Below are 209249 nucleotides of genomic sequence, written 5' to 3' on the forward strand. Positions count from 1 at the left end.
ATGTTGTCATAGAAATCATATTGTCATGCAAATCATGTTGTTATACAAATCAGATCCCAGTTGTCTAGTTCCCTAGGGCAGACAGTGACCATACCAAAAATATCAGCAATAGAGAACGAATGAACTCTGGAACGCCCTCCCCAACCACATGAGACAGGCCAACACCCTGCCAACATTTAAACAGGCCCTCAAAACCCACCTCTTCAAGCTTGCCATCACCATTTAACCCCCTCCCCTTCCCATTAGTTCCACTGTCAAGCTTCTCTGTATTTAGAGGCTTGTCATTCTTAATGATTTGTATACTGTACTTTGAATTAAGGTTCCAGTTTCAATAAAACCTGTACTATTTACACCTATGTTTTAGTGGCTTGCAATTTAGAACTAATAAACTTTATTTTATTGGGTTACTCTTATTCTGACTATTTGTTGATGTAGTTCAGCCACCTGGTATTTCCCTCTCCAAATATGATCACCATCAGAGTGAGCATTCTTAACTTATAGGCTATTATGCCACTTATCCCCCATTCAGAATTTGACTGTATCAGAGAAGAGGTAGGCCTACATGTATGTCTAAAGAAGTCTCATTTGCAATAGAACTGTACCAGATATTTCCTTACAACTACTAGTTAGTGTTCAATAGCACCCTAGACAATTCAGTAATGGTAGCCTATATTTTTTGGGGGATTTCTGTTTTTCTGATAAATTAGAGAAATGTGATGGAGTCCTATCACCACGATACAATTTCCGTCTAAACTAAAGCTTACAGGACTATAATTCAGTATTTTCTCAGGTAAATAATTGTTTGACTATTTGGTGATGTAGGACAGCCACCTGGTTCATACCTCAGAAAATCTGAAGAGGAAAAGAGTGATCATTCTCAAGTTATGGCCTGGTATAATTTGGCTCTTTTTCAAGGATTGGGGTAGCTCTAAAGAACAACCAAAAACATTTTTTTCCCCCAAAATAAAATTTGACAACAATCAATTTCATTAATGGGAGACCCTAAAGATAAGAAAAATATTTTTTGTCTTTTGTTCTACCTCGGGTAGGGGTATCTCGAAAACTAAAGCCTTTTTTGAGGACTTGCTGCTTGACTACATGTGTCCCCAGCACTACCTTAATTAGGCCCCTATACTTTCTTTTATTTCTTAATTTTTGTTTCTTTTTATTATTACTACTCGATCTTTTCAGTTTGTAAAGCATATTTGAGTGTCTAGAAAAGCGCTATATAAGTCTAATGTATTATTATAATTATTATTATTATTAATTGATGGACATTCTAATACCAATTGGAATGCCCTTCAGGGAAACTAGGGGCCTCATTTATAGAAAGTACTTTGGATAAAATTTGATCTTACCCGTGTCGTACGTAGAAAACCATGTCAATGTAGTGATTCATAACATTTCAACGTGAGTCAATTTGACCGTGGAAACGATCGTACCTCTACGTCGGGTATTGACATTGCGTACGCACATTACCTACTGGTTATGCAGAGTTATTACAGGCATGTGAGCCGCACTGCCTACTGTAATTAGTTTAGTTTAGTTTAGTTTATTAGTTTATTATATCGAGGACAATCCTAATACATGAACCATATAAAATACAGTAAAAAAGGCAGCGTTAGCCTAGTCGGCTAATTTTCAGCTGAAGTCCCCGGCCAGTTGCAACATGGCATCCTGAAAAGTAACGTCATTAGTTAAAATAAAACATTTAAATATTCTAAGAACACGTGGCTGAGACAAGGTACCCCAACATCACACTTGACAAAAAACACACGTAAGCAAGCTGAGGTGATTGAAGGGGCTACAACAAACACATACACACTATGGGCAACCGGGGCAGCGACATTTCAAGCACATAGAAGCTGAAGAAATACGCTCCTCAATGTCAATGAAGTGTTTAATGACAAAGATGAAAACGCCCTGCAAATATACAAACAATAGAAGCATGAATTGAGATAAAGTATAAGCAGGGTAAATGTAATATATATAACTTAACCAGAAACATTCGAATAAACAACTTACAGGAATTAGGTGGACAGCTCGATAGACGGCCACCGTAACATGAACGTCTGACACTAAACAAATAATAACATGGCCGACTCCTGACTGAGCCGGACAGCATAGCAAACGAGATACTGCCACCTAGTGGACAGGCGGTATACCCTTCATCCCCCCCAGTCCGGAAAGCTATAAACTGAAATAGGTAACCGGACTCACCGGAAAAAAAAATAAAAAAAATAAAAAAAAATAAAAGGTAACCGGACTCAGTCCCGCGTCCAACGGCCTGTTTCGGGCTCGTAGTGCTTGGGTGGCTCCCTTGTACGGCTAGGCCGCGTAGGACGGGGCAGCGACAGTGGCGACTGCGACACTAGAAGCGAAGCGTTCGGGGTGGCATCAGTGGGTACAGGGTCGCCCTGGGACCCGAGGCCAGGGGCCGCCTCACCAGCAGACGCTGGCAAGGAGGAACCCAGGGCCGCGCCACAGGGTCCATCCGCCAGCTGCTGGACGATCCCCTGGGGCACCACCGGGCACGGGCGTGGCTGCTTGTGCTCTTTCCAGGCAGGTGCACAATGTCGAAGCGCCATGGGAGGGTACGCTGCTTGAGTCTAAACAGGCGTGAGTTCGTTATCTCATCTAGCGTACGGTCGCCAAAGATCTTCACCAGGGGCTTATGGTCTGTAACTACGACGAGGTTGTCGCTCCCCTGCGTGAAGTACCGTGCTTGCTCCAGACCCCAGGCCACGGCTAGGGCCTCTCCTTCGATGGCCGCATAGCGCTGTTCGGCCGGGGACAGGAAGCGTGAACCAGCGAGGGTGATCCTCCATCCTCCCGGGCAGCAGTCTGGTATGCCCGAGGCGCAGCTACAATGTTGTTGGAGCAGGAAGTAACCAATACCGCGCTTGGACCAGTCAGGGCGGAGGCAGGTGCGCTTCTGCATGTCGTAGATCTCCACGCCCTCACGGATAGCCCCGACAATAGCACTTTTGGACGTTTGGAAGGCTTCCTCCAGTTCGGGTGACCATGAGAATTTACAGCGTGGGCTGAGGAATGGCTTGAATGGAGCCATCGTGTCGCGCAGCTGGGCATAGTTCGACACCTGGTTGACAAGGCCGAACCAGCTCCTGACATCCGTCGTGGAGTCCGGGGTGGGGAAGTCTCGGATTGCGTCCAAGTACTTGGGGAGTGGCTCGATAGTAGTGTCCGACACCCTGAAGCCAGCGAACTCGACGTTCCTCTCCGCAAACTGGAACTTGTCCGGGTTCAACACGATGCCTGCCCGGCCGACACGAGTAAGGAAGTCGATGGTCCTCCACCAGTGCTGCTCCAGGTCGGTGTCATAGTGGATGGTGTCATCCACACAACGTTCCTTACGCTCATAGTCCGAGAGGACCGCATCGAAACGGCGGTTGTAGCCATCCCCCGACGATAGGAAACCTTGTGGCGCCCTGGTGTAACGCCAGCGGCCAAAGGGCGTGATGAATGTGGTCAGATGACGATCCGATTCACGCAGGGGCACACTGTGGTAGCCATTCCAGGCGTCCGTGACAGTCTACCAGGTGTCCTTTGGGATACGACGTGCGAGGTGGAATGGGGACTCGGTGGCGAAAGTCTCACGTAGGCAGAACTTGTTGAGAGGTGAGAGGTCCACGGTCCTGCGGGGGGAGCCATTGTGCTCCCGAGTGACCACCATACGATGGCACCATGTCACTGGTTCGCCGTATGGCACACGTTCAATGACACCGAGGGCCTCATCCCGGAGAAGGTCATCGTGGACTCTCTGCTGCCAGTGTAGAGGCACAACGGCCGCGGTGTGGCATGCTCTCGGCGTGGCTGCGGGGTCCACATGCATTTCAATGGGTGGCCCTTCCATGCACGGCGTTGAATGTGGATGAGGCGTATCTCCCGAATAGCCAATCCTTCATCCGGCTGTTGTTCTCTGGTGTGACAGGGAAAGGTAGCGCCGTAGGGCGTTCCGGAGGGACCGTACGCTGGGGACATGAGCACTGGGCGCTGTGGGGGTTACTCGGGTCGCCGCAGCCGCCGTTGGTGGACCTCGTAGCATTGACGGACAGGGGCTGGTTTGGCGTGTAAGACCCACGCTCGTCGTTGGGCCCCCCTACGATGTCACCTGATGGGAAGTCCATAGACAAGAGGCCGAGGTTGAGCAGCGACTCGTAGGATAGGTACATGGCCCGGACTGAGCTGCTCACGTACACCATGGAGCGGCAGGACGCCACTCCACCGCTGCTGGAGGCTGTCGAGAGTCTAGCGAAGAATGCGCCTTCGACAGCTATGGGGGAGCGGTTGGCGGCCGACATGCTGAGATGGACGGGACGCAGGTCGTCACGTGAGAATCCGCAGGCAATGAACTCCTCTAGGGACCAAAGGTCCGACTGTGCACCAGTGTCCGCGATGGCGGATACCCTCGCCCCGTTGACCGAGCCACGGTCGCCGGTGCCTGCACTCGGTCCGACAGGCATGTCAACCGAGATAGTGATCAGCGCTCGGGGATGGTCTCTCAGCCTGGCCCTTCTCCATTCGCCCTTGGAGAAAATGTGGTGCTCAAGTCTGATGGGCGTGGGGGCGTGGCGTTGGTGGTGACTCCCACGACGTTGGCCAGGGCGGGCATCAGACTGAACCGACGAGATCTGGGAGATCGGTTCTGACTCCACGGCGGCCTGTTGACTGCTGGCAGATGGCTGCGGTCGCCCCTTGCGTCGGCGGGCCCTATAACAGTCGATACAAAGCTGGTGGGGCTTGGTATTCCATCCGCGGGATCCCTCTGTGAAGACATTAAAGGTTCTCTTACACTCTGGGCACGGGGCTCGTTTAGCCACGTCCGCTGGGCCTGGGGTCGCGGTGGGGCTCGCCTGTGGACTCTTTGTCAAGCGCTGGAGTGACGACATGGCCGAAAGGGCGGATGACGGGAGAGCGTTGCGGGCCATCTCTTTATTTTCGACCAGTGCAACCACGTCATTCACTGGCATTTTAAGGATGTCTGGCGTCCCTAGTACCTCTCGGCGAATGTCCGAATCAGAGACGCCATTGACTAGAACGTCGCGGATGATGTGGTCGGTATAGTCCACATCCTCGCCACACCCACATACTGTAACATAGGCGCATGTCTCCGCTTTCCCCCGTACTCTGGCAGTGAAGGCGCGGAATGTCTCATCACGCTCCTGGCGTAACTGGAGCAGCTCGGTGCGCAGGACACATGTGGCGACTGGGATGACTGCTAGTGAACGTAAGGCGGCAATTAGGTGTAGCAAAGGTTCGGAAGCGGCGTTGGGGTTGACTTTCAACAGGCTGTCACCAAGTTCAGGCCCAGCGCACTGAAACAACTGGAAAGGGGCCTCGGCGGCTCCTATGCCTGAGCCAGTGCAGAAGACATCCCAACGACGGATGAACACGTTCCATTCCTCAATCGATACGCCTACGTCGACTTTAGGCCGATCCAGTTTCGGGCCTCGGGGGGTCGGCGCGGCTGTGACAGGCGATGTGCGTTGATGGGCAAATCCATGATTAGTCAACAGGGCAATGGCGAGTGCTTCGGACACGTTTTCAGTTCCGAAAGCGCAGCCAGGGACAGAGCATGCAACGACGACCATGGCTTCCTGGCGTTTTCATGAAGAAATACGCTCCTCAATGTCAATGAAGTGTTTAATGACAAAGATGAAAACGCCCTGCAAATATACAAACAATAGAAGCATGAATTGAGATAAAGTATAAGCAGGGTAAATGTAATATATATAACTTAACCAGAAACATTCGAATAAACAACTTACAGGAATTAGGTGGACAGCTCGATAGACGGCCACCGTAACATGAACGTCTGACACTAAACAAATAATAACATGGCCGACTCCTGACTGAGCCGGACAGCATAGCAAACGAGATACTGCCACCTAGTGGACAGGCGGTATACCCTTCAGAAGCCACAGGACAATTACAGGCCACACAACATTAAGCACTTACATTTCAAGCACATAGAAGCCACAGGACAATTACAGGCCACACAACATTAAGCACTTACAAACAGCAATACATTAAACAAAACAAAACATACAAAAAAAAGGCATTATGGGGAGGCAGCACAGAGAGGGATTAATGAGGACAAGTATAGTTCTGCAATAATTCATGCAAGTGGCTCGTAATAAAATTAACGATGTTGTTATCAGTTGAGAAAATGAGTTTAATTCAATATTCAATAGATATTCCTTTGTGTTTGCTTATAAGTTCATATAGTTTCAAGTTTGTCGATAAAAGTTGCGATTTTAGATTTAATCTGTAGAAAACAACAACAAGGCAATAGTTCTGATTCTAAAGTTGTTGCCGCGTATCTGTCCGTATCTGCCGCGTATCTGTCCATTCTGTTAACATTGGGTCTACTCTGCTAACAAAGACTATTCCAGTTGATTTGTCAGTTGTTGTGCATTATATTTTTGGTGTGTTTGCAGTTTGCCCTTTAATACAAGTTATATATATATTCTCATGCTAAAATGTAAATCCAGATTCTAAAGTTGATATTCTTCCCCATGGAGCATGCCCCCATAACCTGTGCCCCACCCAACATTTTTATCACCAGCCGCCACTGACCTGATTGCTAAATTAATGTACTGAAACAAATTAACATAGCTTCAATTCAACTTGATACACAGCAGTCATTGTCTGAATTAACAGGCTCAACATTTGATTGATAGTGTAGCCTATGTGACAGAAGAAGAAAAAAAATACATTTAAAAACATGCATAAGAGTCATGATAACCTACACTACACATAAGTCATGTCAAGAGTTATTATGTTAAAATCCATCATTAATCAGACAGGGCAAATAACTAGGGACGGTGGTTTGGAGAAGCGTGCATGCTTTAATGGTGTGCATGTCTCTGGTAACCACCGGCTCTGACGCTCAAACGTTAGTTAGTTAGTTAGTTAGTTAGTTAGTTAGTTAGTTAGTTAGTTAGTTAGTTAGTTAGTTTCGAGCCCCCCGTGTCGGGAGCATGCAGTTCGTGGGTGGCAACACGGCTGTCCCGGCGAGACAAACAACGACAGACCAGCAGAGAGCTCGCTGCTGCAAGCGGAGTGCGTAATTGAGGGGGCAAACATTATTGGGAGGGGAGGGCATACAACCTAACCCCCCCCCCCCCCCTTACTCGGCGTCAGTACTCCCCACTGTTTATTCAAGTGAACGACCTAGATGGTGAAGGCATACATGAACGCGTCCTCAGTTCATGTTTGAAGGCAGGTCAGTCGAATATCTAAGATGCTCCCTCTCGGCCAGGACGCTCAGACCCCATCTCTCACTATGAAAGCGCAAGCCACGAAACGCATGCAACGATGCGGGGAGTCCAGTGCGCCACTCAAGTAGGATTGCTTTATCTTTGCGTCTCCGTTGGAACTTCGAAATACATACAAATAACTTCGATTCACTGTAAGTTAATGCAATTTCCCTACATTTTGCAGTTGCTCCGTGATGTGGAGACCATGGATCCCCTGTCTCAGAGAAACCTGTGACCTTAAAGAAGTAAGGACACTTTGCCTTTTATTTTGCAACTGCCTCTTCAATTAGATTTATGGAGGCTTGTAACTCAACCTGTATTTTGTAAACAACCATACTGTATGCTCTGACTACTAGTCATCTATGCTCCTTTTCTTCGATCAATTGATATCAATTCAGGGTTCAAAATAGAAAGTTGAAATAGAGTTTTGATTTTATGGTTTAATTAATATGCCTGTATGTTCAGTTTGTGCTGGGGGCTGCAACACCAACAACTCAAGAGACAGCCAAAGGTGGCCATGGATTCCAGCACCCTGTCAGGTTTGTAGACTGTGAGAAGCAATACAGATTTAGTTGGAAAATAGTAATATTTTTTTTTGTGTTGGTTATTGGAAATTTGGTGGGAACTATAACATGTAGGTTGTGATTTTAAATGTGTTTAACAATATATAATATATAATATAATCCACAGACTCTATATGCCAAAGTCCAGGACCCAAGAATATCTATCTCATTTGGGAAGAAAGGTTCTGGCTAGTTTTCCTGTCCAAGCCACTCTCCACTTCTACAACGACGACTCCAGCTCTGATGAGGAGGATGATGAAGATATAGAAGAGGAAGAGCGGATGGCTCATTCACACAGACTGGACCACAGGATCCACGCACTCAGCTCAGAGGCGTAGCTGGTCCCTACTGTTTTGGAAACAAGCAAGGGTGAGTGGACCAGGCAGACAGACAGGTCACAGGAGATGTGGACCAAAGAGACAGACAGACAGCAGATGTGGACCAGGAAGACAGACAGACAGACATACAGGAGATGTGGACCAGGGAGACAGACAGACATACAGGAGATGTGGACCAGGGAGACAGACAGACAGACAGGTCACAGGAGATATGGACCAGGGAGACAGACAGACAGACAGACAGACAGGTCATGTAGACCAGGGAGACAGACAGTCAGGTCACAGGAGATATGGACCAGGGAGACAGACAGACAGGTCATGTGGACCAGGGAGACAGACAGACAGGTCACAGGAGATGTGGACCAGGGAGACAGACAGACAGACAGGTCACAGGAGATATGGACCAGAAGACAGACAGACAGGTCATGTGGACCAGGAAGACAGACAGACAGATCACAGGAGATGTGGACCAGAGAGACAGACAGACAGACAGGAGATGTGGACCAGAGAGACAGACAGACAGGAGATGTGGACCAGGCAGACAGACAGACAGGAGATGTGGACCAGGCAGACAGACAGACAGGGGATGTGGACCAGGCAGACAGACAGACAGGAGATGTGGACCAGGCAGACAGACAGACAGGAGATGTGGACCAGAGAGACAGACAGAAAGGAGATGTGGACCAGAGAGACAGACAGACAGGAGATGTGGACCAGGCAGACAGACAGACAGGAGATATGGACCAGGCAGACAGACAGACAGGAGATGTGGACCAGAGAGACAGACAGATAGGAGATGTGGACCAGAGAGACAGACAGACAGGAGATGTGGACCAGAGAGACAGACAGACAGGAGATGTGGACCAGGCAGACAGACAGACAGACAGGAGATATGGACCAGGCAGACAGACAGACAGGAGATGTGGACCAGGCAGACAAACAGACAGGAGATGTGGACCAGAGAGACAGACAGACAGACAGGAGATGTGGACCAGGCAGACAGACAGACAGGAGATATGGACCAGGCAGACAGACAGTCAGGAGATGTGGACCAGAGAGATAGACAGACAGGAGATGTGGACCAGAGAGACAGACAGACAGGAGATGTGGACCAGGCAGACAGACAGACAGGAGATGTGGACCAGGCAGACAGACAGACAGGAGATGTGGACCAGGCAGACAGACAGACAGGAGATGTGGACCAGGCAGACAGACAGACAGGAGATGTGGACCAGAGAGACAGACAGACAGGAGATGTGGACCAGGCAGACAGACAGACAGGAGATATGGACCAGGCAGACAGACAGTCAGGAGATGTCGACCAGGCAGACAGACAGACAGGAGATGTGGACCAGGCAGACAGACAGACAGGAGATGTGGACCAGAGAGACAGACAGACAGGAGATGTGGACCAGGCAGACAGACAGGAGATGTGCTGGTGCTTCCGTGGCGAGGCATGTAGTGTGAGGCGCAGGGTGAGAACCTGAGACAGCCACAGGAAGCTGGGAAGGGCCCGGTCACGTGCGACTATTTACACCTGTGCAGCGTCAACAACCCTTTAACCCGGATATGGCCAATATTCCCCTCCCAACTTCTGGGTTCTCTAGGCCTTACAAAGCAAAGTCAACTCAGTGTGACTAACTGATCATTCTCTGTGTCTGTACTTCTATCTGAAACTATCCTATGTACTATCAATGTTATGTGTCTAGCATCCTTTTTAAAGTATTACACATTGGGTATAATTGCAGCCTATTGGATGGTTAGATGGTCCAATTGTAAAGAGTTTATGTAGATTTGTGGTTATGGATGCATTTTAAGATGGATGTCAGCATTGTGTTGTGTTCATTTCCGTCATATTTTGGTGTTGTGAATCAAATAAATTTTTTAAATCTAACCGTGAATTCAAAACCATGTCACTTTCCTGAGTTTGTTGTGGACCATACCATTTTTCGACCCGGTCAAGGTATCTACTTATATTGAAAAAGACCATGGAAGAGAAATATTGCCAATTGTCATGTGGAAATGGCGAGGTAGCTACCGCTCCATAATATTCACCAGTTTTCAGGTTTAGTCAAACTCTTTCTCCCTGTGTAAACGGTGCTACAGTTTACTTCCTCAAGACAGACCTGAAAGATTAACATTATTCATACTGTTCAAAATACAATAGTTCTAACCAATTCTCATCTTTAAAACACAGCATTTGAAAGGAAACTCTGGGGAGAAAAGCAGCTTCAGTGCAGAGCCAGCTTCACTTTGTCTGTTGTCTGAATTTGGGATGGAAGACAAACGTCCAAACAGTCAAGTGTCTTAAACCTCTCAACTCCAGGCCTTAGGGTCATAAGCCCCTCTAACCACACCAACAAGCCACTACAAGACAATGCCACCATTGGACCACGAGGAGGGTGGAAAAAAGAAGATACTAGCTATATGAATTGAGCAGTGGAGGTAGAAATGGAAGAGTGGGCTGCATTGGAATGGTATCAGGAACGGTATCAACATATTTCTCCTTCCATTCAATGCATTACAATGAGCCCTTCCTCTGACGTCTGGCTTCACCAGCCTCTCCTGGAACCCTAACCCTAACCCTGGTTCTGTCTAACCCTAACCCTGGTTCTGTCTAACCCTAACCCTGGTTCTGTCTAACCCTAACCCTGGTTCTGTCAACTTGCTTTATTCTGTGCTACACACATACATTTCTATTACCATTATGAACTGTGTTCTATCAATGACTAACTCTGGCTCCACTCAGTTTTTCCAAAACAAAGTTTGATTAGTGTCTCATACAGGTCATATAGGAATGGGTCATGGGTGAGAAAGGGAAAGATTTTCTGAACTTCCTACATTGCATATTTCTCAAGAATCTAAGGAATCGGTTTGAGTTGGTTAAAAGATAGATGGGTCACTTACTAGTCACTTCTAATGACCCTGGGTCCAGTGATCAAAGCCTGAGATGAAGGGTGAGCCTGGGGGCATGTTGAGCCCGCAGCGGACTGTCCAGCATGTCTGTCCCCCCCACCCACACACACACACACACACATCATCAGGCCCAGCTTGGTTTACAAGCAGGGTTTCAAGGCCTAGTGGCCTGCCAGAGGTTAAACACTGGCCAGCCATCTGATCCCAGCCCTTGTTTGTTTATGATGGTTTATCTGTGGGAGTGTGGAGGGGATGGCTGAAGTGGCCGGCTGACCTGTCTGGAGGACTGGCTGGGACAGGCTAGGGCTGAGGGGGGTGGGGTGGGGGTGGAGTGGGTGGGTGGGTGGCTTGGTTTGGGGGGTCTGGTCATTGAGGTGGGCAGCAGACTGATTGAGAAGTCTCTGTGAAATCCTGAAGATGAGGAGATAGTGAGGTGACCGTTTCACTTGCAGTCTGATGAGTTCATGAGGTCACAAACTTACTGACCTGACCACCTGCACAGATTGACATATCAGGCATAAGCACACATGTTTTTCCTTCATCCAAATTGCATAAGCACCACATTATCAAAATTGGTGCATGCATGTAGTCTCACCAAGTCAAATCGAGTTGCAAGATTAGATTATGGGTTCTGGGATTAGTACATACAGTATAATGCCCTATCACAGGTGGTTTATCACTGTTTAGAAACATACGTCATGACTAGCTTACAACAGGGATCTTCACATCCACAATCTTTGCCATGCAAATGTTACCCAGTTCTTCTACATTTTCCTCTGTCAGCCGTAAAAAGCCATGACTGATCATTGCGAGAGGTTGAAGAGCAGCAGATGATGTGTGAGCTGTTGTGGTCACCTGTCCAGGGTTCATCTGCAAGTCAAATCTTTGTCCTGTCACACAGAGGTGATGGAAAAGGTGCATCTAAAACCTCTGCAAACTCCCTTGGTGAGGAAAGATGTCAGTTATGGCCGCAAAACTGCCCTCGGATTGCCCTGAGCATTCAAATAAGACTACTGGCTCAATCATGTGGATGTAATGTAATCATTGTATGAATCATGTTGCAGACTGCTACAGCATTTAATTAGTAGGCCAATCAGCAATCAGCTGTGCAACAAAGTAATCAAATTTCGACTTGACACATTTTTGACTTGACAAATGTTGACTTTATTTGACTTACGTTATGGAGTACTTTGGAGGGGTCCCCTAAATAGTCTAAAATAATGTCCAGAAATGACCCCATTGGACAGAAAGGGGCACACCTTTCCACACCCAGGAGTGGCTGTCTATTTGTAAATGATTTACCTCACAGTGGACTAATGGAGTTCAAATCTTATATAGCCTACCTACCGCAGACTGATGTGCTCTCACAAACCTCTTCCTGGTGTCCTCAGATCTCCTTTCCTCTTGGCATGGTGTGTTTTGCATTTACCTGTATGGGTAACACAAAACTGACCAGGTTTCTTATCTCTATTTATCAGAGTCCCACCTGAACTCTTTCCTAAATATCTCTCCTTCAACTGGCTCATTTGGTACCCAAATAATTATCCACCGGATTCTACTACTACCTACTTGATTTAATTAATGCAACTTGGGGTTCACTGCACCTGCACTAATTACTTTATAATTTAGTTTTTCTACTACACCCATGATTCCCTCTAAACCAACATATGGAATGGTAAATCTATAATTGCACAAAGGGTTCACATACTTTCAAGTAGCACTGTATACCTAATTTCCATGACATATCTGCAGCAGTGGAGGCTGGTGACTTCCAGAATTGAGGAGTCCAATTTTTGGAAAAACCAAATTAACTACATTAAAAATACAACTGTTCAATAAATCCTAAATGTTGTCTACCTATTCGATGTATAAATCGCGCCAGAATCTCGCCGACTTCCGAGGTAATTTTAAGCAAAAGTATTATTCCCAGGGATAATAGCCATGGGTGTTCTAGACGTGTCCTGCAAAGGACAAGTTGATAGGACACTGGTAGCCACTATGGCGAGTGTTTCTTTGACTGAAGTGACTGGCGAATTCTCAAAATGGCTTCATGTGATTGGACGAACAAAATGTCACTCTTTCAGCCCTGGACTCAATGCATGGTGAGGCCAGGCCTCCCTTGCCCACCCATTTTCAGTGATTTGGCCAATCACATATTGCCATGAAAAAAATTGCATTACATTGACTTCTATGAGAAACCGCTTTCCAAACGGATAGGGTTTCTGGCCTGTAGGTGCTTTACAATTGCAATATTGGGTTTTAGCCATGGAAAAATTCAGATTTATGAACAAAACGGAAATAATATTAATATTAAAAAAATGTAAATATGTTTTTTGTTAAATAAATAAATAAATAAATAAAATAAATATAATTATTGCTTTTTTAAATCTCTCTCTCTCTTCTCTAAAATTATTGGGGAGGCCAGGCCTCCTCCACCTCCATGGAGGAGCCTCCACTGATCTGCAGTGCTGAAGGAATGGCATTCCATTAGAACGGCATTTTTTTAAACATGATTTGACACAATACATATGTTCACAGTATATTATGACTCCTCATCTCACCTAAGTGGTCACATAATGTCATTCCATGTCACACCTGTCCATATCCATCTTCGAATTCCATGCTGTTTCTGTCACCTCCCTTGTCAAACTTCACATTGTTGTTATTTATCGTCCCCCCCTGATGAGATGAGATGGATGTCCTTCTCAGCTTCTTCACTGAGGACGGCACACTGCTGACTCTACTGGGTGACTTCAAAATCCAGTCTGAGAAGCTTCACACATCTGGAGTACTTGACCTTCTGGCCTCCTTTGGCCTTACCCTGGCTGTCCCACTCGCCACCGACGCATAAGGTGGGAAATCAGCTCTCCCTGGTCTTCACCAGATCCTCCCAGACCTCCAACCTTACTCTTGCCTCTTCTAGTTTCTCATCATTTTGCGTCATATTCATATTCTCCCTTCCTCTCAAACACACCCCCAGACTGGGAGTCTGTCTCTACCCACACTGTATCCTCTCGTCGCAACCTGCGTACCTTCTCCTTCACTGCTTTCTCTTCCCCTGTCTACCCTCCCTACCCTCTGTCTTACCCTCTGTCTTACCCTGTCTACCCTCTGTCTTACGGCCAAGCTCCACCATGGCCATCGAGCGTTGCGTCAAATGTGCGTTGCGTCCGGAATTGGGATCAAATGCATTGTAATCAATGAAAGGTGCTCCACTTGCTGCATTGCGTCAGCGTTGCGTTGCGTCCGATGGCTGCGTCAAAAGTAAAAATTCGGCGAAGTTTGATTTTTGACGGTGGACGCAGACGTCACAATGAGATAAATTGTATATTGACTGGTGAACTTGCAAACAACACTCTCACTCGAAGGGGAGAAGTGAAACTTATTGTGTCAACAATATCTCGTTTTTTTTTTTTTTTCTTAACACCAACTTGAAGTTTTAAAGTACCCACTCGATATAAGAAACAACAGTTTAACGATCACTAAACACTTAAAATGTGTGTATTGGATTCATTATTCTCGTTTGCCATAGGCTACCGGTAAGGGAGGGTTGACTTGTAAACATACTTTCGTTTTAGCTCGTGTTCAAAAGCAAGAACTGTGTGTTCATCTATTTGTGTAGTTATGTGTTTTTAGCATGTCGATGTTCTCCCAGTATGTTGTGATGTTATTAAAATACAGTTTAGACCTTCGTAGCGATGTGTTCGTAGCTGTGGCCGCGTTTAGAGTCACCTTTCTCCCATTCAGTGTTTGAGGTGCACCAACATTCAAATACGCCTGTCGTGTTCAATCTTTCTTTGATTTCAATGTATGACACATCATTTGAAAGCTTACAATCTGTAGTTTAAGCACATGTAAAAACTGAAAAATGACGTTGCACATTTCACCAGGAGCTGTCACATATTGGTTGTTGGCTATAATTGTATAGCCTATTGGTTGTTTTGGGGTCATCCCTATGTTCCCCGGGTCCTATGTTCCCCGGGTCCTATGTTCCCCTGTTTCTTAGCAAAAAAAAAAAAAAGGGTTCTATGTTCCCCTCTTCCGAAAACTTCCGAAAAAGGGTTCTATGTTCCCCGCTTCCGAAAAAGGGTTCTATGTTCCCCGCTTCCGTATATTCCCCGCCTGCCGTTGTGTCAAGCGACCCCAGGTGTCGTTATGTAGTACTGCATGTTTTTTTTTTTTTACAACATACACAAATACATAATTATACTGTTAGTTTTTTTTTTTTTAAACAACATACACAAATACATAATCATACTGTGGATTACTATGTGTACAACATTATTATATGAACAAAATGATTATATGTACAAAACCTTTTGTAGGTAGGACACTATTGGACCTCGGCCCAATTCTAGTACTGAACCTGACCCCCCATGCTAAACCATTTGGAAGTACAGTATACTAGGACTCCAATTCAGACACACTGGGGGGCTGTCACAAATCTACTAACTCTAATCAGCCTGGGGCCTCATTCATAACGGGTGCTTAGATCAAATGTTGATCTTACCCGTGTCGTACGTAGAAAACCACGTCAACGTAGTGATTTATAAAATGTCAACGTGAGTCAATTTGATCGTGGAAACGATCGTAGCTCGACGTCGAGTATTCAACTTGCTTACGTACATTACCTACTGGTTATGCGGAGTTATTACAGGCATGTGAGCTGCACTGGAAAAACGTTGCCTATTGTAATTCATGCAAGTGGCTCGTAATAAAATTAACGATGTTGTTATCAGCCGAGAAAATGAGTTTAATTCAAGATTGAAAGGGAACTAATGTTTATGATTGTATTTCAGTCTTTCTTTATATCCCTACGGAGCTGTCTATCTCTCTTCAACATGCCTATGCCTTGCCCGGCCACGCGCTAAATGATACTGGATTTCGAGTTGAGTCGGGATGAGGGGGAATGGCATCCCCCCTGAAATAAAAACAGTCCAAATCATCCCCCTTCTAAAACTGCCATCCCCCCTTTCCATCCCTTATGTCATTTTATCAATGAACGTGGTATTACTGCCCTCTCCCCTTCCAGACGCACGCCTATATAATATAGTATTAACGCCCTGTGATAGCGGCTCAAATAGCGGCTGAATGAAGCCAAGTGCTATAATATAATATAATACAGACAGTATATAATATTGTCAGTATTGTCTGTCTGTATTATATTATATTATAGCACTTGGCTTCATTCAGCCGCTATAATTGAGCCTCTATCACAGGGCGTTAATACAAACCTCATTCACCTGCGTTCAATTCCAAGTATGTTTGGTATTTATAGAAGGAAGCACGTACGCAACTTTAAACCATCTCAGCCCGTTTTATAAATAATGCTCACGTCCGTTTAGAAAAATGTGCTTACGTGAAAGTCAAAGATGACGTTCAAGTATTTCTTTATGAATGAGGCCCCTGGTCTCACACGGCAGACGTCAGAATTCGACGTTGATGGACAAACATTAATCTGCTCTATTCATACATTAATCTGCTCTATTCAGACATTAATCTGCTCTATTCAGACATTAATCTGCTCTATTTGTGGTGTTATGTTAGTTAGAACATAAGGATAATAAATATATGGTGTGACGCTTATGCTGTAGACCAATGGGAATGAGTTGGGGATAGAGGGGAGAGCATGCACAGTGGGAAAGCGGGCAGAGTGGAATGAATGGTGGAACTGGATGGTTAATAAAGTACGTGATATATAGTTAACAGTTGTCTCACGCGTTTACATTACGAAACACGACACTATTCAGACATTAATCTGCTCTATTCAGACATTAATCTGCTCTATTCAGACATTAATCTGCTCTATTCATACATTAATCTGCTCTATTCAGACATTAATCTGCTCTATTCACACATTAATCTGCTCTATTCACACATTAATCTGCTCTATTCATACATTAATCTGCTCTATTCAGACATTAATCTGCTCTATTCAGACATTAATCTGCTCTATTCATACATTAATCTGCTCTATTCAGACATTAATCTGCTCTATTCACACATTAATGTCTTCACAAATGACCCAACTCTGATAGTCTTTATATCAAATCTGAGAATTAAATTCAGTATGCTAATTATAAAAGGGGTATGCTATTGATAATATGAATGAATGAATCAATGAATGGTCTTTATTGTCATTGATATAGTACTGGTTTACATAAATAAAGGCTATGTACACTATCCACTATACTATACTGTACAAATAAAACACTGTGCTGTACTCTATGCTATGCTATACCTATTCTAACATTTCCTATTCTCGGCAACCTTATGTACCCTAGGGTTGTCATATTGCACATAGTGTTATTGCACATTCATTTAAAGTGTCGCAGTTTGCAGGCTTGAAATGTACATATCATTGTAGCATGATATGCTAAATGTAGCATATCATTTAGATTGTTTTTAATGTATTGTTTTAGATAATTCATTATTTTAAAATATTATTTTCTTTAGATAAACAACTAAAATAAAAAATCTAAATTAGATGCTATTGATACTGCATAGACACACATTGATATAATATACTTGTATGTGTCAGGGGACAATGTTGCACTCTGATATTTAGTGTGTCTCTGTTGCGCCCTTCTTCTCCGAGTCACCAGAGGGCGTAACACCCCCTATCAATTGTTTTAAGGTCAATTGTAATTGAGCTTGAGTTACAAGACTTCCTCACATACCGGTATGTTCGGAACACATGCGTAGTGACAATGGCTCAAATAATTACTGGAGACCGAGGGGGGAAAATATTAGTTCTGGATAACTTTAGGTACCAGAAACACCGCACAAATTTACAGAATATTCGGTGGCGGTGTTGGAGAGAAGACTGCCGGACAGTTCTGGTTACAAACATCTCTGATGTAGAGGGGGTCAATCCCAACATAGAAGTTCGGGAGGTCCGCGAACATGTGCATGCCCCCGATACACAAATGGTGAACAATGCGCAATTTCGCCAAGTGATTACTGGAGAGGTGGTGAGAGAACCCACAGTACCAATCAAGCGCATTTACGATGCTGAGTGCGTAGGTCTACAGCGGGGCCGTCCCATCCAGCGTGGAGGTCGCGGGCGACCTCCTCGAAGATTCTCCTCAGTTAGGTCTGTTATGGCCAGAGCCAGAGCTGCAGTAATCCCTCCCGTCCCAGCTACCGTTGATGATGTAAGGATCGACGGTCAATGGGCTGAGACATGGGGCAGAGACCATTTCCTCCTGCACCAAGACAGTGAGTGGGGCATAGCAGTGTTTTCCACAGAGGACAACCTGAGACAGCTGCGACACTGCAGGACATTATACATGGATGCTACATTCAAGTCGTGCCCACGCCCATACAACCAAGTATTTACTATACTCGGGGACATTCATGGCTTCGTTGTCCCCCTTGTACATGTCCTCATGGAGCAACGTACAATTGGACACTACCGACAAGTGTTCCAGTGTGTCAAAACGTCACTCAGGAGAATCACCCACCACCTTTGGCGTCCGCGTAAAGTCATCTGTGACTTTGAGCAAGCGCTGAAAACTGCTCTTGAAACGGAGTTGCCACAAGCCAGAATCGGAGGATGCTACTTCCATTTCAACCAAGCCTTGTGGAAGAGGGTACAGGCACTTGGATTGGCTGGTCCATTCCGTCATGACCATCCACTGGCAGCAGTCATCCGCAAGGTTTGTTGTGTTCTGTCTGCACTGCTGTCTGTCCTGTGTTGTTTTGTTTGCATTGCATTTAGAAATGCTCTTACTGTAACGCCAAATCAAATTCCTATATGTGTATGCTTAATGTGTATGCATAAATGGCAATAAACGTTATCTCATCTCTCATCTCATCTCATCTCATCTCATCTCAAGGTGATGGCCTTAGGACACCTGCCTCTGCCTCTGGTCCAGATCAATTTTGATCTTCTCCTCAACCACAGAAACACCAGGCGTGCCCTGATGAACCACCCTGAGTTACAAGACTTCCTTGCGTATGTTCGTAACACATATGTCCATCCTGGAGCGGCCTTCCCACCAGCGATGTGGAATGTGTTCGAAAGAAACATGGAGCAAAGGACCAATAATCATGTTGAATGTAAGTGTAACAATGACAGATCTGAACAAAAAATATATAATTTCATCTAATAACTAAATCTGAAGTATTAAGTTAATTATTTTATATTGTTAATATAATATTGTCTGCTAATTATGGGTTAATTCATTCTTATCCTATCACCTCTGGGCCTGTGCGTATATCGAGGTTTAACTATGAGCCGAAACAAAAATTAACGAAACATCAAACACAGCAGAGGACAGGAGGGCTCTTTAAACAGGTGGACGAGTTGCCACGTACAGGCGCGCTAATGATGATGGACATAACATCAGTCCAATCATGGGCGGGCACCGTGATTGAGAAAGGATTAAGAAAGGATTTAAAATTGTGAAAGGAGGAGACACAGAGGGGAAAATGTTCAATGTCAAAATGTTCATGCCAAACTAATAACATTTAGGGCCTGATTTACTAAGATCCCAAATAACGAATACTAATTGAAGTTCACACACAGGGGAAGTTGAGATATACTTCAAATAAGGCCCGCTATCTTCTACATTGGAAAGATCAACAATCCTCACTGCACACCGTTAGTAGATCAGCCTGCAGATGTAGAACCAGTTTGCACATTAATAGGCCATTAATAGGCTAATAAGTTATAATTCTGTATTTTTGTTCTAGCTTATCATCGTACTCTGAACGATGCTGTCCAAGTGCGCCATCCTTCACTTTGGAAATTCCTTCGGCACCTGAAGGATCAGCAAACGCTTGCAGAGGGTAAACTGGGGATGGCAGACAGAGGCCACGCTCCCCCAACAAGGAGACGGAAGTGGAGGGAGTTGGAGGCCCGTCTACTGAGGCTGAAAGGACAGTACATGCAGGGCCACAGAGATCTGGCTTCGTACTGGAGGGCTGTCAGCCGTAGCGTCCGTATGGGCTAGATTTCCACATTTATTTTGATAGCACTTTGGCCTATGTTGTTGTTATTATTATTGTTATTGGCCTAATTGTGTTATTGTTATTATTATTATTATTATTGTTATTATTAGTTAGAATAAGCTGTACGCCATTGTTTACGCCATCATGTATGCCATTGTTTACATGTTATTTAGCTCTTTCATTTGTTTTTGCCAAGTTATTGCTGTACCATAGTTTTGTTATTGAAAGATGTCTGTACCTTTCCAGTTTATATGGACCTGTTTACTTAGTAAGCCATATAGTTATTATTACAATATATGTGATGCCAGAGTTAGGACTGATAATTGCACTAGAGCTCATGTGTCAGGATTACCAGGTTTCAGCAGTGAAACAGTAGGCCTCTCCTTATTAGTGCCTGACTACTAAAACACTAGAGTGAAAGAGACTACATCTCTGTATGCCAGGATCCCCCGAGGATTTGATGTGTGCAAGAGGATGTGTCACACTCTATGTGCTACGGATACTGGCTAGTTACTTAGGGATTATATTATGGGATATGTGACACTGTAACCTAGAGACACACTGCGCTGTTACGTGACGTCCTGCCAATGGGATGTACAGTATTGTCTCAGGTTGGCATTTTGATGCTTGGTCTTGGAAACAAACACCATGTTTGCACAAACATTGTTTTTTTTTTTGTTGTTGTTGGTTGCAATAAAAGCCTATATTTTGGATTGATATCTCTACTGTATTTATTTGATTCCGTTTGACCAAAATATAGAAAAAATATTTCTTTAATCCATGCATACAATTGCAAATGTTGGGCCGCTACCCACACGTTTAGCTGTGTTGCTCATTCCACAAATGCATGATCCTTACAAGTCATACCTCGTTGTAAAAGTGACTAATCAGCGGGTCATTCCACTAAAGGTGGATCAGTATAGCGGCGCTCAGGGAACTCGAGATTGGAAATCAAGCCTCAGGTGATTCCTCGAACGAGGATCAGCCTTGTGTCATCAGTGTTCACAGAAGACAGGCTTACAAATCTTCGATATGGGCGCGTGCACGCAGACATAAAAAGCCCTGAAGTGTCGATCTGTCGAAATGAAGATACTCCACTCTGCAGGGGTACTACATTTGCGCAGCATTCCGAATTATTGATTTTTATGAAGACGGAAAAATAAGATGTAAAATAGTGCAATACTGCCGCAATTAACAAGGCGAGGGAAATGGTTTGGCAAGAAATTGCTGACCGATTAAATGCGTAGGTCATACTAGCCCCAGTTATTGTTATATGTTCATATTTTAATAAATGAATATTACTACTGTGGTGATATCCGCAGCAGGCTACAAACCGTCATATCGCCACAATGGCCTAGTGGTATTGACTGCTGCCATAGGATTTAATCGTCATTTTATATCAGTGGTTCGAATCCCTCTTCAGGCGCACTTTTTACTGCATTTCGTTGTCTGAATCTAATCTAAAATCTCATCTAAAAAAGTATTGTAGGCTATAAAATTATGGTGCAGGCTAATTTACAAGAACTGACACGATTACAATGGTGTTTGAAACCTTTGCATGAAATCTTCGGTTAAATGTAAAAAAAAAAAAAAATGAATGACTTAGTCAAGTCTCGAACTCGCAACCTTTGGAACTCCAGTCCGCAGCCTTAACCACTACGCTAGCATGACAGCAATGCAAGTTGTTTCTTTTTACACTCTTTTCTTTATTGATATATCGATTTATCTATCACACTTTCAAAATATCAAGTTATCTATCACACAATCAAACTATCTATCGATCGATCACACTTTCAAAATATCAAATTATCTATCTATCACACAGTCAAACTATCTAATCTATCTATCTCGTGTGAAGTGGGAACTAATATTTCCTAGGGAGGAACTATCGTTCGGGATGTAGTTTCCGCCTGTGAGCCTTTTTTGACGCGCGTCTCACTATAGCCTGTGTTTTCGATTTCGAAGACGTCACTCACTGTGCTACGAAAACTGGCTAGTTACTTAGGGATTATATTATGGGATATGTGACACTGTAACCTAGAGACACACTGCGCTGTTACGTGACGTCCTGCCAATGGGATGTACAGTATTGTCCCATAGGTTGGCATTTTGATGCTTGGTCTTGGAAACAAACACCATGTTTGCACAAACATAGTTTTTTTGTTGTTGTTGTTGTTGGTTGCAATAAAAGCCTATATTTTGGATTGATATCTCTACTGTATTTATTTGATTTCGTTTGACAAAAATATAGAAAAAATATTTAATAATGTGTATATATATATATATATCACTGGTGTTCTTTTAGGAATATAAGATTTTCAATTCCATCTCGAAAATGATCTATCTAGGGAGTTATATAAAATGCTGAGACAATACTATGACATTCATTGTGTTCTTCATTATTTCCAAGTCATCTTAAGACCCCCCCCCCCCAAAAAAAAAAAAAAAAAAAAAAATCAAACTCTCATGCAGTACCACATAACGACACATGAGGTCGCTTGACACAACGGCAGGCGGGGAACATAGGACCCTTTTTCGGAAGCGGGGAACATAGAACCCTTTTTCGGAAGCGGGGAACATAGAACCCTTTTTCGGAAGTGCGGAACAGGGGAACATAGGACCCGGGGAACATAGGACCCGGGGAACATAGGCATGCTCCCGACGGAATCTACATTCTGCTAGTCTGAGATGGGCAACGACCCGTGTGGACAGCACAGCCAATGAGAGGTCGGGGAAATGAGTGATAATAGCCTTTAGCTACGGCGCTAGTTGTTGTGCTAGGTGCATTGACTGACTGTGTCCGCGAATGCTATGCTATTGTTGTGCTAGGTGCATTGACTGACTGTGTCCGCGAATGCTATGCTATTGTTGTGCTAGGTGCATTGACTGACTGTGTCCGCGAATGCTATGCTATTGTTGTGCTAGGTGCATTGACTGACTGTGTCCGCGAATGCTATGCTATTGTTGTGCTAGGTGCATTGACTGACTGTGTCCGCGAATGCTATGCTATTGTTGTGCTAGGTGCATTGACTGACTGTGTCCGCGAATGCTATGCTATTGTTGTGCTAGGTGCATTGACTGACTGTGTCCGCGAATGCTATGCTATTGTTGTGCTAGGTGCATTGACTGACTGTGTCCGCGAATGCTATGCTATTGTTATGCTATGTTGAATGGTGTACTAGTTTTCACTGAATAAATCGCGATTTCTTTCAAAGAAGGTAGCAGGTGTGTTTATGTCCATGTCAAGGAATCGTCCTGACCAAGTGAAGAATCTTGTAGTCTGTGAGCCCCCGTCGTTAACACATCCTGTAGTCTGCGCTGTGCTGCGACGTCTGTGCGCCGCTGCGACACGGACACCAGCACGACGGTCGTTTAGTGTGAGAGGCTCAGCGATGTTACAACTTGAAAAGTCGTCTAGTGTGTAGTCGCCCTACAGGCAACCAGCTAGAATTCCGAAGGTTGCGAGTTCGAGACTTGATTTAAGTGATTTCTTTTTTCTTTTTTTTACATTTAACCGAAGCCTTCATGCAAAGGCTTCAAACACCATTGTAATCGTGTCAGTTCTTGTAAATTAGCCTGCACCATCATTTTATAGCCTACATACTTTTTTTGATTAGATTTTAGATTAGATTCAGACAACGAAATGCAGTAAAAAGTGTGTCTGAAGAGGGATTTGAACCACCAACTTAAAATGACGAATAAATACTATGGCAGCGGTCGATACCACTAGGCCATTGTGACGATATGACGGCTTGTAGCCTGCTGCTGATATCACCACAGTAGTAAATATTCATTTATTAAAATATGAACATATACAGTAACAATAACTGGGGCTAGTATGACCTACGCATTTAATCGGTCAGCAATTTCTTGCCAAACCATTTCCCTCGCCTTGTTAATTGCGGCAGTATTGCACTATTTTACATCTTATTTTTCCGTCTTCATAAAGATCAATAATTCGGAATGCTGCGCAAATGTAGGACCCCTGCAGAGTGGAGTATCTTCATTTCGACAGATCGACTCTTCGGGGCTCTTTATGTCTGCGTGCACGCGCCCATATCGAGGATTTCTAAGCCGGTGTTCTGTGAACACTCATGACACAAGCCTGATCCTCGTTCGAGGAATCACCTGAGGCTTGAATTCCAATCCCGAGTTGCCTGATCGCCTGATTTATTTTAATCGCCGATATACTAATCAACGTTAGTGGAACGGCCAGTGTTTTAGCCTGGTCGCGACCAGGCTAATTATATCTGACTCAGAAGGAGCTCAACCAAGCAGCGAATTATTTTAGCCACATTGATGGAACCGAACGCAAGCTAACATTATCAAGGCTTAGAACTTTATCGAGGCTAAGAACTTTATCGAACTTCGTGGAATAGCCCCCAGGTTAGTAAGAGAACGTGTTTAGAAAGTGTCTTTTGTTTTTTTAATAGAAACTAGTGTTTATTTCAGATACTGTAGTGGAAGATATTATCCTAATTTCCAGTGAAGTAGCTGCCATCTTGTTGACATTTTTGTTAATCCCGCCCCTTCATCACCCAGCGTTGATGATGCGGATGGTTCTGGTTACATTGGTATGAACATGGGCTGGTTCACCAGCCAGCACCAAGGTTGCACCACATGTATGGTTAGCAAATAGAGTTAGCACACTCTTAGAATGTTCTAGATACATTTAAATAGGTAAATAATAATAATTAATAATTAATAAATAACAATATTTTTAAAACATAAATAATAATAATTCTACTTATATATACGTACATGTACTTCCTCTAGCATTGTAGCTGCCAATGGTCCCTGGGTCGGCATACAGTAGATTACTATTTCTTATGATGACTAATGGACTTACTTAGACAAATGTATTTGTTGTAAGTCGCTTAGGATAAAGGCGTCTGCTAAATGTCAAAAATGTGAAAATGAATCTTCCACCATAGATTGAACTCATCTCATCATCTTAACTGTCCCTTCTAAAGACCTCCCCATCCCCTCTACCCCCCTGTACAGTTATAGTCTCTATTATAAAAACAAAAGCATTGTAACTGCCAGTGGCCCCTGGTAATAGCATCATTTGTTTTTCGTTTGATGACTGATGGATGATTCACTTACTGAGACAAATGTATTTGTTGTAAGTCACTTTGGTAAAGGTGTCTACTAAATGTCTAAAATGTCATGACAACTAAAGTCAAACCCTAACCTTAAACAATCAAGTAACTGGTCCTTGTTTTTATGACAGTCAGACAGTTACTCTGCTGTCATTGTTTCTATTACAGTCAGACAGTTACTCTGCTGTCATTGAGGTGTTTTTATTACAGTCAGACAGTTACTCTGCTGTCATTGAGGTGTTTTTATTAGTCAGACAGTTACTCTGCTGTCATTGAGGTGTTTTTATTACAGTCAGACAGTTACTCTGCTGTCATTGTTTCTATTACAGTCAGACAGTCACTCTGCTGTCATTGAGGTGCTTATAGAACATTCATCATCAAGGATATTCTTTGTTATGGGAACTGGGTTGTTTTTATTAACTTTTTTATACAGTGGTAAGGGGGTAGTGGATGACAAAACAAATCATACTGGAAGTGAAAACAACAACAATGTAGAATCCACAATAAATAAAACATCAACTGGCAATTTGTTCATTTTCTTGCTCATCATCACTGAGGCGATAAATAGAAGATTCTGTTGACTTCACTAACGGAGACATCCTTTAATCTGGGTATCGCCCCCTTCTGGCAGCCATCCATCCGTTGACCCTTGGCATACACATCTGACAAAGACAAATGTAAAAGTTACAGTAAAGAACGGTGACAAATAATGACAGATATTAATTTAACCTACTAGAAATTGCAATCTATGTTTTAATAGCTTGAGTAACCTGATTAACTGCTTTTCTGTGGAATTAAGTGAACATAGGTAAGGGGTAAGGATCTCCAGCTTTGTGTGCACGGTCTGGTTTGATGAAACCCGATGATAAAGGGTTATGAATAATAGGTTCATATTAGATAGGGAAGTGGAAGGAAAGAACAGGTACTCTAATTCTAGGCAGATAATAAAACCAAAGCTAGGAGAGACATATAGATAATCAAACCAAAGCTAGGAGAGACGTATAGATAATCAAACCAAAGCTAGGAGAGACGTATAGATAATCAAACCAAAGCTAGGAGAGACGTATAGATAATCAAACCAAAGCTAGGAGAGATGTATAGATAATCAAACCAAAGCTAGGAGAGACGTATAGATAATCAAACCAAAGCTAGGAGAGACGTATAGATAATCAAACCAAAGCTAGGAGAGACGTATAGATAATCAAACCAAAGCTAGGAGAGACGTATAGATAATCAAACGAAAGCTAGGAGAGACGTATAGATAATCAAACCAAAGCTAGGAGAGACGTATAGATAATAAAACCAAAGCTAGGAGGAGACGTAGAGGGTAGAGGTGTTAACAACAAAGTTCCATCTTCAAAACAATAATAATTGAACAAACACCAATAATCACATTACACTAACAGCCACATTTAGAAATGAGTAACTACGTGCAATGCATTTCACAAAACTAACTTGTTGCGTCTGTATATCTTATGGACCACAGAAATAATCTTTTGTTCTCTTATTTTATTTTTATTTGTTTGTTCTTCCCATCTCTTCAGGCTACATCTTGACTGTCCCTCCTAAAGACCTCTTCACCCCCACTACCCACAGTACAGTCTCTCTTTTTCTAGCATTGTGCCAATGGCCCTGGGCTCTCCTCCTCATTTTTTTAAAAAATATATTTTTTTTTATTGAGTTTCACAGAGACATGTACACAACAGGACATAACAACAACAACTAGTATCCGTGGGGGAGGTTATTGTCCCATTAATAGTATAAAACTAGTTTTGCACTTTGTTATGCAGTACATTGTCCATAAACAATAACAGAGAATGTTCTTTCTCTTTTTTTTCTTTTCTTTTTTTAAACAAACTAACAAACAAAAAACAAAAACACAGACAAAAAGCAAAGAAAAACCAAAAAAACCAAAAAAAAACAGGGGGGGGGAGGCCATGTCACATATCAGAAATAAACAGAAAAGAAAATGACACAACAAATGCCATAATATATGGGGGGGGATCACCCCCATCGGAGACAGCATCCATGTCTTAGTCCTAAACACAGCGGCAGCACAATCACCAGCACAGTAAATAATATTGTGACCCATACATTGCAGATCTGTTACACATTAGTCTTGTGTACTTTCTTGAGTGTAATCCACCAAACCTTTCATTGCCATGGCTGCCAGTCTGGTACCAATATAATCTAAGAACGGAGACCAAATCTTATAGAATGTCTTTATCTTACACTTAGACCTATATGTCAGATATTCCATAGGAATCATATCAAAAAATACCTTGTGCCATCCAGCTATTGTAGGAGGTTTGCAGTCTATCCATTTAAGCAATATATTTTTCCTTGCACAAAAAGTGAGGATACACAGAAGTCTTTTGGAATGCATACTTTTAAGTTGTTTGTCCGGCAACCCAAACAATAGACTAGGGCTGTTACGATTATTCGACGTCGCCGACGTCACCGACTACGTCAATACGTCGGTTAGCGTAATATGCGTCGGTTAGTCGCAAATTTTTTTTTTTTTTACCTTTATTTTACCAGGCGAGACAATTAAGTGTATGAGTGAAAATGGATAGCTACTAGCTAATGTTACACAAGCAATGTAGCTCACCACAGTTCGTATGTCTTGTCTTCTGGTGTTAGTAACGTTAGCTATGTAGCTGGCTAGCTACAGTAGCCTATTGTCATTGTGGTGCGAGCACCTACTGTACGTTATCTAGCTCGTAGCTCGCATGCTACGTTAGCATCAATTTAGCTAATCATAACATAGCAGCGAGAGTAACGTTAGCTAGCTATGTGTTGTGGTGATGGACAGACTTCTAAATGGCCATGTTGGCATTCAAGTTGGCTAAACATAGCAGTGAGGTGGAGACCAAAAAGTTTTTATTTTATTTTTATTTTTTTACAGCCCAAAAATTATCGTTAGACTTATCGATAAATTAGTCGTTAGACTAATCGAATAATCGATAAAATAATCGCTAGATTATTCGTTAGAAAAATAGTCGTTTGGGACAGCACTACAATAGACACATGGGGTCCTTATCCAATGTAACATCTAGAATTATATTAATTATATCCACTATACCTTTCCAGTAATCATCTATATATCTACAAGTCCAAACACAATGAACAAAGCTCCCAACCTCTGTAATACACTTTGTGCACATTTCCGATTTGTTATGATCCATTTTATGTCTAAGTTGGGGAGTAATCTGCAAACGTTGTAGTAGTCTAAATTGCGTTTCCTTCGTCCTATTACAGATTGAGATGTCGTTTGCCGATTGCCATATTAGCGACCAAGTTGCTTCATCAGTATTAATATTCAGGTCATTATTCCAGTCTTTGGGCGTAAATGCAGGTTTGCCTATATCATATTTCGAAAGTGCTCTATACCTAAGCCCCAGAATGCCTCTCGTCTTTCCAGCAGAGACTATTATATCTCCTCCAGCGGAGAGGGTTGGTGACAGAGGCCAGTGTCTTTTTGGCTATTTAAAAAAACTTCGTATCTGAAAAACTCATTTCGTGGTAGGTCATATTTGTTACATAATTGGTCAAATGAAAGTAGTATTTCCTTATCATATAAATGTCCGATAGTAACCATCCCTTTGCTGTCCCACAGCTTGAAACCCTCCTCATGTTTTTGGTCATATCAGATATATAATGTTTCAGGTTAACTACACTGAACAAAAATATAAACACAACACTTTTGTTTTAGCTCCAATTCTTCACGAGTTGAAATCAAAGACCTAATACTTTTTCTATGTACACAAAAGGCCCATTTTAGAGTGGCCTTTTATGCACTGTAGGCCGTGGTGCTAGATCACCCCAGGCCAAGACTGTGTAAAATGTTACCCATGAGCGGCGGACAGAAGCCTACCTGTGATGTTGTCAACTGAGCTAAGTGGAGCTGTGTTCATCATGTTCACACCAAACAGCATCACCAGACAGATAGCCAACGCAGCCAGCAGATAGATTGGCATGGTGAGTGCCCAATATCTAGAGAAGAGGGACATCACAACATCTTGAAAACTCATGAACATTATGGGTGATATACACGACAGATCAAAATAGTACAATATGGAAAGGTAAACACAGGGGAGTGTTTGGGAGACATTTTGAGGTTGATGACAGACTCTTATCATTTCACTTACTTTTGAGGCCAGTAAGTTAGCCCGATTGAATGAAGCCATTCCTCTGGAATATATGCCCACACCAAATATAAAACTGAGGAGAAAACATGAATGGATCACACATATATTAGAGTATCTTCAACATGTTATGACATAGCTTTGAACTAAGACAAGCTTAGAGAAAATTCTGACATTCAAAGCTTATAATCAACGCATTATTGAGACTTACAAAAGCCAAATTGTGAACTAAGGAAGAGAACAAATCCATAGATTGCCCTCTCTGGTAGGGGAGAGGGAGAATTTTCCACCATGGTCTGAATCCAGAGAAAAAAATATATTACAATATGAATATGCAGTCAAATGAGATACAAATCTGTGTAAAAATCGATGGGAACAACCGAACCGCAAGTTCAGGATGTTTTAACTTGACAACATGCTACGTTAACCTGCGTTTGTTAACATAGGCTATAGTATTTCATACATGTCTGCATTGATTATAAATGCGTTAGGATTAGTTTTCATGAATGGGTTTCGTTACGTTAGCGTCCAAATAAGATGTTACCAAACAACCGAGCTGAATTATACGGTTATTGTACCCTAAAGTGGTAGAGTGGCATATAGTGTATCAATTACCAATATTCACCACAACAGCAGGATGCTTCATTCCAATATTAATTTACGCCAGGCATGAGAGCTCAGAAAACATATAATGCCATGTATATCTAGCCTCGTCGCACATCCATCGTCGTCATCTTATTCATCAGAGCAACGCATCCGGGTATTTTGCTCTCGCGTCCAAGTATATCCAGCTGCAGACATCAAATCTATCACCCGGAAACGTGATGGAGAGTGGTTGGAGCGCGTCATCATACCGCGCCTGCATATTTGCATAGACTACGTCATCGCCTTACTACGGTGGAAACGAAACCAAATGAACACATTTCCAGCAATGGATTCTACAGTTAGGCCTATATATATTTGGTCACAGACAGAATTTGTGTTATTTTAGCTGTTTACCAAAACATCTTAGTTACAGTCATACATGACAAGTTACAGTCATATAATGCATATGAATGAATGAATGAATCTTTATTTCGAACATGATTTAAAAATAAAAATAATAAATAACTAATAACTAATATGTAGAGTACAGTCCTATCAATTGTTCGAAAAGGAGTAGGAAGAAGCCTGTCCTACCCCTGTTTATACTTAACAATTATGCTTACATTATATAATCCAATTAATTAATACATATATTTCAGTATCATCCGTTCTAATACTTTTTCATTAAAAATAATTTAAACCTTTTTTTAAATAGAGCAATAGAGCAATATTTCTGCTTTCCTTCATATTTTCTTCATATTTTTGACATTAGGAAGAAGTTATTAGTGTGATCACGATATCCAACCTTATGTACAATCCTCATAGCTTTTTTCTGTAGTGTAATCAATGGGTTTAAAGTGCTTTTATATTCATTTCCCCATATCTCCACACAGTAACTCAAATAGGGTAAGACAAGACAACAATATAGAGTATACAACATCCTCTGTTCCAGAATATGTTTTGCCCTGCACAATACTGCAATACTCCTTGATACTTTGGATCTAACGTATCTTATATGAGATTTCCAACAGAATTTACTGGGCTTAAAGTGCAGACTCTCAGTTTTAGGTTAAGGGTATTCACATCCAAATTGAAGGAAGGGTTTATGAATTATAGCTCCTATATATAATAACCAAAAGTAATTAGACAATTGACTCAAAAGCTGTTTCATGGGCCAGTGTGGGCTATTTATTCCTTCATTATTTCTTTATCAATTAAGCAGGTAAAAGGTCTGAGTTGATTCCAAGTGTGGCATTTGCATTTGGAGGCTGTTGCTGTATACGCACAACATGCAGTCAACAGAGCTCTCAATGCAAGTGAAACAGGCCATCCTTAGGCTGCAAAAACAAAGCAAAAATCCATCAGAGAGATAGTGGGAACATTAATACTGGCCAAATTAACTGTTTGGTACATTCTGAGAAAAAAATAATGCACTGGTGAGCTCGGCACCACAAAAAGGTCTGGACGTCCATGGAAGACAAGAGTGGTGGATGATCACAGGATCCTTTACATGGTAAAGAAAAACCCCATCAAAACATCCAGCCAAGTGAAGAACAGTCTCCAGGAGGTAGGCATATCATTATCCATGTGTACCATAAAAGAAAGACTTCACACAAGCAAATACAGAGGGTTCACCACAAGGTGCAAGCCATTCATAAGCCTCAAGAATAGAAAGGCCAGATTATACTTTGACAAAAAACATCTAAAAAAGCCAGCCCTGTTCTGGAACAGCATTCTTTGGACCGATGGAACTAAGATCAACCTGTACCAGAATGATGGGAAGAAAAAAGTATGGCTTGGAACGGCTCATGATCCGACGCATACCACATCACCTGTAAAACACGCATGCATGGCTTCCAATGGCACTGGGTCACTAGTGTTTATTGATGATGTGAAGACAGAAGCAGACAGATGAATTCTGAAGTGTTTAGGGATATTCTGTCTGCTCAGATTCAGACAAATTCAGCAAAGTTGATTGGATGGTGCTTCACAATACAGATGGACAATGACCCAAAATATAGTGTGTAAGCAACCCAGGAGTTTTTTAAGGCAAAGAAGTGGAATATTCTGCAATGGCCAGAGTCAATCACCTGATCTCAACCCAATCAAGCATGCATTTTACTTGCTGAAGACAAAACTAAAGGCAGAAAGACAAACAAACAACAACTGAAGACTGCTGCAGTAAAGGCCTGGCAAAGCATCACAAAGGAGGAAACCCAGCATTTGGTGATGTCCATGTGTTCCAGACTTCAGGCAGTCATTGCCTGCAAAGGATTCTCGACAAAGTATTAAAAATGAACATTTTACTTACTGTATGATTGTTTGTCCAATTACTTTTGAGCTCCTGAAAATAGGGGACTGTGTATAAAAATGGTTGCAATTCCTAAATGTTTCATACAATATTTTTGTACAACCCCTTGAATTAAAGCTGAAAGTCTGCACTTCAATTACATCTTGATTGTTTCATTTCAAATCCTTTGTTGTGGCATACAGAGCCCAAATTATGGAAATTGTGTCACTGTCCAAATACTTAAGACCTAACTGTATATAAATAAAAGAATGTCAATGACCCCAGGTGTGGGACTTTATTAGGTCAAACAGGTTTGAGGGGTCAGGCAAAGGACTTGGTGGAGTCAGGCAAGGGTCAGGCGATCATCGTTGTAATCCATGGAGCAGGGCAGGAACCGTGGTGCAAGGTGCTGGGCTGGAGGTGTCCATGGTGCTGAGTGCCCACTGATGAGCTAAATAAAACATTATATTTCTGATGAGTCAACAGCACTAGGGCTCCTTCACAAAACCCTTACTGGAATCTTCATACACTCTGAATTAGTCTTTACTTTCTGATGAGTCAACAGCACTAACCCCATCCAGTGCGACATGTAGATAGCATATATTTAGAATATGTAAAATGCAAACACCAGAAATGCAAGAAAGTTTATGAGGTATACCAAATGGAATTAATAACAAGTGTTACAACCCTTCTGTCTAGAGTAAAATAAGGGCCTAACAGGGTAGAGTGTAGAATGTACAGGTGTGTTGCAACACAAATGCCCAAAAAAGTGTACAAGGGATCAAATCAATTCAAGTTTTATTTGTATCTCACCATTATATGGTCGAAAATTTGAGCAAAGAACAGAAAAGGAAGCTGAAAGACCATAGAGACAATGTTGAAAGAGCACTTGCGATAAAGTGCAAACAGCAATGATGTCTTGATTGAAGCGCATTGAGTCGCATCTTGTGAGATGCGCTATAGCTGCTTCTCACTGTTGAGACAAAATGTTATAAAGAAGTGATTAATAAATAATTTAAGAAACTCACATTCATCAGTGGTTGCAAACTGTCATGGAAATTGTATTAGCACTCTCCTCATGTTTCCAGCTTACCTCAAGTCATACTGTGGTCCACATGTATACATTTCCATGGCTTTCTCATTGGAAACACAGTTTACAGCTGCAATGGCGTGGACTGTTGCCTGTGTCATGAAGTGATTAAAGCCACACGTTTACCAGTTATAGTAAAATGTAGACATCTAAGAAGGTTGTGCCATGTTGCAGGTGACAACTAAGCAAGACCTGATATGAGCAAATGGCATTATAAGATCCTACTGGATATTGACCATGAGTTAAAGTGTGACATATGTTATCATATGAAATATGTAGTCTATAAATAAATAAAAAGTGTCAGTGAATTGTCACCTCTGGCAGAAGCACATCAATGACGAATGCCACCGGATCAGCCAATGTTGTCTGTGTTTTTTTTACCACTCCTGAGAGGAAGTTAACTAGTCTGTCCATTTGGTCATCATCGTCAAAGAAGATGACGCCTGTGGCCTTCTTTTTTGCCCAAAGAGACTTGACTTGTCCTGCCATGATTGCCTGCAAATATATAGTTTGTTGGGAGGATGCTCTATGTAAATGTACAATCACTACACAAATATAAAACATTTCACTTTCATTATTTATATTATGCTTAAATGTGTCACTTTACTTAGACATTTCAGTTGCAAACTCACTTCAAGATGTTGCAGTAAGCCTTTGTCCTGAGTGATGAAATCCACTAACAAGTCATTGGTCACTCTTCGTTGGTGTTGGGCTTGTTGAGCCCTTTCCTAAAATGTAATAATACAGTGCTTAACCATGTTACAATGAAAAGGTGCAGTTAAGTACTGAATGAGTCACTTTCTTTCCTTGATCATTTGCACTTCCTTACTTACCTCAAGTGTCTTGATAGAAAGTGTGGTTTCACTATCCAGGCTTCTGACATCTTTGTCCATGGTAACATCACTTTCCTAAATGGATACACACATAAGCATGACTATGTGTACAGCTGTGAATGGTGGATAGTATGTTTGTATGCAATAAACTTCATTCACACTAACCAATTCTTTAGGAGGAAAGCTGTAAGGCCTCTTGAAGTACGCGTGGTCCTCGTCAGTGTCCAGTGGCATCTGTACAGAGTCCACCATTATTGCCAGTATGTTACATGAAAGGGTTAACTACTTCAAAAAGAGATCCAGGCTGGATTCAGAATGACACAGTACCACTAAACATATTGCATGTGCCATAAAGTTGCATGGAGTATGTGTTTTAGGAGCAGTAGCCCATTCAGAAACAGGCACACGGTCATAGATACTTAGTGAGAGATGCACTGACCATGGTGTTGCTTGCATGCCTCCTTTTAAGACTTGAATAGGTCCTGAATACAGATGGGACACTGTCGTGAAGGGTCGCTCTGCCTTCCTCACTAAAGTGAGCAAACTTCCTTCCAAATCTGAAATTAACACACATTCTCTTCACCGGAAGGTTGAATTGTAGGGCCAGGTGTTACCCCAAAGTCCTCTTGATAATAAATGTACAAATACAATTATTATTTTTGTAGCACTGCAGCATCCCCTTCCAGCCCAAGGTTTTCCACCAGGACAATACACCACCACCTTCTCAGGAGAGACATCTCATCCTAAAGAAAGAGCAGTTACTCAATTTGCATTCAAATTCGACACAGAAGACACTACAGCACAGTACAGTACAGTACACTACAGTACAGTTACTACAGTACAGTACTGTACAGCACAGCACAGCACAGGACAGGACAGGACAGGACAGGACAGTACAGTACAGTACAGTACAGTACAGCACAGTACAGGACAGTACAGGACAGTACAGTACAGCACAGGACAGGACAGTACAGGACAGTACAGGACATGACAGGACAGGACAGTACAGGACAGGACAGGACAGGACAGGACAGTACAGTACAGTACAGGACAGTACAGCACAGGACAGGACAGTACAGTACAGTACAGGACAGGACAGTACACAACAGGACAGGACAGGACAGGACAGGACAGGACAGTACAGCACAGGACAGTACAGGACAGTACAGTACAGTACAGTACAAGATTAATATTTGTGTTCATTTTTGTGCATTTACAGTACACTACAGTACAGCACAGTACAGTACACTACAGTACAGTACAGTACAGCACATGACAGGACAGTACAGGACAGGACAGGACAGGACAGTACAGGACAGGACAGGACAGGACAGTACAGTACAGCACAGCATAGCACAGCACAGCACAGTACAGTATAGGACAGTACAGTACACTACAGCACAGTACAGTACAGTACAGCACAGCACAGCACAGTACAGTACAGGACAGTACAGCACAGGACAGGACAGTACAGTACAGGACAGGACAGGACAGGACAGGACAGGACAGGACAGTACAGTACAGGACAGGACAGGACAGTACAGTACAGCACAGGACAGGACAGGACAGGACAGGACAGTACAGTACAGCACAGGACAGGACAGGACAGGACAGGACAGGACAGGACAGGACAGGACAGGACAGGACAGGACAGGACAGGACAGGACAGGACAGGACAGTACAGGACAGGACAGGACAGCACAGGACAGGACAGGACAGGACAGTACAGGACAGGACAGGACAGGACAGGACAGGACAGCACAGGACAGGACAGTACAGGACAGGACAGGACAGGACAGGACAGGACAGTACAGTACAGCACAGGACAGTACAGTGAGGGCAGGCAAGAAGAGTAGAGAAGTGAGCGGCAATGCCGGGTATTAGCATGCTAAACCAGGTGGATTATTTACTTTCTCATCCATTTTCGTTAATGTCTTCGGAGGAAAAATTGGAAGTGAAGAGACACAAACGGTGTTCAAATAACACAAACGGACAAACGACAAAACCGTACATTTTGTGTTTCTTGGTTTCAACGAAAGGACTGTCTAACGGCAAGTGGAGCTAAGAATTCACTTTTTTGTTTCCCATGCTTGCTTTTTGGGGGTGACACGGCTTGGACCCAGCAAGGTATTGTGGATTTAAAACATTTATCTGACAAAATCAAGAAACATGAATGCAGCACAAGTCACATTGGAAACAGTGTAAAGCTGCAATGTTGGGGAAAGTTAACACACAAGCACATAGACTTTTTAAAGGACCAATTTGAATTGTTGACAGATGTTACAATTGGACCACGTTTGGTAGTGCTTACTGTAGGTGGACCTTTTCTGATACTGTAGGCTTGGGCTATGATAGAGCGTCTTATATCATGTAGCCTATCATTTCATCATTCTTGCATTGTGTTTTTGTTAAAAATGGCATGGAATAATGTGTACTCAGAAAAGTGTGTATGTGTGTGTGTGTGTGTGTGAGAGTGTTGGGTACTAAACCTGATGTTTAGCCCCGCTGTTTGTTCTAAGACCAACAATTCATTAACCACAGATACACAGAGACTCGAGTTCTCAGTTTCACTTGCTAGTGTAGTATATTTTACTTGAACACACACACATACATGAATTGTATAGTATGGGCATGTATTATTTGCTTTTTGACTTGCATACGTTCTGTAAGATTCTCCTAGCTGTGGGGGTTTTATAACTTTTTGTTCTGGGACAAAATGGATGACCTGAATTGACTGTACCTTAAGATGGCTCCTGACCTAAGTACTGACCCCCTTTTCACACCTAAAGCATCTAGTATGTAGTGACTGTGATAGGATCACTGTGGTAGTTATATTTGCATATGAAAGGACATAAAGGGGAGAGCTCAGGGGCAGACCGCTCTCTTATTCACCCCAGCTGACCATCAGACCAGACCAGACCATCTGTATACTTTTGTACTTTAAATAAATCGTCTTAAACTCAGAATTGATTCTTTGATTCATAACCAACAAAGGAAATTAACTTAATAAGTGGCGAGCCAGCCAGGAGCCAATACCAGGGGCCCATTCCACTAAGGTCGATTATCTTCTAAGCCTCGATAAAGTTCTAAGCCTCGATAATGTTAGCTTGCGTTCGGTTCCATCAATGTGGCTCAAATAATTCGCTGCTTGGTTGAGCTCCTTCTGAGTCAGATATAATTAGCCTGGTCGCGACCAGGCTAAAACACTGGCTAAAGTAAGACACGCGTCAAAAAAGGCTCACAGGCGGAAACTACATCCCGAACGACAGTTCCTCTTTTAGGAAATATTAGTTCCCACTTCACACGAGATAGATAGATGGATAGGTTGACTGTGTGATAGATAGATAATTTGATATTTTGAAAGTGTGATCGATCGATAGATAGTTTGATTGTGTGATAGATAACTTGATATTTTGAAAGTGTGATAGATAGATCGATAGATCAATAAATAAAAGAGTGTAAAAAAAAAAATAATTGTCTCAACTTGCATTGCTGTCATCACAGCGGTCTGGCTGGCGCAGTGGTTAAGGCAGCCAGCCTGAGTTCCAAAGGTTGCGAGTTTGAAACTTGACTAAGTGATTTTTTTTTTTACATTTAACCGAAGATTTCATGCAAAGGCTTCAAACACCATTGTAATCGTGTCAGTTCTTGTAAATTAGCCTGCACCATAATTGTATAGCCTACATACTTTTTTAGATGACATTTTAGATTAGATTCAGACAACGAAATGCAGTAAAAAGTGTGTCCGAAGAGGGATTCGAACCACCTTCTAAAAATGACGAATACATCCTATGGCAGCGGACGATACCATTAGGCCATTGTGGCGATATGATGGTTTGTAGCCTGCTGCTGATATCACCACAGTAGTAAATATTCATTTATTAAAATATGAACATATAACAATAACTGGGGCTAGTATGACCTACGCATTTAATCGGTCAGCAATTTCTTGCCAAACCATTTCCCTCGCCTTGTTAATTGCGGCAGTATTGCACTATTTTACATCTTATTTTTCCGTCTTCATAAAGATCAATAATTCGGAATGCTGCGCAAATGTAGAACCCCTGCAGAGTGGAGTATCTTCATTTCGACAGATCGACTCTTCGGGGCTCTTTATGTCTGCGTGCACGCGCCCATATCGATGGAAGATTTGTAAGCCTGTCTTCTGTGAACACTCATCACACAAGCCTGATCCTCGTTCGAGGAATCACCTGAGGCTTGAATTCCAATCCCGAGTTGCCTGATCGCCTGATTTATTTCAATCGCCGATATACTAAGCCACCTTTAGTGGAACGGCCCCCAGGACATCTGCTTTTGAAAACTGAAGCTAAACTCCACGTCTGCGATAGGGCCTACAGGTAAGAAATAGCGCTCTTTCTGTTTAAACCAATAGGACGCGCGTGCGCAATAGCTGTGGTTTTCAAACATTGTCCTAGTGGCAAAAAGAATCTTGTATAAAGTTAACTTGTTGGTAAAAGAAACAAATCTTTCATGATCTTTAATAGCTGGTGGTGAGAGCCGGATTATGAAATCCGTTTTTGTAAATATAGTGATTTGATGGTAAGGATTGTAAGTGTATTGGATCAGAAAAGAGTTTGAATATTGTGTTATTGTGTGTATGGAATAAGAATTCCTAATTTGATAAAGTGTAATTGGACTGTGAAGTCCGTTTTGTAAGTAAGAGCATTATTGAAGTAGATTAAGAAATCAATTCTTCAGAACTGTAACAATCAAAGTGTGTCTTAGACCAGATTGTCTTTTGTGTGCGGAGCAAAGACACGCGGACACACAGAGGCCTTTAACTTCTCTTGGAAGAGAAACCGTGAAAAGCCAGCATTGGAGAATATTTGAATGAGATTTAATTTGGTAACCAATAGTTTAACTACATTGAAAGATAATCTTGAAATTGCTGTGTCGTGAAAATAACATTATTGTAAAAAGCAATGTCGTGTTAAAGAGATTGTTTTAAAGCAGTCCAAAAGGCCGTGGTTTTTCTTCAAACCATAAGGAAACAAAAGGTTGTAAAACCCCCTCTCCTCTTCTGCTCTGCTCATTTCAAACACACGCGCTTTCACGCTAAAACACACACACGCACACACAATAGGCTATAGAGTTTCGTTCACGGAGCTGAGAATCCCTTCTACAAGGGAAGCTGAATTTGATTGATTTCATTACTAATCTCTTACAGATAAAGATAAGTCCATTCACATAGATTGTAGTATTATAAAGATAGAGATAAAGTGAATTGATAATCGGGGTATTTTAAATAGTTTAAAGATATTCGTTGACATTCATTCACGAGCCCGAGAATAAGTGTGCGCATGCACATTGAAGGCGCGAAGCGTGAAGGCGCATTATACACACGGAGACGCGCGCATGCGCATTCCACACAGAGAGAGCGCGGAGTGCACTGATTCTAAGTGATTGATTGATTGATTGAATACTTTATTAGAAGATTTGCAGTAGTAGGTACATGAAAGTACATATTACATACAAGGTCAACTAAAAGGATAAAAACCCAAGAAAGCCACTGGCTTATTTCAATTGGGGTCCTTGATACTCACTTCATCGTTACATGTAAGACAGACAAAAAACTAGTACTATCTACAAGATAATACAGACAAATAACTAGTACTATCTACAAGATAAACATACATCCAACATGGGAAGAACAATACAACAAAACATAAGGTATGTACAGCGGGTAGGACAGGTGGGGACATACAGCACAGGTCAGGTCATCGTCAAGTTGAGGATTGGGGGATGGGGGGGGTTGCCCATTGTTCCACGGTTTCGGTAGAGAGTCTCCGGGTGGTGGGGGAGGGGGGGTCGTCGCCGGGTGGGGGAGGGGGACGTCGTTGATGGTGTTTCTACCGGCCGTGAGCTGCCTCCAGGACTCGGTGAAACGAGCCATGAAAACTGCATTGAAGGCCGGGAAGTAGCCGTAGTCTCCCCAGGTCTCGGTGGTTGGAGATGGGACATCAATGGGGGTTGTGTGAGGGGGCTGGGGGTCCTCAGTCTCGTCTGAGGCGGCGGTGGTGGTGGTGACTCCTCTGTGTTCACTGGATAGCTGGTGGAAGCTAGGTGGGGGGCTAATGTTGTTAGCATAGCTCCCCTCTGTTTTGTTAGCCTCGTTTGTATCCAGGATGTCCGCTGCCGGTGCCGGTGTGACGACAATGGCGTCGCTAGCAACAGTTGCCTGGGAAAAGCACAGCTGTTCTCTGGCCAAACGTGTAGCTTGCCTGGTTGTAACTGGACCGGGTGTGTGTACCCATACTTTTCATTTCAACCCCTCCTTGTGCTAAAGTTGTGATCGCTGAATCACGAAAGTTTAAGCATTGTTTGTTAAAAGTAAAAGATAGAGCTTTTGAGCTTTTGATAGATTCAAAGAAATACATAGAGGCAACTTGTGCGTGAGCCTAGACAGGGCTGCTCTCCGTGAGCAGAGACACAGCAGTGTCACAGTAGGATATTTATTACCCCCCAATAAAACGGCTCTGTGACTGTGCTTGCGTGCAGAATGTTGATGAAATAATCCTTTACATTCATAGATTGATGTTTGTAAATGACTGTTGAATATTACATTACTTGTTTAATTACTAATTGGTTAAAATAATCATTCAGATCATTCATTATCTGTTTCACAAAACAATTGATTGATTCCACAGATTTGATCAATGTCTGTGACTGTCTAATGAAAACCATTCTGAATAATCATTCTTTTGTTTGATATAACAGCTAATTGACTTCGCAGGTTTTAAATCAATGTACTGTATATGATTGTATAATGAATAATTCTAACTAATCATTCATTCCTTTCACTTAACAGTTAATTTATTCTACAGGTTGTAATTAATATTTGTAATTTACATCTTTTATTTTAGTTAGGTCATTTCCACAGCTTTTGATTAGGAATAGCAGAATAGTTTGTATTGATAATTAAGCAGTAGAAGGTTTTTTTTGTAAATCAGTGAATACTTAAGGGTTGACCAGCCTTTGTAGTTTAATAATTGTGTTGACCAGAACTGTAATTAGTATTGAATGAGTAATTAAGTGACATATATTCATAAACAATTAGGAAAAACATTTAAGTATAAAGTACTTACACAGAGATTAGATTTAAGTTAATACTACACTGACATACACAAGAGGCAAATCTGTTGTTCTGAGTTGTAGTGTTTTGTGTGGACAGTTAATACAGTTAAATTGGACTAGCATTTATTTAGCTAACAAGGCAATAAGGAAGGTGGGTTGTAAGAAAAGTAATATTTTGTACTAAATATTACTGCACTGTCAGTTATAGCTCAGCACCAAAGACAGGAGGATGTGCGTTATTTTTTCTCTAAATGTTGTAAGAAAAGTACACCTTATCCCATATAGTATATTTTCAGCATATTTAAGTGTAGAAATCAATCAACTTAAGATGGGGGCAGATTCAAGTAAGATGTTAAAAGATATTAGTGAACATAGTGGTGTATTGTCTACACTATCCCCCATGGCTGTAGTAGAAAAAATTAATCCTCTTGTTACGGTAATTAGCAGAATATCAACCAAATGGAATATTCTTTGGATAGGCATTGAACAACCGTGGCCGAAAGAGGGCACCTTCGACTTACAAGTTATTGCAACTTTAGAGGTACTTATTAAAACTTATAAAGCAAACCAGAAAAAGGCAAAGAATAGATCAGAAAAAAGCAGGTTAGAGTTAGCTATTTTAGAGCTATTTAAGGTAGAGGGGCAGAAAATAGCATCAGCTTGGAATGAGAAAACAGCACAAATGGGAACGGAAAAGAAAAATGAATTGGCCAAAACACTTGAGGAGAAATTGAACATTCAATTCACAAACATGTGTCCAGTCTCCAGTCCCCCTCCCTATGCTAAGGCACTGGAGGACAATTCCCAGAAGAAGAAGAAGAAGAAGGAGCCAAGGGGAAAAGGGGAGGACAAGAGTGACAAGGAAGATGACAGCGAAGATGGCAGTGAAGACTCAAGTGATGACGACAATGCAGATGGAGGCTACAACGCTCAGGTCAGGAAGATGATAGCCACAGCCGAAAAGAAAGGTGGGAGGAAACGCCAAGAGAAAGTGGAAAGAGAGGAAGAAAGAGACTACAGACGGCTGAAGGAGCAACGAGAAAGGGAGGAAGAGGAAGATTGTCATCGAATGTCATCAAATACATTAAAGAACTGTCCAGTGCTGATTCGGGGTAACAAGATAGAATATCGTCCTTGGAATCATACAGATCTATCTGAAGTGATAGAGAAACTCCCCGTTCTGGAGGATGGGGGGCACCCGTGGACGACAGAGGTAGACGTGAGACTGACAGGAACGCAAGCAGCAATGGGAGACCTGAAAAGACTCTTAGCTTCAATTGCAGGGTTAGATACCATGCAGGAGATATTGATGAAGGCAGGACTTCATAGATATATCAATACATCAGTCTATGATCCAGAGCTCTTCGCAGCAAACAGAGGCAGGCTGTGGAAGGCAATCAGGGAAACTTACCCTACTCACGTTCACCCAGACAATATCATTGTGAAGCCACTAGGGGGAGATGAAAATCCCAGGGGATTTGTTGCCCGTGTGCACACTCAATGGAGAAGTGTGACAGGGAAGGACGCTGAAGATAATCCGTTAGAAAAAGCCATGATCAGGGAAAAAATACAAGAAGGTCTTCCTACCCCAGTCAAGGATAAGCTAGCAGAAGTGGTGGGGCTACGACACATGAACAAGGCTGTTTATATAGACAACGTAGCTCATCAAGTTGAGTTATATCGAAAGAATATCCAGATACAGAAGACACAAGACGAAGAGTCACTCAGAAGATTGACTCAAGTGCAATTGACTGAAGGCAAGAGGAACATAGAGGAAGTGCAGACTGTCCCTCCCCAGTCCTACTCACAGGGGCCACAAGGGGGGTATCCTGCTACTTACCAGCCATACCCACAGGGGCCACCAGGGGTGCAAGCGGTTCCATACCAGCCATACACACAGCCTGGCCAAGGACCACCACCAGTGGGATGGACAGGAGCAGTGAGGAAGACTCTAGGGCAGGGGTAGGCAACCTTTTTGATATGAAGTGCCATTTTAAAATGTTCTTGTTAGTCAGTGTGCCAACCACAATATCAACATTAATTATGACTCGACATCAAACCAAACCAAACAGACCAACTGATCTGCAATTTTATTCCACAACATGAACAACAATTTTCAGCAAAGAGCTATGTATGCAAAGCCATGTATGCTAAATAAACAGGCCTAACAGTCAACTAACTGAAACTTGAACATTTCAATTTTAATAAGTAGGCCTAACTGGATGGTGATTATACAAGGGTCTTACTTGTATGAATTATAATTTATATTTATATAATGATTTGGTTGTTACTTACATTTTATTCTTTTATTCCAACCACAACAAACTTTTTTTTTGGCTTGCAAAGAGCTATGTATGCAAAGCCATGTAAACAGTCCTAACAATCAATGTGATCCCTGGCCCTGTTTTCCTTTGCTCAACTCCATTATCTGGGGGTGGTACTTGGTCACTTTAAGTAACATGGCATGTCATTCACATCTACGCTCTCATCAAGTGCGAGGCTAAACACCGTAGCATCTTTCAAACCAGCGGTCTGCTGCGCTTACACGTTTTCTGCCATTTCTCCTATTCTTCGTTCCACACTTCTGGCTGACACTGGGATGTCTTTTATTCTTGATTTTATTGTGTCTTTGTTTGATAAGCCTTCAAACAAAACATCTGAGGTACAGAGGAAAGCCTCCTTAATATATTCTCCATCAGTGAATGGCTTTCCACGTTTCGCAATGCAATGAGCAATGCGAAAGTTTGCTTCAGTTGCGTGATTTTTAGCAGTGGCAAATGCTTTAAAGGTGCTGGCCTGCTTCCCATACCTTGACACAGCACGTCTTATTGATTCGGCCTGGTCTGCTTCATCCTTGAACGACTTCTGATGTTTGGTCTCATAATCATGCCGTTTAACGCTTGAAGTTCGGCAAACAACATTTTCGTGACATAGGACACATACAGCACGGTCTTTCTGGGACACAAAACCCCACTCTTATTATATATTATTATTATATTGTTATGTGTGCTTAACTGTTAACAGTAACACTTGTATCGAATCGAATTCAGAATTTTACTTTGAAAATTGACGCCAGAATACGACTCTCATGGAGTGGATGAGAGACTAGGGCTGCATTCGTAAATTCGCCCTGAGAGCGCCGGAGCGTCCCCGAGACTGCCTCTAGTCCAATCAAATTACTTGGTCCCATTATGACGTTGAACCCAGTGTGCGCGAATTTACGAACGCGGCCAACATAAAATAAAATAAAAACATTCTCCCATTCTCGCACTTATTGCTTGCGTGCCACTGTTTAAGCTGTTGCGTGCCACTGCTGGCACGCGTGCCATAGGTTGCCGACCCCTGCTCTAGGGCCATGCTTCCAATGCGGCCAGTATGGACATCTAGCCCGTACCTGCTACAACAGGCCCCAAGGGGGCGCAGGGGGGAGCCAAGGAGGAGGATATTGGCCTCCTGCTACACCTGCTCCAGGAGTGATGAACCTCTACGGAGGCCCAGCAGCTGGGCTATAGGGGTGCCCGGAAGATCAGAGTGGGAGGTGCCAGCTGGTGGTGACAAACAGGCCTGAAGATACCTGTGTGAAGCCTGAAGACGCCACGCACCTTCCTATGTCTGGAAAATATGTGAAGACAATCGGATTTGAGGGAATTAAACAGCTGATTCCTACTACTGAGCTTGTAAACTTAGAGTACAAAGGACAGAGAGCAACTCTGTCAATACTTCTGTCAGAACACACACCAATAGGGCTGCTAGGGAGAGATGCTCTATGCCAATTGAACTGTACAGTAAAATGCACACCTGACGGCTGTCAGGTGACGGTGCCATCAGAAAACAGACAGCTGTCTGTCATGATGGACAACAACGCATCCATGGTGTATTGGGTGGGAGGGCTTAGCCCAGACCTAATGGAACCAGCAAGGATGTGGGACAATTACATCCTGGCAAACATGTCTGGGGCCAGAAGGCCTACTGATCCATTGCATTGTACACTCCAGTATTTTAGAAATGCTGCAGACGCAAACCCAGATGAGTGGCTGAACCATCAGCCAAAACAGGTACAGCTTAGCACAAGTTGTATAATCCTAGGCCCTCAGGGAGTGGCTATGAAGATAAACAGTGACACTTATCTAGATCAGAAGCATAAGGTTAAGGGTAGCATCCCTCATGTGACACTTATGATATCTGAACACTATAAGCACAAGCATTTAGGGGCAATGATGGCAGACTCAGAGAGAGACAGATTTGTAACAACAAAAGAAAACCCTGCTATCTGGAGGAGCAGTGATGGACAGTTTACAAAACTGATGATCTCTGCTCAAGGAATGGGACATCCACACACTGTGAAGCTAATGAACAAGCCAATCCTTCCTGTACAAGCGGAAAGAGACCTCAGAGAGGAAATGATGCAGAATGTGCCAGCAGACCTGTGGGCAAAGAACAGTACAGACATTGGATTTGTGAAATCAGCTTGTCCATTAAGAGTTGAACTCAGACCGGGTGCAGAACCCCCTTGGAAAAATCAATACCAATTGAAACAGGAAGCAATTGATGGGATTGAGCCACAGATCAAAGGAGTCTTGAAGATAACTCAATATCCATTAAGTAACACAGCTCTTCTGCCAGTGAAGAAACCTGATGGTTCATATCGTCTGGTACATGACCTACGTGCTGTGAATGAGGTGGTCGTCAGCTACCCAGCTGAAGTTCCTCATGTGCTGTTGACTCAGATTCCATCGACAGTCAAAGTGTTTAAGTTTAGAACAGACCTACAAGCTTTGCCTTTAAAGGGAGCTGATATAGAATATTGGGTTGATGGGTCTTGTTAGCGGGTAGGAGAAACGTTGTGCGCTGGGTATTCCTTAGTTAAAGCACAAAATTCAGAGTTTATTGTGGAACAGGCTGAGGCAGTTCCTCAGCCTTGCTCAGCTCAGTTGGCTGAATTGATTGCCCTCACAGAAGCATGCAGCTTGGGAACCGGACGGAGAGTGACAGTGTACACCGACTCTGCCTATGCACATAATGTTTGTCATTTTAATGGAGCTGTATGGAAGGGGCGGGGTTTTAAGAAAACTGATGGTTCGCCTATACAGCACCACGCACAAATCATGAAGCTGTTACAGGCCATGATGAAGCCAAAGGAATTAGCCATAGTGAAGTGTGCCGCACACAGCTCTGACTCATCACATGTCACACAATGTAACAGGGTTGCAGATGATGCAGCCAAAGCCATTACCGGAGCAGACAAGGCAGGTAAAGTTCTTCTGGTCGCACATGAAGTGCAATTACAGGGCATTGTCACACTTGAAGATTTGCTGATATTACAGGGTAGAGCAACTACGCTAGACAAGAACGTTTGGCTAGCAAGGGGGGCAAGTCAGGAAGACACAGGTCTATGGAGGAATCATGAGGGGTTGGTTGTAGCACCCTCAGATTTATTAGGCATGTTAATACGGAAAGCTCATGGATTAGCACATGTGGCTAGGGGGGAGGTAAGACGCAAGATCACCAAGGAATATGGGTTTTGGAGTCCATATTTGATGGAACATATTGACCATGCTTTAGGTCGATGTGGGGTCTGTTGGAGAAACAACATCAGAGTGGGTACACCAGTGGTGTCTGGGCATATCCCTACCCCAATTGGGCCACGGGTGGTGGACAGGGGGGTGGATGTACAGAGTAGGCAGGATGTTGTGCCAACAGGTGCCGAGGTTCCCAGAGAACCTGAGAAGGAGGAGCTACTACGAGATGCTGTGGTGTTGCCAGAGCCAGTGGCAATGCCAGTGGAATTGCCAGTGGCAATGCCAGAGTTACAGCCAGTGACAATGCCTGAAACTGAGGTGACAGTTGAAAGCTGTCCAGATGCCAATGACCCAGACACCAACAAAGCAGAGAGTGTTGACAGTCTGGAGGTCCAGCCTGGGAGTGTCCAAAGCTGGGACACCTGTGCTACTGGGGATGCTGGTGAGTGCCTGCATCATGCTTCAGATGATGCTGAGGGCGACTCCCCAGACCTTGATCAGCGTGGGAGGGGACCAGACAACTGCCTGAACCTGAATGACACTGACAGACGATGACCAGTTAGAAAGAGATTAAAGACTACGAATAGGGTAGTGAAGCAGCAGATCAAAGGGAATGACGGGAATGGACAGCAGATGATAGCATGGCTGGAAACGGTCTTAGGGGCATGGGACACTTATTTTGCTAAGATAGGAGCACCTATTATAGCGGACGTGATTTTTGACTTTCTTAGGAGACAAGGCCTCATTGACTGTTTTAGAAAAATCAGTCACTCAGTCCACGTTGATGAACTTTTCAGAAGACTAGTCCTCATCTGAGGTGAAGATCTATGCATTCATGCTTTCCCTTTGTCCTGTACTTACTGTTGGGGAATTATGTGTTATGATAACTGAATGTGATTATTTGTGTATTGTTTGTTTATTTCTATATCGTATGTGATTGATGTCAGTTGAGAAGTGATGTGGTGGTTATGCAAAGATAGGAAAGAAGTTCTGTTCCTAGCGCAACGAAGAAAAAGCTCCTGACTATGGAAAGGTTATCAATCTGAGACAGCGGTAAAGGTTGTTCTCCAACTGGGTTCAAGTGCTAGTAACCTCTGACCCTGAAGATTCAAAAACAAAGAAGATGTCGGTCGTTGGAAATGTTTGTGTTGAAATGTGTATGATGTACTGTGTTTAGATTAATTTGTATTGTTATTTTTAGGATTCTTTTTTATTGTTGATTATTTTATATTTGGTTTGTATGTTATCTTTGGTTGCTGGTACTGGTGCTGGGTTGGTCTGTGTTATTATGTTTCTTGTGTTGTGTGTTGGTGTAGTTTTTCTGTCTGTTGTTGTTTGTGTTTTTTGGTTTCTTAGCTGCAGTATGTGGGGTTTTGTGTTTTTTTGTTTGTTTTGTGGTCGTTTTAATTTAGTATATTTTACTTGAACACACACACATACATGAATTGTATAGTATGGGCATGTATTATTTGCTTTTTGACTTGCATAAGTTCTGTAAGATTCTCCTAGCTGTGGGGGTTTTATAACTTTTTGTTCTGGGACAAAATGGATGACCTGAATTGACTGTACCTTAAGATGGCTCCTGACCTAAGTACTGACCCCCTTTTCACACCTCAAGCATCTATGTAGTGACTGTGATAGGATCACTGTGGTAGTTATATTTGCATACGAAAGGACATAAAGGGGAGAGCTCAGGGGCAGACTGCTCTCTTATTCACCCCAGCTGACCATCAGACCAGACCAGACCATCTGTATACTTTTGTACTTTAAATAAATCGTCTTAAACTCAGAATTGATTCTTTGATTCATAACCAACAAAGGAAATTAACTTCACTAGCAAGGGAGAATGCTTGAACGGCCATCTAGCACGTCCCAGATCACTCTCGAAGCTCACTTCTCGCTTGCAGCCTTTATTCTTATCTTTATCACAACATGACAGACATTTTATGACGTAGTATACATGACTTTACATACATGACATTGCATAAAAACAAGATAAGCTTCTTTTTAACATTGGGCGCGACGCTGGGCGTCTCCTCATATTTCTCTCACAGGAGCTCACACTAATATCTAGTAAATAGATGCATCAATAAAACACACATATATGTTGTTAGCAGTTTATATAAATATTGAAAACATATTGAAACCTAACTGAGAGAGAGAGAGAGAGAGAGAGAGAGAGAGAGAGAGAGAGAGAGAGAGAGAGAGAGAGAGAGAGAGAGAGAGAGAGAGAGAGAGAGACAAAGAGAAACAAAGAGAGAGCGCTTTTGGCATCAGAAAGTTTTTGTAGGTAGCCTAGTTCTCTAGATGTGATGCTGCTGTTGCTGCAGTGTGAACTATTGATGGGTATAGACCCTAGAAACGTCTAGCAATTTACATCCAGAAATCTTTGCGATATGTTAATTCAATTGTAGCTTTTGTATGAACGCTTTAAAGGAACAGTAGTTGCCCCAATACCTCTCTGTAATTACACTTGTAACAGCATTGTACTAACATACTGGACATAAAATGCAGTAGATCCATAGTAAATACAGCATGGTACAGTGTATGGTTTGACTGGGTTGCTATTAGCCATCAGGATAAGGAACAGTCCCTAATCTACTTGTGTAATAACACAAACTGTTCCACTATTGCAGTGCAATGACTAATGTACTAAGTAACAGTCCATCATGTTATTACTAGGGTAGTTACAGAGTTATAATAATAATAATAATAACAACTTTATTTGTATAGCGCTTTTCCTGCAAACGTTGCAGCTCAAAGTGCTTTAATCATTATATAATCTTATTTGAATTATTTTGTAACTTAAATGCAATATTAAAAGGATGGGTTTTTATCATCTTAATTTAATTATTTAGTCATTTAAAGGCAATATTAAAAAGACGTGTAGTTACAGAGTGGATCTGGATCATACATTTTGTAAATCAGTCATAGCTTAGGTATTAAACACCCATTTAAATACTTTAGTTTATGTTCAACTGGAAAAGGTAGTGAGCACAGAATTTCATGTTTTGACTTTGCTGGGAGTTCATTAAAAATGCCTTTAAAAAAGCCTTTCCACCTATGATTGGAAATTAAGTAAGTGTCCAGTTGTGGAATTATATTTAGCAGTATAGCGATATTGGGGCAGTTCTTCTGCGCTCTGCCCTGCTGGTTGCATGATGCAGGACAGCTGTGAAAGTAGACTGACCAGGCAATAATCAGGGTCCATTCAGACATGCAGGGACCCTGTAAATTGCATGGAATTAGGGTAATTGCCAGAACGGATTTCCCTGGTCAGTCCCATTCACACTAACGTCGACCCTGGAAATTGCATGGCATTTATGGGAAGGCTTGTATGTGTGAAAGGGGCTTTTGTGTCTGGTTCTCCACATCTGGAAAATTATATTTCTATAGATAGTATCTATATTATAACAGAGCTTTTTTCTGGTTAGGGTTAGAACCCCTGGTGTTAAGTCCTCCCATTGTTTTCCCAGTGAAACCAGCTAACCCCCTCTAGACCCCATTCATCAGAGCAATAGGCTAGGTGCACGATCTCCCTACTTCCCACCGCTGGACTGGCCATACAATCTTTCTGCCCGCTGGCAGATGGGCCGCGCTACTTTTGGGCCGGTCGGGCCGCCTTGGCCCCCCCCTAAAAAAATAAAAAATAAAAAATAAAAATAGCGTGGCCAAAAATAGCGCGGCATCAACTAGCGCTGAATCAAGCGGCGGCCCCCGTTTATACTAACACATGGGCTGGCCCAATCACACACCTGCTGTCCATCGGCCCCATCCCCCACTCTGATCCCTCGGCCGACAACCCAAGTACAGTGTCATGTCCGTAGATAAGATAGTGAAAGGGGGTGCCCAGAAAACTAGGGAGAAAAAAAGTAAGAAGCTAGCAGAGGATGCCTCAAAATGTCAGAAACTGACAGATGTTCTCTGCATCGACTGTAGGGGCTAGGCCTACTACAGCTGCGGCTGCCACAGCAACATCTTTACCGCTAACTAACGTTAGCAGTAGCACTGATGTGCCGTTAGCAATTGAGGAGGAGACAGAGGACACAGCTAGAGAGGTAAGCAATGTTGTTACTTGGTTTTACAAAAGCAAAGTTATGTTAGTCGCTTGCATTGGCCAGATTAAGGGAGCAGCAGCAGAGAATGTCTTATGACTTATGCTAACCCGTACAGGCAGCATGATTGCATTGCGCTTCACCAGGACTTGGCTGGAATTCATGCACACACAGTGATCTCTCTCATGGTGTAACGTTAGTGCTGCTTGGCTGTGGACTCTATAGCTAACGTTAGATGGGGGTGTTCTGCATTTTGTGACTTTCTATTTTGTTGCTAGTGTCGTATATTGCCACACACATGCATAGATAGTATGATAGGGGGTCATGCTATTCTGTAGCCTTCATGTTTGCACCAGCGGGCACCCGGAAGGGTGACATCACAGTGACATCACAGGGGACGGCCCTCATGACCATCTAGATAAGGTGATAGGCTATGACCTGTGACTGTATTTGCATAAGAGGGCAGGGATCTAGGGGACTAGGGAAAACCAGCGAGGAAGGGAGAAAGCGGTCTCTTTTTGTCACCAGGCCCCAGGATCAACACGTGTATGTATAAATCTGTTTGTAACTCGGATTAAATCATCTTAAACTCACTAGCTGTTGTTTGATTCATAACCAATAAGAATACACAACACATGGCGAGCAAGCGACGGAGATAATATAGCTTAATTTACAGTATTTTGCAAACTTCAATCTAACGAAGAAGGTAGGGTTTCTGCAGAGATCTCTCTAGTCGATTGGTGTGTTTAAAATAGACTGTAAATCTCAGATAAGTTATAGTCAAAAGAATCTGTGTAACGGTAATCTTGTTGGAATAGAAACAAACTTTTCATAATCTTTGATGGGTGGGTGGTGAGAGCCGGACTTTGAAGCCCGTTTTTTGTAAAATATAGTGTTTGATGGTAAGGTATGTGATTTGGTTGTATGGTATTGGAATATCGTGTGTGTCTGTGTAAAATTCGGTGAGGTTGTGTTTATGTGTTGGAGTGTGGGTGGACTGGGTAGTCTGTTTTGTATTGTAGCAGTGGAGAACATGTGAGGCTCTTTGTCTGTTTGAAAGGACGCCATTGTGTAAGCGGCCATTTGCAGTGTACTGTCAGCGGAGCGTAGACGCCATTTGTATTGTCCTGTGTAAACGGAGCGATAACACGCACGCTCGGGCACGCGCGCAGACACGCGCGGACACACAGAGGCCATCTCTATGAGGAAAACGTGAATACATTGTAGAATATTTGAATGAGATAAATAATAGTCTAACTGGATTGAAAGATAATCGTGAAGTTGTTGTGTCGTGGAAGATGGCATTATTGTAGAAAAGCAATGTTATGTTGTAAAGATTGATCTGGGAGTCCACAGCGGGTTTCCCCTCACAGGAGAAGGACAAAGACTAGCCCCTCCTTCCCCTACTCCATTTTACACGGAAGAACTGGCGCATGCGCAATCGATACGCAAGTCGGTTGCTTGGCGCCGCCTGCTGGACAAAATATGACAAGACATTTTTAAAACATTGGCTCTCTGTAAATTGATGAAATACAACCCTCCTTCATTGATGATGTTTGTAGATGATTGTTAGATATTACTTTAATTAATTTAATTAATTACTAATTGATTGAATTAATTATTCAGATCATTTCATTTTCTGTTTCACAGAACTTTGATCAATTGTTTTGTGATAATCTAATAATAACCATTTCTTTGTGTCGATAATAGCTGAATGACTTTACAGGTTTACATCAATGAAGTGTACGATTGTACAATGACTAAGTCTAATTAATCATTCATTCCTTTCTAATAACAAGTCGATTTCTTTACAGATTGTAATTAATAATTAATCATTCATTCTTTTCCAAATAACAAGTCGATTTCTTTACAGGTTATAATTAATATTTGTAATTTACATCTTTTATTTCAAGTTAGGTCATTTCCACAGTGTTTGATTAAGGAATAGCAGAATAGTACATATTTGATAGTTGAGCAGTAAAAGGGTTTTTGTGGATCAGTGAATACTTAGGTGTGACCAGCCTTTGTGATTTAATAATTGTGTTGACCAGAACTGTAATTAGTATTGAATGAGTAATTAAGTGACACATATTCATAAACAATTAGGAAACACATTTAAGTATAAAGTACTTACACAGCTATTAGATTTAAGTTAATACTGCACTGACATACACAAGAGGCAAGTCTGTTATTCTGAAGTTGCAGGGTTTTTGTGGGGATGGTTAATACAGTTATATTGGACTAGCATTTGTTTAGCAAACAAGACAAAATAAGGTGGGTTGTAAGAAGCGTACACCTTATCTAATATAGAATATTGTCAGCATATTGAGCAAAGTAGAATGGGGTCGAATTCAACGAAGCTGTTAAAAGATATTAGTGAACATCGTGGAATGTTGGCTACGTTATCCCCTATGGCTATAGTGGAAAAAATGAATCCTCTTGTTAGGGAAATTAGCAAAATGTCAACGAAATGGAATAGCCGTTGGGCATACATTGAACAGCCGTGGCCGAAAGAGGGCAGCATTAATTTACAATTAATTGCAACATTGGAAATACTTATCAATGGGCACAAAGCACATCAAAGAGGAAAGATTAGATCAGAGAAACGCAAGTTAGAGTTAGCTATTTTAGACCTCTTTAAGGTAGAGGGACAGAAAATAGCTCAGATGGAACCGGAAAAGAAAAAAGAATTGGCCAGAACACTGGAACAGAAATTGAACATTTCATCCCCAGACCTGTGTCCTGCCTCCAGTCCCCCTCCATATGCTAAGGCACTGGAGGATCATTCCCAGAAGAAGAAGAAGGAGCCAAGGGGAAAAGGGGACGACAGGAGTGACGAGGAAGATGACAGCGAAGATGGCAGTGAAGACTCAAGTGATGACGACAATGCAGATGGAGGCTACAACGCGCAGGTCAGGAAGATGATAGCCACAGCCGAAAGGAAAGGTGGGAGAAGACGCCCGGAGAAAGAGGGAGATTGTCACCGAATGTCATCAAATACATTAAAGAACTGTCCAGTGCTGATTCGGGGTAACAAGATGGAATATCATCCGTGGCATCATACAGATCTGTCTGAAGTGATCGAGAAACTCCCAGTTCTGGAGGAGGGAGGACATTCGTGGACGCGAGAGGTCGACGTGATACTGACAGGAACGCAGGCCGCGATGGGAGACCTGAAAAGACTCTTAGCTTTTATTGCAGGATTGGATACAATGCAGGAAATATTGATGAAGGCAGGACTTCATAGATATATCAATACATCAGTTTATGATCCAGAGCTCTTCGCAGCAAACAGAGGCAGGCTGTGGAAAGCAATCAGAGAGACCTACCCTACTCACATTCACCCAGACAATATCATTGTGAAGCCACTGGGGGGGGATGAGAATCCCAGGGGTTATGTTGCCCGTGTGCACTCTCAATGGAGAAGTGTGACAGGGAAAGACGCTGAAGATAACCCCTTAGAAAAATCCATAATCAGGGAAAAAATACAAGAAGGGCTTCCTACCCCAGTTAAGGATAAGCTAGCAGAAGTGGTGGGGCTACGACACATGAACAAAGCTGTTTATATAGACCACGTAGCTCATCAAGTTGAGTTATATCGAAAGAACATTCAGATACAGAAGGCACGAGACGAAGAATCCCTCAGAATATTGACTCATTTGCAATTGACTGACAGCGAGAGGAACATAGAGGGAGTGCAGGCTTTAGCCCCACAGCAACAGCCACCTGGAGTGCAGACTGCTACTTACCAGTCCTACTCACAGGGGCCACAAGGGGGGTATCCTGCTACTTACCAGTCCTACCCACAGGGGCCGCAAGGGGGGTATCCATACCCACAAGGGCCACCAGGGGTGCAAGCGGTTCCATACCAGATGTACACACAGCCTGGCCAAGGACCACCACCAGGGGGATGGACAGCAGCAGGGAAGAAGATGCTAGAACCGTGTTACCAATGCGACCAGAATGGACATCTAGCCTGTACCTGCTGCAACAGGCCCCAGGGGGGCGCAGGGGGGAGCCAAGGAGGAGGATATTGGCCTCCTACTACACCTGCTCCAGGAGTGATGAACCCTTACGGAGGCCCAGCAGCTGGCCTATAGGGGTGCCCGGAAGATCCGAGTGGGAGGTGCCAGCTGGTGGTGACAAAGAAGCCTGAAGACGCCACGCACCTTCCTATGTCTGGAGAATATGTCAAGACAATCGGATTTGAGGGAATTAAACAGCTGATTCCTACAACTGAGCTTGTAGACTTAGAGTACAAGGGACAGAGAGCAACTCTGTCAACACTTGTGTCAGAACACACGCCAACAGGGCTGCTAGGGAGAGATGCTCTATGCCAATTGAACTGTACAGTAAAATGCACACCTGACGGCTGTCAGGTGACGGTGCCATCCGGTGTTCAGATTCCATCGACAGCCAGAGTGATTAAGCATAGAACAGACCTACAAGCTTTGCCTTTAAAGGGAGCTGATATAGAATATTGGGTTGATGGGTCTTGTTACGGGGTAGGAGAAACTTTGTGCGCTGGGTATTCCTTAGTTAAAGCACAGAATTCAAAGTTTATTGTAGAACAGGCTGAGGCAGTTCCTCAGCCTTGCTCAGCTCAGTTGGCTGAATTGATTGCCCTCACAGAAGCATGCAACTTGGGAACCGGACGGAGAGTGACAGTGTACACCGACTCTGCCTATGCACATAATGTTTGTCATTTTAATGGAGCTGTATGGAGGGGGCGGGGTTTTAAGAGAACTGATGGTACGCCTATACAGCACCACGCACAGATCATGAAGCTGTTACAAGCCATGATGAAGCCAAAGGAATTAGCCATAGTGAAGTGTGCCACACACAGGTCTGACTCATCACATGTCACACAAGGTAACAGGGCTGCAGAGGATGCAGCCAAAGCCATTACAGGAGCAGACAAGGCAGGTAAAGGTCTTCTGGTCACACATGAAAAGCAATTACAGGGCATGGTCACACTTGAGGATTTATTGATGTTACAGAGTAGAGCAACTATGTTAGACAAGAACGTTTGGCTAGCAAGGGGGGCAAGTCAGGATGACACAGGTCTATGGAGGAATCATGAGGGGTTGGTTGTAGCACCCTCAGATTTAATAGGCATGTTAATACGGGAAGCTCATGGATTAGCACATGTGGCTAGGGGGGAGGTAAGACGCAAGATCACCAAGGAATATGGGTTTTGGAGTCCATATTTGATGGAACAGATTGACCATGCTTTAGGTCAATGTGGGGTCTGTTGGAGAAACAACATCAGAGTGGGTACACCAGTGGTGTCTGGGCATATCCCTACCCCAATAGGGCCACGGGTGGTGGACAGGGGGGTGGATGTACAGAGTAGGCAGGATGTTGTGCCAACAGGTGCCGAGGTCCCCAGAGAACCTGAGAAGGAGGAGCTACGACGAGATGCTGTGGTGTTGCCAGAGCCAGTGGCAATGCCAGTGTTACAGCCAGTGACATTACCGGCAGTGCCTGAAACCGAGGGGACAGTGGAAAGCTGTCCAGATGCCAATGAACCAGAAACCAACGAAGCAGAGAGGGTTGACAGTCTGGAGGTCCAGCCTGGGAGTGTCCAAAGCCTGGACACCTGTGCTACTGGGGATGCTGGCGAGTGCCTGCATCATGCTTCAGATGATGCTGAGGGCGACTCCCCAGACCTTGATCAGCGTGGGAGGGGACCAGGCGGCTGCCTGAACCTCAATGACACTGACGGACGACGACCAGTTAGGAAAAGATTAAAGACTATGAATAGGGTAGTGAAGCAGCAGATCAAAGGGAACGACGGGAATGGACAGCAGATGATAGCATGGCTGGAAACGGTCTTAGGGGCATGGGAAACTTATTTTGCTAAGATAGGAGCACCTATTATAGCAGACATGATTTTTGACTTTCTTAGGAGGCAGGGCCTCATTGACTGTTTTTGGAAAATCAGTCACTCAGTCCACGTTAATGAACTTTTCAGAAGACTAGTCCTCACCTGAGGTGAAGATCTATGCATTAATGCATTCCCTTTGTCCTATGCTTACTGTTGGAGAATGATGTGTTATGATAACTGAATGTCATTATTTGTGTATTGTTTGTTTGTTTCTATATCGTGTGATTGAGGTCAGTTGAGAAGTGATGTGGTGGTTATACAAAGCTAGGAGAGAGGTTCTGTTCCTAGCGCAACGAAAATGGAAGCTCCTGACTATGAAAGTGTTATCAATCTGAGACAGCGGTAAAGGTTGTTCTCCAACTGGGTACAAGTGCTAGTAACCTCTGACCCTGACGCTTCAAGGACAAAGAAAACATCGGTCGTTGGAAGTTGCTGTATTGATTTGTGCATGATGAACTGTGTTTAGTTTAATTGTGATTGTTATTTTCAAAATTCTTTTTATTATTGGTTGTTTTCTATTTTTTGTTTATGATATCTTTGGTTCCTAATACTGGTCCTGGGTTGGTCTGTGTTATTGTGCTTCTTGTGTTGTGTGTTGGTGTAGTTTTTCTGTCTGTTGTTGTTTATTTTTTAATTTTTAATTTTATTTAAAATTTTTTTTTTTTTTTTTTTTTTTTTTTTTTGAGTTAGTTTGTGGGGTTTTGTGTTTTTGTTTTTGTTTTGTGGTCGTTTAGTTTCGGAACACCCTCTGGGTGGTCCGAGGGGGGATGTGTCGTATATTGCCACACACATGCATAGATAGTATGATAGGGGGTCATGCTATTCTGTAGCCTTCATGTTTGCACCAGCGGGCACCCGGAAGGGTGACATCACAGTGACATCACAGGGGACGGCCCTCATGACCATCTAGATAAGGTGATAGGCTATGACCTGTGACTGTATTTGCATAAGAGGGCAGGGATCTAGGGGACTAGGGAAAACCAGCGAGGAAGGGAGAAAGCGGTCTCTTTTTGTCACCAGGCCCCAGGATCAACACGTGTATGTATAAATCTGTTTGTAACTCGGATTAAATCATCTTAAACTCACTAGCTGTTGTTTGATTCATAACCAATAAGAATACACAACACAAGCTAGCAAGTTGAGGTATCACTGTCACTGACATAAATGCAATACCAACAATGGGTGTTAATAATACTTTTTATTTGAAAATAAAAATATTTAAAAAAAAATCTACACTAGCCTAGTTCAGAACTAATGAATGCTTTTTATTGCATGGAGAAATAAAACTCATGCAGTCTGCAACCCAATAATGTTGTCTTGCAACCTTCCATTTGAAATGACTGGGCTTCTGGTGTAACATAATGCAATCATGCAGCCTGTGTGTACATGTAAATGAGAACTTTGCTGATTTTGACAACCAGTTAGTTTACTTCTCTGTCCATGTCTTGTTGAACCAGGTTGAGCTGCTGCTGCCCTCCCCAGAAAAGCAGAGTGTCAGGGAAAGAGAGGAAAAGGAGAGAGAAAAAGACGAAACAGAGGAAACAGAGTGCCACGTTCAGGACTTCAATTACTTTGCCTGTCCTGAGCCTTCCATGCTAGATCACTTTTTAGATTACCACCCTCAGCAGAGAACCAAAAATACAGCGGCACAAAAGTATTTCACATGTGCAGATGGCACCAGTAGGAAGTGGCTCACATTATTGCGAAGAACAGCATACATTGTTTTGTTTTGTCTGTATGGCATTTGGCAATAGCACTGACCCCAGAAAATGTATTACTGGAATGACAGGATGGAGACGTGCGCAACAGAATGTGGAGGAGCATGAAAAGAGTGCTACGCACCGAAAGTGTGCTGAAGCCTATTTTCTAAGAAGTAGAAAAGGAGATATCCAGAGCAAGTTTGCTGGCAGTCAGATGTCTGCTCATAGGCAGCAAGTAAGAAAGAAACGCCAGGTTTTGGAGTGTGTTGTGGATGTGGTGAAGCAAGGTGATAGGCAAGAGGGGCTTGAGCTACATAGTTTTTTTTTACAAATGGTATATTCAACAGACTGCCAGCATGTTGATCGGCGGTGTCGGACCGATTGTGTTGGGCCGGTCTGAGCCACATGGCAGGGCCTAATTTTTGTCCCAGTCCAGCCCTGCTACTTCCTGAAAGGCACCTGGCATGAACATATCCTGTCTCACTCTATTGGTTTAATTGATTAATCAGCTGTGCACTGTGTGTTCCAACAGTTTACCGCACAGCTGATTAATCAATTAAACCAATAGAGTGAGACAGGATATGTTCATGCCAGGTGCCTTTCAGCAAGTAGGGAGATCGTGCACCTAGCCTATTGCGCGTCATCTCCCTGTCATCAGAATGATCACGCCCCTTTTTGGGTGATAGAAGCAGAGAAGTTTGAATGGCGGTCAATGGGAATTTCTGGTCTTCGCTACTTTAATCCGATAAAATAAGAAAACCGTAGTGCTTTTTAGATATTAGGAGCACAAATCCGGTGGCCAGTTAGGCAAACTATTATATAGTGTCGTTGCCGATCAATGATCGACGTCGTTATATAGAGAACATTATGATCACACAAGTGAAGATTTATGTAGTCTACACATTTTGTATTTTTGTTTCATATTATTGTTATAATTTGTGTAGTATGAGTGACTACTGTCTCCCTCAGTTCATTCTTAACCACTGATGCGAATGTAGCTCGATGACCCTGCAAGTCCCGTGTCCAGAAATTGATGCACTGTTTTCTACAGAATAAATGAACGTGAGCCATCCAGCTGAGAGTGATTCATGAAAAGATACACCCCGTCACATTGGTGCCGTGACCTGTGGACCTGAAGTCAACTCTTCACCTTGACCCGGGACCACTCTGCTGGATCACTCTGCTGGACCGCTCCTGCGTGCTGTCTGGTGGGCGGCGTATGGTTTCACTCAGTTCATTCGGTGATGTTATGCACAAATGGATTGTTGAATTAATGAATGTGATCTGTGATTTATTTTAGTTTTATTGCTGTTTTGGTGACATTTTTCTTTACTGGTCTTTTATCTGATTAGTCTGTATAGTACTGTTTTCTTGAATTGTAATTCAACATGAGCCACAGACCAGGATGTTTCAGTACGCCACTAAGCAGTAGCATTGGGAGGGGTAGAGCGATCCTCCTCAGTGGAGGTAGGGGGATTCCAGTGTTGAGTTATGATAGTCCTGTTCAGGGGGGTGATGTTCATGTTGTGGGTAGTCAGGATGCTGCTGGGGCCCTTTCAGTTAGTGGGGACACAGTTCCTTCTCAGAGCCACGACATTGATCATGCACCGAGCACACGGGTCAGTGATGCCCCATCCCCAGTCCCCCTCTGCTTTCCAGTTACCTGATGTAGTGAGCCAGATGAGTGACATAATTAGAGATGTTGGTCTACAGCTGGCAGATAGCATACTTGCACGCCTTGACTCAACGCTACCTCCTCTTAGCACTGCGCATGCACAGACCACGCCCACTGATACATCCACCCAGAGTCTAGACCTGTCCCAAGTCCAGTTGGTACCTCACAGGAGGTGTAAGGGTTGGGGAAGCGACCTTATTGTGGAGCGACCCTTTGGCGCCCTCTGGTGTTTTATGTATGCATTTGTCTGTCCTAATTAACTGATTTGTACCTGGTGTGTGTTGTTTGGCTGTGGCTATTTAGATCCCTCTGTTTCCCCTCTGGTTGTCGGTTGTTCACTTCATGTTGCGTTTGTTATATGTAGACGATTCTTCTTAGCCTTATTGTTCCTCGCCGGATTAGGAAATAAGTATAGTTGACGATTGTAAGTACATTGCTCTGCCTTGTTCCTGTTATTATTTAAAACGTTTATCGGAGACTTGTTTTCTCCTCTTTTGTTTATTCGCTTACTGTGCGGTTATTATTTGTTCCGTTTACTCAAAATAAAGAGTACCGTTATTATTTTACTCCTGCTTCCGTCTACTCTGTTCTACTCTGCGCCTGGGTCCAAACACATTACCCCATCGTAACAGAACAACCGACCATTATGGACCCAGCAGATGTAGAGCAGATTCGCACGGTGCTGAATACCCAGGGGGCTATGGTAGCCCAGCAGGAGCGGAACCAGCTGGCGATGTTTGCGGAGATCGAAAAGCTGACCATCGCCGTGACTAGCCTGGTGGCCGCTCAGGCCAACCCCACTCCACCAGCGGCAGCAGCAGCAGCAGCTATGCCTCCTCTACCGCCGGTGACCACGTGGGAACCCCGACTACCTCCTCCCGAACGCTATGATGGACGTCCAGAGGGCTGCAGAGAGTTCCTGACTCAGTGTTCACTGATCTTCAGCCTGCAGCCCCTGTCCTTCCCCACCGAGCACTCCCGAGTGGCCTACATCATCACCCTGTTGACGGGCCGTGCCCTGTCCTGGGCCACGGCCGAGTGGGAGAGTCAGTCGCCGGCGTGCTCCGACGCTACAGCATTCACCCGGGAGTTACGCAAAATATTCGACACCTCCCGGGTGATATCGGAGCACGAAGCCGGTCGGCGGCTCACGGCGTGTCGACAGGGGGATCGCTCGGTAGCGGATTATTCCATCGAGTTCCGCACTCTAGCTAGGGAGGCGGGTTGGGAGGAGAAGGCCCTGGCCGTACTCTATACCCAGGGGCTCTCGGAGGCGATGAAAGACCATCTTGCCCTCCGGGACCTCCCAGAGCGGCTAGACGGCGTAGTGGAGCTCTCGGTGCGTGTGGACAATCGGCGCCGAGAGCGATCACGTGAGAGGGGCTCGTCGAGGGGCGCTCCGTTCCAACCTCCTCCTGCTAGGGAGGCGACTCGGCGGTTCCCGGAGGAGACCACGGAGGAGGAGGAGGCCATGCAGTTGGGCGCAACACACCTCTCCAGCACAGAGAGGCGGCGTCGGCTGGACGAGCGGCGCTGCTTCCGTTGCGGTCGCAAGGGTCACCGCTACAGTGCCTGTCCAGGGACCTCGGGAAACGGGGCAGCCCGCTAGTATCGGGAGGGGTATTAGCGGGTAGGGACATACCCTCGGGTTTCAATGACCCACGAACCTTTTTTTCTGTTAAGATGCGGTGGGGACACTGTACCCAGCGAGTTCGGGCTCTGGTGGAATCAGGGCCAGCGGGGAATTTAATGCACGAAGGCCTGGCCTGGGGGTGGGGGGTTCCTTTGGAAGAATTGAAAGAACCCGTTCCTGTTCGAGCCCTAGACGGCCGGCCATTGGGGTCGGGGATCATTACCCAGCGCACTATGCCTGTACATATCCAGGTGGGAGGGGGTCGTTGGGAACTCATACGATTTTTTATTGTGGCCTCTCCTGATTGCCCTATTGTGTTAGGTCACCCCTGGTTAGCTTCTCTCAACCCCCGCATTGACTGGTCCACAGGTCGACTCTCCCTCGAAGCAGGCTCCGTCACAGTGCGTACTGAGTCTCCGCCCACGACTCTCGCATCCCCGTTGCAGCCCCAGTTCTTGCCTCTCCCCCTTTCCACCCCTCTTCCTAATTCCCCTGGCCCTGCTTCCCCTTCCAGCCCTGACCTGACAGGGGTGCCTCAGATATATTGGGACCTGGGGGAAGTGTTCAGTAAATCTCGGGCCGAGAAATTACCCCCCCATAGACCCTATGACTGTGCCATCAATCTGCTGCCGGGTACTGTGCCGCCGCGGGGACGCCTGTTTTCCCTCTCTCGCCCGGAGAATCTCTCCATGAATAAATACATAGAGGAAGCACTGGCCGCGGGTCATATCCGTCCTTCCACCTCGCCCGCTGGCGCAGGCTTCTTCTTTGTGGCAAAGAAAGACGGGGGACAGCGTCCCTGCATCGATTACCGCGGTCTAAATGACATTTCCATAAAGAATCGCTATCCCCTGCCCCTCATGGATACCGCCTTTGAGTCACTGCAAGGAGCAAGGGTGTTTACCAAACTGGATTTACGCAATGCATACAACCTGGTGAGGATGAGGGAGGGGGACGAGTGGAAGACGGCTTTTAACACGCCTAACGGACATTATGAGTATTTAGTCATGCCCTTTGGTCTCGCTAATGCACCCGCAGTATTTCAAGCACTAGTCAACGACGTACTGCGGGATTTGATTGGTCATTCGGTTTTTGTGTACCTTGACGATATCCTCATTTTTTCCAAAGACATTACTCAACATCAACGTCATGTCCGTCAAGTCCTCCAGCGCCTCCTCCACCACCAGTTATTTGTCAAGGCAGAGAAATGTGTCTTTCACGCCGACACAGTGTCATTCCTGGGGTTCATTATAACACGGGGGGATTTAAGCATGGACCCTGCCAAGGTTAGTGCGGTGTTAGACTGGCCCCGCCCCTCCTCTTTGAAACAGTTACAGCGGTTCCTAGGGTTTGCTAATTTTTATAGACGCTTTATCCGCAATTTTAGTGCCCTAGCTGCCCCTTTAACTGCCCTCACCAGGTCTACCCTCCGTACGTTCGCCTGGTCCTCGGAGGCGGAGGCCGCCTTCGTGGACCTCAAGCAACGGTTCACCTCTGCTCCGGTCCTAGCCCATCCGGACTCGGAAGTACCATTCCTGGTGGAGGTGGACGCCTCAGATCTCGCGGTGGGGGCGGTGCTCTCCCAGAGGTGCAGGAAGGATGGGAAGGTACATCCCTGCGCTTTTTTCTCACGTCGGCTGTCCCCGGCCGAGTGTAATTATGACGTAGGAAACCGGGAGCTGCTGGCCATTAAATTGGCTTTGGAGGAGTGGAGGCAGTGGCTGGAGGGGGCCGCACAGCCGTTTGTGGTGTGGACGGACCACAAGAACCTGGCCTACATCCAGGGGGCTAAGCGCCTCAATTCGCGTCAAGCCAGGTGGGCGCTGTTTTTTACACGCTTCCAATTTTCCATCTCCTTTAGGCCGGGGTCCAAAAACGTCAAGCCGGACGCCCTCTCCCGGCAGTTCGATCCGGCGGACCGGGAGGAAAAAACCCACCCCATTGTTCCGGAGACCCTTATTGTTGCCCCTGTGTCGTGGGGGATCGCTAAAGTGGTGAGAGCGGCGCTCAGGCGGGAGCCGGATCCGGGGGGAGGACCCCCGGGGAGGCTGTATGTTCCCAAGACTGCGCGCTCACGGCTGCTGCAATGGGCGCATGCGTCGCCCCTCACTAGCCACCCCGGGGCTGCCAGGACCCTGGACTTTATTCGCAGGAGGTTCTGGTGGCCCACAGCGGAGAGGGATACGCGCGCCTTTGTGGCAGCCTGTCCTGTGTGTGCGCGCAGCAAGACATCTCGCCAGCCTTCAGCGGGGCTACTCCGACCCCTCCCCATCCCCAAACGCCCCTGGTCCCACATCTCCCTTGACTTTATTTCAGGTCTCCCTCCCTCTGACGGGTTCACTACCATCTTGGTGGTAGTGGACCGTTTCTCCAAGGCGGCCCACTTCATCCCCCTCCTCAAACTCCCCTCGGCCCGAGAGACGGCCGACCTGGTGGTGCAGCACATCTTCCGGGTGCATGGTCTCCCGCAGGACATGGTGTCGGATCGGGGTCCTCAGTTCGCTTCCAGGTTCTGGAAGGCGTTCGTGACCAGCCTCGGCGCCTCCGTCAGCCTGTCCTCCGGTTTCCATCCACAGTCCAATGGGCAGACGGAGCGTGTCAACCAGGACCTGGAAGGCGTGCTGAGGTGCTACGTCTCCGGCAATCCGGCGACGTGGAGTCGGCGACTGGCGTGGGCGGAATACGCCCACAACACCCTCCTCTGCTCATCCACTGGCCTATCCCCCTTTCAGTGCCAATATGGCTATCAACCCCCCCTATTCCCTGAGCAGGAGGAGGAGGCGGAGGTACCCTCCGTCCAAGCCCACGTCGGTCGCTGTCGCCGGACCTGGAGGCGGGTGAGGGCGGCGCTTCAGCGGGCGTCGGCTCGGTCCCAGCTTCAGGCCAACCGCAGGCGTCGCCCGGCCCCGATCTTTCGCCCGGGGCAGAAGGTGTGGCTCTCGACCCGGGACCTTCCCCTCCGGGTTGAGTCCAGGAAGCTAGCGCCCCGGTTCGTGGGTCCGTTCAAAGTGGTGCGGCGGGTGAACCCGGTGGCGTATAGACTACTACTCCCACCTTCCATGCGGGTTCACCCGACCTTTCATGTGTCCCTACTGAAACCCTTCGTCACTTGCCCCATGTCCCCACCACCCCCCCCTGTTCCCCCGCCACGCATCATTGATGGACAGACTGTTTATACAGTACGGAGGATTATGGATTGCCGGCGGAGGGGTAGGGGCTTACAGTTTTGGGTGGATTGGGAGGGGTATGGGCCGGAGGAACGGTCCTGGGTGCCTCAGAGGGACATATTGGACCCAAAACTAATTACAGACTTCCGCCAACTACATCCTGAGGCACCCAGGTGAACGGCAGGTGCCGTTCGTCGGGGGGGGATACTGTAAGGGTTGGGGAAGCGACCTTATTGTGGAGCGACCCTTTGGCGCCCTCTGGTGTTTTATGTATGCATTTGTCTGTCCTAATTAACTGATTTGTACCTGGTGTGTGTTGTTTGTCTGTGGCTATTTAGATCCCTCTGTTTCCCCTCTGGTTGTCGGTTGTTCACTTCATGTTGCGTTTGTTATATGTAGACGATTCTTCTTAGCCTTATTGTTCCTCGCCGGATTAGGAAATAAGTATAGTTGACGATTGTAAGTACATTGCTCTGCCTTGTTCCTGTTATTATTTAAAACGTTTATCGGAGACTTGTTTTCTCCTCTTTTGTTTATTCGCTTACTGTGCGGTTATTATTTGTTCCGTTTACTCAAAATAAAGAGTACCGTTATTATTTTACTCCTGCTTCCGTCTACTCTGTTCTACTCTGCGCCTGGGTCCAAACACATTACCCCATCGTAACAAGGAGGGTGAAGGAGCCTCCAACGTTCAGAGGGGATGATAAGGACGCAGTGAATGTGCGTGAGTGGGAAGACATAATGAGGAGTTATGTGAAAAAGGCGAACATCAGAGCAGATCAGCAGGCGGAAGAAATATTCACCCATCTCAGGGGCAGGGCTAAGGATGTAGTGAAGTATGGGACGAGGAGCAGTGGCATTAATGTCGCTGAAAACCCAGAGGCCATCTATGGTCTTCTACGTAAGCATTTTGCTGCTGTTCCCTGTTCACCTATCCCCCTAGCCGACTTCTACACCACGCTGCCGAAGAGTGGTGAGGATGCGTATGACTACTGGCTACGCCTCAATCAAGCTGCAGATGTTGCCACTGATCGCCTCAAAGAACAAGGTAAAACACTTGAGTGCCCTCTCCTGGAGGTGACACGTATGTTCATCAGGAACTGTCCATCCAAAGAGCTTGCCATGACTTTCAGATCAAAGACGATCGATAAGTGGACTGCTGTAGAGGTCCAAGATGTACTTGACGAGTTCCACACTCAGGTGTGCTCGAACGGTGTTGCCGCAGCCGTGAGTAAAAGGCCCAGTGAGGGTGTGCTAGTGAACAGAGTTGAGATGTCAGGCACTGATATGTGTTCACCTAAAAAGCAGGATACTCGCCCAGACAAGGGGGCAGAGGCCTTTGAACGTATCATCTCAATGCTAGAGAAAGTCCTAGAGAAGTCCTAGAGAAGTCTGCTCCTGCTAAGGACATGTCAAACAAGCAGTATAGACCCAGCCCCCCCAGGATTGAGGGTCTGAATAACCTGCCGTGTGCTGTGTGTGGCGACGCTAGACACTCTGCTTGGACTCACTGCCGTGACCAGAGGCTCTGCTTCCAGTGCCATTCGCCTGGACACCCCAGATCCAAGTGTCCGATGCAGGGACGTGCCCAGTCGGCGCAGCAGGGAAACTTATAGATCTGCATTCAAGGGAGGACTGTGCAGATCCTGTTGATATCTCCCCCAATGATGAAATGGCTGATTGTGAGTCAACATACAAGTCATTCATCTCCAGAGCGCCTTCGAACAAAACAGTAGTATTTCAAGGTCTACACCGAGTCCAAAGGTCTGATAGTTTATTCTACACCACTGTCTCCGCTGCAGATGTCTCTCTTAGAGCGATGATAGACAGTGGTTCTATGGCATGCACGCTTAGCGAGGCTGCGGAGGCGCGTCTCTTGCAGCGTAACCCTGATCTGAGAGGATGCCCCGCTGATGATGTCATTATCATAGGATGTGGTGGTCACCGAGTTGTACCTAAGGCAATATACAATGTCGATGTGGTGGTGTATGACTGCAAGATGGTCATCCCAATGCTTGTGGTGCCTGGACAGACCGATGACATGATACTAGGCAGTAATGCCATCAAGAAAATCCTAGAGTTGATGAGGAAGACTGACAGCTATTGGCGGCTGATATCTGAACATGGTGGTGGTAGTGATGGGGACTGTCATCACTTCTTCTCTCTCCTTTCCAATACAGAGAGATGGAGGGGTGAGACAGTGCCTGAGAAGGTTGGCACACTGAAGCTACAACAGTGTGTGGTGCTACAGCCAAATAGTGAGCATCTTGTATGGGGCAGACTCCCTGTGTCGGCACCTATATCAGAGGGCAGTACGGTGGTTGTGGAACCAACTCAGTCCAGATGCAGACCGAATAAAGTTCTGGTTGGCAGAGTTGTTACGCCGATGTGGGGCGACCGATGGCTGCCTATGAAGGTTGTGAATCCCACCGGTGAGCCGGTAGTGCTGAAGCGAAACACCAAATTGGCGGACGTGTTCCCCTGCATTGCCGCTGAAGATCTGTCCCCGCCCGACCACATTCAGTCTTCCCCACAATCCGTGACTGGTGAGTCTGTAGCAAGGCCCAAAGAAGACATCAGAAAGGCACTGGAGGAACTTGGTCTACGCGACCTAGACTTGGACGCATGTGAAGTCTCTGACCTGTGGAGAGAGAAGCTTTGTCAGCTTGTTGTGAAATACGAGTCAATCTTTTCACGCCACAAGTTGGACTGTGGTGAGGGGTCTGACTTCGTGCACAAGACACATCTGGTGGACGAGAGGCCATTTCGCCTGCCCTACCGCAGAGTGCCACCGAACCACTACGAGAAGCTGAGGTCTGCCATCAACGACATGGAGGAGAAGGGCATAATTCGTAAGTCCAACAGCGAATATGCCTCGCCCTTGGTTCTTGTGTGGAAGAAGGATGGAGGATTGCGCATCTGTACGGACTTCAGATGGCTTAATGCGAGGACAACGAAAGACGCACATCCGCTGCCTCATCAGGCTGACGCGCTGGCTGCACTAGGTGGTAATGCCTACTTCTCCACAATGGACCTTACCTCTGGTTTCTACAACGTGCCTTTACATGAGGACCACAAGAAATACACTGCGTTCTCCTCTCCCTTTGGCCTGCATGAATATAACCGGATGCCTCAAGGGTTGTCCAACAGCCCGGCTACGTTCATGCGGATGATGCTCTCGATCTTTGGGGATCAGAATTTCACCAGTCTATTGTGCTACCTAGACGATGTTATGGTCTTCGCTCCTTCAGAACAGCTGGCACTCGAGCGTCTAGAGATGGTTTTCTCTCGTTTGAAGTACAACAATCTCAAATTGGCTCCAAAGAAGTGCTATCTTCTGCGGAAATCAGTACGGTTTCTCGGCCATATCATCAATGAGTCAGGAGTGCAGACGGACCCTGGAAAGGTTGAAGCCATTAGCCAAGTACAGGTATCCGATCTGATGGACAGTGATGGGGTGTCACCTTCACAGAAGAAGATTAGGTCCTTCTTGGGCATGATGCTTTACTATCAGCACTTCATTGAAGATTGTTCCTCTAAGGCCAGACCCCTATTCAAGCTTCTCTCTGGACAGAACGCTGGAGAAAAGGCACGCAGAGGGAGAAAACCAGTGAAGAAATGTCACAATCTTGTAAAGCTCAAACCAGCTGACTGGACGCCCGAGTGTAGGGATGCTTTCGAGACATTGAAGCGCGATCTCCTGCATTCTGTAACCCTGGCCCATCCTGATTTTGCAAAGCCATTTATCCTAGCAGTGGATGCTTCATTCGATGGGATTGGCGCCGTCATCTCTCAGCTCCAGCCTGGTGATAAAGTTGCAAGACCAGTTGCCTTCGCTAGTAGGACGCTGTCACATGCTCAGTTGAACTATCCAGCTCACCGACTTGAGTTCCTGGCATTGAAGTGGGCTGTATGCGAGAAGTTTTCCCACTGGCTGAAGGGAGTGCATTTCACAGCGTGGTCGGATAACAACCCCTTGACCTACATCCTAACGAAGCCCAAGTTAGATGCATGCGAACAGAGGTGGGTGGCCAAACTTGCTGCATATGATTTCGATCTGAATTATATCCCAGGGCCTAGGAACATAGTCGCTGATGCGCTGAGCCGTGAGCCATTTGTTAAGTCCTGTGTGAGCCATCGCCTGGTGAGGGAGCCTTACCTGTCCTTGCTGGATCAGGTGAATGGAGTAGTGGCTGGTACGGTGCAGGACGCTTTCCGGCTGACTACCAACTGTCAAGGTGTTCAGCACACTGATGTCGACACAGATGAGGTCCTGAGTCCTGAGTCTTCTGGAGGTGCCATTAGTGCTGAGGAGGTGTCTGCTGTCATGGACGTCCATCGCACTGGGGGTGTTTCTCAGCTGCCCTACATTAATCCGGAGTATTTGCAATTGCCCGAGGAAGACCCTTCCATCGCCATCCCACAGAGTAAATTACACAATCTCCAGCAACAAGATGCTGTAGTGAGCAGGGTTCTCTTTTATATGCAGCGACATAGGAAACCAAATGCACACGAGAGAACAGCTGAGTCTAGCTGTGTGCTCAGGCTGTTGAAACACTGGAAGAAGTTGAGAGTGCGTAGTGGACTCCTCTACCGTGTGAAGAGAGACCGCATCAGGGACAAGAGGATCTTTCAGTTCGTCACTCCAGAAGCTCTGAAGCGACAAGTCTTGCATGGAGTCCACGATGCTGCTGGTCACCAGGGTCGCTCAAGATCATCCTCTCTGGCCAGTGAACGATTCTTCTGGACAGGCATGCAGAGGGATGTTGAGAATCACGTGAAGCACTGTCAGAGATGTATTTTGGGGAAGACTCCTGAACCACACGCCCGAGCACCTCTTGAGAGCATCCGCACTTCAGCTCCTATGGACTTAGTGTGCATCGATTTTTGGACCGCAGAGCAGAGCGACAAGAAGACCATTGATGTTCTTGTTGTTACGGACCATTTTTCTAAAGTAGCTCTTGCCTTCCCCTGTCGGAACCAGACTGCGAAACAAGTTGCCCGCTGTCTATGGGACAAGTTTTTTTGCATATATGGGTTCCCCAAAAGAATCCATTCGGATCAGGGAGCTAACTTTGAGAGTCGGCTTCTAAAAGATCTACTAGAGATGGCAGGTGTGCATAAGTCCCATACGACTCCATACCACCCTATGGGCAACGGCGTCACAGAGAGGTTCAACAGGACCCTCGGGGGCATGATAAGGGCCCTCCCTCCACTGAGCAAGTCCAGGTGGCCACAGATGCTCCAGACACTGACCTTCTGCTACAACTCCACTGTGCATGAGACCACGGGCTTCGCGCCATTCTACCTGATGTTCGGACGGGTCCCACGGCTGCCCGTGGATGTCATGTTTCATCATGTGCTGGAGGATGCTGCCGTTGTCAGTCGTCATGAGTTTGTGCAACATCTGAGGAGAGATCTTTCTGAAGCAGCACAGATCGCTCAAAGGAATGCCATCAGGGAACAAGATCGTCACGCCAAACTGTACAACCGGAAGGTCAGAGGACTGCCGTTGGGTGTTGGTGACAAAGTGCTACTTGCCAATCGAGGTGAGAGAGGGAAGAGGAAGATCGCAGACCGGTGGGAATCAACTCCTTTCGATGTGGTGTCTGTGAGATCGGACATCAACGTGTACAGGATCAGAGATGTTGTCACGAATAGAGAGAAGGTTGTACACAGGAACATGCTGCTTCCGGTTGACTTCTTGACAGTTCCGGAACAAGATGGGAACCCGGCATCCCTAGAGGAGTCGCAGTCTATAGCTTCCTGTGCCAGTGTTCAGGGCTCTGTCACCTCTGATGTTGAAGAGGCCTCTCGGTTGCGCACCAGGGACTGGGTCTTGGAGTCGCCTGAGCACGCGGGGGCAGAGAGCATCCATGAGGAAGAAGTCAACGGAGGGACTATGCCCGTGCCGAGTGCCTGGAAGGAAGACCGACCAGATGAGTTGCTGGATAGTGTTCCTGATGACTCTGTACCTGACTGCCACACTGATTATCCCCCTGACACAGTATGTGACACAGTACACTCACCTGAAGCTAGATGTGATGCCCATGGTGACCTTCCAATTCTAGTTGAGGTTGAGCCGGAGCAGGTAGTTTGCACACGTTCACAGAGTGCTCAAGTTCCATCAGTTGTCACGAGATGTGGGAGGAGTGTTAGGAACCCAAATAGGCTTATTTGTGAGATGTCAGGGCAGATGCTTAAAGGGAGTACTGAGCCTTTCATAAGTTCTGCATTTAGTTTCATTGCGGCGTCTATGTAGGGGCGTAGTGCATCCAGTTTTTTTTCTTTATTTATTTTGCTTCCGGTCTGAGTCGTGACCTAGAGTCATGAGATCCTCTTGTAAGGGCAAAGTTATGTACAACTGTGGGATGTAGATGGCATCTCTTTCTCCTCTGTGATAAGTACGGGTTTTGGTACCAATCTGTCCTTACACACTTCTTATGGAAGAATTTATAATGTTGAGTTTTGGTACATCAGTGCTCGAGATCCACGTTGTTTTTTTGTTTTGTCATTTGTTTGTTTTTTCGCTCCTGTTTTTTTTTTTTACTGTCCTCCGGTTTTCATGCTGTTGCCCCATTTTAGTATAATTTAAGGGGGGTGTATGTAACGGAGTAGAAAGGTCAAGTTCAATTATAGCTAAAATAGGTATAAACTGCGCCCTCTAGGGGTTTAATGACGTGGTATATGTTTAATGACGTGGTATATGTCACGGACACACGGGTGTGTACGTGACCCGGATGCTGTGTCCGTGACCCGGATGCTGTGTCCGTGACCCGGATGCTGTGTCCGTGACCCGGATGCTGTGTCCGTGACCCGGATGCTGTGTAAATATAGCTGGACAGTGCAATTGCACGGGACGTAACGTGATCTCCCTCAGTTCATTCTTAACCACTGATGCGGTAAGGTCATGTTTTCTGCAGGGTCTGAGATCGCATATAATTTAAGAGATTATTAATGTACCTATGTTTTATTTGAATGTTTGATAAGTAAGATAGCTGTTTTGAGTTTCCCATTCATAGTATGTTAGTTTGGAACATATCACAAGTTTGTTAATGTGAGTTTTCTGTTGTTAACAATGATGGCGCTAACGTGAATGTCCGTGTGTAACATCATTTTAGAATGTAGCTCGATGACCCTGCAAGTCCCGTGTCCAGAAATTGATGCACTGTTTTCTACAGGTAATATTATTATTGTTGTGTTATTATATGTCTGTTGTTCTGTTAGTAGACCGTATTGTATGAGGTTGGGTCTTCCACCTCGCTAGTTTGCAACACGCTCACGGCTTACCTAGCAGTCAGGTTGCAGCCATTGTTGCACGTGGTGCGCATGCGTATTCCAAGTGCGTGGTTTTTCCATGCATTTGGATGTTATGATTTCTTGTTGTTGTTGTTAAATGAATACCACTATATGATCACACAAGTGAAGATTTATGTAGTCTACACATTTTGTATTTTTGTTTCATATTATTGTTATAATTTGTGTAGTATGAGTGACTACTGTCTCCCTCAGTTCATTCTTAACCACTGATGCGAATGTAGCTCGATGACCCTGCAAGTCCCGTGTCCAGAAATTGATGCACTGTTTTCTACAGAATAAATGAACGTGAGCCATCCAGCTGAGAGTGATTCATGAAAAGATACACCCCGTCACACATACAGGTCTGATAAAGTGGAAAAGAAAGAATGAATGTGGAAAAGAAAGAATGAATGTGGAAAAGAAAGAATGAATGTGGAAAAGAAAGAATGAAAGAATGAATGTGGAAAAGAAAGAATGAATGTGGAAAAGAAAGAATGAATGTGGAAAACAATGTGGAAAAGAAAGAATGAATGTGGAAAAGAAAGAATACATGTGGAAAAGAATAAATACATATAGAAATGTATTGCGATATAGTGTGTGTATTTGTATGTGTATTTGTTCATACATTCATTTATGTGTGTATATATTTATTGTTACTTTTGTCAGACCCGGTCCTCCATACCTATCTACCTGTCCCGTTTATACATGGAATGAATTAACGTTCATTTGAATGAATCTTAAAAGATGAAAACTGCAACGTTAGTTAAGGAGTATCACCTGCTGTCAACATCACTAAAGTTAACTGCAGAAAGCTAGCAAACGATAATGTTAACACGATAACGTCAGCTAGTCGTCCGTTAATGTCTGGTGATAATGTTATAGTTGGTGTCCGCCATGTAATTTGCATACAATTAGTATGTAAAGAGATTTAATTGACCATTCGTAAATCAACTTATTTCATATGACGTTGAAACCAGAGCAGATTTCCCGAGCGTATTTACGAACGCACCCTCTGCGTGTGTGCGTGTGTGCGCGCGCGCGCGTGTGTGTGTGTGTGTGTGTGTGTGTGTGTGTGTGCGTGTGTTCTTTATCATGTGACCTACAGGAAAACGCTTCCCCTGTGGTAAACTGAACATGTTGCTCCCCAGTAGCAGCAATACAAGTTGAAGTTGGGGAACAGCCACTGTGGATACGCAGAATTAAACTACTGTTAGCTTACTGGGTTAATCTCCAAGGTCAGAATAGTTCACATCCAACTAGGTCTATTGTACAAGATTGTTGGGAGCATAATAAGACACATTATATGAGTTTTGGATGGATAGGGAATACAATAGCAAAAAGGTACGATTTAGATAAATTACGGTATAGTCCAGTAATCCCGCACTCAATTATTCCACCCTGGTTATATGTGAATCCATTAGTAGATTTAGATATACAGCAAGAAATACGAAAGAAGTCCAAACATGCACATCCTGGGAATGTGGTACAAAACTATATTGGTCAGCACTATACAGGCAAGTTCTTAATTTTTACAGATGGCTCAAAAGACCCAGAGACAGGACGTACAGGAGCTGCAGTATTCTTCCCACAGTATAAAACAGGAATTAAAAAAAGAACCACTGATCATTTATCAGTGTACACAGTGGAGCTCCTAGCAATATTGACAGCATTAGAATGGTTGGTAGAGAATAGGGTTAGTAATGCACTCATTGCCTCTGACAGTTGGGCAGCACTGTCAAGTATCAGATCGTTGAAATCATGCAGACAGGATATTGTTTTCAAGATCCATCATTTAATTTATGTAATATATAGTATGGATATCACTGTTTGCTTTGTTTGGGTTCCTGCTCATGTAGGGGTAGAAGGAAATGAAGATGCGGATATATTAGCTAAGCAGTCACTTAAATCAGAATCAATAGAAATGGATATTCCACTTAGTAAAGCTGAGGTAAAATCAATCATTAACAAACACATGCAGGAACTATGGCAAGAAAACTGGAACAGAAATGAAACAGGAAGGCATTTGTTTAACATTCAAAAGAAAGTAGGAATAGGAAGTAGGATGGGCAGGAACCGGAAAGAAGAGACAGTGATATCCCGGCTCAGGATAGGTCATACTGGGTTGAATGACACACTTTACAGAATAGGAAAACACCCAAACGGCATTTGTGCACACTGCAATAACCCGGAATCTGTTCAGCATGTGCTGCTGGAATGTGGAAAATATGAAGAACAGAGAAAGCTCCTGAAAGCAGCAATTCAGAAAGCTAAGTTAAGGTTTACTGTAGGGAACTTACTTGGAAACACAGATACAGTAAATAACCAGGTAATTAAATATCTGAAAGAAACAGGATGATAGGTAGGATTTAACCCTACCCCTCCCCACCATTTTGTTTATTTCTTTCATTTACATTTTTCCCCCTACCCCTCCCCACCATTTTGTTTATTTATTTCATTTACAATTTTCCACCTGTCAAGCTAACGTTCCACACAGTCCGGTAGGGGGTGGTAATGCGCCACACAGTCCAGTAGGTGGCGGTAATGCACCTTAAGCTGGTTGCCAACCGCCAATCAAATAAAAAGAAGAAGAAGAAGAAGATGAACATGTTGCTACTCGCTAGCTAAAGGAAGTGAATGTTAATTTCTCAGTCTGACGAAGTCAATACAACAGGCAGGTGGGTAAAGGCATTGTTCCCTATTTCCTTAGATTTTGGGCTGTTTTTTTTACTAAGGTTAGTGTTTTTTCAAGCATACAGTAACGTTAGGCACCGTTCAAAAACGCGCGTATTTACCAGCCGCTTATCAATAACGAGCTATCTGACAAAATAGCTCAACAAACATCTAGCTAGGTGAGGTCGGACTGCGTCACGAGGTGTTCGCCCCCGCTGGAGTCGCACAATGCCTAACAACATGTTACGATAACAAAAAAAAGGACAGGAGCCATATTTGCTAAATGTGGGAGCTAAGTCAGATAATTTAGCTAGCTGGCTGTCAATGTACATGCGAGTCGCTAGCTAGCACTAGCTAACCTTATTATTAGTTTGTTCATAGACTCTATATTTGCATAACTTGAAGTTCCTGTATAACTTGGCTAGCGTAAATTGCCGTGCCTCAGAATGCTCCCAACTGCGCTCAAGATTAGATTAGATTCACTTCAAGTTAGCTATACAGGTAGTTAGATAACTTATTAGCTAGTTGGGTACTTGATAACAATTCACATTAGATATCTAGCTAATTGTCTGTCTGCGTATGTTGTTGCAGACTTCCTCAAAATGTCTGACTCTGACTCTGGTCCGGAGCTGACGGACACCGACGACATTAGTCTCGGGGCGAAACTCGTAAGTACTACAAAGCAAGTTTTTGCTATGACGTGTCCTTACAAACTTAGTTAAGTAATGTAACATACATGTGTATCAATTATGCAGCTGTATGTCAGGTGTTTATAAACCAGCTAATCAAGTTCTCCCCATTAGATCTATGCCAAAAACAATCCATTTATCGCCCTTCAACCTCCAGGTAAGACATTTGTGGTGTGAAAACTGTTAGTGTTTTGTGTATTATGTATATTTCTGGTCAAAGTGAATTATCAAAATGATTGAGTATTTAATTTGTTCTTACTCTGTGCCTGTTTTTGTCACAGAGGTTATTTATGAGCGATGGATGAAAATACCATACCATGTGAAGATGAAGGCAGCTGAAATGATGAATGTGTGTGCCTTTTGGCATCACATTGTCCTGCACCAAGAGGGCCATCACACCACACGCTGGGCTGTGCAAGTGGGCTTCCTAGACTCAAAGTAAGAGTTTTTTTTTTTTTTTTTACTCAATTCCTTTTGTCATATTCTCCATTGCCGTGTTACATAGCTATGGAAGATCAAATTGGCTCCATTTTCTCCTTTCCTAGTATCAGCGGTGACTTGAGTCTGAAGAGAGTGCGAAAGATAGAGATATTGGAAGCTACCCTCAGAGCAATGGCCAAAGGAACTGTAAGTTATCTATTTACATTTGATGAAATGTTGAGTCGTTTATCTTATCTTATACTTTACTCAGATGTGGTTTATCATGCTCAAACCAGCCTGCCTAACAGGGGTCCTACTCCCAATTTCACATAATAATGATTTTTTCCCCAACTATCCCAGTAGTTCAAAATGCTCTGTACCGGGACAGCTGCGAAAGTGTCTCAGAATGCTCATGTTACTTGTTTTCTGCTCTAGTTATTAGAAGACCAAATGAGGCATTTGATCTGGATAAGCAACAAGTTCAACTTGGTAAGTCAAGTGAATGCCATTCAATCCATGTCATTGGAAGTGCTAGTATGTGTATCACCACTTGTTTGAGAATTGCTCATATGTACTAGAGTAACTTATCTTGCTCCACTATTTGCTATTTGGAAAACATTCATACAGCCTAGAGATGTTCAACTGCCCATAGAGTTTCTCAAATGTTTCTCAGACACAGCTGAAGGCATAACTCACTTTTTCAGGGCAGAACATACAGCTTTATCAACTTTGTCCTTGGTGCCGACCCTCTGTTGTTCTGGATGATAGGCAATTAATTTACAACAGGGTAGGTGAATGCTTAGATAAAACAACACCATGTTTGGAGGCCATTTGGGGACTGAATCATGACCCACAGAAATGATTAAAGGAGACCCAAGGCACAATTAATTCTTAACAATCATGTCTGTAAGCCGAGGAGTCGCAACAGATGTCTTAAACATTGTTTGTTTGGCTCCTGAAGGGTGCAGTACATTGTATCAACAAACCTGTTTGTCAGAGTAAGTAGGAGAACACGTTTGATTAGTTAGGAAGTCTGAGGAGGAATGGAGCGTGGTTTAAAGAGCCTCAGGGGGCTCATCCACACATGGACAGTACATGTACACTCATCCACACATGGACAGTACATGTACACTCATCCACACATGGACAGTACATGTACACTCATCCACACATGGACAGTACATGTACACTCATCCACACATGGACAGTACATGTACACTCATCCACACATGGACAGTACATGGTCAAGCAAAGGAAACTGGAGTGGTGTTGTGGCATTAGGATGTCATGTGTTTGAGTCTTTCTCAACTTGAACGCTATGAGAATGCTATGATCCATTTACCCTGCGTTAATCATCATCTGAACACTCTTTACCCTTTGTACTACTGCAGTTTACAAATACTACCTTTGCACATACCATATTTTTGCACATTGCACATACCTCTTTTTGATATAGCCTCTAATTATACATCTGTACATACCAAACTGTACATGGCTCATAACTGTATACCTCAGTTGTCATGTTTTATATCATGTTTTTATATCATTATTTGCACTTCTGGTTAGATGCTAAACTGCATTTCGTTGTCTGGTACTTGTACTCTGCAATGACAATTAAGTTGAATCTAATCTAATCTGCTGAGGTCCTAATGCTAACTCTCTGTGGTCTCTATCATGCAGCTGAGGTCTAATGCTAACTCTCTGTGGTCTCTAGCATGCAGCTGAGGTCTAATGCTAACTCTCTGTGGTCTCTAGCATGCAGCTGAGGTCTAATGCTAACTCTCTGTGGTCTCTAGCATGTAGCTGAGGTCTAATGCTAACTCTCTGTGGTCTATCATGCAGCTGAGGTCTAATGCTAACTCTCTGGTCTCTCTAGCATGCAGCAGAGGTCCTGGACGACGCCATGTGCTGGCTGGAGCGCACAGGAGAGCCTCGCATCCGCCAGAGGGTCCAGGAGCTGGGCCACAGAGGGATCTGCTACAACGCCTTGCAGGTGGTCTTCACTGAGTGTAAGAGCAGCCCTGACACCATCATGTCATCATATAGGCCATTTAGCTGATGCTTTTATCCAAAGTGACTTACATTGCAGTGAGTGCATACATTTGTCAGTATGTATGGTCCCAGTGGGAATGGAACCTCCAACTTAAGCTTTGTTAGAGCCTTGCTCTACCAACTGAGCCACAGAGCTCAGCCGTAATTGATATAGTCAAATGCTTTGGGATCTTGGGACCTCCTCGATCATCCAACAATAAAACTGTGACAATAGTAGAGCATAGTGTAGCCATGTATAGCGCCTTTAATGTACGAAAGGAGCTATATAAATACCACATGGTGGTAGTAGGTCTACTACCACCATGTATAGCACCTACTACCACCATGTATATTAATGAACCACCCATAAAACTGTAATTTGGTGACTATACATACTATATATAATACCCTATTCAGTTTAAATAGTCTTTTTTTTCTCTCCCCTGTTGGGCTCCAGAAAAAGGAGAAGAGACAGTCAAATATTGTGCTTTTATTAAACAGAATCTATTCCGGAGTGAAACCTTTCTGGGACGCATGACTAACTTGTTCAGAGAGGAACACACTCACAGCCTTATCCACGCTGTCCCCACAAACCATCTGTTGTTTTGGGTAATAGGCAATGAATTTACGACAGGGTAGGTGTATGTTTAGACAAAACAAGAACCAGGTGAAAGGGCCGGTATGTAGAGTTTATCTGGTAGATAGAGCTAAATGGCCGTGATAACCCTGTAGCCTGACGATCTGGAGGAATGTTACTTGTAGGAACGTGATGAAGAATGTTCAGTGAGGAGGGCTGTGCTGTCAAAACAAAACCTTTTCTAAAATCTGGTGTCTCTCTGCATTCAAGGGCCTATTTCATGTTTGGTTTGACGACAAGGATATGCACATGGTTGCCACAGCACACAGGTGTTTTCTTTCCTACAGAGGGTGATGTAACCCTTCCCCCACCCCTCCTCTGCTGTTGTGTCTCGTGTAAAATGTGCCTCCCCACCCCCCCCTTTCCTTTTTTTTCTTCTTAATTTTATGTTTGTATATGTTTTTATCCTGTTGTGAAGCGTTTTGAGTTGCATTTCATGTACGAAAGCGCACTATATAAATAAAGCTTTACTTACTTACAACGTGGCATATGCATGTTTTCACATTTTCTGTGTGGCCAGCGGGGGCAGCAACATGCAAAACTACATGCTGCTCCTTTAAATAAAAGATGTATTTTTAAACATTGTCTTCTCTCATCAGATGCCCACTATACACAGGCCATGGGAGTCTCTAGTAAAAGAACGATGAAGGAGATGGTGGCTGGTCAGACAACGTGGTCTAGCGAGGTGAGGAATCATTGCCCTTGCTTCTGTTGTCCGAGTTACTCATTGTTAACTGTCTACAGTAGAGTAACCCAAACATCTGCTCTGGTTTTCAAAGTGCATGTAGGCCTACAGTGTTACATATCCAAGTGTGGGATTCCAGGAAGGATTTTAGAAATCTGATTTCTATAGTGTAAAGGGGTGATCTGGGATAATAAAGATAACATTGATTCTTGAAGCTTGCAACTTTTAGCAATAGTTTAGTTGATCTATAGGGGAATAATGCCTGATAAGATTTATATAGACATTTATTTTTACTTCTGTGACAACACACACAAAAGTCACTTCAGATTGTCTGGACAGATTAACATATTGACGACCCCAGTCTGGTAGACAATGAGAACTGGTTTCATCCGCTCAAGATTCGACATTTGCTAGACAACAGATACATTTGAATAGTTCACCTCCTTTTGTTTTCCCTAGCCTGTCTTGACGTCTAGAAACTCATGACAATGTTGACCCACACCAGGGTGATGGCCCTGCCTTTATTCACACCTGAACCCTCCCTCTTTAGGCCGTGTTCACACTTGACTTCTTTTTTTAGAAAAAGGCGCAGGCTTCGCCGCCTTTTTCCCAGAATGCATTTCGCAACGGCTAGCAGCGGGCAATTGAAATCGTCCATTTTAAACCTCCATTGGCTAATTTTGGCTTTACAAGTGTTAACATGTCATTAAATTGTGTTAACATGTTGACATTGATTCATTCTGAAGAAACCTGGTTCAGACCCCAACATCTTCAATAACCTCCGTCCCATCTCCAACCTGCCATTTCTTTCAAAAATCCTGGAAAAAGTGGTGGCTTTACAGATTCATACTCATCTCTCTAACAATAACCTCTATGAACAGTTCCAGTCTGGCTTCCGCCCCCTTCACAGCACAGAAACAGCCCTCCTCAAAATCACAAATGACCTCCTGATGGCAGCTGACTCCGGACTCATATCCATCCTCATCCTACTTGATCTGAGCGCCGCTTTCGATACTATATCGCACTCCACCCTCCTTAACCGTTTAGCCTCCATTGGTATATCTGACACCCCTCTACACTGGTTCCATTCTTATCTCTCTGGCCGCACTCAGTTTATACAGTTAAAATCATTCACATCCCATCCGTCCCCCCTCTCCTCTGGTGTTCCCCAGGGCTCTGTCCTTGGCCCTATCCTCTTCATCATCTACCTCCTCCCACTTGGTCTGATTTTCCGTAAATACAACATCCATTTCCACTGTTATGCGGACGACACCCAGCTCTACGTTTCCTCCAAACCCACTTCCACCCTCCCTCCCTCCTCCCTCTGTGCCTGTCTACATGAACTTAAATCCTGGTTCACTTCAAATTTCCTCAAACTAAACAGTAATAAAACAGAGGTAATTCTCATTGGCTCCAAATCCACACTCACCAAGCACCCCAGTTTCACCCTCAACATAGACAACTCCTTGGTTTCCCCCTCCCCCCAGGTTAAGAGTCTGGGTGTCGTCCTCGACAGCACCCTTTCATTCCACTCCCACGTCAACAACACCATCCGGTCTGCTTACTTCCATCATGGTAATATCAACCGCCTCCGCCCTTCACTCACTCCCAACAGCGCCGCAATCCTGGTCCACTCCCTCGTCACTTCCCGCCTAGATTACTGTAACTCCCTTCTCTTTGGTCTCCCCCACAAACTGCTCCACAAGATCCAACTGGTCCAGAACGCTGCTGCCCGTATTGTCACCAGAACCCCTGTCATCAGTCACATCACCCCCATTCTACACCAACTCCACTGGCTCCCCATCAAACACCGCATCGATTACAAAATCCTTCTCCATACTTTCAAGTCCATCCATAACCTCGCCCCTCCATACCTGTCCGACCTCCTCCACATCAACATTCCCACCCGGTCCCTCAGGTCTGCCTCCTCCATCAACCTGACCGTCCCCCCAGCCTGTCTGTCCACCATGGGGTTTAGAGCCTTCAGCCGCTCAGCCCCTCGCCTCTGGAACTCCCTCCCCCCCGACATCAGGAACATTGATTCAATCTCCTCATTCAAAACCCACCTCAAAACCCACGTGTTTACGCAGGCGTATCCCTGTTGATTTACTGTTCCCGTGCTGCTCTGCTGCTAGCTATGTTTTAAAATGTATATTTCTATGTATTTTGAATTTTGTAACTGTTTTTAAATGTGTTGTTGTACGGCGACCTTGAGTGCCATGAAAGGCGCCTTATAAAATAAATGTATTATTATTATTAAGTTTTAATGTTAGGGTTAGTATGTTTTCAGGCGAGAAAGTAACCATATACAGTGGGGAGAACAAGTATTTGATACACTGCTGATTTTGCACGTTTTCCCACTTAGAAAGAATGTAGAGGTCTGTAATTTTTATCATAGGTACACTTCAACTGTGAGAGACAGAATAAAAAAAAAAATCCAGAAAATCAAATTGTATGATTTTAAAGTAATTAATTTTACATTTTATTGCATGAAATAAGTATTTGATACATCAGAAAAACAGAGCTTAATATTTGGTAAAGAAACCTTTGTTTGCAATTACAGAGATCAGACGTTTCCTGTAGTTCTTGACCAGGTTTGCACACACTGCAGCAGGGATTTGGGCCCACTCCTCCATACAGATCTTCTCCAGATCCTTCAGGTTTCGGGGCTGTCGCTGGGCAACACGGACTTTCAGCTCCCTCCAAAGATTTTCTATTGGGTTCAGGTCTGGAGACTGGCTAGGCCACTCCAGGACCTTGAGATGCTTCTTCCGGAGCCACTCCTTAGTTGCCCTGGCTGTGTGTTTCGGGTCGTTGTCATGCTGGAAGACCCAGCCACGACCCATCTTCAATGCTCTTACTGAGGGAAGGAGGTTATTGGCCAAGATCTCGCGATACTTGGCCCATCCATCCTCCCCTCAATACGGTGCATTCGTCCTGTCCCCTTTGCAGAAAAGCATCCCCAAAGAATGATGTTTCCACCTCCATGCTTCACGGTTGGGATGGTGTTCTTGGGGTTGTACTCATCCTTCTTCTTCCTCCAAACACGGCGAGTGGAGTTTATGCCAAAAAGCTCTATTTTGGTCTCATCAGACCACATGACCTTCTCCCATTCCTCCTCTGGATCATCCAGATGATCATTGGCAAACCTCAGACGGGCCTGGACATGCGCTGGCTTGAGCAGGGGGACCTTGCGTGCGCTACAGGATTTTAATCCCTGACGGCGTAGTGTGTTACTGATAGTTTTCTTTGAGACTGTGGTCCCAGCTCTCTTCAGGTCATTGACCAGGTCCTGCCGTGTAGTTCTGGGCTGATCCCTCACCTTTCTTATGATCATTGATGCCCCACGAGGTGAGATCTTGCATGGAGCCCCAGACCGAGGGAGATTGACCGTCATCTTAAATTTCTTCCATTTTCTAATAATTGCGCCAACAGTTGTTGCCTTCTCACCAAGCTGCTTCCCTATTGTCCTGTAGCCCATCCCAGCCTTGTGCAGGTCTCCAATTTTGTCCCTGATGTCCTTAGAAAGCTCTTTGGTCTTGCCCATTGTGTAGAGGTTGGGGTCTGATTGATTGAGTGTGTGGAGAGGTGTCTTTTATAAAGGTAACGAGTTCAAACAGGCGCAGTTAATACAGGTAATGAGTGGAGAATAGGAGGGCTTCTTAAAGAAAAACAGGTCTGTGAGAGCCGGAATTATTACTGGTTGGTAGGTGATCAAATACTTATTTCATACAATAAAATGCAAATTAATTATTTAAAAGTCATTCTGGATTTTTGTTTTAGATTCCGTCTCTCACAGTTGAAGTGTACCTATGATAAAAATTACAGACCTCTACATTCTTTCTAAGTGGGAAAACCTGCAAAATCAGCAGTGTATCAAATACTTGTTCTCCCCACTGTATATTCCCAAAATGTGTCCAGTTTATCAAAATAACCTGTTTATATATCTGATCTGACGTTTTTTTTCGTCTTCTGTTCGCTAGCTGTAACGTAAATTAGACATACTGTATAGGCCTTTTAATGATTATTTATATATGTTTGTAAATTGGGCATACTGTATAGACCTTTTAATGAGTATTTATATATGTTTTTTAATTAGACATACTGTATAGGCCTTTTAATGATTATTTATATATGTTTGTTAATTAGACATACTGTATAGGCCTTTTAATGATTATTTATATATGTTTGTAAATTAGACATACTGTATAGGCCTTTTAAAGATTTTTTCCTGATATTTTCAGAAAAGTCAAGAGTTCAAGAGCAAAGGAAATGACCAGTTTGCGAAGAAGAGATATGATACTGCCATAAAGCATTACTCAAAAGCCATCAAATATCAGTAAGTGGGTTTCCCTCAGTATGATTTAGGGAAGACAGGTTTGGTTTTTTAAACTGATGGGGGGGAGGGGTTGCCTTTACTGTTGAGGAGATACATTTATGGCATCATAGTGTAAACTTTTAGGTGTTCTATGGTAACCTTGGCCTCAACTTTGTGTTCTGTTACTAAAGTTTAATCTTGATGTGTGTTACCTCTCATAGATATACATATTTCATTTTTCAATTTGTGATGCGCTGTTCAGTGATGACAATTCTATCTTGTTTTACAGCCCTGAAAACCACATTATCTATGGGAACAGAGCACTTTGCTATATTCGTTGTGAAAAATATCTGTAAGTCCCAAACCAATGATCAGCATGTCTGTTTTTCTAAGAGGCAGCAAGTGACTTAAGACCCAACATGTACATTTGTTTTTAACAATTAAGGCTTTCTTTTGTTTCTGCAGAAAAGCCGTCGGTGATGGAAAGCGTTCCATATTGATAAGCCCAACTTGGGCCAAAGTAAGCATTTCTACCATGTCTGAAGACCTTAGGGTAACCGCTGAACAGAAACTCCACATCAGTGTTGGATGGATAAACTGAAACTTGTTTGCTTTTTAATTGGGGGACAATGTCCAATGCTGATGTCAACATGTGCGGCCTTGAATGATTGTATGTGTTATTCTGTGGTCTGCCCTGCAGGGTCACTACCGTTACTGTGAGGCTCTCTTCTTAATTGGAGAGCACAGATGGGCCCTGGAGTCCAACCAGTGGGCCCAGAGTGTGTGTAAGGAGGACGCTGAGGGCATGAGGGACCTGGTTCAGCAGTATGGCAAGTTTACTGCGGAGCTGAAAGACTCAGTCAGAGTGATTGAAGTGGACCTTAGCAGAGGTACGTTGGGTGCAGGGAGCGGCAGTGGACATAACCATCATGTAGGGAGGGTTCTAGTACCTAGATTGTCTATGGAGGTGCACTTTATTAACATGGATCCAAGGAAAACTGTTGTGGTGGTAAGGAACTGCCGTAGAACTTTAGGGTATGATTTAAGTGTGGCGACATGTTTATGAATTTGTTTATGGTTTCGCATGTCAAGGGTTGTTGCAAATGCTCACACATTCCATAGATGTCTCATGTTTCCATACCGCCCACTCCCCAGAGACTTCTCTCTTCTCCAAGGACACTGTTCTCCCACTACATTCCTTGAGTCAGTTTGGGAGCTGGCCCTGACCAGGGTTTCCCTTAGAAAAAAATTGGTGGCGGTCAACGTGTCCGGGAAGATTTCAATGTCCCGGACATCATATTAAAATATAATATAGGTGTTTGTCGCGGTGATTAGCTGTTGTGTAGCCTATATATGCCATTTAATGTCTATTACTCATCCGATACGATTACATGAGCTATATAATAATATAGGCTTTCATGATTCGCATGCGCTACTATGGCATATGTCCAGGGCTGCACGCGCGCCAAACTGGGCAGCCTAGTCACCTTTGCTACTTTGAATTAAGACTGTAAGCCACTTTAAGATGTTTATTTCAATTGCATTAATCGGATTTGAGGATAATTTTAAGTATGCCTAGTTTAGCTTTTGATGCCCATTTGAACGGACTGCATCGATCAATGAACGGACTCCACATTACGTTAACTGAAGTCTGTTACATTGTTTCACGACAGTAATGCGAGTTTGCTATTTTCTCTTTCCAGTTTTAGCCTTTTCATCAATAAAACAACATAATTTCTATAACCACGTCTCGCTGGTTAGGAAGGCATTAAGTTTAGCTGCCTGTCAAATCATACTTATTCGGACTCGGGAGTATGAGAATGAGGAGGGTGTATCGTGGGGGGTTTACACACCCGTGGACTATTTTTCACCTTAGTAGAACAAATTAAACTCCAACACTATACACCTCGTTCCAAATTATTATGCAAATTATATTTTTCTCAGATTTTCCTAAATAGTCGATGCAAATGACAATCAGTATAATTTTCAAGTCATCAACCGTTAGAGTATAATTCAAATTTTATTGAACAAACCTCCCAATGATAACAGTATTTTTTTTTTTTAATAAAAAACTCAAAATGCACTGTTCCAAATTATTATGCACAACAGAGTTTCATTTTTTTTTATAGGTTGTAAAGAACTAAAAATTGTAATTTGATGAATTTAGGGTTAGGAGGTCATATTAGGAGGTCATATTTACTGAAATCAAAAGCTATTTCAAACAAAAACATCTTAACAGGTCAAGTTACATGTTAACATAGGACCCCTTCTTTGATATCACCTTCACAATTCTTGCATCCATTGAACTTGTGAGTTTTTGGACAGTTTCTGCTTGAATTTCTTTGCAGGATGCCAGAATAGCCTCCCAGAGCTGCTGTTTTGATGTGAACTGCCTCCCACCCTCATATATATTTTGCTTGAGGATGCTCCAAAGGTTCTCAATAGGGTTGAGGTCAGGGGAAGATGGGGGCCACACCATGAGTTTCTCTCCTTTTATGCCTATAGCAGCCAATGACACAGAGGTATTCTTTGCAGCATGACATGGTGCATTGTCATGCATGAAGATGATTTTGCTACGGAAGGCACGGTTCTTCTTTTTGTACCACGGAAGAAAGTGGTCAGTCAGAAACTCTACATACTTTGCCGAGGTCATTTTCACACCTTCAGGGACCTTAAAAGGGCCTACCAGCTCTCTCCCCATGATTCCGGCCCAAAACATGACTCCGCCACCTCCTTGCTGACGTCGCAGCCTTGTTGGGACATGGTGGCCATCCACCAACCATCCACTACTCCATCCATCTGGACCATCCAGGGTTGCACGGCACTCATCAGTAAACAAGACTTTTTGGAAATTAGTCTTCATGTATTTCTGAGCCCACTGTCATGCTGCAAAGAATACCTCTGTGTCATTGGCTGCTATAGGCATAAAAGGAGAGAAACTCATGGTGTGGCCCCCATTTTCCCCTGACCTCAAACCTATTGAGAACCTTTGGAGGCAGTTCACATCAAAACAGCAGCTCTGGGAGGCTATTCTGGCATCCTGCAAAGAAATTCAAGCAGAAACTGTCCAAAAACTCACAAGTTCAATGGATGCAAGAATTGTGAAGGTGATATCAAAGAAGGGGTCCTATGTTAACATGTAACTTGACCTGTTAAGATGTTTTTGTTTGAAATAGCTTTTGATTTCAGTAAATATGACCTCCTAATATGACCTCCTAACCCTAAATTCATCAAATTACCATTTTTAGTTCTTTACAACCTATAAAATGTTTCGAAACTCTGTTGTGCATAATCATTTGGAACAGTGCATTTTGAGTTTTTTTATTTAAAAAAAAAAATACTGTTATCATTGGGAGGTTTGTTCAATAAAATTTGAATTATACTCTAACGGTTGATGACTTGAAAATTATACTGATTGTCATTTGCATCGACTATTTAGGAAAATCTGAGAAAAATATAATTTGCATAATAATTTGGAACGAGGTGTAGATGGATTAAACTCAACTAAAATGATGGACACCGGCTGAATAACTGAGAGAGGGGGAGACAGGTCTCAAATGTGGAACAATTACAACATTTAATACAGACAGATAAGATAAAACATACACAAATATATAACATTGATATCCATAAACTCAAATTACTGTGGTATTGTCAACCTAATCTAATCAGTCCTAATCTAATGGCACCAGTAGCCCAGGTTGTCGATAGTAGCGCACGTGGAGATGGACGATGACTGAATGTAGAGGAGGAAAGTTCAATGGAAACTCCCGGAGTAGAAGAGGTAGCCAGGGGGATGTTGTACTCTGAATCTCCCGACTCAGGGCTGGAACGGGCACGGCAGGCTCAAACTGAACGGGGTGGAGATGGCTAGCGTCTTAACTAGCCGCATCTCACGGCCCTCGGTGGTCATTCACTGTGCTTTAGCACATCCAACACGCAGAACAGTAACCTCGACTCCGGTCACTGCAATCGTTTTATTTAGACTAGGTCAAACAAAATTAATTGACAAATTTCTCCCTCACAACTACTCCCTAAAGCAGGGGTGCTCACACTTTTTGGAACCAAGATCTACTTTTCAAGTAGCCAGTCTGCCAAGATCTACCAGTCTAGTTTCTACATCGCAAACGTACATGCACGTACTACAAACACACACACACACACACACACACACACACACACACACACACACAGTTCCCAGCCTGCATAGTAAACTCACAATACACTTTCCCTCTCTCTGTCACACAGCCACAGGAGAAGACCATCACAAACCCTCCCTCTTTGCTATTCTCGCTCACACACATTCACACACACACACACACACACACACACACACACACACACACACACACACACACACACACACACACACACACATTTGCCAGTCTGCATAGGGAGCCATAGCACAAACCCTCCCTCTCTCTCCCCCTCTCTCTCCCTCTCTCTCTCTCACTCTCTTACACACACACACACACACACACACACACACACACACTCACTTTCTCTCACTCACACACTGACAGCCAGTCTGCAGTACCATAGCCAACTACTGATCCAACAAACAGAAAAGTAAACCAGATACAAAACAGGTAGTTCCCTAGTTTGAAAGGAGGAAATAAATGCATTTCTCTACCTTAGTGGGAGACCTGGCACTGGGAGGAGGCAGCTAGTTTCTAATAGTCAGGGCTGTAGGAGCTGGTTGCAAGGCGTAGGCAGGCTACAAGGTGTCATCAGCCACTGTGGATCTGTCATCGAAAAGGCAATCTGCAGCCTCGAGAAACTTTTTTCACAATTTCGCCGTCTTTGAATGACTTCTTGTGTTTAACAAGAACGTGACTGACGCGATAAGAAGCTATCGTTGCAGCCGTACGTTTTCGCTCTTTTGCCACATTTCCCTTCTTCGAAACAGCCATCGTAGATCTGCAGATCAGACAGACGCACTTCCAATATCACATCGTGTAAAAAAGTCCTCCTCCCATTCTGGATGGAAGTTGTACGTTATTGGTTTCTTACTTGGTCCAGCTTCCCCACTCATTTGTATAGCCTTTATTTAGTATTAAATAGTAAATAGTAGAAATTGGAAGCCTAACTAGGTAATTAGTCTCGCCGGTATTTTGTATTTTGTAGTTGGTGCTGTTGACTGCGCATGCGTGGTGAACCGCGTGTTAGGTGTAGGTGAAAAGATCAGATCGCAGACTGGCTTACCTGTACGTCAATCAAGTGGCAAAAGCCATAGTGAGGATGGATGATAGGCGAACTCTTTTTTTCTTTTTCTTTTTTTTTTTTCTTTTTCTTTTTTTTCTTTCCCGTTTTGTTCAATGCCATGCGATCTACCCATACTACCTTTGCGATCGACCGGTCGACGTATTGGGCACCCCTGCCCTAAAGGCACCTTCACTCTGTAGCAAACCACAAACTACTCACGCAGTTGCGAGACAGGGTTGCCAGAGGGGGCGGGTTACCGCCGAATGGGCTACTGGATTTAGCGGTTATAGACTTTTTAGGCTGTAAATTGTCAATCCTATCTGGCAACCTTGCCGCTAAGCAGGCTATTACCGCTGTTTGTTAATCGCATAGGCTAGCCTACACATTAATAATAATGATAAAAATATAGACTATATAGTCGTCTTTTTTAATATAGAAGGAATCAGAATATGTGACAATTTAATTTGAGCAAATTGTATTCAAATTGTGCTTAGAGGGAATTATTTTCACCTGACATTAAGACTGAAGAGGTTTAAATATGTCAGACTTCAACAGATTTTACCGGACAAAGACCGGTAATTAGCGGTTAAGGGAAACCCAGGCCCTGACATTACATACTGTTTAAGCTACATTACCTACCTAGTATTAATGTGGTTTAATGTGGGTAAACGGTGCATGACTTCCATTGTGTTATTGAGATCACTCCATCTTAGTATGATTTGGCTAGATAATTCAATTGGAAATCAATTTAAACATTTTGTAATCCAGGTTTCATGATGTTTCTGTAATGATGGTCATGTTTGTCCTGAAGGCGAACTTAATTTAGTCTATTCATTTTTAGTTGGGGGACAGAAAAAAGCTACGATTACAAGTACAACAAGGAAATTTAACACTCAAAGGTATGTATGATGTGTATGTAGGAACAGTAAAAGGTATGTATGACGTGTATGTAGGAACAGTAAAAGGTGGTAATAATGTGTATGTAGGAACAGTAAAAGGTGGTAATGATGTGTATGTAGGAACAGTAAAAGGTATGTATGATGTGTATGTAGGAACAGTAAAAGGTGGTAATAATGTGCATGTAGGAACAGTAAAAGGTATGTATGACGTGTATGTACGAACAGTAAAAGGTGGTAATAATGTGTATGTAGGAACAGTAAAAGGTGGTAATAATTAGGGCTGGGTATCGCCACTGATTTCCCAAAACAATTTGATTCCGATTCACAGCTTCCGATTCGATTCACGATTCGATTCGATTCCGATTCGATTTAGTTACAATATCAATTTTCCTTGAATATGAAGAGATTCTCAGAACTAATGCTATAAATGGTTCAAGGAACCCTATAACATGTAGCATTGTTAAACATATCAATGTTTACATTAAGAATTGACTCCAAAGCAGTTACATGAATGTACTTCTTATTGGAACATAAATTAACATCATTGACCAACATTTTGCTGAATCAGACACGACAAAAAGTGCTTTTTAACGTGCTTTACTGCAGCCAGTGTAAATAAAGGGGCTACAAACATAGCCTATCGGTAAACAAGACATCACATATCCCTCAGGACTGTCTCAAATAGCTTATTTGCATAATATATATATATATATATATATACAAAATAAAAATGTGCAAAACTCAAACGAAAATAGTGCAATAGATGAGGGTATTTTGGGGAACAAAAAAACACATTGTAAACCATAATGTCCATGAAACTAAAGCCCTTCATTACTGCTTTCTCACTTTTTGGAGATTGGAAGATTTTATTCAGGAATAAACATAATTGGAAAATCAATGATTATTAAAATACTGTAGTATACAGTAACAATAAGTTAGTGGAAACACCACAAATCTACGGAACCACTTATTGAGGCATCACCCTGACGTGAAACATGGAAAAGAGGATCCGAAACAAGCCTCGCTGATAAAGTGGCAAGTGATTGTCAGGTACGAGTCCATTGCTCTGGATGTCCAGCTGTCACTGTGATGGCCTTTGCTCTGCAAGAGATCCAACGGCATAAGTCAAGTAAGTCAAGTCACTGTGTCACACGTTATGGCAACTCTCTCTGCTGGCTGGAGTGAAGTTGCGATGTCACGTTTCACCTGCGCGGACATGTCTGGGACTATCACTTCACTCAACTGTTTGCGTGTCGGTAACACGTAGCGTGGTTCTAGTACACTGACGACACTGACGACGCTGTAGTAATTTGTTGGGCACGCTGAGAATTTGATTGTAATTTGCAACCAAACGTCTTTATCAGCGAGGCTTGTTTCGGATCCGCTTTTCCATGTTTCACGTCAGGGTGATGCCTCAATAAGTGGTTCCGTAGATTTGTGGTGTTTCCACTAAATTTAACCTCCACTGCGCACAGCTTGCATATGGCTTTGCTTTTGTCCTGCTCATCTCTATCGTCATAATTTTTACATCCAAAATGCACCCAGACATCTGCCTTTAAGCCTGGTCGTTGCGTGAGATATGATAAATTCTTGTAGCGCGAGATCTGGCCATGAGATCTCGTTGCGGGTTGAAGCTGCAAGCAAAAAAAAAAAAAAAAAATCGATCTCGGGATTTATGAATCGATAATCGCTCATTCAATGAAGATCGATTCAGAATCGGGAAATCGATTTTTTGAACCCAGCCCTAGTAATAATGTGTATGTAGGAACAGTAATAGGTGGTAATGATGTGTATGTAGGAACAGTAAAAGGTATGTATGATGTGTATGTAGGAACAGTAAAGGTGGTAATGACGTGTATGTAGGAACAGTAAAAGGTGGTAATGATGAATAATGGACCACTCTGACAACAAGGTTTTTTTCTGTCATCTTCCAGACCAGCCGCTAGAGAGTCGCGACAACTGTCAGTTAAACCCAGTAGTAAGGTAACCCCCCCGCCCCGCCTTAAACTGTCATTACAGTCATTAATGAATTAAGTTAATGCATCAGGAACATGTTTCTAATTTTATAGGTGTCATTTTGTCCCCAGACCCAAGGCTCAGAGGTGGAGACGGACAGTCAGCAAACTCCAGGTGAGGTTCAGGCTGCTGTATCTAGGGGTTAGGACAGGTCAACACTACTAAAGGTGTACTGGGCATAGTTCTACTCACTAAAACCCCTTTCACACATGCAGTAGATTCCATGGAATGTATATATCATTTAATGTATATGGCAGTCCCATGCACCTGTCTCGTTCAAATTCACGTCTACTACATTCCAGTTCTGCATCCAGTTGAGTGTGTGATTCAAGTAGCTCGTACAAACCTGGGCATTGGCATGTGTGTAAAGGCGCAACATGGCAATCGTAGGGCATTTAGCTCATGTGTGAATGGCGACAGTCACTGACGGACCCGGGTTGGGATTCCATGTCATTTACAGGGTACTATGTGTGAAAGTTAGCTTGTCATGATGCAACCAAATTGTGCAGATAATACCCTTTTTAAATAAATGCTAATAATAGAGATTATCTGACAATCCTGCTGGCTTTCGTGTCTTTCAAATGCTGAGATTACTGTGTGTGTTGCTGTAAGAATTTCCCCCGTGAGAATGAAAGGCAGTTATGTAACTTTTCTTTGGCACTCTGGCAGAGAAGTCTAAACAAGACAAACGGGAAATTCCATGGCCTGCAATGTACAGGTTAAAGATGGCAATGTAGTACAACTGGTTCTTATTGACCATGTTACTGTGGATGGCGTTTAACATTTTAAAAAATTACATTAAAATGTTTTACATTTAACATTCGCTTTTAGCCAAAGCAACTTACAAGTACATTTGTCTCAAGTGAGTTAATCATCTATTGTAGGGGTAGTGGTGGTCTAGTGGATAGTGAGTTGGACTTGTGATCGGAAGGTTGTGAGTTCAAATCCCGCCTGAAACCACACCACTACTAGTGTCCTTGAGTAAGGCACTTAGTCCTCAGTTACTCCAGGGGGAATGTCCCTGTAATTCCTAATTGTAAATCGCTTTGGATTAAAAGCGTCTGCTAAATGGCAAAATTAAATTATAATTATCTATACATCAGTCGTCATAAGCAAAACAATATGCTAGGACCAGGTGCCATTGGCAGTCACAATACTAAAAACGCAAATGAAAAAACGCATTCCAAGAAAGAGAAACTTCTACACCCACTAGGTCCTGAAGACTTCCCCCTGTCTGCCACCCCACAACAACAGTGTCTGCCCCCCACCCCACAGGCGTTGTGACCTCCCGTGGGTCTGTTCTGTCTTAGCTGGGCTGTTGCTGTGAGAGCTGGCATGCCACACTCCCCCTGGATGCACTGGCAGGCAGGCAGCAGACGGCAGCATGTTTTTCAAACAATTGAGTTTTCTGAAGCTAATCCTTTTCTCCCCAGGGAAAAATGAAGAGGGAGCATCTTTGTTGGAAGATACCAAGGTGCCTGAAGAGACGAAAAGGTGATTGTGGTGCTTTGAATTGGTTTAGGGTAATCGTTTAACCCTAACCCCACTTATATGGAATGGAGGTAGTGGTAACCTTTCGTGTGAAGCAATAATATTCAACTAGTGTAGATGTTGATAACTTGAAGTCATGCAATAACATGCAATATCTTGGTGCCAGAACAGTGGTGTTTTATTTAAGCGCCTTGTCAAACCTCACTAAGTATCTGAGTCTCGTTCTTGTGTATTAGAATAGATCAAACATGTTAGTTTGATTGGAAATATTTCCGTGGTGGAGAGCACTTTTGCTAACAGTTCTAGTTGAGTCTTGTTGCTGAACAGCCTGCAGCTCTGAGTGAACCATTCCCTAGGTGTGGAACTTACAGTATACAAGATAACTGGATGGCAGGCATGGCATTTTAAAGCAGATTCCTTCAAGTTGAGAGGATGGAAATACTGGACTTAAAATCTCTTCCTTTCAGGGAGATGGCTGACAAAATGACCAGCAAACCTGAGCCCAGTGCTTCAGAGAAACCGAAGGTGAAGAACAGAAACCAGCAGTCAAACAAAAAGGTACTGACATGATCTCAAATTCCATCTCACCAACAGGCTTTTGTTGAGAAAATAATTGCTCATAGAATGCAGGGTTATTGTCTGTGAAATCACTTGACTGGGTATTCCTAACTCTAGGGGTTGTTTTGATTTATTTCAAAATGTAACGAAAGAATTAAAAGTTCCTAGATGAATTCATTGTTCATATGTGTACAGAAACCAGGAGTGGGTTGGCGCACAAGAAATACATACTCACACTTGATGGATATGATCGTTTTTTGGTTATTGGCTATGGTGGAGGATATTGATCTCAGATGTCTCTCGTGTCTGCGTTGTGTGATTCCAAACATTCAATGTAAAATAGCCCCTCAACAACACAGCCTTCAGGTTCAATGATGGACTTCAAACACGGGTTGCTGGGTCCTCAGGAGAATAGATTTATTACAGAATTGCAGCGTATAGAATAAGACCATCCTGCAGCTGCTATCTGAAAACATTGATAAACTGTCTCTCTCTCAGTCTGGTAAACAGCCCTCGATTGGTGAGACTGCATTTACACCTCTGACCTAATAAGTCTACTCTTAACACAATGGATATAATATCATAAATACACAATGGATATAATATCATAAATACACAATGGATATAATATCATACATACACAATGGATATATAATGAATAGAATTATTGATCAAATCTAACTCACTGAAGAAAGGCTTCAGATAAATAGTTTGTTGCGTGTTCCCCTGCTGGTGCGTAGTAGAAACCATGATGATGAGATTATTTATGTTGCGTGTTCCCTGCTGGTAGAGTAGAAACCATGATGATGAGATTATTTATGTTGCGTGTTCCCTGCTGGTAGAGTAGAAACCATGATGATGAGATTATTTATGTTGCGTGTTCCCCTGCTGGTGCGTAGTAGAAACCATGATGATGAGATTATTTATGTTGCGTGTTCCCTGCTGGTAGAGTAGAAACCATGATGAGATTATTTTAGATTTACAAAAACCAAAAGGAATTCATTCTACAGTCTGCTTTGTGTGCAAATCCACACCTGGTTTCTGATGCCCTTTTTACAGTCTAATCTTTCTGTATGTGTACGGAAAATGCACTGATTCAGTAGTTTGCATGCGCTTCATTATCAACATTTGCTGTGGCTCGTCAATTTGAGAGGATTTTGCCGTTTTATAAGCAAAAAACTGTTAATTACTCTTGCTTTTGTGTGTGTAATGATGACTTCTGATATTGAAGTATAAAATCCAAGTGGGTGTAGAATAAAATTGATGCTCAATGGAAAGTTGAATCAGGACAATTTATTCAGATATTTGGGCTCATACAAAGGCCTGCACACAGTCAGCGGTCACGCATAGAATGAGCAAAGACTAACATGTGACATGAGTGGTCGTAGAGGTCATGACCTGACCCCAGGAGGTTTAGGCTGCTTGTCACCATCTCTGGGAACTATGGTGGATTTCTCTTTTAATTGTTGGTTAAAAATGTGTAATATTAAGAAAGCTAAACTGTGTTGAACGATGTGCCTAATATGACCTCATGATGAACTCAAGATGAAAGAAAATTAGGAATGCTGGGAAGAAGACTAAATTGCACCATGTGTGATCAGGAGGGGGTCATCAAGTGTGTAAGATGCCCCCACCGTTGCAAAAGTAAAGAGGTCAATCCGGGAATGCCAGGGAACTTGGGGACAAATGGGGATTGATCAGTGATCAGAGAGGTGTTGAGAGCATACAGGAGCAGCTATGCAAATGACCATCTTTATGACGGGACGAGGAAGAGGTATAAAAGTCTGTGTGGAGTCTGGTGGAGAGTTGCTTTGCAGACCAACTCGGCCCGGCATTGCTCAATAAAGGTTCTATCTTGTAATCAATCATCAGCTCTGGTTTCTTTGATTTATTTATGATTAATTATAAATAAATTAATTATAAATCTTTATAGTTAAATGTATTAGAGTAAAGATTTTCCACGACAGAACCCAGCCAGTTACGATAACCAGGATAGTCGGCTGACTTTTAATTTAAAATTGCAATCTTTTCTTCTCAGATGCTGTCTGGCAGCTACAAACAGAGTGTGATTGAGGCGTTGAGATCTCTGGTGAAGGACGCCCACACAGCCCTGGCCGACCAGCGCAGCCGCAACGCAGAGAGCGCCTTCTCCCAGGCCCTCAGCATGCTGAAGGACAACGCAGCAAAGGTACAGCACAGCACCTGCCCCAGGACCGTGTCTCTGTCCCTCAGCTAGCCTAGCTAACCTAGCTAGCCCTGACTGTCTGTCCCTCAGCTAGCCTAGCTAACCTAGCTAGCCCTGACTGTCTTAACAGGATCATGTCCCTCAGCTAGCCTAGCTAGCCCTGACCGTCTGTCCCTCAGCTAGCCTAGCTAGCCCTGACCAACTATACAGGATCATGTCCCTCAGCTAACCTAGCTAGCCCTGAGTCCCTGACCGTCTATACAGGATCATGTCCCTCAGCTAACCTAGCTAGCCCTGACCGTCTGTCCCTCAGCTAGCCTAGCTAGCCCTGACCGTCTGTCCCTCAGCTAGCCTAGCTAGCCCTGACCGTCTGTCCCTCAGCTAGCCTAGCTAGCCCTGACCGTCTATACAGGATCATGTCCCTCAGCTAACCTAGCTAGCCCTGACCGTCTTTCCCTCAGCTAGCCTAGCTAGCCCTGACCGTCTGTCCCTCAGCTAGCCTAGCTAGCCCTGACCGTCTATACAGGATCATGTCCCTCAGCTAGCCTAGCTAGCCCTGACCGTCTTAACAGGATCATGTCCCTACGCAGACGACCTCGCAGTGGTGTACTCTGCTGGAAATTGGCAGTCTGTGGAGGGGATTCTGAGCCAGGACATGCAGACACTAGTGGCATACTTCTGGAAATGGAGATTGAAGCATAGCGAGGCAAAGACAGTGTCGGCTGCCTTCCACCTTAACAACAGGGAGGCTAAACGTGAGCTTAGAATACACCTAGATGGAACTCCCCTGCAATGTTCCGTTGAGCCAGTCTATCGCGGCGTGACATTGGACAGGACGCTCACGTTTCGCCGGCACCTCGAGTCACTGCGCAAGTAGCTAACAGCTCGTGTGGCGTTGATGAGGCGACTGGTTGGCTCGGGCTGGGGCGCCGGCGCAAGGACCTTGCGCACTGCAGCCCTAGCCCTCGTTTATTCAACTAGTGAATACTGCGCCCCAGTATGGTGTCGCAGTGCCCACACCCGCCTCATCGACTCGCCTATAAACGAAGCCTTGCGCATTGTGACAGGATGCCTGCGTCCTACCCCCGTGGACAACCTTCCCATCCTAGCAGGCATTCAGCCCGCAGGCCTCCGCCGCGTGGGAGCCACAGCACGTCTCGCCTGCCGGGCCGTGGAGCTTAATAATCATCTGCTCCATGATAGGCTCACTATAACAGCGGAGCCCTCAAGTCGGGACACCCATTTGTGGCTGCCGCACAGGATCTCAGGCAGCAATGCAGAAATCTTAACATCAGTGCTGCAGGATGGGCGGATTATATGTGGCGCACGGAGTGGGAGGCAAACACCTCCAAACTCCGTGACCACATCCCAGTCGCCGGCCCTGAGCCCCTCGGGATGGACTTGCCAAGGCTATCCTGGGGGAGGCTCAATCGTCTCCCGACTGGCGTCGGGCGTTTCCGCTCATCAATGCACAGATGGGGCTTGGCCCCAAATGCGTTGTGCGAGTGTGGCACAGAGGACCAAACCGCAGACCATGTTATCCTGGACTGCCCGGTGTACCACCCACCCAACGGGATGCATGGTCTGTCGGTATTAGATGACGAGACGATGATGTGGCTTCTGGAGGGGTGTCCAGAAACATAGCCCGGGTGAGCCCCTCAACCAGGTCTTGGGGTGGTAAAAGGGTAGCCCCTCTGCCCCGAGCCTGGTGGAGTGGAGAGGAAAATAACAACCCATACGCCGAAGAAGAAGAATATCCCTCAGCTATCCTAGCTAACCCTGACCGTCTGTCCCTAATGGCGCTTTTCCACTACAGGGTCAGCCCGGGCTGGCCCGGTTTATTATCCTTTTTCCACTGCCAAAAGTACCCATGCCATTTCTGGTACCCGTGCCGAACAAGAACTAAAATAGTTCTTGTTCGCGATGGGTGGCGAAAGGTACTTTTTTGCCAGGCTGCGTGTGACGTGTGACGCTGCTAGGGTTGGGTATTGTTCGGGTTTTATCCGGTACCGGTACCTAACCGATACTTTAAAAACGGTACCGGTACCGAAACGGTACTTAATTCGGTACTTTAGATTTTTTAAAATGACATATATATATATAATAATAACACGGTCGACAACATTAAACAGCTTTTCACTTTTTTATTGCTGAGGCACAATATATATTAGTTAAATATACACTCAAATTAAAATAAATGAAAATAAAACTCCTGAGCCTTGGGGACTCCATTAAGCTGGGGGTGCCTATCGTTGGTACTGATGTCGAATACGAGTACACGCTTGTTCGGCAGCCCCTCAAGGACATCAGAATATTCTTAGAAAAGGGATCTAGTGAAGAGGCCTGCATAGCCCCCAGAACCAAGACGACCAAGAGGAAATATAACTCTGATGAACTGGAGCCCTCCACCTCGTCAAAATCCAAACTCTGTTGCCGCTCGGCTACTACTACTCCCCTCCCCCTCTCTGGTCCATGATGACATGACGATTGATTTTTCAGGTGCACTTTCAAGTAGGGTTGGGTACCGAAAATCGGTACCGGTATATACCGGTTACTTTACATTCGGGTTGCGCAAGCTGTCAAACACGGTGCACCCTCCTACCCTTAAATGTATCCCGTGCGTTGCCAGGTGTTTCATCAAGTTAGATGTGTTCCCTGCTTTACACGCGAATGATTTTAAGCATTTTGACTCCAAACTTACCTTTCCTACAAACTTCGCGTTGTTTTCGTCGAGTCGGGTGAAATGCAGCCACTCTTTAGAACGCTTCATTAGGGCCTTCGGCATTCTCGGTGACCTCGTAGCTAGGCTAGCTAGCGAAATTCGATAATATGATGATGATAATAATAATAATAATAATAATAATACAATTCAGATAATATAATAATTTAGTATATATATGCTTTCACTCACTCTTCTTAACTCGTAACACAACTGCTCAGCTCACTACCACGACACGCACTGAGTGGAAATTTACTGAGTGGAAGGCGATGTGACGTCACCAGTTGACTGTTGCATGACACCGGACACCAGGGGGCGAGATAGAAAAATACCGAAATGAGGTACCGAAATCTCCTTTGCAATTCGGTACGGTAGATACCGAATGTAAAGTAACCGGTACAGTGTTTCCTCCAGGAATTTTTACAATGGTGGCGGGTAGTCCTGACCGCGCGCGCGCGCAGCGCGCGCCCGCGATTTTTCTGCGTGCACGCGCATGAAACGCGCACGCGCGCTCAAAACAACGACGTAATTTCAGCCAAAACTCGAGGATGGCCCAAAAAAATTAAATGTTTTCCTGTACTTCTCCCGTGTGTCTCTTATTGTCTGTGTCTGCATGTTTTTCCAGCATGTAATTCCGTTGTCAATAAAAACAAAAACACTGATCTGATGGTTTTTTTCACAACGTTATTACTTGTCACTTTAAGCCCAGGAGGGAGTTAGCGATTAGCGATGTTTAGCTTAGCTTAGTTTAACAGAAGTATCTTCACTTTTAACATGACTTCCCGTGGTCGTAGAGGGCTGGTCGACGGCTTAAAATGACCGTGTAGACCTGTAGACCTTATATAGTCATATATAACCTTATGACCTATATATAACCTATATGACCTTATAGTCTTGTGTTTCTACCCCGGGCATAGCCGGTGTTATTCACGGACAAACACTCCTGTTAGAGTGGTTCTAGTACACTGGACATAGGTAACACATAGAGAGGCTTCTCCTCTCTCTCTCCATACTACACTACACTACACTACGCTAGCTCGCGGTGTTCGGGTGACAGCCAGGGCGCGTTCGTAAATACGCTCTGGAAATCTGATCAGCACTCACGGAATGCCTCTTGTCCAATCAAATGACTTGGTCCCTTTATGACGTTGAACCCAGTGTGCGCTCCGGGGCTCTCAGAGCGAATTTACGAACGCAGCCTCAAGTTCAATACTCGCGACACACACGGACTGGTCCAGTTTCAGCGCTTGTGGGTGTGTCTAGCGCTGTGAAGGTCTGAAAAGCGGCCTAAATCTTTTTTTTTTTTTTTGGTTGAGAAATCTGAATGGTGGCGGAGGAAATTCCATCGTGGCGGCGCGCCACGATGAAATGCATGTAGAGGAAACACTGCGGTATATACCGGTACCGATTTTCGGTACCCAACCCTAGACACTGCACACCGTTGATTGGTCAATGGAAATCGTCATCCCATGTTCATAGATTTCTTCGCTAACCGCCATCTTTAAATACCACAACAGATTTCGCTCTAGGAAAATGTCACTTACTGTTTCTGTAATAACTTATTAATAAAGATTAGAAAAGTTATGCTAACCATCGTACTATCTTAGTTTAATGTCATTTCAATGCATCATATAACTTTTATTTACAACAAGCATAACAAAAAAATCGCTATTATGGCGATGTCCTGTGCCTATGCTGTTCCTCAGTCCAGCTGCAGTCAAATGCCGGTTGATTCGCGTCTTGCTCCCTTTAACATGTCGGCGTTTCCCTGGTTGCGAGATCTAAACTATTAGAACTGAAAGCGGCAGGTAACAGGCACGTAACATCCATATGCTGTATATATAAAGAAATACATTTGACTACCAGCAAGACACCGGAGCACTCTCATCTATAACAAACGCGGAGATTGTATGAGCCCCGCGTCAGTCAGCCTTTCCGTAGAAATACATTGCTCCGTTATATATCTAACGTTACATGTTTTAAGGCTGATCTGTGCATGATAGTGCTGCATTATGTTGATCTATCTATATCGATCTATTCTTGCCAATTCCTTATTACCAGTGGAAAGGGGGAAGGCTTAAAAACTTTGAATGGAATTCAATGGAGGAAGCATGATACTCGCTCAGAGTTCATCTCGCTTTCCCCCCCGTTGATGTATTAAACAATCTAAGCAATCTAATCAGAGCAGTTGTTATTATGTAATATTATGCGATTTTTTCGCGTACGCGCGCTCAAAACAACGACGTCATTTCAGCCAAAACTCGAAAATAAAATGTTTTCCTGTAAATTAAAAACAAGGGTAGTCCGTCCGTCCGTCCCTCTCTGGAATGGAATGGAATGGACTTTATTTGTCATTGCTACAGTACAGGTACCAGACAACGAAATGGTCCATTAAATAAAATGACACGGTTCAAATGTTCACGCCGGCAGTCCGGCTCTCACACATACTGGCAGCGTCCCGGTCTGACTTAGCTCTCGTTTGTGCACGGCTTTCTTTCTTTCCTTCCTTCCTTCCTTCCTTTATGTGAAGTGGCCGGTCCCGGGCACAGCTGCCTCGCATCCGCTCAACGAGCCCGGCGGTTCGGTGCTGCGCTGATTAGCGGATGCGGGACAGCTGTGTGAGCGGATCGCTCCATCTCTCATCTTGATGAAGATGAATGATCTTTATTGTCATTGTAACAGGTACAACGTAATTTAAATGAGGAATCACAAAACAGTTTTGCAAGCGCGTCGCTTCGCGCTTGTGGGTGTGTCTAGCGCTGTGAAGGTCTGAAAAGCGGCCTAAATCTTTTTTTTTTTTTTTTGGTTGAGAAATCTGCATGGTGGCGGAGGAAATTCCATCGTGGCGGACCGCCACGATGAAATGCATGTAGAGGAAACACTGTGTATTTGAAATGCCGATAGATTCGCGTCTTGCTCCGAAACCGGAGCTGGGAGCTGTTGGTGCAGACAGGATTTTACAGTGTTCATTCAAACTATCGTAATTCATGAACTATATGCCCAATCTAAAAAATTCAAACAGTTTCTGAAAGCAGAGAAGTTGCACTTTTTGAACAGTTGAGTACTTTAGGCTTACTACGGTAGTTCACCAACAAAAAAAGCACAGTGCTCAACGTGTCAGGAGAAATAAAAATAGAATCGTGTCGCATTTCATGTCGGCATTTCCTGAACTGAAAGCGGCAAGTAACAGGCACTTAACGTTACATGTTGTAAGGCTGATCTGTGCACGATAGTGCTGCATTTTGACATAATTCTTATCGCATTTCCCCCAGCTGATCTGTATAGCGGGGGGAATCTTATGACACGTAACTCCTCCTACAGTCCCCGGTCCGTCCTGTATAGTGGAAAATGTCTCGTACCCAGAACTGTTCAAAAGCGTGCCGAGGCGAGCCGTGCTGACCCGTGCCGTGCCGGTCAATGGAAAAGCGCCAAAAGCTAGCCTAGCTAGCCCTGACCGTCTTAACAGGACCATGTCCCTCAGCTAACCTAGCTAGCCCTGACCGTCTTAACAGGACCATGTTTCTCAGCTAACCTAGCTAGCCTTGACCGTCTATACAGGATCATGTCCCTCAGCTAGCCTAGCTAGCCCTGACCGTCTTAACAGGACCATGTTTCTCAGCTAGCCTAGCTAGCCCTGACCGTCGGTCCCTCAGCTAGCTTAGCTAGCCCTGACCTTCTTAACAGGACCATGTCCCTCAGCTAACCTAGCTAGCCCTGACCGTCTTAGCCCTTAGCATCTATGCGTTGTTCATATCACACCCCCTAACTAGTTTTACATTTTACATTCAACTCAAGACTAAGTTGGTGAGTTAGTGCCACTTAGCTAGCTGGCTTGGTTGCCATTATTTGTGACACTGATGTCAGAGAGAGCAATGTTGCATTGTGTTATCTAGCTCAGTTCATACCAAGATTGTTATTGTCACTTTCTGCAAGAATACATTGGTTTTTCCCCCTCCTCCCTAGGAACTCGGCCTATCCGTGCTTGACCAAATTGTGTTGATGTATGGACGTGCCTCAGCGCTGATAGAGATTGGACAACCTGAGGTAATCTAAATGATTATCTTTCACGTGCCTAGCAGGCTACTGTGCTTTCTAAGTATATGGTCTGTAAAGGTGCATCTTTCTGCCTGTATTCTCATGTGTTTCGATCATTTTGCCCCACTTAGGAACTTGCTGAAGCTGGAAGGGAATTGGAATTGATCAAATCCTACGAACAGAGGAAGTTTCAGTGTCTGGTGTACTACGGCATTGGGAAAGTGTATCTGAAAGAGAACAGGTAGCTATGGGTGCCAGAATGTCCACAAATCACTCGTCAGTGTTAAGCCCAATTTATACTTCTGCGTAAAATCGACGGTGTAGGTTGACGCGCACCTCTCCAAAAATGTAACTACGCGGCAGTGCCTACGCAACCGTAAGCACTGTGATTGGTCCGCTTAATAGCACATGATTCCGATATGATTCCGACTCTCTCGTAGACCAAAATGCGGAAGCCATGACAGAAATGTAATTTACTTTTTCTGTAATTACTTATTAATAAAGATTTGAAAAATTATGACAACCATCGTATTATCTTAGTTTAATGTCATTTCAATGAATCATAGCACTTTTATTTACAACAAGCATAAAAAATTTTTTCTCTATTATGCCGCTTTGAGTACACCGTTCCAACGGAGCGCCCTATGGAAGCGTCAGGCACAGCCTTCCTATAAGGAGCACGATTCACATTTACGAGATGTACAATCCTGTTAATTTAGAAATAAATTATTAGTTACAGGGAGCCCCATGGCTGTTTGTTGGGTTTAAATTATATTTATGATAGACATAATGTAAAGTTATCTATAAGAACTGTGATTGGTCCGCTTGGTAGCGTCACATTCCGACTCTCGTAAATGCGGAAGCCATGACAGAAATATCATTTACTTTTTCTGTAATTACTTATTAATAAAGATTTGAAAAATTATGATAACCATCTTATTATGCCGCTATGAGTACACCGACCAATGCGACGCAGTGACCAACAGAGAAGTATAAATTGGGAGAGCCCTTACGTAGGCTACGGCGTAGCCGTGCGTAAATTCGACGCAGAAGTATAAATTGGGCTTTAGGATGAATTTGTTTCCATGGCAGCCGGTCATCCTGTTTACCATAACTGGCTTCGTTCCCAAGGAAAATGTGAACGACCGCATGATGCTAGGGCCAGACACGAGGTTTGATGGCCAACCATTTTCTGTGTGTCTATAAAGACAGTCATTTCCCCTTAGTCATTCCTCATTCGATGTTTGACCACTGATGTTTGTGCAAGCATCTGTATGAGCCCAGGGGCCTCATTTATAAAAAAAGTACTTGAACGTCATCTTTGACTTTCACGTAAGCACATTTTTCTAAACGGACGTAAGCATTATTTATAAAACGGGCTGAGATGGTTTAAAGGTCCGTACGTGCTTCCTTCTATAAATACCAACGCAGGTAAAATTAACGCAGGTGAATGAGGCTTGTATTAACGCCCTGTGATAGCGGCTCAATTATAGCGGCTGAATTAAGACAAGTGCTATAATATAGGGTAGGCGTTCGTCTGGAAGCGGGAGAGGGCAGAGAAGGGTGGCTTCTCGGTAAGTTGCATTTGTAACGTTTGATCATGACAACTAATCAGGCACATGCTTATACTCAGTACTCAAGTTGTAAAAGAAAATCAGGGGAGGTGGTGGATTTGATCATATGAGGACAATTTTAGCATCCCCTCAGCGTCAGTGACTTCAGTGTCAGTAACTTGGTAAAAATGTAATTGCATTGCATTGCGTGCCCTCTCGCACCTTGAAATAGCAGTAATACCACGTTCATTGATAAAATGACAAAGTATGGAAAGAGGGGGGCGATTTTGAGTGTGTTTATTTCTGGGAGTGCTGCTTGTACTGTAATAATATAATGGTCTTATTCTTATCAGGTGGTCTTATTCTTATATGGCTGCGAACTCCCAGACACCGGAGAAAATCCAGTATAATTTAGCGCGTGGCCGGGCAAGGTCCGTTGTGGAACGCACTAGGCATGTTGAAGGGGAGATAGACAGCTCCGGAGGGATATAAAGGAAGACTGAAATACAATCATAAACATCAGTTCCTTTTAAATCTAGAATTAAACTAATTTTCTCGGCTGATAACAACATCGTTAATTTTATTACGAGCCACTTGCATGAATTACAGTAGGCAGTGCGGCTCACATGCCCGTAATAACTCCGCATAACCAGTAGGTAATGTGCGTACGCAAGGTCAATCGACGTAGAGCTACGATCGTGTGATTCGTGTCCACGGTCAAATTGACTCACGTTGAAATTGTATAAATCACTACGTTGACATGGTTTTCTACGTACGACACGGGTTGGATCAAAATTTGATCTGAGTACTTACTATAAATGAGGCCCCAGATCTGAATAAATTGTCTTGCTTCAACTTTCCATGAACTTTATTCATCACCACCCACTTGGATTTTATACTTCAGTATCAGAAATCATCTTTACAGTCAGCAAACCCCATGTTATATACTGTGTTCTTATGCAACTGTTGTGTTGTGTCTCCTTTGTAGGTTCCAAATTGCCCTGAAGCAGTTTTCAGATTCTTTGCAGATGGTTAAGAAGCAGGTGACACCTGGTAAACTGACCTGGCCCACAACAAAAGATATTGTTAAAGAAACTCAGCCAGACTATTTCAAGGTACCTCATCATTTGTACTCTTAACAAGGTTTGGGTGGACTTTTGTCCTGCTTGTCCTCCAGGGCATTTAGTTACATTTATTTACAGCTGAATGCAATTTATAGGCTGTTTTTCTCTGTGACAAGTATTTGTCATTGCCTACATTTGACATTGTGTTGTATTCCAAACTACTTCAGGGACTTTTGGAGAAATCCATAGAGTTGTGCAAATTCCCGCCCAAACCAGATGCCATTTGTCGACACCAGAATGGCCCTGGCCATTCCAAATTTGAAATTTACTTCACTGATCCGGATTTCAAGGTAAATGGTGGATGATTTGAACTAAGGTAGCCTCTGGACATGACAGGCAGACCTATCCTACTGCTCCTCAGTGCTCAACACTCCCGTTCTTACTCTTCATAGGGTTTCATTCGAATGATTTGCTGCCAAAGCTGCACGGTTGAATACCATATCAGCTGTTGGAAGACGTTGAAAGCTGCATCATTCTCTGATAAGAATGAAAAGGTGATTTTTGACATTTACATTTTTGACATTTAACACTGACTCTTTTATCCAAAGTGTACAAAGTACATTTGTCGAAAGTAAGTGAATCATTTATACATCAGTCACCATAAGAAAACACATCTATGCTAGGACCAGGGGCCTTTCACAATGCTAGAAGAAGGAATGTGCACACCAGTGTTATTTGCATCTCACCTGCTAATATCCTCATGTCATCCTTTTACCCACAGGAGTTCCTGCAGGAAATGTGCTTTACTCCAGACTGTGGGGGTAGAATCTGTAGTATTAAAATCTATGGTTCCACAGGGCTTATCAAATGTAAGGTAAGGTATTTCTCTGCATTTCCAATGAGTAAATGATCACACATCCCCTGTGCTAATGAAGCCTTGATGCTGAAACACCTCCACAGTGACTGCTGATATGTGTTCAATTATAATGTATTTTTCTGTATTAGAGAGCTGGCCGTATTATTGACATATTGGATCAACCCTGGGCTACAGCACCCAAAGACACATTTATCACAACTATAGCTAGAAGAACGTGGTGGTCTGTGGCTCAGTTAGTAGAGCATGGTGCTAACAATTCTTAAGTTGTAGGTATTTGTTATTATTATAACATCTTTTGAGAGTTGAGCCCATCTTTTCCTTATTGTTTCTCTGTAGTTGACATGATATTGAAGGTCTCTGTTGATTTAGAACACATAATAATAATAATAATAATAATAATAATAATAATAATAACTAGACAGGGACAATTCCTGTGGGAATTGTGAAGTGTGCTTGCCCCTCCAGCCAGTAGGGGGCAGGTCAGTGGCCTCTGGGCCCTCCCCACCCCTGCACCTGCCCCACCCCCCCACCCCTGCACCTGGGCCACTCCCCTGCACCCCCCGGTGAAGACCGCGTTTCTCTAGCTCACCCAGGGGCCGAGTTGTGGGGTGTGTGTGTGTGTGTGTGTGTGTGTGTGTGTGTGTGTGCGCGCGCGTGTATGTGTGAGTGAGTGTGTCTCTATGCTGGTCCACTCTCTCTACCACCCGGCCGCACCTGTTTTGAGTCCTATCAACACATCTGTTGACAGTGGCAAATAGGGCTGTCCCTAACGACTATTTTTCTAACGATTAATCTAGCGATTATTTTTTCGGTTAGTCGATTACTCTAACGACTAATTTAACGATTAGTCTAACGATTATTTTTTTGCTGTTCGGTTAATGTGTCACTTAATTTTCCCCAAATAAATGTCAAAAACTTCTCTTATTAACATTTCAGTATTTTATTCAATTATTCTTGTACAAATATATAAATTAGGCTTCTGCACTGCAGAGCAATATTCCACAACAAAAAATATCCTCTCTTTCTTACAGTCCAACATAAAATATAATATTATAAAATATAAAAGTTCTCACATTCATAACATTCTCCCCCTCTCTCTGCTCTCCCCCTCCCACGCTCCTCTCTCCCCCCGCTTGCCTCCTGGTTATTATTATTATTATAGGTCAGTATTTCTCAAAGTGTGGGGCGGGCGCGTCGCGAGAGACAGTTAGGAGGTCACAAGTTACAGTATCTTAGCTGTTCATAATGATGGCATGTCTAACAGGGACACTGACAGAGAAAAGAAAAACAACAGAAAATCACAATACTTGAGAGTAGGGATGCACCGAATGATCGGCCAGGTTCAGAGGGATAAGCCTTAACCGCGCCATTGATGTACGACTGTGTCGGAGATCTCCTGTCGATAAAAGCTCGCATGATTATACTACTATCTAGTATACTAGTATACATACTATCGCATGTGCGGAGTCCATACTCCACTCCACCCACTTTACAGCACAATCGGAGTTCGGCCATTCCGTAATCCGTGTGAATGTTCGCCAATGTGAGACGTTAATTTTTTATGACGCGATCAAACAGTGCAAGCAAACCATGCTGTTCTGTAAATGAGACGATTATTGAGTGATGACTGCCTACTGCCAAGTAATATAATTACAGCAAACATGCCGGCAGTTTGGTATCTGTTCTCTGACTCTGAAAGACAACAAGAGGCACATTCTGATATTATAGACTTCCGGTTTCGTTTTCGCGTCTTCAAAATAAAAGCGCGAGTTAAGCGTTGTTGAAAATCAATGACACGTCGCTCGTAACTGGTCGCAGCCATGTTGTTTATTTGCGACGCACCAACGCACATTACGCAAGTTGACGTATTGACGTAGTCGATTACGTCGACGCGTCGTCCCAGCCCTAGTGGCAAATTCGTTGTCATAGCAACTCACTCTAGCCTGACCTCTGCTTGTCTTTGGCTAGCTCTGAAACAAACAGCTGAAACGTAAAAACTATTAATGTTTGGGCTTATATGTTGATATTTTGAGTGACAGTAAGAGTTGTTCTACGTTTCCATGTAACATTTTTGAATATAGACATACAATTGTAGCCGTGGGAGCAGTTTGCAAAATGCGTACACAAAGTTCAAAAACGTTTTCTGCTCACTCTGTTCTCAAAGATCCGCCATTGAATTTCAATGGCGATTTCTCTCCACAAAAAGTCTGTGTCTGTGTGCGTGTGTGTGTGAGTGTGTGTATGTGTGTGTGTGTGCATTGTGGGTAAACCGTATGCCGTAACCTTCCGCCGGACAATAGCAACGCGAGTTGGAACGAGCCGCACGTTTTGACACCTCATGTCTACCTAGTGCCAAAACTGTGGGACGAGAAGCCGGGGCAAATTTAGCTATAATAATAATATTATTAATAATAAAATATATGTGCAAGAACAATAAGTGCTGCTTGCTACTGCAAGCACACTTAATAACCAGACAGGGCCAATTCCTGTGGAAATTGTGAAGTGTGCTTGCCCCTCACAGCCAGTAGGGGGCAGGTCAGCGGCATCTGGGCCCCCCACCCCCCCCTGCACCTGGGCCACTCCCCTGCACCCCCCGGCGAAGACCGTGTTTCTCTAGCTCACCCAGAGGCCAAGTTGTGGGGTGTGTGTGTGTGCGCGTGCGTGCGTGCGCGTCTGTTTGCTGGTCCACTCTCTCTACCACCCTGCCCCCCCGGCGAAACCCGCGTGTCTTTACGTCACCCAGAGGCCGAGCTGTGGCGTTTTCAATATTGCCAAATTCATTGTCTATGGACTTTTTTGGCCGCTTAACGGGGCATTGTGGGTAAATCGTATGCTGTAACCTTCCACCGGACAATAGCAACACGAGTTGGAACGAGCCGCATGTTTTGACACCTCATGTCTACCTAGTGCCAAAACTGTGGGACGAGAAGCCGGGGCAAATTTTGCTATAATAATAAGTTATATGTACAATAACAATAAGTGCTGCTTGCTACTGCAAGCACACTTAATAACAATAAGTGCTGCTTGCTACTGCAAGCACACTTAATAATAATAATAATAATAATAATAATGATCATAAATAATTATGTGTTATTCCTTCTCTCTTAGTTTGAATCACCTGTCATAAAACCCATGGGTACTGTGAAGTTGAGAGTAAATCAGGAATGTACAAGGTGAGTTGAATCACTTTGCTCTGCTTATTACCCAATATCACTGGTATACATCGTATTACACACCTACTGTACTGTACATATCCAGTATTACACACACCTACTGTACTGTACCTATCCAGTATTACACACACCTACTGTACTGGACCTATCCAGTATTACACACACCTACTGTACTGGACCTATCCAGTATTACACACACCTACTATACTGGACCTATCCAGTATTACACACACCTACTATACTGGACCTATCCAGTATTACACACACCTACTGTACTGGACCTATCCAGTATTACACACACCTACTGTACTGGACCTATCCAGTATTAGACACACCTACTGTACTGTACCTATCCAGTATTACACACACCTACTGTACTGGACCTATCCAGTATTACACACACCTACTGTACTGTACCTATCCAGTATTACACACACCTACTGTACTGGACCTATCCAGTATTACACACACCTACTGTACTGGACCTATCCAGTATTACACACACCTACTGTACTGGACCTATCCAGTATTACACACACCTACTGTACTGGACCTATCCAGTATTAGACACACCTACTGTACTGGACCTATCCAGTATTACACACACCTACTGTACGGTACCTATCCAGTATTACACACACCTACTGTACTGTACCTATCCAGTATTACACACACCTACTGTACTGGACCTATCCAGTGACCTTAACTGAAGCACTAATCACTTGAATTGAATGGTTCTGTATTTTTCTGTTCTTAATCTGGGATTGTTTTTCTTTTTGCCCCCCAGTCTCAAGAAGTTGAAATCCAAAGCGGATCGTAGGCTTAGGCGTAAGCAACATCGGCAAGATGCATCTCTGGAAAAACAAGAGGAGAAAGATCGAACTGCTTTGGTGAAGGACAAGAAGGATGCCATGGAGTCTACAGGTACTAACTCTTACATGGAGTCTACAGGTACTAACTCTTACATGGAGTCTACAGGTACTAACTCTTACATGGAGTCTACAGGTACTAACTATTACATGGATTATTCTCCAACAGTACTTCCTCTAGACAGACAGACAGATCTTGTATTAGATAATGTATTATTCTTCAACAGTACTTCCTCCAGAGAGACAGACACAGACAGACACAGACACAGACACAGACACAGACAGACACAGACAGACACAGACAGACACAGACAGACACAGACAGACACAGACAGACACAGACAGACACAGACAGACACAGACAGACACAGACAGACACAGACAGACACAGACAGAAACAGACAGACACCCCAGGCCACACGACGTGGATACTTGATGCATGATGCATTCTTGTCCCTGTTGCATTCCAAACTCGACACCTGACACCCCTTATATACTGTGCAAACATTCCTCCTCTAACACTTAAGGAGCCGTGCCTATTTCACTACTCTTAGCGCCGCCATATATATATATAAAAACATTATGCTACAAATATCAATCTTATTCACTGAAATATATAATAATATGTTGAATTAGATTCAGTGAATAAGATTGATATTTGTAACAAACACATCTCGTTCACTTCTTAGTGTCCCCCTGCGTCCTCTGCTGATATTGAAGAGCATTGCAGCCTTGGAAAAAAAAGATGGCGGCCAATACTAGCACAAATACTGCAAAATAGCTTTATACTAGCTAGGTTTAGAAAATGTAAGGATACTAGATGGTAGAACGCACATATCTAGGAAAGGTAATTCTTCTATAGTCGTTCTGAAATTTGATCGAGTGCAAAGATATAATAATTTTTTTACTCACAGGGGTCACAGTGACCCCTCACAGCCCTTCTAGTGTTAATAGTTACTCTCTCTTCCAGCGTCATCACCTACGTGGCTGATTTACGGGGACCGTGTCCTGCTCCAGATCAGCGAGAACAAGGAGCTCTTCAGAGACGAGAGCCACAACATCTCTACCCTGATGAAGACCCTGCAGCCCTGGATGGACCTGGACCGCATCAAGGGGAACCCGCTGGCCCTGCTGCTGTGGGAGGGCAGGCAGCCAGAGACGCTGTGGGAGGTGATGGAGCTGCTGCTGGAGAGGAGGAACCGGGTGTGGGCGCGGGTCTTCATCCACTCCCTCAGCAGCTCCCTGGACAGCAGCCCTGGGCTCTGTGACTGGGCCCACCAGTTGGACACGGCAGGTCAGCTCACATGTCTCTGATAACCAGGACCTCTCATTGTTTTACCTCAGAACAGCAGGAAAACCTTTTCTTTCTTTCTTTTTACATTTTTATAAACTACAACTGGTTGAAATAGAGTGGTAGTCTTTTCCCAGGATGTGATTAGCAGAGGTGGGAGTAAGTCATACATGTGCAAGTCACAAGTCAATTCATATTGATTGATATGATTCTGATGATCTACCCCAGTTTCTACATTTAAATCAGTTAGCCTAATAGACAGTGGTCATGAAAGGTTTAGTTTTATTTTAAACATTAACAAAAAATGTTGACATTTTGTGGCAATCAATAACACGCCTCCTAAATGAACAACAAGAATAGTGTATAAACTAAAAACAAGTATATACAAATATACATATTGCCTAAAATGTACATCTTACTGACATTACTAAAGATTACATGAAACTATTCTAGTATAATGGTTTTAGTATGCCACTAAATACCGACATTACTAAACATTAGGGTACATCAAACCATGAAAAGTTATTCAAATTATTCAAGTATAATGACTTTTGTCAAGCATGAACTGCTTGTAACTTTTATGGGACAAGCATGAACTGTAACTTTTATTGGACATGCTACTTCCAATGCTCTGCAGTTGCAAAAACATTTATTTGATAGTACTTTGTCACTTGTGAGCGAGAGGGTCGCATTATCACCACGTTCTTGATGCAGGTACTGCTATAACTATTGCCACCTTGAACACAGACAAAACAGCTTAAACGTAACCAGCCAATAAGTTAGCTAAAAAGACACCTTCAATTAGCTACCTTTCTTTATGGGTTTTCTAGTGACAGATGAAGTTGGATGTTGTGGTGGTGGTCGTGTCACAGATTTCTGAGCTGCAGACTTTTCATAACGCTGCTCACTTGTTATTACCGTTGTCGACAAAATAATCATTGTCCCGCTGCCATGACAGCTGTCCATTGGGTTGCCAGGTAACAGGTTACGCTCATTGCACTAGAAGTCACTCAATCGCGTTTCAAAACAAAACATTCTAACTTCTCAATATCTAGAATTGCTAAATATAATTGCTAAAATTACATTTTGAGTCCTTTCGAGTCATGTATCTCAAGTCTAAGTCAAGTCTTAAGTCATGAATACCAAGTCAAAGTCAAGTCGAGTCTTTTATCAATGTTAGTCAAGCAAGTCTCGAGTCCTCAAATTTGCGACTCGAGTCCGACTCAAGTCAAGTCATGTGACTCGAGTCCCCCACCTCTGGTGATTAGCGTCTGCGTGAGTTGAATATAGTTGACTTAAATGGGTTTTTACTGACAACTCCAGCTAGCATCTTGCTCATCATTTCCCCCCCTCCTCCCCACTTTCTCCACTCCTCCCTGCTGTTCTCCACAGGGCTGAATGCAGCGGGACAGTTCATCGACCGCTACGCCGAGCACCTGGAGGAGCTGGACCTCGCCCCCTTACTCACCTTCCCCCCGCTGCAGGACATGCTTATAGAGAAGTTTGGGACCATGCCTAAGTTTTTCAGCCGTGTGGGATTGACTGTAACAGAATACCTAAAGCAGGCACCACCTCAGGAGATGAGGCTGTTTATCTGGACTCTGGAGGAGCATAAAGAGCAGTATGCCACCTGCCACGCTGTGCTGGATGAGTATTTTGAAATGATGGGTAAGCGTTCAGATTGGACTACACTGTGTTTTTTTTATTTTTTTTTACAAGGGTGATGTTTGAGCCCAGGCTGGGTATGGGATGGTTCTGCTTCCTGTAACTCCCCTGTTCTCTGTTCTCCACCTCTTTCAGACGGCCTTTGTTTAGTCATTAAAAAGACTGAGAAAGACAGTGAAAATCTAAATGTAAGTAAAGACAAAGTGTCAATAAAATATAATTGTTTTGAAGATTTACAATCCAGCCACGGCCCAAAAAACGAATGAACCTTTTTAGCAATCTTCACACTAATCTCATTTCAGAAACCCCCTATTAAGACTAGGAACAGACATCGCAAAAAGAAACAGAAAGACCCGAAGGTGAGCATGATGGTCTTGATACTAGTCTTAGTATTGTGTTTGGACCCGTCTGTGTGCTTGCAGTTAAACATCACTCAAATGGTCTGTTTTATCTGTTGTTGTCCTCAGGCTGTTATTCACATATCAGGAGTGAGAGGTGGAGCACCAAGAGACGAAGACGAGGAGGATTATTTTGATGACTCTTTGTAAGTTGAAGAATCAGTACAACACCATCAGTACACCACCATCAGTACACCACCATCAGTACACCACCATCAGTACAACACCATCAGTACACCACCACCAGTACAACACCATCAGTACACCACCATCAGTACACCACCATCAGTACACCACCATCAGTACACCACCATGTTATGCTATCTAATGTGTTGAGAAGCAATGGAAATGAATCAAGAAATTGATAGAGTAGGCTAACTTACATTATCATTGTTCTATATGCAACAGAACAGATCACCCAGCATTGCTAATGAAAATAATCAACGAATGTGAGTCTAATACCAATACTTGCTCAATAGGTCTTAAAATCTATTAAAAGTGGTCTTATAAAGGTCTTAAATGTAACTTGTTGAAACCTGCAGGAACCCGCATAATTATTTTGAGAACAGGTTGCTTACATTAATTATGAGGGTGTTAAGGTCAGGGCCATCGCTACTTACACGCGCATCATTGTTAGACCACTGTTAATGATAGAGCTAACCATCTACGGGCAAAAAAAAAGTGTCACCTTTTTGGACCATCGCCAGTTTGCACCCCTGTATTGCGATTAACGATAAAAACGATAATCGTCCCATCCCTAATCAGTACACCACCATCAGTGCAACATCAGTACAACATCATCAGTACACCACCATCAGTACAACATCATCAGTACACCACCATCAGTACACCACCATCAGTACACCACCATCAGTACACCACCATCAGTACACCACCATCAGTACACCATCAGTACACCACCATCAGTACACCACCGTCAGTACAACACCGTCAGTACAACACTGTCAGTACAACACCGTCAGTACAACATCGTCAGTACAACACCGTCAGTACAACACCGTCAGTACAACACCATCAGTACAGTCGTTGGTTTTAAACCTGCAGACAGCAGTTAGTTGGTTATGAAGCTGAGGAACGGGGTTGGAGTAATAGAACATCTCTCAGATGTCTAGGGCTTCGTTCACACTGCAGGTCTTGATGCTCAATTCCGATTTTTTTACACAGATCCGATTTTTTTGTTTGGCAGTTCACATTACTTTTAAAATGTGACCTATATTTGGCCTAGGCCTACATTGACTCCCGTGTGAACATTCCACGGCCCTGAACAGACCCGCATGTGCAGAAGGACAGGGCACTGTTTACAATAATAATAATAATAATAATAATACATTAGACTTATATAGCGCTTTTCTAGACACTCAGACACTTTACAAACTGAAAAGATCGAGTAGTAAAATAAAAAGAAACAACATTTTTTATAAAAGAAAGTATAGGGGCCTAATTAATTTGTAGATGACTAAATCTAAATCTAAGTGTCTTTGTAGGATACAGGTCTACTCTGTATACTGTCTGCAAGTATATCTAGATTTATGATATATAATATGATATATCATGTCATATCATGATAGCATGATAACGTTACAACCAGATTCATTTTCAAGTTTTTGTGCAGCGGAAGCCGGCAAAGATATGAGCAAGATATGAGCAATTGCGTCTAGAGTGCAGGGTTGCCAGATGGGGCGGGTTACCGCCGAATGGGCTACTGGATTTATCGGTTATAGACTGGTTAGGCTGTAAATTGTCAATCCCATCTGGCAACCCTGCTAGAGTGACGTAAAAGTCGCATTAAAAGCGACTTGGCAGTTCAGACGGCGGACGCGTTGCTAAATATCAGATATGTATCCGATATAATACCACCTCTGAACACAACCCAGGTCGGATTTTAAAAAGTCCGATTTCATGTGACTTGTGCTGAACGTAGGCTAGATGGTGCTGTGGATACCGGCAGTGACAGTCCGATGAATCAAAATGATATGTTTAACTATGTTGTGAAGCTAATATATTGTTTACAAAGATGTACGGTATTAAACATTTATCTGGGGTTATGATGGGATGAGGCAGTTGTAAGTTCTGCTCTACAGTTTCATTTAGAAGTTCTGCTCTACAGTTTATAAGTTCTGCTCTACAGTTTATAAGTTCTGCTCTACAGTTTCATTTATAAGTTCTGCTCTACAGTTTATAAGTTCTGCTCTACAGTTTATAAGTTCTGCTCTACAGTTTCATTTAGAAGTTCTGCTCTACAGTTTCACGGATCAATGGGTTCAACTCCAGTCATTCAATTGAAGGGGGCGATATTAGGGATTGGACGATACACTCAACTCACGATACGATGCACCTCACGATACGATAGTCATGATACGATATCATAAATAAAACAAGATCAGTGTTTCCCCTAGGTTTGCTGCCTTGGGGGGGTGGCATGGACCGTGGCATGGCCATTAAGCCGCCTCACGCTACGGAAACAGGAGGGCCATTAGGCTCGAGAACCATCGGTTCTCAAGACTACTTACTTATGTGGTCTTGACTACCTGTCCACTTTCTCACCTGGTTCTTGCTGTCTCTCTCTCTGGTGTGCCGACACCATCCTGCTCTCTCTCCTTTTCTCCCTCTCTATCCTCCTCTCTCCCTCTTTTGCTGTCAACCAAAAGGCAAACATAACAACCAGAGTATTTATAATCTAATAAGAGGTATTAATTGATCCATATCAATTCATAACAGAATTATAATTGAATATTGGATTGCTGTGGGCAATGCAGTCAGACTCTCTCACCTGGAAATTGTATGTCCAACTATAAAACTACCGTATTTTCCGGACTATAAGTCAGTCAAAAAATGCGTCACGAAGAGGAAAAAAACATATATAAGTCGCACTGGACTATAAATCGCATTTATTTAGAAATGTATTTCACAAAATCCAAGACCAAGAACATCCATTTAATCTGGAAAGGCAAGTTTATTCAACTACACAATAGCACACAGAACAACAGGCTGAATAGAAGTCAGGTATGTTAATGTAACACATTAACAGTTATTCAGCAACACAATAGCATAAAGAACATACCTAGGAGGCTGAATAGGCTAAATTAACATAACAAGCCAGCAAGTCCAACAAGCAAGTTACCAGTAAGCAAGTTCACCAAGCTACCGTTTGCTAAGCTTCAACAAGCGAATGTTTCATTTCTTCAGTGGTATAGGAGCAGCATATAGTTGTCACAAGCCCAGAGCGGCCCAGAGCGCCCTCGGTCGGCTGTAGACGGTAATGTTTACTCCTTGGTTCATGTCTGTCAGTATGAAGTTCTATATATATATTGATATATATAGTCGCACCTGACTATAAGTCGCAGGACCAGCCAAACTATGAAAGAGTGCGACTTATAGTCCGGAAAATACGGTATATTGTATGTCCAACTATAAAAAACAGACATTTCCAATGCTTCAATCCACTGTCCATGTGCTGTAAATATGCTATTATGGTATTACCATAAAGCCCAATTCTAGCAGAATAAGAAGGATTGTACTATCTTGTTGTATCTACTTTAAGTAAAATAATAAATCCAGTTAGCTCTTTAGCTGGCAAGTGTGCAAGCAGACTAGCTCATCTCATCACCTCTGAGCTAGCTCGCTAGCTTGCTAGTTCTTTGACACTATTTACACTATGGAATTATAGTCACACACTTTCTACTCACAATAATAACAACCAATGTTAACCAACTTTCTCTGTCAGAACACTCAGCAATTATATTTGCTAACGTTTCAACTTTTTTACTTTCCATCTGCAGACATCTCACCCGACAAAAACTATCGCGTCGCGCGCACACTCGCGCAAAATCTTCTATTATTCTCCAGCGCGGCACAGTGCGAAGCGAAGTGTGGAGATAGGTCTGGCTATGAGAGACTACTAGCGGACTAACGTTACCAACGAGCCTATGGGCTTGCCACTCGCCAGATTCGGGTTGGGTGCGTTTAATTTAATTTTTAATTTTGCCATTTAGCAGACGCTTTTATCCAAAGCGACTTACAATTACAGGGACATTCCCCCTGGAGTAACTGAGGGCTAAGTGCCTTACCCAAGGGCACACTAGTAGTGGTGTGGCTTCAGGCGGGATTTGAACTCACAACCTTCCGATCACAAGTCCAACTCACTATCCACTAGACCACCACGTTTAACCATGCGATATTTCGGCCCATCCCTAGTGACTATTGATGTAGCTGTAAATATTGCAGATGGTATGTTTTAAAGCTGTGTGTGGTCCTCATTTCTGCATTTCCCTCCTCAGAATGTTCCTTAACCCCAGTGACCCGTTCAGTGTTCCTAATCATCTCCGAGATCAAGTGGCCGAATTTGAGGGCCAGTACACGACCAATCACATCAGCCAGTTCAAGAGGATACTGGACATTGACAACCACCCTGACCCAGCTAAGGAGAGTTTGTATGAGTAAGTCTACCAGTTGTCTTCCTATGGGTATCAACATGGCTGTGTACTTTTTGTCCTTTTTCTTTTCTTTTTTTTTTAAAATAAATTGCCCCACGATGAGATGTGGTTTAAGGGAGGGGGGAGGGTGGTCTTCTCTATCCCCTGGCTCCATGTCCTAACCTTCCCTTTGTCTCTCTGCTACTGGCCCCTCTCTGTCCTAACCTCCCCTTTCTCTCTCTGCTACTGGCCCCTCTCTGTCCTAACCTCCCCTTTCTCTCTCTGCTACTGGCCCCTCTCTGTCCTAACCTCCCCTTTCTCTGCTCCCCCAGCTACTGGCCCCTCTCTGTCCTAACCTCTCTCTGCTACTGGCTCTGCTACTGGCTCTTCTCTGTCCTAACCTTCCCTTTCTCTCTGTGCTACTCCAGCTACTTTGCCCAGATCCTGGAGGAGTACGGCCCCCTAGGCCCCCAGGACCCTCTGCTGGTGGGGGAGATAGACAACTTCCCCCCCGACGCCCAGGAGAAGATCCAGCTGGCCGGTGGCCTGAAGCACTTCCTGCTTGAGTCGCTCCGCTTCACTGTGGTGTCTGACGCCCTCATCGGACTCATGAAACACGCCGTGTCGCTCCAGGAAGTGACCACGGGGAGTTTGAACAGACTTGAAGATCTGGACTTCATAGGGGATGATCCCCACGGACCCGACCTGAGCAGCAACATTGGTTACTATAACGACCCAGGGATGCTCACAAGCTATCATAAAGGATATCCTCCCAAACAGTCTGTAGTCTGCCCCGGTCTCCCAAACCCTCATACGTTTGACTCTTATGCCTCTCAGTCTGCTTTGTCTGCCAGCGGAGTAGCAGGTGCCTCTGGAACTCACAGAGTCAATCAACCCCATTGCCCTGAAACATTTTCTATGGATCTTTACAATGACACACATGAACAGGGTGGCTGGGAGGAGACTATTATTGTGCCTCAGAAGAGATCTAAAAAGACTGCGGCCGTTCAGGTGGGAAGTTGCTCCCTCACAACTCACTTAATTATTCTGCCGTTTGAAAGCTCGTTCTAAATCAAGTGTTTGTTCAACTGTCTTGTTTTTCCTGTAGGTGTGTTTCCATTCCGCGGGTAACGTGGCTGTGAACACAGAGCCTTATGAGCCTTTTGAACGGAATAATGTGAGTGCTGAAATCGAGTCTGGCAGGGTTCGACATTAACGGTTGCCCGTTAAGTGAAGATATTATTAAAGTGTACGACAGACAGGTGGACAGGCGCGTACGCTTTAATAATATCTTCACTCCACGATCATCTAGTCTGGTCTGCCGTCCGTTGTTCTTCCTGCACACCGATACACAGATCCAGGATCCAGCAGCGTCGTCGCTGTGCAAACAAACCCGGCGAATTCTTTACTTGCTATCGGTCAACCAGTTAATGTGGAACCCTGGTCTGGTGACTGCAGATGCTATGGAAGTGTGACTCTTCTTACATGTGACTTACATGTGACTTACATGCGACTTACATGCGACTTACATGCGACTTACATGTGACTTACATGTGACTTACATGCGACTTACATGCGCTATTCTTTTGTTGCAGGGCGACCTGAGCAAGAAACAGAAGGGTAACGTAGAATTCGAGGAGCAAATCCGTCAAATGAAGAAGGATTACGACGCCATGAAGCAGAAACGGAGGGAGGACATCTCCGCCCTTGAAGTGCAGCTGGAGGAAGTCCATCATAAGATCCAGGTAGGGAGAATCCCTTTAGACTGGCTGTCATAAAGAGAGGGGATGGAACGCACTGCTGTTTGTCATGCTCATGGGCGGATGAACTCAACTGTGTGTTGTGCCCAGCAACTGAGATTAACAGATGGTGTGTTTTTGTGTGTGTCCAGATCACCAATAAAGAGCTGGGCCTGTTCCAGCAGAAGCTGGAGGAGGAGGTGAAGAAAGATCAACAGGAGAAGAAAGACAACCAGGAGACTCTGAAGGCTTTAAAGACCCACATCAAAGACCTGGCTGAATGTCAAGAGAGGTCTGTCTGTCTGTCTCTCTTTCTCTGTCTGGCTGTCTCTCTTTCTCTCTGTCTGTCTGTCTCTCTTTCTCTGTCTGTCTCTCTTTCTCTGTCTGTCTGTCTCTCTTTCTCTCTGTCTATCTGTCTGTCTCTCTTTCTCTCTCTGTCTGTCTGTCTGTCTTTCTCTCTGTCTGTCTCTCTTTCTCTCTGTCTGTCTTTCTCTCTTTCTCTCTGTCTGTCTCACTCTCTGCCTTATGTGGTTTTAGTGGACATGTGTGATTACATGGTCAACATGAACAGCCTTGGTAGATACTGCCGACTATATTCAAATGAATGTGCATGAATGTGCAGGTTGCGTTTCTAAAAAGGTTTTTCACCTTCAACAGCTCCTCCAGGAGTATCAGAGAGAAGAATACGCAATATGAGAGACACTTGAATACCTTCCTGGAGTTAAGGCAAGTCCTAGAACCTATTTGACATGGCATGCGTGCTAATATCACTGAAACATGTGCAGTGTCATGGTAGTGTTTATGGGTCTGTGGGAACACTAGGAATAAATGACACTCATGCTTAACTGACAAGTTTTCTAAGCCCTGGTATGCTAAACCTGCTTACTCAGGTGTGTCCTCACAGGTGTTACCTATTCAATCTAGCCTACCTGTCTATTTAATGGCTGTCATGCACTGTTTTGTATGTAAGACTTGACAAAGGCTACGGCCAATATTAAATCTACACCTTTCTGCATCTGGAACTAGAGTACGGCTTCTACTCCTTCTAATGCTAAACCTGAACTGATCTCTACAGTAACCAGTCAGCTACCGAGAAGATGAGCCTGGAGGATGAGATCAAGAGATGCAGGGACCTGTGTGACAAGTCAGCCAGGAGGTCTCAGGCAGCAGAGGTGTGTGGGCGTGGGGCGTCGACTGACTCGTGGAACTAGAACTGGCTGTTCTGATCCTAGACCGGAATTGTTACCCAAAGTGTACTAGAGTGAAAGAGACTGTGTGTGTGTGTGTGTGTAAAAATATATTGTGAGATTGAGAGCACACAGACTTCCTCATTCTGTTGAAACTACGTCATTGTTTCCCACTTCCTGCACACATACACAGGCTGTGACCGCACCATAACACTCTGACCTAGTTAGTAGACACTTTCACTATGTTTACAAAGTTTTTTTCCAGTTTTGCAAAAATGTGCAAACATGTTGTACACTTACAGTCCAGGATGTCATTAGATTTGACTTTCCACGTATTATGATTTTATGGCACAGTATTCAGGAAGTAAATTCAGATTTTAGTACCACAATTCAATGCAGCAGGTGAAGGGGAATGGCATGTAGAGAAATGTAACCGGTTAGCTTGAACAACATGGTTGAGTTGATGATGACTTCTCTGTATGAGATGTAGTATGTAGAAAACCTCCCTCACTGCATACATGTTCACTACACAGTAAGGCCTAAACAGTATGTAGTATGGTTAGTATACAATATATATAGTATGGTTAGTATATAGTATGGTTAGTATACATTTAACCTGTAGGCAGTATGATGGTTCAGTTCAGCCACACCCTGTCTCTAGCTGTCCATTCATACTGACACTTCCTGTCTCTAGCTGTCCATTCATACTGACACTTCCTGTCTCTAGCTGTCCATTCATACTGACTCTTCTCTTCCTGTCTCTAGCTGTCCATTCATACTGACTCTTCTCTTCCTGTCTCTAGCTGTCCATTCATACTGACTCTTCTCTTCCTGTCTCTAGCTGTCCATTCATACTGACTCTTCTCTTCCTGTCTCTAGCTGTCCATCCTGGAGAACCGGCGTGGGCGTGGCCTGCGGTGCCTCTATAGGTCTCAGTCTGACGCCAGGGCCATCCTGGCCAAGCTCAAAGAAGTGGCCCCCAGGTAGGCAGCAGCAGGACCACCACAGGGTACTCTGTTACAGCACGTGTGTGGCAAAAAAAATAAAAAACCTATTTATCATTACGCTTATACGCTAACTACTGGAAAAAAACCTAAACAACTTGTTGTTGGTGAACGGTATTTCACCATGGCCTCCATCTCCTCCTCCACAGGTATCCACCCCAAATGCTGCAGCCGGGCATAGACTCCTGGAGAGAGTGTGTAAAAGAGGCTGAGGAGAAAATCGCCGCAACTGAGGTGGGTTGGATGGAAAACACACCCACGCAAGTGCCATAATCAGGGCCAAATTTCCATGGATAATTCACAGCTATAATTCACAACTATAATTCACAACTATAGAATTCAATATACAGTATATCTCAAAAGTGAGTACACCCTTTAGATTTTTGCAAATATTCTGTTATATCCTTTCATTATCCTACTGAAACTTTGATACAACTTAAAGTAGTCAGTGTGCTGCTTGAATAACAGTATAGATTTATTGTCCTTTGAAAATTACTCAGTACATAGCTGTTAATGTCTAAACAGCTGGCAACAAAAGTGAGTACACCCCATAGTGAACATGTCCTAATTGTGCCCAATGATGTTGTTTTCCCGCCCTGGTGTCATGTGACTCGTTAGTGTTACAAGTATTCAGGTGTAAATGATAAGCAGGGCTGTTAAATTTGGTGTTTTGGGCACAATTCTCTCTGAATGCTGGACAACATGGCACCTCATAGCAAGGAACTCTCTGAGCAGCTGAAAAAAAGGATTATTGCGCTTCACAAAGATGGCCTTGGCTATAAGAAGATTGCCAACACCCTGAAAATGAGTTGCAGCACAGTGGCTAAGATCATACAGCGGTTTTCCAGGACAGGTTCCACTCGGAACAGGCCTCACCAGGGTCGACCAAAGAAGTTGAGTCCACGTGCTCAGCGTCATATCCAGAGGTTGGTTTCCAAAAATAGACGTGCGAGTGCTTCCAGCATTGCTGCAGAGGTTGCAGAAGTGGGATGTCAGCCTGTCAGTGCCCAGACCATACGCCGCACACTGCATCAAATCGGTTTGTATGGCCATCGCCCCAGACAGAAGCCTCTTCTGAAACCGATGCATAAGAAAGCCCTCAAACAGTTTGCTGAAGACAATGAATCCAAGAACATGAGTTACTGGAACCATGTCCTGTGGTGAGGAGTACCAAGACAAATGTGTTTTGCCTACAGTCAAGCATGGTGGTGGCAGCATCATGGTCTGGGGCTGCATGAGTGCTGCTGGCACTGGGGAGCTGCATTTCATTGAGGGACACATGAATTCCAATATATACCGTATTTTCCGGACTATAAGTCGCGGTTTTTTTCATACTTTGGCTGGTCCTGCGACTTATAGTCAGGTGCGACTTATATATCAATAATTCATAATCTCTGACTGACATGAACTGACATACGGTAATCTCTGACTGACATGAACCAAGGAGTAACTTCCGCTAGCGCCTCATACACGATAGAATAGCCATTATACTTGACAATGTGGACATTAAACACGACAATGTGGACATTAAACATGATGTTATGGACCTTATACACAATGTTATGGACGTTATAAACGATATTAAAGTAATTTATTCCTTCCAGAGACTGTTCTATGTTGCTAAGTTACCCCCGCGAGGCTATTTTGCTACTTCCGCTAGCGCCACATACGCGATAGAATAGCCATTATACTCGACAATGTGGACATTAAACACGACAATGTGGACATTAAACATGATATTATGGACCTAAAACACGATATTATGAACGTTATACACGATATTAAAGTCATTTATTACCTTTCAGAGGCTGTTCAATGTTGCATTGTTTGTAGGCCGCCCTTCATCCTAACTACTTCCGTTTTTCACCAAGCTATCTTTGTCATGGCCTTATACACGATAAATAGTCGTTACACTCGACAATGTGGACATTAAGCACTATATTATGAACGTTATACACGCTATTATGAACGTTATACACGATATTAAAGTCATTTATTACCTTTCAGAGGCTGTTCCATCCTGTTTGCTTGCTCCCGCGACGCCATTTTGCTAACCTTCGTTAGCAACGCGCTAGCTAGCCCTGGCTTTACACTCGATAATTTAAGTATTTCTAACCTTTCAGAAGAAGTTTTAACGTGAATTATGTCCTTCCTGGGCTTACAAATCCTCTCATGTCTCTTCACAGTGCCAGACTAGAGTCAAGCTCAACAGGGTCTTCTTTCCCCGCTGATTCCGCCAAGCCCGTTCCCTTGAACCATGCGACTTATAGTCCAGTGCGACTTATATGTGGTTTTTTCCTCTTCATGACCCATTTTTGGCCTGCTGCGACTTATACTCGGGTGCGACTTATAGTCCGGAAAATACGGTACTGTGACATCCTGCAGCAGAGCATGATCCCCTCTCTTCTGGAAACTGGGCCGTTTTTTAGGGCAGTTTTCCAACATGATAATGACCCTAAACACACCTCCAAGATGACAACGGCCTTGCTGAAGAAGCTGACGGTTAAGGTGATGGACTGGCCAAGTATGTCTCCAGACCTAAACCCAATTGAGCACATGTGGGGCATCCTCAAGAGGAAGGTGGAGGAGTGCAAGGTGTCCAACATCCGTGGGCTCCGTGATGTCGTCATGGAGGAGTGGAAGAAGATTCCAGAAGCAACCTGTGCAGCTCTGGTGAATTCCATGCCCAGGAGGGTTAAAGCAGTGCTAGATAACAATGGTGGTCACACAAAATATTTACACTTTGGGCACAATTTAGACATGTTCACTATGGGGTGTACTCACTTTTGTTGCCAGCTGTTTAGACATTAACAGCTGTGTACTGAGTAATTTTCAATGGACAATAAATCTATACTGTTATTCAAGCAGCACACTGACTACTTTAAGTTATATCAAAGTTTCATTAAGATAGTGTTATCCCCTGAAAGGATATGACAGAATATTTGCAAAAATCTAAAGGGTGTACTCACTTTTGAGATATACTGTATATAAATGAGGGTTGGGTGGTTTTACGGTTGAACCCTAAACCTCGGTATTCAAAAATAGCAAAGATTTTTGTGTCATAAAACCGTCATAAATTGAGATATATATTAAACGCCTTGAGTGTTTGTCCAGTGCCACTGACTGTTGAAGACACTATTGAAAGTGATGACAGAACTTTTAGTAAACATGTATTTGTCAAAAAATACTATTTAGAAGCAATCATAATCACGTGTCACGTGACCGCTTCTCCTCAGAAAGGTACTACTTCTTTATGAAAGGTACTACTACTTTATGAAAGGTACTACTACTTTATGAAAGGTACTACTACTTTATGAAAGGTACTACTACTTTATGAAAGGTACTACTACTTTTAGAAAGGTACTACTACTTTTAGAAAGGTACTACTACTTTTAGAAAGTTACTACTACTTTATAAAAGGTACTACTACTTTTAGAAAGGTACTACTACTTTTAGAAAGGTACTACTACTTTATGAAAGGTACTACTTTTATTTTGACAGCTCTATATTTTGACAGCTCTACCATGGGTACTTACGGACAGTTGAAGAGTCAGAGTGAGGTTGGTTTAATGAGAAAGAGGCAAAGAGGTGTGTGGTCTTAGTGAAAGAGGCTTGTGGTCTTAGTGAAAGAGGCTTGTGGTCTTAGTGAAAGAGGCTTGTGGTCTTAGTGAAAAGCTTGTAGTATGTTCACTGCATCAAGTCAAAAGTTTCACTGATTATCTTGAGCCACAGTTGAAACTTTGCATAGGAACCAAGCTAATGAGAGAGCAGTTCATTCTATTAAGATGCTGTTCCTAGATGTCCTTCTTCATAGATCTTCCTTGCACCCTCCATAAGCGGAGCTAGGTGTGTTAAGTGTTGTATTTGATGCGTTCCATGTATTTTCATGTACGATGTAGCCTACTAAAGTGTGCCTTTCTACGTATATTTGTGAAACTATGAAGTAGCCTAATTGTGTTGCGACTGTGCTTCCTGTGTTTTCACGCTGTTTGACATGAATGTTGCAGAAAGTATAGTGCTCCATCATTCGTGATGGCCGGCTCTGTCAAAGCCCTACAACAATGTCATTTAGAATCCTGCTCTTTAACCGTAAACCAGGGTGATGCCACAACCGTGGAGCACAGCTGTGTGGTTGACACTGAACGAGGACACAGACAGACGCCAGGCATATCAGCTTCACATTTTCATGGTCGCCCCCACGTTCCGTGTGAAGCGGGTCAAAAGAGTGTGCTGAGTGTTTCTGGTTCTCACACAGACGCAGTACGAGGACCAGATGGAGCAGGTGAAGAGGGGGACCAGGTTGTGCACCCTGCCTCTTGTGACGATCCCCAGCGCCCCCCTGCCCCCCCCGGTGCCGGTAAGCCACACCCATATGACTGGGGTCCCCTACATCTGCATCCTAGCTGTCCATAGGCGTGTCTTTCCTTTCATTCCTAGCTCTCTGTTACGCTTGCCTGGCTCTTGACATATGACAAAAAGGGAGACGACACATGGATAACAATAATAGGAGATTTATTAACGTAAATAATGTAGAATAGAAATAATGATAAAGAAACTAGCAACGACAACCAAAAACGGCTGCTGGTCGACAAAGGAAGAGAGAGAGTCCATGAATCTAACCCACTCTTTAAGGTTCCTGGGACAATTAGCATGATCCACCACACCTGAGCCCATCTGGAAGGTCGACAGGACAACAGGTGTTATAGCGCCCCTTATAGGACCAAGTGTGGATCGTCACATCCCCCCCTTAAAACAGAGGCCTACTAAAAAGGTCTCTGGAAATTCTGTTCCCAGATTTATGGTATAACTAAAAAACTAGATTTAATCAAAAATACAAATAATAACAATAATTTATGCCAAAGAAAACGGTGATCTCCGCCACACATCCCAAACATAAAATCCCAACCTCCCCTACAACCTGCCCACCCTCCAGCAATTCCTGGATCCGGGAAAAGCTCTATTTAAGGAGGGAGGAGCAAGAGAAAGAGAGATTAAAGACAAAAGTTTAGAAAGGCAGCATTGATTCACCTGGTAAGGCGCTGGCTCGGACTCTGCAAAGAATGCAAAAAGGTCAGGGGGTTATGATCTGAACAAACGACCACCGGATGGAACCCCCCTCCCACATAACATCAAAGTGCTGCAGAGCCCAAACCAGTGCCAAACAGAACCCAAACAGTAACCAAACAGTAACCAAACAAAACCCAAACAGTACCGATAACTCAGCCAACGTTTCAGAAGTCTTGAGCCGAGGACGCAAAACACCGTCTCCAGGCCCACTCACATCCTCCTCCCACCCTGCTGCCACCACAGGAGTGGATAGAGATGGAGACACCCCATTCACTGTGGTCTGTGTAGACTTTCTACGGTTAGGGGTATCGATCAAATAATTATGTTCGGACACCTGTCGTACAACAGAGTAAGGACCAGTACATTTTGCCTGGAAAACTGGGTCACTCACAGAACAATCATTATGAGGAAGCCATTGACGAACCAACACATCCTCCAAGAGAAAACAACCACTTGCAGAGCTCTCCAGCTCATCCTTAGGCTGAATCCCACTGAGCAGCAGCTTCAGCTCAGGATCCTCCTGTTGTGCTAAAATCAACTCACTCCGAGACAAAGGCGGCGGCAGATCAGAAAACTGAAAAACAGAATTGTCAGGAGTGAACTTATCAGACTCTTTACCATCATCAATTTTAGTTCCATGCAACTCATAGCACGAGTCATGGCGCAGGCAGTAAAAACCTCAGGAAACTCCTTCACACTAAGGTCGGGTCCTGTTGGCCGTGTAAACCCAGAACTAACAACCAGAGGTGGGGGCACATCACTCCACACTCTTCCTCCAGCCAGGTTATTTCCTAAGATGACGGCCACACCCACCACAGGCAGAGAGGGTCGAACACCAATGGTCACTACCCCCTGGACCAGATCAGAGTAAAGCTCAATTTCATGCAAGGGGATAGACAAAGTCTGCATCCCCATTCCTCTAATCAAAACGCTGGTCCCCACACTTGACTCCTGAGAGAATGTCAAAACAGATTCCAATATAAAAGATTCTGAAGCCCCTGTATCACGAAGTATCTGGACAGGCACTTTCTGTGGGCTTCCCACCAGAGAAACGAAACCTGTAGTAATAAACGGGCCAAAATCAGGATCCTCCTCGCTAATCTGTATGGAGACAGAGCCCTGTAGTGCCACCGCCAACTCAGTAGCCGCAGGTGAGCTGGATACTGAGGATGCCATCACCCCTGGTTTAAAGGGAGACCCCTCGGCAACCCCAGACACTCTTCCTCCTGCCCCACCAGCATGCGCTGCAAGAACCGACGGTCTAACAGAGCCCCCGTTCCCACTGTAGGTTTTCTTTCCTTTTAGGACAGGACACTCCTGTTTCCAGTGACCCTTCTCAAGGCAATAATTGCATGTCGAGTTAGGATCTACTCTACTCTGACTGCCATGCTCCGACTTTGAAAAGGGGACAGAATAACCAGGACCTTCGTTAGGGAATTGTGTACGATTTACCAATAGGTCAGTCACGTTCTGATTATTTCTATGGCTCCCCTCGCTACGAAAACGATGGTCACCAAACTGACTCAGTACAAATTCATCTGCCAACACCGCGGCTTGACCTGCTGTTTTCACCTTGTGTTCGTTAACGTAAGTGGCAATGCGATCAGGGACAATGGTTTTAAACTGTTCCAAAATAATCAAATTTGACAGATCCTCCAGAGTATTCACCTCTACCGCCACGCACCAACGATTGAAATGGCTGGTTAGTTCTCTTACAACCTCAACATGAGTTTGTTTATCATGTTTCTTCCATTGTCTAAACCGCTGTCTGTAAGCTTCAGGAACAAGTTCATATGCCCTAAGGATAGCGGCCTTAACTGTATCATAATCTTTCCTCTCTCCACCATTAAGAGCAATATAAGCTTCCTGAGCTCGGTCAACAAGCACACTCTGCAGTAATGCGGTGCGGTCTGAAGTAGACCAGTCCCTATCGTCGGCAACACTCTCAAACAGTGAAAAGAATATATCAGGATCTTTTTCATTAAACTTTGGCAACAGTCTAACCATGGCAGACAAATTATCTCTCTTAGAATCGCCACCTCCACCGTCAGATAACTTTCCCTCAGCAATCAACTTAAGGCGCTCCCGTTCAAGAGCCAATTTATCCAACTCCAACTCCCTGTCCCTCGCACGCTCTCGCATCTGAAATTCACGCTCTCGCGTCTGAAATTCACGCTCTCGCGTCTGCTCTTGCATCTGAAATTCACGCTCTCGCGTCTGTGATTCCATCTGTAATGCTAACAATTCCTTCTGTTGATCAAATGTTAACTCAGTGGACCCAGATACAACCCCAACGGGTATTTTAGGGACAGACTATTTACCCTTTAGTATGCCCCTATTAATTAACGTAGTCTGTAAAGCCTCCACTACGTCCTGTTTCTTTGCTCGGCCTTTCACCACCTCAAGCTTAACCTCATAATGTTCAACAACCTTCCACAGTTGTTCCTGTAACAATCCATCGACCGACGGAGCTTCCACAAACTCCTCAAAAACATCCATAACTCAATATAATCAAATAACCAATATTAACCAACCCTAACAAACGGGAATCTCCCCTCCTATTACAAACTCCTCCTATAAACTACTCCCATATCAGCCATAATCTTCAGCCCATTTAAAGCGAGTAACTGTGCGCACATACAAAACAGAAAAGTAACTAACATACTTCGTAAGAGCTGCCCCGCATCTAACTCAGTAATGACTGACTAACCACTCAGCTAGTCTTCAGTGCGTTCACATGCAACTCTTCCACCCGGCAAATGCCTGGTGGCGCCCCCGCGTTCAACACACCAAAAATAACAAACGAAAACAATAAACAAGCGTTAAGCGCTTCTACTCCTAGCACGGGGGTTCACGTATAGCTCTGATGGTATCTAAACCACCCGCCCTACCTATCCTTCTCTGCTTTGCATAGAACACAGCACTCACCAAACTCCAGCCGAAGATCACAGCCAATATCAAGAGTTACGTCCTTGTCAGCACAGTCGGACGGCCAGCTCCCCCTCGTCACCAGCACCCAAACCAACGTACCAAATATATTAAACAATACATTAAATCCAATCCAACCAAAACCCAATAACTATAACAAATAACCATGCGAGTCTCCCAATATAGAGTTGGACACATCCAACAATCCAATCCCGAATATCAACTATGAAAAGGGAGAGAATATTGCTCTCACCAAATTCACTCCCGGACGAGCACCCAATTTGTTACGCTTGCCTGGCTCTTGACAAGGTGACAAAAAGGGAGACGACACATGGATAACAATAATAGGAGATTTATTAACGTAAATAATGTAGAATAGAAATAATGATAAAGAAACTAGCAACGACAACCAAAAACGGCTGCTGGTCGACAAAGGAAGAGAGAGAGTCCATGAATCTAACCCACTCTTTAAGGTTCCTGGGACAATTAGCATGATCCACCACACCTGAGCCCATCTGGAAGGTCGACAGGACAACAGGTGTAATAGCGCCCCTTATAGGACCAAGTGTGGATCGTCACACTCTCATTTACATGTGTCATTTTCAAACCCTCATTTGTCGTGCGGTGATATTCGGTCAGTCAGATGTTGTGGTGATATTCGGTCAGTCAGATGTTGTGGTGATATTCGGTCAGTCAGATGTAGGGGTGTAACGGATCACCTAACTCACGGATCGGATCGTGTCACGGTTTTTGAGTCACGGATCGGATCATTTTTCGGATCAACACAAAACATAAAAATAAAAATGTATTGTTGAATGTTGATGAGGAATTTTCGAATTCTGTAAAAACACCACTTTTACTGTGTAAAACCCAACAACATTCAAGATGTCAAAACTGGTGTATATATATGTGTGTGTGTATATATATGTACGTATGTATGTATGTATATATATATATACATACATAACATATTCTACACTCAAACATTAGGCTACATATTAAACAGAAACACACATTCAACTTAAATGATGCAGTAGGAGAGAGGGAGGAGGCACCTGGTTGCAGCAGTGAATCACTGGGCTCTTTAAAGCAGACAAATAAACATGTTTTATGCCATTTTTAACTAAATAATAAAGTGAAACCTTACTTTAAACATGGTATGAAAAAATTGGCTACATTATCAGAAGTTGTCAAGCTGCCTTTTTCGTGCCTCCCGTCAACACACCAGGGTGAATATCGCGGCAAATGCGTGCATGTGTGGCCATGCTCATACGACTTTCTCGTTGCACAACGCTTAAACACCGTAACTTTTTTATCGACCACACTTTGTCCGTCATTGTTATAATTGACAGAGAAGCCAAAGTGCTCCCATACATGGGATTTAAATGACGAGGGAGGCATTTCGAGTTCTTCTCTGTCGCCAACATTAGCAACTCAACTCAACTCGCCATGATACACACTAGGCTGCGTTCGTAAATTTGCTCTGAGAGCGCTGGAGAGCACACTGGGTCCGACGTCATAAAGGGACCAAGTAATTTGATTGGACAAGAGGCGTTCCATGAATGCTGATCAGATTCCAGAGCGAATTTACGAACGCAGCCTTGTTGTTCTGGAAATTTGTTTCCATTATCAACCTATCATTGCGCTTTAGAGTAAAACAAAGCACGCAACTGTCGCGTCTATCTTTTCATGGCAACTCTACATTGTGATTTACAAGAGATATTAACTAATATTAAGTAATATTATTACTTGGTTACATTTTGCAATTGATCCGCGGTACACATGCGTGCCGAACCGTGGGGGGCGATCCGTACGGATGATCCGTTACACCCCTAGTCAGATGTTGTGGAAGGGTTTGACACGGTCAGATTTTACAGGAGCTACTTTGACCCTCAACTGTAAACCTGTACATAAAAGCTGTTTTAGAAGAAGCTCTGTGTGATGCCCCTCTGAAGTTAATGTTGGTTTACAATTCAATTGTTGGCCAACAGTGGAGTAAAAACTGTTGGATGCAGTAACTCTGCTCAGCATGGGTTAGACCCTGATCATCCTAATGAGTTAAGTTGTTCTTGTTTCCTGTGTAACTGTGTTTCTGTCTCCTTTGCAGATGTTGTATCCAACTCCGCCTCTCCCACAACTCCCTCGCTTCCCAGGGGCTCACCCCCGCTACGTACACCCCATGTACGGCCACCCCGGGGCGCCCAGAGCCCCTCCAGCACCAGAACATCCTGGCCAAGACGGACCACCCCCTGGCCTGGCTGGAGGGACAATGTACTCCAATCTTCAGAGTGGCCCAGCCAATATGCCTGCCCAGGCCCAGGCCCAGACCCGGCACCAGGCCCAGCACCAGGCCCAGCACCAGGCCCAGCACCAGGCCCACCACCAGACCCAGCACCAGGCCCCACAGTACAACAGTGTTTTCGAGAACATTCTGGACCGTCTCAGCAGCATGTTCCCTCATTACAGCAGGTAACACACACACACACAGTGGACTAATGGTGCTTTTCCACTAGAGGGCTGACCCGGGTCGACCCGGGCTGGCCCGGTTTATTATCCTTTTTCCATTGCCAACCGAGCTGGCCCGAAGCGAGCCGAACCGGGCCGAAAGGTACCTTTTTAGCTACCCTTCAAGAGCAGGAACTACAGGGCCGAAAGGTACTTTTTTGCCAGGCTGCATGTGACGTGTGACGCTGCACACCGTTGATTGGTCAATGGAAATCGTCATCCCATGTTCATAGATTTCAACACTAACCGCCATTTTTAAATACCACAACAGATTTCGCTCTAGGAAAATGTCACTTACTGCTTCTGTAATAACGTATTAATAAAGATTTGAAAAAATATGATAACCATCGTATTATCTTAGTTTAATGTCATTTCAATGCATCATAGAACTTTTATTTACAACAAGCATAAAAAAAATCGCTATTATGGCGATGTCCTGTAGAACTGAAAGCGGCAGGTAACAGGCAGGTAACAGGCAGGTAACATCCATATGCTGTATATATAAATAATGGCGGTGTCGACCGTGATAGCAGTGTCGTATCGACACCATTCAAATGGTTTCAGATTCCCTGTCCTCTCCCCTATCCGGACACGTTTGAATTGTTATCCTAACCCACGGTAAACCACAGTTATTAACCCGCAAAGGGCACCGTGTTTGTCAGTGAATAACACCGGCTATGAAGGTGGTACAAACACAATACTCCTTTGCTAACTTCACCATCGGTATACAGTCATTTTGAGCCCTGAACCACCGCGCTGACACCCCGAGAAGATATGCTTTTAACCGTAAACTCAATGAACCGGGAGTTCACCCGCTGCTGCAAGCGTATCTATAACGAACGTGGAGATTGAATGAGCCCCGCGTCAGTTAGCCTTTCCGTAGAAATACGTCGCACCGTTATATATATATATATAACGTTACATGTTTTAAGGCTGATCTGTGCATGATAGTGCTGCATTATGTTGATCTATTTATATCGATCTATTCTTGCCAATTCCTTATTACCAGTGGAAAGGGGGAAGACTAAAACACTTTGAATGGGATGGATAGGACTTTCCGTTCAATGGAGGAAGCATGACACTCGCGAGTTCATCTCGCTTTTCCCCCCGTTGATGTATTAAACAATCTAAGCAATCTAATCAGAGCAGTTGTTATTGTGTAATATTATTGATGGATGTGCCATTTTTGATGGAGAGCAGTGAGCGGATGACTTGATGTGAGCATGTATTTGACTAATGCCGATAGATTGTCTTGCTCCGAAACCCGAGCTGCCGTTGCAGACAGGATTGTTCCTTCAAACTACCGTAATTCATGAACTATATGCCCAATCTAAAAAATTCAAACAGTTTCTGAAAGCAGAGAAGTTGCACTTTTTGAACAGTTGAACTTTTCTAGGCTTATTACGGTAGTTCACCAACAAAAAAAAGCATTTCCACTGTTGAGCTGTATAGCGGCACTTATTACAGTGAAGGCTAGGCTTTTTTGTAACTCTTCTCAATGTGCGTGTTCCAGGCCAATCCTGACTAACTTCATCCAGGACATTCGCTTGGCCAACGGGGGTGCCCTGAACTCCCTCTCCTACCAGGAGGTCATCAACAGAGTGGCCCAGCTCATCCTGGACCACCAGGACAGCACCAGGGTGAGGAGAAGAGAGTTTCAGCAGTTTTGGGAAGTCAAATCATTTAGGTTTTTATCCAGTCGATTCCAGAGACAATGCTTTTTTGGACAAAGCCGGAAGGCGTAACTTAACTTTTTCAGAGCAGAGTTTTTTATCGTCTTTGTCCTTGGTGCAGACCATCTGTTGTTTTGGGTAATAGGTGATGAATTTCCCACAGGGTTTGGGTAGACAAAACACCATGTTTCAGAGGCCATTTGGGGACTGACTGATGACCCAGAGAAACGTTTCTAGGAAACCCCCAGGCACAATCACTGGGTTAAAATTAACATTTGAAAGGAAGCTTGTCCTTGAAGTAGACTTGGGATGGAAGTGTTGTCTAGATGATGGCTCAGTGTGGTCTACCTGTGACAGGAACCCTGCTGTCATTCTCCCAGCCAGCGCTGTCCTCTACATGCCTTGTGTTGCTGTCCTCTACATGCCTTGTGTTGCTGATTCCTGCTGTATCTGTCTAGGAGCAGATGAACCATGCCGGTAGAATGGACCCCGGGGTCTACGGTGGGCAGCCACAGCTGTGTGGAACCCCCCCTCCACGCTCTGACTCCCCTGGCTCAGTCCGCTTCACGGGAACCCCTCCCCTCTCCCACTGGAAGAGCATGGGCGCCCACGGCCGCCTGCCCTCCCAGGCGGTGAGTCTCAGACGCACTCGCCCCAAATACGCCCAGCAACACTCAATTCCCATGGTCTGTGATTAGTGTGTTTATTGTGTGTGTGTGTGTGTGTCTCCTGTACAGCTGAACATGGAAGATCCCTGTATTATCTGCCATGAAGACATGTGTCAGGAGGATCTGTGTGTTCTAGAGTGCCGACACAGCTTCCACAGGGAGGTAAGGCATCACAACCTGTCATGTTCAGAGTCTGGCAGACCATCCTTCATGTTGGTAGTAAATGTTCACTCTTTAACTTCCATTCTGATTCAAATGAAATTGTCTTGGAAGTGAAACAATCTCCCCTCTGTTATACGGGGTGGGTAGACATTGGAGTTCCTGCTCTCTTCACTTCTTGTCGGTTTGACTGTCTGTCTGTCTCCCCCTCCCTCTCCCCCTCCCCCCACCCTCCCCCTCCCCCCACCCTCCCCCCCACCCTCCCCCTCCCCTCCCCCCCACCCTCCCCCTCCCCTCCACTCCCTCCCTCTCCCCCTCCCTCTCCCCCTCCCCCTCTCCACCCCTCCCCCTCCCCCTCCTCTCCCACCCCTCCCTACCCCACCCCTCCCTACCCCTCCCTACCCCCCCCCTCCCTCCCTACCCTACCCCTCCCTACCCCTCCCCCTCCCCCTACCCCTCCCCCTCCCTACCCCTCCCCCTCCCCCTCCCTACCCCTCCCCCTCCCTACCCCTCCCCCTCCCTCCAGTGTATTAAGTCGTGGCTGAGGGAGCAGAGCACCTGTCCCACCTGCAGAGAGCACGCCCTCCTGCCTGAGGACTTCCCCATGCTGCCAGGCAGAGCGCGCCGGGGTCAGACACCTGCAGCCTTCTCCTAAGCCCCCCCCCTACCTCCCGGTTTCACAGCCCTGGACCCCCCCTCTTAAAACACAATATTAAAGCCTTCGTAAATCTCTGGCATGTTAATGAAAAAAAGGACCAAAGGTATTTTTGTTTGGGTTTGATTAATGATTTGTCATTCCATGATCGATATTTTCTTAATCATGCATGCAACTTTTTTAAAATGCATTTTTTTATTCAGCATGTACGTGTGCCATTCGTTGTTTTAAGTGTCTGTTTTTATTTGATTGTGATCCATTTCATTTTGTGTTTAAACTGTTTGAAAACAGCAAACCACAGCATTGTCTTTTGAGACATGCTTGAGTATAAAGAATGGTTTTGTTTGACCAGATTACTTGATAAAAGACATGTTTTTCTTTTGATTATGGGTTCAGCAAATTCTGAAAGTCTTAAGGCTACTATGCCATGTGTAATAAAGCTTAATTGGCACGTTACTTTGTTTGAAGCTTGGCTGTTTGAAAAATCACTTTTTTTTTCTACCAAATTACTTTTGTATGATTCATGTTTTAAGATTATAACTCTTAATTAAAATGTGTCTACTATCAGACTTGTGTTGGGTCAGTTTATCTGGAAAGACTGAAGCACGTTGTGCTCTCAGTAAGGAAGATGTGGAAGTTTGGTAAAGACAGATCATCTCTTTACATGCTCAGAACATTGGTCCATTTCTTTTGATTACAGTCTGATCTCAAATATAGCCTAGTCCTTTAACATGTGATATTCAAAAAGAAAAGAAGATCCCACCAGATAAACACACATGAAGTGTTTTAATAGAAGATCCAGTGTAGTTAACTGGCTGTTGAGGTGCAATGACACGTTTTACGTCAGCTTATCCCACTGATGAGGGGGGAACAGTGGCCTGTCTGCAATAGTTGCAGCTCAAACATTATTGTCATGACAACATGGAATGTTCAATCTACCGTAATTTGATTGGTTGAGAGCATGTGAATTTAGCTTACAATTCAGGACAGTGGGCTAACCTTCAAGAGAGTAGGTTAGTTCTGAAGGATTCATCATCATAGATCTGGGTTTTCCGGTTAATTTGAGATCTGATTAACTCATTCAGTGCCATGGGTGAAAAGTCACCCAAAGTTCCAAATGACACACAAATGATGTTTCCTTTTGTAGCAAATCAAAGTGTTGTTGCTAGGTAAGTACCACATAAAACACTTGGCACTCTAGGTGGTGTGTTCCGGAATTCTTCTTCTTCTCAGTTAACTTGCTCTGATCCCACTTCCTGGAACACCCCTGGTGTCTTTTAATGTCATCATTGTCTCATTGTACAGAGAAGGGAGGCTGTCCCTCTGGGCTTCAAGAGTTGGCCTTGTCTGAATTGGGCGCATGGTCACTTCTGGCTGGTCTGGTCTCAGTGTGTGTTGAAGGCACGGTCCTCTTCCCTCTCCATAACATGGTCCAGTCTCAGGAGCTCTGGGTCTCACACTCTGCTCAGCTTCAGAGGGAAGTTCTCTGTGATCAGGTGGTCGTCATGGAGGACAATTACCACGTTCACTTCAAATTCTAAAGGAGAGGAAATGGGAGGAGTCAGATCTGTACATCGTCTATCAACCACATGTTTAAGTATAAAGAGTGGTTTTGTTTGACTAAACTTTTATTATTTGATAAAAAGAAAATTGTTCATAAACGTCTTGGGATTGTATTTCTGGGATAAGACTTGACTCACTCTACATTATTTGACCTTTATTAAAAGCCTACTAACCAACTTTGAAGTTGGTGGTCTCCAGGGTGGGGCAGGTGAAGAGCCTGGGGAAGAGCATGTAGATGGGGATGGGGAGGCCGGGGCAGACGTCCCCCTCAGCTATCTGGATGTTCTGGATCTCTGTGGCGTCTCTGGCGTAGCCCTCAGCACAGCCTGCAGCACGGAGGGAGACACGCAATTCACTCACAACCAGATCAACCCTAGGGGAACAGAGCGCACACAAGCACATGTGACCATCCCCTCCACTGTATCCTCCGGATTGTGGGACACTACTCAAATATTATTATTATTATTATGACTATGGTACGACACTAGACTGGAATGCTGGTGGAACTAGAGTAGAACACTGGTGGAACTAGAGTAGAACTAGAGTAGAACTAGGGTGGAACTAGAGTGGAACTTGAGTGGAACTAGAGTGGAACTACGTAGAGTAGAACTAGAGTGGAACTAGAACTAGAGTAGAACTAGAGTGGAACTAGAGTGGAACTAGAGTAGAACTAGAGTAGAACTAGAGTGGAACTAGAGTAGAACTAGAGTAGAACTAGATTGGAACTAGAGTGGAACTAGAGTATAACTAGAGTATAACTAGAGTATAACTAGAGTGGAACTAGAGTGGAACTAGAGTGGAACTAGAGTGGAACTAGAGTAGAACTAGAGTAGAACTAGAGTGGAACTAGAGTGGAACTAGAGTGGAACTAGAGTAGAACTAGAGTAGAACTAGAGTAGAACTAGAGTGGAACTAGAGTAGAACTAGAGTGGAACTAGAGGAACTAGAGCTGGGGCTAGGGCTGGAGCTAGGGTTAGGCCTGGAGCTTGGCTTAGGGCTGGGGCTAGGGTTAGGGCTGGAGCTAGGGTTAGGGCTGGGGCTAGGGTCTCTCTGGATTAAAGAAAGCAATATGGCAGAAACTGGGTAGAGCCATTACCTACACCTCTCCACTTCCGTCAGATCCACGAGGAGAGGAAAGTGAACAGATGCTGATGGGAGGGAACCAGAAAAACGCTATCCCAGACAGGAAAGGCAGTGAGTGCCAGCAGCACCCAACTCACCACAAGTCTCCACCCGGACCAGCTGCAGCTCGATGCTCTTGATGGCCACGTCAGAGGTCTCCACCACCAGCTCTCCGGTCAGCGGCTGGGTGATCACACAGTTAGTGCCGTCCAGATGGCCCCGGATCAGGAACTTGGGCAGCGAATCTCTCTGTTAATAGTATGCATGTAGTATGTTAATAGTATGCATTGTTTGTAGGAGATGTGTCGATTTTTGCACAGACCTGGATCATTATAGCAAATTCATAGGTTCGATGCTTCTCCGGGCACTGTGGAAGATCTGCTCATCTGTGAGTATGTGACTGGAGGACATGGTACAGACCAGTACATCTGTGAGTATGTGACTGGAGGACATGGTACAGACCAGTACATCTGTGAGTATGTGAATGGAGGACATGGTACAGACCAGTACATCTGTGAGTATGTGACTGGAGGACATGATACAGACCAGTACATCTGTGAGTATGTGAATGGAGGACATGGTACAGACCAGTACATCTGTGAGTATGTGAATGGAGGACATGGTACAGACCAGTACATCTGTGAGTATGTGAATGGAGGACATGGTACAGACCAGTACATCTGTGAGTATGTGAATGGAGGACATGGTACAGACCAGAACATCTGTGAGTACCGGTATGTGAATGGAGGACATGGTACAGACCAGGGCCATATTCCACTAACGGTGGCTTAATATAGCGGCGCTATAATTAAATGCGGCGCTCAGGGACCTCGAGATTGGTATTCAAGCCTCAGGTGATTCCTCGAATGAGGATCAGCCTTGTGTCATCAGTGTTCACAGAAGACAGGCTTACAAATCTTCGATATGGGCGCGTGCACGCAGACATAAAAAGCCCTGAAGTGTCGATCTGTCGAAATTAAGATACTCCACTCTGCAGGGGTACTACATTTGCGCAGCATTCCGAATTATTGATTTTTATGAAGACGGAAAAATAAGATGTAAAATAGTGCAATACTGCCGCAATTAACAAGGCGAGGGAAATGGTTTGGCAAGAAATTGCTGACCGATTAAATGCGTAGGTCATACTAGCCCCAGTTATTGTTATATGTTCATATTTTAATAAATGAATATTACTACTGTGGTGATATCCGCAGCAGGCTACAAACCGTCATATCGCCACAATGGCCTAGTGGTATTGACTGCTGCCATAGGATTTATTCGTCATTTTATATCAGTGGTTCGAATCCCTCTTCAGAGGCACTTTTTACTGCATTTTGTTGTCTGAATCTAATCTAAAATCTCATCTAAAAAAGTATTGTAGGCTATAAAATTATGGTGCAGGCTAATTTACAAGAACTGACACGATTACAATGGTGTTTGAAACCTTTGCATGAAATCTTCGGTTAAATGTAAAAAAAAATAAAATGAATGACTTAGTCAAGTCTCGAACTCGCAACCTTTGGAACTCGAGTCCGCAGTCTTACCACTACGCCAGCCAGACCGCTGTGATGACAGTAATGCAAGTTGAGACAATTACTTCTTTTTTTTTTTACACTCTTTTCTTTATTGATCTATCGATTTATCTATCACACTTTCAAAATATCAAGTTATCTATCACACAATCAAACTATCTATCGATCGATCACACTTTCAAAATATCAAATTATCTATCACACAATCAAACTATCTATCGATCGATCACACTTTCAAAATATCAAATTATCTATCTATCACACAGTCAAACTATCTAATCAAACTATCTCGTGTGAAGTGGGAACTAATATTTCCTAAAAGACACATGAGGAACTTTCGTTCAGGGTTTAGTTTCCGCCTGTGAGCCTTTTTTGACGCACGGATGACTATAGCCTGTGTTTTAGCCTGGTCGGGACCAGGCTAATTATATCTGACTCAGAAGGAGCTCAAACAAGCAGCGAATTATTTGAGCCACATTGAGGGCACCGAACGCAAGCTAACATTTTCGAGGCTTAGAACTTTATCGAGGCTTAGAACTTTATCGAGCTTTGTGGAATAGGGCCCAGTACAAGAGAAAAACCATCCAACTAAAAGGGGTGCAGGACTCCCAGGTCTTGAAGGCCTCAATATCTCCCGTTCCTCCATAATGTCTAAGCCTCCTACACACTGGGCCATTTTTGTGATCTTATACGTTTATTGCAAGCTACACTGTGCGACATGGAACTAATAATCTTGGGTACGACCATCAATGTGATACATGCACACTGTGCGATGAGCCACAAACTTGAATGGTAGCTACGAGGCAGCATCACCAGCGTCACCAGCGTCGTCATTAAACCACATCAGTGTGCGTCCGGCTTCCATGGCAGCAGGCAACATAAACAATGGCGCTCTGATAATCTGACAATGTTAATCAATGATAACAACAATAATAATAATAATAATAATAATAATAATAATGTTAAACAATAATAATCTGACAATGTGTTGTCGCTCTGATCATTGCGTCATTCCATTCTGCATTTCTATTGGTTGGTTAGTTGACGGAGGTCGTAGCAGCGTTCACATTGCGAGACGCTCACGGACGATCATCCAAAATTTCGGACACTGTCAGGGTATTTGTCGCAGGCTATCTTTGGTTGTAAGACCGTAACATCAGTCACCGTTGAACCATACACACACACACAGTACACACACACACATACACACACGCATACACACACACATACACACACAGTACACACACAGTACACACACACACATAGTACGACGTAGGACCACCGTTGTGGACCCACCACCACAGATAGACCACAGACACGACTGGTGATCTTTCGTCTGGGACAGCCCAACATCTCACAGTGTGTAGGAGGCTTTAGGCTGCAGCTGGACCAAGGAGGAAATAAATCCAGCATGCAATGGTTCCCCTTAACTCATAAAGTGGCCTAAACGGTAAACCTTCTAGAGCGCCAGGGCGAGCTAAGGATGTGTGCCCCCGCTAGAACAAAAGGCTCAACTGTGATGCTTCTGTTATAAGTTGGTGTTGTGACAAGCCAACTGTACCTCACGGACATTCTGCAGGGTGTCTGGCGTGATGGTGAAGTCCACAGGCGTGGGAGCCAGCTTGGCTTTCTGTGGCTAATCGAGGAAAAAGAAAAGAGTTATACATGTTGTATAAATGCGCAACAATAGGTCACAGTGAAGTGAAAAAAGTTAATTTTAACATCTCAGTCCCAGAATCATATCGTGTGGTGTAACATAATATGAGATCACACCTACAGTATAAAAGTGGAATTGCAAAGTGGAATTGCATCTGCTTCATCAAGCAAAAATTTTAACATCTCAGTCCCAGAATCATATCGTGTGGTGTAACATAATATGAGATCACACCTACAGTATAAAAGTGGAATTGCAAAGTGGAATTGCATCTGCTTCATCAAGCAAAAACCCTATTTGCTTTTATTATGTGCTGTTTTTATTATGGAAAGTTTTTTTTTTTTGTATAAGGACTTCTATCTTATGAAGACAAATGTATTCTTCTTATCATCATACCATGTCTGGTTGTGGTGATCTTGCAGTATTTCTTGATAAAGCAGAACAGAGAGGACAGAGAGTGATTTGAGTCACAGCAGCGGTTGGTCTCACCTGACAGTGCACCATGAACTCACAGGTCTTTGTCAGGTCTTTGGCCAACAGGGAGCGCTTCATGTCACAACGCAAAGTGTACTGAGAACGCAAACAAACACTGTCTTCATTAGTATGGATATCAATGATGTCGTCATTGAGAGGAATATGAGAGAAATGCTTTTGGCAGATTTAGTGATTCTGGGACAAAACAAATAAACAAACTTGTAAAAATGTCTAGGCGAGGAAAGACTGTACTGTACCATTATTTTCACTGTTACATATGTGTGGTGGCCTGGGAAAACCCTTCACATGGTGGCATTTTGACATTTTCATTCAGTTCATAACTGGTTGAATGACTGAGATAGCCCTTTATTTTAAAAAGTTATGAGCATTTTAATGTATCATGTCAAAAAAAGTGAAAGGTCATTACTACCCCTTTCTCCTCCGGGTCGGGGGAGGAGCCTATGCAGATCGGCCGGTCTCGTTTGTCTGCTTGTGATGCGGTGTTAGTCTGCTCGCCTCGTCGGTATGCGAGGGACAGATCCATTTGTGTGTCTTCTAGTTAAGATGTTATTACTTTATGCTTATTGTGAGCATCAGTAAACTGGCAATAACACAGGTGGAAGTATCGTCTCTCCTTTCGCTCATGTGTGCGTGCGTTGCTTAACTGAGAATGAGACACGTTCAACGTGACGTTGTTTCTCTAGCAAACTACCCACCACAAAAACATAAAAATAAGTACTTTCTCTTTTGTTTTCTTAAAATGTTTATTCACCATAATGTAGTATGGAGTTCAAAGTACTAGAATACCACATAATATCAAAATCGCCAAAATCGCGATTTCCATCTATTTTTGCTCTTTGCCACAAACGAACGCCAGCGACATCCGACAGGTTTTCCCAGGCCACCACACATATAAAGGTTTACAAGAGTATGACCATGGAGAAAACATATCTTATGCAACTACAGTCAAAGAAAATACTGTATTTTTGTCTCTGTCTCTTTGAGCAACCATTTTGTGTTTTTCCCAATTCCTTTTGGTTTCTTTGAGAAGGCAAAACCAGATGAACACAGGAAACATCAATCTGTGCCTCTCTGTCTCTATAATTACACCCCATTAGCTAGATTCAGCCGCAGATACAAAGGTTACAAACACAGTTTGGGTTTTCTCCAGATAGCATGACAATAAGGTCTAATCTAGGTCACAGTCTGAAAAAGAGGAGCTGATGGATCCACAGAGGGCTGGCCAGGGGCTCTGCAGTCATTACCTGGATGTTGACGAAGACACCGTGGTAGGTCTCGAACAGCACTTTGTTGCCCTTGGTGTGCAGGGGGAACTCAAAGGGAATCTCTGTCTTGCCTCCTGGAACCTTGCCTGGCTTCACCACTTCAATGTTGCTGGTGATGAGCTGGATGGGCTGGTACAGAGAGAGAACATGGTCTGGGACATCATTTATACAGGGTGACTTCCATTCAATGAGGGCACCAGTACATATCAGTAGTAAAACCATTTAAAGTAGTAGTAGTAGTAATGCTAACATTGCTATACATTCATCAAGTGTGAGACATCAAGTGCAATGCATCGCTATTAAAGGCAGAAGGGTGAGACCCCCACGTTCACCATGGGAAAGAGGCAGTAAAACAGTTCAAATGGGTGGTAAGTGGTAGGCAAACTCTGCTGGCTCCTCACCTTGACAGAGTTGTAGAAGGCTTCAAACACTCCCACACTCTTGGAGCTCAGCTGCAGGTTGACCAGGCCCTCCATAGTGAGAGAGAGTCCCTGGTGCTGGACCACCTCCTTACTCACTATCACCACCACACCTGCCAGGACCTCCTGGCATGAGAAAGAGAGCCAGAAACATCACGATTACATATTTGGCCTCTCTGGGCATTCCCAACCCTTCCTGTGTCTCTGTAGAGAAGGGTTTGACTTTGTAAAGAACCGTATCAAAGGGTGGAGACGTTTGATGATATGTATACTTAATATTAGCAGAATGTCAGTGCGACAGCTCAGCATACCCACTAGGGGGCAGTAACACTCAGACTGCCCTGGGCATCATGACATGAGTTTACAAACATGATCGATTTGCAGCATAGGTAACCTCATAGAATCTGTGTTAGCTATCAATATACCACACGCTCGGAAGGGAACTACAATCCCATGCTCTTTAAGTCGCATAACGTGTTTTACCCATTCACCCCAACGTGTTTTTACAACTTGTGTTATCATCAAGATCATATCATATCTCAAAAATAAAACAATGTGAATGTATAAGAAAACCCCGGCTGTTACATGCAATGATCTTCTATAGATCAGCGCTTACCACACATGACATGGCACGAAAAATACCTCATCTTGTGACAGCGTTCTTTATCAGCTAGCTAGCTGGCTAAATTAGTATTTAGCATTCACAGATACTAGAGATAGCATCCCGCTTACCCCCTCGTGATATACTTTATTGGCTCTTTTAAGTCGTATGTCCAAATTGGCACTCATTTTCTGCGATATATGAGGGATCAATCAAAATATGTAGGAGATCTCCCGTTCACCAGCACCTTTCTTGCACTACTTTCTAGCGATGTACGATACTTCCTCGTCAAGTCAAAGACTCTACTAACGCCATGTGACAATGTGTCATGTGACACCTTTGGATCCTACAACTCTCTTTGCAGAGCTTTGCACTGTATTGAGTTTAGCAATCATGCTACGAGGGATCAGTGATTACTTCGAGCAGGGCAGGAAAGAAGGATGCATTCAAAAAGGCAAAACGACCCTTTTATTTTTTTTTATTAATTCCAAGTCGCCCCCAGTGTTCCTAAATATACCACTCGGACCCCCACTTGTACTGTAGATCTGAGAGGATTTGATTGGTATGAGCAATATGGGGATACTTCCACCGACCTAGCCTATCAGAGGGCAAGGTGGAGCAATTGCAATATTACTGTTCAGTAAACATATCCAATCCCCTCAGATCAAAACGTTGACTATAATAACAGATATTTAAAACGTTAAAGTAAATAATCTAGGTGAAACGCAGTCATTTCCTAGATCCACCCTCTTTCAACCGTAAACTTGATTGGCAGTTTCTATGACAACTGCGCGGTCTTTTTCTGCGTCATTGGTCGATACGGGAGCGTATCCGTTTGATTGACAGTCGTCATGGCAACGTTCTTATTCATCCTCCATTTTGTTTGTCGCTTTCCTTTTTTTCTAAACTATAGCTAGCTAGCTACCTTCCCGCCTGATTAGTAAAAATCACTTGATAGAGCAATGACAGTCACATTAAAACAAAGGCCACACCAAAAATATATAATTTTAATAAAAAGACTGATTACAATGAGTTGGATGTGTGATAACGGCGCTAACTGAGTGCATAGGTTGACTGTAGTTACTATGGGCTGCCGGGCCGGTTCGTTGCGCAGGTTTGGAACGCGCGCCATTTTGTGAAATTTACAAAAAAGAAATCTTCCAGAAAACAGGGGCTTCAAGTTTATACTCGTATTTTTTTTTTTACATGATTTGGAAACTATGTTGCTGTTGTTGAAATGGAAGTGTCCGCCAAAGGACTGTGTATACGCGCACATCGAAATGTTCGTTTCCCAGTGCCCACATCGAATAAGTTTCTGTTGACGGTGGTGGCGAGTTGACGGAGAGGCGCTGTTGATTTGGAAACAGGAGTATTGACACCAAGTCAGAGGAGTGAGGGTTGTACATTGGCAAATCTGGGCTCCATGGAGGAGAATAGACTGGATTTAATAATCTGCCGTAAGGCATCGGGGAGTTTAAATGAGGATATTTTTTTGGGATAGGAAGAGTGACAGGCACCGACAAAGGTAAGTTTGCACAGTAGCTAGCTAGCTGGTAATGCTCTCTTACTGAGCCGTTAGCCATAGCTAACTTATTGTCAATGGGATCCTAGCTAACGTAGCCCACACTCACATCCATCTACTTAGCTAGTTTACGCAAAGCTAGTAAACTTGGTATACCTTTCAAAAATGGTGGCTCTGTGGTTGAGGAATGATCTCTGCAACCAGTTCTAATCTTGATTTGACGTGCAATGCACGTCCCGTCCGATGACAATCTGAAAGGAGTGCAGCCAGGCCACGGAATACTTGCCAGCACTACACCACTACAGTGGTGGCTATGTCAGCCAGCTGGGTTAGCCAATTTACCTGGTGAATTTTAGCGCTATGCTAGCTTTCCCTCACCTTCTGTCAGTAGCTAATACCAAACCTTGGCCTTACAGTAAACCAAGTTCCTCGATTTGCAGTAAAGCATTTCAGACAGCAAGCTTGCTAGCTACTTTTGAGTCGCTGGTTGGTCAGGTCACAGTTGGGTAGCTAGCTAGCAACGCATTACTGCTAGCAATCTGTTCTTGTTCAGTGTTATCACACAGCTAATTCCTCACATAGACTGGTAGCTAATGTTAGCATTAGCCAACTTAGTTAACATTAGCTGGTGTTGTCTGTTGATATTCTAGCTAACCAGTTGGATTTAAACAAATGTTAGCTCACTGGCAGCATGTTGTAGCTAACGTTATTGAGAGATGATGTTGCATTTCTTCACATCGATTCGCTATTAAACTAACAACAACACGTTGTCTTGTTGCCTGTTTTGCTAGCAAAGCAAACACATACGCTAGCCAACTCGGCTAACTTCAATTCAACTGGTCAGTTACCACTTGTGACAGAGATGCGGGCATGGATAACAGTTAGGCCTATTCATTTAATAGGACGAGGTTCTGGTTGCGTATCTCGGCTCTCTTGTTATTTGGGTCTTATGTTATAATACTAACAAGACAGCAAGGGTTTATTATTCGGCCTCGACGAGAGCTCAAGTTAGGATCTCTTGCCATGGCCTCAATACTTGCCAACCTTTTTTAGCTCAGCTCAAGCTAGATTAGTAGCTAATGTTAGTAACGTCAGTTTATCACTAGCTTACTTCTCATTTCAAATAGTAGAAATGGCTTTCTTGAGTGATAATGTGTGCGTTAATGATGAACAGATGTCTTTCATTTGCTATACGGACATTGTGTCTGGTAACCAAATTAGTTTAAAGTACAAAGTTTGCAGATTATTAGTGGTCTGTCAAACCGTAGTGTAATCATACTCGCAATTCAATTGCACTGATGGTATTTTGGTCCTTACTAAATGCCATTGAATGGCGACATAGGCCCAGTTGTTGCAGAAAGTGTAGGTTCCATCTCAAGATTAACTATAGTCTTGATAATAATACGATTTTCACTGACCAGCTATGTAAGGGAACTTAAACAACTAGAGAACAAAACATGGGTAGGCCACCTTTGTTGTGGCTACTGAGGTGAAGTAAAGTAGGCCTACTTAGTGAACATTTGACAAAGCAGATGCATCTTTAATTTAACAAGAATACGATATTATGCAAAATCCCATGTAGATTCTGTGAAGTAAGCTAGTTAAGAAATTGCAGAAAATAATATGGGCAGAATATTAAATCAAGGCCTTTTGGTTGTTTACCTTGCGATCTGGTATTTTAGGACTGCTTTTGTCAGAATGGGAAATTGATTGAACTCAACTCATTGATTGTTCAGTTGAATGTTTTTTAGTTTAATCATTCAGAACTTTATGGGTTTATAGTGCTAGTAATCTCACTAAGTCAGACTGAGAGGCGATCCATCCAGTAAATTTGACTGGCAACATGGACACTGTCAGCAAATAGAGTGTAGGTTAGCTTGAAATAGATGTTTGAATTTTCTTTTAAACAGGGAATTGAATGCACACTGCTGAGCTGTGAAATGATCGAATTGAAAACATCTTCAGCTAACTCCATGTATATGTCAAGCAACGCATGCAGGTCCAGTTGTTAAAAGAGGGAAGCGCAGCACAGGAGGGGCATTGCAAGTTGCTCAGTTGGGGCAAGGACAGTTTGGGTGGGGCTACAGCGAAAACTTTAGGGGGCAGACCCGCTGACAACTTCCTGTCCCCAGTGTTTACTTCCTGCTCCCCCAGAATCTCAATCTAGAGATGAGATTCTGGGACCCGAGATTATAGCGCCAGAGGTTATGGTAGCCTATAAGGCATGCAGTCTAAATTTGCTGAGCCAATTCCTCCCCATAGCCTAATTTTGTGCAGATGAAGAGCTAGCAACATCATTGCTGGCACCCTACTAAAGTAGAGGCTAAGATGACAGTCTCTGAACTCTCCTCTACATAAAATACCAGTCAATCTAGCCTGCTTCATTCTGGGTTTTGAAGAGTATTTTATTGGATCAATTAGTATCATAGTCTACATTTACATGACATTTTAGACATTTAGCAGACGCCTTTATCCAAAGCAACTTACAACAAGTAGATTTGTCGAAGTAAGTGATTCATCTATACATCAGTCATCATAAAAAGAAAACAAATCTATGCTATGACCAATGCTAGAAGGAAGAATTATTATTATATTATTATTATATATCAACATTTACAGTAGAGAAACTGTACAGAGGGGTAGTAGAGATGAAGAGGTCTGTAGACAGTCAAGATGTAGCCTGATGGATCTTCAGTCTACAGCAGAGGACAGGGAGTGACTGCAGTCCTGACCGCAGTTGGAAGCTCGTTCCCCCAGCGAGGACAGTGAAAAGCTGTGACCGAATAGAGCGACTGCTGCATCCACATAGAGGCAGTGGTGCCAGGCTGTCAGCTGAGGTGGAAGAGCAGAGTGATCGGGCAGGGGTTTGGGGGTTTACCATTGTTTGCAAATATAGAGGGGCTGTTCCCTTTGCCACCTGGTAGGCAAGCTCCAGGGTCTTGAATCTAATGCAAGCGGCTACCAGGAGCCAGTGGAGGGTGCGAAGGAGGGGGGTGACATGGGAGAATTTGGAGAGATTGAACACCAGACGGGCGGCAGCATTCTGGATGAGTTGCAGAGCTCTGATGGTGGAGGAGGGGAGCCAGGCCAAGAGTGCTTTGCAGTAGTCAAGGCGGGAGATCACAAGTGTCTGGACCAAGAGTTGTGCTGCTTCTCTCATCAGAAATAGATGCAGCCTTCTGTTGTTCTAGAGAAAGAATCTACAGGAACGTGCTGTTGCTGTGATGTTCACCGCACATGATAAGTGGTTGTCAAGAATCACCCTAAGATTCTTGGCTGTCTGGAAGGATGTCACCAGAGTTCTCTACTGTGATGGAGAAGTCTTGGAGAGGGCAGGCATTCCCAGGGAGGAAGAGCAGCTCAGTCTTGTTAAGGTTGAGCTTGAGGTGGTGGGCTGACATCCAAGCAGAAATGTCTGCAAGACACACAGAGACACGTGTTGAGTCAGAGGTTGGGGGGGGGGGGGGGGTGAGAGAGAGAAAGAGTTGAGTGTCATCTAGCAGTGGTAGGATAGTCTGCCATCGCAAAGCGCTGTCTCTATAAAATAAAACGTTTGGGCATTCTAGAATTATCTGGCCTTTGTGTTCATACTTGTTGGTCAATCACTGTTATTTTGAGAAGCCAAAGGCCTATCCCAATTATTGTATTTTAATAACATTGCCTATGGTATGCTTGCTTGTATGCTCGCTGAGATTATTCTGTTGCTTCCGTTCGCCTGTCTCTCGAAAGTTAAGTCACGCACAAACACAGGTTTTTGTAGGGAGGCTCCGATTTATCGGCCACCGATTTAAATCGGCCGATTTCACTCCAAATGACTCGATCGGTGATCGGCAAAAATGGCCAATCGCAAAAACCGATTTTTTTTTTCCTTCTTTTTTTTCCTGGGGATGACAGATAACTGAACAGAAAACATAGGAGGACGTAACAGTATGTAAACCATGAAGGCCACGTTTATGATGTCTTTTATACAGCCATATCGACTGACTTGGGCTTCAGGCCCTAACTGGGTGATAGGCCAGACCTTTACTATGCCATAAAAATGGGTCTGCGTTTGCTTGGTGCCTAATGGATCAAAACTTTTGTCTAAAAAGCAAAAAATATGTAGGCTATACAGTCAGTAGGCCTACAGTTATGTATTTTAAAAAAAAATCGGTATCGGTTGATCTTGAGGAAAAAAATCGGTGATCGGTATCGGCCCCAAAAATCCAGATCGGAGCATCCCTAGTTTTTGGTGACTATTTGCAAACGTTTCTGATGTCTTCTGGGATGCACTTATACTTGACATTGTTCAACTATCTAGAGAAATTCCATCAGTCACTAATTTTAAGTGTACTGTCTCCTCAGTCTAGACAATGATGAGCAATGGCATTCTTCTTGTCTTTGACTTTCATCATAGTGACTATTGTTAGGGATGCTCCGACCTGGATTTTTGGGGCCGATACCGATCACCGATTTTTTTCCTCAAGATCTACCGATACCGATTTTTTAAAAATACATAACTGTAGGCCTACTGACTGGATAGCCTACATATTTTTTGCTTTTTAGACAAAAGTTTTGATCCATTAGGCACCAAGCAAATGCAGACCCATTTTTATGGCATAGTAAAAGTCTGGCCTATCACCCAGTTAGGGCCTGAAGCCCAAGTCAGTCGATATGGCTGTATAAAAGACATCATAAACGTGGCCTTCATGGTTTACATACTGTTACGTCCTCCTATGTTTTCTGTTCAGTTATCTGTCTTCCCCAGGAAAAAAAAAAAAAAAAAAACGGTCTTTGCGATCGGCCATTTTTGCCGATCACCGATCGAGTCATTTGGAGTGAAATTGGCCGATTTAAATCGGTGGCCGATAAATCGGAGCATCCCTAACTATTGTTTTAACAACTGGTTAAATGCTGTCATCTGCTTCCATGGTTTTTGCCAGCAATGGGTAGCTACCTACACTTAGGGTTGGGTACCGAAAACCGGTACCGGTATGGTACCGTACCGGTTACTTTACATTCGGTACCTACCGAACCGAATTGCAACAGAGATTTCGGTGCCTCGTTTTGGTTCCTCTCTCGCCCCCTGGTGTCCGAAACGGACGTCAACCGCACGTGACATTGCCCGTTAAAGTTCCACACAGTGCATGCAATCGAGACTGAATCGCTCTCAACACACGCGAGGCGACGCGCTTGCAAAACAGTTTTGTGATTGGTCTGAATTTTGCGGGACATTTGGATTTCAGGAAATCACTCCTTTCTCCATCACTTCAGCAACGACACAGTCAGGGGAAAAGAAGGGGAGTCGAAGTTTTATTGACAACGGATTTACATGCTGGAAAAACATGCAGCTAGGCACATTTGGACAATACGAGACGCAATATGCGCGGGGCAAAAATAATCTAAAATCATTAGGGATGCACCGAAATGAAAATTCTTGGCCGAGGCCGAAGCCGAATTTAAGGAAACACTTGGCCGAATACCGAATACCGAATGTGTATCGGCAGTTTTTAATTTGATCATTGCATAAACTAAATACATTTTGCTTTTTATTCATGCTTCTCAAAGAAAGAAATTGAGATTGAAAAAAAAGAACTTTTATATATAACTTATTATAACTAATTATCGTGGGATTTAATCTCTACTGCTTTCCAGGGTTCAAGTTAATGATATTCATGATTTGTCTCTACATAGGCTTCAGAAAGTATTTAGACCCCTTCACTTTTTTCACATTTTTTAATAGATTTGCCATCAATACACACACAGTACCCCATAATCTAAGTAAAACGTTTTTTAATGTTTGCAAATGTATTAAAATGTAAATACAGAAATACCTCATGTACATAAGTATTCAGACCCTTTGTCACTCTTAAAATTAGGTCAAATGCTAAATGTCTTCAACAAGTCATTCAACAAGTTGAATTGAGTCCACCTGAGTGTAAGGATAATAGTTCATGTTATTTCAGAATGAATATCTTTTGTTTTTATAGTCTCTGGTTTGCATAGAAACCACCGCATGATACAGCTGCATGTAATAAACTCGTGTAGAACAGCTGGGAGTCTGAATATGTTTTCAACAAGGCAACAACTCTGCTTCTTCCGCTACGACTGCTAAGCTAACTAGCTAGATGAGTGTAAGGTTGCGTTCGTAAAGTCGCTCTGAGAGCGCTGGAGCGCACACTGGGCCCGACGTCATAGAGAAACCGAGTCATTTGATTGGACGAGAGGCATTCCACGAGTGCTGATCGGACTTCCTGAGTGAATTTACGAACGCAGCCAGTTTTGAAAGCGCGTCGCCTCGCGCCGCGCGCCTGTTGAGAGTTATATTTAATTGTATTGCGTCATCAAAACACGGCCACTATTCGGTGGTAAACATTCGGTGTTTTCACACATTCGGCCGAATACCGAATGTGCTTTATTTTGCGATATTCGGCCGAATACATTCGGTGGCCGAATGTTCGGTGCATCCCTAAAAATCATCACGAACAGAACAGCAGAGGTACGGGTAAACAGGGCTTATGTCGGTGTCATCAAAGGTAAAAGTTGGTTTTCTCAGCTGATAATATGCATTACCTTGCTATTGGTTGTTTACTGAATGCTCCATCTGACTGCCACACTGTGATTTTACTTGTGTAAACAGTTAATGAGTAACGTTAGCCCGTTTTGTGCGTGTACTCTCATGTACACCTACTTCGTATTGATGAGCTGATAATCTTTCAGTGTGTGTGTGTGTGTGTGTGTGTGTGTGTGTATGTATGTATGTGACTGTCAGTCACACGTTTATATTCTACGAATGTTGTTCAGTGCTGTATGCGCGTTCCCGGTTCTGTGTGTAGGCTACTTCATATTCAATGAGCTGATTATCTTTGTGTGTGTGTGTTAGGGCTGCAACTAACGATTATTTTGGTAGTCGACTAATCTGTCTATTATTTTTTCGATTAGTCGCGATTAGTCGTGTGGCTTTTCGCTGCGCGTAAATGGCGACGCAGAAGCATAAATCCGGCTTAACTAGCTATCTAACCTAACGTTACGCCAAGCTACAGTTGCTCACAGAGCTAGTTGATTGGCTAGCTAGCATTGCTGGCTAGACTACAGACAGCTCATGTTAGTAGGCTACGCTTGGCGCTGTTTATCTTACAGACAGCTCGCTGGTGGACTCAACATAATTGAAATAGCATTCACTTATCAAGCATCATTCATGATCATCCACCATGACTACCTGGTATTTTAATAGCGACCACCCCTCACTTCATTTCATCTCGCGTTCTCCTGGCTTCAACATGGAAAACCCCTGCTACGTAACGTTACATACAAGCGCCTCTGTCTGCCACACGCGTGCCACAGGGCAAATAAATTAATAGCACAAACGCTGGCTCATAGCATGTACAGCCCTGTCCATGAGACGTTGTTTTCCAACATGTAACAGTAAAGCTAACATAAACATTACGACCCTAACAATATAACGTTAGCCAGTTGGCTAACAACGTTAGCTAAAACGTACCCAGCTGATTCTTGCATGGCTCCCGTTTTTTTGTTTTTGTGTTTGTTTAAAAAAAAATATATACGATGCGTCGACACTAAAATGCCACGTCGACAAGTTTTTATGATCGACGTCGTCGATTATGTCGACTAATCGTTGCAGCCCTAGTGTGTGTGTGTGTCTTGGGCGTATCTGTCAGTCATATTCAGTGCTATATGCGGGTTCCCCATGTTCTGCTGCAGCTGTAGCGTCAGGATATGTTGGTATTTGATCACCTTCTATATAAAACATCGCCGCTCGGCATTAATGGCGTGCACGCGGAAAATCGCGTCAGTGACCACCCCGCCACTGATGTGAAAAATCCTGGGAAAAAAAGTAACGATTTAAGTACCGTTTCGGTACCGGTACCGTTTTTAAAGTATCGATTTGGCACCGGTATCGAATAAAACCCAAACGGTACCCAACCCTACCTACACTACAAGATTTGATAATTCTTCCAGTCGGATAGCGGATATTACACAAAGAGGAGAAAGTTCCATCGGATAATGTGTCTGGTATGAGGGGAATGCACATTGGACACATGTTTTGATATTAATCGGGTGGTCACTGTCATTGCAAAGCCTTTCAAATGCCTTCGGACACCTTTCATATAACTTGTATTCTGTCCTAGGAAATTCTTGTGGTGTCTTGATCAAGGAATTTGTGGTGAATATTGTATAATGTGACACTCTAGATCAGGGGTCACCAACTATATTTGTCCAAGTGCCAGCATTTTTCAAAGCATACACTGTGGGGGCCGGACTTTAATATATATATATATACGTATATATATATAATTATTTTATTCAGGCATACTATTGTATATAGTACTATTAGCATATTACTGTTTAATATTTTCATTTTCTTACTAAATTAATGTTATTAATGATTATTAGCCTATTATCAGTGTGAACAGACTCCTGACACCTATTATCCAACCAGCCACCAGGGGGCAATCGAGATATTTTGGCGTGCTGTGTGCCAAACTAAGTGGGGATCTGAAAGAGGTTATGGACAAAACAATGAAAATAATTAACTTCATCAGAGGAACTTCCAGTACGCAGCATCGCCTGTTCCGCAAGTTTGTGCTGGAATCTGAAGCCATTCACGAGGACCTCCAGCCTGATTTTAAGAAGTTGGCGTCAGAGGGGAGATGTTAGTTCTCTCATTAACAAAATGTGAGTATTGCAGACATAGGATTTTATTGTTGCTATGTTAAATGGCATGGTTTATTCATTGTTAAAGTGTAATTTAATGACCTGGTTATTACCGTTTTATTTGATATAGGCTACAGATGCCAGGCGATACCAGGATGCCGCGGTGAACGTTTGACTGACCGACTTGAAAACAACATTTCTGGCAATGAAGGCCTATCATTTGCCATGCTATTTTTTTTATTTAAGTGATGTTAATCTTTTTCCTTTTCTGACTGAGAAGTTAGTTATTTAAGTCACTTTTAATGTTACGAAATGTTAAACAAGAGCAACAAAGAGTGAAAAATAAAATACAACGAAATGTTAAATGAGAGCTATGAATTTGTCCTCATTCTTGCATGAGAATAGCGCTACGTCTGCCGCATTCCATTTAATAAAAGAGGGGAATTAGTTTCAGCTTCGCTACTGCTATTTAGTGCCCAACCAGAAGCAAGGCTGCAGCTTTGTGAATGAGGTAGGTCTGACTCCTCCTGCATTGTAAGAACTATATGAATCTATGATATATGTTCTAAACGGTATTTCCCTCATTTTCGGAAAAAAAACAAAAAACGTTAAAAAAAACCAGTAAAAACATGTTGAGGTGTTCTTGGGGGGCGTTTGCGCATTAAGTGGTGAGAGAGAGAGAGAGAGAGAGAGAGAGAGAGAGAGAGAGAGAGAGAGAGAGAGAGAGAGAGAGAGAGAGAGAGAGAGAGAGAGAGAGAGAGAGAGAGAGCCACAGCAGCAGCAGCAGATCCTGAAAGGGTGTGTGTAGCGGAGACACCGCGGAGAACTATCCCGGAAGGGGAACAGCTGGGCGGGACGCGAATTTGCGGAACCTAGGATGGTAGGGGAAGGTAGGGCAATACCGCTACCTGATTGGTTGGCGAAGCAGGGAAGGTAGGGCAATACCGCTACCTGATTGGTTGGCGAAGCACTCATGAAGAGCCCTCTCATTGGCTGGCGAGTTGCCAGCCAATGAGGGGGCTCTTCACGAGTGCTTCGCCAACCAATCAGGTAGCGGTATTGCCCTACCTTCCCCTACCATCCTAGGTTCCGCAAATTCGCGGGCGGGACGCGCAGAAGCGGAGTTCTAGCGGACATTATTATTATTATTATTATTTTGGATCATCTCTCTCTCCAGCACGCCTGTGACATTGACTAGCATGTGAAACTTAAACAATTCGTGCTTAATACACTCTGTGTCGACCTCCCTTAATGCCGGTGACGTAAGCCTGTCGTGCCAAATACTCACTCCCCGCGTATACACACTACCCTCTGCGCTTACGCATTCACTTTATTCGCTTCATTTCAATACAGCTTATTTAATTTAGTTACAATTAGTGCTAATACCATACCACCATACCAGAACATCACAGCAGGAACAACCTATCTCAAAAAAGCGATCGTAGTCCGGAAAGCTCTCTCTCGCTCGGACAAAACCGTGTTTTCAGTCAGAGCACCCATCTCTGAGCGCTCCCAGAGTGCAGAGCTCTGAACTTTGGAACTTTGTTAAGTTTTGATATGTTTTGATGTGAGAAATTCGAACTAAGTGGTCAGTTTATGAAAATAATACCTTAGAATACTAATAAATATTTAAATAATAGCCCCCTAGCGTTTGCCGCCATATTGTGACCACCGCCCCAAAGTCCAATAAAAAAGGAATAAATATTAGCATCATAAAACAGCAATTTGGCGAAATGCAACACCAGCACACTTTAAAAAAACTAACAATGTTAGTTGTAATGTACAGTTCTGCAGCCTACTGTTTGTTCTGCATCGGACATGTGTGAAATTGCTGCTGTTCCGTAGCAGTCTGTTTGTATTCTCTGATCTTGTCTAAGTTTGTTCAACACTCAGAAACAGCATTTTTATTCACATTCACATTCGCTTTTCTGCTCTCTGGTAAACTAATGATAATGATATTCCAACTGCCCAGTTAAATCAAATCTATTATTTGGCATTCATTGACATGCTTTTTAAATGATATAAGACAGAATATTAGTCAACGTTAATATTCAGGGAAGAAAATAAGCCTACTTTTTTTTTATGGGGGGCGGTAAGAGACCTGGATAATGGACAGGGGGGCGCTGGCCCAAAAAAGGTTGAGAACCACTGCTCTAGATAGTGCTAAGTCATAAAATCCCTGACCTGGTAGGCCTCGGTTAACTTCTGTTTTAAACACCACCAGTGCAAAATGTAGCCTAATTCACTGGAGTTTGGGGTGATAGTGATTTGCCTTTGGGATGATGATGGAATACATTGAATCCCCTCAGAATTGCAGAAGTTAGCCCCACTATTTGTAAAATTATAGTTAATGTCCTTAAATTATTTATGTCAAATATTTGCTGAGCTAACCTGACCTACATTCTGGTTGGTAACAAGACATCTTGAGGATTAGTTTTTTTGTGTGCCAACATCATTGCAAGCAAATGGTTAAGTGCATGTTGCTGGAGAGTGGAGAGAGGCTACGATATTTTACTGTATTTTACTGTCTCTGCTTACGCTTTTCTTAAGTTCAAACTTTTCTGTTTTCAACATTCAAACGGTATTTAATCACCTTCTTGTTTTCAACAGTATCAGCATGAAACTAGTGACTAAAAACTATTTGTCTGTTGACTGCTCAAACAGTGTTAAGCTTGCACAGCGCAATGTGTTGTCTAGCAGGCTAGCTTTGTGACAAAATGCAATCAGGCTACTTAAACCATGAAGGATAACCATCAGAATCTGACTGAAGCAAATGTATTTTGAGAGTTTTTTTTTTTATTTGTTTTTTTTACACAAAAGTGAGACCTACGTGATTTTTGAAGTGGTTTGATCCAATGATCATGTTCCACTGAAAACAACTGTGGCCTCATTTATAAAGCTTGTATATGCCCAAAATGTGCATACAAAAATGTCCCCGCAATTTTGTAATTTATAAAAAAACAAAAACTTGCGCACGCCAGAAACTGGAGAAATGAGTAACTGCGACTCAGGCGTGGGACTTGCACACTGCAAATTCCACTTGCGTGCGCATCGTTTCATAAATCAGGATGTTGGTGTGCGTAAATGTTCTTGCTTGTCTACGTACGCAAGTTTTTTACGCCAGTTCTACGCAAAGCTTTCTAAATGAGGCCCCTGTACTGGTCAGGGAGGGAAAGCGTGCTTTGCTCATGGCTTACTTTCTGGCCGCAGTTAGGCTATGAGCTAAGCTGGCGCTTCGCCTTTTAGGAATCCTCTGTCTGAAGGAGTGAGGAGTAGGATCTAGCCTACTCCCACATATTCACACGTAGTCTATCTTTCCCACCAAGTAAAAAGGAAGATGCCTACATGCTATTTAAAGCATTTGGTAAAAAAAAATGAAACAGTTATGACCAGAATGACAGCCAAAAGTGATATTTAGCCATTTTTTATTTTATACTTAAAATACTTAAATAAAATTTACCTACTTCAAGAGATTACTAGCATCTATGCCAGCGGTCGGGAACCTATGGCTCTTCCGGTGACAGAATATGGCTCCCAGACAATTGGGTTGAAAAGTTACAAAAATAAATAAATACAAAGTTGGGGAAAAAAATCAGTTTGGAACTGATTTTAAAATACTTGTGATATTGCGTGTCATATACTGTGTCTAGTACTGATATACTGTGTCATTTTAAAGTAAACAGAAATTAGTTTTGAAGTTAAATTTCACGGGACCCATGACCCGTGGGTCGGGTCGGGAACCAATGTCTCGCGAGAGTGTCAGAGGTCGTTGTAAAGGTGAATAAATAAAAAACAATTTGATCAGATAGTGAACTTACTAGCTTATACGCTTCAACCCTTGTAACGAGAAAGATGGCAAAAAGAAAAAAAGACGATGATTACCGTGCATTAGTGCTGTCCCAAACGACTATTTTTCTAACGATTAATCTAGCGATTATTTTATCGATTATTCGATTAGTCTAACGACTAATTTATCGATAAGTCTAACGATAATTTTTGTACTGTAAAAAAAAAAAAAAAAAAAAAAAACGTATTTGGCTCCACCTCACTGCTATGTTTAGCCAACTTGAATGCCAACATGGCCATTTAGAAGTCTGTCCATCACCACAACACATAGCTAGCTAACGTTACTCTCGCTGCTATGTTATGATTAGCTAAATTGATGCTAACGTAGCATGCGAGCTACGAGCTAGATAACGTACAGTAGGTGCTCGCACCACAATGACAATAGGCTACCGTAGCTAGCCAGCTACATAGCTAACGTTACTAACACCAGAAGACAAGACATACGAACTGTGGTGAGCTACATTGCTTGTGTAACATTAGCTAGTAGCTATCCATTTTCACTCATACACTTAATTGTCTCGCCTGGTAAAATAAAGGTTAAAAAAAAAAAAAAAAAAAACGCCATTTTGTTTATTTACGACTAACCGACGCATATTACGCTAACCGACGTATTGACGTAGTCGATGACGTCGACGACGTCGAATAATCGTAACAGCCCTACCGTGCATTCCAGGCTGCGTGGCAGAGGAATTTGCATTTGTGGAGATCGCAGGATCTGCGGTATGTCTAATATGCAATGATAAAATTGCATCTTGTTTGTTCTGGAGGGAAAGGTATCCAGAACACCATGAAACTACTACTGCTTCCACTAGACCTACTTCTACTACTAGAACGGTTTTTGGTCAGTCGGATGTCTCAATATTGCCAGCACCATAAACCCCTAGGATGTTTCCGGCCAGCGTTTGCCAGCTGTAGTTTTTGAAAGATCCCATATCCACAAAGTAACGTAGTTGTATTTCTTTTCATAATGAGCTGTGGTTTGCGGCTGGTCTCTACCAGGATGATATGAGAGTTACCAGGAGACCATGCATACAGGTTTGCTGACTGATCTCTCTCTCTCTCCACCTCCTGCCTTCTTCCACTTCTTTCTGTTTTATATTGGGGAATATCTCAGTTCTAGCCCTTCTGACATCCACTGGGCTAAACCTGGTAAGTATGTACAGTAGGGGTGGGCATCAATGATCGACGATCGATAATTGATCGATAAGGATCTTGGTCGATCAAATTTTTTATTTTTTTATTTTTTATTATAATAATAATGGAAATTAGTTAGGCTGGCCTAACTGTCACCAGATTGCGTTCGTCTCTCACCCCTGAACATGTTAACATGATCATCTTTCTGAACAAGAACCAGTAGGCCTGCCGCCTACAGTTTCTCGCTGGAGTTTAAATTTAAGTTAAGCTGGACGCTCTTAAGGACACTAACGTTTTCAGTCATCCTCCTATTTGTGAGTAACTGTTTTTGTACTGCTCCTATGGTGAGTTACTTATTTTCTATATTTTTATTTATAACGTAAAAAGTGTTTTTAAGTTAAACAATTTAGGCTACTCACTGCCTTGTTTAAGAGGATTGTTATCTGACTGTAGTGTCTAGTTTGAATGTGAATGAATGAATGTGTGCAATAGCAACACAAATAAATTTTTTTCCCCAAGGAAAACATGCTTGTTATTTCTGCCCAAATGTTTTTTTTTTTTATGGAAAAAAAAGCGTATCAATTAATCGATAATTGATCGTTAATTCTTGCGATTATGGATAAATATTTTTTTATCGTTTGCCCAGCCCTAATGTACAGTATGCAGTGTTTCCTCCAGGAATTGTTACATTGGTGGCGGACAGCCCTGACCGCGTGCGCAGCGTGCGCGATATTTTTTCGCGTGCACGCGTTTTTTTTCTTCTTTTTTTTTCTCAAAACAACGACCTCATTTCAGCCAAAACTAGAGGATGGCCCAAAAAATTATAATGAATATACAGAATATAAACTTGTGACTGACAGTCACATACACACACACAAAGATCATCAGCTATAATATAATACGAAGTAGGCAGTGTTCCCTCCAGGAATTTTTACAATGGTGGCAGGTAGCGTCGATTTTTTCGCGTGCACGCGCATGAAACGCGCACGCGCGCTCAAAACAACGACGTAATTTCAGCCAAAACTCGAGGATGGCCCAAAAAAATACAATGTTTTCCCTTCTCCCGTGTGTCTCTTATTGTCTGTGTCTGCATGTTTTTCCAGCATGTAATTCCGTTGTCAATAAAAAATTCGTCTCCCCTTCTTTTCATTATCATTATGGAGGCTTTATGGTTGTTGTAACTATTATGGGAAGCGGTTGACACAGTAGCCGCTTTTCGTGTACGCTGCAGTGGATCCCTTCACAACGCAGAAGAAAGAGGAGAGAGAAAACATTGTCAATGTGCAGGGAAGAATCATGTATCAGCAGGGTTCAACAGTAACGCTTGCCTGGGGCAAGTAAAAAAATTCGCCGGGTTTGTTTGCGCGAGCCCGAAGACGCTGCTGGATCCTGGATCTGTTTACCTGTGTGCAGGAAGAAAAACAGACGGAGCAGGCGCCAGACCAGACTAGATGATTGTGGAGTGAAGAGATTATTAAAGCGTACGCGATGCGACGGGTGATCGACAAGCACGTACACTTTCATAATATCTTCACTCCACGATCATCTAGTCTGGTCTGGCGCCTGCTCCGTGTTCTTCCTGCACACCGATGCACAGATCCAGGATCCAGCACCGTCGTCGCGCATATTGTAACATTTGAAGTAGTTTGTAGACTACACGCAGCCTAGATGTATTCGACCAATCACAAAACAGTTTTGCAAGCGCGTCGCTTCGCGCTTGTGGGTGTGTCTAGCGATGTGAAGGTCTGAAAAGCGGCCTAAATTTTTTTTTTTTTTTTTTGAGAAATCTGAATGGTGGCGGAGGAAATTCCATTGTGGCGGTCCGCATGTAGAGGAAACACTGGTAGGCCTACATGAGCACAAAAGCGGCTAACGTTACTGATTAACTGTTTACTGTAGTGCAGAGAGATGGTAGTCGTAGGCGGCGTATCAAATGACAAAGCTAAACGTTTAATGAAGGACATGAACGATTGTCAACAACACACTCAAGCAGTAAATAGAACAGTCTAAACAACTTGGGTACTACGCACTCAACTGCGGACGGAACAATACTCTCAACCTATAGTTCCGTGCGTGAATTATGTCAACCCACCACATTACAGAAGTAAAATCACAGTCAGATGGAGCATTCGGTAAACAGCTGAGTATCAGCTGAGTTAAAGAAAACAAACTCTTACCTTTGATGACACCCACATCAGCCCTGTTTTCCCGTACTTCTCCCGTGTGTCTCTGAAGGTCCAAATGTTCCCTGAATTTTAGCTGCATGTTTTTCCAGCATGTAATTCCGTTGTCAATAAAAAAATCGTCTCCCCTTCTTTTCCCCTTGACAATCCTGTGTCGTTGCTAAAGTGACGGCACATAAGAATAGTTTTTTGACTTGCTAATGTCTGCTGATACGTCACCAACACAGCTAGCCGATGCTGATGGCTCTCCCGCTGTAGTTGTAGTTGTAGCTGGTGGTGGTGGTACCCCGCCATAAACGCTGTTAGCTGATCCACCACCTAGCTTCTTTGGTCCTGCCAGCCATGCAGTTTCGGGTCGCTCATAGCCACTGCTAGCTTCAGCAATGTTTGAAGTGTCTGGGACATCTTTTTTCTTGAAAAATCCATCCATCTGTCGCTGTTTTCGTAAAAATTTTCGAAGAAGCTCTCTGGACTGCAGCTGCTCCCGCGTTAGCATTAGCATCCATTTTTTCTTCTCCCTTCTCACCGTCACGAGCTCAAATGACACTTGTCGGCCGATCTAACTCTTAACACTCACTTACAGGACTTCTGACACCATGTCGTGTTATTCTATTAAACATACACGTGAGTCCTTCTGTATTTCAATGTAAGTGTCTTTATTTTAACTCGCTCTGTAAGCTCTACAATACCGGTCTCTTGTTGTCTCGTCGTAACCTGCCCACCTGACCTGGGGGGTATTCCATCAACGTCGCTAAAGGAAAATCCTGGCTTATTTTTGATAACTCTCGCGAGACCTATCAGAATATGCCTGGATATTTTTAAGAACTCTCGCGAGATTTATCAGACTAAACCTGGATTTTCCCTTTAGCGATGTTGATGGAATACCCCCCTGATGTCACTACGGTGGCCTGTACACAATAACAATAATACCACAGTTCACATTTAGACCAATCAGGAGCCCTTGTGTCACGTCGTCAACTGAATGTCATTAATCTGATTTTGGATCAGCGGTTAGAGAGAGATGGGCGTGGATTTAGGTGCACTTTTAGTCAACATCCATTATAGCGCTGATCTAGGATCATATATATTTTAATCAGCTAAAATGTTCAGATTTTTTTTTTTTTTTTTTGGAGAACTTTTTTTGTTGTTGTTGTTGTGGACTGATACAATTCGTGGCGGAGGAAATTCATTCGTGGCGGCCCGCCACCAATAAATGCATGTAGAGGAAACACTGGTATGCTAGCCTACCAGTGGTTTTATGACTGAGTCTTTAGACAATTGTGACTGATTGGATTTATCAGACAAAGGCCAAGACATGATATTTCTAAAGAACAGCTAGTTACCTGTCTTTCAGAAGTTGCTGTCTCTCATCTCAACTTGCTCACTCTAGTGCTGTTCACTCTAGTGCTGCGTACTCCTGTGCTGCTCACTCTACTGCACCTGATATTAAAAGCCTTTACTCTTCTTCCCTTAATATTTAAACTCACACAAGCCACTTTCTTCAGGTTTCATAGTGCAGATATTCATACTGTTTCCTCCTGCTCAGTGAAGTGCTATCATTGGGTTGTGTAGTCTCCTTCTCTCACTGGCCTGTCCTATAAGGGTTGTGTTTTGCGTTTGTAATATCTTGCATGACAATAGGCCTAATCTGTGCATCGGACTTGTCTAGATTGTCAAGTGAAACAGACATGTAGTCTAGCCTATGATTATTAGACTCATTTGTCATTTGTCATTCTGATATGTTTAGATGAAGCCAGACCTACTGTGACTATCTGGTTTTTAATTGACCTGGTGAACTGTAGCTCCACTGTAGTTCCCTCTGAACCCCAGAATATACATGGCTTCACTTTTTCCTCCTTTCAGAGTGTTTTTGCTAGATTCCTCCTGCCTGTCAAGGAGAAATTGGAATGCTAGTTTACTGTAAAAGCAATCGTAAATGTGCTGTCTCAGCCCTGTTGGATTTCCCAACAGCATACTCATGCTGTCTGGTAGAATCAACCAAGCAAGCTTTAAATTGTGCATTAATGTCTTTTGCTGAGATTGTATTGAAGGAGAGTCAAAAAATTGTACACTAATTCCATCTATAAGGAATAGGCCTGGAATATATCATTATGTATTAGTATTAGTATTATTATTTAATTAACCATGTTTTGTTATTCTTTTGAAATACTCTTATTCAGATTGTTAAAAACTAAAATGCATTTAGTAAAAAATGTAATACAAAATGAGTTGTGAGTAACATTTGTATTCCATGCCAAAGGTTATATATTCTTAAAATGATTTAATTCTGATCACTGTTTAATATTGGGGGGGGGGGGGGGGGAGCATTCTGAATATAGGTCAGTCTCTCCCATCCCAGTTGTGCCTAAGACTCCCCTCCCTTATCTGGGGTCGGTCTACACTTCTGTTCTTGGAGACATTGACTCCTCTAAACTGCTGCATTCATTTCTTCCGGCAAATATGTGTTAAAAAAAAAAAGCTTGGAAATGTGACAAAGTGGAATTTCATTTCTTGTTTATTACTTGTTTTCCTATTGGACAATAGATGGGAGCTCTGCCCTGGCAACAAAAGTAGGTTATTTGCATACTGTCTCCTGATTGGCCCGTGCTTTCTCCAGCTTGCCCAATCGCACAGTTTCTTCCTGGTGGTAGGCTATGCTAATTAGGTACTGTTGCTGGGGTTCAGAGGGGTGGTTACTCTGTGTGATTCTGCTGCATTGTGTTGCCTGGTGAGAGACGTTGATAAATGAGTACTTAATGATCTGCAGAATTCCCACTCACTGCAGACAGACTGAGATTTCAAAATAGAACTGAGAAAATTCGATAACAGGCCATAGTCTTGCTTTCACTGCTCAGTAGAATCAGTCAAGTAGAACAACCGATGCAAGTGGAAATCAGTAAATGTCTTTGCTGATATTCATCTGTCTTGGCTACTAGCCTGCCTACTTTTTACTCGGTCTATCCCACAGGTGAAAACACAATAAGAACGAGCCATTTAGACACGTTTTGAATACAACCATGCTTCTGCAATTTTTGTTTGTTGGTTGACATTTTTGCACCATTTTTGTTTTATTGTCTGAGGCACATTTGAAGCATTGATAATAACTTTAATAAAACATGTTTGCTGTAGTCGACAATTTCAGAGAAGTCACCTGGATGATGTAAAAATATAGAAGTGTAATGATTATGCCTTAATCTCTGTATGTGAGACTGTTTAAGCTCTACAGGACTCCACCAACTTCTGTAGAGAATGTGAAAGAAGTGTATTTAAAATGATCAGTGTTTTTAGATTTGACTGACAATCCAAAATGAAGACACACTCCAATCAAAGCAAGCCCAGTACCCATTAGCCATGCCATGCTGCGCCCTCTCAGATCACTGCAAGTATTGTATGCCATGTGGTTTGTGCCTTGTCTTGGTCTCGTGTTTTAAATGATCAATACATGAAGAAAAAAAAACTCAGACAGACATTGTAATTTGAGCCCAAAATACCAAACTTTTGGGACTGACACCAATGTTTTAAGGCACAAGGCCACTGATACAGGCCTGTATGCCCAGACCGCCATCATCACAGAGACACTGTATTTCGGCTCATTATTAATGTTCATTCTTGGTGCAAGCTTGACTGTTAAATCTGCCTTCACTTTTTGAAATGCTGCTTCAATCTCATTCTGAGTATATTTTCTGGCAATGCCTTAAGTTCCTGTACTACAACAGCGGAGGGAAACTGAACGGTCATTTCAACGATGGGGATTAGAAAACTATAATCCAGAGTGATGCATTGAAAGATGACGTTACACAGGGATTTAAGGCGAAGGTAATGAAGGTGATGTCCGATTGCTGCTTATAGCATCAGACGGCAGCTTGTTTGGCGCTCTCCCTCTCTCTCTGTTTCCCTGCCAAAGCCTTTGGGACTGAGCTGTGTGTGTGTGCGGTGACGCAGCAGTTTCTCAGCCCTCAGTGAGGCGGTGGAGGGGAAGGGTAGGTAGAGGAAGAGAGGAGGGTAGGTGGAGGAAGAGAGGAGGTGGAGGACAAGGGTAGGTAGAGGAAGAGAGGAGGTGAAAGAGAAGGGTAGGTAGAGGAAGAGAGGAGGTAGAGGAAGAGGAGGTGGAGGAGATGGGTAGGTAGAGGAGGAGAGGAGGTAGAGGAAGAGGAGGTGGAGGAGATGGGTAGGTAGAGGAGGAGAGGAGGGTAGGTAGAGGCAGAGAGGAGGTGGAGGGGAAGGGTAGGTAAAGGAGGAGAAGGGTAGGTAGAGGCAGAGAGGAGGTGGAGGAGAAGGGTAGGTAGAGGCAGAGAGGAGGTGGAGGAGAAGGGTAGGTAGAGGAAGAGAGGAGGTGGAGGGGAAGGGTAGGTAGGGGAGGTGGAGGAGAAGGGTAGGTAGAGGTGGAGGAGAAGGGTAGGTAGAGGAGGATAGGTAGAGGAGGTGGAGGAGGAGGGTAGGTAGAGGAGGTGGAGGAGAAGGGTAGGTAGAGGAGGAGCAGCAGGAGGGTAGATGGAGAGGAGGTGGAGGAGAAGGGTAGGTAGAGGTGGAGGAGGAGGGTAGGAAGAGGAGATGGGTAGGTAGGTGGAGGAGGTGGAGGGTAGGTAGAGGAGGAGGGTAGGTAGATCAAATCAAATCAAATCAAATTTTATTTGTATAGCGCATTTCTTACAAGATGCAACTCAATGCGCTTCACACAATGAAAATGTTCAGTCAATCAGTCAATCAATCAATCAATCAATACTGACAGAGCCGCGAGCAGGCAAAAGTAAAAAAACCTGTATACTATGTAGCCAGGAAAAATTCCCTTGCAGCCCTCTACCAATAGAGCGACTACTAGCCAGTTTGCTTACCAGTACCCAGCGGTCCCCCAGGGGAGGCCAGGACCACCGGCACAAAGCAAGCAAGCAAGGGCAAAAACCTGTACACCATGTATCCAGGAAAAATTCCTTGCATATTATCGGCGTACACACTGTCCATAAATTTTGTGTTGTATTTGCATCGTTCTGCATCCAGTATGGTCACAGGTCCTGCCAAAAGAGAAGAGGAAGAGGAGGTGTAGGGTAGGTAGAGGAGGTGTAGGGTAGGTGGTGGAGGAGGAGGGTAGGTAGAGGAGGAGGAGTAGGGTAGGTGGAGGAGGGTAGGTAGAGGAGGAGGAGGGTAGGTGGAGGAGGGTAGGTAGAGGAGGAGGAGGAGGGTAGGTAGAGGTGGAGGAGTGTAGGTAGAGGAGGAGGAGGGTAGGTAGAGGAGGAGGGTAGGTGGTGGAGGAGGAGGAGGAGGGTAGGTAGAGGAGGAGGAGGGTAGGTGGTGGAGGAGGAGGGTAGGTAGAGGAGGAGGAGGAGGGTAGGTAGAGGAGGAGGAGGAGGGTAGGTAGAGGTGGAGGAGGGTAGGTAGAGGAGGAGGGTAGGTAGAGGAGGAGGGTAGGTGGTGGAGGAGGAGGAGGAGGGTTGGTAGTAGGGATGCTCTGATCTGGATTTTTGGGGCCGATACCGATCACCGATTTTTTTCCTCAAGATCAACCGATACCGATACCGATTTTTTTTTAAATACATAACTGTATGCCTACTGACTGGATAGCCTACATATTTTTTGCTTTTTAGACAAAAGCTCTGATCCATTAGGCACCAAGCAAACGCAGACCCATTTTTATGGCATAGTAAAAGTCTGGCCTATCACCCAGTTAGGGCCTGAAGCCCAAGTCAGTCGATATGGCTGTATAAAAGACATCATAAACGTGGCCTTCATGGTTTACATACTGTTACGTCCTCCTATGTTTTCTGTTCAGTTATCTGTCTTCCCCAGGAAAAAAAAAAAACATTTCGGTTTTGCGATCGGCCATTTTTGCCGATCACCGATCGAGTCATTTGGAGTGAAATCGGCCGATTTAAATCGGTGGCCGATAAATCGGAGCATCCCTAGTAGGTAGAGGAGGTAGAGGGTAGGTGCTGGTGGAGGAGGAGGGTAGGTAGAGGAGGTAGAGGCAGGCCTGGGCTGGTCTGATGCCCCCCCCACACACACACACACACCTTATTTCATCAAACATGATCAATGATATCTCCTGCTCCTGAGAGAAAAAGAAAAACAGAACTTGACAAGGACTTGTCATGCGTGTGTGTCATTGTGCAGTGGAACTGCTGAGCGTTGGGTTCTAGGTCTGCTGAGCGTTGGGTTCTAGGTCTGCTGAGTGTTGGGTTCTAGGTCTGCTGAGCGTTGGGTTCTAGGTCTGCTGGTCAAATCTCTCCCAGCTATTTCAGAGAGAGACCATCCGGAATGTTAGCGAGCGCAACCTTGTGACAGAAGCGTGACTGTGTGGGCCGCGTCCTCTGGGTCCCTCCCGTTTGGGATGAAACCCCATCTGGGGGGGGGGGGGGGGGAGAGCAGAGACTCCACAGAGTGGAGCGGCGCTGTAGGACACATTAGACTCTGACATCATCGTGTGCTGCTTTTTTTTGTGTGTGATCTGATTTCACCCTGCGTGCTGGTGGCCGAGGAGCAACTCTCTGTGCAACAGGGACAGAAAAAAAAAAAACTCCCTTTTTTTTTTTTTTGTTTTATCAAGTCATTCCATGTTCCTTGCTTAGCAGTTTTTGTTGTGTCTTGGTTTCTTTAAGGTGTTCCTTTTCAAAAGCAAGAAATAGCCTACTTCTATCCCGTCTCAGAGCAGGGCTACGTCTATTAATAACCTCACGTATTTGAATGCACCACATTAGAATAATCTCTGAATATAGTGTTTCTTTCAGATGTCTCTCTCTCTTCTCTGGCATTGACTCTGAACAAGGGAAACCCAAACTTGATGAATTAGTTCACAGTTCATTTCACTTACACATGTAAAGGGAGGCTATTTCTGACTGACCTTGTACATTTTTTGCTCTTGGTCTTTACGAGGGACAGTTTGCCTCTACATGTCTTGAGTTATCCTGCAGTCACTCTGCCCATCTCCGTCTGTCCATCTCCGTCTGTCCATCTCCGTCTGTCCATCTCTGTCTGTCCATCTCTGTCTGTCCATCTCTGTCTGTCCATCTCCGTCTGTCCATCTCCGTCTGTCCATCTCCGTCTGTCCATCTCCGTCTGTCCATCTCCGTCTGTCCATTTCTGTCTGTCCATCTCTGCACGCTGCTATGCACTAGCCTGGCTAAACCCCTGGAATACAGCTGGAATACAGGCCTACCATTATTAACCCCTGGAATACAGGCCTACATTATTAACCCCTGGAATACAGGCCTACATTATTAACCCCTGGAATACAGGCCTACATTATTAACCCCTGGAATACAGGCCTACATTATTAGTGTGTGTTTGAGAGGTCCATGTTTCAACGTATTGCACTGCACTCCTTCATTTGACATCTTTCTGCTCGTCTTCCTAGCCTATGAATAATGCTTCTATTGCTTTGGGGCTTTTGTAATATTTTTCCGAATCAATTATTAACTTTAAATCTGCTGAACACTGCATGCTTCTTTTTTTTCTTTCTTTCTTTCTTTTATTTCTGGCCATCATGCAGGGATGTGATGAAATATTCTAGTAGTGTGCAGCCATTACATCATCTGCCTGCTAGTCTTTTTCTTGTAGCATACTTTCTGTTTTCACTTGGTGGGTTATGGTGCAGTTTGTTTTTCTATATGAAGTTAGGGTTAAGATGTGTAGGATGCAGCCTTTGAACATGTATTCTGACTTGGAGGATGAATGGTGTTATTACATAGTTATAGAGGATGAATGGTGTTATTTAGGGATGCACGATATGCATTTTTTCCAACCGATACCGATAACCGATGTTTACCCGCTTCTCGGCGCCGATAACCGATATGATAACCGATATGAGAACAGATATAATTTCACAGTTGATAACCTGTAGTTCATGCACACCTGAAGGTAAGAAAGGCTATGTAGTGAGCAAAGATTGATGATTTAATATTCCATAGTGATCTCACCAAATCTAACTTACATCACTATTGTTAACACAACAAAGAGAACACTTCTGACTCAAATGTTCATTTATTTTAAAAAAGGAAATACATTTCAACATTGTTGAAAATCACATCACACTCGCTAGTCAAGCCAAACTATTGCAATGCATGGATTGGGTGAGTAATCCCCACTGCTACCTAGTTAACTATAACACTACTTTACATTGTTACCTAGTTAACTAGAACACTACTTTACATTGTTACCTAGTTAACTAGAACACTACTTTACATTGTTACTAGGGATGCACGATATGCATTTTTCCCAACCGATACCGATACCGATGTTTACCCGCTTCTCGTGGCCGATAACCGATATGATAACCGATATTTTTTTTCCTTTTTTTTTTCTTTCCTAGCACCAGGGGAGCCCCCCCTCCCAAATGTCGTTGTTTGGTACCTGTACTACATCAATGACAATAAAGACCATTCAGATATAATTTCACAGTTGATAACCTGTAGTTCATGCAAACCTGAAGGTAAGAAAGGCTATGTAGTGAGCAAAGATTGATGATTTAATATTCCATAGTGATCTCACCAAATCTAACTTACATCACTATTGTTAACACAACAAAGAGAACACTTCTGACTCTTCAAATGTTCATTTATTATTTCCTCTAACAAACAGAATCTGTTATAGACAGTGCACAATGCTTTTTTTAGCCAAGATCTGGCCTCCTTTTATGAAAACAAAAAAGGCTCACCTAAGCCTTCTCCAAACATGGTTTCAAAAGCCCCGCGGATGGCTGTCGCAGTATGCGAACCGGAGAACTCCTGCGCATGCAGCAGTGTCTTCTTCATATTGAAGTCCTCATCCAGCCACTGGGCCGTCAAACTAAGCATACTGACTGGACTAACGTCAGAAGTCCATATGTCCGTGGTAAAACTTATCTGGCTTACGCTAGTATCGATCAGACTATGGATGTGTGTGGCGACTGTATCATACATAGCAGGCAGGCACACGTCTGCAAAATAGCGGCGACTTGGGAGTGTATACCGGGGCTCTAAATGTGAAATTAGCTGGCGAAATCCTTTATCTTCTACTACAGAGAAAGGCTGGTCGTCGAGGGCCATCAACTCCATTATTTTTTCATTGATTGCTTGAGCCTTTGAGCTGTCTCGAGTGAACTTCCTGCAGTTTTCAAATGCGTGTTCAATAGGCACAGCAGCTTTTTTTTCCGCGGCTAGGCTGCTAGTGTTGATATTCCTTCCATACAGCGTGCTTGCAATGGTGAATCTTAAGGTGACTTATGAGATTCGTTGTGTTGTAACTCGTAGACCTTTGCCCTCCTCTCCGAACTTTTGTCGAACATGTGTTGCAAATTACAAACGCGATCTGCCTCAGAAACTGTGAAGAATGTCAGACACACCGGGGAAGCTCTCATGTTTCGCTCTCGTCTATACACTGCGTGCCTGTACGCAGGCACAGCAGCATGAGCGCGGAAACCGGAAGCAGAAATATTTCCGGCTTCATATTATCGGTTAAATATCGGCTAAAATGTTATAAAACCGATAAATACCGATAAACATTAATTTCCCATTATCGGGCCGATAAATATGAATGAATGAATGAATGGTCTTTATTGTCATTGCTATAGTACAGGTACCAAACAACGAAATTTAGGAGGGGTGGCTCCCCTGGTGTTAGGAAAGAAAAAAAAAAAAAAAAACACAAGAAGGGAAGGAGCTGGTTTACATAAATAAAGGCTATGTACACTATCCACTATACTATACACTGTACAGATAGACGACTAGGGTTGTCATATTGCACATAGTGTTATTGCACATTCTTTTAAAGTGTCGCAGTTTGCAGGCTTGAAATGTACATATTTGTGCCTCAGCACTACACCTGATTTTTTCAGTCCAGCAGCTGCCATCAATCCGTCCAGACTGTCCAGGGCCCAGAACCTAGGTCTTTGCTGTGTTCAGGGCCTGGATGGCCCTGGGGTAGAAGCTGTTCTTCAGTCTGTTTGTCCTTGCGGCCATGGTCCTGTACCGCCTTTTCGAGGGCAGCCGGGTAAAGTGTTCGTACCCAGGGTGGGTTGGGTCTCTGGAGATCTTGGAGGCCTTCCTGAGACAGCGTGTGTTGTACAGCTCTTCCAGAGAGGGGAGGGGGGCACCGGTGATCTTCTGGGCTGTTCTCACGACTCTCTGTAGCGCATTTCTCTCCGCGGTTGTGCAGCTGGAGAACCAGTTGCAGATGCCGTAGGTGAGGATGCTCTCCACTGCGCCGCGGTAGAAGGTCACTTGCCGGTCACATGCCGATAATATCGTGCATCCCTAATTGTTACCTAGTTAACTAGAACACTACTTTACATTGTTACCTAGTTAACTACAACACTACTTTACATTGTTACCTAGTTAACTACAACACTACTTTACATTGTTAGCAGGCTCACAAAACAAGCTGTGTTAGTTGACTAGCGATGTGTCATTCATTTTCAACAACGCTTAGCTCGCGCTTTTATTTTGAAATCGCGAAAACGAAAACAGAAGTCAATGTCGGAATGAGCCTCTCCTTGTTGTTCAGAGAACAGATGCCAAACTACCGACATGTTTGCTGTAATAATATGATTTGGCAGTAGAAAGCCATCAGTCAATAGCTCGTCTCATTCACAGAACAGCATGGGTTGCCTGCACTGTTTGATTGCGTATTTTAGAGCAGACTACAGAGATGGTGAACATTAGCACTAGCTAACATTGGCTATCTATTTACCTTAGCTTACCAATTGACTGCATGGCTGTACGCAGGCGCAGCATCATCAGCGCGACAACCGGAACCGGTAATATTTCCGGCTTCATATTATCGGCTCTATATCGGCTAAAATTTAATAAAACCGATAAATATTTAATAACATTAATTTCCCAATATCGGCGCCGATAATATCGTGCATCTCTAGTGTTATTACATTATAGACATGAGGATGAATGGTGGTATTACATAGTTATAGAGGATGAATGGTGTTATTACATAGTTATAGAGGATGAATGGTGTTATTACATAGTTATAGACATGAGGATGAATGGTGTTATTACATAGTTATAGACATGAGGATGAATGGTGTTATTACATAGTTATAGAGGATGAATGGTGTTATTACATAGTTATAGACATGAGGATAAATGGTGTTATTACATAGTTATAGACATGAGGATTAGGGATGCTCCGATCTGGATTTTTGGGGCCGATACCGATCACCGATTTTTTTCCTCAAGATCAACCGATACCGATACCGATTTTTTTTTAAATACATAACTGTAGGCCAACTGACTGGATAGCCTACATATTTTTTGCTTTTTAGACAAAAGTTTTGATCCATTAGGCACCAAGCAAACGCAGACCCATTTTTATGGCATAGTAAAGGTCTGGCCTATCACCCAGTTAGGGCCTGAAGCCCGAGTCAGTCGATATGGCTGTATAAAAGACATCATAAACGTGGCCTTCATGGTTTACATACTGTTACGTCCTCCTATGTTTTCTGTTCAGTTATCTGTCTTCCCCAGGAAAATAAATAAATAATAAAAGATCGGTTTTTGCGATCGGCCATTTTTGCCGATCACCGATCGAGTCATTTGGAGTGAAATCGGCCGATTTAAATCGGTGGCCGATAAATCGGAGCATCCCTAATGAGGATGAATGGTGTTATTACATAGTTATAGAGGATGAATGGTGTTATTACATAGTTATAGAGGATGAATGGTGTTATTACATAGTTATAGAGGATGAATGGTGTTATTACATAGTTATAGACATGAGGATGAATGGTGTTATTACATAGTTATAGACATGAGGATGAATGGTGTTATTAAGCGCTTTGAGTTGCATTTCATGTACGAAAGGCGCTATATAAATAAAGCTTTACTTACTTACTTACTTATTACATAGAACAGAGGATGAATGGTGTTATTACATAGTTATAGACATGAGGATGAATGGGGTTATTACATAGTTATAGACATGAGGATGAATGGTGTTATTACATAGTTATAGAGGATGAATGGTGTTATTACATAGTTATAGACATGAGGATGAATGGTGTTATTACATAGTTATAGAGGATGAATGGTGTTATTACATAGAACAGAGGATGAATGGTGTAAAAAAAATAATTTAATTGTAGGCCCCTTAATTTCCACCTCACTGCTATGTTTAGCCAACTTGAATGCCAACATGGCCATTTAGAAGTCTGTCCATCACCACAACACATAGCTAGCTAGTAGCTACATAGCTAGCTAACGTTACTCTCGCTGCTATGTTATGATTAAATAAATTGATGCTAACGTAGCATGCGAGCTAGATAACATACAGTAGGTGCGAGCACCACAATGACAATATGCTACCGTAGCTAGCCAGCTACATAGCTAACGTTACTAACACCAGAAGACAAGACATATAAACTGTGGTGAGCTACATTGCTTGTGTAACATTAGCTAGTAGCTATCCATTTTTCACTCATACACGGCCGGAAAAGTGAACAGAAATACAATGGTGACTTACGGTGGTGCTATCTTGTGGCTGTCTTCACAAAGAGCTCCAGGATGCTTTCGCTTGAGGTGCTCGTTCATTGTAGACGTACTGCTGTGATAGGCCATTTCATTTTTGCTTATTTTCTTTGCTTATTTAAAAAAAAGAAATTTTAATTTATTTATTTATTTGTTTAATTTACGACTAACCGACGCATATTACGCAAACCGACGTATTGACGTAGTCGATGACGTCGACTAATCGTACCAGCCCTAGTGTTATTACATAGTTATAGACATGAGGATTAATGGTGTTATTACATAGTTATAGACATGAGGATGAATGGTGTTATTACATCGTTATAGAGGATGAATGGTGTTATTACATAGTTATAGAGGATGAATGGTGTTATTTAGGGCTGCCACGATTAGTCGACTAGTCGCGACGACGTCGATTACCAAAATCGTCGCCGACATATTTGGTAATCGACGTCGTCGCATGTTTTTTTGGAGCTGAAATAAGCGATAAGCATTCGTTTTTCTTCCCTGAAGCTGCCACTGGCTAGCGTCTCCCAGTGTCTTTGATGTACATGCGCAGTGTCGGTCATCCGGGACACACGTGACATCCCCGGAAAAACAAACAGAGAAATGTCTTCCCGTCCTCGTACCTCTAAAGTGTGGGAGCATTTCAACCACAACGTTGAAAAAAAGAATTTAAAATATACAATTTGCAAAGCTGAACTCGCTTATCATGGCAGCACGTCTATGATGCGCGAGCATCTCAAAAGGAAGCACGTTGTGGCAGATGACGAGGAAGACGATGGCTCGTCTCGGTAAGCTAGTTAGCTTGTTATTGGCTAACGATATCGTTACGTTAAAAGCCTTCTTACATTATTTTACGTTTTGTGCTGTAACGTTGTCATCAAAGCGATACTTATCAAATAGCAAAAAATGTTGTCTTAACGTTACAGTGCTAAGAAGGCGCGTTCTACTATGTAAAAGCAAAACTTTTGTACTCTGTACAAGTATTTATTTTTGTTTTTGTATTCTTTTGGTTGCCTAGTGCCTAGCCTACCTCATTTTACTCAGCAGTTTGCACTCTCTACTTCTCTCTTTACATTACATTACATGCAAGTGATGCCAGAAATAAATCTGCAAAGTTCATTAAAATATCTATTTTTGAGTGAACAATAGGGCTGCAACTAACGATTATTTTGACAATCGATTAATCTACCGATAATTTTTCGGTTAATCGATTAATCGGATACCCAAAAAAGTGGGGGGGAAAGATTTAGAAAAAAAGTTTTTTTAAATTATTTTTTTTACATTAAAAAAGATTTCTTTTGCAAATGTTATTTTATGTTTTCTAAATCAGCCAGGCCTATACATATACATGTGCAAAATGAATAAGTATTAATAAATATATAAAACAAATATAAATAAAAAAGGCTTTGCTACATCAAATAGGTTTAACAACAGGCCATGGACTATGGCGGTAGATTGTTTCAATAAAGTAGTTGAACTCTAGCTCAATACATGCATTGTTTTAGGTAATAACTTTGCTTAATGTAAAGGTCAGTAACCCAAAGTGCAATATAGGCTACAGACAAGACACTAATGTTTTTATATAACAGATATGCTCCAAAACAATGCAATGTGTCATTGTGTCCTCTCACTCCATACAATAGGCTAGGCTACAGTCAGTGCCTCACTCTAACTCACGGGTAGCTTGGTAGGCTACCACTAGCTTTCGTTATTCGTTATCGATTATTATCGATTTAATCGATTCGTTGTTGCAGCCCTACTGAACAATCATTTTAATTGTCTTTATTTTTAGTTAGCACATGCCTACAACTAACAACTTCAAGCTAAATTTAGAAGCTGATTTAGAAGATGATAGCTAAATAAGAGCAATTGAGTAATTGTGCGATAAGCTGTAATGTATGATCCGATTAGTCGACTAATCGTTAAAATAATCGGTGACTAGTCGACTATGAAAATAATCGTTTGTGGCAGCCCTAGTGTTATTACATAGTTATAGAGGATGAATGGTGTTATTACATAGTTATAGACCTGAGGATGAATGGTGTTATTACATAGTTATTAGAGATGCTCCGATCGATATCGGCCGATATGGCCTTGATCGGTTTTGATCGGAGTTCTCAAAACGGCCGATCAAACACGGCCGATCAGTTTACATAGAGAAATGGCGTCGCCAGTCTGGCAATATTACACATTGTCGGAAAGAGACAACAAAAATGCAGTTTGTAATGTCTGCTCAAAAGAAATACCTCGCGGAGGAACGCACGCAAGGTCTTTCAATACCACGAATATCATACGGCATTTGCTGCGTTCGTCGATTCGCTCCGAGAGCGCCGAAGCGCACGCTGGGCTCGACGTCATAAAGGGACCGAGTGCTTTGATTGGACGAGAGGCGTTCCACGAGTGCTGGTCAGAGTTCCAGCGCGACTTCACGAGCGTAGTGTAGGTAGTGTTCAGCGACGTCATGTGACCCCGCGAGCAGGAAGTCACTAAGCTAGGCTAAGGCCCATAGCAACAACTATTAGCGCGCGAGTTTTAGGTCTTCCTCTGTGCACCTTGCACAAGTGTAGATAGCGAGCGACTTTTCAGCATAGCAGGACATATTTTAGATGATAAGAGGAACAGGCTGAGTGCCAAAAACGCTGAGATGCTTGTATTTCTCAAGGCTAATCTGCCAGTGATGCTGCTTAATCAGAAGTAAGGTTTGAGTCTGAAATCTCCTTAGGTGCAATGTTGTTTTGTTTTTTTGTTTTATTGATTATTGATGACTTGCTGTCTTATCTCCTCCTAAATATGACTTGAAACTGACTGACTTGAAACAGTATTTTATATTTGGCTATAGCCTGTTTATGTTGCAGTTTAGTTTGGGTATGTTTATTGTTCCTCAGGAAAGCTACAGTATAAGCTCCAAGTTCTCTAAGAGCCCCTAGTTCCTCTCATTCGAGTGGAATGTTGCACATTTGATGTGACAGTGTACATTTGATTTATTATGATTTTTATTTTCACATTTTATTTGTTTTTCCTGAAGTAAGCTACAGGTGGTTGTGAATTCAATAAAACAGATGGTTGTCAATTCATGATACTTTCTCATCTCCTAATTTCATTTGAATACTTAATATACAATGTCAATGGTGTTAAGAATAATTAAAAACATAAATAATGCTACACAATAAATAGAATGCGTCAATTGCCATTTTCGACGCTGTGATCGGTGATATCGGATCGGCCGATCACTGATTCCAGTGATCGGTGATCGGCACCAAAAACCCTGATCGGAGCATCTCTAATAGTTATAGTGGATGAATGGTGTTATTACATAGTTATACACATGAGGATGAATGGTGTTATTACATAGTTATAGAGGATGAATGGTGTTATTACATATTTATAGACATGAGGATGAATGGTGTTATTACATAGTTAGAGGATGAATGGTGTTATTACATAGTTATAGAGGATGAATGGTGTTATTACATAGTTATAGACATGAGTATGAATGGTGTTATTACATAGGTATAGACATGAGGATGAATGGTGTTATTACATAGTTATAGAGGATGAATGGTGTTATTACATAGTTATAGAGGATGAATGGTGTTATTACATAGTTATAGATATGAGGATGAATGGTGTTATTACATAGTTATAGAGGATGAATGGTGTTATTACATAGTTATAGAGGATGAATGGTGTTATTACATAGTTATAGAGGATGAATGGTGTTATTATGTAGTTATAGACATGAGGATGAATGGTGTTATTACATAGTTATAGAGGATGAATGGTGTTATTACGTATTTATAGACATGAGGATAAATGTGACAGGGCATGGTTAAAAAGTCCCCAAGTAGGGCAAAAACATTTTTCTGTTTTTTTCAGATTATGAAAGGGTAGTTTGTAAGCTTTAAAATGATGTGTCATACATTGAAATCTGAAACAAGTTGAAGAAGTCATGGATATTTACTGAACCACCGTACTGAGATTTCCAGCCTCAACCGTTTTTCACAGAGTTAATGGGTGGGAACAATAGCTGGTTAACTCCACCCTAATCACTCCCTCAAGACAACCACACCCTCAAGACAACCACTCCCCCATTACACTACCTGTCATTACCTACCTGTCATCTGTCAGTGGGGTTGTCAGCTAACCCTCAGGAAGCAAAATTGCAAGGCTGACACATTTAAATAGCTAAATAATAATAATAATAATAATAATTCAAGATTCATGATTTTTTATTGCCATGTGTGCCAAAAGTTTATTACGTCCCATTACAAGTACAAGAGAGTAAAATGCATGGCAATTAGGGCTGCAACTAACGATTATTTTGGTAGTCGACTAATCTGTCGATTATTTTTTCGATTAGTCGTGTGGCTTTTCGCTACGCGTAAATGGCGACGCAGAAGCATAAATCCGGCTTAACTAGCTATCTAACCTAACGTTACGCCAAGCTACAGCTGCTCACAGAGCTAGTTGATTGGCTAGCTAGCATTGCTGGCTAGACTACAGACAGCTCACGTTAGTAGGCTACGCTTGGCGCTGTTTATCTTACAGACAGCTCGCTGGTGGACTCAACATAATTGAAATAGCATTCACTAATCAAGCATCATTCATGATCATCCACCATGACTACCTGGTATTTTAATAGCGACCACCCCTCACTTCATTTCATCTCGCGTTCTCCTGGCTTCAACATGGAAAACCCCTGCTACGTAACGTTACATACAAGCGCCTCTGTCTGTCACATGCGTGCCACAGGGCAAATAAATTAATAGCACAAACGCTCATGTACAGCCCTGTCCATGAGACGTTGTTTTCCAACATGTAACAGTAAAGCTAACATAAACATTACGACCCTAACAATATAACGTTAGCCAGTTGGCTAACAACATTAGCTAAAACGTACCCAGCTGATTCTTGCATGGCTCCCGTTTATTTTATTTTTTTTATACGATGCGTCGACACTAAAATTCCACGTCGACGAGTTTTTATGATCGACGTCGACGAGTTTTTATGATCGACGTCGTCGATTATGTCGACTAATCGTTGCAGCCCTAATGGCAATGGAAAAAATTAGGCAAGATACAATTGAGCAATACAATAATAGAATGGTAAAAAAGTATAATGTTGTGTCTGTGTGTATGCATTTATCATTATAGTCCATAAAGCATCTAGTGGGACTTCGGTGTAGTTTCTTCCCATCCCATCTGGGCATCAAAGCTGTAATAAAAAAAGAAGACAGTACATTTAAAATGATTGCCCACTGTTACCAACACCACTTTTACAAAGTAGCCTACTACTATCTTCATAAAATAGAATACAATGACAAATACCTGAAGTGCTGGTGACTCATCAAGGTGTCATCTCTCAGAACCTCTCACCTCCTCATTCTCTAACACAAATTTCAGGTCAGAGGTGTGGACACTTCTCTAGTGTAGGTTTTCCATAGACTCTCAGGGCCGGTTTCACAGACAAGGCTTAAGCCTAGTCCTGGACTAAATCACACTTTCAATGTAAAATCTCCATTGAAGATGTTTTTTAGTCTAGGACTAGGCTTAAGCCTTGTCTGTGAAACCGGCCCTCAGTGTACTGTATTACAGAAGTTGGCTAGTGAAATCATTTCAATTCTCAGTATTATTCTACAGCAAATCTACATATCAATGAATTAATCATTATTTTTTATTCCACATAACATTACCGTTCATTACAAAAGCATTTACTTTTTCTATTATCTATTACATCTCTAACAAAGCTAGCTAGCTAGCTAACAAGCTAACACTTGTTTGGCTAGCTGGTACACACTAAAACACACTAAAATGGTGCATGAAACATACTGTACAGTATGTTACATGTTAGTAGGTCTGCAACAAATGTATTTATTCATTATGTTTTATCTTTGACAACTAGGGATGCACGATATGCATTTTTTCCAACCGATACCGATATTTACCCGCTTCTCGTGGCCGATAACCGATACCGATACCGATATTATTATTATTATTTTATTTTTTCTTTCCTAGCCCCAGGGGAGCTCCCCCTCCCAAATTTCGTTGTTTGGTACCTGTACTATATCAATGACAATAAAGACCATTCAGATATAATTTCACAGTTGATAACCTGTAGTTCATGCACACCTGAAGGTAAGAAAGGCTATGTAGTGAGCAAAGATTGATGATTTAATATTCCATAGTGATCTCACCAAATCTAACTTACATCACTATTGTTAACACAACAAAGAGAACACTTCTGACTCTTCAAATGTTCATTTATTATTTCCTCTAACAAACAGAATCTGTTATAGACAGTGCACAATGCTTTTTTTAGCCAAAGTTCATAAAGATCTTATGTTAACCGTAGCTTTAGACAGTATACTGTATGTTTACATGTATATGTTAACCATAGCTTTAGACAGTATACTGTATGTTTACATGTACATGTTAACCATAGCTTTAGACAGTATACTGCATGTTTACATGTATATGTTAACCATAGCTTTAGACAGTATACTGTATGTTTACATGTATATGTTAACCATAGCTTTAGACAGTATACTGTATGTTTCAGTGGCGGGCGGTGCATTTCACACCTAGGCCTTCAGTGATGTCCGACACATTCCTACCTGAATTATTCTACCTCTTAATACCATCGTTATGACGCCATGGCTCTAGAAACTAGACAGAAACACAGTATAACCGGGCGTTGCATCACCTTAACATAGTCAGACAAGTACAACAGAGTTATATTAATATTTCCGAAGCATTTTTAATCAATAAATCCGCATTTACAATGAAGAGTGTTAAACTAACATCTTTAAGATCGCTACAAAAGCGCATTGAGTTGCATCTTGTAAGAAATGCGCTATACAAATAAAATTTGATTTGATTTGATTTGATACATTACCCACGTCTGTCGTCTCGTCCACCATAATAGCGACAAAGGGTGCCTTTTTAATCTCCATTTTGATCTCTTCTCCCACTTCAGCAATAGCAAAAATCAGGTCGTTTTGTATTTTGCCTGACGTCCCAGTAAACACTTTGTTTGTGGACAGGTGGTAATGTAAATCTGGGTTGTTTTCAGCCAGAAAAGAAAGAAGCTCAACGTAGTTTCCTGTTTGTGGACTCGGCGCTTTTATCGTGTCCCCTAAATGAAAGTTATTGTTTACCCAAAAACAGGACACAATCGATCAGTATTATCGATCAGTCAACGAAAGCTTTCGTTGTGGCGCTCCGTTTCCCTGGCACTTTCAAAAGTTTCACATCTACCGGCATAGTTACACATCTCAATAGTGAATATCAATAGTGCGTATCAATAGTGCATATCAATAGTGCGTATCCAATCAAAAGACGTGCTGGGTGCTGACATCATTGAGCCTTACAGCAGGCGCCGTTGTTGCTTTTGCTCGCATCTACGTAGGTTTACTAGGAACGCCACATGTTTTCTCGTTCCAACGTTAAGTTACAGGTCGTATCCGCGGCACCGTTTAGCGTGCAGGCTGGGCAGATTTTGGAGCCCCCTAGCAACACATTTTGATTGGATAAAAGCTCTAACATAAAGGCCAGCCCTCCAAATCTCAATCGGAGACTGGAAGCAGCGCAACCAAGAGGAAAGCTATGAAATGAAGAGAATAGACTATGGGGAATCATTAATACATATTTGTGGAAAAAAAATATTAAAATAAAATGTATATTCTGATGATGTTTAGGCCAGCAGAGAAGGCCTTGCTGGCCCTGACGGCACACCACTGGTATGTTTACATGTACATGTTAACCATAGCTTTAGACAGTATACTGCATGTTTACATGTATATGTTAACCATAGCTTTAGACAGTATACTGCATGTTTACATGTATATGTTAACCATAGCTTTAGACAGTATACTGTATGTTTACATGTACATGTTAACCATAGCTTTAGACAGTATACTGCATGTTTACATGTATATGTTAACCATAGCTTTAGACAGTATACTGTATGTTTACATGTACATGTTAACCATAGCTTTAGACAGTAGGGATGCTCCGATCTGGATTTTTGGGGCCGATACCGATCACCGATTTTTTTCCTCAAGATCAACCGATACCGATACCGATTTTTTTAAAAATACATAACTGTAGGCCTACTGACTGGATAGCCTACATATTTTTTGCTTTTTAGACAAAAGTTTTGATCCATTAGGCACCAAGCAAACGCAGACCCATTTTTATGGCATAGTAAAGGTCTGGCCTATCACCCAGTTAGGGCCTGAAGCCCAAGTCAGTCGATATGGCTGTATAAAAGACATCATAAACGTGGCCTTCGTGGTTTACATACTGTTACGTCCTCCTATGTTTTCTGTTCAGTTATCTGTCTTCCCCAGGGGAAAAAAAAAAAAAAAAAAAAAGATCGGTTTTTGCGATCGGCCATTTTTGCCGATCACCGATCGAGTCATTTGGAGTGAAATCGGCCGATTTAAATCGGTGGCCGATAAATCGGAGCATCCCTATTAGACAGTATACTGTATGTTTACATGTACATGTTAACCATAGCTTTAGACAGTATACTGCATGTTTACATGTACATGTTAACCATAGCTTTAGACAGTATACTGCATGTTTACATGTATATGTTAACCATAGCTTTAGACAGTATACTGTATGTTTACATGTCATGTACATGTTAACCATAGCTTTAGACAGTATACTGTATGTTTACATGTATATGTTAACCATAGCTTTAGACAGTATACTGTATGTTTACATGTACATGTTAACCATAGCTTTAGACAGTATACTGCATGTTTACATGTACATGTTAACCATAGCTTTAGACAGTATACTGTATGTTTACATGTACATGTTAACCATAGCTTTAGACAGTATACTGCATGTTTACATGTATATGTTAACCATAGCTTTAGACAGTATACTGCATGTTTACATGTACATGTTAACCATAGCTTTAGACAGTATACTGCATGTTTACATGTATATGTTAACCATAGCTTTAGACAGTATACTGTATGTTTACATGTCATGTACATGTTAACCATAGCTTTAGACAGTATACTGCATGTTTACATGTATATGTTAACCATAGCTTTAGACAGTATACAGTATGTTTACATGTATATTCACAATGGCTTTTTTTTCGCGGCTAGGCTACCGTGTTCTGCTACAACGAGTGCTTGATATTCCTTCCATACAGCGTGCTTGCAATGGTGATTCTTCAGGTGACTTATTAGATTCGTTGTGTTGTAACTCGTAGACCTTTGCCCTCCTCTCCGAACTTTTGTTGAACATGTATTGCAAATTGCAAACGCAATATCTGCCTTAGAAATTGTGAAGAATGTCCACACCGGGGAAGGCATGTTTCGCTCGTCTCGTCTACACAAACTGCGTGCCTGAGCGCGGAAACCAGAAGCAGAGCGCAGAAACCGGAAACCGGAAGCAGAAATATTTTCGGCTTCATATTATCGGTTAAATATCGGCTAAATTTTATAATAAATACCGATACCGATAAACATTAATTCCTCAATATCGGGCCGATAAATATCGGTGCCGATAATATTGTGCATCCCTATTGACAACGTATTTCTTCCTCCCACCATCTCATTCGTTTTGGAGAGGGGTGGCATGATTGTGGTGAGTAGGGCTGGGTTCAAAAAATCGATTTCCCGATTCTGAATCGATCTTCATTGAATGAGCGATTATCGATTCATAAATCCCGAGATCGATCTTTCATTTCCTTATTATTATTTTTCTTCATCAAGGTGTGTGTGACCTGTGGGTTGATTTGTATGATTGCAGTTCAAATGGCTCTTGCCTCCTTCATTAATGAGTTGTAATCTTTGCAACCTTTCCAGGGACTTGCTTTTGTATTGGATAGTGATTTAGTTCAATCACTGGCACTTGCACAGTGCCGTCCTCCCTTTAGTAGTATGGTTGATAATGATAGGCCACCTTAGCTAAGTCATAATCATAATAGTGATGGAAAAATGGGTTCCGAGATTCCTTGTAATTTCCACCAACGTTGAAGGATTCTAACAGAGGCAATGCCCTCCTGATTACGGTGACAACCCTCTGCGCACTCTCATATTGACACTAGATGGTGTGTTTTCAGCACCTCGTTTGAATGTGACGGATAAAACGTTTTCTTATCGCCCAGTGTGTTTTTGCGTGATTGCCGGGCAGGCCCGGTTGGGACTCTGTTGCAAACGTGTCCAGTGCACACCAGAACCTCATGTTGTCCCTCTGTCCTCTCTCTCTGTGCTGCCCTCCAGGAGGAGAGACTTCAGCATGCAAACCTTCATCTGTCCGGCTTGCCCCCTCGTTTTGGTTCCAGGCCGCTGGGCTTCAGATGGCTGCTCCCATGCCCCATTCACACCAGCAGTACAGTGAGCGGCGCCAGCTGACCACCACCGACCCGTCTGTGCCGGCGCTGCCCTACAGCGAGCAGGCACAGCCCTCCATCACCAGCCAGGTTAGTCACACACACACACACACACACAGTGGTGGAAGCTCTCTCCGAGACCCCCTTGGCCTGTGCCTCCCACCCACAGCACTGCTTATGCCCCCCCCCTCCCCCTCCGTTGCGGTTCCTGGAAAAAGGCACTTCTCAAAATGTATCCTGACCCGGGTGTGAGCACGGGGGTTATTCTGACAGCAGGGCGGGAGAGTCACGCCCGGCAGGCCCCAGGCAGGGGGGCTAATAATAAACAGGGTGATTTTCCACTTGATTTTATTACCCAGGACAGTCACGGCCATCACCAAAAATACTCTGTGTAGGGTGGCTGGTGAAACACGCCCAGACACGACCCGCCTCCCCGTACGGTGGCTGGCCCCCCGTCTCTGCCTGGTGTCAGGCCCTTCATTCAACGCTCACATTTAGAATCCTTCCCCTTAGTTACCACCCCGTAGTTAGTGGCGGTCTCGTCTTGCATATTGTCGTGTGTCAAATTTCCAGAGGCCTTAGTCCAACCAGGCACGGCGTGACACGAATAGCCATGTTTTTTGACACGAACACAATTCACAGTTGGTGAACACACACTTTGGTCCTGATGAATTGACTTGTTTCAGTGGATGGTGAGTGTTGTTCTCTGAAGGTGATGTCCTCTCTCTCTCTCTCTCTCTCTCTCTCTCTCTCTCTCTCTCTCTCTCTCTCTCTCTCTCTCTCTCTCTCTCTCTCTCTCTCTCTCTCTCTCTCTCTCTCGCTCCTGTGTTTGTCCAGGTGACCCCTGATGTTGTCATGTTACAGAGGCGCATGCCCCAGTGCTTTCGTGACCCGTCCTCGGCTCCCCTGAGGAAACTTTCTATCGACCTGATCAAAACCTACAAACACATAAATGAGGTATGGACCGAGCTCCACACACACACACACACACACACACACACACACACACACACACACACACACCAAAAGGCTTGATGAGTACTCTGAACGGTCCATACATACATACAATGATGGTCAGGTCAGCAGATAATAGCAACGCAGGGTTCGACATTAACGGTTGCCCGATTGCCCGGGGCAAGTAAAATACAGCGACGACGCTGCTGGATCCTGGATCTGTGTATCGGTGTGCAGGAAGAACAACGGACGGCGCAGGCGCCAGACCAGACTAGATGATCGTGGAGTGAAGATATTATAAAAGCGTACGCGCTGATCGACAGACAGGTGGACAGGCGCGTACGCTTTAATAATATCTTGTTGTTCTTCCTGCACACCGATACACAGATCCAGGATCCAGCAGCGTCGTCGCTGTCGCGCAAACAAACCCGGTGAATCTTTTTCTTGCCCCGGGCAATCGGGCAACAGTTAATGTGGAACCCTGCAACGACAGCAAAGACAACAGCACGACATGATCAGTCAGGACACTGAACATCTCCTGGTCCTCAGGTTGCTATGACAACCTTGTGGTCCTCAGGTTACTATGACAACCTTGTGGTCCTCAGGTTACTATGAACAACCTTGTGGTCCTCAGGTTACTATGACAACCTTGTGGTCCTCAGGTTACTATGACAACCTTGTGGTCCTCAGGTATACTATGCAAAGAAGAAGAGGCGACACCAACAGGGGCAGGGCGACGACTCGAGTCACAAGAAGGAGAGGAAGGTCTTCAACGATGGCTACGATGACGACAACTACGACTACATCGTTAAGAACGGGGAGAAATGGATGGACCGCTACGAGATCGACTCCCTGATCGGAAAAGGCTCCTTCGGACAGGTGGGTGGGGCGTGGGAGTCTGTAACGATTTACAACAGCGCTCGCTGACATCTCATCCATAAGGCCACTTCCCACGAAGAGCACCTTGTGTTGTTTCATTTAACGCCGCAGCCACAAAGGCTGTGTGACGCTCCAGTACTTTGTTGTGAACATGTTGACCTGAAATGTATGGTTTTTTCCCCCAAAACGTTTCCAGGAGCATTTAACCATAGGGCCACACACAGTGTGGAGGCATCTGCTGAATCAGCTGTGTGTGTGTGTGGTTGTGTGTGTGTGTGTGGTTGTGTGTTAATCTGAAGAGGCTGTGATAAATCAGGCCCCCCTCCACCCCCTTCTTAGGCTCACGCGTGCCCGCCCAGCTCATTGTGTTTACGATGATTTGTGTTTGGCCCCGGCGTCTCTCTCTAGGTTGTAAAAGCATATGACCGTGTTGAGCAGGAGTGGGTGGCAATTAAGATCATCAAGAACAAGAAGGCTTTTCTAAATCAAGCCCAGATTGAAGTGCGGCTCCTGGAGCTCATGAACAAACATGACACGGAGATGAAGTACTACATAGGTAAGGCTCCGCTCACACTTCTTCTTCTTCTTCTTCTTCTCCTCTCATAGCAGAAAACTGCCAGCTAAACCATTTCATTATACAGGTCTCTGTACAGTTAACTGGTTTGCTCCGTTTGTAAGAAGGCTTAATCCATTACAGTTGCTTATGAATATATGTTACGAGAGCGTAGAGCAATAAAATACCCAAATTAGTTTATGTGCCAGCTACCAGAAACACATTTTAGGGAGAGACAACACTCGTAACAAAAACAGTTGTTTCTTAACATCACTGGTAAGACTTCTACTCCCCCCTGTCCCTTGTCTCTCTCCCTCAGTCCACCTAAAGCGCCACTTCATGTTCCGCAACCACCTGTGCTTGGTGTTTGAGATGCTGTCGTACAACCTGTACGACCTGCTGCGGAACACTAACTTCCGGGGCGTCTCGCTCAACCTCACGCGCAAGTTCGCCCAGCAGATGTGCACGGCCCTGCTGTTCCTGGCCACGCCTGAGCTCAGCATCATCCACTGTGACCTGAAGCCAGAGAACATCCTCCTCTGCAACCCCAAGAGGAGCGCCATCAAGATCGTGGACTTTGGCAGCTCCTGCCAGCTGGGACAGAGGGTGCGTTGGTCCGGCTGTTTGTCCCGTCTTGATTCTTTTGCTCTTTGGCAGCAGAGGTCTTTGACATATCCACATCCAGGGTCGCCTTGACCCAACAGTGTCCATTAAGTTCTAAAGGTTTTTAGGCAGGGGAAACAGAACCGGGGGGGCGGCTATTCAATGGTAGTGGAAACATTAGTGTGGTATTTCATACTGACACAGGCCTGATTTTGTGTTGCTGTTGTTTCAAGTGTTCCTGTGCTGTATTTAAGTTGTGACAGACCATAGAGCGCCCTTTGCTTGTACTAAAGCTTAGAATCACATGGCTTTTGTTGGAGAGATTTTACCCAATGGATTTTACATTTTGAAGATGGAAAGATACTTCAAAATCTAAAATCTTGATTTAACATTTGTTTATTGTGATGTTTGTGGGAAAGGGTTACGTTTTTACACAAGAGAGTGTGTGCGTGACACATGATGTACAACATACAACATCAGTGCAACATTGACAGATGGTGATGTCTTAACAGCGTGTCTTTCCCCCTCAGATATACCAGTACATCCAGAGTCGCTTCTACCGCTCCCCAGAGGTGCTGCTGGGAATGCCTTACGACCTGGCCATAGACATGTGGTCCCTGGGCTGCATCCTGGTGGAGATGCACACAGGAGAGCCCCTCTTCAGTGGAGCCAACGAGGTAGGTAGGCCTCAGAGGCCTGGTCTCCTACCATGTCTAGAGGCCTGGTCTACCATGTCTAGAGGCCTGGTCTCCTACCATGTCTAGAGGCCTGGTCTCCTACCATGTCTGGAGGCCTGGTCACCTACCATGTCTAGCCTGGTCTCTTACCATGTCTGGAGGCCTGGTCTCCTACCATGTCTAGAGGCCTGGTCACCTACCATGTCTAGAGGCCTGGTCACCTACCATGTCTAGAGGCCTGGTCACCTACCATGTCTAGAGGCCTGGTCACCTACCATGTCTAGAGGCCTGATCTACCATGTCTAGAGGCCTGGTCACCTACCATGTCTAGAGGCCTGGTCACCTACCATGTCTAGAGGCCTGGTCACCTACCATGTCTAGAGGCCTGGTCTCCTACCATGTCTAGAGGCCTGGTCACCTACCATGTCTAGGTTTCATGAGCCAAAACACTCTTTTATTGTATTTTGCAATGCCTTGCCAAATACCACTGGCCATCTGTGATCAGTGTGAGAAAGAGCTTCAGTGCTTTCATCAAGATGAGGAGAAGGTGTGACCAATAGAGGGAGCTGCTGCGCTTGTTTTGACAGTTTACATTGAGACAGGACATCATTTTTTAGCCTCTGTACACAGTTTTTTATTGCTAGGTTTTTATTGCCATTTCATACTATGAAAACACGTGTGGTATTATTGTGTTACCACAGTCATTTCCCCCAGGCGCAGGCAGAAGCAGCTGCACACATACCTGATGATAAACATCAAGTCAGAACAAAAGAAGAATGGATTCTCAATCGTGGTGCCGTCTGATTTGTTTTCAGGTGGATCAAATGAACAAAATAGTGGAAGTGCTGGGCGTCCCTCCCAACCACATACTGGACCAGGCGCCCAAGGCCCGGAAGTTCTTTGAGAAGATGTCTGACAGTGCGTGGGGCGCAAAGAAGACCAAAGATGGCAAAAGGGTACGTTGAACAAATAAGAGATGATAATATAATCCATATAGAATACATCTCCCCGGTACTCTTAACTAATAGCTGTAATAGGATAAAAAATCTGTTACGTAGTATTTGTTGCTTTCTTATTTGACTTTTTGCTGTAGCCATATTGTGTTGTTTAGTGTCCTCCTCCTGCCTCTTTGGCCTTCAGCAGCCGTGCCCCCTAAAGTCCCCTCTGCTCTCTCCCTCTCCTCCGCCAGTATAAGCCGCCGGGCACGCGGAAGCTGCACAGCATCCTGGGCGTGGAGGCTGGCGGTCCCGGGGGCCGGAGAGGGGGGGAGTCGGGCCACGCGGTGGCCGACTACTTGAAGTTCAAGGACCTGATCCTGCGGATGCTGGACTACGACCCCAAGAGCCGCATCCAGCCCTACTACGCCCTGCAGCACAGCTTCTTCAAGAAGACTGCGGACGAGGGGACCAACACGAGCAGCAGTGTCTCCACCAGCCCCGCCCTGGAGCAGTCCCAGTCCTCTGGCACCACCTCCTCCACCTCCTCCAGCTCAGGTACGGCCTGGCCCGCCTGGTTGAGGACCTAGCTTTGCCCTGGGCGTTTTATTCCGTCTACAGCTGTATTGGGTGTATATAAGAGTTTTAACCAAAACAAGCAGAAGAGCTCATATAACTCCTATTTTAGAGACTCTACACTGGCTTCCTGTTAGGTTCAGAATAGATTTCAAGATCCTTCTGCTTCTTTCTAAAGCTCTCACTGGCACAGCACCAGTTGGTGTGGTGAATGTAAACCTGTTTGTGTTTGGGTGGTGAATGTTAACCTGTTTGTGTTTGGGTGGTGAATGTAAACCTGTTTGTGTTTGGGTGGTGAGTGTAAACCTGTTGGTGTTTGGGTGGTGAATGTAAACCTGTTTGTGTTGGTGTGGTGAATGTAAACCTGTTTGTGTTGGTGTGGTGAGTGTAAACCTGTTTGTGTTTGGGTGGTGAGTGTAAACCTGTTTGTGTTGGTGTGGTGAATGTAAACCTGTTTGTGTTTGAGTGGTGAATGTAAACCTGTTTGTGTTTGGGTGGTGAATGTAAACCTGTTTGTGTTTGGGTGGTGAATGTAAACCTGTTTGTGTTGAATAGGGATGTAACGAAACACTCAACTCACGATTTGATACAATTCACTATACTGGACTCAGGATACGATTTTCTTTAAATCTTTTTTCTTTCTTTTTTTACAAAATGAGACGTCAGTAAGTGTCCTAGGAGTAAAATGTCCTAGGAGTAAATCAACTCAGAGTAAGAGCTTTGGCCCCTTTTTCCAGGATTACTGTCCGTATATGGAAGGTGATGAACATGACTGTATGTTATGAGTGTGTAATAACACCCAATTAAATTTGACAGGTTTTTAGTAGTGAAAAGTGTGATTGCACAAAAAGAAAATATTTAGCATGTTCAATTTGAAATATCAACTATATTATATCTGTCCAAGAAAGTTTGTGAGCCTAGGGCTGTTAGTTTAATTATTTTGCCCTGTTTTCTCTAAGAATGTCCATGTTTCTTCTAGCTACATTACACTCCTCACACTGCTCCTTTGGCAGAGTGCACTGTCGTCGGCCCATGCTGATTCTCTGTGTTTTGCCTTTTGGGTGGTTTGGTAACACTAGATGATCTTCCTGACATTTCACACATGTGACATTTCACATATGTACACAAACTCACAAAAGTATAAAAACACTGCTCATAATACCGCTTCTCTCTTCAAATCTCCTCAGCTCTCCATGAGCTACTAATTACCGTAATAATATGTGACAACTGACAATGAAAAGGGCTACCTGTAGGCGAAATCATTTTTCTGTTTTTTACATGTGCTTAAACTACAGATTGTAGTTTGCTTTCAAATGATGCGTCATACATTGAAATCGGAAACAAATTGAAGACAACATGAGTATTTGAAAGTTGCTACACCTGAAATCACTAAGCAGAGAAAATGCCTTTCGAAGATAATGTTTTTTCTCACCTTCACACAGCCAGGTAATGGGCGGTAACAATGTCTGGTTAACCCCACCCCCAACCACTCAGCTGTCAGTGTTACTCACTGGGTCAGACAGCTACAGCTAACATTATTACCTAGCAAGGTATTACCTAAGCTTATTAGCCAGCTTATCATTATGGAGGCTTTATGGTTGTTGTAACTATTATTCTTTTAATGATACAAAAAAGTCTTGAATCAGAATCAGAATTTATTTTACAGTACACAATAATACAAATCTTTGGCTGTGGTTCTTCAACATTAGCTTTGCAGCAAGGTACATAATCACAACAATACCATCATCACAATAATCACAAGTAAATAATGAATGAATGAATGAATGGTCTTTATTGTCATTGATATAGTACAGGTACCAAACAACGAAATTTGGGAGGGGGGGCTCCCCTGGTGCTTGGAAAAAATAAAATAAAAACAAGAAGGGAAAAGAGCTGGTTTACATAAATAAAGGCTATATACACTATATGAGTTCAAGGACAGATCCACTATACCAGGGGTCGGCAATAGGCGGCCCGTGGGCCATTGCTGGCCCGTCACCAATAATATTTGGCCCAGCAGATTATTTTGAGAATCCACTTTTTTATTTATTTTTTTATTTATAATAATATCGGACCGACAGTCCCACATATAGCGCCTATAATGTCCGAATAGAGAATCGAACTCCACCTGAATAATGCTTATTGTACTTTTATCCATGTTGAGAGTGAATGACACAGGGACAGACAATCAGGCAGCAAGGTGCACCGAAGCGCACTGACGCTGAACCCCTCAGAGTGAATCATAAGCAGGTGGACAACGCGCCACGGTGCTGAAATAGCCGACATACCGTGTGTGGTTTGAACAAAATAACACGAGCTCAGTAAGCCATTCAAACGTAATGTTTACGTATATGTGACTGCAACACACATATGAACAGTAACAACGCAAATTCTGTTAAATTTTCTGAAAAACATTGAAAACAAAATCTGCGCAAACAAAAAGCATCTCCCATCGGTCAGTATTTGCTTGATATCTGGTGATATTGACGTCACTTTAATCCACAGGCAGTTCTCAAGGTTTTTATGCATCCATCGATTCCTCTCGTGCGTCCTTATCGCATTCATTGACGAAAAGGACGACTCGCATGTATAGAAAGGGAACATTGTGAGCACGGAAAATGTCTCTCACAACGGCTTTGCATTGATGAAACCAGGTAGGATGAACGTATAGTTCGCTGTCCATTCCTCTTTAAATGCCCTGTTTCCACCGTCAACTTTCCTCTTTAGACCTTTGGAGAGTGACATTATGTTTCTCTTGCTAGCAGGTTAAATGTTTGGCTAACTTCACCCGGCATGCAAACAACCAATCCAATAATAATAATGTGACCTTGTCTGGGAGGAGGGGGGAATAATTATCAGAATGAAACTATGTTACATAATTATTAGAATAAGTTAGGCTGCGCTACATCGTCAGTCCACACATTTATTATTCAAAAATATGGAAAAGTGTGAAACTACGGTTCAACGTTGTTGAGAATCACAACACAAACTCGCTAGTCAAGCCTAATACTGCAACATAATGGATTGGACAGCTACCTAGTTAACTAGAACACTACTTTACATTGTTAGCAGGTTCACAAAACAAGCTGTGTTAGTTGACTAGCGATGTGTACAGTCGAAAGAAAAGTCAAAGCATTAGAACGTGTCACATTTTTAAACAATCAATTACTTAAATTAGCCTTTGATTATGTTCGGGCCCGCCATCTAGTGGCTCAAAAAAAATTTGGCCCGAGGCCAAACCTAATTGCCGACCCCTGCACTATACTATACTATACAAATAAATCACTGTGCTGTACTCTATGCTATGCTATACCTATTCTAACATTTCCTATTCTCTGAACCTTATGTACCCTAGGGTTGTCATATTGCACATAGTGTTATTGCACATTCATTTAAAGTGTCGCAGTTTGCAGGCTTGAAATGTACACAGTTGTGTTTCAGTATTACACTTGATTTCAATCTAGTAGCTGCCATCAAATTGTCTAGATTGTCCAGGGCCTAGTCTTTGCTGTGTTCAGGGCCTGAATGGCCCTGGGGTAGAAGCTGAGCTACTGAGATACTTCTGTCTGGCCAGATCTTGACATCAGTGATTTTCAGCCATAACCACGCCAGGTTCCTTATATCAAAGCTGAAACAGACAAAAATAAACACAGTTAGCTAGCTGTACACGGTATCAACAACACAACACAACACAACACAACAGCATAATGTGCTATGCGATTGTTTTAGAAAGTCTTACGCAATACCACACAACTTACTAGCTAATGCTAGTAAGCTAACACGGCTAGCCTAACCCAAGTAACAAAAGACAAACAGTTAACTAACTGTACACAGTAGCAACAACACAACTTATAAGAACAGCATAATGTGCTACTATGCGATTGTTTTAGAAAGTCTTTAAAAGGCAATACGACGACACAGAACGTACTAGCTAATGTTCGCTAGCTAACGCGGCTAGCCCAACACAAACAAAGGATTGTAGGCTACTTACATGTGGTATGTTGATCCCGTGAAATCCGTATGTTGTCCTAGTAAAGTTTCATTTCTTTGTGCCTTCAGTCATTACTTTGTGCCTTCAGTGCCTTCAGTCATTACTGAAGTTCATTACTGAGTTCATTCTAAGCAGAACACATTCTCAAAACAAACACGGCTTCCTTTGTCCCTCCCCCGAGAGCTCAACAGCCAATCACACCCAAGTGAAAACGTATGTTATTTCATGACAAACAAGCCTATTTTGTTGCTAGATTACACTTATTTAATGAACGTAAAACTGTTCGGAAAAATAACGAGTGGGTACTTCAGATCTTCAAGTTGAATGTTAGCTGAAAAAACGAAAATCTGAGTTTTAGGTCAGAAATACTTTGAAGACGAATTTGACGTATTTCTCTTTTCCGAGAGGTGTCTGGTTACATCATATTGTGACACATATATGGGTAGAAAGCGCAGCTTCTCTGCTTTCAGGAACTATTGGAATCTTTTTGCTAGAACATTTAGTTTAGGAAATACGGTAATATTCCAACGCGTGTAAAATGTTGTCGGCTTTAAGGGTTTAAAAGAGTTTCGCGATTCGTTTTTCATTTCACTGATTTGAATCGTCTCATATTTGTATCGATAAATAACTGTCTCGTGATGCATCGTTACATCCCTAGTGGTGAATCTAAACCCGTTTGGGTGGTGAGTGTAAACCTGTTAGTGTTTGGGTGGTGAGTGTAAACTTGTTTGTGTTTGGGTGGTGAGTGTAAACCTGTTTGTGTTTGGGTGGTGAATGTAAACCTGTTTGTGTTTGGGTGGTGAATGTAAACCTGTTTGTGTTTGGGTGGTGAATGTAAACCAGTTTGTGTTTGGGTGGTGAATGTAAACCAGTTTGTGTTTGGGTGGTGAGTGTAAACCTGTTGGTGTGGTGAGTGTAAACCTGTTTGTGTTGGTGTGGTGAGTGTAAACCTGTTGGTGTGGTGAGTGTAAACCTGTTGGTGTGGTGAGTGTAAACCTGTTGGTGTTTGGGTGGTGAGTGTAAACCTGTTGGTGTGGTGAGTGTAAACCTGTTGGTGTTTGGGTGGTGAGTGTAAACCTGTTGGTGTGGTGAGTGTAAACCTGTTGGTGTGGTGTTACAGGAGGGTCGTCTGGCACCAGTACCAGTGGACGGGCGCGCTCAGACCCGACCCATCAGCACCGCCACAGCGGAGGCCACTTCAGCGCGGCCGTGCAGGCTATGGACTGTGAGAACCTCTGTCCTCAGGTGAGACACACCACAACGCCTGCTCTAGAAACTCCCTCAGACTAGCTACATGACTAACCTCCAAGAGACTACTAAGTAGGGTTGGGTACCGTTTGGGTTTTATCCGGTACCGGTACCTAACCGATACTTTAAAAACGGTACCGGTACCAAAACGGTACTTAATTCGGTACTTTTGATTTTTTTAAATGACATATATATATAATAATAACACGGTCGACAACATTAAACAGCTTTTCACTTTTTTATTGCTGAGGCACAATATATATTAGTTAAATATACACTCAAATTAAAATAAATGAAAATAAAACTCCTGAGCCTTGGGGACTCCATTAAGCTGGGGGTGCCTACTGCCTATCGTTGGTACTGATGTCGAATACGAGTACAGTACACACTTGTTCGGCAGCCCCTCAAGGACATCAGAATATTCTTAGAAAAGGGATCTAGTGAAGAGGCCTGCATAGCCCCCAGAACCAAGAAGACCAAGAGGAAATATAACTCTGATAAACTGGAGCCCTCCACCTCGTCAAAATCCAAACTATGTTGCCGCTCAGCTACTACTACTCCCCTCCCCCTCTCTGGTCCATGATGAGACATGACGATTGATTTTTCAGACACAGTAGTAGGATAAGGACAGTACCCGAATATCAAGAGATCCCCGATCATGTTGTCCACCTCGCAGAGACGCAGCCACACATCCGCACAACGTCATCAACAGACGCGTCGAATCCTGGAGTGCACTGTCCAATCAAAGGCTTGCGTTCGTAAACTCGCTCTGAGAGCGTCGCAGCGCACACTGGGCCCGACGTCATAAGGGGAGCAAGTCATTTGATTGGACAGAAGGCATTCCACGAGTGGTGATCAGAATTCCAGAACGAGTTTACGGAACGCACCCATAAGTCGAGCGTCGCGTTACGCCAACCCGCTAGCGGAAGTTGCTATTAGCAACCTTCTCGTTATCCTTCCGTACTCGCTGCTTTCACTGAGTGGAAATTTAACAGGCGATGTGACGTCACGAGTCACCAGTTGACACCGGCGAGATAGAAAAGTACCGAAATTAGGTACCGAAATCTCCTTTGCGATTCGGTACGGGTACATACCGAATGTAAAGTAACCGGTACCTACCGGTACCCCCTACTACTAAGTAGTCTAGCTAGACTACTAACCTCCAAGAGACTACTAAGTAGTCTAGCTAGACTACTAACCTCCTCAGACTAGCTACACTACTAACCTCCAAAAGACTAGCTACACTACTAACCTCCAAGAGACTAGCTACACTACTAACCTCCAAGAGACTAGCTAGACTACTAACCTCCAAGAGACTAGCTAGACTACTAACCTCCAAGAGACTAGCTACACTACTAACCTCCAAGAGACTAGCTACACTACTAACCTCCAAGAGACTAGCTACACTACTAACCTCCAAAAGACTAGCTGCTGGATCCTGTGTATCGGTGTGCAGGAAGAACAACGGACGGCGCAGGCGCCAGACCAGACTAGATGATCGTGGAGTGAAGATATTATTAAAGCGTACGCGCCTGTCCACCTGTCTGTCGATCAGCGTGTACGCTTTAATAATATCTTCACTCCACGATCATCTAGTCTGGTCTGGCGCCTGCGCCGTCCGTTGTTCTTCCTGCACACCGATACACAGATCCAGGATCCAGCAGCGTCGTCGCTGTCGCGCAAAAACAAACCCGGCGAATGTTTTACTTGCCCTGGTCAATCGGGCAACCAGTTAATGTCGAACCCTGCTGTAGCAATTACAGAAAGAGTTTGATTTCCAATGAAGATATAGTATTGAGTGCTTGGTGTGTGTGTGTGTGTGTGTGTGTGTGTGTGTGTGTGTGTGTGTGTGTGTGTGTGTGTGTGTGTGCGCGCGCGCGCGCCAGGCGAGGCAGCCCTTCCCTCCCCCCGTGGGCTGGGCCGGGGCCGAGGGGGCCCAGCAGGTGACGGTGGAGACCCACCCCGTCCAGGAGACCACCTTCCACGTGCCCCCCGCCCAGCCCAAGGCTCTGCACCCCCTGGCCAGCACCGGCAACCCCCACCACGGTCACCACGGCCACCATGGTCACCACGGACACCATCACCACGGTCACCACCACCACGGACACCACCACCCCCACGGCCAGCAGGGCCTGCCAGCCCGCCCCCGCCCCCGCCTCTACCAGTCCCCCACCCACAGCGCCTCCACGCAGGACTCCATGGAGGTGGCCCCCCACGGCCACCTCTCTCTGACCTCCCTGTCTTCCTCCGCCTCCTCCTCCTCCACCTCTTCCTCCTCCACCGGGAACCAGGGCAACCAGGCCTACCAGCTGCGCCCCATCCCCGCCAACGCAGCCTTGGACTTCGGCCACAACGGCAGCATGACCATGGGGCTGGGCGCCTTCTCCAACCCCAGACAAGAGACTGGCATGGCGGGCCACCCCACCTACCCCATAGGTACGAACACGGGGCCGGCCCACTACATCACAGAGGGCCACATGGGCCTGAGGCAGGGCATGGACAGGGAGGAGTCGCCCATGGCGGGGGTCTGTGTACAGCAGAGTTCTGTGGCCAGTTCGTGACTAAACTGAGAATCTTTTTTTTTTTTTCTGTGTGTATTTTTTAAAAGGTGGTGTTTTTTCAACAACAACAACGACAACAACAAAAGAAGTGCGTAGAGATCAAAAAGCTGCTTAACATGAGAGGGGAGATGATCACTGACCCGCTACCACAGTGCAGAGCCCACCCTCTCTCCCCCTCCTCCTCCTCCCTCATGCCACCCTTGGGATTCTCTCCTCAGTTCTGCTTTTCAAGTTGGATTTTTTTCGATCCACCATTTTCAGTGTTTCACAGGGAATTACAGATGTGTTTTTGTTTTTTTACAGTAATTTTTGTTTTGTTTTTACTACTACAGAATGGTAACACACACAGTACTGAAACATCCATTCATTTCACCCACACACCTCACTCACTCTGCATGGTCTGCATTACTCCTGCTTACTGCCAGGCTGTGGTTAGACAGGTTTTTTTTTTTTTTGCAAATAGCTTTTAGTAAAGAAATGCTACAGCACCATTACACTTCTAGATCCTGTCCACACAATTTCCACCCCCCCCCCCCTTCCTAATTTCTGGCATGGCAAGAATATTTTTTTTCCTTGTAGCCTATTTATTGTTTTGTTCTCATGATTATGATTTTTTTCTAGTCTGTTCTGTTGTTGTGCAATTCCATAAACAAGCTGTGAGACTCTAGAGTGGCAGAGGAGCGAGGCAGCGGGGAGGGTCCGTGTGTGTGTGTGTGTCTCTGAGAGGGGTGCTGCCCTCTATAGCTAGGGCCGGCACGTATGACCTGGTGCAGCAGAGAGTGCGGTGCTTAGAGGCCCTCGGGCCCCAGAGCAGTGATGGAGGGAGGGATGGGGGGGGGGGGGGCACACCCCAGGGCAGAGGGTCGCACTGAAGAGAAGCACTGAGGAGCAGCCGCCAGGCAGCCAGCCCAGACCTACAGTAGGATGTCTGGCAGTGGCAGGTTGAGAACCCTTTGGCCTTATGATTTTTGGACTCTGAAATGGGGGGTGGGGGTGGGGGTCAGGGGAGAAAGAAGCTGGACATTATGGTTTAAATGAGAAAATAGCTTTCCTGTATTTTTGAAGTCTGGATAAAAACCCGTAATTCTTAACAAAGGAAAACTAAGAGACAAGGTGTTTTGAGAACGGTAATGTAAGAGGCCTTTCTTTAACATTTATGGCTTGCGAGGCCCAGTGATTGCGCGGGGCCTTGTAAGTTCACAGCAGTATTTTTTATTTTTTTTGATAGATGGATGGAATTAGCTCCGACTGTGCCCCCTCCTGCTTTTTACTTGCTTTTCCTTTTCCTTTGCTTTTGTTTCTTCAGCATGTGGTTCCTCCAACAGAGCTTCTGCAGAAATGTCTTCTGTTCATCTTGAAAATGAAAACATGCAGAATTTTATGTGATTGCTTTTTTTGCCTCACAATTATGCTGTGAATTTTACAAGAATTTATTTTCCCTTTTGATAATTTATTGTACCAAAGCTGTTTTTTTTATAGCACATAGATGTCTGTAACCAATAATGTAGCAGTTCTGCACTTTGACACAAGGTGTATCAAGACCTTTTTTAAATGTCAGTAAAAATGGCTGTATCTATTGCTTTAGCAAAACTGGAACTGTTGTTGAACTCAGTACATTTACTGTTAGCTGTATCCTCGACAGAATTGGTTGTAAGGTTTTTTTTTCTCAAAAAAGACAAAAAAACAAAACAAAACAAAAACATAAATCTCTCATTGGTAGAACTTTTTTCCGTTAACAAGGACTTGGAGAACAGTAGCTGGGCGCTGGGTGCTACTCTGCGGGTTCCAGAGTATCAGGATGGAGGCTGTGAGGCGAGGCCAGCCCTTGTGTTCACCAGTCACAAGCTAGGAGAGGAGAGGATGTGAACAACAGTGCATTAATCCTTCAAATAGTGACCTGGGATTCTGAGGCTGCTTCAAACGTGCCTATCTATCTGGCTAACGCTGCCTTAAACACTACTTTTGGCAGTCTTCACGGCAGTGGCTAAACAAATGGTATCCCCCCCCCTCCCCTCCCCTTAGATTTTGAAGCAACCCTATTTGACCTAGCAGAGGCACTGCACTCATTCACATTTTAAATTGACGGTTTCAGAGAGGTATACTGCTCTTCACGAGCTCTAATCCACATGTTTTGACTTGGCGCTCCCACCATGGGCGGTGACTCCAGAAGGAATCTAGTAGGAATGGTGAGAGAAGTGACCCTGCTGCTGGAGCTCTGCTCCGCTCTGGTCCTGTGATGCCTGAGGAGTTGGGAAGACGGGGCCGACGTTTTGGGCCAGTTGCAAACAAGGAAAGGGGTGGCAACAGCTAGAGGAAAGGTGTCCATGAGAAACACAGGCTTCAGGTGTTTACTTTTCAACCCCATTTTAATAGTTGAAATAGAATTTATGTATATATTTATATTTTTTTAATAAAGGAAGTTTAGAACTCACTACTTTTTTCCTAATGGTATTTTGAGTACATTTAAGTCAATGTGGAGACCTTGCAGTGGGAGTTCTTCTGTGATATTAGTCAATGGGTAACAGTGCTTCCAGGCCAAAGTAGTTGACAATGCCAGTACAAATGCAAAACTTGTAGGGTTTAAATTTTAACAGGAGAGAGTAGATATTCATACCTTAAATATTATAGACAGGGTATAGTGTGTGGGTGTATGTCTACGAACCTGAATGACAGCAGTGTTTTAATATATAACAAATACATAAGCAATTATGTACACATATTACAGGAACTATTTTTTAGTTGCGTCAATTGGCATAAGCTTCAAACGTGGGTCCATTTGAAGTCAGGCGACTGATATGTGTGTGTGGAAGCCTTGATCGACACAATATAACCAGTGCACCGTCAAAACATCCAACCTTTACTCCCCAGTGTTCAGTATGAGTTCTGCTCTGCTCCCTGTTTCATTCAAAGAAATGCTTTTTTTTTTTGTCCTGTCCCTACCACCCCTGCCTTTCTGTCCCCCAGTCTGGTTTAGAGTGATTGACAACAGTCTGGTTTAGAGTGATTGACAACAGTTTGGTTACAGGACGTCTGACGTGCACTGTAAAGATTCAACAGCATGGGAAAACGACAAGTACCTGTGTCCACAGATTGTAAGATCTAGTCAATACTTGCTGTGTATATGATAATGTTACAAAAAGATAAAAAATGGACAAGCCCTTTGTATTATATTCAAGCGGTCTTATGTATGATATAAAAAAGTTCATTAACTTGTACTGAGTCTGTTCTCTTCTTTGTGTTTGTTTTTTTTTCCTGTCACAATATCTGGGTATTGACAATATTAGATATATTTACTTTAACTATGTTTATACAGGGGAGACACTATATTTATGTCCTCTGATAGTGACGCTACAGTCACATGTTTGAGCCGTACGTTTGATTTCAGCACTTCACTCCTGTACTTCTAAACCAAATGATGACTAAGGTAATTCTTGGGTATTTTACATTTCTGTTTCACCATTAAGCAATACAAGTACATTATGTCTTTAGTAGTCCCTCAATTTGAGGAAGTCCTAAATAAGCTGAAAGCAGTCTAGATGTTAGTGAGAAACAGTGTTCATCGTGTTCATACAATAACTGCATCAAACCTTCCTAACAATGTCTACGGACAGACTTCAACCCACAGTTTGATTCTGGTTATCTGGTCAGGGTGAGAAACGAATAGTTTGGGTCAACAATCACTTTAAGAGGAGTGTGTTGGTTCATGCGATGCCATGGTGAGAGAGATGGTGATTGGCATTCATTCTGGCATCTTTTTTGCAGAAAATATGTAACACAAAATTAAAATTACCATGTTATGGAACATCCTGAATGAATCCTGGATAATGATGTGAGAAATGTACAGAGGCTAGAGCAAAACATCCTCACATTCTGGTAAGGTTAGGAACTAGACCAAAACATCCTCACATTCTGGTAAAAACATACTCACATTCTGGTAAGGTTTAGGAACATATTCACATCCTGGTAAGGTTAGGAACATACTCACATCCTGGTAAGGTTAGGAACATCCTCACATCCTGGTAAGGTTAGGAACATACTCACATCCTGGTAAGGTTAGGAACATACTCACATCCTGGTAAGGTTAGGAACATCCTCACATCCTGGTAAGGTTAGGAACATACTCACATCCTGGTAAGGTTAGGAACATCCTCACATCCTGGTAAGGTTAGGAACATCCTCACATCCTGGTAAGGTTAGGAACATACTCACATCCTGGTAAGGTTAGGAACATCCTCGCATCCTGGTAAGGTTAGGAACATCCTCACATCCTGGTAAGGTTAGGAACATTCCTCACATCCTGGTAAGGTTAGGAACATACTCACATTCTGGTAAGGTTAGGAACATCCTCACATCCTGGTAAGGTTAGGAACATACTCACATCCTGGTAAGGTTAGGATCATTCCTCACATCCTGGTAAGGTTAGGAACATACTCACATTCTGGTAAGGTTAGGAACATCCTCACATCCTGGTAAGGTTAGGAACATACTCACATCTTGGTAAGGTTAGGAACATCCTCACATCTTGGTAAGGTTAGGAACATACTCACATCCTGGTAAGGTTAGGAACATCCTCACATCCTGGTAAGGTTAGCAACATCCTCACATCCTGGTAAGGTTAGGAACATACTCACATTCTGGTAAAGTTAGGAACATACTCACATCCTGGTAAGGTTAGGAACTCTCACTTATATCTGGGATTCATTTGCTTTTCTTATTTTTCTTGTAAAAAAAATTAAACACAAAGGTGACTGTAATGACAGCTTTGTTATGGTCAATGAACACTAGTAGGTGAATTGAATGCCTACTGTATGCACACACTGGTCATTCACTAACAGTACTGGCTACCTTGTGGACTATTTGGACCTTATGGTAAATATTGAATAAATAATTGTGTGACACAAAGGCAACATATTTCAAATGTAATAGGCCAAATACCTAGTATATACAGTATATATATATTAGTATGTATATATATATACCTAGTATGCCAACCTAAGTGTATTAAAGTAACCTGTACAAGTTTAATAGAACTTGCTGCTCTTATGTAAGTCATCGTATCTTATACTGTGCATTACGAAAGAATGCAACACTATAAAAAGCCCAAAATCAATCAATCAATTGGTTTACCTTGCAAAACATCTATGTCAACCGTCTACCTAACTTGGTCCCTTATTACCATAAAAGGGTTTCCATTGATATTTTAATTTCTATTTCACTAAGTCATGTATTGTGTCATGGTAGAGTTATATGAATCTGGCTAATTCTGCTGGTCAAATGGCACTGAAGTCCAACTAACATAGAAGACGTGAAGTTCCAGGGACGCGGCTTGTTATTATTGGCGGCCAAAGCCTCACATCTTTGTTTGCAAAACATATTTGACCCACTAGAGGGCACCCTAACACCAATGTGGAGAGGGCAAAGGAGGTAATACAGTACAGCACATCATTAAAGACAGATATTCTATTTAAGAAGCAGCTGTCCCTGTTGGTTTGATATTCACATTCATATTCATATTCATGTTCCTCTTATACGTCTGATGGCTACGCCGTCATGCACTGCTATTGTCACTTTTGTTTACTGCTATATTCAATTATATTGCTGATTTGTTGATTATTCTCAACAAGATCACAAAGCATTTCAATACGTCAATTACGGCTGTATGTGATGTATGTGACAAATGTTATTTGATTTGATATACTCAATCTCTCACACAACCACTTTACCCCTAACCTGAGGAAGTCAATCAGAACAAAGTCTACCTCACGCCGACACAGTTAGCATTACAGTACTTAAAGGGAGAAAATCAAACACACATTATACTTTCAAACATACTGTATCAATTTATTTAAAAAAATAATAATAATGTCACTATAGTCATTTCACGTTTCTGTACAATGATTGTGCTTTCATATAAAGCATGCTTTCAATCCATTGAATGAATGAATGAATGGTCTTTATTGTCATTGCTACAGTACAGGTACCAAACAACGAAATTTAGGAGGGGTGGCTCCCCTGGTGTTAGGAAAGAAAAAAAAAAAACTTTAAAAAAAATCACAAGAAGGGAAGGAGCTGGTTTACATAAATAAAGGCTATGTACACTATCCACTATACTATACTGTACAGATAGACGACTAGGGTTGTCATATTGCACAATAGTGTTATTGCACATTTATTTAAAGTGCCTGTGCTTTATCACACAGAATGCTAATAGTATGGGTGGAGGGGGGGTGCTTTCCATAACATTGTCTGTGGTGTATTTCTTGAACTCAAAGGTACTGCAGTTTCACAACATGAGATGAATGGTACATGTGCCATTAGGAGAAAACAACTGTGCCAAAGTCACAAAGCAGCAACATAAATCTGGTTGTAAAGGTTTAGAGTGTAGGGCCTCAAGGCATCATATAGAGGTGACAGAGGAGAAAGGGAGGGTTCATGGAATGGATGAAGGAACTACTGTATCCTCACTATATCACTGTATCCTCACTGTAACATCACTGTATCCTCACTGTATCACTGTATCATCACTGTATCCTCACTATCACTGTATCCTCAATGTATCATCACTGTATCACTGTAACATCACTGTATCCTCACTGTATCACTGTATCCTCACTGTATCCTCACTGTATCCTCACTGTATCACTGTATCCTCACTGTATCACTGTATCCTCACTGTGTCATGACTGTATCATCACTGTATCCTCACTGTATCACTGTATCACTGTATCCTCACTGTATCCTCACTGTATCACTGTATCCTCACTGTATCCTCACTGTATCACTGTATCATGACTGTATCATCACTGTATCACTGTATCCTCACTGCATCACTGTATCACTGTATCATCACTGTATCCTCACTGTGTCACAGTATCATGACTGTATCATCACTGTATCCTCACTGTATCACAGTGTCATGACTGTATCATCACTGTATCCTCACTGTATCACTGTATCCTCACTGTATCACTGTATCACTGTATCTGTAATAAATCACGGAGGACTCAACTCAAGGGTTCGTTAACTTTATATATTGAATACTCCCGGCTCACAGTCACATGGCATACAGACACAGTAGCATCACTTATATACCCTCTACTGTCGTAACTCACGCATATCTGTTTATGTCGGTGTCGTGCATAGATTACGTATTGTAGTAACGTCAATACTATGACATCTCCCCCTTTTCGTTTCTTTCCTTGAGGTAAACAACAGATGAACATTCTGTAAAACAATGTTATTCTATAGCAATCAATCAGTCAGGAATACTTTAACATCCTGTCAAAGGTAAACAGTGCTATTCTCCTATAGCCTCAATAAATGGTAATACACAATAATATCAATCAACATTTGGATTAGCAAATAATTATCAAATGAACAGTTCACATTCTGGAACTCTTTTGACATTCAGTATTGTGGTTTTACCACCAGGAACTCTTTGCCCTTCACTCCCCCCCCCCAAAAAAAAAGAAAGTCATGAGAGGACTTGTTAACTCACAAGTCCTGTCTGACAACCGGTCTGGAGATCCGTCCAGACCTGGTCTGTGACAGTCCTTCGGCACCAGCAGGTATGCTGATACTGGCGTTACCTGGCTCCTGACTGGTGTCCTCACGAACAGGTGAGGCAGGTGCTGTGTCCCCAGCTGGCTGTGGAGCAGGAACTGCCTGGAGGTGGCGTCGGTTGCGGCGGTGTGACACCCCCTGCTGTGTCTCGATGAGATAAGAGCGTGGCGTGACACTCTCGCTGGTCACGACTGCAGGAGCTGTTCAGGTTTTCTGGTGGTCCAGTTTTGTGAGGACCTTACCACCAGGCTGTAGCGGAGGTAGGGGTCTCGCCCCATGTCGTCGGTTGTAGTAGAAGGCTTGCTTCCTCTTTTCAGCCTCGTCCTTCTGCTTGATCTGCTGTTTGTCAGGCCATGAGGGTTGCAGGTTCCCCTCGATGGTCGGTAGAGTCGTCCGGATCTTCCGGCCCATTAGAAGTTCAGCTGGGCTGGCCCCCGTTGTACTGCAGGGCGTCGACCTGTAGCACATGAGTGCGATGAGAGGGTCTTTCTGTTTCAGGATTCGCTTAGCAACCTGGACCGCCCTTTCTGCATGACCGTTCCCCTGTGCGTTGTGTGGGCTCGAAGTAATGTGTTCGAAGTCGAGCTTACGTGCCAGGTTTCGAAACTCAGCGCTCGAGAATTGAGGTCCATTGTCGCTGACAACCACATCTGGGATGCCGTAGCGGGCGCATGTTCCTTTGAGCCTCAAAGCAACTTGAGTACTGGTTGTCGTCGTCATGTGCAGTATCTCAATATACCTTGAGTAGTAGTCTGAGATGACTAGGTAGTTCTGCTTGTTGTGCTCACAGAGGTCTAGAGCTATACGCTGCCATGGTCTGTCGGGGAGCGGAGTAGATATCAACGGCTCCTTCTGCTGTGCTCTTCTCAACTCACAACAGGACTGACACGAATAGACAATGTTCTTGAGCTGTGTGGAAATGCCGGGCCACCAGACCGAGGCGTTCGCCCTGTCCCTACACTTTGAGAGTCCTTGATGTCCATCGTGGATTCTATCGAGGATGTCTGCTCTCATTGTCGCTGGTATCACTATGCGGCTTCCTCTGACGACGAGCCTGTCGTACTCTGAAAGTTCATCTCGTGTAGCGAAGTACTCACGTATGTCACTTGGTACTTGGTATGCGTGCTCAGGCCATCCTGACCTGATGTACCTGATCACCGTTTGCAGCCTCTCGTCGGCCGCAGTAGCTGCTCGTATGCTGTCCATCTTTCGTGGGCTAGCTGGCACACTGTCCATGACAGCTGCGATGTAACACTCCACCTCAGAGTGTGTGTCTCTCCCGTTCTCAGCGTGGCTCAGAGGGCTCCTTGACAGTGTGTCTGCCACTACAAGGGTCTTCCCAGGCGCATAACTAGCTACTGGCTTAAAGCGCATGAGCCGCATGAGAAGTCTCTGGCACCTTAGTGGGACGTTGTCCAAGTCCTTACTGTTCATTAGTGGGACCAGGGGCTTGTGGTCGGTCACTAGATCGAAGGTCTCGAGGCCGTAGAGGTATTTCTCAAACCTCTCACAGGCCCAGACACTAGCCAGACATTCTTTCTCGATCTGAGCGTATCTGGTTTCCGCATCCGTCAGCCTCCTGGAACAGTATGCGACTGGCTTCCAATCCTTTCCATGGAGCTGCAGCAGCACGCCGCCGAGCCCGTAGCTGCTTGCATCAGCTGAGACTGCAGTGGGTCGGTTGGCGTCGTAGAATACCAATACTGGTGATGTCATCAGGAGCTCTTTCACCTTCTCAAAGGCTGTGTGTTGTGCTGGGCCCCAGGTCCAGGCTGTCTTGGACTTGAGCAGCTCGTACAGTGGCTGGCCCACTGTGGACAGGTTCGGCACATATTTACCGAGATAGTTTACCATGCCAAGGACACGTTTGAGCTCATGCACGTTCTCTGGTGCTGCGAGCTCCCGGATGGCTTGCACTTTTGCTGGATCAGGCCGCACACCTGTGGCGTCGACCACCTGTCCCAGAAAGCTGAGCTGTGTCTGCCTTAGCTTACACTTCTCCTTGTTGAGCTTGAGCCCAGAAGATTCGACTCTCTCCAGGACCTTCTGGAGACGGAGATCATGTTCTTCCATGTCCTTTCCGTACACGACTATATCGTCCATATAGACTGCGACGCCTTGACGCCTTGGAGTGTCTCAGTCATCTTCCTTTGGAATTTCTCTGGGGCGCTCGTTATTCCGAACGGCAAGCGCCGGAAACAGTACCTTGCGAAAGGAGTGATGAATGTGGTGAGCCGGCTACTCTCGCTGTGCAGAGGTATCTGGAAGAACCCCGAGGCTGCATCCAGGCTGGAGAACACCGTTGCTCCACTCAGCTCGGCTATGATCTCTTCTGGTGTAGGTAGGATGAATCTCTCTCTCTTGACCTGTTCGTTCAGTTTCTTGAGATCAACACATATACGCACCTTTCCATTCTTCTTGAGCACAGGCACCATAGGGGCACACCAGTCAGTTGGCTCGGTCACCTCCTCTATGATACCGTTCTCCTCCATGCGGCGTAGCTCCTCTCTGACCTTGGGCCTCAGCGGTATTGGGACCCGGCGCGCTGTGTGCACCGCATATGGAGTGGCGTTGTCCTTGAGCTGTATCTTCACAGGCTCCGTCTTGAGTGTGCCATGCTCACCGAAGGCACTATGGACCTCCTCGATACGTTTCACAAGGCCCATCTCTGCTGCTGTGGACCTGCTGAGTAAGTTGTTGACAGACTGTCCTCTGATGACGAACACTGGGAACGAGTATGACTTGCTCTTGTATGTAGTGCTAGCTTGGAATTGTCCTTGACAGTCTAATTGACCCCCTGGGCTGGTGAGTGATACACTGGTCTGTTTCAGTTCCCTCTCTGGAATAAGCATGTTAAAAGTCTCTTCACACATAACACTGGCATCAGCTCCTGTATCAATTTTAAACTTCACTGATGTTGCACCAATGAGATGCTGCACATTCCACTGCTCAACACTCGTTTTTGCATTCACTGATCCCATGTAGTATTCTTCCTGCTCATCTGTCTCATCCGTTACTTCACTCACCGCTTAGGTTTTGCACTGGCTCTGCCAGTGTCCTGTCCTGTTGCATTTATTGCATGTCGTATTTCGAGCTGGGCACCTCTCTGGGTCAATGTGCTCCGTTTTCCCACACCGGCCGCACTTCCCTCCACGCTCCGCGGCTCTTCCTCCTCTCTGGTCATTTCGCCGCCATTTTAGATTTTTATTTCGCGCTCCCCGCACTTCTTGTACGGCTGCGGTGGCTACATTAGCCTCCTCCTGTGCATTGACTTGCATGTTAACGGTCTCCGACTGCCGAACAGACTGTATGGTTAGCGCCAAAGTGAGACCTGACATGAGCTGCAATTTACGAGACTGCTCCTTATCCACAATCCCCACTACGATCCGGTCCCGAATGTTCTCATCCCTTACTTCGCCGAACTCACAGTGTTCTGATAGGTCATAAAGAGCTCTGATAAATGTCTCTGCCTGCTCACCATGCCGCTGCACTCTCTGGTAAAAGACGACGCGCTCGTGGATAACGTTCCGTCTTGGGAAAAAGTACTCATCAAATGTTTTCATCACAACGTTGTAACTATTCGCATGACTTGCTTCGGTAAACGTGAACGATTTGAAGATGTTATCCGCTTCACTCCCCATTGCATATATCAAGGAACATAATTAATTTAATAATTTTGCCATTTAGCAGACACTTTTATCCAAAGCGACTTACAATTACGAATTACAGGGACATTCCCCCTGGAGTAACTGAGTCCAACTCTCTGTCCACTAGACCACCACTACCCCACATACTTGTATTTCTCCTGCCTTCTTGTTGAGCTCGGTAGCTACTCGAAATCTCTCAAAGCGCCTTTTCCAGTCGGTCCACTCCGTCGGTTTATCAAAAGAAAAACTATCCGGTGGGTTAAATTTCGCCATGATTTACTGACTTTAGCAAAAATGGTCTGCTTCTGACACCATGTAATAAATCACGGAGGACTCAACTCAAGGGTTCGTTAACTTTATATATTGAATACTCCCGGCTCACAGTCACATGGCATACAGACACAGTAGCATCACTTATATACCCTCTACTGTCGTAACTCACGCATATCTGTTTATGTCAGTGTCGTGCATAGATTACGTATTGTAGTCACGTCAATACTATGACAGTATCCTCACTGTATCACTGTATCATCACTGTATCCTCACTGTATCACTGTATCCTCACTGTATCATCACTGTATCCTCACTGTATCACTGTATCCTCACTGTATCATCACTGTATGTAAGTAAGTAAGTAAAGCTTTATTTATATAGC

General features: G+C 43.7%; 4 protein-coding genes across 7 annotated transcripts; 2 read left to right on the plus strand and 2 right to left on the minus strand.

Annotated features, from left to right (window-relative positions):
* Window positions 1-25563: 25563 nt before the first annotated feature.
* On the minus strand, window positions 25564-30035 carry pigp (phosphatidylinositol glycan anchor biosynthesis, class P). Its single transcript, XM_080528406.1, has 5 exons — window positions 29924-30035; window positions 29520-29604; window positions 29312-29384; window positions 29038-29156; window positions 25564-25822 (listed from the first exon to the last, which is right to left on the minus strand). The coding sequence occupies exons 2-5, from the start codon at window positions 29599-29601 to the stop codon at window positions 25710-25712; spliced, it is 387 nt and encodes a 128-aa protein (XP_080384532.1). The 5' UTR covers window positions 29602-29604; window positions 29924-30035; the 3' UTR covers window positions 25564-25709.
* A 45367-nt stretch (window positions 30036-75402) lies between these two features.
* Window positions 75403-136206, plus strand: ttc3 (tetratricopeptide repeat domain 3). 2 transcript variants are annotated; one of them, XM_080528582.1, is made up of 45 exons: window positions 75403-75477; window positions 75613-75655; window positions 75780-75936; window positions 76044-76125; window positions 76354-76407; window positions 77795-77927; window positions 79186-79271; window positions 83516-83610; window positions 83879-83941; window positions 84055-84109; window positions 84290-84479; window positions 89636-89693; window positions 91628-91676; window positions 91781-91823; window positions 93143-93203; window positions 93668-93758; window positions 95797-95946; window positions 102626-102706; window positions 102829-102938; window positions 105239-105365; window positions 105542-105664; window positions 105767-105868; window positions 106096-106188; window positions 109300-109364; window positions 110152-110288; window positions 111204-111527; window positions 112917-113192; window positions 113325-113377; window positions 113492-113548; window positions 113657-113733; window positions 117886-118044; window positions 118353-119031; window positions 119129-119197; window positions 119616-119765; window positions 119912-120051; window positions 120417-120485; window positions 120835-120931; window positions 121826-121929; window positions 122100-122184; window positions 126206-126307; window positions 132053-132414; window positions 133964-134090; window positions 134582-134755; window positions 134861-134953; window positions 135477-136206. In XM_080528582.1, the coding sequence occupies exons 1-45, from the start codon at window positions 75412-75414 to the stop codon at window positions 135603-135605; spliced, it is 5640 nt and encodes a 1879-aa protein (XP_080384708.1). In that variant the 5' UTR covers window positions 75403-75411; the 3' UTR covers window positions 135606-136206. The 2 variants fall into 2 exon arrangements, with proteins under 2 accessions (XP_080384708.1, XP_080384709.1); XM_080528583.1 differs by having other exon boundaries at window positions 118449-119031.
* A 218-nt stretch (window positions 136207-136424) lies between these two features.
* vps26c (VPS26 endosomal protein sorting factor C) lies at window positions 136425-144531 on the minus strand. 2 transcript variants are annotated; one of them, XM_080528587.1, is made up of 8 exons: window positions 144388-144531; window positions 143638-143781; window positions 143216-143365; window positions 141966-142046; window positions 141384-141458; window positions 138389-138539; window positions 137342-137494; window positions 136425-137142 (listed from the first exon to the last, which is right to left on the minus strand). In XM_080528587.1, exons 1-8 carry the CDS (start codon window positions 144442-144444, stop codon window positions 137060-137062), a joined length of 894 nt encoding a protein of 297 aa, XP_080384713.1. In that variant the 5' UTR covers window positions 144445-144531; the 3' UTR covers window positions 136425-137059. The 2 variants fall into 2 exon arrangements, with proteins under 2 accessions (XP_080384713.1, XP_080384714.1); XM_080528588.1 differs by lacking the exon at window positions 144388-144531 and adding an exon at window positions 144272-144320.
* A 1051-nt stretch (window positions 144532-145582) lies between these two features.
* On the plus strand, window positions 145583-197384 carry dyrk1aa (dual-specificity tyrosine-(Y)-phosphorylation regulated kinase 1A, a; the record flags this gene model as incomplete). Of its 2 annotated transcripts, XM_080528584.1 has the most annotated exons (11): window positions 145583-145781; window positions 184298-184497; window positions 185272-185364; window positions 186052-186240; window positions 186649-186796; window positions 187113-187399; window positions 187927-188073; window positions 188889-189029; window positions 189263-189566; window positions 194696-194820; window positions 196710-197384. In XM_080528584.1, the coding sequence occupies exons 2-11, from the start codon at window positions 184375-184377 to the stop codon at window positions 197382-197384; spliced, it is 2232 nt and encodes a 743-aa protein (XP_080384710.1). In that variant the 5' UTR covers window positions 145583-145781; window positions 184298-184374. The 2 variants fall into 2 exon arrangements, with proteins under 2 accessions (XP_080384710.1, XP_080384711.1); XM_080528585.1 differs by lacking the exon at window positions 145583-145781 and having other exon boundaries at window positions 184360-184497; window positions 185245-185364.
* Between the last annotated feature and the right edge of the window lie 11865 nt (window positions 197385-209249).

This window comes from Nansenia antarctica (genome assembly GCF_963989245.1).
Source record: "Nansenia antarctica genome assembly, chromosome: 4".
NCBI lineage: Eukaryota > Metazoa > Chordata > Actinopteri > Argentiniformes > Microstomatidae > Nansenia > Nansenia antarctica.

What these genes read in the sequence shown, in the direction of transcription:
- pigp (XM_080528406.1), bottom strand. Translation starts at nt 29,601, where the DNA reads ATGGTGGAAAATTCTCCCTCTCCCCTACCAGAGAGGGCAATCTATGGA. An exon ending in TAGTTCACAATTTGGCTTTT is followed by an intron (nt 29,385 to 29,519) that starts GTAAGTCTCAAT and finishes TTTTCTCCTCAG; the next exon opens with TTTTATATTTGGTGTGGGCA. An exon ending in CTCAGTTGACAACATCACAG is followed by an intron (nt 25,823 to 29,037) that starts GTAGGCTTCTGT and finishes TGTCTTTGTCAG; the next exon opens with ATGTGTATGCCAAGGGTCAA.
- ttc3 (XM_080528582.1), top strand. Translation starts at nt 75,412, where the DNA reads ATGTCTGACTCTGACTCTGGTCCGGAGCTGACGGACACCGACGACATT. An exon ending in CAGGGCTTATCAAATGTAAG is followed by an intron (nt 106,189 to 109,299) that starts GTAAGGTATTTC and finishes CTTCTCTCTTAG; the next exon opens with TTTGAATCACCTGTCATAAA. An exon ending in ATGTTCCCTCATTACAGCAG is followed by an intron (nt 132,415 to 133,963) that starts GTAACACACACA and finishes TGCGTGTTCCAG; the next exon opens with GCCAATCCTGACTAACTTCA.
- vps26c (XM_080528587.1), bottom strand. Translation starts at nt 144,444, where the DNA reads ATGAGTGCCAATTTGGACATACGACTTAAAAGAGCCAATAAAGTATAT. An exon ending in ATAAAGTATATCACGAGGGG is followed by an intron (nt 143,782 to 144,387) that starts GTAAGCGGGATG and finishes TTCTCATGCCAG; the next exon opens with GAGGTCCTGGCAGGTGTGGT. An exon ending in CCTTCTACAACTCTGTCAAG is followed by an intron (nt 143,366 to 143,637) that starts GTGAGGAGCCAG and finishes TCTCTGTACCAG; the next exon opens with CCCATCCAGCTCATCACCAG.